General features: G+C 39.4%; 3 protein-coding genes, 1 long non-coding RNA gene and 2 other non-coding genes across 14 annotated transcripts; 2 read left to right on the plus strand and 4 right to left on the minus strand.

Moving 5' to 3' along the window:
* Positions 1 to 36,785: 36,785 nt before the first annotated feature.
* LOC100847839 (uncharacterized) lies at positions 36,786 to 42,562 on the minus strand. The gene is made up of 4 exons (XR_139535.6): positions 42,456 to 42,562; positions 38,106 to 38,261; positions 37,686 to 37,831; positions 36,786 to 37,051 (listed from the first exon to the last, which is right to left on the minus strand). It is a non-coding gene; the product is annotated as an uncharacterized lncRNA (long non-coding RNA).
* OTUD4 (OTU deubiquitinase 4) lies at positions 42,151 to 84,540 on the plus strand. 4 transcript variants are annotated; one of them, NM_001243311.1, is given in 21 exon segments: positions 42,151 to 42,271; positions 46,699 to 46,782; positions 49,260 to 49,310; positions 54,169 to 54,215; positions 54,760 to 54,832; positions 55,897 to 55,978; positions 57,778 to 57,910; positions 61,286 to 61,343; positions 61,588 to 61,705; positions 61,800 to 61,864; positions 65,266 to 65,360; positions 66,392 to 66,492; positions 66,595 to 66,781; positions 71,939 to 72,101; positions 74,049 to 74,172; positions 74,472 to 74,527; positions 75,218 to 75,298; positions 76,172 to 76,310; positions 76,867 to 77,127; positions 78,156 to 78,196; positions 79,552 to 84,540. In NM_001243311.1, coding segments are annotated over 21 exon segments (3,258 nt in total). In that variant the 5' UTR covers positions 42,151 to 42,184; the 3' UTR covers positions 80,764 to 84,540.
* Positions 84,541 to 87,596: 3,056 nt separating this feature from the next.
* On the minus strand, positions 87,597 to 119,891 carry ABCE1 (ATP binding cassette subfamily E member 1). 2 transcript variants are annotated; one of them, XM_005217499.5, is made up of 18 exons: positions 119,754 to 119,891; positions 113,534 to 113,640; positions 110,994 to 111,079; positions 108,147 to 108,244; positions 107,010 to 107,127; positions 106,508 to 106,645; positions 106,281 to 106,350; positions 105,973 to 106,069; positions 105,029 to 105,118; positions 100,096 to 100,217; positions 96,804 to 97,025; positions 95,594 to 95,653; positions 95,436 to 95,494; positions 93,916 to 94,026; positions 93,689 to 93,831; positions 93,446 to 93,568; positions 90,975 to 91,086; positions 87,597 to 89,520 (listed from the first exon to the last, which is right to left on the minus strand). In XM_005217499.5, exons 2-18 carry the CDS (start codon positions 113,634 to 113,636, stop codon positions 89,473 to 89,475), a joined length of 1,800 nt encoding a protein of 599 aa, XP_005217556.1. In that variant the 5' UTR covers positions 113,637 to 113,640; positions 119,754 to 119,891; the 3' UTR covers positions 87,597 to 89,472. The 2 variants fall into 2 exon arrangements, with proteins under 2 accessions (XP_005217556.1, NP_001077154.1); NM_001083685.1 differs by having other exon boundaries at positions 89,014 to 89,520; positions 113,534 to 113,667; positions 119,754 to 119,863.
* Positions 119,188 to 202,194, plus strand: ANAPC10 (anaphase promoting complex subunit 10). Of its 5 annotated transcripts, none has more exons than XM_005217513.5 (5): positions 119,188 to 119,293; positions 121,535 to 121,661; positions 142,370 to 142,460; positions 156,184 to 156,304; positions 200,496 to 202,194. In XM_005217513.5, the coding sequence occupies exons 2-5, from the start codon at positions 121,547 to 121,549 to the stop codon at positions 200,724 to 200,726; spliced, it is 558 nt and encodes a 185-aa protein (XP_005217570.1). In that variant the 5' UTR covers positions 119,188 to 119,293; positions 121,535 to 121,546; the 3' UTR covers positions 200,727 to 202,194.
* LOC112442128 (U6 spliceosomal RNA) lies at positions 122,398 to 122,504 on the minus strand. Its single transcript, XR_003030134.1, has one exon. It is a non-coding gene; the product is annotated as a U6 spliceosomal RNA (small nuclear RNA).
* Positions 202,195 to 284,229: 82,035 nt separating the features above from the next.
* On the minus strand, positions 284,230 to 284,303 carry TRNAG-UCC (transfer RNA glycine (anticodon UCC)). Its single transcript has one exon. It is a non-coding gene; the product is annotated as a tRNA-Gly (tRNA).
* Between the last annotated feature and the right edge of the window lie 4,055 nt (positions 284,304 to 288,358).

The raw sequence follows: 288,358 nt of genomic DNA on the forward strand, positions 1-288,358 counted from the left end.
CTTCCCCGCAGGCTGAGCTCCATTAGCTCAAAAGCCCATTGGCAGGACTCCGGGCTCCCAACGCAGGGGACCTGGGTTCCATCCCTGGTGAGGGAACTAGATCCCACAGGTGGCAACTAGGAGTGCGTATGCTGCAACTAAAGATACTGCACGCCACGACTAAGACCTGGCCCAGTCAAATAAATTAATTAATTAAATGTCTTTAAAAAAAAAAGCCCATTGGCACCAAACTCAAGTTCTTACACTTCCAATTATCAAAAAAATTGTTTACTTCTTCTTAGTTGCACTAGGTCTTCGTTTGCTGTGCATGGGCTTTCTCTAGTTGTGGCAAGTGGGGGCTACTCTCTGTTGTGGCGTGTGGGTTTCTCATTGTGGTGACTTATCTTGTTGCAGAGCACAGACTTCAGTAGTGTGGCACACAAACTTAGTTTCTCTGCGGCATGTGGAATCTTCCAGACCAGGGACCAAACCCGTGTCTCCTACATTAGCAGGTGGATTCTTACCCATTGTACTACCAGGCAAGTCCCCAGTTATTTTTAAAATAGCCTAAACAATTCAAATGTTAGCAACTCAGTGCCTACTTGCTTTGCATATACCTCTAAAACATCGCCCAACTGTTGTTACCTATTGATAAGACAGCCTTGCAAGAAAAAGACCCGAAGCTGATGCTGCCCTTGGAGCTGCCTCACCAGAGGCTCCATGTAAGCTCCTTCTTTCATCCCTCCCGCCCCTGGGAGTTCCCTTGCCTAACTACCCTTCCTCTTCCAGCCGATAGCTGGTGCCTAACTACCCTTCGTCTTCCAGCCGATAGCCGCTGTGGTTAGCCTCTGGATGGTCACCTGCTTCGACAGATGTCACCTCTCTTGTATCCTCATTCAAGCACTACTCAGTAAAACGTGTGTGTTGCTGTCTGTCTTGGTCATCCTTTCCGTTGATCAAACCTCGACTAGACTAACTACAAATTCAATGAATAAAAGGTAAAATGCTGTCAATTATGGTTAAGATATAACTACAGAAAGAAGAATTGTGAAATATATCTACAGTTTATCATGATCAGAGATTATTAAAGAGAGAAAAGGTATGAAAATTTTACAAAGATTCAAAAGATGTCAATTTGGGCTAAGCAGGTGTGGACAAAAAATGTCGACGGCTGCTTCAGTAAACAAAGGATATTGTGACCATAAAGCCATCAGCCACTGCACCGGACCCTGTCGGTACACCCTGAGGGGAAAAAACCAGGATACTGGCTAGAGAGTTAAGATGCTTATCAAAGGGATAATTTCAATGAGCCCAGACTCTTGCACCTTCCAATAGATAGAAAAGCACTAAATTACTTAACTTGAGATGTCTCAGTTCAGTTCAGTTCAGTCACTCAGTCGTGTCTGACTCTGCAACCCCATGAATTGCAGCACGCCAGGCCTCCCTGTCCATCACCAACTCCCGGAGTTCACTCAAAAGCACGTCCATCAAGTCGGTGATGCCATCCAGCCATCTCATCCCCTGTCGCCCCCTTCTCCTCCTGCCCAATCCCTCCCAGCAGATGTCTAGTTCTCTTTATTTAACAGTACTCTTTGAAGTTCCAACTGTCTGGTCTTTGTTGCAAAAACTTGCTATACATTGTGACTCCTACCTTACCTCTCTGAAACAGTCCCTCAGAGCTATCTGAAAGGCTGCCATCCTGGGCTATAGTCCTCAGGAAGTCTGCTGAATAAAACATAATTCCCAACTTTTAGGCTGTGCATTTTTTTTTCAGTCGACACAGCCAATTATGTTTCAAGTTTAAATAAATTGTTTCTGTATCCACCATATATTCAGTCTGATGAACCATGATCTTGGTTTTGTCACTGATAATTATATGAACTTGAGCAAGATTTTTTTTTAATTTTACTGATGTATAGTTGAGCCTCTTGATGAAAGTGAAAGAGGAAAGTGAAAAAGTTGGGTTAAAACTCAACATTCAAAACACTGAGATCATGGCATCTGGTCCCATCACTTCATGGGAAATAGATGGGGAAACAATGGAAACAGTGAGAGACTTTATTTTCTTGGGCTCCAAAATCACTGCAGATGGTGACTGAAGCCATGAAATTAAAAGATGCTTGCTCCTTGGAAGAAAACCTATGACCAACCTAGACAGCATATTAAAAAGAAGAGATATTACTTTGCCAACAAAGGTCCATCTAGTCAAAGCTATGGTTTTTCTAGTAGTCATGCATGGCTGTGAGAGTTGGACTATAAAGAAAGTTGAGTGCCAAAGAATTGATGCTTTTGAACTGTGGTGTTGGAGAAGACTCTTGAGAGTCCCTTGGACTGCAAGGAGATCCAACCAGTCCATCCTAAAGGAAATCAGTCCTGAATATTCATTGAAAGGACTGATGCTGAAGCTGAAATTCCAATACTTTGGCCACCTGATATGAAGAGCTGACTCATTGGAAAAGATCCTGATGCTGGGAAAGATTGAAGGCGGGAGAAGGGGACCACAGAGAATGAGATTGTTGGATGGCATTACCGACTCAATGAACATGAATTTGAGTAAGCTCCGGGAGTTGGTGATGTGCAGGAAGCCTGGCGTGCTGCAATCCATGGGGTTGCAAAGAGTCAGACACGACTGAGCGACTGAACTGAATCTCAAACTCCCAATCCTTCCCTTCCCTACCTCTCCTCCCACTTGGCAACCATTTATCTGTTCTCTGTGTGAGTCTGTTTATGGTTCCATAGATAATTTCATTTGTGTCATATTTTAGATTCCACAAATAAGTGATATCAAATGACATTTGTCTTTCTCCTTCTGACTTCACTTAACATGATAATCTCTAGTTTATCTATGTTGTGGCAAATAGCATTATCCCATTCTTTTTATAGCTCAGTAATATTCCATTGTATATATGTACTACATCTTCTTTATCCATTCATTGAACATTTAAGTCAATTTCATGCCCTGGCTATTGTAAACAGTACTGCTATGAAGATTGAGTGCATGTCTTTTTTTGCTTTATAGCCTTGTCTGAGTGTATACCCAGCAGGAAAATTTCTGGATCATACGTCAAATCTATTTTCAGTTTTTTGAGGAACCTCTATGCTGTTTTCCATAGTGGCTGTGAGCGTATTTTTTCTTTAAGCTCTCCAACTTTCAGTTCTTTATTAATAAAATGGAGACAGTCATACTTATTGTGAAGTTATTGTGGGTTGTTGTACATAATATTTTAGCTAGGAAATATGAGGCACTTGGTACATAATAGGTTTTCAAAATTTGTTAGCTCTCCACCAGAGTTATAATGGAAATACCCTTTTTTCTTTAAAAGGGTTCAAAGTACTATCACATATGTGATGTAGGTTGTCACTAATAACACAAACAGGCCCTGTGTTATTAGCAATAATTTACTAAAGAAACAGCTAATGGTTTAAGAGGTAGAGATGAGCCAAGGCACTTGCTTATGAAAAAGCAACATATTGTTGCTTGTTCTTATTGTCTCCACCCACCCCCCTTGCCTTAAAAGAAGTCTTTGTGGAAACAATCTAGTGTGTTTGAAAGGTTTCCTTCCAGCTTTCAGCAGCACTTTGGTTTCATTTGGAAGACAGTATGGTCTAGGGGCTCCACGTAACCAAGATCTTGGAGCCAGCCAGTTCCCACACTGGAGGAAAGGCTTGCCACAAAGCCACCAACCTGAAGCCCTGGGAGAGTCCCTTGATCTCCTGCATGTGTGCGTGAATGCATGCTCATTCAGTCAGTCGTGTCCAGCCCTGTGAAGCACCATGAAGTGTAACCCGCCAGGCTCCTCTGTTCATGGGATTCTTTCTCCAGGCAAGAATACTGGAGTGAGTTGCCAGGCCCTCCTCCAGGGGATCTTCCAGACCTGGGGATCAAACCCACATCTCTTAGTCTCCTGCATTGGCAGGTGGGTTCTTTACCACTAGCCCTTCACATCCATGCCAAAAAAGGGAAATGTGTTACAGTCAGGTTCCCTTTTGCTGAGAGTAAAGCATCTTTTCAGGAAACTATAGCAACTTGAAAATTAAAATAAAAAGTCTCTTTCAGCAAAACAAGCTCTGAAAGTAGCAGCAGAAAGTAGGAATACAAACATCATTATTTCATATCAAAATCCAAACATCACAATCATGGAGACAGCAGCTCCCTTCATCCTTCATTGCAAGGTATTTGGTTTAAGCTCCTGTTCTACCAAGGAGAACCTCTGCTGTCTGAAGTGCTGATTCAGAAAAATGAACGTTAGGGATTCCTTTTGTTGCAGGAAGGGGGACCCCTTCCATGGACCGAAAGCAGGCTCTTGTCTAACAGAATTTAATCTGAATTCTAACAGAGTTCAGAAATGAATTTTCTGAGGAGACACATGTGCTGACAAAGCAAGAGATTTTATTGGGTAAGGGCACCGGGGCGGAGAGCAGTAGGGTAAGGGAACCCAGGAGAACTGCTCTGCCACGTGGCTCACACTCTTGGGTTTTACCGAAATGGGATTAGTTTCCGGATTGTCTTTAGCCAATCATTCTGACTCAGAGTCCTTCCTGGTGGTGCACGCCTTGTTCAGCCAAGATGGATGCCAGAGAGAAGGATTCTGGGAGGTGATCGGACAGGTGGTATCTCCTTTTGACCTTTCCCAAACTCTTCCAGTTGGTGGAGGCTTATTAGTTCCATGTTCCTTACCAGGACCTCCTGTTGTAAAACACGTATGCAAATGGTTACTATGGTGCCTGGACAGCGTGGTTTCAATCAGTGTGCTTCCCCTGACACTTAACGTGTATGAAAAAAAAATCCCTTTCTGCCCAAACTTGTACCATGTGTGGGGAGAGAGGATAGTCTCTGCTTTGCTTAGGAACTCACATTGAAAAAAACTCAAAACATTTTTAAGATTTTTGTTCTAAAACTAATCCAAGGTGAAAGTGAAAGAAAGAAAGTGAAGTCGCTCAGTCGTGTCCAACTCATTGCGACCCCATGGACTGTAGCCCACCAGGCTCCTCCATCCATGGGATTCTCCAGGCAAGAATACTGGAGCAGGTTGGCAAGAATACTGGAGTGGGTTGCCATTTCCTTCTCCAGGGGATCTTCCCGACCCAGGGATCGAACCCAGGTCTCCCACATTGCAATCCAAGGTGAAGACCTGGACAAATCTGCTGTTAGGAAAAAGCAAAAGGCCAGGACTTGGTTAGAATATAGCCAGAATATGACCTCCAGGTGTGCAGCTTCTATATTGATTTCTCCTGTATTCTGGGTCCCAAATAACATTTGAGCCAGATTTAAAATCCACCATGCTTGTCAAAACATACCCATTTCCATACAGTATCCAAAAACCTCCACAACACATCCCCAAGGATCTAATGCCATCTAAAGGCAGCTATGGCAAATTGCAAAAAAAAAAAAAAAAAAAAAACCCACGTGATTAAATATTAGAACTTTTCACTCTGGATACAAACATACATGAGATGTTCTTAGCTTAATATATTCCTGTGTTGATTTTTTGTAATACTTATTAAAGTACGTGAAGCTCTTCTCCCAAAATCCAGCATAAGCAAAATTAAAATCCAGGAAACTAATCAAGAGGGAGAAAAAATGTCTATGTGTTCAGTGTGGAGTACTGTACCAAGGTCACAGGACAAAAATCTCTGGAACAAATCAAGCCCCATAGCAACTGTTGATGTGAGCCTCTGAATCTGAATTGGCCAGTTCCCTGGCCCCATACTAGGTAAAATACCCACCCTGTTACCCACTCTTTAGCATCCTAACCAATCACCTGATGCCACCCTTCCAGTAGGAATTTTCTCTCTCTTGAGGTTATAAAAATTGGCTGCTGTTGTTCTGTCACTAAGCCATATCTGACCCTTTGCGACCCCATGGACTACAGCATACAGGCTTCCCTGTCCTTCACCATCTCCCAGAGTTTGCTCAAACTCTCGTCCATTGCATTGGCAATGCAATCCAACCATCTCATTCTCTGTCGTCCCCTTCTTCTCCTGCCCTCAGTCTTTCTCAGCATCAGGGTCTTTTCCAATGAGTTGGCTCTTTGCATCAGGTGACCAAAGTATTGGAGCTTGACAGTTCTTCCAGTCAATATTCAGGATTGAGTTCCTTTAGGATTGACTGGTTTGATCTCCTTGCTGTCCACGGAACTCTCAAGAGTCTTCTCCAGGACCACAGTTCAAAAGCACAAATTCTTTGGCGCTCAGCCTTCTTTATGGTACAACTCTCACATCCATACATGACTACCAGAAAAACCGTATCTTCGACTACATGGATCATTGTTGGCAAAATGATGTCTCTGCTTTTTAATACACTGTCTAGGTGTGTCATAGCTTTACTTATAAAGAGCAAGCATCTTTTAATTTCCTGGACAGCCACAAAATTTCTTTTGTAGCCCAAGAAAATAAAGTTTGTCACTGTTTCCATTGTTTCCCCATCTATTTGCCTTGAAGTGATGGGACCAGAGCCATGATCTTAGTTTTTTGAATGCTGAGTTTTAAGCCAGCTTTTTCACTCTTCTGTTTTACTTTCCTCAAAATTGGCAACTAGGTGGCCTGCTGTGCTAACAGCATCTCCCACTCTAATAAACTCTATTCTGCCTCATGTCTGGAAATTCTTTTCTGACTCGCACACAGACTATGACATTTAGCATCACAATAAAGTAAATAAATATAATTAAAACTATATAGGGAGAAGTCTTTAAAATATAATGCTGTATAGCCAAAAGATGGAAGGAAACCAAGTATCCATTGACAGATGAATGGATAATGTTTATCCATGGTCAGCTTTGCGATGGGATATTATTCAGCTTTAAAAATGAAGGAAATTCTGATGCATGCTACAACATGGATGACCTTTGAGGACATTATGTTAAGCAAAACAAGCCGGTCACATTAGGACAACATTGTGTGATTCTACTTATATGATGTACCTAGAGTAGTTAAATTCAGAGATATAGAAAATGGAATGGTGGTTGCTGGAGGCTGAGGAGAGGGGAGAGAGGAAATTATTGTTTATTTGGTACAGAATTTCATTTTGGGAAGATGAAAGTTTTGAAAAGGAATGTGGTGATGGTTGCATAGCAATGTAAGAATACTGATTGCCACAGAACTGTACACTTTAAAAATGGTTGGAACGGTCAATTTTATGTTATATATATTTTACCACAATAGAAAAAAATTCAGTGCTGGTGGGAGAGGGATGAGATGCATTAACTCACTGCTGATGGAAGTAAAAAGTGATGTAGTATTTCTGGAAAATAGTAAGACAATATGTAGCAACAAATTTTTAAATGTTGATTTATTAGTTCTATATCTGTGACTTTATCCAAAATACATATAACAGATACATTCAAAGAATTATGTACAAGGATGATCATCAAGGCTTTATTTATAATCAAGAAAAATAGAAAACAGCTTACAAATTCTATAACAGGGTAATAGATAAATTATGGAGGACCCATACAGATGCAGAAAAGGCAATGGCAACCTACTCCAGTAGTCTTGCCTGGAAAATCCCATGGACCAAGGAGCCTGGTAGGCTGCAGTCCATGGGGTCGCTAAGAGTTGGACACGACTGAGTGACTTCACTTTCACTTTTCACTTTCATGCACTGGAGAAGGAAATGGCAGCCCACTCCAGTGTTCTTGCCTGGAGAATCCCAGGGACGGGGGAGCCTGGTGGGCTGCTGTCTATGGGGTCGCACAGAGTCGGACACGACTGAAGTGACTTAGCAGCAGCAGCAGCATATAGATTGGGTTGTTGCAATTATAACCACATTTATGAAGAATACTTAATAACATGTGGAATTAAATGGAAAAAGGGAGATTCTTGTTTATTTTTGTGTATTTTATAAGTATTCTATTATAAGCATTTCTCACTATTAATTGGGGAAAAAGCCTGTGTGTCAACAATTTGTGAAGATGGAAAAGCTGAATTAATTCTCTATTTGAAATACATTATGAGGTTATTTTATCTAAGCTTCCCTGGTGGTTCAGCTGGTAAAGAATCCGCCTGCAAAGCGGGAGACCTAGATTTGATCCCTGGATTGCAAAGATCCCCTGGAGAAGGGAACAGCGACCCACTCCAGTATTCTGGCCTGGAGAATCCCATGGACTGTATAGTCCATGGGGTTGCAAAGAATTGGACATGACTCATGCTTTGGAGAAGGAAGTGGCAACCCACTCCAGTATTCTTGCCTGGAGAATCCCAGGGATGGGGGAGCCTGGTGGGCTGCCATCTATAGAGTCGCACAGAGTTGGACGTGACTGAAGCGACTTAGCAGCAGCAGCAGCAGCAGAGCGACTTTCACTTATCTAAGCCAAGCTTCTGCATAACTCATGTCACATCTCACTAATGACCAAAGCTATATTCTGTTTTAACTTGATGAGAAATCTGTTGAGAGTGTTTAAGAATTTTTAAGGCTTTTGTGGAGACATAATTAGCCCTTTATTTCGGAGAAAAAAATTATCTGGACATTCAAATTTATTAAAAATTCACATCATATCTACCACAATGAGAACAGTGATAGGCCCTTGATAGATTAAATAAACTGTATCTAAAATGACCATCTCTCTTCAGCCACCATTAGATTTTGCTTGAACTTAAATGACATGATGCCACTTTGCGACTAACAGAATGCTTGTTCTGTTACAATAAAAATAAGCATTTGGCTCTAGGCCAAAGATAATGTTTTATTTATTTGTGTTAATTTTACCCTCTTCTTTTTCTTTTCTTTTAAAAAAAAGGTTTTTATTCATTTGTATTTGGATGCAGCAGATTTTAGTTGTGACATACAGAATCTTCGGTCTTCGATGTTGCAGCGTGTGGGATCTTTGGCTGTGGCGTGTGAATCTAGTTCCCTGACCAGGATCCCTGTATTGGGAGCGTGGGGTCTTAGCCACTGGACCACCATGGAAGTTCCCAAAGATAATGTTTTAAAGTATTGATTGCTTTACTCAATTCAATGAGTATTTACTAAGCATTGCCTAGATATTAGATGTAGCAGAGAACAAAACAAAACAAAAATCCTTGCCCTCAATCTAGTGAGGAAGGGAGCACACTAGCAAAATAAGTAAAATGTAGTGTATGTTAGATTATGACAAGTGCTATGGAGAAAAATAAACAGAAAAAAAATAGAGTGTGGGAGGTAATCAATGGGCAATGAGGGAAGGTGACCTCAGAGGAGATAGGAAGGTCGAGGGAGTAAGCCATGTATTTGGCTATTTGGGTAAAAAGGTGGAGGGCGTTCCAGACACATGCCAAGGCCCTGAGGCAGGAGAGCACCCCCACCCCTCACCCTCACCCAAGGAAGAAAATCGAGGAGGCCAGTGTGCCTGGAACAGAAGGAACAAGAAGGAAAATCAGAGATTTTCAGAGGTCAGGGAGGTGGAGAAAGTAGATGCTAGTCTAAGGCCTCCTTGGAGATCATTATAAGAACTTTGACTTCTAATGGACAAAAATGCCTGTGAAGCCTGGAAACATAAATAACTATTTATATTATTTTATTTTTTACAATTTAAAGATATCTTTGATAGCATTATCTATATTAGCCTATGTTATTAGCTTTATAAGCAGACCAGAATGAGATGAGGTGGTGTTTGGAGGGTCAACTGGATGATATAATTCTGTTCCATGTGTCTTATCCTTCTACACGTTAGCCCAGAGGCATTCCTGGGGTGAAGGCAAAGGAAACACATAGCAAATGGAAATGCGCTCATACTTTTTCAAGCCTCTGCTTACAAGCGTCCCATTGGTCACATCAAGTCACATGACTTAGGCAGAAAATCCCATCCAGTATGGAAAGGTACCACCATGTTGCTGCTGCTGCTGCTAAGTTGCTTCAGTCATGTCCAACTCTGTGACCCTATGGACAGCAGCCCACCAGGCTCCTCTATTCATAGGATTCTCTAGGCAAGAATACTGGAGTGGGTTGCCATTTCCTTCTCCAACCTCCATGTTACAGGGTCATATAGGGAGGAGTGGAGGTGTGGAGCCAATAGTGAACATAACCTCTGGTTGGGAGGGAGTGGCTGCAGGCCCTTCTCGTTTCTGAGCCAGATGAGAGATTAATCTCTCATTAATCTCTCTAGACCAACACTAGAAAATACTGATGCTAGCATCTGAAATCTGTAGTTCCAATTCTTAAAGGGGAGAAGGTCAATATAACTAGGTCCAGCAGCCAGAGAGAAGATGCATAAACAGGATACTCAGAATAATTCCTTATTCAAAGAGAACCAGGAAAGAATTAAAAGTATAATGAAAACTCATTAAAAGAGTTTCATGAACTGCACAAAATAACTGGGAATCAACATACTATTACAAAGAGAAGGTGTTTGAAGTTAAGACCCAAATTACTGGTCTATAGCCAGCTCACTTGAGCAGACCCTGATCCTGGGAAAGATTGAAGGCAGAAGGCGAAGAGGGCAACAGAGGATGAGGTGGTTGGAAGGCATCACTGATTCAATGGAAATAAACTTGGGCAAACTCGGAGAGATGGCGAAGGACAGGGAAACCCTGTGTGCTGCAGTCCATGGCGTCACAAAGAGTCAGACACAACTGAGCAAATGAACAGCAGTAATTACTGGTCTAAAGTTCAAGTAAAAGATCTCAAAACATAAAACAAAAATGAAAGAGATGCAAATCATTAGGGAAATGATAAGAGATTTGAAAGTTAGGTCCAGAAGACCCAATATATGAATAATAGGCATTCCTTAGTGGAATAAAAAGAAATAATAGAATAAATAGAAAAAAGGGAATAATTAAACCTAACAAGAACAATTTCCTCAAGCCAAAAAGTGGCAAACTGAACTGGCTTGTTGAATTTCAGATGGTCTTAATAAGGAAAGATACATTCCTAGGCATATTCTGGTAAACTAAAAACTCCAAAGATTTTAAGAAAATCATAAAAGCTTCCAGGTAGAAAAAAGATTTTATGTGCCTGCATGCTCAGTCGAGTCTGACTCTGCGACACTGTGGACTGTAGCCCACCAGGCTCCTGTCCATGGGATTCTCCAAGCAAGAATACTGGAGTAGGTTGCTGTGGTCTTCTCCAGGGGATCTTCCTGACCCGGGGATCAAACCCACATCTCTCCTGCCTTTTCTGGATCGCAGGCAGATTCTTTACCGCTGAGCCACCAGGAGAGCCCAGAAGAAAGATTTTACTGACAAAGAAAGACAAACTGCTATCTGACTTCAACTCTATAATATCAGAAGCTAGAAATTAGTAGAATAACATCTACGTATTATTATAAAAATAACTGAAACTCTGCAATACTTTACATAGATTTTTCAAAAACCGACTGAGAAAGAAAGTTATAATCTAAGATTCCAGGAATATATCAGTCCTGTATTGAATCTGAGAAAAGTACTTGAGAAATAACCCTAATGAAACAATATGCAAATCAGAACAGAGGCCTCAAGATGGGTGTAGAGCCAACAAGGAAATTGACCACACAGCATGCACAAATAGTTACATTTATAAGAGAAGAACTGAGAAACCAGAAGTCTCAGGACTACAGATTCTCTCATAGCCCATCTGTTCTAGGGCAGCGCAGAGACTTCCAGTTGAATTAGCCTATGGGAGATGGACCCCCATCCTTGGGTTATGAAGCTTTCAAGCTGCATTATTAGAAACGTGTCAGCCTTCTTACTCAACCACTGGGCATGATCAGAGCCTGGGATAACACAGCAAAATGAAACTTGGTTCTGGCTCTATCCTGCTAGTTCAGCATGGTTCCCTTATCTCCTGCCATGAAATGGGGAGTAAAGGTCAAGCCTTGAATGTGGTGAGTCGGTTGCATGACCCAGCTCCTTTACAGCCACAGCTGAAGAAGCACCATTCTCTTCCTTGGTATGATCAGGATGAGGGAGTCTGGGTCCAACACTTGTCATTAGCCGGTGTCTTTATGACAAAACTGTAATCAGTTTCAGTGGAACTTTGCAGAAAGCCAACTCTTTCTGGAAGACTGTTCTGCAAGTCTTCTTCTGCAGGTTAACCCTTTCCTCTTTGTGCCTACCCCCAACAGTTATGATTCCCAAATTTGACTTCTGTGTTTCATTTTTTCAATGCTCTGTTTCAACCACAGATGTAGTAAGGCTGGTCATTGACTTTGTAGGAGACACTTGAGGTAACTAGAACGTCCCAGTGTGAACCTCAGTGTACAGATGATATGTTCTCAAAGTAGAAAGAGGCCATGTGTGAGAATAGCCTGAGAGGCCTACCTGATCCAGTTGTTCAGTTGTTGTTTTCCAGTTGCTGAGTCGTGTCCGACTCTTTGCAGCCCCATGGACTGCAGCACACCAGGCTTCCCGGTCCTTCACTATCTCCTGGAGTTTGCTCAAACTCATGTCCATTAAGTTGATGATGCCATCCAACCATCTTATCCTCTGTCATCCCCTTCTCCTCCTGCCTTCAGTCTTACCCAGCATCAGGGTCTTTTCCAGTGAGTCGGCTCTTCACATCAAGTGCCCAAAGTATTGAAGCATCAGCTTCAGTATCAGTCCTTCCAATGAATATAGAGGGTTGATTTCCTTTAGGATTGCCTGGTGTGGAATATAAAACAAGGCCAGCACTTGTGGCTGCAGTTGAGGGGTAGAGGAAAAGGCCAAACAAGACCTAGGACCTTGCTCTCAAGTCTTCCAGCAACAGAGAGGGGAACTGTTAGCTGGAGAAGGAACAGCCATGCTGCATGGCTTAATTACCAATCTTTTCCTGTCGTTCATCTAGCTTTGCTTCCTGGTCCATAACTGGAAGCAGATGCCATCATGCCCAAGGGAGGAAATAGCGAGGTGTGATCCAGGAGGAGACAGCTCTAAGCCAAAACAACCCAATAAAGGGTGGACTATCGTGGGATAAAGGTTTTAGTCCTCCAATCAAGTAAGGAATCCCAACCAGTCAAGGTGAGGGATGCGAACGAGAGGATTATAAAATGGGTGGTGAAGGAAGTAATAAATACCACCCTTAACCTTGTAATAGTTAACAGGAACAGTGACTGTAGCAACTGTGCCTTTAAAAAATACACAGACACACACCTAAGTTATATTTATGTATATAAAATTCATATATACATACACCATATTTTTTCTCTATCTTTCAGATTTTTTCCCTTTTCTCTTCCCCATTACACCGAATGAGAGTTTCGTGCTAGGTTGCTCTAGTTTTTTCGACCCCATGGACGGTAGCCCGCCAAGCTCTTCTGTCCATGGGGTGAGAATACTAGAGTGGGTTGTCATGCCCTCCTCCAGGGGATCTTCCTGACCCAGGGATCAGACTCAAGTCTTATGTCTCCTGCCTTGGCCAGCGAATTCTTTACTACTGGTACCATCTGGGAAGCCCAAATGAGAGTTGGTAGTGCTTAATTTTGCAACTGAGTTCATAGGTCACCAGGACCACAGGGAGCCACACCCAGGGAGGAAGGATTATGTATCACTCAGAGAACATCGAGATGGACACAATGGCTGCTAGGACTTTGTGTCTCCTGAAGACGTCAGCATCCTTGCTTGCGTGAGGGATAGTGCACTCACATTAGGTAGAAGTCTCTCTTGAGTTGGTCTAGTGAAGTGAAAGTCACTCAGTCGTGTCTGACTCTTTGCAACCCCATGGACTGTAGCCCACCAGGCTCCTCCCTCCATGGGATTCTCCAGGCAAGAGTACTGGAGTGGGTTGCCATTTCCTTCTCCAGGGGATCTTCCCAACCCAGGGATCGAACCCAGGTCTCCCGCATTCCAGGCAGACACTTTAACCTCTGAGCCACCAGCAAAAAGGCTACACTCTGGGATCCATTCTCTGCTCTTGCTATGCACTTCTGTACATCAAAGGGAATTATTGTCCCAGTTCCTTCTTTCCCTGGCTTCCAGGTAGGTTTAGCTGATGAGAGGCACTGGCAGAAGACTGCAGTAGAGGATGGGAGAAGGCAAGTTATTTGTAACTCTGTCCCAGGCAGCTCCTACAGGAGTGGTTGCATCACATTTTTGGTTTCAGTTTCTGCCGGGCAGCACCTCCTGGCTGGCAGACACTGGCTAATGACAGCTCAGTGGAACGGGCTGCCCACTCTAGCCTGTTTTCTAGATTTGATCACTCTGCCTCCTCTGGTTGCCTGATCTAGGCTGGTTATAGGTCCTGTGTTGCTCATACCTGGGTTGCCTCAGTGTCGTATGCTTACCTTCTCAGCTTTTCCATCACTTTTTTGTGACCATGTCATTCACTGAATTAAAATTCCCTCTGTGAAAGACTTTGAGTGGTTTCTGTTTTCTTGCCTGGACTCTGATAGAAACAATATATATATTTCATTAGAAACTATCTCAAGCTTTGGGGGATGTAAATAAGAGTTTAAAAAAAGATATTAGTGCCATCTAAGTACTTGAAAATGTATCACAATGATCTCTTTCAAAAGTCACAGGTATCCATGTAAAAGAAAAAAGCTTTGTCCTTTTGTAAACAACAAAGCTCTTAAAGGTAGGTGGTGTTATTTTTTTACATGAATATTTGAATGTTGTTGAATTTTTTTGGTAATATGGCAAAGAAATGACCCTTTAAATTTTAGTCTTCTGATTTACACAGTGAATATAGATAATTTTTTGAGTGGAGGAGAGTCCACAAACCTACCCAGAGAAATCTATTTTCCAACTTTTACATTTGACCAAGCCCTCAGTGTATTCTTCCAGGCATTAAATTTTTTCCCTTTAAGATTCTATGTGAACTTGCAGATAATCCAGATGGTACTGATTTGTTTATATTTAAGTAATCAGCATTGTTTGGTATAAAACTTTTGAAGTCCTGTGATGCTTTTCAAATATCTTTATCCTTTGAAGACCAAAATTTCATACTTCCAATGCTAAGTGAAACTTGAACCACACAAGACTAAAGTCCAATGAACCTAAGAAATTTTAAATCTGCACCAACCCAAAGCTAACTGATGTTTTCACATCTGGCTCTTGATACCAAGCCACCAAAGAAGAGTGGGTTGTTTTTTTTTTTTTTTTTCCTAATGGTTCGTTCTATCCTTGTTGAAAGTTCCTATTTAATCACAAATTATATTTAATGACTTAAGATTTTGACCAGATGGCCTCAAGATTACACCACATCGGCATGCAAGAACGCAGCCAACATATTTGGCCTTATTCTGGAACAATTTTTTTCTTTTTTATACTGATCAAATGAGATAACCAGTTGCCAGATAATACCTAGACATTTTTTTCTACTTATCCAATTTTATTGAGTTGATATACAGCCAAAATTCCTTGACGAATTTAAGTATATTGAAAGAAGTTAAGACCGATAGTATGGTAGAATGACTAAACACAAGCTTTTGAGTGAGTAAGAATTGGGTGTGAATTGTAGCTGTGACGTATCAGTGTCGTCTTCTGTAACGTGAAGGGAAGAAGAGTGGCCATCTCATGGAGTTGAGATTAATTGAGAACACATATGTGAGGCGATGCGTACCCTGCCTGGTGCATAGCATATGTTCAATTAGCTATGACTATTTTAATACATTTTCCAGATACACTTTTTCCACGAGAGAAAATCTTTTTATACAAGATGAAAAACAGAAATGTTAAGACATTCCTGAATGTGGGTAGAACTAATGAAACTTCTATAGGTCAGTGAACAGTTCTGTCTCACCTGACTCAGGTTCGATCCCTGGGTCAGGAGACCCGGGAGGAGGGCAGGGCAGTTCACTCCGGTGCTCTTGCCTGGAGAATCCCATGGACAGAGGAGCCGGTAGGCTACAGTCCATAGGTTGCCAAGAGTCGGACATGACTGAAGAGACTTAGCACACACGCATTGTTTAAATTTACTGTTTTATATAAAGTAAAAATTACACACACATGTGTGCACACACATAGTTTACATTTACTTTTTTTTTCAAATAGTACATTTTTCATGGTTCAAATTTAAAAGGTACTAAAAGGTATAGAGAAGGCAATGGCACCCCACTCCAGTACTCCTGCCTGGAAAATCCCATGGACGGACGAGCCTGGTAGGCTGCAGTCCATGGGGTCGCCAAGAGTCGGACACGACTGAGCGACTTCACTTTCACTTTTCACTTTCATGCATTGGAGAAGGAAATGGCAACCCACTCCAGTGTTCTTGCCTGGGGAATCACAGAGACGGGTGGGCTGCCGTCTCTGGGGTCACACAGAGTCAGACACGACTGAAGCGACTTAGCAGCAGCAGCAGCAAAAGGTATAGAGTGAAGGGACTCCCTCCTATTCCCTGTACCCGCCACCCCCACCCCCCCACCCCCAATTACTAAGCTCCATGTGTCATGAGGAAACCAATATTAGCACTCTCTGATGAATCTGTACAAAGGTATATTACACATATACAAACAAATAACAAAGTCCTCCCTCACGCATAAATAGTAGTGTACTGTACACTGTACTTGCTATTTTTGTTTATTTTAGAATATTTGTTTATTTGACTGTGCTGGGTCTTAATTGTGGCATTCGAATTCAGTTGCAGCTTGTGAACTTAGTTGCAGCATGTGGATTCCAAGTCCCTGACCAGGGATCGAACCCAAGCCTCCTACACTGGGAGCATAGTCTTAGCCACCAGGGAAAACCTGCTAGTTTCGCTTTATAGTAGGTTGCTGTAGTTGTTCAGTTGCTAAGTTGTGTCCCGAACTTTGCAGCCCTGTGGACTGCAGCACACTAGGCTTCCTTGTCCTTCACTCTCTCCGGGAGTTTGCTCAAATTCATGTGCATTGAGTTAGTGATGCTATCTAACCATCTCATCCTCTGCTGTCCCCTTCTCCTTTTGCTTTCAACCTTTCACAGTATAGCTTATATATGATCCCATATCAGTATGTCTGCATAGTACTCCATACTTTATTTTAACCAGTGCCCTATTAATAGGAATGTCATCCTATAATATATGTAGTATACTATATGTATATATATATATATATACACACTATAATATATACTATAATGTATCTGTAGGATAAATTCCTAAAAGAAGTCCTGCTAGGTCAAAGAGTATGTGTAATTGTAATTTTGAGGATGATTTGTAAATTGTTCCCAATAGCGGTTATAGCACTTTGTAACCAACTAACAATTATCTGGACATTTAAAAAAATCTGTTTTCATTATAAGCTAGTATTGTGTGCTGTGTGTGTGCTAAGTCACTTCAGTCACTTATGGGCTATGGGCTCCTCTGTCCATGGGATTCTCCAGGCAAGAATACTGCAGTGGGTTGCAGTGCCCTCCTCCAGGGGATCTTCCCCACCCAGGGACTGAACCCGTGTCTCTTACATCTCCTGCATTGGCAGGCAGCTTCTTTACCACTAGCGCCATCTGGGAAGCCCATAAACCACTGTTACTTCAATAAATAAAAATTTTAAAATCCATTTTCAGGGCTAGTAAAAGACCAAAGATTCACCTAGCTCAACAGTCCACGAGTCTACATATACTTTGAATTTGATGTCCTTTCTTTTTTTTTTTTTAAGAGATAAGCTCCAGGCAGAGAGTATCTCAGAGAGGTTTCTTTTTGTCTCCATGGTGACACTTACATACTTAGAAACCTCAAATTATTGTTCCTAGGTTACAACAGTAAAAACTCTGGATTAAAACATTCTTCCCACTCCATGTTTTAAATAGGAAAGAGATAAGAAACCTCCCCGTAGGGAAACAGTGGAGCACACACTGCTTCACAGGCCCGGGGATTTGTTGAGTTTAGACCTTTTCTTGGTGTCTTTTGGCAGGTGTTTTTCTGGTCTCTGAGGCTCTCTGCAGTGCTGCCCTCCAGCTTTTGAGAAAGAGACTGGTTTGTTTTCTTTATTGGCAGAACATGGAAGGTGGGAGTGGGGAACTTAGAGATTTGACCTTAATTTTCAGGCCCTCTGAGCAGAAAAGTTCTCTGTTTTCTGGTGTGGCCCTCATGACTTAAATACTGTTCTTTTTAAGAGTTAAGATTGTAATAAAGAGTGTTTTTCAAGGACAAAAGTCTGTATGCTTATCTGAATTTCTTTTTAATTTCAGCAGTGATCGGGAAAAAAAAAGAATTCAACTGAGCTATTGGAAAATCTCACAGGGCAGAAGTAAATCCATGTACAATTCCTTAGTGTTATTAGTCACAGGGGAAAAGTTCCTTTAAGATATCCTTTCAGAAGCATCAGAGAGGCGTGTTAAGTGTGTGTTCCTGTCACTTGGAGTCCACATGTGAAAATCTGCCCATTTGCAGAAAGGTTTTGATTGAATGTGTGTGTTTGCAACCCTGAGCAGTCCATCACGAATGTGTGCCTGTCTGTATTAACCGTCTTCTGCATACAGGCCAAACCATAGGATTGTATCTGAAACAAAAGCTTCTAAGGCTTTACACTCTCATTAGAATTGCCTTTAACAGTGTTGTTTGTAAAGTCAGATTCAGTATTAAGTGAGGCCTGATTTAACCCACGCAGCTTTATGATGCCTTTCAGAGGGAAACTTTTATCCTTGCTGCTTCCTAATTGGTACAAAATTAGCCTCTGAACTCTGGATGACTTGTAATTTCAGTTAAAAAAGAGAAAAATAAAAGCAGAACCCTAGTCTATTGTGTGATAATAACACAAAGTTGTTATTTGCCAGCCACACTTGAGAACAAAAGCAACTGATGTAACAAATGTGTTGCTTTTCTTCTGTTTTGACATGGTAAATAGAGCTACTGAAACATTTTCTGACTGCAAATAGTCAATACCGCTCCTCCAATCTTTTCAGGCTTCTCCCCGGGAACAGATGTAAAGCTGAAATGTGAACTACAGCGATGAATTGCGATTAGCGATTACTTTATTTATATCAACAATAGTCCTCTTAAAAAAATACTAGCAATAAAAACTCCAGCAAGTATTACTACATTATTGTGAATAATCACTCAAAGTAGCTTAGGAAAAAAGGGAATTAGCTGAGTCAACTCACCAAAAAAAAAAATCCTTGAAACTGAAAGTAATTTTGACTTATGACTTAAACTTTAATAACCCCACACCCCAAAAAAGTGCTAATTACTTGAGAAAATGCTGCTCTGAATATCTTAATCAATGTATAAACTTAATTTGATATAAAATTTGAAGCATATAAATTTTCTATACTTGAAGTTATCTCCTTCTATATATGAAGAAAAATTTCAACAAAAATAAGAGAAGGCAATTCGTTCAGTGGATATTAGACATTAGACAACTACAGGCCTATTTGTGTGTATCTGTTTTATATTTCTCAGAAGAATAAAATTAGCTTTAAATGGTCACTAGTGTCATTTGAAGACTGTAATCAAGGCTTCTCTTTACTGCAAAACAGAGCAACATTCAGGGCAAATCAGGCTGATAAGACCACATTCCTAACAATGCCCCCATCTCATTATGTATATATCATTAAATAGGCCAGTAAAGAGAATCCCTATCTTGAATAGATTTGGAATTTTAAAGGAAAAAATAAAAGTTGTCTTTATGTTGTCCAATGTTTAGTAATGATTATTTGGTACATTGCACTCCACCTAAACGATTATTCTTCCTAAACCATTTCCTATAGCTAAAGGTAAAAATATATAGCTAAAGATCTTTCTTTTAAAATATAGTGTAACACAGAAAGCGTTTCTTCTAAGATCATTCCACTCTCTCCAATTTTAACCAACATAGGTTTGGAAGTCCTACCACAGCAAACAGAGAAGAAATGAGTAAATAAAATGAAAAAAACATGGGCAGAACACTCTCTGATATAAATCACAGCACGATCTTTTGATGCACTTCCAAGAGTAGTAAAAATAAAAACAAAAACAAACAAATCGAGGACCTAATTAAACTTAAAAGCTTTTGCATAGCAAAGGAAACCATCAAAAAAAAACAAAAAGAAAACCCCCAGAATGGGAGAAAATATTTGCAAATGAAGCAATGGATAAAGGATTAATCTCTAAAATATGCAAGTAACTCATGTAGCTCAAAAGGAACGCAATCACAATATAGATGGAAAATCTAAAGAGATGTTTCTCTGAAGAAGACATACGGGTGGGCAAGAGGCCCATGAAAAGATCCTCAACATCCTTAATAATTAGAGAAATGCAAATCAAAGTTGCAGTGAGGTACCACCTCACACTAGTTAGAATGGCCATCATTAAAAAAAATCTATAAGCAATAAATGCTGGAGAGTGTATAAAGAAAGAGAACCCTCCTACACTGTTGGTGGGAATGCAAGTTGGTGCAGCTGCTAGGAGAACAGTATGGAGATTCTGTTAAATACTAAAACAGGGTTACCATCAGTTCAGTTCAGTTCAGTTGCTCAGTCGTGTCTGACTCTCTGCGACCCCATGAATCGCACCACGCCAGGCCTCCCTGTCCATCACCAACTCCCGGAGTTCACTCAAACTCACATCTAACGAGTCAGTAATGCCATCCAGCCACCTCATCCTCTGTCATCCCCTTCTCCTCCTGCCCCCAATCCTTCCTAGCATCAGAGTCTTCCAATGAGTCAACTGTTCACATGAGGTGGCCAAAGTATTGGAGTTTCAGCTTTAGCATCAGTCCTTCCAAAGAACACCCTGGACTGATCTCCTTCAGAATGGACTGGTTGGATCTCCTTGCAGTCCAAGGGACTCTCAAGAGTCTTCTCCAACACCACAGTTCAAAAGCATCAATTCTTCGGCGCTCAGCTTTCTTCACAGTCCAACTCTCACATCCATACATGACCACTGGAAAAACTGTAGCCTTGACTAGATGGACCTTCGTTGGCAAAGTAATGTCTCTGCTTTTTAATATGCTATCTAGGTTGGTCATAACTTTCCTTCCAAGGAGTAAGCGTCTTTTAATTTCATGGCTGCAGTCACCATCTGCAGTGATTTTGGAGCCCCAAAAAATAAAGTCTGACACTGTTTCCACTGTTTCCCCATCTATTTCCCTGTGAGCTTTAAGCCTTTTTCACTCTCCTCTTTCATCAAGAGGCTTTTTAGTTCCTCTTCACTTTCTGCCATAAAGGTGGTATCATCTGCATATCTGAGGTTATTGATATTTCTCCCAGTAATCTTGATTCCAGCTTGTGCTTCTTCCAGCCCAGCATTTCTCATGATGTACTCTGCATAGAAGTTAAATAAGCAGGGTGACAATATACAGCCTTGACGTACTCCTTTTCCTATTTGGAACCAGTCTGTTGTTCCATGTCCAGTTCTAAATATTGCTTCCTGACCTGCATACAGATTTCTCAAGAGGCAGATCAGGTGCTCTGGTATTCCCATCTGTTTCAGAATTTTCCACAGTTTATTGTGATGCATGCAGTCAAAGGCTTTGGCATAGTCAATAAAGCAGAAATAGATGTTTTTCTGGAACTCGCTTTTTCGATGATCCAGTGGATGTTGGCAATTTGATCTCTGGTTCCTCTGCCCAGTTTGAACATCTGGAAGTTCATGGTTCACAAATTGCTGAAGCCTGGCTTGGAGAATTTTGAGCGTTACTTTACTAGCGTGTGAGATGAATGCAATTGTGCAGTAGTTTGAGCATTCTTTGGCATTGCCTTTCTTAGGGATTGGAATGAAAACTGACCATTTCCAGTCCTGTGACCACTGCTGAGTTTTCCAAATTTGCTGGCATATTGAGTACAGCACTTTCACAGCATCATCTTTTAGAAGATCCTGTACAGAAGGGATTAGGGCTTCCCAGGTGCCTCTAGTGGTAAAGAACCTGCCTGCCAGTGTAGGAGATATAAGAGACAAGGGTTTGATCTCTGGTTTGGGAAGATTCCTTGGAGGAGTGCATGCAACCCACTGCAGTATATTTGCCTGGAGAATCCCATGGACAGAGGAACCTGGCGGGCCACAGTCCATAGCATCGTAAAGAGTCGGAAATGACTGAAGTGACTTAGCATGCATGCGTGCACGCACTAGAGGATTAAGAGGTAAAAACTACTATATATAAAATAGATAACCTAAAAGCATATATTGTACAAGACAAAGAATATAGCCAATATTTTACTGTAACTGTAAATGGAATAGAATCTATAAAAATTTTGAATCAATAAATTGCACACCTGAAACTAATATCATAAATAAACTATATCTCAAAATATATATATATATAAATAAAACATGTAAATTAAAAAAATACATAAACGAGAGATTATTGTTATCACAGTATGCTATCTGAATATATCCTAGGCACCATTTACCATGAAAAGTTGAAAGTGTTGGTCGTTCATTCATGTCTGACTCTTTGCAACCCTATTGACTGTAGCCCACCAGACTCCTCTGCCCATGGAATTCTCCAGGCAAGAATACTGGAGTGGGTTGCCATTCCCTTCTCCAGGGGATCTTCCTGACCCAGGGATCGAACCCAGGTCTCCTGCATTGATGGCAGATTCTTTACTATCTGAGCCACCAGGGACTGTTTACATATGGTACATACACAGTTACATATGCAGTTAAACAAGATCCCAAATGAGAGACAGATAACTGCATGTATAGCTCCAGGGAATTCCCATCCATCAGCTAATTAGCAAACCCATTTGCATGGCACTGTAAAACATATGAAGATTACCATCTAACTGGTGAGAGCAGAATATATATACACAAATATGGTCTCATGTACTAAAGCTAAATATTAAGTTGCACCATATGGGCAGTTAGGGGAAAAGCACAGTATAAAGTAGTACAGTAAACAGTACAGATAAAGTGCGCTGAAGGAATTAAGGAATGGACGTAAGAATGTAACCAGAGGTCTTAAGAAAAGATAATACTTTAGAACTCAATTATAAGTGATAAAAACCTAACTCAAAGTAGCTTAGGAAAAACTAACTGAATTGTGGGAAGGACACAGACACATTTGTGCCTCTGATAATACAAAAACCAAGCGCTTAAAGGCCAATAAAATTTTTTTTTTCTTTATATATTTTTTTTCTGTGTATCAACTTCATTTTCTTAGATTGACTTTTTCCATAAGGCTGTCCCCATAGTTATTGCTGTCTCCCAGTTTACATCTTCCCACCTTGACCAAAGAGAAAATGACTTTATTCTTTAACTGCTTCTTCTTTTCTAAATATTTATTTGGCTGTTTCTGGTCTTCATTGCAGCACATGGGCTTCTCTAGTTTCAGAATTTGGGCTCAGTAGTTACGGAGAAGGCAATGGCACCCCACTCCAGTACTTTTGCCTGGAAAATCCCATGGACGGAGAAGCCTGGTAGGCTGCAGTCCATGGGGTCGCTAGAGACACGACTGAGCGACTTCACTTTCACTTTTCACTTTCATGCACTGGAGAAGGAAATGGCAACCCACTCCAGTGTTCTTGCCTGGAGAATCCCAGGGACGGCGGGGCCTGGTGGGCTGCCGTCTATGGCGTCGCACAGAGTCTGACCCGACTGAAGCGACTTAGCAGCAGTTGTGGCATACAGGCTCAATAGTTGTGGTAAAAGGGCTTAGTTGCCCCAGGACACGTGGGAATCTGAGTTCCCCAACTAGGAATCAATCCTGCATCTGCTGCATTGGAAGGCAGATTCTCAACCACTGGACCACCAGGGAAGTCCCTTTTCCTTAACTTCTAATTCAGGAAAATACCAAGCAAAGTCTCTGGTTTGTGTTCTGTACCCAGTCCTCTAACAGGGTGTATACTGCCTGCCTCCTTAGAATCATACATTTAGAACAGTGGATAGAAATGGGAGGGAGCAGACCCACCAGAGAAATAATTTTCCAAAATGAGACAGCAGCAGTTGCAGGACAGACAGAAAACTGCAATGTGCAACACAAAAGCTGGTGTTTAAATGCTAGCTAAAGGGACCTCCCTAGCGGTCCAGTGATTAAGACTCCATCTTCCAATGCAGGGGATATGGGCCTGGTTCCTGGTCAAGGATTTAAAAAAAAAAAACAAAAAACTAGCTAAGTCTGTGTCAGGTTGAAGCAGGAATGGGATAGGACAATGGCTAAAAATCTACACTAACATGAATCAAGTCTTTTAAAAATTTCACTCCCCCTTCTAATATATGTGTGTGTGTGCATACTCAGTCACTTCAGTTGTGTCTGTCTCTTTGCATGGACTGTAGCCCACCAGGCTCCTCTGTCCATGGGACTCCCCAGGCAAGCATATGAGAGTGGTTTGCCATTTTCTTCTCCAGGGGATCTTCCTGATCCAGAGATGGAACCAACATCTCCTGTATTGGCAGGCGATTTTTCACTGCTGAGCCAGCAGGGAAGCCATTGACATCCAGACTTCTTTGGAAATAGCATGGCCTTCGCTCATCAGATGACAAAGTTAAAAAAAGTGCCATACTGGTGAAACTTGTTGGAAACCTAACCCTGGAATTTCCAGGAGAACTTGTTCATGGGGAAACACCTTGCCTTCAGCACTCTGCTGCAAGGTCACCCAAGAGGTACCATGAGAAGCCGCTCCTAGGGAGGTGCCAAATGCTAATGTTCCTGGGTGCTGATGACCACTCGGGGAGCCTGAGGACAAGAGTATGCTGCAACCAGCAAGAGAAACTCTTTTCTGCTCCAGTGTTCTTCCAGCCCCCGCTACTGACAAACGAGGAAGTCCAGCTTCATTATCATAGAGGCGCATATGGCAACCCACTCCAGTATCCTTGCCTCTGTTAATCACATGAACAGAGGAGCCTGGTGGGGTCACAAAGAGTTGGACAGGACTGAGCACCAGCACAGGCAATGAAATGTGAATTTGGAGCTGAGAGGCAGTGAATCGGTCACAGGCACAAAGTATCTATGGAATTTTCTGAAGTACCCATTTTTGAAGAAATACTATCCATTAGCTTTATTCTGCTCTTCTCCAGTAGACCTTAGTCAGAGAAGGAGGAGGGCAGATAATGCCTCAAGGAAATTCTACCGAGTCTCCAGGTGAAAGGAGACTTCCTGTTACTACTTAAAAGTGTAACAGGAAGGGTTGAAAGTCTTGCCATGAGAAAAGCTGTTTTGATTTAGAAGAGATGACTGATGATGAGAATTTGGTAGTCTCTTACTTTGATCTGGGGAATCGCATGGAAATATATTACTAAGTGACCTTTAGCTCTACAGATGCAATGGAAATGACGTACTGCTAAAATAAATTTTAGTTTTATAAAAATGTGTGACATACTCTAAGGAAAAGAAGCTCAAATGTTTATATGGGAATTCATTCACTAGCAGTGGAAGCTGTTTAGGTGGTATACATGTTGAAAAAACATATAGGGCATGTTCAAACTGAGATGAATTCAAAATTGAAGGAGGAAAATGATGTAGGTTGAGCTACTGAAGGAACGAAACTTGCCAGTTTTCCTTTTCTTTTTCAGTTCAGTCTTTCCATATCTTTGTAAAGGAAGAGTTGGGTGGCTCTTCATGTTACAGCTAGCAGCGCTTGGTATTGTATCAGTCGGAGTCCAGTTAGGGAAAGAAAGATAAAAGAAAAACACTAGGAAATTTCACAGATGGAGATACCCAGAGCTGACAGTAGAGGCAGCAATTGCCTATGGGTCAGGGGAGACAGAAGGGAGGCTATTGGGATTACCATTCACCTCCCAGGAGAAAGGGTCCCTCTAGAACTGGGGATCCAGCATCTGAGAAGTGCATGATGCCTGGCTAGCTCTGTATATGTGTGTGTGTGTGCACGCACTCAGTCTCTCATGTGTCCAGCTCTCTGGGACCCCATGGACTGTAGCCCGCCAAGCTCCTCTGTCCATGGGATTCTCCAGGCAAGAACACTGGAGTAGGTTGCCATTTCCTTCTCTTCCCAACTCAGGGACTGAACCCACATCTCTTGTGTCTCCTGTGTTGGCAGGCAGCTTCTTTACCACTGAGCCATCTGGGAAGCCCGGCTACCTCTGAGGGGACCGGAAAGCTGAGGGTGCTGAAAGAAGCTAGGTTAGCACAGCCAAGAACAGGAAAAAAAGAAGTCAGGAAAGCAGTCTCCTTTTCTTTCTCCCACCTTCTAGTCTCATTCTAGCGCCTCCTACTGGCAGAATTTAGCAGCCGGCTGGCAAAGGAGTCTGGGAATTCACAAAGTTCTAGTTCTGGCATCGTTACAGAAGCTATGAAAGGGTCACTTTGGGATTGAGAGACTATGGGTAAATAATCAATCCATTAAGGTAGCTAAAATGCATCATTTAAGAATTTTTTTTTCTTCTTTTTTATTTTGTCTTTTCAGGTGTTGGGAAAGGAAAGGGTAGCCATCACTACATGTCAGAGTAGAGCACGGAATGTGGCTTTTTCTTAAGCTAGCACCCTCATTACTCTGGGTGGTGGCCAAAGGCCCTACTGGGACCTTGACAAAGCTTATGCCATGGAGTGAAACCTCTGCATTCAGTTCGTAGTCAGCAGTCAAGCTGGGGCACTGCCAGCATGCCCGCCAAGGGAATCTGTGTGTGTAGGGGCCTGAAGTTTACCTCTTTGAAGGCTTGGGGAGCTGGCTGGCCATAGGGCCTCCCAGTAATCCTTAGTCCATTTATCTGGCATTTTGTGGGCACGAGAATCCTACTTTCTATGCCATTTTTTTCTATGTTTGTATCCCAAGAATCAGCCCCTATCTCACCTCTCCCCACATGTTTTCAGCTTTTATTTACATGTGCTTAGACACTCAGTCATGTCTGATTCTTTTCAACCCTATAGACTGTAGCCCACCAGGCTCCTCTGTCCATGGGATTCTCCAGGTGAGTATACTAGAAAGGATTGTCATTTCCTACTCCAGGGGATCTTCCTGACCCAGGGATTGAACCCACATCTCCTGTGTCTCCTGCATTGGCAGGTGGGGTCTTTACCCGCTGAGCCATCTGGGAAGCCCACATATATTTATTTATATAGTCACACAAATCAAATGTCCTATTCTTAAATTTCTTTCAACATAGACCTTGATGCCCTGTTAAAACCCAAGCTTAAGGACTTCTCTGGTGGTCCAGCAGCTAGGATTCCTCACTGCCAAGGCAGGGTGCCAGGGTTCAACCCCTGGTCAAGGAACTAGATTAGATCCCATGTGCCACAACTAAGATTCTGCCTGCCACAGGATGGACCCGGCACAGCCATATAAATAAATAAAATATTTAACAACAACAACAAAAAGCCCCATGCTTAGATCAATAGCCCATGGGTCTCTAGTGAGTTTTTTCACAGATTAGGGAAATACCGTGTTCATTTGTTCTCAGCAGTGGCAGTGAAAGTACCTTCTTCCTGGAATGTGTTTGTTGCAAAGAAAGAAAAGATATTAAAACAAGTAGGAAGTTCATACACTGTTACATTTTTCTCATTCTATTAGCATTATGTTTTTAATTTTTCTTGGCACTCTATTTTCCTGTTCTGCGTCTTAGATTAACTGTGGATAAGATTTTCTTTAAAATGGCTAATTAGAAGACTGAACGTGTTATTAGTAAAGTTACAAATATTTTTCTGAGAGGAATAATACCCAATAAGCTTATTATATGACCTAACTTTTCAGTCTAAGTATTTCAACTGCTTTTGCTAATTGAGGAAAAGGAAACCGACACTAATTGAATTGACTGAACGCATAGTAGATTTTGGCCCAAGAAAATGTTCCTCTGTTTGTAGAATTGAACCTTGTAGCTGATATGAAGGCAAAGAGTAAAATGCATTTGTTTTTATTTAAATAAAATGGAGTGCAATAGCTGAAATAAACTTAAAAACCCCCAAACAAATGCATTTTACTCTTTGCCTTCACATCAGCTACAAGGTTGAGTTGCACTGAAGTATAATTCACACGCCATAAAATTCACCGTTTTAAAGCGCACAATTTCATGATTTTTAGTATAGTCAGAGATCTCTGAAACCATTACCATGATCTAATTTTAGACACCTCCATCTCTCCTCAAGAACTGTACTATTTTTACTCCCATTTTTTCCCCACCACTGCAGCCTGTGGCACCAATAAATCTGCTCTCTGTCTCTATGGATTTGCTTATTCTGAACATTTCATATGAATGGAATTACACATGTGCATTTTGTGACAGACTCTTTTCATTTAGCGCGTTTTCAAGGTTCATTTATTTTGTAGTGTGTATCAGTATTTTTTTCATTTTTATTGCTGAATGATATTCCATTAAAGGACTCTACCATATTACTTACCCATTCATCATTTGAGTTATTTCCACCTTTTGTCTTGTTTTTGAACATTAGTTATACAAGATTTTGTGTGGGCATGTGTTTTTAATTTTCTTGAACATATACCTTTAGAGTAGAATTGAATTGCTAGATAATGTGGTAACTCTAAGCTTAACATTTTGAGAAACTGGCAAACTGTTTTTCTAAAGTGGCTGCACTATTTTACAGCCCCTTCAGCAGTGTGTGAGGGTCTCACTTTATTTATATCCTCACCAAAATTTGTTGTCTGTCTCTTTAATTGTAACCATCCCGTCGGGTTTGTACGGAGCATCTCGTTGTTCTTCTGATTTATATTGTGGTTCAGTCACCAAGTTGTGTCCAACTCTTTGTGACCCAAAGGACTGCAGCACGCCAGGCTTCCCTGTTCTCCACTATCTTTAGGAGTTTGCTCAAGTTCATGTCCATTGAGTCAGGACATGATTGCATGGGTATGATTTACATACCCATGATTAATGAAGAACATTTTTTTCATGTGCCTATTGGCCATTTGTATATCTTTTTGGAAAAACAAATAAGGTACGTTGAATGTGTAGATCAATTTGAGGAGAATTGCCATCTTAACAATATTAAGTTTTCTGATCCATAAATATGTGATGTTTTCCTGTGAATTTATGTATTTAATTTCTTTCAACAAACAATATAGTTTTGCACAAGTTCTTGAGCTTCTTTTGTTAATTTATTACTAAGATTTTACTTTTTGATGTAGTTTAAATAGAGTTGTTTACTTAATGTCATTTTTAGATTGTCCATTGCTAATGTGTAGAAATACAATTGATTTTTTTTTATTGATCTTGTATCCTGCAAACTTGCTGAATTGTTTCTTAATTCTTAAAGTTTTCTGGTGGATCCTGTTGTATTTTTTCAGAGTGAAAATGTATCTCTGGTATGTGTCACATATATACACTTCTTTTACTTTTAGAAAAACTTTCTCTTCACTTACAATTATATTGTCAACTTTTGTTTAAACTCTTGCTCCTCTGATAGTACTGCTGCATTTGTGTAGCCTGTAAATTCAGCCACTGCACAGATTTGCTGAACAAATCTTCAAATAAAAGTATATCCACACAAGCAGATTAACAAACATAGATCAGTATGTAAAAGTGATGAGATAAACAATTTCTTAAAGTTATGCTGTTTATGAAGAATGATCTTGGTGTATATCGGTTTGTGGTTGTCCTTTGCCGCATGGTGGGAAGAAGGCACAGGGCATCTTCTAAAAGATAGATCACAATTAGAACCAGACACGGAACAACAGACTTGTTCAAAATTGGGAAAGGAGTATGTCAAGGCTATATATTGTCACGCTGCTTATTTAATTTACATGCACGATACATCATATGAAATGTTGGACTAGATGAATCACAAGCTGGAATCAAGATTGCCAGAAGAAACATCAACAACCTCAGATATGCAGATGATACCACTCTAATGACAGACAGCAAAGAGGAACTGAAGAGCCTCTTGATGAGAGTGAAAGAGGAGAGTGAAAAAGCTGGCTTAAAACTCAACACTCAAAAAACCAATACTGTGGCATTCAGTCCTATCACTTCATGGCAAATAGAATGGGAAAAAGTGGAAACAGTGAGAGACTATTTTCTTGGGCTCCAAAATCAGGCTGGATGGTGACTGCAGCCATGAAATTAAAAGATCTTGCTCCTTGGAAGAAAAGCTATGAAAAACGTAGAGTAGTGAAAAGCAGAGACATTACTACTTTGTTGACAAAGATCCATCTAGTCAAAGACAAAGATCCATCTAGTCAAACCTATGGTTTTTCCAGTAGTCATGTATGGATGTGAGATTGGTCCATAAAGAAGGGTTAGCGCTGTATAATTGATAATTTTGAATCGTGGTGCTGGAGAAGACTCTTGAGAGTCCCTTGGACAGCAAGGAGATCAAACCAGTCAATCCTAAAGGAAATTACCTTGAATATTCATTGGAAGGACTGATGCTGAAGCTGAAGCTCCAATACTTTGGCCATCTGATGGGAAGAGCCAAGTGATTGGAAAAGCCCCTGATGCTGGGAAAGATGGAGGGCAGGAGGAGAAGGGGGCAGCAGAGGATGAGATGAATGGATGACCTCACCAACCCAATGGACATGAGTTTGAGAAAACTCTGGGAGGTAGTGAAGGACAGGGAAGCCTGGTGTGCTGCAGCCCATGGGGTTGTAAAGAGTCGGACATGACTTAGCGACCGAGCAACAACATCTCAGTCAGACAGGAGAGATAAAGATACAGAGTTGACTGGATCAAAGAATCTTCAGTAGGAGTCAAGATAGTACAGCAGCCCTGGAGGCAAAATCAGAGAAATTCAGACTTATTTTGTGATCCCTAATTGAAAAAAACCTGTGAAAACAATCATTATGTTGTTCTGAATTTATTTTTAAAGCATTACTTCAGACTTCTGTTATTCCACTCAAGAGGGAATAACAGGGAGTTTATTTACCTTCTTTCCTGAAATAACCAAAAGTCCAGGCGAAATATATGAAACAATGGTTTTCAAGACAATGGATGTTAGCAAACAAAGGACAGTGATGACTGAAGGTGAGAAACAGATGTTGTGAGTTCTACGCTCATCCCAGCTTAATGTCTGGAGAGAGGCTTTAGGCCGTGATTGCTTCCCAGGTAACTCAGTGGTAAAGAATTCGCTTGCCAACATAGGAGACTCAGGTTTGATCCCTGGGTCAGGAAGATCCCCTGGAGGAAGAAATGGCAATCTGCTCCAGTATTCTTGCCTGGGGAATGCCATGGACAGAGGAGCCAGGTGGGATACAGTCCATGGGGTCACCAGGAGTCAGACGTGACTGAGTATGCTTGCATGCACAGAGAGAACCCAGGCAAAGTCTTGCAAAAGCCAAGATATGGGGAGTGGAGCATGGAGTTCCGACCTCCTCTGAGTGCTCCACTCTCCCTGAATCTCCCAGTGTTAATCAACCCAGAAGCTCTCCACATTTTGTCCCTGTGGAATTTTATGGAGGCTTCAGTACATAGGCACAGTTGATTAAATCACTGGCCATCTGTGATTGAACTCAACCTTTATCTCTTCTCTCCTCCCAGGAAGTTGGGGTAGGACTAAAAGTCCCAACCCTTTATTCATTATTGGTTCCCCAGGCAACCAGCCCATCCTTAGGTTACTTAGGGATTTTCCAAAAGCTGCCTATTAACAAAGATGCCTCTATCAATCTCTTCATTTAGGAAATTCCAAGAGTTTAGGAGCTCTGTTCAGCAACTGAGAGGAAGAAAGACCATATATATATTTCTTATTATAAGTCTCAATTTCACTGGCAGTTTCTTATGAGGTTATATGCATGCCTAACAAATGACCTAGCCATTACATTCCTAGGTAATTTGCCCAAGAGAAATAAAGAGTTCACAGCAGCTTTATTTTTAATAGCTTCAAATTGGAAATAACCCAAATGCCCATCAACAGGTGAATGGATAAACAATGTGTAGTGTGTCCAGAGAATGGAATATTACTCAATAATGAAAAGAAATGAACTACTGATACATGAATGGATCAATCTCATGATGAATTTGCCCCACAAATGAAGTCAGGCAAAAAGAGGGTTCATTTTGAAAGAGTTTAATTCGTGTAAAATTGTAGAAACTCCCCAAAACTTACGTGTTGAAGTTCTAACACTCAGTACCTCAGGATATAACTATTTAAGGAGATAGTATTTTGATTTTCCCTGGTGGCTCAGATAGTCTGCCTGCAATGCAGGAGACCCAGGTTTGATCCTTGGGTTGGGAAGATCCCCTGGAGAAGGAAATGGCAACTCACTCCAGTATTCTTGCCTGGAGAACCCCACAGACAGGGGAGCCTGCTGGGCTGCAGTCTGTGGGGTCACCATAGTCTGTGCAGTTGCAAAAAGTCAGACATGACGGAGAGACTAACACTTTCAGTACTTTAAAGGGGTTGTTGTTGTTCAGTCTCAGTCGAGTCAACTCTTTGCGACCCCAGTTAAAATGAGACCATTTGAATTAGTTCTAATCCAATCTACCTGGCATCCTTTTAAGAGGACATTTTTAGTCAGATGGATGCAAAGAAAAAAATCATGTGAAGTCTCGTGGAAAAAATTTCCATCTACAAGCTGAGGAAACAGTACTCAAATCAACTCTGAGAACACTTTGATCTCAAACTTCTACCCTTCAGAATTGTGCTAAAATAAATTTCTGTTAAGTCAGCTGTGTGTGTGCTAAGTTGCTTCAGTCATGTCTGACTCTGTGAGACCCTGTGGAGTGCAGCCTGCCAGGCTCCTCTGTGCGTGGGATTCTCCAAGCAGGAATACTGGAGTGGGTTGCCATGCCCTGCTCCAGGGGATCTTTCCCACCCAGGGATTGAACCTGCATCTCTTGTGTCTAACTTGTATTGGTAGGTGGATTCTTTACCACTAGCACCACCTAGGAAACCCTGTATTAAGTCACCCAGTCTGTGGTATTTTATTATACAGTCCTAGAAAATCTGCTTGCAAAGCAGGAAACTGGGGTTCAATCCCTGGGTTGGGAAGATCCCTTGGAGAAGGGAATGGCTACTCCAGCATTCTTGCCTGGAGAATTCCATGGACAGAGAAGCTTGGTGGGCTAATGGGATTGCCAAGAGTCTGAAAGGCCTGAGTGGCTAACACTTTAACTTTTCACTTTCAGCAAACTAAGGCAGTGACAGAAAACAGAGTATGGAGAGCTGAGGACGGGGGAAGGCTGGGTCAAACCGATTACATAGAGGGACAGGAAACTCAGTGGGGTCATGGGTATGTTCATTATCTGGATTTTGGTGATGATTTCATAGACAGAGACATATATCAAGGCTTCTTAAATTGTATACTTTAAATATATATATATTTTATTGTGTGATCTGAATTCTCAAGAAAGCTATTAAAATGATTTGAGTTAACTTTTACACTGCTTTTTGCAGTAGTATGTTCCATATCTTTGTTAGTTTTAATTATGATGGTACACTTTTGTATTTTTATTAATAATTCCTTATTATAACTTTAATTTTAAAATATTGGTATTTTTATGTTGTAATAATCTTAAGCAATACAATTTTATTTTTCTGTGTCTTTGTCTCATGGTGTGATAGGCATACCTCATTTTATTGTATTTTCCTTTATTGCATTTTACAGATACTGTGTTTCTTACAAATCGAAAACTCATGGCAATCCTATGTTGAACAAGTCTTTTGGCATCATTTTTCCAAGAACGATTGCTTACTTCATGTCTCCAGGTCACATTTTCACAATTCTCACAATATTGCAAACATTTTTGAGACATGGCCCTCCAGCAAAAAAGATTACAACTGACCGAAGGCTCAGATGATGGTTAACAGTTTTTAGCAATAAAGTAATTTTAAACTAAGGTACATACATTGAATTTTTTTAGACGTAATACTATTGCACATGTGATAAACTACTGTATCGTATAAGCATAACTTTTATATGCCCTGCTGCTGCTGCTAAGTTGCTTCAGTCGTGTCCGACTCTGTGTGACCCCATAGACAGCAGCCCACCAGGCTCCCCCGTCCCTGGGATTCTCCAGGCAAGAATACTGGAGTGGGTTGCCATTTCCTTCTCCAATGCATGAAAGTGGAAAATGAAAGTGAAGTTGCTCAGTCGCGATCCCATGGACTGCAGCCTACCAGCCTTCTCCATCCATGGGATTTTCCAGGCCAAAAAATTCATGTGACTTACTTTATGGTAAAGGTCTGGAAGCAAACCAGCAATATCTCTGAGGTGTACTTATCTACATAAATAGGCAGTACAACCTAAAGATTGGAATCTTTAAGAATTTTTTTGTGGTGATTTAGAACAGGGATTATGGGCTTGAATACAGGTCAGTTGTCTGTTTCCTCCTCTCTTGCTAATTTAAAGATCCATAATTTCCTTTCTCATGTGTAGTAGGCACTGCCTCTCTCCTGCCATCCGAATTTTCGGATGTTCCCAGATATGCTGGATGATCTTCAGAATCACCTGGGGAAATTCATAAAACATAGATTCCTCTGTCCTATCTGTTGCTATTCTGGTTCAAGAAACCTGGAGTAGGATTCACAAAATTAACCTTTTAAAAAATGTACTTATTTGGCTGGGCTAGTTCTAGTTGTGGCGTGCAGGATCTTCAATCTTCGTTGTAGCACGTGGGATCTTGTTTCCCGAACAGGGATTGAACCCAGGCCCCCTGCACTGCGAGTGGGAGTCTTAGCTACTGCACCACTAGGAAAGTCCCTAACCATTTTTTATTATAGAACATTTCAAACATGTACAGAGTGGAAGGAATAGTATAATGAACACTCATACACATGTCTTAATTTCAACAATAATTATCTCCACGACCCAGTCTTTATCCCCATCTTCTCCCTTTAATAAAGTCTGACACTGTTTCCACTGTTTCCCCATCTATTTCCCATGAAGTGATGGAACCAGATGCCATGATCTTCATTTTCTGAATGTTGACTGCAGTCATGAAATTAAAAGACGCTTACTCCTTGGAAGGAAAGTTATGACCAACCTAGATAGCATATTCAAAAGCAGAGACATTACTTTGCCAACAAAGGTCCATCTAGTCAAGGCTATGGTTTTTCCAGTGGTCATGTATGCATGTGAGAGTTGGACTGTGAAGAAGGCTGAGCGCTGAAGAATTGATGCTTTTGAACTGTGGTGTTGGAGAAGGCTCTTGAGAGTACCTTGGACTGCAAAGAGATCCAACCAGTCCATTCTAAAGGAGATCAGCCCTGGGTGTTCTTTGGAAGGACTGATGCTAAAGCTGAAACTCCAGTACTTTGGCCACCTCTTGCGAAGAGTTGACTCATTGGAAAAGACTCTGATGCTGGGAGGGATTGGGGTCAGGAGGAGAAGGGGACGCCAGAGGATGAGATGGCTGGATGGCATCACTGACTCGATGGACGTGAGTCTGGGTGAACTCTGGGAGTTGGTGATGGACAGGGAGGCCTGGCGTGCTGCGATTCATGGGGTTGCAAAGAGTCGGACACGACTGAGCGACTGAACTAACTAACTCTCCCTTTAATACCATTGATCTGTTGTTTTTCAGAATTTCTCTGGGTGATTGTGATCAACACATAGACCCACACACATAGTTAAGAGGCTCGATAGTATTCTAATTGTGCATATTAAAATGTAGTCAATTTTCTATTAACATTTAGATTATCTTCAATTCTTTGTTTATAAAGAAAAATATGTACAACTAGACACACAGTCTTGGCAAAATACTTAGGTCTCAACTACAGGTTCAAGAATTACACATTTTCTTTTCTTTAAAAAAATTTATTTATTTGGCTGTACCCACCTTAATTGAGGCACTCGGGATCTTTGATCTTTATTGCAGCATGTGTGATTTTTAGTTGTGGCATGTGAGATCTAGTTCCCTGACCAGGGATTGAACCCAAGCCCTCTGCATTGGGAGCATGGAACCACTGGACCACCAGAGAAATCCCTACACTTTCATTTGAAATGTTTTTCTCATTGAGAGATTTATTGGAAACACAGGAAAATATTTAATGACTATTCATTAAACTGCTGATCTGAATATATAAAAGCGAATACACTCTTAGACACGTGGGAAATACAAAATAATCATAAATTCTGCAAGCCTACAAAGACTTTACAATCCCACACTGGGAGATATAGTAAATTCCTTGTAAGGTGACTTTGTAAATTTGCTTGGGTCAGAGTGAGAATTGAGAAGTGGTAGTGAAAGGAGGGCCTTCCCAGGTGGTACAGTGGTGAAGAATCCACCTGCCAATTCAGGAGACACAAGAGACTCAAGTACGATCCCTGGGTGGGGAAGATCCCCTGGAGGAGGGCATGGCAACCCATTCCAGTATCCTTGCCTAGAGAATCCCATGGACAGAGGAGCCTGGCAGCTACTGTCCGTGGAGTCACAGAGAGTCAGACACGACTAATCGAGCACGCTATGAGATGAGTTAGAGGTAAAAGCCTGAAAATAGGTGGGGTTTATTTACAGAGATGATGGATTCTGACTAGCTGTTTGTACAAGAGCCTCAGTCTATGTGAGGTTTTTTGTCTTTCCAACTTGAGCATAGCAATGTGCTGACCTCATAAGGAAGTGACAGCTGCTGAGAGAAACTAAACCATAGTTTGACTCCTCCAATCACACTGGGAATAGGGTGTCAGGACTACAGTCTGAGCTCTGGGGTTTAGAACTGACTCAGTTCATTCTGTTTCACAATGAGGAGGTAGCCAACAGTGGCAACGCGGCAGCTGAAGGCGAATGTGGGTTGGTGATGAAGAAATAACATCAGAAAACCTTTTTGGAAGTCCTTTAACATTTGGGATTCCCAAATTTTCAGAAAAAGAAAAAATTTCGAGCTTTCTAGGAAAAAAAAAATGTTCTGTGCAACTAAGGAAGTAACTCTTGTAAATTAAATTCTATTTGGCCCCAAATAGCTCAGCTGGTAAAGAATCTGCCTGCAATGCAGGAGACCTTGGGTTCAATTCCTGGGTCAGGAAGATTCACTGGAGAAGGGATAGGCTACCCACTCCAGTATTCTTGGGCTTCCCTGGTGGTTCAGCTGGTAAAGAATCGCCTGCAATATGGGAAACCTGGGTTTGATCCCTGGGTTGGGAAGATCCCCTGGAGAAGAAAAGGCTACCCACTCCCGTATTCTGGCCTGGAGAATTCCATGAACTGTATAGTCCATGGGGTCACAAAGAGTTGGACACGACTAAGCAACTTTCACTCACCATTATTTAATATTGAAAGAAAAATATGCCAGGATACATAGACTAAGTAGTTGTAACAAGAACAACAACAAAAAATGCTTGGTTAAGTAAGTTTATTTTTCTCTCATAAAACAGTCCACGCCTTCCGGCCTTGAAGCATTGAGGGACTCTGTTTTCTTTCAACTTCTTCATCTGTTCTCTTAAGAGTATTGTCTTTGTAGTTAGTATTGGCTTTGTTTCAACCATGTTTTCAAATGAGCAGAAGGAAAGCAGGAAAGACTGTCGAGGGCAGGAGGCTTCATCTTTAAGGAAATGAACTAGAAGTTAAGAGCTTCGCTGGTGGCTCAGATGGTAAAGAATCTGCCTGCAATGCAGAAGACCAGAGTTCAGTCCCTGGGTCAGGAAGATAACCCCGGAGAAGCGAATGGCTACCCACTCTGGTATTCTTGTCTAGAGAATCCCATGGACAGAGGAGCCTGGCGGGCTACAAATACATGGGGTCACAAACATGCTCAGACATGACTGAGCAACTAACACAAATAGACTGAAAGTTAAACTCATCTATTCTGTTCGCATCTCACTGGCCTACATTAGTGACATGGTCACATTTAATTCCAAGATAGGAAATATGTGCATGACCATGCAGGTAATATTCAGGAGCAATAAAGTATAAACTGGAGGACAGTTAGTAGTCTAGCATATAGAGTCTGAGAGAAATAGTTCTTTCTTTGAAAACAGGTTTTTTGTAGGATTTAATTACTTGATTTTTTATAGAAAACAAACCAAAATGTTATGTGGCAATAAAGCTCAGACGTTCTTAGGATTTTGTAATTTTGTAAAGGATTTTATGAATTAGGAAAAAAAAATCTGTTTACTGGCAACTTTGCTTAGCACAAAAGATATTAAATTAGTGATTATTTTCATGAATTATTGACATATATTCTATGTCTACCTAGTAAAGGGGCTTCCCAAGGTGGCTCAGTGGGTAAAGAATCTACCTGCAATGTGTTTGACCCCTGGGTTGGGAAGATCTCCTGGAGAAGGGAATGGCAACCCATTCCAGGATTCTTGCTGGGAAGTCCAATGAACAGAGGAGCCCGGCGAGCTACAGTCCATGGGGTCACAACTGAAGTGACATACACACCTAGGAAAGAGAAACAGTGGAGTGTTATGTTTGTCTTATTTACTTTTGGAACCTTATTCCAACGTTTAGGAGCTTAACACAAGAAAAAAGCATCAACTCACATAGCTTGTGAGATCAAGAATCTTAGAATTAAGCAGCTTAGCCCTGGGGAATTCCCCGGTGGCCCAGTGGTTAGGGCTCTGTGCCTTTCACTGGCAGGGCTTGGGTTGCATCCTTGGTAGGGGTGGGGGGCGGGGCGCGGGGGTTGAATTCAAAGAAAAAAATAATCTCAGACCTTGGCTGGATGAGGGGTTTCTCATGGAGTTGCAGTCATCTGAAAGCTTGATTTGGTTGGAGGACTCACTTCAAAGCTGACTTATGTGGCTGTTGGCTGAGGCTCCATTTCCCCACCAGGAGACGTCTAAGTTTTCCCCATAGCAACCAGCTTTCACTAGAGTGAGTCACCCACAAAAGAGGAAATATAAGAGAACAACCAAAAACATCTCTTATAACCTGATCTCAGCAGCAATATATTAAATTTGTACAATTTGCTCTATTCTATTGATCACAGAGACCAATCCTGCTATAAAGTGGAGGCAACTACACAGGAGAGTGAATACAGGAGGCAGGGATCACTGGGGGCCATCTTTGAGAATGCCTACGGTAAATGAATACTGGAGAATGCCTACTTGGAGAAGGAAACGTCAACCCACTGAAGCATTCTTACCTGGGAAATACCATGGACAAAGGAGCCTGGTGGGCTATAGTCTATGGGGTCACAGAATTGGACACAACTGAGTGACCAAACACCACCACCATAACACCTAACTTTTTATTGGAAAAAAAGCTGCACAAAATCTATCATTTTTAAAACAAAAATGATTATTAGCTCCAAAGTTTGTCAGAGCAAGCAGACTTGAGGTATTTAACTGTGTACAAGAAAAACAGTTGACACATTTGCCTGGGATGACTAATTTCGTTAACTTCTCAGGAGCGTTGAATCCTTCAGATTATATTTGATTAAAATGTCTGCTCTTCACTTTTGCTGATCAGAAACGGCTTCCTCAGAGCGAACATGGTCAGTCAGATGTAGTTTTTGGAAAACTTTCAGAGGTTAAGGTTAGCAAGTGAATTTCTATAAGCATTGGTTCAGTTTAAAGTCACAGGATCCTTTAATGTTGTCTAAACAGGGAGCTATATTTGGGGATTTGGCATACAGAGGGTCTGTCTTGGATCAGGTCTCAAAATACCTAAAGGATTTCCTTAAACAGGCCCCTGGTCAGATACAACAGGTGTTTTACTTCTAATTTTGGAAGCAGAAGCAGGCAGTTTAGAGTGAGGCTGATCTGCACTCATTTAGCAGGAATGAGGATAATAAGTAATTTTGTCAGGACATCAAGTGTAGAGATGACTGGAAATGTGTTATTCTTCTAGTACTCTGATAACAAACCACATTTTTATAAGATTACATAGAATGGTGATGAATTCTGATTAGAGCCTCTGTTTTCTTAGTATTTAATGATTCGTTTAAAAAATACTCTAAGTCAACTGTAGTGTCAACTAGAGTACTTATTTAAATGATTGTATTCATTTATTTGTACAATTGTGAGTGAATTACATTTTTGTAAATGGAAAATAAAGACATGGTAGTGTTAATGATGTATTTGGTTTCCTTTTCAAAGTGTTTCAAAGGAATCTGGAGGCTTTAAAAAATAGTGATATTCCATTAAAAAAATGTATGTATGTAAGCACATTCAAATAAGATTAAAATATAGATAAAGCTTAAGATAGAAAATATGCTTGAAACAGTATTAGCCACTCAAAATGGAATTATTGCACATATAAAAGGTGAGCAAAGCTTTTTAATGACTTCTAAAAATTAATGTAATCACGAACAATGTAGTCATAAACATTTCAATTACAAATAAGGCTTGATAAATTTTCAAACGTGAGGCCCCTGGAAATATGTTTCTAATATGTTCTCAAGATAATTAGCAATGCAGTTGTCTAGCATGCTAGACACAGTAGATTTTCCAAATACCTATTGATTTGGAGATTAGCTTCAGAACTCTTAATTCTAAATTACATAAATGTTAGGAAAGGCATGGTTTTCTTTTGGCATATATGAAAGTCTGTTGCTTATTAATACTACAGAATCTACTCATTTTAAGAATTCGATATTTAAGCTATTGTTTAGATATTACTTTACTTTCCATTCCTCTGTGGGTTTAAAAGGCAAGTCATATTTATAAAAAGAAAATGCCATATTGTAAGTAGTGGCAAAACCGGGCAGTTCTTTTTGAGTGGAATGAGTGCAATCATATATTTTAAATTATATATTTTTGAAGAAGGAAAAGCAACAGGTTTGATTTGAAACTAGATTTTTCTAAAAGGGATTCTGAAGTGTATTTCTCTACAAAATGTACAAAATTCAATAGTGGGACAAGAAAATTCATTTAGGTCAGAATCCTTTTTTTGCTTTCTCTAAAAACAGCACCATTGGATATTTGAATCTTTAAACCTTAAGAGATCAAATCTAAACGTTCCAAGGAGAGTGAACACACGAGTCACTGTTTGCACCAAGTACTGAAAACAGATTTCTCAAATAGAATTTTCAGTAATTTGCACTGGACTCTCACCATCTGGCCTGCCTTGCCCCCCTATTCCAAAGAGTCTGTTTGACCACATGTCTAAATCTACAGTAACTAACTCGTCAGTCTCCCCAGCCCCACCCTGCTGCACCATGGCTTCAAGAGTAGATTTTATGATTAACCGTGTATTTAAAAGACTGGGATACCAGATGCTGTTGTACTTGAATAAAAATAAAATTCTGGTGTCACAAAAACAAGCTGGATAAATTCTAGGTTGTAAAGGCATACAATGTCATTCAACTTCGCAGGGTGGGAAGTTGAACAGGAATCCTCCAGCAAACACCGCTGGAACCCAGGGCACGTCCAGCACGCTATCAAACAATTACAAGATGGTTTTTTAAAAAGGGAAAAAAAAAAAAATCTTAAGTTTTTCCGACTAGTGACACCCCTTTGTGCTGGGGTGGGCAGCTATAGTGGCAGGGTGAACCAAAATGTCTGTGGCAAAGACATCATCTTGCTATATACCGCCAGAGCTGTACTTCTAGTCTTGAATAGGAATCAGCAGTCCACGGCTGATTTATGGACAGCCTGTATCGCCCCGCACGATGCGAGTTCCAGGAGCCTTCGCCAATTAGGTCTATTTTCTGCTTAAGCCGTTAAAGCCACCTCCATGGAAACGTCAGGGGAAGAGGCCGCGGAGGGGGTGGGGGGGTGGGGGAGGGGAGCAGACAGGTGCGCCCTCTGTTTGGAAATACACAAAGGGCCGACCCAGCGGCCTCCGTGTCCCTGGCAACTCCACGCATGCAGGGCGCGCGCACATCCCGCAGGCCCGCGGCGCAGAGGGCGGGCGGCCGGCCGGGCGGGGCGGCGCGCGCAGGTCTCCGCGCGTCTGCAGGCGGAGACCCTCGGCCTGCTGGAGGACGCGCGGTGCCCGGGAAGCGTGAAGCCGGCTCCGGGTGGCGGCGGCGGCGGCCGCGCTGTAGGGACTTGTAGTCCGCGCGCCTCCCGGGCGCCTCCCCCCACCGCGTAGGCCGGCCGCGCGTCCCCGCCCGCCGCAGGCCGACTTCCTGCCGCTGCCCAAACTACACCTCCCGCCGTCCTCTCCGCGGTCGGGGCCGAAAGCGAAAACACATTCTGGGCAGCGAGGGTGCTGCCCTCCCGCCGGGCGCCCCCGCCCACTCCCCGCCCCTCCGGCGCCCTCCTGCGAGGTGGGGAGACGATCAGGCCGCGCCTTTCTCTCTCGGCTTCTTCGGCTCCCGGTGTGGGGCCCGCAGGCCTCGCTTTCACCAAGAGTCTCGGCCGGCGCGTTCGGGTTGCGGGGATTTCCTCGCTTCCGCCGGGTCTGGCGAGGAAACTTGTGTGTGTGGGGGGGGCGGGACCCCGGGGTCCCAGTGGCTGAGCCGGGCGGCGAGGCCCGCGTCAAGTGACTGCTCGCTTGCGGGTTTTGGTGAATTCCCCGCCTCGTTTCCCCCGGGCGCGTGGCCCCGCGGGAGGCGGCCGCGTGCGCCCGGCCATGCACTAGGCAGGGCTCCCTATGCTCGCGGACCGCCGCCTCGGGCCGCCGCCGCCTGCCGCCGCCCGCCCAGCGCAAGCCCGAGCCCGAGCCCGAGCCCCAGCCGCTGCCCGCCCCCGGCCGGGGCGTCCAGGAGCCGGCGGCGCGGCCATGTGGGGCTAGCCCGCTCCGCGCCGGGCCTGCTGCGCGACCGGCAACATGGAGGCGGCCGTCGGCGTCCCCGACGGCGGCGACCGGGGCGGCGCGGCGCCCCGCGAGGACGCGACGCCCATGGACGCCTATCTGCGGACCTTGGGCTTGTATCGGAAACTGGTCGCCAAGGACGGGTCGTGCTTGTTCCGAGCCGTGGCGGAGCAGGTAACGGGGCGGGGGCCGGAGGGGACGATCGGCGGGGGCCCGGGTGGGAAGCGGCGGGCGGGCTGTCCCTCTTCCCCCCCAAACCCGGGCTGCGCGTGGCCCCGCAGGCGTCACAGCGGCCCATTGTCGCCCCGGAACCGGACGCTGCCCTGGGACTGGGAGCTCCGAATCGAAACTTAAAAACCTGTAAATGATCTGGGTGTCGTCCTTCCTGGCGAAGAGGTAATGAGTTGAAGCTAGCCCGTGAGGCCTGCCGGAGAGTCTGCACCCTTGCTGGAGGGGTGGGAACTTGGCAAAATGCTGTTTTTCGCCTCCCCTTTTGGCTTTACAAGCACAGCGTTCACACCAGTACGCAGAATGTTGACTAGAGGAGGTGGTGCACCAGACTCAACTCGTGGGATCATGATTTTTTTTTTCCCCCCTGTTACTGGACTTTGGAGCGTGGGGAAGCCAAGCCCGCGGATGTCCGTCTGAGTCAGGAGTGGGGGAAATGTGCAGTTTGGGAAAACCAGACTTTAGAAAATGTAGAATGTTTGCACAGAATTGTCTGTAGATTTCACCTTATTTTAATGCCCTGCAAGGCACTGTAGGTGAGCTAAAAAAAAATAATTGACTTAGAGAAAGTGTTTTAAAGTTGGTAGTGGGAAGGAAGACTGTATCTGGGGTCCTTTAGGTCCTTGGCCGAATTCTTCCCCCTTACTGATTAAAAGCACTTTGTAACACAGTTCTTGGGAGGATGTTTCTGATTTATTTTTTTGGTAAGAGAGCTTATTCCCTATTATGTAACACTGTAGTCGGTAGGTGTGCAGCCACCCAGATCCATCCTGTATTGAAAAATAGCTGTTGAATTAGTTGGACATACGTTTCACATTACCGTCCTGGTGGGTATTTCCTACCGTTCCCAGTCTGCTTCCCTTTGGCCTAAGATCTACCCCTTCACTCTCCTGCCCGCCTTTGGAGTTTTTCTGTTTGTCTTTCTCTCACCTTTTTTAATGCTAAGTAGCTTTTGAAATTTCTTATTGTGAGTAAATGTTTTCCTAAACATCTATAGACCAGTCTATTCTTGTTTTTTTTCAAAGTCCAAAGACCAGCCACTTATTTTCCAAAGGCCCTAGTTTTCACATCAGCAGCATAAGATCTTTTTTTTTTTTTGGAAACTAGAAATTGGTGTAGCTGATCCAAACCTTTGCATTATGTGGCTGGCATTGTCATTCAAACATTCTTCGCAAAGCTCTCCAAACTGAGCTGTGTCTTTTCCAGTTCAATCGATTTCTCTTATTTTTAGAATTTTTAAAGATGTTCTAATGTTGCTTTGGGAGATGTTCATACAAACAGATCCCAGTCTTTACTATTAGTAGGTAAACAGTCTATCCCATTCGTGAGTTTTCCGGATCACCATCTGTCCTGCTTCGTCCGCCTCAGCCTCCTGAGTCTCCTCATCACCTCCAGAAGCAGAGGGAAGATGTGGAAGTGAATTCAATCCCTATTGAAACATATTATTGGCTCTAGCAAGAGTTTGGTAAGGAAAGAGGTGGAAGCAAATAGAAATACGAGAAGTGTAGTGCTTGTTTGGAGTTGGATTATCCACATCATAGTTTATATTGAAGCAGAAAGGTGTGGCTGGTTTCAGAACTACATACCATAGATAATTGGCAAACTTGATTGTATAGACTCTCTTTTTAAGTAGAAATGAACAATAATAGCTAGCTTGTTACACTAAGAGCTCATTGCTAACAGTAGTTAATGCATTTTATTATATCTCACTGTGATGGGATTTAAATTAGGCATGAGGGAATGTCCTTTCGGGAGGCTGACTTTTAGTATACTGAGCTTATAGAAAGTTTGCCACAGTGACTCTTGGGGCAAACTCTTTTCTTCAGTAGGCATGGACCACAGGTGTAGTCTTCATGGCCAAAGGTGGCGTGTGTGTTGGTGGTGCGGAGGGAAGTAACGGCATCCTCAGGCTACTCTTTAACGGTGTGCACAAAGGATTTACTTTTTGCCAACAATTTCTCCAGTAATATTAGAATAACTACCATTTCTACCAGGGAGTCGCAGTAAGTGATCTAAATGGCAGCCTTTGGCGGGAGAAATGTAGGGAGAAAGACTTGATTTAGCCAGAGTCTTCCCCTCCAAATTACCTGATTTAAATAACCCCTTCCCTTTTTACGCTTCTGGCCTAGGGCCTGCAGGAGGCCTGACCTGAATCAGCTCAGTGGCCCTGGAGCTAAAAATAGGGCCCTCTTAGAAGGCTTGGTGAAGCAGAGTGTCTCAGCCTTTCTCTGTGTTTATTATCTCTGTCTGCCCTAAGATTGGAAAGCCTCCTATTTCTAGGTTATTTTCATGTATATAATAATTTCCAAAGATATTTGTCATACCATTTGAATTCTTCCTGAGTGCCCTTGAACTTGCTTTTCAACAGTTGTGATTTAGCCTCCTTTCTCTTGACCTTGCTTTGCTCTATAAAGCCCCAGCACCCTGGGCACCTCGCACTGAGAATTTTGCTTCTGAGTAACGGGTTCAGATTTCATGTGCTAATGAAATGTTTGTTAAAAGAGAAAAAACATGCCTGTCATTGTGTTTGATGTAAAGTCATAAGCTTTATTCACTAATGTCTGCCACCTGTTGCTAGGTAAATGGCTATAAGACTAGCTTCACTCTGCAAATGGCAGAAATGCCCTATCGGATGACACTGGTTTACTCAGACTAATATGTTGATTGATAATAGCATCTAGCGTAGCTTCTGTGAAGGAAATGTTACTAAATGTCATTTGTTGAATGGGCAAAAAAATTGTGTGGTGGTGATTTTTGGATTTGGGTGTATAGTCCTTCCAGTACTGGAGGCTTAGAGTATATAAGGATGGATGCTTTTTTGTAGTTCCTAAAGACATCAGTGTTCGCATATTTGTTAAGCTGAAAGCCAGCTAGTATGCTGAAAACCAATGCACTGCTAACCTAAGTTAGTGCATCGTCAGAGTATCTGAATTGAATGTAAAGGGACCTGCTAGCTCTCCAGGCAGTTGCGCCTCTTGGTTCCGTGGATATAAATGAGCCTTGGCTGTTATCCAGAGAGACCTGTAACAGGTGCAACCGGAGCTTCCCTTTTCCTGAATTCTGTGCTCACCGTGAACATAAGGGACACTCAGTTGAAACTGTAACTCTTAAAGCTACTTTATAATAATAGAAATTCTCAAGAGCCCTGGATAGTAGTTTTGAGATGTTATTTTAAATGTCAGTTTTTTTCCCTCCTACTTTGACCTTGTAGGGTAGCAGGAACACCTTCGTTTGGGACACCTAGTAGTAGAAAACAATCTTAATCTCCTTTTTTTAGCATGGAAAAGTATTAGAGACTGGCCAAAGACTTCCCCTGGGGGCTCAGATGGTAAAGTGTCTGTCTACAATGCAGGAGACCCGGGTTCGATCCCTGGGTTGGGAAGATCCCCTGGAGAAGGAAATGGCAATCCACTCCAGGACTATTGCCTGGAAAATCCCATGGACAGAGGAGCCTGGTAGGCTACAGTCTGTGGGGTCGCAGAGAGTCGGACACGACTGAGAGACTTCACTCACTCACTCACTCACTCAAAGGGTTTCAAACCAAAGCTTTAGACTTTTATTAAGAGGCAAAATGCCAGTAAGTTATTCTTTGGTTGAACTAGTTGTTTAACAGAAGACAACAGAGGCTGCAAAGTGAGAGGGTGTGGTTCATCTTCGTAGTATGGCTTATTTCCGTTGGTGCTTTAAGATTTGGGGCAGAAGAGTGCGTTTAAAAGCCATTGGGATGATAACACACAGAAACACGATTGCATCCTCTGTGCTGCTCCCTGGATGTTCTTTCCAGAATCGTGTAAGCCTGACAGCTGAGGATTTAAGAATGAGTGCCTTAATTTTTCTCAAACCATGGTGGACTTACATTTATACATAAGGCAAGTAATTCAAAGTTACTGGGAAAAAGTAATTTCCCTATTACGGGCAGAAAGCCTCAAAGACTTATTTTTTTGTTGAAGTCACCTCTTCATTCTCTTTTCCAACAAGCCGAGGATGAAGCGGAGCACTGCGTAGCGGGGATTCTGTCAGCTCTGCTTTGTGACGAGCAAAGTAATAGTAGAGGGGTGGCCAGGAGAGGAAAGTGTAAGTTTACAAAAATTTCCCCAAAGGCATGGTCTCAGTGACCTAAAGGAGAAATGGTAACAAGCTCTCCCATCGAGTGACCTCTGGCTTAAGAAGTACTGTAGTTGGTATGTGGTATGTCAGCTCTCAGGTTAGTGGAAGAGGTGAGAGTGAATGCAGAGTTAGAAATGACAGAAAGGGAAATGGAGACTGACGTGTTGGTGGTGAGGTCACGTTGGGTGTGAAGGAAGGTGCTGGGTCATAGCTTCATAGCGTCTTCTAACGGAGGGCTTGAGAACGTGCTGCTCTTTCCTCCACAGGTGCTGCACTCCCAGTCTCGCCACGTTGAAGTCAGGATGGCCTGCATTCATTACCTTCGGGAGAACCGGGAGAAATTTGAAGAGGTGATTTATAATTTTAAACGTGTAATGGTGCCTTGACTTATAGGTACATGATAGCCGTTCTAGTGGTCTAGTGGGAATTTCACAGGTTGGATCTGATTGTAGGTTATGAAGATAAACCTTATAAAAACGAATTGCTTTTTTGAATTCAAATTCAAATCCATAGTCAGCTGTGATTCTTTTTTTTTTAAAGGCCATCGTGTGGTGTTCATTTATTCAGACATTTAGAAAGCTTCTGTGACAGATGGATCACAGAGCTGTGGAGGCTGGAAGGGTGACTTGGGCGGGACCTGAGCATATTACTAGTGAGCCTTGTCTGACATGATCAGGGAGGCTAACAGGTTTCCATGATTGGTGACCCCCTGTGAACTGTAAAAAATCGCAGACCTTGGAGTATAAGAAATATACTGAGCATAGCTAATGTTGAGCCTCTGATTTTATCAGGAGGTATTTATAGATTTTTAATTTACAGGGTTCATCATTATGAACCACATATCAGAACATTGTAATTATATAAATAATGATTAGTAGTTAATAGAATGTAGTATAGTTAATTAGTACTTAACAGAATATCTTATCAACTGACTGTGATTTTCTTAGTAGTATGTAGTAGGCTGTGTTTTAAATAGATGCCACGGTGACCTATTTTCACTTTACATTGAAAGCCTTGTAAGATTTACTGGTTATTGATTTTATGACGTAGAATTATCATCTGACAATCTTTAGTGGTATTTTCTCTCCGTTGACTGCCAAAAGAACATTGACACTTGGCAAGTAACTCAATTCTAAGACTTAATAGATAAATAGTGTTTAAAGGTGCTCTTGGGTTGGAATTCCTATTTGTAAGCAAAATTTTATTACTGGTGACATTTTTCTGGATGCCGTGTTGTAAGATGAACGGTAATATATTCCAGGAAGGAGAGTTACCTGCTTGATCAGAAGATTTGAAAACTTGTCTTATTTTAAAAGGCTGGTGATGTGGAGGCTAGATAAGACAGTATTGATAGATACGGTGGAGAGGAATAGGGTAGAGAGGTGGTCTTCAACTATTTGAAGAAACTACAAGTGAACTAGTTAACATTGGCTCCAGAGGGGAAAGCTCTGTTGACAGTAGTAGAAATGGCCAGCATTTGTGTCAGCAGGCATTGAGTGCTTTGCATATATTTATTCAGCTCTTACAGTCTTAGGCGGTATGATCAGAGGGGGAAAGTTCTGAGGGGGAAAGTTTCACTTTCTTTACAGTGAATGCCTCTACCAGTTTCTATTGACCAGAAGTGGAAAAGACTGTCTAGGGTCGAGGGGTGTGCCTTTTTGTTGAAAATGTTTAGTCAGGGCCTAGGTAAGTACTTTCTGATTATTAAGAAGAATCAGTTGGATGCAGGCTTGTGTCAGACCACAGCTTACTTCAGTCTCTTGCAGCTTTAAATGGTTCTGTGGGGTTGTTTTATTTTTTTTTAAATTCTATAAACAATAAACTAATACAGAACAGTAGCCTCTGGTGGAATATTTCAAATATGTGGCTGTTTTAGTGCAAGTATGTATTTAAACTTAGGATACTTTTGGAAATTAGAGTATATCATCTATAAAAGAATTAATCTCTGTCTTAAAAAAAGGGCATTTAAAAGATTTTTATAGACCAAGCAGTATATTTTAATGTTTTTAAGTATACTACTTTGCTAAATTAACCAAGACTTTAATTGAAATAAAACTGAAATTGGTGTTTCAGATGAATGTCTTTTAGAGCTTTCTCAATTAAATTAGTGCAACTGCTATGAGAAAAGCAAAAAATGTAATCATATAGCTTAATTCAAATCAGATTTTTTGTGTGGTGTTTTTGTTAAAATAACAATGAGACAAGCTGGATTAGAAAAATATTGTTGATTCCTCAAAGTATCTTTAGCATTATTAGTTCTTATCTTTGTTTTTAGGATAATTGATCTAAGAGACAATGATTATTCACATCTGTTAGGAAACTAATATTTCTTAGCTCCTGCATCTGTCTTTAGCTCTCTTCTAAGCATTGGCCATTGCCCAGTTAGTCTTTGAGTGCTGCTGTGATCATGTAAGTTCTCTGTTGATGTCACGGGCGTGACCTTGCACCCCCCTCCCTCTGTCTGAGGGGCCTGCCTCTGCTCTGGTACAGGCAGGAGTGCTCCCCCCACGGCGCGGCCCGCTCTTGCTGTGCAGGCGATTCCTCCCCACTGCCGCCGCCTCCCAGGGTGCCGCCCACCCTCCAGACCCTGTCCAGGAAGTGGTTCCCGGCAGTGTTTCCTCCTTTAAATTCTGCTGTATCTTTATGATGTTTTCTTAATATTTTGTACATATTTTCATATTTAGATTTTTTTCTGTGTGTTTGTGTGTGTGTGTATATATATATTACTATTACTGTTGTAGCCAAGGTTTTTGTAAAAATTCAGTAATTCACAGTGAAGAAATTAACTTTTGGTGGATTTCTAATAGGCCTTTTTCCCTTTTTGCAGTTTATAGAAGGGTCATTTGAAGAATATTTAAAACGTTTGGAAAATCCACAGGTATGTAGTAATCTTGTAATATATTTGTTTTTTTTTAATATATTAATAATGTATTCCAAATTCATTACAGTGTGAGATTAGCATTACAGTGTATGGAGGAGTTCCTGCTTTAGGTGCCTGTGTAATTGGAAGACAGCGGGTGCTGTGCACCTTGTCGTGAGCGTTGCCTCAGTCGGCACAGTCATGCTTTCTTGATCTTGATCTTTCTTTCGTGATGGCCCGCGAATGTAGTATAAAAGACCTGAAATGACACTGCCGAGGATTTCCAGAGTGTGGTGCTGGTGTGTGTGTCGGGCTTGGTGGACAGGGCGGTGTTTGATTGCTTCCTTATTAGGCAGCTGACGAGACAGGTTGCATCCATTCCCCTTAACGTGGTCACATGAGACGTAGGAAGAGGCTGTTGAGGGTTGAAGGACAGCGCCCCCCCACCGACTCCCCCAGCCAGCACTTTCTCAGTCACTTGGAAATTAAGAGAATTTTTCTGTTTGCTATTTTCTCCTCATGCTCTTTGTGTAAAAATCCAAATGTTAACAGAAGGCCATGTAGAATGTTCCCTCATCCCCAGCGATAATCACTGTTAGATTTAAAATGACAACAAAGAAGAGGCCAAGAGGAGTCAAATAGGGAGGAAAGGGTATACTAACAGGGGTAAGGTGTTTGATCATTGTGTGGGGTCTCTCCCATTCCCCGACTCTAATTTGAGTGCTTGTTGTGGGCTAGGAAGGGCCAGGCCCCGGGGATGCAGAAGTCACTGGGCTTTGGGTGCTGTTCTCAGGCGTGTCCCTGCAGTAGGGAAGGGTGTCTAGTACCAGTGAGAAGGCGCGTGTGTCCTGAGAAGTATAGGCATGATGCTGCAGTTGCTGCTGTTCCGTCACTTCAGTCATCATCTGGCTTTGTGTGACCCTGTGGACTGTAAGCCCGCTAGTCTCCTCTGTCCGTGGGATTTCCCAGTCAGGAACACTGGAGTGGGGTGCCATTCTCCTCTCCAGGGGATCTTCTTGACCCAGGGATTGAACCTGAGTCTCCTGCATTGGCAGGTGGATTCTTTACCACTCTGCCACCTGGGAAGCCTGTGTCACAGATAGAAAAGATTAAACACTGGAATGTTAACAGTTCTCGCCGGCTGTACCTGGTGATTTTTATTTCCTTTGTAGAAGATGAAGGGAAGGACAAAGAACATTTATTAATTTTTAGTCAGAAAAAAGCCCACAATATCATTTTACGGTGGTCTTTGTGAGCAGTTCTGGCTCTTGGGCTGAGAAAGGGTAGAAGAGACATCCCAGAGAGAAGGGGACAGGGAGGGGAGTGAGGCGGTGGAAGGGGACTGGAGACTGATTCGGGGCCCTGCAGGGGAGGGGGTGGCAGGTGCTGCCGTGTTGAGCGCCTGGGAACAGCTGTCTCCTTCCCAGGGTGCTGGCCGGCCAGGTGTGTCACTCCCAGGACACTCCCCTCCCCACGCTGGGCAGGCCTTCTCCAGATGTTGCAGGTATCTTCCAAACAGAACAAGTGTTTGTTCTTATTAGTGATAAATATTTCTGTCCGTTTCTCTTTCTCCCCGATACATGGAATGTATGAAAGGAAAAGAGAAACGTAGTCAACTGATAAGCTCCATTGCCTCACCCAGTTCTCAGAGAAAGAGAACTTCCTCCTTTTTTCTTAAAAGTATCAATGGAGCATTTTGAAAAATGCCTCAAAAAGAATATATTTTTGTCAGCTTTACAGAGGTAAAATGGACATGTAATAGGTGTTTTAAGTTTATGATTTGATGAACTCTGACAGATGCATACAGCTGTGTGATCTCCACCACAGACACCACACAGGGCGGTTCCGTCACTCCAGAAGTCTCTCAGACCTTTTGGAGTAGAGACCCCTTACACCCACCCATGTGCGAAGTTTTGCCTTTTCGAGCCTCGAACAAATAGAATGGTATAGTTTGTAGTCTTAGGTGTCTGGCTTCTTTGACTTGACGTAATGGACGCATTTTGAGATTGATCTGTGTTGTACTTTGTGTGATAGTTCATTTTTATTGCTGAGTGGCCATTCATTGGATGGATGTACTGCAACTTGTTTTAGCAATTTACAAGTTGATGGATACATGATTTCTTCCCAGTTTGCTGCTGTTATTAAAGCTGCTAAGACTATTTGGTTGCAAGTCTTTCTATGGGCATATGTTTTCTTTTCTCTTAATTAATATTGTTAATATCATTGAGAGTGGAATCCCTGGGTCATATGGTAAATGCATGTTTAACTTAATGAGAAATTGCTAATCTGTTTTCCAAAGTGGCTGTGCCGCTTTGCTTTGTCATTAGCAATAAGTGAGAATTCCAGCTGCTCTGCATCTTCATCAACACTCAGTATCGTCAGCCTTTTAAAATTGAGCTGTGGCTACGCAGTTAGTGGCTGTGTGGTGGTATCTCGTGATCTTAACTTGCATTTCTCTAGTAATGTTGAGAAACTTTTCATGTGCTTATTTGCCATCCGTATGTCTTTGTTGGTGAAATGTCTTGCTCATAGATTCTGTCCTTTATTATTTTGTTTTTGTTGAATTATAAGAGTATTTTATACCGAGTATAATAAATACTGTACTGGATATATATTTTCCAGTACTTTCTTCCTATTTGTATCTTGTCTTTAGTGTTCTTAATAGTGTCTTTTGAGGAACAAAAGTTTGCTTTTGATGACTATCTAAGAACATTTAATTAGTGTTTTTGATACAGTATGGTTCTTTACAACATTAAAAATAGATTTTGTAGAAATGCTGTGCTCTTACCCACAATGACAAAGTAGACTAACCATAGAGTGTTGTGTAAGTAAAATTATAGCGTTCAGGTAGAAGACAGAACATAAATTAAAAAAAAAAATCAAAATTGTTAGAGAAGGCAAGCTATAATGGCCATTGTCTACTTAACCAGACTACAACAGAATTTATTCTGAAGATTAAGTAGTTACAAAATTGTGCCTTATTTGAGATGTAGTGTCTTGTTGACACCAGAAGTGATGCAATGCATTCCGCACAGAATGGAACAGCTTGGGTTTATGATCTCAGCAGATGGTTTCAGGGAAGGATCTCCTCTGTACCAGAAGGTATTGCTTGTGGAGTTTATGAGAGGCTGTGATTGTTAGGCAGAGGCTATTTTAATAAATCTGTTGTAATGTATGGCACCTATTTCATTTTGAAAAACAAAGCCAACTTTAAAGATTTATTGAAGTGCAAAGTCTGTGGGGAAAGATGATCCTCTTCTGAGAGGATTTCAAACCATCATCCCAAATCCTTTTCTTATCTCAAATCTCTCTTCTTTGAAGGTGAAAGTGCCAGCGTTCACTTACTATAGTTCTTATTTTTAGTAACTCTTGATATTAAGTCTTTACTAATTTCACAGGTGGTTTAGGAATACGTTCTCATGGTCAAAGATTTACTACAGAATGAAGAGTGAAAATCCTTACTTTTCCAGTCATCTTTAAATTCCTGTCTCCACTGTCTCTAGTTCTCTTTCTGTGTGTATGTGTCTATATATATTTATTTTGTTGTACACAATAGGATTATTTTACTGACTTACTTTTTCCACTTAATAGCCTGGAGTGATCTTTTGAGGTCATTTCATAGGAATATAGCTCATTCTTTTTGGTGATTGCATGGTATTTCCATACATAGTTTGGGTGAATGATAAATTATTTAATTCTTCCTTATCTGTTAGTGGAATCTTGGGGCTATCTTAAAAAAAATTTTTTTTTAATTATTACAGATAACTGTAGTGGCCACCTTTGTTTATATACATTTTTGTGGACATATGAAATATTTCTTTAGGATAGTTTTATAGAAGTTGAATTGCTAGGTTAAATTAAAGAGTATTTAACTTTTTGATATATGCTGGCCATTTCCTTCTGAAAAGCTTAAGGACTTAAAGTGACTCCTTTAGTACTAAAGCTCCTGCCACACGTTAAAATGATTCCTGGCACACTGCTTTCTTTGTGCCTTCAATTATTCTGGAGAGAGCAGACCTGCCCTTTTTCACCCTTTCTGACCCTTGAGCTCTGCTTCTGGGCAGTGTCCTGTCTCCTGGGCACACACTCTGTGCTGGGCTCTGTCCTGAGTGCTCAGCTGCAGTCTTTGCCTTCTGCAGGTTCTCAACTTAGAGACACTACTCTGTCGTCCTGCCACATCAATAGGAATTCTCACTCCAGCCCTGTTACTAAGGATATTTGTTACCAAGACTTGGGCTGCTTTTTAGTGTATATTATAGCCCGTTTTATGAAAATATTTTTATAGTATTCTCAGTACTACTACTAATGAGCTCTTCGGGCCATTAAAGAGAATGCATTTGAGTCAGTTCCAGGATGAACCTAGAGCCAAGTAAGTTAGAGAGAAACAAACAGCATATATGAACACATATATGTGCAGTCCAGAAAAATGGTACAGGTGAACCTGTTTGCAGGGCAGCAGTGGAGATGCAGACAGACGCAAGATTTGTGGACACAGTGGGGAAAGGAGGGGTGGGGAGAGTTGAGAGTAGACTGGAAGGATATATTTATTACTGTATGTAAAATAGATAGCCAGTGGGAATTTGCTGTGTGATGCAGGGAGCTCACACTGGTGCTCTGTGACAACTTAGAAGGGTGGGCTGAGGTGTGAGGTGGGAGGGAGTTTCAAGAGGGAGGGACATAAATACACCTGTGATTGAGTCATGTTGACACACGGCAGAAAGCAACACAATATTGTAAAGCAATTATCCTGAAATTAAATAAATTAAAAAAAATATGAATGAGCTCCTCTAGCTAATTAGGTGTATCATATAAAGATGTGTATTAAGGTGCTATAAAAAGTAGACACTTATGGGCCAATGTTTTTTCTTCAATACAGGAGTGGGTTGGACAAGTGGAAATAAGTGCCCTTTCTCTTATGTACAGGTAAGCCCTGTAATCACATAGGTAAACAAAAATAAAGCCAGTGGGAAATTAACATGTTCCATTGTAATGGAGTTGTTAAATAGCAGAATCACTTAACAGACCTTCTAGAGAAATGATTTCCTGCTTTCTCAAGGCTGGTAGCACTGAATGGCAAAGCAAATTGAATGGCAAAGGCAGAGCACCGTATTGTCAGTTTTACAGTTTTTTGTCTGTTAGCAGATCAGGTGAATGCTGTATTTTTTCTTTTCAAAATGTCTTTATAAATTTCATCTCCACGCTTTCTGTGGTTTTGAGGTCTACTTTTAGAATTATATCTGAAGTTATATATAAAATTATATTTAAAATTTTACTTGTTTAAAAGGATACTTTTTGCTTAAGTATGTTGCAGCTTGGTTACCCATTACTGCCTTTTGTTTACTGCTGTTTCTAGGTGCCTAGAATGTTGCTTGGTGCACTTGACTCTTGAGTGAGTGAATGAATGAATGACTGAATCTCAATTTATGAAGTGTATTTCATCAGAAATAATTTCTAAATGTTTTTTCAGGAAAGATTTTATAATTTACCAGAAACCAAATGTTTCTCCTTCACAAGTAACTGAAAATAATTTTCCTGAAAAGGTAAGAATTGTTCCAAGTTTTTCTAAAGGATTTAAGTAAAGGAACCACTCACTTGCCATCTTGACTGCCTGAGCTATAATTTTTAAGTGACTTTTTTTTTTTTAAGTTCTTATTAATCATTCACAAGTTTTGTTATTTTGTATTTGTTTTTCCGTACAAATGTTGAACTCTGTTGTGACATTTTATTAGAGAAAAATAATTGAGATGCCAGTGTATGTGATTAACTAGACTGTACTGTTTTACATCAGTATATACATTAGATAGAAAAATAACTTGTGAAAATAGGTTCTACTGCATCCAGAAACACTTAACTGTGATATATTTCCCATTACAGAGATAGTTTACTGGCTACGGTGTTGTTATCTAGTCACAAAGCAGAAACAACTGAAAAATTATGTAAAGCCTAGAAAGGGGTGGCGGGGGGAACACCATGATTCATTACTAGAGAATTTTGTTTTCATGATCTGCATTGGGTTATCCAGCCCAAGTTGAAGTGTCTCGTCACCATGTTTATGGTGGCAGGGGGCAGGGAGCCGAGGTAAATACGCCTTTGTAAGGACTCGTGGGTGTCCAAGGTGCCTGGCTCTGGATCTGGCCTTTACAGTGTAATTTTTGGAACATGACGTAGTCTAAGCAAAGTCAATGTGTGTTGCTCTTTGCGTCAGTGATCGATTATTTAGAAGGTACATAAAGCTGTAAAGCAGAAAAAAAATGTACTTTTGATTCTGCTTCTTAGAGGTAAGCATCATTAAAGTTTTAGAATATTTTCTTACAGTCTTCTAACCCTTCTCTTGCAATAGTTGAAATCATTTGTTCTTACAGATTGTGTGTGATTTTTGTGATGCAGTAAGCGTTTCCCCAAGTCATTAGGAATTTCTGATTCCTTGGCTTTGTAACATTTCAACATACGGATGTACCATGACCACATTACAGCTTTAGGTTACTTCTAAAACATTCTACCTGGAAATTTGTTTACTAGTAACTCAGAGATATTAGAGATGGAAGTAGCTGTGTAAGTGTTGTATGTGAAGGGCTGAAAGGTGTATTCTGTTTTTCCCTTTCAGGTATTACTGTGTTTTTCAAATGGAAATCATTATGATATTGTCTATCCCATAAAGTATAAAGAGAGCTCGGCTATGTGTCAGTGTAAGTATCACCCTTGCATTGGTATAGAAATTTTCTTCCTAAGCTTTATTGTCTTACGCAAACAACTCAGGGCAGATACACTGTTTTGTTGTGTAAAAATATATTTCTGAGAACTTTAGGTTACCAAAAATTTTAATACTCTAGTAAAAACTTGTTTCCATAGGAAAAAGGTGCTAAGAGATTAGAGTTTGGCTTGTAAATGTGAAGTTATATTTTCCTGTGGTAATTAATATCATTAATAAAGATTTGAATGTTTATAAAGCTTTTAGTGCATAGCTTGAAAATCTCAATGATTCAGGAAATCAGTATTTGATTGTATTTGTCACTTGACCAGGGTTTCTTGACCTTTTACTATTAAAATATAGGGCACATAATTTTTTGTTTTGGGGGTTGTTGTGTGCCTTGTAGAATGTTTAGCATCTATTATGCCAATAGTGGGGCTTCCCTGGTGGCTCAGATGGTAAAGAATCTGCCTGCGATGCCAGAGACCCAAGTTTGGTCCCTGGGTCAGAAAGATCCCCTAGAGAAGGGAATGGCAATGCACTCCGTAGTCTTCCTGGAGAATTCTGTGGAAGGGGAGTCTGCGAAGTTGCAGAGTTGGACACAGCTAAGTGACTGACCTTCTGACATGCCAGTAGAGCGCTCTCTCCCGTGTGACAACCACAGATGTCTCCAGACTTTGCCAGGTGTTTCCTGGGAGGATAAAAGCCTCTCCACCTCTCGCAGTTGAGAATTACTGCTGTGGCAGTGCCTTCCTCCCCTCTTTATTTCCTTTATCATCTGTTCTGACAAGGTGCACATGACCCATACGAAGCACTGTGCCGGGCATATGACAGCCTCTTCTCCCCTGTTCTTTAGCTAAGGAGGACCAGTAAAGACAGCACATGACGCCTACCTTTTCAAAGCTGGAATGTCCAGCTTTTGATTGACTGGGAGAGGCAGAGAACATAGCCCAGGATCTCAAAACAGATCAATTTACAATTTTATATTACTTGTATTTAATGTATTGATGTATTTAAAGCTAACAGTAATACAAAAAGGTATCACAGCTGTGAGCCAGGGGTGATGAAATTCAACACGCCCAGTGAGCAGTGACTTAAGTGTGGTTGTACACACTGTGCTAAGTCTCTGCATCTGCTTTCATAGTTAATCCTAGCACGGTGAAGTGCTCTCATTCCAGCTGTTCACATCAAGAAACTGAGAACCAGAGAGACCGCACAGCCTACCCAACCTGAAGAAGCTCAGATGGAAAACTTAAGGAACACCAAGTTTGCTAGAAAGAAGATACCTTTTCATAATGGACTAAAAAGAAACCATTGTAAAATGTATTCTCAGCAACCACTGAAGCATATTGTGACAATGTTTCTGCTTTACAGAAAGAGGAAAACAAAAACAAACCCACACTCCAGAAAACAGAAATATCTTACCAAATGCTCAAAACCTCTACATGGAGTTCAGGACTCTCATTTGCTTTAATTACAGCAAACCTTACCAAAACAAGTACACCAAGAATCCATCACAGTGGTGTCTACCCCTCAAACGAGTCCCCAAGAGACCCCCTTTCTCACCATCTTGTATCTGCCTCAGTATCATCCAGACAACAGGCAGTGATAATTTTGAACTAACTAACTGCAAAGACGGGAGTCTAGTTGGTCTCTAGGTAATTTTCTGATTGAATTGTGTTATTGGTCATAAGGTGTTAGAAGGTATTCAGTTAAGGTTTTAGGAGCCTGGGCGCCTCCGTTTTATGTTAGACGTAAAATTCATGCTGTGTAACATCTCTTTCTTGTTAACTTCAGCTCTGCTTTATGAATTGCTGTATGAGAAGGTATTTAAAACTGACGTCAGTAAAATCTTGATGGGCCTAGATAGCTCTGAAGTAGCGGATGAAGACAACAGTGAAATATCAGATTCAGAGGATGACAGTTGCAAGTAAGAGTGGCTTTGTCCTAAAGTACCTTTGTAGTGCCATACGAGGAAACAGTTCCGTAAACGTTTTTGTACGGCGTTGCCTCACTTAGTGAGGTATTATGGTATTTCTAAAGTACAGCAACGTGCAGCAGAAGTTTCTTTTTTCCTGCCACTGCTATTACTTCATTTCTATTATGGGACTGTTTCTTTCGGAATTTGGTTTTTTGTTTGTTTTTGTTAAGCATCTATTTTTATTTCTATGTAATCATGCATATATCTCTGAAATAGATTTGGTTCTACCTGTGTGTGTGTGTGGAGGGTGGGGGGCTTCTCTCATAGCTCAGTTGATAAAGAATCCACCTGCAATGTGGGAGACCTGGGTTCGATCCCTGGAGAAGGGAAAGGCTACCCACTCCAGTATTCTGGCCTGGAGATTTCCATGGTCGCAAAGAGTTGGAAACGACTGAGCAACTTTCACTTCATATGTGTGTATATCCTAGAGTTTTCAGGTTAGGCTGTCAATTGCTTACATAACCAGTGATGAAAAATGGCCATTTTGATTTCCTTGACTTTCTTTTATTGTTCTCTTTCTTAGATAATGCCTCCCCTTTTTATATAATACAAATCCAAAGTTGGAATATAAGTATATGTAAACAGCTCTGGATAATAATGTTATTTATTTATGTTTGTTTATGGTGTGATTACGGAGAAGGTAATGGCAACCCACTCCAGTACTCTTGCCTGGAAAATCCCATGGACGGAGGAGCCTGGTAGGCTGTAGTCCATGGGGTCGAGAAGAGTGAGAAACTTGCTGAGCGACTTCACTTTCACTTTCATGCATTGGAGAAGAAAATGGCAACCCACTCCAGTGTTCTTGCCTGGAGAATCCCAGGGACGGCAGAGCCTGGTGGGCTGCCGTCTGTGGGGTCGCACAGAGTCGGACACAACTGAAGCGACTTAGCAGTAGCAGCAGCATGATGTGAATAAACACCTTTTAACTTAGAGTCTGAAACTTATTTTTCTTTTCCACTTAAGACATACAGGGTAGTGGCTAAGAGCTTGGGCTGTGGACATTCTGACCTGGTTTCATTCCTGGGTTCCTGCCAACTAACTGAACTTAGGGCAAGTTGCTTAAAGCCTCAGTCCTATAGATATAAATGAGGATATGTCAGTATTTCTTTAAAGTAGATAATTTATAAGAATGAAATGAGATGTACATGTGCAATGCACAGCCCAGTTCTAGGTATAGTGTCCAATGTGTATGAATTTTTATCAATGATACTAAGAAATGTACTTTGTGTTCTAAGAACCAATCGGTTTCATCCTCAGTGAAGCTAAAAGTATATTATTCCTTTTGTATGAGAGTATGAAAGTATCCTATGATACATACTGTGAAACTAGAGGAAGATGAAATTAAAGCCTCAGGATATCTAATTCTTTATTAAAGACTTATAAAATATATCCCCTTGTATCTGTAATTCCAGGCATTTCTTGAATTAAATGGTTGATCCTGATTGAAAGTTTGATTGACCACTGTTTCTACATAAGAAAGAAATGAGTCAGATTAAAATCTGGGTCTCCCATTGTAAATTAATCCTAGAATTGATTAAGGGGCTTTGCACAGATGGGAATTGTGCTACATGGTTTTCTCCAGGTGCCCAGTGTGATTAAGGCATGTTATGGAGCATACGAGAAGTTGGGATGGAGAATGATGATTCACTTGTTTAACTTATCACCATGAGTTGATGTGGGGGGACTTGAGCACATACCCTGTGCTTGGTGCTGCTGATGGCTTTAGCAAAACTGGGTCTGGGATGGCAGCTGGCAGGTGAAGTAGGTGAAGTATGGAGTAGAGGCTAGTAAGCTTGTAGAAGTTTGCCAGGGATGGTGTGTACATTGTCGTGATCAGTTTTCATTTTTATATTGCATTACTATAGCCCTGGGAGCATGGAAGCCTTTCTGATGAATTTTTTTGTTGCATTATTAGGGTTTCCTTTACTAGTGTCATGTCTGGCTTAGGGAAGACAAAGCTTCATTTAGGGGAAACTGCTCCATAATCATGGCAAGACAGATAGGCGCGGTATGGTAATGAGGAGAAAGCAAGGATGCCGCTGTACTTCTGTGCCTGGATTCTTTTCACATTCGTATTGATGAATCTGGAAGCATCAGCAATTAGGGTGCTTTTTTAATCCAGACTCTAGATAGTTGGAGTCTCTTAAATATTGCTGCATTTAGGGGTGTGACACCTAAAGACTAGAGATTGGTTTATGAAGGAGGAGGAATTATATGCCAGAAGAATACAGGTACCTTCTCACCCAGTCACCTGCCATCACTGCCCAGCCTCACCAGCCTCTTGGCTGCCCCAGGGTCTTTGCTCTTGCTTCCCGTCTGCTTGCAGTACTCAACAGCCATATGGTTTGCTCTCTTGTCACCTTTAATTCTTTATTCAAAAACATATCATTCTTTATCCCATTTTTTATTATTTGAGCTAGGCCTCAACACTAGTTTTTCTACGTTTTTCCCCCCAAAGCACTTAGCAGCATTAATGATGACTGATAACTTATTTAGCTTGTGTCTACTTTCACCGGATTGTATGTCTTGTAGTGGAGTATTTTGTTTGATGGAGCCTCATCTATTGATGGACTTTGCTGGTGGCTCATTAGGTAAAGAAGCCACCTGCCAATGCAGGGGACACAAGAGATGCAGGTTTGATCCCTGGGTCTGAAAGATCCTCTGGAGAAGGAAATGGCAACCCACCCCAGTATCCTTGCCTGGAAAATCCCATGGACAGAGAGTAGTCTGGCGGGCTACAGTCCCTGGGATCACAAAGAGTCGGACACGGCTGAGTGCACACACATACATACACACATATCTACTGATATATTTCTGAAAGGAAGTTTTTACATTAAGTGTTTTTATAAACTCAGTTACTGTATCATCCCACATTTCATAGTTTATTTCTGTTCCTCTCTTCTTGTTGATTAAGTCAGTACAAATTAACAATAAAAATGTTTGACTGGAGAAGGAAATGGCAACCCACTCCAGTCTTTCTGCCTGGAAAAGTCCATGGGCAGAGGAGTCTGGTGGGCTGCAGTCCTTGGGGTTATATGACTGAGCACGCATGCATGAGGAGGGTGGAGGAGATGGGTTGGTAGCAATAAACTGGTAAACTTAAAGAAAAAAAAACTTTGCCTTATATGCATATACACATACACACATGTATACTCTGTATGTGCTTACATATACATATCCACACTTCCGTTTGTTTGAGCTCCTTGGGATACAGTTTTGACTTTGGACTATAACTCTGAGATTTTTCTCTGAGGTTAGAGTAAGTGAAAAATGTGTGTGAACATTTTTGTACTCCTAATGATACCTGTATTTCTTCCTTTGTAGGAGTAAACCTACCACTATTAATGATGTGAATGGATTTAAAACTTTGTCAAGTGACCAGGTATTTTTATTTAATGGTTTTTAACTATCTCTTCAATATAAGAAAGCATACAAGTTTATAGCCTTAATTTTTTTTCTCTTTTCTGGTACATTTTCAATAGAGTCAGGATCATCTCGTAAGACATTTTTTCGGTGACTTCCTATTTTTTAAAGCTTTATTCTTTTGATTTTTCTCTTATACGTATCTCAAACACATTTTAAAAGCATTTCTTTGTTGATTGGGCTTCTTGACTTTGTTTACTTAGCATCCGAAAAGCAATGGAAACTCTCCTAGCCTTCCTTTGTCTAGAAAGGTTCTTAAGTCACTCAGTCCAGCAGTCTATAGAAATGTGGAATATGAAATTTGGCTAAAGTCTAAACAAGGTGAGTTAAAAAAAATCTGTATTTTCCAGAAATTTACTTTGAGGTCCTTGAAAATGATTACATCAACTTGATATTATGCTGATATTCTTTACAGCTCAACAAAAACATGATTATTCCATTGCTGCTGGCTTACAGTATGAAGTTGGAGATAAATGCCAGGTAAGTGATTATGTAGAGGAAGAAAAGATTTTACTTGAAATCTTATTTATTCTAATAGGAACTAAAAAACAGCTTAAGTTTGGATGTGTTGTTAATTTGCGATTTCAGAATATATTTTATCATGTATACATTTTAACAGTTAAAAATATTTAGCTTTTGAATACATTACCAAAATCATGTATATCTAAAACTGTGTGACCCTTCACATGATCTTTAAAGCAGTTCAGTCTTTGATAGTACTTGCTTCAAAGATGTAGCAGTAACCTTTTAGATTTTTAGATATTTTCATTATAGCTGGCAGGTAATGTACTGACATTGATTCAGACTTGACACTACAGGTCAGTTTGGTTTATGAAAGTCATCCTGGAAAATTTTGATATAACACGTAGTTCTTTTGTTGGATTGAGTAAAAGAAAGGGAACAGTTGGAGAAGTTTTGCCTTTTACTTTGAATAAGCTGCTGCTCTGGGCTTACTCAGCTGACCGGTAAAGGGGAAAGTTGAGTTATGTCAGCGTTTCTTACATGGAGTGATCTGCACCCCTGCCTCCCCTCTAGCAATGTCTGCAGACATTTTTGGTCATTACACCTGGGAAGGTACTACTGATACCTAGTGGGTAGAGCCCAGGCATGGTGCCAGACATCCTAGAACGCACAGGACACCCCCCACCCCCACCCCCAGCACACACACAGCAAGGAGTCATCTGGTCCAAAGTATTACTAATGCCAAGACTGGAGAAACTTCTATGAAAAAATATGACTCTTTCTAAAACAAAAGCAACCCCCATACACCAAAAATATTGTTATTTGGAAGATAATTGTCATCAAGAATGGTTCTCATCAAAAAGTGTTACCTTTTAAAAACTATTTTGGAATAGCCATTGACAGATATTTCTTCTTGACTTGTGGAGGAAATAGTCATTCCTTCATGATAAAGTGGTTTGTGAAAAGTGTCTGGGGGACCAGGATTGTTTCTGGGTATCAGTGACAGACTTTACCTTAAGAACTTTGAGTAGTGTTGTGATTCGAGGGTATTTTGAAAGTAGAGGAAGAAGAGGATGTGATTCTTTCAGGGTTGTCAGAAATGTGCTCTAAGCATAGAACCGAATCTGGGAATCTTTTACTGTAGTGATTTGGGGAACTTGGCAGAGAACAAAACAGAAGAGGGCCCTCCTTCCCCACCCTTCTTAGTAGAGAAAAGAAAGTACTTTTTATACTGTATCGCTAAAATTGTTTTATTCATTGTTGTAAACTGAGCATATTTCATTTGAGCTTTCAGTTCTTGATAAAGCAGAAGGTAAAGCAGGTACTTGTTTTAATTTTTTCTTTTTTAGAGTATTTTCCTTTTCTTCTACTTGACTATTTCACTTGGATAAAATTTAATTGAAATTTTATTATGGAAAGTGTGAAGGTGAAAGTGTTAGTCATTCAGTTATGTCTGACTCTTTGCAACCCCACGGACTGACTGTAGCCTGCCAGGCTCCTCTATCCATGGGATTCCCCAGGCAATAGTACTGGAGTGGGTTGCCATTTCCTCCTCCAGGGGATCTTTCCGACCCAGGGATCAAACCCAGGTCTCCTGCATTGGCAGGTAGACTCTCTACCGTCTTTATTCTATCCTGTCTACAGAGTCTCTGACTCAAAGATGACTTTTATTTACTCAGTTCAGTTCAGTCTCTCAGTTGTGTCCAGCTCTTTGCGACCCCATGAATCACAGCACACCAGGCCTCCCTGTCCATCACCAACTCCTGGAGTTCACCCAAACCCATGTCCACTGAGTCGATGATACCATCCAGCCATCTCATCCTCTGTTGTCCCCTTCTGCTCCTGCCCTCAATCTTTGCCAGCATCAGGGTCTTTTCAGATGAGTCAGCTCTTCTCATCAGGTGGCCAAAGTATTGGAGTTTCAGCTTCAACATTAGTCCTTCCAATGAACACCCAGGACTGACTTCCTTTAGGATGGACTGGTTGGATCTCCTTGCAGTCCATGGGACTCTAAAGTCTTCTCCAACACCACAGTACAAAAACATCAATTCTAAAGCACTCAGCTTGCTTCACAGTCCAACTCTCACATCCATACATGACCACTGGAAAAACCAGAGCCTTGAGTAGAAAAACCTTTCTTGACAAAGTAATGTCTCTGCTTTTGAATATACTATCTAGGTTGATCATAACTTTCCTTCCAAGGAGTAAGCATCTGTAATTTCATGGCTACAGTCACCATTGCAGTGATTTTGGAGCCCCCAAAATAGGCTGTCACTGTTTCCCCATCTATTGCCCATGAAGTGATGGGACCAGATGCCATGACCGTAGTTTTCTGAATGTTGAGCTTTAAGCCAACTTTTTCACTCTCGTTCATTTTCATCAAGAGGCTCTTTAGTTCTTCTTCACTTTCTGCCATAAGGGTGGTATCTTGTGCGTATCTGAGTAAGCATGTAAATGCAGTTTCAATTTTAAATAAACATTAGCTTCAGAAAATCTTTTTTATTGTTCAGCTCTTGAGGAGAGGGAAGCAGTGTCCTGCTGTGACCAAAGAATGGAATCTCAGCTTGAGGGCTTGGAATGGGCGGTGCATCCCTCCGCCTCTGGCTGGTGAGGGTGACTGCTGGTGCCATATTAGTACCCGTCCCGGAGTTCTGGTGTTCTCGAGTTCTGGACCCAGTCCCCCTGTGGATGCTGAGGGCTGGCGGTACTGATAACGGGAGATGGCTTTGAGCAAGGCTGTGTCCATCTGGCTGCTAGAGCAGGGTTAGGGGTGCCCTTTGCCAGAAGGAAAGCAAAAGGCTGACTCTCCTGTCCTGATGTGCCGTTGTGTAATAACCAGCTGTGTGTTAGAGAGGAGACGATGCATCTATTTTTAGGGAGCAGAAAGGTCACATTTACATATTACAATGTTTGAAATATTGGAAAAGTGAGAAGATAATATAATTTTCATAGCAGGTGCTCGCCTTTGTTGAGCGGTTGCTGTGTGCAGGCTGGTGTCCTCTGTATGCCTCATGTGTGCCTTATCGTGCCTCTGGTGCCCGTGATGTAGAGACTCTAATCAGCCCCGTCTTGCGTATGAGCTCAGTGAAGCACCGGATAAGTTACTGGCCCGAGGTCATATTGCTGCTTGAGTAGAAAAGCGGGACCTGGAAGCCTGGTGTGTGGTGCCACAGCCCTGCCTTCAGAACCCAGACAGTTTAGAAAAAACATGGAAAAGTAAGCAAAGGAAAGTATTTTGGAAAGAGATACACAGGTCTGGAAGATCAGAGGCATTATGGTGTACTCTTTTGAACTTAGTTTTGTTTTTAACTACATATGTTCCTCTACACTTTAGTTGAAAATGAAATGGCAGTTTAAAAACGAATCATTGATGCTAAAGCATCGGGTGACTGATTTTTCTTTGCGAATTTGTTTAACAGGTTAGGTTGGATCACGATGGAAAATTTTCTAATGCAGACTTTCAAGGGGTTCACGCTGAGAATGGGCCAGTTTTGGTCGCAGAACTTGGAAAGAAGTACGTACTGTTTTCAGCTAAGGTGTTAATTCACCTTCTCTTCCACTTAGCCTGATGTAATCACGAGCATTTCTAAATGTCCCTGTGTATTTGTGAATTCAGTTAAATGTGTTGCGGGTGTATACAGAAATATACTTTTTTAGATCTCTGAAAAATAGTTTGAGTTCAAATTTAGTGTTTATGTGTTAAGGTCTTTTAAATAAAAGGTACTTACTTCATTGCTTACTGTTTAAAATGTGCCATTCTTCACTAAGGCAGTTTAGAAAATTAACCTATTGTAACTGATGCTTTGGAGGACAGGGGCAGTATTCATTTCTGATTCCATTCATTGCTGCCTTGCATGTAGTTTTCAGTAAATGATTATCTGGTGGAGTGAAATACTTGCCATGATACATTGTTACTTTAGAGCAGCTTTTGTTTCAGCTGCTGCAGCCTTTATTTGAGGGAAAGGTAGTAAGATCCACCTAGACTTTACCATGGAGAATTTCAAACATGCGCAACTGAGGGGGGTAGTCAAGATAAGGTCACCCTAGTTTCATAGCTGACAGCAGGTTTGCCATCTTTTCTGATCTCTTCTCCCTAACCCCTTAAAGCAGAAGAAAGGAGCAGAATTGGAATATTTGAAAGTAAATCCCAGATGTCACACCATTTCTCATAGATGTTGTGCGTCTGTGTGTGTCTCTAACACAGTAAGGGCTTCTCCATTCCCCATCCTTAGCTACAGTACTGTCATCACACCTCACAGAATAGTTTTCTTTCCTTCCTTATCTAACCTTTTGCTTAGATTGTGATTAAGACCTCTCAATCTTCTGTTCTTTTAGGTTAGAAAATAGGTTTTTGACCTTTGTCATTTGATTATAATTACATGTGGATTGCTGAATGCTTTGTATTTGATAGTGTGTTTTTACTATAAGAACTAAGACTGGAAATTCTTAGGTAAATTGAACATAAAAGATTTATGTAGAATACTTAAGTGCACAGTCTCAGTAGAGTACTTTAGGTTACTTCAAGTCTTTTTCTTCTTTTTAAAGATACTCACCGAAGAACCTCAAACCGCCTGCCTCAGAAAGCTGGAACACAGTGTCAGGAAAGAAGATGAAAAAACCCCCTTCGGGACAGAATTTCCATTCTGGTAGGAGCTCATCAACTTAGTCTCCTTTGGGGGAGGGGATGGTACTTGGAGTTGTTGACAATAGGAGGAGAGTTATGAAGTATTTTTGGCTTCGTGTCATAGACATGGATTACAGAGGGCCAAAGAACTCAAGCAAGCCAATAAAAGCCCCGTCAGCTCTACCTCCTCGCCTGCAGCACCCTTCAGGAGCGAGACAGCATGCATCCTCCGGTCATTCTGCTGCGCCACAGTCTCAGAAAACCTCCAGCGAGCACAAAAATCTTAGCAGAACACCCTCACAGATCATAAGGTAACCTTACTGAATGCAAGAGAGCTGGAAGTTAAGTGAGCCAGCATTTCTTATTTGCTGTGTTACATGCATTTAGAAAGTTACAATTTTTTGTTCATATACTTGTCTAAAGCCTTAATAGTAAGAGTATTGTTGATAAAATAATGTGAGGATTTCAGTTCTTCATAGTATACTCTCATCACACAAATCAAAGTAATTTTATAGTTTAAGACATTTTGATTTTTTTATTTTTCACACAACAGCAGGATACAAATTGTATTTGAGTTACCATAGATTCTAAACCAGGAGACACTGGAACATACCTAGGGACATACAGTGAGGTACAGAAATTTCATGGCCTAAAGGTATTGAAATCAATCATACAGAGTCTGTTTGCTTATCATGGTGGAATTCTACTGAAAATCAATATCAAAAGATGTTTGAAAATAACCCACATATTTTTAGAGAATGAGATGGTTGGATAGCATCATTGACACAGTGGACGTGAATTTGAGCAAGCTCTGGGAGACCGTGAAGAACAGGGAAGCCTGGTGTGCTGCAGTCCATGGGGTTGCAAAGTCGGACACGACTTAGTGACTGAACAACAGCACATACTTTGAAGTGCAGTGTGACATTTACTAAGATCTTTGACTTAGCCATTAGAAGCCTCAGTAAAAGCTAAAAGACTGAAAAACAGAGGGTGATTGCAGAGAAGAAAGCATTTTAAATGAAAAATTAATATCAAAATGAGAAATTAATTTCAATGATACTTTTATTTATTTATTTATTTTTTCAATGATACTTTTAAAACCCCATGTATTCGGAAACTAAATGTCCACTTTGAAGTGATGGGTGTGTCTAAGAAGCTAAAAGAAGGAAAATTAGAAAATATTTGTAGCAGAAAAAAAATGAAAAGAATTTATCAGAATTTTTTGCATGCAGCTGAAGCTGCTCAGTGCAGCTAAACACAGTGTGGAATCAAGTATGAAAACAAAATAATGGACACTAGCATAAAACTTTGTGAAATTTGAACAAAATCTGTAGTATAGTTAATAATACTGTATCACGTTAACTTTTTTTTTAACAACATAGTATTTCTTTATATTCTCAGGATTGGATTACTAATTAGACATCTTTATTTTTGAATGGCTTTTTTCAGTGATTTAGATCTTACCCGAGACAGATCTTTTCCCGGCACCGTGTAGTTTTCGGGTAGTCTGTAATGTGTTAAATATTGAATTCCAGCTTGCACTGCTAGTTCCCTGCAGGGTAAGGTTAGTTTTCTTTCATATGTGAACTTAAATCAGCCAAAACGGCCAGCTTGCTTTGTTCTTGTAGGTTACGACTGTTTGCGGTCACGTGTCTAATACTGAACAGGTTGTTGTGATCATGATCCGCATTCTGACTGAATGTGCAGAGGCTTGTGCTCCTGAATATGCTTCCGGGTCATGGTTTCCTGTGTTGTTGATTTTAAGTTTTCCCTAATCTGCTTTTCTTCCAAGTGGCTTATGGAGCTGTAGAGTGATTCATGTCCTTCAGAGGGACTTTGCTTGAGAAAGTGTGTCTGAAGCAGAGGCCGTCCTCTTCCTGCAGCCTTGTCCGTGTCCCCTGTGGGTGCTTGTGGCCGATACCTTCCCCATCCAAAGTCGACTTCCCCGGTTACCTGAACCGCTGTAGCACTGGCTTATGTTCTTGCCAAGCTCTGGTCTTCAGCTTCTTTATTTTTTGGCTTTTGGGCATTCCCCTTTCTTGGGAAAGTCTTTACACTTTGTCATTGAAGATGGTTCATGTACCATCTCCAGGACAGAGTTGTGGGTTTTAGGCTGGCATGATGCCCAGTACTATGTAGTTTTCTGGGGCTGTGGCAGCCTGCTACCCCAGACAGTCTTAAAACAACAGAAGTGAGTTACAGTTCTGGGGACTGGAAGTCTGAAGTCACGGTGTGGTAGAGCCCTGCCTGCCCTCTCTGAAGGTTCTAGGGGAGAATCTGTCCCAGGGGTCTCCTGCTTTTGGTGTTGTCCACAGTCCTTGGCAATCCTTGGCTTGTGGATGTAAGTCTCTGCCGCCATCATCGCATGTTCTCCCTGGGTGTCTCGTCTAGTGAGGAACCACTTACAGTGGGTTTAGGGCCTACCCTACTCCATAGTGACTTCATTTTGATGTGATTACTCTTGCTTGCAGAGACCCTGTTTATAAAGTCACATGCACAGACCCCAAGGGGCAGGACTTGAACATACCTTTTTGGGAGACACAGTTCCAATTCATAACTCAAACCAATACCTCACATCCATTACATTTTTCTTTTTACTTGAACAAACTATTTAGGATAGAAAATTGATTTCGTTCAAAATCCAAAACACTCAGAAATTTGTTCTGAGTATTCTCCTTGCCATCCCTGTTAATCCAAACTGTCTACCTTCCTTCTGCAGTTGTTGTTCAGTCACTAAGTTGTGTCCAACTCTTTGTGACCTCATGGACTGAGACACAAGGCTTGCCTGTCCTTCACCAGCTCCCAGAGTTTGCTCAAACTCATGTCAGTTGAGTCGGTGATGCCATCCAACCATCTCATCCTCTGTCATCCCCTGCTCCTCCTGTCCTCACTCTTGCCCAGCATCAGGGTCTTTGTCAGTGAATCAGTTCTTCGAATCAGCTGGCGATAGTATTGGAGTTTCAGCTTCAACATCAGTCCTTCCAATAAATATTCAGGGTTGATTTCCTTTAGGATTGACTGGTTTGATCTTCTTGCTGTCCTAGGGACTCTCATGGAGAAGGCAATGGCAACCCACTCTAGTACTCTTGCCTGGAAAATCCCATGGATGGAGGAGCCTGGTAGGCTGCACTCCATGGGGTTGCAAAGAGTCGGACACGACTGAGCGACTTCACTTTGTCTTTTCACTTTCATGCATTGGAGAAGGGAATGGCAACCCACTCCAGGGTTCTTGCCTGGAGAATCCCTGGGATGGCGGAGCCTGGTGGGCTGCCATCTGTGGGGTCGCACAGAGTCGGACACGATGAAGTGACTTAGCAGCAGCAGCAGGGACTCTGAACAGTCTTCTCCTTCTCTTTCTGCAAAGGCAGTGTTAACAGATTCTTGTGTATCCCAAGGGCAGGGATATTTTAACATGTGTAAAAAGTATGTATGTATTCATAAGCTAATTGTCCAGAAATTCTAATGAGAACAAATGATTAAAAATCAATCATAAAGAATTACCTCATGTCTCAAGGGTGGTCAGTACATACACAGCCCTGAGAAATGACCTGATTACAGAGTAATCAGGGCCTTGCATTCTTGGCATATCCAGTGATGCTGGGAAGGAGCAATGGGGGCCCGTGGTGGGTTACCTCCCCCAAAAGATGAAACTGATGCCCTTAATTGCCTAGTTGTGGCTTAGGTCTGACATGTGGACACTGACCAGACTCCACTAGCATCTGAAGTCTTCCTCACTACAGGCAGAATACCTAAGAGGAGTAAATACAGACTACCGAATGGCTGGCTTAAACGCACTTTTGTTTACCACAAACTGGATTTTTATCCAGTGTGTTTTCTAGTGGTTTATCCAGTCTGGTAGGACTTTGAGTGATCCTACAAGTGTTGTCCTTTTCTTGTTTATGTCAGGCATACATTACTTGGTGTATAAAAACACTTGATGGCAGCAGGCAGTGGATAGTGCGTAGATATGAAACAGGAGAATTTTTGACATTGTGATTGATGGTGTAGGAACCCACTTGTATTTGCAGTGAGTAAGCCTTCACGGATGTAGGTGTGAGAATGAATTTTGCTAATGTATTAAATTTAGAGACTGCAGATGATTGAATAAAGTAAGATTTTAAAAATTATAGTCAAAATTTAGAATTTTATAGCTAAATACTCGGTTTAATGTTCATTAGAATTCATCTTGACGTTATTTCTAATATTTAACAGTAATTTGGAATTCTCATTATAGAATAAAAGACGAGTGACGTTGGACATGAGACCTTGTGACCTCTCACTCTTTTAAAATTTGTTTCTCATTGATATTCTCTCTTCCTTTTGAGAAGAAAACAGAGTCTAACAGAAACCAGCGGGATTGCTTTGTGGGCTTTCAGTACGCAGGTGCTGAGCGTGATCGACACGCGGGCTGGGCGTTCCCCTCCAGCTCGGCCCTGGGGCGGGCTGGTGCTGTGGGCTGGTGGGCGGGGCGGCTGGCGCCTCGGGTGAGGAGGCGCGCACAGCGGTTAGCACGTGTTGATTGTGCGGAAGCTCCCGGCCGTCGCTGAGCCGTCTGCGGAGTCTTTCACCACGGGGGTTTGAGAAGGACCGGTCTAAGATGCTCCTGTTTTTTCCCCTAGGACCCTGGGGTTGACATCCGCTCCATTGGAGTTAGGATGTGGTTTTAAGTGGGACTGAGGACATGAAATGGCCTTTCTTTCTTTCAGAGGAAAACAATCAGATGCTATCAGCTGTATCCTTCCCACTCTTTTTAGGGAGATGGTATCTCTTCACAGATTTTTCTTGTAGGCTTTGGATTTTCATTTCCCACTGTTGTGAAACCGTTAGACGTAGAAGAAATAGTACTCATATTGCCTGTAATAGTGAAATGTTAGAGTCATGTTATGGGCTACTCGACTCTATTCATGAACTTTGTCGTCTCCTCCTTTGACCAAAGTTATGTTGAAATGACAGCAGTACAACTAGTATCTCGCCTCGTGCATTTTTCCCCCAGCTTTCATCTTCTCTGGATAGTGTCATTAAGAAGCAGGAAGGTGGTCCTGGTGTTTCTTTTAATATTGTCCTTTACTTAGAATAGAAAATGAGAATGCTTTTGAGGTCTAAACTAGTAACTTTCCCTTTCCTTTGAAAGAGAAGTCTTATGAAAATATTGGAATATGGCATAAAGAAAAGATACAATGCTTATATTTATGTTCCATTGAGAAGAAAAATCTGTGATAATGTGTATCATTTGGAAGTGAGTTATATTTTTCTTTTCCTGCATTGTAAGTTTGTCATCTTGACTCTGAAATCCGAATAATTCAGGTGCTTCCTCTTGCTAAACATTTTTAATCAGGCAGCTAAGAGTTCTGTAATGTCACAGTGTAGCTAAGATAGCAAATATTTGTATTGCTAAAAATGTTATTTTAGATTATTTTAGGTACACAATACATTGTCTTTTTTTCATCCAAGAATGTCTTATTTGACAGAAAACCTGATCGTGAGAGAGCTGAGGATTTTGATGCCACGACTCGAGAACCTAACTATTTCGGCCTCTCTCCAGAAGAGCGCAGAGAGAAGCAAGCTATAGAAGAGTCTCGCTTACTCTATGAGATTCAGAACAGAGATGAACAGGCTTTCCCAGCCCTTTCTGTATGTATATAAAAAGGAATTGGAAAAGTTACCCTTCAGAAGTCTCTCCTTAGTCCAGTTTTTGTACTCAACCATAGTTTCTAATGGTAGATGAATCATTTTTACACTGACGGTTACCTTGGAGATGACGTAGCCTCCCTTCCTTTTCATCTTCATGAGGCAAATGAGGTCTAAAGATATTTCTAGTTGGTGGCAGAGTTGAGACGAGTTGATTGTTTATCTGACTTCAAGTTGAGTATTTTGTTTTGAACTGAAGCTTGTTTGTTTTTGCTAGCCAAAGCCAGTGACTTACCCTAAGCCGTGGAGGTGTATGATTTAGTCAACAGGATACTTCTGTAAATTTGGGACATTCTTTTCAGTGTTCCTTATTAAACATACCCAGGACCTATTAAGAAAAACCTGGTACATACAGATGAGAGCTGTGGTTCAGAGCAGTCAGTGCTAGAGATGGTGGTGGGTGCAACCCTGTGGCTTCGCCGTTGCTTCCTGTGTCAGATGCTGAGCTGTGACGGGTGCTTCTTGATGAGACAAGAGACAAACGTTCTCTGCCTTTAAGTGTCTTAATTCTTTTGAGGGAGTCAGAAGGGGAAACAGTAAATGCTGTGTGAGGAAGGTCATTGGCACACGGGGGCAGGGTAGCTGCTTGAGTGTGGGGGCACCGGGCTCCCTGAGCCTGTGGTCTGACATAGTGATGAGTGGCACTAAGTGACTTGTGACGCAGCTATGAGCACCTGAGAGGCACATGAGCTGTGGTTGGAACACTTCTTAACAGTGGAATAAACAAGCAAAATGGAATGTTATAGAAGCTACCTTATAGGATATGTATGTATGTGTATATGTGTATGTATATTATCTCTTGGTATGTATATTTATAGCAGTATAAAACAGTAAAGCGCCACACACTGTTTTCTGGCCTCTGGAATTCTTAAAGAGGTGGAGAGGCTGAGCTGAGACCAGCTCACCTGGAGTAGAATAGTTCAGGCTGGCACAGGGATTGGAGTTTAGGAATCGTTGGAAGACGTGCCCAAATTCACATTTGAATTAGGCATCGTCTCTATTCTGTGTAGTTTATCTCTGTGATATGTTATTTTCCATAATACTTAGATAATACAAAACTACCGATCTTTTAAGCTTCTACTCACAGCTTTTTGTCTTTTTTTCAGTTAGTGAATGGTGAGAACTACTATAATGTGGGAATAGATGGTGAAATGTTTTGATTGTTAAAATGAGGTCTTTATACTTACTGTGTTTAAACAGTCTTTTGATCCTGTCTTGGACTTGATAGTGACTCAGGTTTTCTTCTAGAAAACGCCTGCCACTGAAGGCTGAGATCTCTTCTCAGCTGTGTGTGGTATTTCCTCAGAGATCCTAGGAAAGCAGAGGCCTTCAGTGGTAACTGAGCTGAAAAGCCAGACTTACTCCAGTCCCTGTGCTTCACCAGTTAGAAGCTGGAGCTCATGCAGGGCTTGGAGGGGTTTGCTGACAGTCAGTGGCATTTTAGTGAGAAGAGTCCTAGTGACTGTATCTGCCCCTTGCCCTTGGGGTGCCCCCCTCCAACTTCCCCAAAGGACTGTGGCTCTGCAGTGCTGCTTTTGAAGGTTGGTGTGAAGGGTGCTATTCTTTGTGCAGAGAATGGAAATGTAAGTTGCATAGTAAAGGTTCGGTCCCAGTGGCTTCTTGAAATGTGGGCATATGAAGAAGTCTTAACTACTAGGCCAAGCGTCTGACTGCCTCAGCCTTTGGCTTATTAATAAGCCAGTTACTGTAGAGTATTTAATATGAACCCTAGGTTGTATTTTTTTTTTGTGGGCTGGGAAGTTTACAGATATAAGGTGGTGAATTTTGAGATTTTTAGTCAGATGTGTGAACAGTAAGATTAATTACAAGACTTCTGTTTGTATACTTGTGAGTAAATCTTTTAACACAAAGTGTTGGGTTTTGTTTAAGAGTTCATCAGTCAGCCAGTCAGCTTCTCAGAGTAGCAACCCAGGCGTCCAGAGAAAATCGTCCCATGGAAGCGATCGAAAAGGAAGCAGGCGGAGAATGGACACCGAAGAACGGAAAGATAAAGGCATGTTATTTCATCATTGGAAAGCAGATGCTGGAGATCTGTTTCTGGCCTAAAGTCAGGCATGGGGAAAAGAACTCTTAGTTTTTAATGATTGAGTAATGTACTGTCGCATCTCACTGTTGCAGAGAAGCCTTGACTCAAGCTAGGTAAAGCATGGTGTATAATTGTGGAAACTATTACTCGCTGACTGATCATGGTTAACCTGGCACTTCCAGCTTTCTCTGTCTCCATGTTTTGTTGTTCTGTCTTCACACCTGACTAGTGGCTGATGCTGTCTCTTTTATCTTGATCTATTATAGACTCTGTCCATGGACATATTTCCTTGGATAAAAAACCTGAGCCAGGCACATTGGAGGTAAATGTTTTAAATACTGATTGCGTCTTTTTCTTCTTCCTTAACACTGTGGTAGTGCAGAAAAAGATGGAGATGATTTCATCATTTTATAACAAGTGGTGTTTAGTCACTAAGTCGTGTCCAGCTCTTTTGCGACCCCAAGGACTGTAGCCCATCAGGCTCCTCCGTCCATGGGATTTCCCAGGCAAGAATACTGGAGTGGGTTGCTATTTCCTTCTCTGGGGGATCTTCCAAATCCAGGGGGTTTGACATCAACAAGCAGATTCTCTACTACTGAGCCATCAGGGAAGCTGTAACAAAGTATTATGGAAGTAGAAAAAAAATTGGGAGAAAGTTACAATGCTTGAGGAAAATTGATGCACTCACAAATTATAACCATTTCTTCTATGGTACATTATGATGACCTTTACTTTCCATTACTCCATAGTATTACAGATTTTTGAGGGGAAAATGCTGTTTTGGAACCATGCCCAAGGTAAAAACTGCCATATAGTTTGATGTAATAAAGACATTCAGGCAAAATTAGCTACCTGTTGAAGACCAGATACAATTGAAAAAAATACTCAGTTGTTAGAGGATTCAGTCAGGTGCAGATAGGTGAGCTATAAAGGTGGCACAGTTATCCCAGAATGTGGGTGTTTGAAATAGATAATGATTCCCCTCCCCCCCCCTTTTTTTTTGCTTCCAAAGAATATTGGCAATGATAAGTGTGCAAGAATTTCATCACCATCAAAATCAAAGAAATTAGAGTGCCCACCTCCTACAGAGCAAGTAAGTACATTGTTGCATTTGACATTGAATGCTATTTAAAAATAGAAAATAATAGGAAATGGGAGAATTTATTAATAGATCATAATTGGAATCCAATTACAATTTTTCTCTAATTCTGTTCTTGGTTAGTCTGGAGTGGTCTCAATGGAATGTTTTCTGGACATAGAAACCATTCTTCTGAATTGAATTTGAATAAGTTTTTATCTGGTACTTTATGTTGTGATGAGCCTTTGTGATGAGTTGGCTTGAAAATAAGATTTTTGAAGGGAAATTTGTTTTCTTTCAGAACTTAAAGAGACATTTCTGCATGCTTACCAATTATGTCATAGAAGGGAAGGAATGTAATGATTGAAGAGATTAGAAAGGACATGTCTAAAGGGCAGTACTGCCAGCTTACAGATTTAATGGTGAAAGAACCTGAGTTCTAACAGATTGTTTTGGTTCTTGGTCTAATACAGGAGTAGAGAAAGTTCTTATTCTGTGTCTTTCAGTTAACATCCTTCATGTTGTGTAGAAAGCGTATGATTTTATGTTAGCTCTTTGTGTGAGGCGCTGTTCTAGACTCATGAATTGCAGGGTGATTTCAATGACTTTGCGTCTTTGCCTTAAAGCATTTGGTTCAAGTTGCTTTATAGTTTGTTTCTAACCCCACTGGTGACTTCTGTGACTTTTGGTGGGCAGTCACTGGATCAAATTTGTTAGTATGGAATTTTTAGCGCCTGTGTTTTTCCTTTCATTTCGAAGACCAGAAGAAAGACCATTTATGTAGAAACTGCAGCTGTGTAAGAGGCAGGCAACTCATGATGCATTCGGTGGATGAATTAGTGTTAAGCACAATGAACTCTTGTCTTTTTGCACCCCTTCTTCTTGAAGAAGCCAGCAGAACATGTGTCTCTGTCAAATCCAGCTCCCCTTCTAGTTTCTCCAGAGGTACATCTAACTCCTGCGGTGCCTTCCTTACCAGCCACTGTGCCCGCCTGGCCCAGCGAACCTACAACGTTTGGACCAACAGGTTAGATAACATTTTTAAAAGTTGATGGAACCAACCAACAAAAGTCCTCCAAGTCTTGACATTCTTGTGTGTGAGCTTGACCTCAGAGCAGGGTCAGGTGCACGGAGCCTCAGAACTTTCTGTGGTCCTCCGTGCTGCTCTGCTTCCCGTGGTGGAGGGCGGGGTTCATGTGGTGCTCATTGAAGACCCGCCCTCACGGTCTCGGGAGCAAGGCCTGTGAACTGTGGTTGCTGGCGCTGGCAGTGCAGTTCTCAGTCCCCTCCAACCCCCTCAGCTCCTTATGGCCCCACGAGACACAGGCTGTGTGTCTTACGTGTGTGTGTAAGAGCTGTTACTGGCCCAGAGCCGGTTTTTTGTCCTCATTTCCTCCTGCATGGCCAGGAGGGTGCTTGGTTGACATAAGTACTTCTTTAGATTGCTTAAGCGCATGCTGTTTTCCCAGCTGTGTAATGAGATGGCATTCCTTACCTTTTAGCCTAACGTTACCTTTTATTTGCAGAGGAGAATTATCTTTTACCTCTTCATAGCTTTTGATTCCTTTCCCTTTCTTTCGTAGGTGTCCCTGCCCAAATTCCTGTCTTGTCAGTGACACAGACTCTGACTACCGGACCTGATTCTGCTGTGTCCCAAGCTCATTTGACACCGTCTCCAGTTCCTGTGTCAATACAGGCCGTGAACCAGCCCTTGATGCCTTTGCCTCAGACATTGAGCCTTTACCAGGACCCACTGTATCCTGGGTTTCCTTGTAACGAAAAGGGAGATCGAGCCATCGCACCACCTTATTCACTGTGTCACACAGGGGAGGACCTGCCTAAAGGTGAGCGCCTCCTCCCAGGTTCAGGTTAATTTTATTTATCAAGTACTGCTGTGAGTTCAGTGAGAATTCTGAGGACAGAAGTCAGGTTGCCGAGTAAGCTGGAGGATTTGGCTTGGGGAGGACAGCAGAGGTGCGGCTGTCTGTCCGTCACTCATTCTTGTTTCAGCTTCTCTATGATGGGATATGTTTTTATACATTTAGTAACTGCAGCATCCCCCATCATGTTTGCAAAAAGCCTGAATCCGTTTTGAATTAAGCCTTAATAGTGTTACTAACTAGACAACTAAACATTACTGAGTTTTTCATATCAGTGGTTTGGTGTTTGGAACTATTCTTTTTATGTCCATGAAACAATTATAAGAAATGAGCATAACACATAATAGCTGTCATTATAGTACTGCATGCAATCATGTATATATATATATGTATATATATTTTACAGGAATTCTTTTTAAATTTGTTCTGTTCTCTAAAGAGATTAGTTTGTGAACTTTCCTAACTGCAAAACAGAGAGAGTAATGCAGTGACTGCTCTTTGCCTGGATAGTTGTAGATAATTTTATTAGTCAACGGTTTGATGTTTGACTCTGTGGGTAACTGGCTAATGTTAAATGAATACCCAAGCTAGTGTTATCCTACTAATCTTGTTAATGAGTTTTATGTTGATTTTTACTCTTATCCCCCAACATTTTTATTTCATGATGTTTTAAATCCCACAGAGAAGTTGAAAAAAAATGCAGTGAACATGTGGGTTTTCTTTGTACAGATTTGTTTTTAGTCATAAAAATCTCAGTTTAAGCCATTTTGGGACTTGCATGTTAGAGTAGAAAAAGTGTGTTGAACCCGGAATCACCCTACAGTAATGGAGCCTGGTTTTGGTTATAATTTTTAATTCATGTTTTGTATTACAGGTGAGAGAAAACAGTTCAAGTAGGCACCATTGTCCTTAGAACTATGTATCATTTGAGGATAATGAGAAAAAGCTTTTTGTGAATGTATAATTTTAGTGTTGATGTTGCTTATTTTCAGATAAGAACATTCTTCGATTCTTCTTCAATCTTGGTGTAAAGGTATTTACATTTTATCATTTTAAAGTTATTTTAAGTTAATACTGTCTTTTTTTTTTTTTAATACTGTTTTAAATTACTAATTCTAACCTGTTGGTCAATAACCTAAGGCTTCCTTAATCTTATTATTTTAAGAACTGGCATTTTCAGTGCCTTACAGTTTGTTTTTGGTGGTGATTGAGGCTCCGCCATTTGCCCGCTTTTCCTTTTGATTGACAGTGATTTAACCCTGAGAGTGTGTTTGGGAACCAGCCTAGCGGAAGCGCTTCTTGAGTTAGGTGAGAGGTCTGCACTTCCGGCCCTGGGCGAGTTCTGGAGTGCGTCGGAGCCTGCCTGTTTGCATTTGTGGAATGGGGTGGTGCTCTTTTTCCCTGCCTCAGTCGTTGAAAGGCTGAGAGGAAGCCAGCCGTGGAAGGCAGGGCTCCCTGGCAGAGCAGAGGTTCCTGCACGAGGTGGTCAGCCTGGAGATGGCTCGTCTTAGAAAGAGCTGGAGGGCTCTGTTCTTGTCAGTGTAGTGTTATCTCCTGTCCGGATTCGTTTCTGTGGGTTCTGGACGGTTAAAACATGAAGTGCTATCATGGCCTACAGACCAGTTCATAAAAACAGGCTTGATTAATTTCTCCATCTACTACATTCATTGCCTAGTTTATATTTCTCTAGTTAATGTTGGCTGTACAGCTAATTGATTAATTAGCCAGTAATCTGGTAAGTTTTTCTTTGTTTTGTTGTTTAGGCTGAACCTTTTGCCGGGCAACAATTTGGAGTATTTCATTTCATTATTTAGCCTTACCTGACTAGAGGTCTAAATTTAGTCCTTGCAGTTGGATTGCTCTGGGGGCTTCTATAACCATGGAGTCCAAATGTTGGGGATCACCTACTTCTGTACCAGCATTTTTAATGATAGAACCTGTCCAGTCTAGGTAGCTAGTTGGCTAATGGGGTCACATACTGAGTTAGTGGTAGGGCCAGAACATGAGTGGAGGTCATTCCAAAGATGTTGGAAATTGGAGGCTTGATTGCTGCTGGTGGTTTTTGAGATCTCTGTCACCCCAGATTCCTTCTGTGCAGTTAGGTCTACAGGGTGGAATTATTGATCACAGTAGTCTGTGGGTAGGCTCATTACTGTCTCCGGTCAAACCTCTGTATCAGGGCTGTGAGTTGATTTCAGGCCAGGAACAAGGAATGCAGTCTTTTGGCAGTGACTTATTTTGGTGATTCCTCTGCATGCTGTGTGTCAGAGGGGTCTCGTCTTTGGTCTTTGCAGACGTGAGAAACTTATCTTGAGCCCACTCAAACTTCTCCCCCTGCAAACCCCCTGCCATGTAGTTTATCTTACTGGTTTTTTTTGTCTCTTTCAGGCATATAGTTGTCCTATGTGGGCCCCACACTCTTACCTGTACCCTCTGCACCAGGCTTACCTGGCGGCCTGCAGGATGTACCCAAAGGTCCCTGTCCCTATGTATCCTCAAAACCCCTGGTTCCAAGAACCTCCTTCTGCTCAGAACGAGAGTGACTGTACGTGTCCAGATGCACACTTCCCCATGGAGCCCGAAGGCAGCGTGAACGGCCAGATGCCACAGGCAGAGATGGGGCCGCCCGCGTTTTCCTCTCCCCTGGTCATGCCTCCGTCTCAGGTGTCTGACAGTCACGGACAGCTGTCCTACCCGGCGGACCTAGAATCGGAGAATGCGGGGCAGCTCCTTCACGCCGACTATGAGGAGTCGCTGAGCAGCAAGAACATGTTCCCGCAGCCGTCCTTTGGCCCGAACCCATTCTTAGGCCCGGTCCCCATCGCACCGCCTTTCTTTCCTCACGTTTGGTATGGGTACCCTTTTCAGGGATTCATCGAGAATCCAGTCATGAGGCAGAATATCGTTCTGCCCTCCGATGAGAAAGGAGAATTGGATCTGCCCCTGGAAAACCTGGATCTCTCTAAAGAGTGTGCTTCCGTGTCAGCAGCAGAGGAGTTTCCCGAGGCCGGGGGCGAGGACCCCCATGCTCCCCCTGAAGCCGGCGCGAGCAAGTCAGACGGCCGGGCTGAGCGCTCCTCGCAGACGCCGAAGGCGGAGCCGGCCGCGGCTCCCGGCCCTCCTGCCGCCGAGGGCGAGGCGCACGTTCCTGCTCAGCTTCTAAACAGAGAGAGGGAAGCTGGGCCCGCGGGACTTGAGCCCAAAAGGACCATTCCAAGCCTGAAAGAAAAACCAGAAAAAGGGAAAGAGCCCAAGACTGCTGCTGATGTGGTCAGCGGGGCCAACTCTGTGGACAGCAGGGTGCAGAGACCAAAAGAAGAGAGCTCAGAGGATGAAAACGAGGTGTCTCACATTCTGAGGAGCGGTCGCTCCAAGCAGTTCTATAACCAGACTTTCGGGGGTAGGAAGTACAAGAGCGACTGGGGCTTTTCGGGCCGCGGCGGGTACCCGCACGCTCGAGGCGAGGAGTCCTGGAAGGGGCAGCCGAGCAGGAGCCGCGACGAGGGTTACCAGTACCACCGGAACGCCCGCGGCCGGCCCTACCGCGGGGACAGGAGGAGGTCGGGGATGGGGGACGGCCATCGGGGGCAGCACACCTGACGCCGCTGCTGCCGTTTTAGAGCGGAAGCCCTTGCTTGGGCGGGATGTCTCTGAAGGCTTTAAAACAAAACCAATAAAAACCCAAATTGGAACTCTCTCCACCCCTCCCCCTTTACCTTCACTCTCATTCTGGACAGGAGATTTTGGATATGTGTTCACGGGGGCAGGTGAATTCCTGGTGTTGCCATTTTTCTGCGTACAAAACCTGTCTATTTATCGGGTGACTGCCCCTATAAAAAGTAGGAAATAAGTTTGTTAAAGTATTTTTTATAAACAGCTTAATATGAACCATTATAGATTTAGTGTTTGGTTTTTGTTTTTCCTTATATAAGTTTAATTTCAGATGTTGGAAATGTGTGCTTTGTAGTGTTTACTAAAGTGACAAAATACACCATTCGACACACTATAGAGTCCAAAACATAACATCGCACCAAATAGAAACGTATATTTTATTATGCAATGCCTTAGTCATAAACTGGGCTCAAACAGGTCTTAGCCTAAAACACTGTTGTCTTTTGAAACGCTTCCAACCCAAAGGCCTTTCATCTCAATATCTGTCAAACTTGAATGATGTCTTCTCTTTAATATTACACATAAGGCAGCCTATTAACCTGTGTCTTAGAAATGTTGTATATAGTTCTTTTAATATTCATAGGGTATATTTTTGAATTTTGGTGAGTATTTGTTGAACTTGAGATTGCATACAAGAATAGATGTTTAAGAAATCATAGGAAATCTAATGAAATGGCTGTTCCCACCAAGAATTCTTAGCACTGGTGTAAATATCATGGTGCCTACTCGAAAGAAATGTAGATGCTATGCATTTTGAAAATAATCTGCATCTGTTAAAACTGCAGAAGTTTTTTAATGCCACTTTAACACTAATGCACTGACAGATTTAAATATTTTGTGAGAAGAAATGTTAAATTTTTAGCCTGATAGGTTTCTATAGAGTTACTGTGTTTCGTTTTCCTTTTTTGCACCATCAGTTTATGTGTACCACTTGACACTTGCATGTTCGATTTGTCTCGGCTGGAACTATTGTACAAAAAAGGATGATTGTGACTTTGAGTTCTTTTTCTGGAGGATGCTGCTAGACTATGGATTTGCATTGCATCGTGTAGCTTGTTGCCCTTTTGGTAATGTGTCTCTGATCCTGCTTCCTTCTGGTCTCTGCAGTATTCATTTAGAAGTTCCCTCTGCATGTTGCACTCTGTTCCCATTTCGAGGAGATTCCATTCTCTGAATTAACACAGTATTCATTCATCTATGTTACTGTGGAAGAAAATTGCTGTAGCTTGTATTTCTTATTTGTACATATCAATGTGAAATCTATGCTTTTTTATGTTCTCCTTTGATCAGGAAGTTTGAGTGCTATGCAAATAATGTAGTAATTTCTCTCTGCATGCCATGTGTAGTACACCTAGCCAAAAGTAGATTTTTTTTTTTTAGCAAATTACTTTAAAAGCAAATACAATTCACTTGAATTTGACAGACTGAAGCAGATGAGTTTTCTGGGTTCTCTGCTAACCTACGGGAATGTTTGGATGCCAGCTCGGCTCAGTGAATCTCCACTGTACTGTAATAATGGTTATTTACCTCTTTGTTTTAATTACCTGATGTCTGTGTAACTGCTGATTTGAGTAGTGATTAGTGTGTAGATGTTTTGTAACATAGGATTTTAGAGAGCACTTTGAAAGATAACATTTTATTATGATGGTGCTAGGTAGAAATTTGTAGACTGGGATTGTTGTGTGGAAAAGAAAAAGATTCTTGAGAGAACCTGTTGAAAGGAATTTCTGTTGTCACCTAAGCCAGATAACTGGGGAAGGTACTGCTTAAGAATTTTTTTTCTTAGTCACCATCAACAGTTGTTATAGAATGAGAAGATGAGAGGGTCCTCCACTTTCAGCTCATGCTTTTAAGATTAGCTTACCTGATCATTTTAAGGAAAATTACATTAGTTATAGTGACAAGATTGAAAAGTTCAGCAGTGTATGTTTGATCTCAGGAGTCCAAAAAAAAAAAAAAATTCATTCTTTTCCTGTGTCCTTTGTTTTCTTGACTGGGATTTGATCTCTGTTTCTTCTGGAAATGTTTTAAAATTGGATAGGAAAGAATACTGTTTTGTCTCTTCACTGTCCCTCTGTCTTACCTCAGTTGAGTAACAGAATACTCTATAGTTCCCGAAGGAAATGCCGAGTTGCTTCCTGTTTCCCATACTTACCTCCAGGACATGGTGGAAACTGCTGAAGGAGAACTCGAGCAGTTGGTACTTTAGTCAGTGACCTCTGGAATAAGAAGAAAGAACTCTGACTTTTGATTATTAGGTTTTAAAATTATCAGTCTTTGCAGGAAGGTCTGTTTTGTTTTTCCTTTAGGTTTTCAGTGTATCAGTCCAGGGGTTTTGCCTTATGCTGAGGTCAAACTAGGGCCAAGAAAGTTTTGTCCTCCATTTTAACTGAGTTATATAGTATGTTGACATGAGATAAAAATGTTTCAGAGAAAAGCAAAAGCTTAGAAGTGAGAATCATTTGTATTTTGAGTTGGAAATTATGAAACTTACTCTCTTAACGATCATATACATTTTGAAGAACAAACGTTTAGCATGACCAAAGCTCACTTCTTCTCATTTTTGTTGGCTTTTGCTAAACTTGATTCCAGCCCCTTTCCTTTTAGTATTGTGTATATTTCATTTTCTCTCATATAGATTCAGTTCTTGTTCCACATACCCACTGGCGGCAGGATGCTAGCATCTGGGTAGTCCTCATCCTGTTGTTCCCTGTTAACCTGTGTGTGCGTTTTCACGGCTGACCTAAGCTCAGACCCTGCTGGGGCCTGGCCGGAGTAGGTTTTCCCTACTGGTATGTCATCATATTTGATGCCAACTCTATATTCTTGCAGTGTGTTTCCTTTGTGACTCAAGGTTGAATAATGCCTGTGAACTGCAAACTTGCTTATAATTGACTTGGTGCAATAAAGTTCCTTTCTAACCATTTCTGGTTTAGAAAACTTTCAGCCATCCTAGAACTAGCAATATTTATTTATGCCTCATTTATTTTACCTTAGTCTTTCACTTATGGGTACTAAGCAAGGTCCATTTTAGTGTAGCTGAAAAGAATGCATATTTGGCTACACTATTTCTGTTTACTGTATTTTGCTTCCTATTTAACGTCTAAATGCTATTGTGTTGTTTCACATCTTAATAATGGCTCAGTTCCAGTATGTCAGTTTCAAAGAACTAAGGTTTTGCTGTTAGTGTAAGCCACTTATTCTCCCACTGACTGGGAATTCCCACTAATTTAGGTTTTTTCTCCCCTGAAATACAAATTTTAGAAAATCCTACAAGAGGGGTGGGTGCATGTCTTAATGCTGGGAAACAGCAACTTTGGGGTTGAATTTACTTGAATGGATAAAAAATTGCATTGTTACAGAGCTAGAAAAAAATTTATGTATGAAAAATGATAATAGCCTTACACTGAGTACAAATAATACTTAAAGCATGTGAAGATGTGATTATTTGTGATGTTACTTGTAAAAAAAAAGTATATATACATCTTTTGAAGTGTTGAAAGGAAAATAGTACTTTATATTCTTTATCATATCACTTTTTGTAAGTGTTGAATATATTCCTGTTTATTTTTCTATGTTCTGTTTTGTAGCCTTAAGAAGTGTTTCAAACATATCTGAATGTATAAAATAAGAGTAAATGCCCTACATGGTGTGATGCTGCATTATATATAAAACCGTGTGCATATATTAAATTTTGTCTCTCGATTCTGCTTGTGATTCTTTGGCTCTAGGGTTTTAACCAGTAATATATAATATATAAATCTTTGGAGGAATTTAAGTGAAATTCTGAAGTTAAGAGTTTCCATGGCTTTTATCCAGTCAGGAAATAGTATGTGCATTTAAACACCACGTGGGATTTATGATCTGTGGGGGTACATTACATATATAATAAAGCTGGGATCATGTGACTAGTAAGTGGTAGAATTTAGGTTTGAACCTAGCCCCAAGTGGTTTGAGAGCTAGTCCTATTCTCTTTCTCAGCAGTCATTAAATGAAATGGGAATGTATAGAATATTTGCAAATAATTGATAGATTAAATGAATTTTTAAGTTAGATAAAGCATTGTTTGAAAGTTTTATTTGAAAATGTAGCCAGTATACTGAAATACTTTTAAGCCCAAGTTTCTACCTTTCTCTTAACTGAATTAAGTGCAGCTCTAGGGAATGATACAAGAATGTGAATAAACTGCAGAAGAGGAAGTACAATTTCCCTTCACAGACCCTATAAGCTCTACCAAGTGAATCATGCACTCCTCAGAATCATCCAGCTACAGATGTTGGTATGAATGTCCGTTTTTTTAGATTGATCCTTTGAGTTCATTAGAGAAACTGGAGCTTAAAAATCAACTTTTATTTTTAAAAAAACAACTTTTAAAATACATGTCATTACTATGATCACGTTTTATTTTTCACATTTAGAAAGTCTTAGGGATGTTAAGTATAGTAAACTGTGGGAAGAGGCCTTGTATCTCTTTGAATGTTATATAAATACTGAACTAGGAGATTATTAACTGGTTTCAATAACAAAAATCTTTGTAGTAAGCTAGTTTTTTTAAAAATGAAAACTTTGGATTAAACGCCTTCAGCTAGACTAAGAAAGTAATGCTGTTTTTAGTACCTACCTAGGATATGCCTCTTACTAGTAGTGTAACTTAGTCCTTTGTATTTTTATATGTTCAGAAATCGGGGGCCAAAAATGGAGACTAGAAACCAGAGGTACAGACGTGAAATGACACAAGGCTGTTCTCCACGAGGAGATAGATGTACATGGTTACCAGTCTGATTAGGGAGGCAGACTCAAGTATGTGCAGTTGGGAGCTGAACTCCTATATTAGCATTCACATCAGGAGCACCCCTGGAGAAGGAAATGGCCACTCACTCCAGTATTCCTGCCTGCAGAATCCCGTGGACAGAAGAGCCTGGCAGGTTACTACAATCCACGGGGTCGCGGGAGTCAGACACGACTAAGCGACTACACCACCGCCACCAGGAGCACCCCAGTCAAAGGGACAATAGTGGTAACTAAACATTTCCTACAGACAAGCCTCTCCTTGCCTGGGTTCCAGATTCTTAAGGAAAAAACAAAAATCCACTGATTGTAGTCGTACTTGTTTAGTTAGGTTTGATGTCCAGGAATCTGCAAGCTAAGATGAAAAGTGGTTCTGAGCTGGTCATCCAGTCCCCTGGCACTAGTAAATGGGAAGCCTTTGAAGAGATGTCAGAGCCAAGGTTCTTACCTCAAGAGAAATCCGTGAGTTTATCAGCTTAAACAGGGATTTGTTTTCCTAAGAAATCTGGAAGGAATGTGGCTGCTGGCATTGTGTGGTGTCTAATGGCAGGGCTAGCATCCTTGTGACTTTCTCAGCATTTCCCTTTTTGTCACCTTGTGGGCACGACACCACCTCAAAAAAGTGTACCAGATACATATCTCTCTTTATTAGGAAAGCAAAAGGGCTTCCAGAAACTCCCAAGAGGCTTCCTTCAGCTTACTGGCTATAACTGCTCAACATGCCATGCTGAGCTGCAAGCAACTAGGATATTATGAAGAGGACTGTCATGATGGCCTTAGCCCAATTATGATCCACCAGCTGCAGCTGAGCACACGGCTTATCCTACCAATTAGGCAAGAAGGAGGTACTGGTGAGTAATAATAAAATGAAAATTAAAGAATTATAAGCTGCTGAACCGATTATTTGACAATTCTGTTTCTCTAGCTGGTTTTGCTTCCTCATTCCTACTCAAACCATGTAAAAACTTCACGTTAAATCTTTGAGGCACTTGACAGTTCACCACACTCTTGCCTGCATCCTTTCCTCTCACCAAACTCTTGGGTGCCCACGCTGATATATCTGACCTGACCTGTCTTCTGGTTCACATGGATTATTATACCATCTTTATAGGTTCTTTTTCCGTGGCAGCTGCCTCTTTTGTAGCCCTTTCTGACTCTCCAACCCAGAACTCTCTCTTCAGAACCACGTGGTACTCGTAACTCACCAGACACTGGGGTTCAGGGCTTTACATATACGTACATGAAATACTAATGAGGGAGTGTACACAACCAAGTAAGTAGTTACCCAGTCCTCCTATAGAAACAGAACCTCTGATGAGTAGATTGATTCCTTCAACACAGTAGTAGGCAAAACTACATGTCAGACACCAAACTACACATTGAATTGGTAAGCAAGAGAAGGTACTGGACTTCAAGATGCTATGGTGTAAAATTAGGTTAACTTAAGTTGCATATACACTACTTTTTTAGACTGCTAAATGCTATGTTAAACAGTTGATATGTACAAAATGTAAAATTCAAAAGGCAACAGGTGTGTGTGTTTCCTTTGTTCTCTGTTCCTAACCATCAAGTTATCCTCAAAAGCATTGTTTCTGAGTATCCTTTTATGTATTTTAGTACTTTGCACATTTTCATAAATAGTGGTGTCATAATAAACTTACGTTGCACTATGCTTTTTTGCTTAGAAATTTTTTCTAATCAGGATATAATAATCGAGCAGTCTCATTCTTTTTAAGAGAGTTAACATCTGCACTGAGGTATTTGAGTTGGTTAACAGATTTTATAAAACACTTTTCTTTGTGTTAATATTTTAAGTCCTTTTCTATTGTACAAAATTTTAAGTAACATCGAATTCCTTTTTAAAATTTTCATTTACATGAAAAATACAATTGATACATATTCTATATCAGCAATAAGAAGAAAGAACTCGGTTCTTATATCAAAAATATTTTAAGGACATAGTACAGAATAAGTAATTAAAAATAGCTTTTGTCTTATTTTATTCAATATATTTGAAATAATCATTCACAAGTTTAACCTATCCTTAAAAATAGGCACTACTTATTTCAATATAATCCCATTTATGTACAAAGCAAACCCTTTACATAGTCACACTTAATTAAAAAGCATGAAAGGATATATATTATTAAACACTGGTAATCTCTGGGAGGGTAAAATGAAGGGAAATCATAATTCTTTATTCCATTTATTTCTGTATATTTGAAATTTTCACAAACATTATACTCACATAAATTAATTTTTTAAAAGGCCTAATGGGTCTTAGTTAAACCACTTTTCACCAACTGTTTGCATATTAATTAAAGCTTCTGTAGTTTCAGGGAGCTCTAAAAGTTTTTCTATGTCCTAAACTCCTTTTCCGGGAGAAGGCAATGGCACCCCACTCCAGTACTCTTGCCTGGAAAATCCCATGGAGGAGCTTGGTAGGCTGCAGTCCATGGGGTCGCTAGTAGTCGGACATGACCGAGCGACTTCACTTTCACGTTTCACTTTAATGCATTGGAGAAGGAAATGGCAACCCACTCCAGTGTTCTTGCCTGGAGAATCCCAGGGATGAGGGAGCCTGCTGGGCTGCCGTCTATGGGGTCGCACAGAGTCGGACACGACTGAAGCGACTTAGCAGCAGCAAACTCCTTTTCCCACTTGTCGTGTGAGTTAGTCCCAGTTCAGGGCATTAGGCAGAAGTATACTTGAAAGTGGTTTCACACTACAGGTATCCCACTGTTCAAGAAATCTGGATCAGTTTTTAGAACTCCTGCTACACACTATCTAAAACTTAAAAAAAAAAAAAAAAAACAAACAGATTTAGATAATATCCTCTATATTCAAAACCTAGAAATAAATATATTTGGTACCAAGGGATACTTTGTATTGCTATCTGGGCATTCCTTGGCGGTATTGTTGCCTTCAGGAAAGTGGCTCACAGTCCTTGGCTGCCCATCAGAAATCTGTGGAAGTTTAAAAACACAGATGCTTAGGGACCAACTCTAAAGATTTCTGAACCTGTACTGTACTTTTAAGGGAAACAAACATTCTTTAAAATACTTTTTTCTAAATCTTGATCAGTGATTACAGAAAGGTATATTTAAAGAATGACATTACCTTGAGAGTAACTACAGAATATAGAATCTTATGGAATGCTACATCTAATTCAGAATCAACTTAGGTTTTTCTGGGGGGGTGGGGAAGAGGAACGTGTGTTGAAATGATTTGTTTTTGCTTAGGATATTTATAAGCACCAAAACACTGTAAACAATGCTGAAGTTGGTAATAGTTTGTTTCCAGCAGTGCTGTTCCGCAGTCATCTTCCTTTCAAAGCCTAAATACACTGACAATTTAATGCAAAGACTAAAAACAAATATAATCCTGATGTTTGTTTATCAAATTTAATCAGTGAAGTAATCAATTGGATTTTAAAATAAGGGCAGTTTCATTATAATTGCATACTTGGCAAACCATGTAAGTGCAGAAACCTTTTTCAAGATTTTTAAAAGGGGGCAACACTGCTCAGCATTTGGTACATGAATATATAATAAACCTACTGAAAATCTTCCTATACATTATGGAAACCTGGAGGTAATTTGTATAGCTTGAAATGTCTTCATTTTAGAATGTTATGCACAAAAAGGGTTCTATCATCAAGATCAGAAAAGTGGCATTTTCTGTATTCAGACAATTTATAACACAACTGGCTTTTGATGTTACAGTAAGTAAATTATACTTCAAGCTCTAGAGCATGTGGTGTATAAAACCTGATTTAAATTTTATATGACAAAAATCCCAATAAATGTTTCTCTTAATAAATGGCTTATCAATATTCTCCGATTCACTTTAATCATCCAAGAAAAAGTAGTTTCCACTCTTCTTTTGTTCTACATCCTAAAAAACAAAGAGAAACAAACAGAAATCAACACCATTCTCCGGTATGCCAGGGCTGGATTACCCACAGTAGTACCAGTGCTTACAACAGCGTCCCACAATCTCCTCTGTACTCACTGGCTGCTTCTGGAAATTCCTCATCCCACTGCTCAAAGGCAAGGTTACTATTCTGCTACTCACCTCCACTACCTACCAAAGACACCTTCCTTGGTACACCTCACACAAAATTCCTTTACATAACAAAATTTTGCTATATAAAATTCTGTTTCCAAAAAAACTATTAAAATTCCATTTTCTTCCTTTTAACTTTAAGCTCCTGATAAAAATATAACCATGTCAGTTTGGGAACTGCCTAGTATACAAAATGTATATAAAAATAGTTTTTCCCAGTACCATTTGCAGATTGGCAAGTAATGATCTATCTACCTATCTGCCTAGCACCTCCCTTATTAGATCTCAGGTGTGATTGTCTAGGATGAACTGATACAGAGACTATCCTGAATAAGTGTCCTTGGGGACTGAACTGAGTCTCTACTCAAGAAAACTACAGCACAAAGGGTAAGGCTTCAGAAGAGATTCTTATGAAAGTGCTCTAAAATTTAGTTCTTTTCTCTGCTTAATTCACTTTTCAAAACCGAGGAACTATTCAGTTTTAATTTAAAACTTGCATTTCATTGTCCTGGCTAGAGAGTAAACATAAAATATTATAGTGAAGGCTAAAGGCATCCAGAGTCTGTGTTAGGTGCTTAAGAATAAGCGATATGCACTGTGTCTCTGCTTTCCAAGGGCTCACGTTTTAGTAGCCAAGCTAGGGGAGTAGAATATGAAAGGGCGATAGTGAGAGGGCCATGAAACGGAAGCTGTGCTTTAAGGAGGCATTCATTGCAGGCATACTAGAAACACAGAAACGCTTTTTTAGCATTTTTTTTGGGCATGAAGAAATGACTGCTTTCTAAAAACCACATTTAACGTCAAGTATAGGGTGCACAATTACTTTATATACCACAAAGGAGAAAAAACTGCCGATTAAAAGACTGCAGATTTAACCAAATTTTTTGTTTCATTATTTAGAATTTAATGTTCATTGAAGAAGTGTTTAAGACTCTTAAAACATACATTTTAATCGTATTGTTCTTATGCAAGCACAAAAAATGCGTAAAAATACTAAAAACTTCTCTATTTCAAGTGTAGTTTCCCTGAAAACACTTTAAATGGCAAGTACCCTCAACACAAGTAGTACAACGCGTGTGACTCAGATAATGCAGCGGTGGCAGCTCTATCACAAGTGCTGCCTCCAGACTGATGTGTGCCATCAGGGACTAAAACGTGAAAAACCAGAATCTCACAACTAAGGAAATGACAGAATTTTAATGACACAGTCTTCAATTCAAAACATACTCTCCAACTATCCACACTGAGAAAGTACCCGTGACTTGAGATAGATTTTTACATACCTTGATTGAATTGAGCTTGTTTATTCTTGGCCTGTAGTTGTTTGGGTCTCTTCTGAATGTAATTTCAAGCTGAGACAAAAATTTATTCATGCCGGCCAAAAGGGTTTGAGGACTAGGGTGAAAAATAGAGTCTATCAATTACAATTGATTTTTACCCTCCCCCCAATTTAATTACTTTTTAAGAACATTAAGAATAACTGTTTCCTCTAATTCCTCAATCATTAAGTCATCTCGATAATAGTATAATCACAATATAAATCTATATTAAAAAATGTCTTTGCTTGACTAGTTTGGCTGTATTTTTGTGCAAAACAAACACAGTTTAAAATGTTTATGATATGGAAAAAAACATTTAGCCAGAAGTACTACTTTAGAAAAATTAGGTGATTGCAGACTTTCAGATCTAAGACTTTTAGGAGAGAAGAAAATTTAACAGAGAAGGTACAATTATGTTAGAAATTTGGCACTGAAAAGACTATGCACAACATAATGGTTTTCAGTAATAATTCCTTTTAAAATTTCCATACTATTTCTATACTAATCATTTTTTCTCACCTAAACTACTACTAAAACCATTCTAAATCATATCATACTTGTAGAACATTTAAGTATTTTTTAAATACAAAGCGTGGATCATTATTTGAAGGCTTCCCTGGTGGCTCAAACGGTAAAGAATCCACCTGCTGTGGGGAAGACCTGGGTTGGGAAGATCCTTGGAGAAAGAATAGCTACCCACTCCAGTATTCTGTCTGGAGAATCCCATGGACAAAGGAGACCGGCAAGCTATACTCCATGGGATCGCAGAGTTGGACACAGCTGAACAGCTAACACTTTCATTCTTTTTCACACAGTCTAAGCAATTTCCCTAACAAAGTACATTATTTTCAATAATTGACAATTTTTAAATAAAAAAAGAATTTTAAGAAGTTTACTTAAGTACTTTTATTTCTTGGATGCATTATTCAAACAGCAAATCCACCATGAAATATTGCATTGGAACCACATGAACTTACTGTTTTTATAGGTTAAATGGTTAAATATCCATAATTTCATATAGTTCAACCCAGTAAGATTTAAGCACTAAAAGCATAATAAATTTCTCATTAAAAAAAGAACTTTCTCAGAGAAATGCAAATCAAAACCACTATGAGGTACCATTTCACACCAGTCAGAATGGCTGCGATCCAAAAGTCTACAAATAATAAATGCTGGAGAGGGTGTGGAGAAAAGGGAACCCTCTTACACTGTTGGTGGGAATGCAAACTAGTACAGCCACTATGGAGAACAGTGTGGAGATTCCTTAAAAAACTGGAAATAGAACTGCCTTATGATCCAGCAACCCCACTGCTGGGCATACACACTGAGAAAACCAGAAGGGAAAGAGACACGTGTACCCCAATGTTCATTGCAGCACTGTTTATAATAGCCAGGACATGGAAGCAACCTAGATGTCCATCAGCAGATGAATGGATAAGAAAGCTGTGGTACATATACACAATGGAGTATTACTCAGCCATTAAAAAGAAAACATTTGAATCAGTTTTAATGAGGTGGATGAAACTGGAGCCTATTATACAGAGTGAAGTAAGCCAGAAGGAAAAACACCAATACAGTATAATAACGCATATATATGGAATTTAGAAAGATGGTAACAATAACCCTGTGCACGAGACAGCAAAAGAGACACTGATGTATAGAACAGTCTTATGGACTCTATGGGAGAGGGAGAGGGTGGGAAGATTTGGGAGAATGGCATTGAAACATGTAAAATATCATGTATGAAACAAGATGCCAGTCCAGGTTCGATGCACAATACTGGATGCTTGGGGCTAGTGCACTGGGACGACCCAGAGGGATGGTATGGGGAGGGAGGAGGGAGGAGGATTCAGGATGGGGAACACATGTATACCCGTGGCGGATTCATTTTGATATCTGGCAAAACTAATACAATTATGTAATTATGTAAAGTTTAAAAATAAAATAAAATAAAAAAAACAAAAAACAAAAAACTTTCTCATAAACTGTCAAAGTTAGGCTTCTTTATATTTCAAGTGCTCTCTATCAAGCCAATAAGGAGAAATGAAAGAAAAAAGAGGAGAGGTAAAATCATTCATTTTAAACTTGGCTGTACATTTATACCAGATATTTGGGGGATAGTAAGCTTTACCACTAACTTTGTAAATTGGGCAAGTCACGCACCCAAATAAAGAAGCAGACAAAACATAACCAGAAAGAGACGGTGAGGGGCCCAAAGCTCTGCATCCTTATTCCCATGAGTCAGTGTTATACCACAGTCTAAAACCCACTATTCTAACCAATGTCATCCAATATGGTATATGAATAATCTTGGGAGTTAATCACTTCAAGAGTTTTCCTTATTAAAAATTAAAATAGTATGAGTAATGTTTATATGCTGATTGGAAAAGTGTTGGAACTTATAATCAGGTTGAATGGTTTAGAAAATAGTTTACCTGTTTGCAACTGTGTTCTTGGATGGAACACCGTCAAAAACAATGACTCGATCTGCTAGATAGGTGGCCATGATGAAGTCATGTTCCACAACAAAGGCTGTCTTCTTAGCATGGAGTATGAAACTAAAACACATGATTTTGAGATCTTAGTTTTATATCATCAAATATTCAAGTGCTATATTAAGCACATTTGTCTTCTAGTACACATGATCACATGTAATACTCTTATGAACGGGATATTACCGTTTGACAACTCGAGCAGCCATCAATCTTTGCTCAGAATCCAAATATGCAGATGGTTCATCAATTAAATAGACATCAGCAGGTTTGCCCAAACAAAGAGCTAATGCTACTCGCTGCAGTTCACCACCAGATAATGTCTGCACCTATTTGCAGAAGAAGTTCAATAAACCATGTAGAGATACCCAACATTTAAAATGATAAAACAACAAAAATTATTTTAAGAGTACCTCTTGATCGATGATGTTTTCAATTTGCAGAGGCTTCATTACGTCAGTCACAAACTGTGGATGAGTGTAAGCATCTCTGATCTTTTCATGTAGTAGCTGGCGAACACTTCCCTGTTTTTAAGGGAAAAGTATTCAAATTTTATTTCAGTACAAAACTACTCTGATTATGCACCTTGACAAAGTTAAGCCACAAAGCAAAAGTGTAACAATTTGTTGCCAACAGATATCCATAGTATTCTGATGCTTATCTATCAGCTAGGGCATGTTTTGAGACTTAAAAAATTAAAAACCCATCATGTCCAAGTAAAAAAAATAAAGCAATAATCTTAAAATCTGAAATAAATAAATGACTGCTTCAAGGGAGAAATCATTTCAGACTAGGAATACTTCTAAAGGTCAGTATGTGTATCAAGTAATCTTAGGCAATCTGGGAGGTAACAAAATGTGCAACAGTATGACAGGGATGAATATAAGATGTCTTGAGAACTTAAAAAGCTAAGTTTATAGAAAACATCAATGATGAAATTTTTAATGTAAGTCAAGTCATCATAAATATTTTCAATATGAGTACTGAGCTACTGAAGTTAATAAGTTCATTACAACACCTGCAGAAATCAAAGGAAGTTAATTTCACAATGTTTTGTCTCATCCATGTTGTAATATATATCCGTGTCTTCTTTTTATGGCTGAATAACAGTGGCTCTACTGTTTTTCGTTCGTAACAGCAATCTATAAGGTTCAAATTTCTCTATATCCTCAGTAATACTTGCTCTTGTCTGATTGAAGTCATTTTAGTGGGTGTGATGTGGTGTCTCACAGTGGCTTTAATTTGCATTTCCCTTATGACTACCAATGCTGAGCATCTTTTCCTGTGCTTATTGGCCATTTGTTTCCTTTCTTTGGAAAAATGTCTATTCAAATCCTTTGTGCATTTAAAAATCGAGTTTTAAGAGTTCTTTATATATTCTGGGTATGAGTACCTTATTAGATATATAATTTGCAAACAGTTTCTCCAGTCTTGTGGGTAGCCTTTCACTTTCCTGATGTCATTTGCACCACCAAACACATTAGGTTTTTGAAGATTTATTTTGGAAAAAGATGCCAAACAGACTTAAAATAGTTTTCCCAGTAGTGGAAATGAAACTAAGGACTGCAGTAGTCTTAATATCTTCCTTTGCTACCTTATTACACCTGTGTGTGTGTGCTCAGTTGCTCAGTCATGCCCAACTCTTTGTGACCCCATGGACTTGTAGCCCACTAAGCTCCTCTGTCCTTGGGATTTGCCAGGCAAGAATACTGGAGTGGGTTGCCATTTCCTTCTCCAGGGGATCTTCCTCACCTAGGGATCAGACCCTTGTTTCCTGCATTGGCAGGCGGATTCTTTACCACTGAGCCACTTGGGGGCCCCAGACTGATTTGGAGAAACATTCTGACAGAGTGTAAGAGTAATAATGCTCTAGGTATATATACATATAAACTCTTCTTTAATAATAATAAAAAAAAATACCAGTATAACTCACGGTTGATTTGGGACTGATTTTCTGTGGCTTATAACTGACGTTTAGAACTGGAACTTCCCCTGCAAAATAATGCAAATAAATAAGACACTGAAAACTGCTCAGATCTTTAGAATCTACTACATGGAAAAGAGTAAAAAAACTCAACATTACAACAGTACCTCCTTCATCAGGTTTAAGCCTTCCAGCAAGCATTCTGATAAATGTTGTTTTACCAGTACCTGGCAACACAAAGCAAATTGATTTGAAAAATGTTTCACATTTAGAGTAAATCACTATGCATTACTGGGTTGTAACTGGGAAACTAGTTTTGAAAAAACATACTGACACTACAGAATTCTGGAGGCTATATAGAAAATCTACTTGAACTTTCATGATTCACCTCTCAAGCATCATTCTAAACTCATTAGGAGGAATACGTACTATTTAAAGTTTATAACGGCCATTTTAATAAATGGATCTATAAAGTCTTGGGTTAGTTCCTGACTTTTTTAGTTAAAGTATTGATGAACACAATTTATTGTTAAAACAGGACAATAACTGTTATGATTGACACTGTCATCACAAAGGCCATTTAACATGAAATATTTAATTGCAACCAAGCTAAAGACTAATACATTAACTAAAGACTGATATACCGCAACAATCTTCAGAAAATTTTTTTCTTCCAGTTTTGTAAGTTGTAAGCACAAAATTCCAAAATCATCTCGAAGTCATCAGCACTCAAAATCATCTAACTATATTTATGACAATAACCTATTATTTAAAAATGTCAGTAGTATAACTGTTTACAAAGTTGCAAGGAAAACATTTTAAACTAGACTGCTTTAGAATTACCAATTCTTTCCTTTCTGGTCAGTTTCTAGGATGAATAAATGTCATCTGTATCAATATATACATAGAAAAACCAACTTAGAAAAAGATCTAATTCTCACTGAAGGTTAACAAAATAAGAAATATGAACTTGATTAAATGACAAATTAAATCATATGCTGTCACAAAATGTGAACCACACTGAGAAATATAGGAATTCAATCTAGTTCCCAGACCTATAATATAACTGAGTCAAAATTTTTCAGAGTAATTAAAACTCAGTTATTGGATAAACAAAGTGAAAGTGAAGTCACTCAGTCGTGTCCTACTCTTTGCGACCCCATGGACAGTAGCCTACCAGGCTCCACTGTCCATGGGATTTTCCAGGCAAGAATACTGGAGTGGACTGCCATTTCCTTCTCCAGGGGATCTTCCCAACCCAGGGATCGAACCCAGGTTTCCTGCATTGCAGACAGATGCTTTACCGTCTGAGCCACCAGGGAAGCCGCTGGATAAACAGAATCAACTTTCAAATATCACAGAATAAGGGAAACTTACCATTTTCCCCCAGCATCACCATGATTTCAGAATCTGTAAACTCTCCAGCTACAATCGCTAACTCAAACTCTCCCATCTTTTTCTTCATTCCAGGATATTTATACATACACATCTTTTTAACTTCTTCTTCATTTGCTGTCTCAGCCACTTTAAAAACAAGTGATGCATCTCTGAATCTCAAGTTTTCTGTTGGAACGTAGCCATCCAAAAAAATGTTTATGCCTATTGGAAAGTTATTGAAATAGATTAGCAAAGATCAATTAAAGACTAGACTTTTCCCACAGCAATAAATTATCATATAAAAACCAAACCCTAGGCTCTCTTGTGAGCAATCTATACATAGATTTAAACAGCAAGCAGTGCGACATGGTATTTCATGTACCTAATACCAAGTTTAATTCATGCACACATACATGCCTATATATACAAACCACACATATACAAAGCACATCTTTTCATTATTATGTGATTTTTATAGGACTTTTTCCATCAGATTTTATGTGAAAGGCTCTGATGCCATTTATTCTGTATTTTAAAATAAAAAAATTGTAATTTTTCTTTAAAAAATGACAAGTAAAATGGAGTATTTTCACAGATTGATATAAAATGAAATAAAATAGTTAAGAATTTAAGTTATAAGTATTCATTTTCATGTGAGACATAACCATATGCTGAACTTATGATTTATTGCATTTGTTTTCAGTTTAGCTTTGCAGATTTTTAAGAACTTCATTGAACTTTTCTTGGCTTTACTGTGCAAACAACATAATCTAAACAGATTTTAATAACTGAACAAAAACTAACATACTGGTACATGAAAATCCCTCCAAACTAAGGTTGTTAAGAACCACAATGGCAGATGCACAGAAATGGAAAAGCGGGTTATTTGGGAAACAATGAAAAGATCTGTTTTTGTGTTTACTATGTGTAACAGAAGAACAGTAGCTGAAGTTTCAGCAAGTCTTGAAAGAAAGTCTAGGATGTTATTCATTTCATTTGCAATTAAGAACCAAATCTAGGCCTTCTCAGACTAGAACACAGGTGGCTCAATAAATATATACTGACAGAACACATCACCAGATCCATTTATTCTGCCCAAATTAGCATTTTTAATCTTAAGCCATTTAAGATTAAGAATTCATGTTAAGAATAATGTGAGGTTAAAAAATTAAAACCAAACATTAAATAAAAATATAAACTCAAAGGAATCTAAGTGACCATTTACTACAATTGCCCAATCCATTAGGTAAGAAAAGAAAAGCTCAGAGAAGTGACTTTGTGGAAAAAAAATTAACAAATCGGCTGTATACACTCCAACTGCAATGTTTTTTTCTTTTTAATTTAAAAATGAGTTCAAGCTAAAATTCCTTTATAGTTCATAAAGAGCTTTTACATATAACGTGTTAATTTCAGCATATTAAAGGAAAGCAGAAAGATTAAGCGCAGTTTGTTAGTTCAATAGTTTTAACGGATAGGGTACATTAAAACCTCACCAGGAACTATTTCCCAGCATATGCTTTAGACATGGCATCTATAACTAGAATTATATAGTTACACAGAATTAGCAACCATGGATCACACAGAGTCGGACACGACTGAGTGACTTTCACTTTCAGGGCTTCCCTTGTGGCTCAGCTGGTAAAGAATCCACCTGCAATGCGGGAGACCGGGGTTCAATCCCTGGGTTGGGAAGACTACCCACTCCAGTATTCTGGCCTGTAGAATTCCATGGACTGTATATGTATATAGTTCATGGGGTTACAAAGAGGCGGACATGACTGAGCGACTTTCACTTTTTTCTAACTAGAATTATGAAAAGCGACTGCCACGTATCCATGTCGTTATTATCAATATGATTCTAGAACTACTTAATACTTTAGGCAGAGAGTAGATACTCTGATATTAGTTGCTAACTGAGGAGAATAAAACAGTAATTGCTTCTGCTATCATCTCTTAAGACTACTGGTAAAAAAAAAACTGGGCAATCTCACAAGTTTTTTCTTAAAATATATTATCTCAATAGATGGATAGTATCTATCTCAAATATATAGGTAGATAAGGGATATTAAGTCCTTCCCCACATCTTAAACTATTTATACCCTTTTTACAGCTTTAAAAAAAGAAAAGCCTGCCCAACTGAGGGAACTATAAAGCTACATGAATAATTATTCTTATGGAATATGGACTTTCAAGCATGGATTTTCAAGATATGGACTAAGGAGACCTTTCATGTCTAGATTATCAGTTTAAGGCATAGCTGGAGAAAAGAAACATAAAAAGTAAAAATAGGAGGAAGCAGTGAAGGAAAACAGGAAAGAAATTAAAAGGAAGAAGGCATACCAGGTGGAGCATGTACTGATTTTGCTTCAGGAGCCATTTAGTGGTAGGCTACTGCCGCTGCTAAGTTGCTTCAGTCGTATCCGACTATGCGACCCCATAGACGGCAGCCCACCAGGCTCTGCCATCCCTGGGATTCTCCAGGCAAGAACACTGGAGTGGGTTGCCATTTCCTTCTCCAATGCATGAAAGTGAAAAGTGAAAGTGAAGTCACTCAGTCGTGCGCTACTCTTAGTGATCCCATGGACTGCAGCCCACCAGGCTCCTCCGTCCATGGGATTTTCCAGGCAAGAGTACTGGAGTGGGGTGCCATTGCCTTCTCCAAGTGGTAGGCTAGTTTTTACTTAGCCTACCTTGCTTGCCTAACTTGCTTAGGTAGGGAAAACACATGGACCAGAGAGACAGTCCCTAGTCCCTCTTTCCTGCAAGTAGTAGGAATAAGTGAAAATACACATACTGAGCTGTTGTATTAGAATTTTAGTCACTCACCAGACTATAATATATTTAACTGTTTTATTAGACTTTTGGATAACCTTAGTTCCACAAACTTAGGATACAGATTAAAGATAAATTTGAAACATGAAAACAAGATGAGCACTAAATGAATTTCAAGAGTTTTCCTACTGGTACTGGCCTGTCAAAGATAAAGCAGAAGATGACTAATAATACAGGGATGCTACAGAGGCCAAAATATAAAAGAACATTTTAGTATAGCAAATAAATAGTGAAACTGATAGGATATTTTTAGCCACAACAAAAACTTCTCCAAAAAGAAATAGGTTATGTTTAACAACTGACGTATAGAACCTTATATATGTATATTCTATTGTGATTTTAAATTTAATAAGGCCAGAGTTTTGGATAAGTACTATGACAGCAACACTTTACTTAGTATCAGCAATACATTTTCTAAGCACTGATGTGAAAGAGCACTGTGAAGAGTTTTTCAAGTTACCTTCTCTTACACTAAAAGGCATAGTGACAACACCGTAAGCACTTGGTACGCCATATAAACAGCAGATGAAGTCAGAGAGGTAGTCTAATACACTTAGATCATGCTCCACCACAATGATATATCTGAAAATCAATACAGATGTTTATTTAAAAATGTAATATAACATAATTAAAATCATATTTAATTATAATTAAAACATTTACATAGCTTTAAAAAAACCATAGTGGAAATTTTAGGAAGATAAATACATTTTAAAAAATTAACTGTATAGACCACATTAAGCAAGTTATAAAATGTTTTCTTGGAATAAGACTCTAATCAATGTTTATATTTCAAATTATTTTCCTAAACTAAAAGAAAAAAGTTAACATGAAAATTTATGAATATATGAAATAAATGTTTTGCTAATAAAAAAAACATTTTTTTACTAAATGTTTAACTAAAAATGTTTAAAAGCATTTTTAAACTTTACAAAGCAGAAATAATTATATAATAGGCCTACACTGTTTACTGTGCTGGTCAACTTATGTATTAAACCCTTCTACTTGTCCTATCCCACACTAGTTGCAGTACAGGTGTAGCAGGGGATGCGTAGAGAATATGACATAATCCTCAATCTGAGAACTTTCAATATTAGCTGTGGAGACTAGGAATTGATATAAAACAATACCAAAAAGACCACGTAGCAAAGTTTTACAGGTGATAAAAACCTAATGAAAGTCAGGAAGGAAACAGGTTAGTGTTGGAAATGGAGCACTTAATAAATGGGATAGAATAGGACCTGACTTTTTAATTAGTAAGAAAAAAAGTACTTCTAGTAGAAACAGGCAAATAAATAATAGTCATAAAGCTTTTATGTAGTATTTCATTCCTATTCAACTCAGTTTAAGATTTTCAAAAAGCAATGACCTGCAGACATCAAATTCCAATTTAATAGCTTTCTGTACAAAAACCAGCCATATTTTTATTTTAATGAAATCATTTAATCATTTAATGAAATCATTACTCCCATAAAAACTGACTCAATTTGATTCACGATGATATACTGTTTAAATTGTCAAGCGTGTCTAATTCACTGTTTTCTTTCTCTATCGCGATTCTAATTCAGGGTGTCATATTTCTATTTAATATTGCTATATGCTTTTAACAAATCTCATTTTTTTCTTCAGGGCCCCAGATAAGGCTCTTAGTTCCAGATGAAACAAATTTAACATCCTCAGATCTTCTTTTAAGACCTTCCAAAACTATAGCTACTACAGATATTCAATTTATAAAGTTACACTGATAAATCCATCATACTTAACCTAATCTAACAAACACGACACTTGGCCTAGCCTACCTGAAATGTGTTCAGAACACTTACTATTTTCCAATAAAGTGTTGACTGTCGCATGTAATGTGTTGACTACTACACTCAAAGTGAGAAGCAGAACGGTGGCAAGGGTGCCAGCTGTCTGTCCTCTCAACATATGGCTGACCGAAAGCTGCAGCTTGCTGCTGCTGCTCAGCACCACAGACCAAGAAAATACCAAAATCTGAAGTATAGTTCTACTGAATATGTACTGTTTTCACAACACTGTAAAGTCAAAAAATCTTGAGTTGAACCAAAGTATCTGTACATTCTTTTATTACATTTGTATATAGGATATACCAAAAAATGGATCTTTGTTTCCTGAATAATTTACTCTTCTATCTCTGTGTCTAAGGGCTAGTCTATGATTGAAAGGGTCTCCTGCCTAAAATCCTCATCTGTTCAAGTCCTATGTAACTCTTTAAGGTTCACCTCAAATTCTACCTCCAGTAGAAATACCCTTCTTAATGTGCAATAAACTTTCCCCCACTGTTGAACAGTGGTAAGCATCAATAAAAAGGGCAAATCACCCAAGTGAGCCAATACTTATCCTGCCTTGGTATCATTACTGGCAATGTTCTATTACTTGGAATAATTCTCTGCTTTTCTTTCACTGAAATCTTCAAGACCCAGTATATGGCAGCAGTTTTATCTAGTGGTTTTTAAGGTACTTTTAAAAAGAAAAAAAATAAGTCACCTGCTTTCTCTACTTTCATATGAATCTTATGCAGAAGTCCAAAATGTTATTAAAAAATATTTAGAAGACTCACTCTATTTTCAGAGGGTTTGGAACAATAATCTACAGCATAATGAGAAATCTATGCTGTGAAAATTTATGCCCTACACTTAATTTTGGGTTATCTGTTGGATTTTAATCTTCCTCTTGCATTATTGTTCCTCTCACTAATCCATCCTCTATTTCTTGTTGTTTCCTGGAGGATACGATCTTCAAAATCTTTTTACAGCATTAAAGACTGAATGGGTGCCTTGATACATCATAGAATTTCAGAATGCAGACATACTTCCTGAAACTTTTTATCGTCTAGCACTACAAAGAGATTATTTTGACCCTATGCCTATAAAATCATGACCCAGCACAACTGAGAGAACGTGTAACAATCATTCTCTTCCCTTTGCCAATCTAATCTGTTTTGGTATGTTATCCCTTTTACCACTATGTACTGCGCTCTCATAACGTAGAAAATAGTGACTTGACTGAATACATGTCACCTGGTTGTAAATTATTATCCTTTTATTTCTCTGCTTATGTATTCCTTAATCTACCAGATCCTAAGGTCCCTGAATATTGGGACCGCATTTTATACTCTTACATTACCCAAAGGGGCTTCTGCCCTGGTAGCACAGTGGTAAAGAACCTACCTGCCAATGCAGGTAGCTGTGGATTCAATCCCTGGGTCAGGAATATCTCCTGGAGAAGGAAATGGGTACCCTACCCCGGTATTCTCACCTGGGAAATCCCACAGAGGAGTCTGGTCGGGTACAGTCCATGGGGTCGCAAAGAGTTGGACATTACTTGGTGACTAAACAACAGCAACAATTTCCCAAAGAGCCTATCATAATGCCCTGACCTATGCATGGAGTGAAAATAATGGTCACCATTTACCTCAACTAAGACTGTCTCTTTATTACTGATATTCTAAGTTTTACTTCAAAGTATGTACAGGAATCATTTGTTCCTTGAATCTAAGGAGTCAAGTTTTTCAATTCTGGAAAAAACCTGGCCATTATCTTTTCAGTTTGATTTTTCAGATGCCTATAAAGACATACGCAATCGTCTTCTCATTCTGTTCTCTATCTTGTTCTATTCTCCATGTCCCTGAATCTCCTCCTGTTTTTCCATCTCATTCTCTGTTGTACTCTGGTGGCTTGCTCAGGTCAACTTTTAAAGTTTCTGATGCTCTTCTGTTGTCCCTAACCTGTCTAATCTGTCCAGTGAGTTTTCAATGTCATGACTATATTTCTAATTTCTAGATTCGTTTGGGTTTTTAAAACATTTACCTGTTACCTTTTTTGGAGTATTATATTTCTAGAGCTTTAAACCTTTATGTTGACTCATCTTAAATACTGCCTTCCAGCCCCTTAGAGTGCCCCTTTCAGTTCTTGAAGATCTAAGTCCTGCTGTTTGTTGTTTACTGGCTCACTCGTACACTTTCCTTCTATCATTTATAACCCTGGCTTTGAAGCTCTTGGTCTTTACCTGAAGAAATCCTGTGTGACCAGGGTTGAGAGCGTATGTCTCTGGAGTGTTTTTATATTTGTGTCGTCTACGTACCATAGAACTGAAGAGTCCAGGACTCTCTCTGTGTTACTTTCTCAGCTTGGAGGGTTTTTAGACATCCCTGATTACATAAATTTCAATTCCATATCCACGTGAGCTGCCAGTCCATAAACAGATCTGAAGGGGAACCATCCCTCCATTCCCAAGGCTCTCACTGAGTGACAGGAGTATGTTTCCTTGACATCCTCATGTGTTTATTTACTCTTTTGCTGAGACAGCAGTTGTTTGAGAGTCCTGGCATTTTGTGTGATAATTCAAAAGGAGGCTCTGCTACCTGCCCACAAATGGTTGTTAAAGCTCAAGACTTATTACAGAGACAAGCACAACCTTCAGGAAAGCCATCCTTGTTTCTCCCCTGTAATTTATAGTTCTCTGTTCGCTTTTTGATCCCCAGGGATTTCTCTTATGAAAGAAGTTATGAAATCAACTATTAAAGAATGGAACAGAAAATGCTATGCAGGAAAAACACTCTGTGTTCTGGCCATAGTCTTGCCATATCATAAATTAGAAATCTAGAAATAATTAATTTTTTTGACCTTAAACTTCTTCATCTGCAATATGGGAATACCACCTAAAGATTCTAACTTATGAGATTAATGAGGCTCAGATGAGATAACGGATATAAAAACTGCAAACTACAACAGCATCCTACGAATACATGATGTTGTGACTACTAAGAAGTTTTTAAGAACTCTTTTGTGCTCAGTAAAGACCTGGGACGACTGGAATTACTCTGTTCTAAATGATGTGTATAAGCGACATATCCATTTGAGGATCTGACAAAAGTTAAGGATCTGCTTCCTAGAAACCCATAAATATATGTCAAAAATTTGCATATCACTATAGTTGCTTCCCTGGTGGCTCAGACAGTAAAAGCGTCTGCCTACAATGTGGGAGACTGGGGTTCGATCCCTGGGTGGGGAAGATCCCTGGAGAAGGAAATGGCAAACCACTCCAGTATTCTTGCCTGGAAAATCCCATGGACAGAGGAGCCTGATAGGCTACAGTCCATGGGGTTGCAAAGAGTTGGATACGACTTAGTGACTTCACTTCACTTCACTTCATAATTCTTAGGCTCCCTGGAAACAGGTATGGTAGTAAATGCATCTTGCATTAAGAATTTCTGTTCTAGACAGAGGAAGGTTAAGTTCAAGTGATAGCTCAAAAACCAAGATGGAATATATGCACATGTATATGACATTGATGGTCCTGGTGTTGCATTTTTAGAAATTTATAAAACTTTTTAAACAGAACAGCATAGGCACACACCAAATCTTACTTACCTGTCTGGATTTATTAGAGATCGTATAGTAATAGCAGCCTTTAAACGCTGCTTGACATCTAGGTAACTAGAAGGTTCATCAAACATAAAACTATGAAAAAGAAAAGCAAACATAATATGAAAAGCAAGTATGATAATTATTCTATCTTGCATGTTAAAGCACTGAAATATTTCTGATTTAACAACAACAAAAATCCCATAACGGTAAAAATTTCTATATTCTGTTCAGAAGTAGAAGTAAGAAATTATGAAAAGCAGGACAGCATATCAAGTATGGGGAGAGGCTCACAGATTAGGCTAACTTACAAACTGTTATCTCCTCATGAAAACTATTCTGATATACTCCAAAATAATTCAGAGTGCTCTTATAATTGGCTGAAATCAGTTGCACTAAAGCAAACAGTTTTTGGAAAGGAGGGCCTTGCAAAAAATTATAGAATACGGAGAAAAACTAGCCTACATTGGACGCCAGAGTAGAAGTATGGAAAAAGATGAGAGCAAAAAATATCTGGGAAAAGAGAGACATTAAAAGGTAGGAAGGAAACTCGCCTTTACATTTGTCTCTCACGTGGCATGCCACCCTGATTTAGGATAACCTAAAAGACCTCATGTTCCACTTGAACTATTAAAAACCTTGCCGGCCTCGTTGGAGACCTTACATCTTAAAAAAAATAATCTTCCTATGTATAAATAGAGTTTACAAAATACCTGACCTTATATTAAAAGGCTCTAGAATTCGTAAGTTGTAAAGTTTTTACCCCTGATGGAGTAACAGGGGAATAGGCAATGGATGCACAGCTGCTTCAACATCTGCACTCAAAAGTTAAAACATTCACTACTCCTTCTAATATTAACAATTTATCCCAAGCCACTGCTCTTTTAGCAGCATTATAAATAAAAACTCTAAAGTAAGGGTAACATTTACAAGAATATAAAGTAACCTACATATCAGCTTTCTGTATGCAAACGACCGCACAGGCAAATCTCTGCAACTCTCCTCCTGAAAGATCTTCAACATTGCGTTCTTTCAGATGGGTTAAATCTATAAGAGGAATTGTCTTTAATGTTATTCTATTTTACCTCTTCAGGGTAAAATGTGCATTGCAAATCATCCTGCATTTGAATATTTCAGCTGAAAGTATGACAATTACTAGAGATTTTTCCCATTTATTTCAGTAATCCATATAAAGGCATCAAACTTTATGAGTTAAATTCATGGTCTATTAAAACACATACACAAAATAAACACTTACCAAGCTGCTGACATACAATTGCTTGTGTCTTTGTTTCATCTTTTCGGTCCAAAATAGACCCCACTGTCCCCTGTCACAATATATCAGTAACAGTTACTACTATTTTCCTTCAATACTAGTCCCTTCAATATTAAGAAGAGTCACAAAGTAAAACAAGTTTAATTTATCTTTCATATGTCCACCAATATTTGTAATACCCACTACACATCTCCTAAAAAGCAACTGACCTTTGCAGCCTTGGGAATCTGGTCTACGTACTGAGGTTTGATAATGGCTTTTAGGTCATCTTCAAGAATCTTGGTAAAGTAATTTTGCAATTCAGATCCACGGAAGTAAGTCAGAATTTCTTGCCAATCAGGTGGATCCTAGAAATGTATGTATAATTATCTGAATTTAGTAATACAATTGCAAAGAGGATAAATGTTATACAAAATAGAACATATACCCAAATAGAATACTTTTGCTTCTAATATACTAATAGTACCAGAGGTGGATTTTTTTTTTTCCAAATCAAGGAACATAACAGTTTACAAAATCTCAGAATTATCAATTAAGTAGCATTAACACATTTTTAACTAAAAAGGAGTTTCGTTTATAGTTTCTCAGCACTAATTACACAAATAATCTTGAAAATAAGAACATTAAAAAATAAAATCACACATACTCTCTCCTTCACAGCCTCATAAAACTGACCCAAGATACTCATTTTTATAAGGTGGTAATACATACATCATACTTCCCAAGGTTTGGCTTTTGCTTTCCTGCTAAAATTTTTAAAGCAGTTGACTTTCCAATACCATTAGTTCCAACTAATCCCAAAACTTCACCCGGACGAGGAATAGGCAACCTGTCACAAGTGTACAAAAATAATGAAACAACTCAGACTTAGGTAGAAAAAGCTACATAATACCAGAACGATGTCTTCTGATGCATTTGCACTCCACACACATTCATTAATAAGCCAAAAGAGAAATATGCCAGATATTATTGGCTATTAGGAAAAAACAAAAACAGCAGCCAAGATTAACTTAAACTGTTAATTGTTAGAAATGCATCCATGACCAATATTACTCCAAATTTTATTTATTCAACTTTCACTCACAGTCTAAAGTAACAATTTTTCTTCACATATAAGGCTCAGTTTTAATGTACAATAAAATGTTTTGGTACAAAACTGCAGAGCAGGTGCAACCTCACAGTCTTTTTCCTTCTTTCTTTTTTTTGGCCTGCCATTTACTTACAAGGAGAGAAGTGCCACATCAACCAGAAATATTCCACTTCATACTCCCTGCTGCAGTAGGGCCCCTTAAAGCTGGCAGGTTGAGAAATACCTTTTTATTAGTTAAATCTAGACTCCCCGATTCAAAATATTAGTGTTCAGCAGATTAAAAACCTCAAAGAATGTCTGTCAATAACAGTATATGTTGAAGCTCAGGGTAATATTCTCTGTAGATCATGAGATTAATAGATAAATAAAATCAACACAAGGCCCCTTAAAAATTATTTTGGGGAGAAGGATTTCATAACAACAATGATTCTCACCCCAGTTGTATACTAGAATCACCTGGGAGCCTTATCAGCTTACTAATGTCCAGACTATACATCCAGAGATAAGATGTAATTCAACTGGGTTGAAATTACCTGGGCATGAGTACTTTTAAAAAGACTCTCAGGTAATTTTAATGTCAGCCTGAATGAACCACTGACATATACAATGCTATTCTGCATGATGTTATAATATTATATTTTGCTTTAGTGGATGCAAAAGTTATTACCACTTATTTTCCATTTTTTAGTTTCTCTGAAAATTTCAAATGTATTTTACTCTTGACTGAAGCAAAGAAGAATGCTGACTTGGAAATATACCTGTGAAGTTTGAAGGCATTGGCACAATATCGGTGTGTTGTTTCTTTTTCCAAGTTGCTTGGTAAGTTGACAATTGATAAGGCGCCAAAGGGGCATTTCTGTTATTTAAAATAAAGAATTAAGTTTCCATTAATTTTTAGAAATATGTGCATGACTAAAACGAACAGATTAAGAAGTTTTTTTTTTTTTGAGATAGAACATTTTTATTCAAATATGTAAGTACATTTTGTGTCCCATGTATTTTTTTTTAGTTGTTTTTTATTTTATTTATTTATTTAAATTTTATTTTATTTTTAAACTTTACAATATTGTATTAGTTTTGCCAAATATCGAAATGAATCCACCACAGGTATACATGTGTTCCCCATCCTGAACCCTCCTCCCTCCTCCCTCCCCATACCCTCCCTCTGGGTCGTCCCAGTACACCAGCCCCAAGTATCCAGTATCGTGCATCGAACCTGGACTGGCAACTCATTTCATACATGATATTTTACATGTTTCAATGCCATTCTCCCAAATCTCCCCACCCTCTCCCTCTCCCACAGAGTCCATAAGACTGATCTATACATCACTGTCTCTTTTGCTATCTCATACACAGAAGTTTTTATATTAATTTTCCAAATGTGGGAGTTTCACACAGGTGTTTAAGTACTGTTTCACTTCCTATCCTTAAAAAAGTTAAGTTACTCGAAGGCAAGAATTTTAACTAATAAATCTGTATTCCCCTTAGTAACTGGCAAAATGCTGGAGATTTAATCTGTTTAACACTTAGTTAAAAACCTTACAGACCTGGAGATAGATTTTTGCGTTTTTTAAAAAATATTATTAGATAAAAGAAGGTTAAGAGCAAGATAAAACTTGATTATCTGGCATAGCTCAGCCAGTAACGCTTCTGTCTGCAATGCTGGAGACCTGGGTTCAATTCCTTGGTTGGGAAGCTCCCCTGGAGAAGGAAATGACAACCCACTCCAGTATTCCTGCCTGGAGAATCCCATGGACAGAGGAGCCTGGCAGGCTACAGCTCATGGGATGGCAAGAGTCGGACACGACTTGGTGCTATCTTTCTTTTCTATTGAGCGTACTATCTCATATACAGTCAATGAGAAACATCGTCCCTTTATTTCCTTCTTTCTGTCTTCTGTACGCTTCCTTTACAACTTTGTAAAGTCCTTTAAGGTCATGGTTTGTACCTTTCTTGGTCTATTTACATCTCAACAACAGCTAGCATAGTATCTGCACAGAGAAAGGACTAATGTCTTTCCATTGTGATTTTTAACCATTCCACATGAAAAAGATATTCATATTCCAAGTGAGTAAATTCACATAAAAAGAAAAACATTTATTCATAGAAAAACTTATTCAAATGGTGACTGTCAATCAGATAAATGCCCAAGGAACAAGAATGGTAAAAATTGGAAGGTGATTTAAGAGTGGTAATGTGGCTAGAAAAATTCCTCCAAAGTACAGATAAAACCAAAAGGGTACAAGCGAAATGTATAAATGCAGATTAGAAATCTGTTCAATGAGCTTAGGGAACTAATTCAAAAGTTTATATACAAAGGTTTCAGTGAATTCCCATTTTCTAAGTTATAAGAACACAGAAGTTTAAAAAACAAAACTCTTATTTTCAAGTTAATTCCTTATGCAAGATGGTTTTTTTTTTTTTTTTACAAATGGAGTCACTGCCATTTACAGAATTCTCTATTATTCTATCAATGTACATAAAATGCTTATTGGCTTCAAGTAATTTAAATTTCTCTTAATCTTCAAAGAAAAAATATCCATGTTGTTCATATACATGCTGCATTTCAAGTATCCTAAGTGTTCAGGAAGTATACACTACCCCTCTCCCCAAAGAGATTCATTACATCAGTATCTTTTCTGCCATGGAGTACATACCCAAATTCTGCAATCTCAATATTCTATAGTAGCCAAGAAAGAAAATAAAATCAAATATAGTGTTCAAAATAAGATTTCCAGCACCCACAACATTGGCAGGCAAAAAATATTTGCTGGAAGAAATGTCTCCTGCTTATACTATCAAAAGAAGAAAAAACGCTTTCAGGTACCGAGCTTGGTACTTCTGGATACTTAACTGAAAATTCAGAAACCAATTTAAAATATACTTGAGCCTAATTAGAAAAAATAATAGGTGGTAGCCATATTCCAGGAAAGGTCCTTTCTAAAATATACTATGTGCAAATAAAAAATAACTAATTTAAGAACTTTATACTCTGACTCCTAAATATCTTTTAAGAACCAAAGTTGGAAATCCATCACTCTTGAAGAAAAGCCCTAATCAAACTATTCAATATAACAAAAACTGAAGCATTTTGAAAAGTTACACTATTGGGATAAATTCAACAATAAAAGAATACAGCAAAAGCAGCACTTCAGGATTAGGTTAAACTAAGAAAAGTTTTTGGCTGTGTCCATTTTTATTTAAAAGTGTGAATTTAAAATTTAACAGACTTGAAAAAAATAATATATAATATGACTCATAGTTTTTGTATTTATATTTCCAAAAAGTTTTGGTAAAGATCTGGAGAATGTTCTTATAAGAGGGTGAAAAAGAGAAATTAATTTTGGTTGGAGATGGCTTTACAAAATTGCATACAGCAAGGATAACTTTTATTATTATTTTTTAAAAGGATAACGTTTAAATGGGGTGGCTTAATTAATTGAAACTGCAATAATATTACTAATATAAGAAAACCATTTTTCTAAATTTGTATTATTTTTTCACTGTTTCATACTTGGCTCTTTAAAAACAGTTATAATGTATTCAGAATTTTTAAATTTCATTTTTAGGTTATAATTTAATACAATAAATAAAATATCACTTACTTTAATACAAATACCACAGCCAATACAAAGAGTTTCAGAAATCCAAGCTATTTTGCTCTGGGCGGTAACCTCTATGCATAATTTTCCTGCAAAGGAAAAGACAGAATTAAGACATTTATTCTGATAAGTCTAATTTTCTGACAACGCTGTTATTTCAGCAATTCTTGTTCCAAATTTCCATAAAGAATCAAATTTTCAAAGATCACAAAAAGAAATACACTTGAGATAATATCTTAAATCAGTGCTTTGTATGGATACACTGCTGGACTTATTTACTTATATGAATATTTGTCATGCAAGACAGAGGTGACTAATATACTTATTTTAATTTACTACAAGAAGATGTTGGTTAAAGTATTCGTTGTCATTGGGTCACTAAGTCATGTCCAACTCTTTGTGACCCCATGGACTGTAGCCCTCCAGGCTCCATCCATGGAATTTTCCAGGCAAGATACTGGAGTGGATTGCCATTTCTTTTTTTTTTTAATATTTACTTATTTTTTATTTGGCTGTGCTGGATCTTAGCTGTGGCATGTGGGATCTAGTTTCTTGACCAGGGTTCAAACCACGGCCCCCTGCATTGGGAGCATGTAGTCTTAGCCAATGGACCACCAGGGAAGTCCTAGGGGTTGCTATTTCTGATCTTAAAAGTTGACTAACCTGAATATTTAATCCACCAAATATGCCTTGACAATGGTAATGTATACCCGACAGGAGAATGAAATATATTAGCTAGATCAGGAAAGCTCCCCAAAGACATGCATCTAATACACAGACTAAATTAAATTTAGCATTAAGAATACCAATAATAGCATTTCTGAATAGCACAGTAGACTGTAAGATATGACATCTAAAGTTTCTTTTAAGATTTAGTAAGTTTATTTCTCACTAGTATATTTAAAGTAACAATTATTTAGCATAGCTTTTAAAGACTAGCAATTCTGAATTTTTGAGAATTTATTTAATCTTGAAAATGTAGCAAAAGCTCATGAACAGTCATTCATACTAAGCTGTTTTTAAAAAGAATATTATCAAACGCAAACATCTTGGTAGTTCTTTCTTCGTGATTTAAAGTAACTATAGGATTTTGTAGACCTGGAAGACTCTCACTAATTTGAACACTGGTTTGATTTTACAGTCAATGAACTTAAACAATACATGAACTGTGAACTTCAGATGTTCAAACTGGTTTTAGAAAAGGCAGAGGAACCAGAGATCAAATTGCCAACATCCGTTGGATCATTGAGAAAGCAAGAGAGTTCCAGAAAAACATCTATTTCTGCTTTATTGCCTATGCCAAAGCCTTTGACAGTGTGGATCACAATAAACTGTGGAAAATTCTGAAAGAGATGGGAATACCAGACCACCTGACCTGCCTCTAGAGAAACGTGTATGCAGGTCAGGAAGCAACAGTTAGAACTGGACATGGAACAACAGACTGGTTCCCAATAGGAAAAGGAGTAGGTCAAGGCTGTATATTGTCACCCTGCTTATTTAACTTATATGCAGAGTACATCATGAGAAACGCTGGACTGGAAGAAGCACAAGCAGGAATCAAGCTTGCCAGGAGAAATATCAATAACCTCAGATATGCAGATGACACCACCCTTATGGCAGAAAGTGAAGGAGAACCAAAGAGCCTCTTGATGAAAGCGCAAGAGGAGAGTGAAAAGGTAGGCTTAAAGCTCAACATTCAGAAAACTAAGATCACAGCAAGAGGTCCCATCACTTCATGGGAAATAGATGGGGAAACAGTGGCAGACTATTTTTTTGGGCTCCAAAGTCACTGCAGATGGTGATTGCAGCCATGAAATTAACAGATGCTTACTCCTTGGAAGGAAAGTTATGACAACCTAGACAGCGTATTAAAAAGCAGGGATATTACTTTGCCAACAAAGGTCCGTCTAGTCAAGGCTATGGTTTTTCCAGTGGTCATATATGGATGTGAGAGATGGACTGTGAAGAAAGCTGAGCACTGAAGAATTGATGCTTTTGAACTGTGGTGTTGGAGAAGACTCTTGAGAGTCCTTTGGACTGCAAGGAGATCAAACCAGTCCATCCTAAAGGAGATCGGTCCTGGGTGTTCACTGGAAGGACTGATGTTGAAGCTGAACTCCAATACTTTGGCCACCTGATGCAAAGGGCTGATTCATTTGAAAAGACCCTGATGCTGGGAAAGATTGAGGGCAGGAGGAGAAGGGGACGACAGAGGATGAGATGGTTGGATGGCATCACCGACTCAATGGACATGAGTTTGGGTAAACTTCGGGAGCTGGTGATGGACAGGGAGGCCCGGCGTGCTGTGTGCCATTCATGGGGTCAAAAAGAGTTGGATACAACTGAGTGACTGAACTGAACTGAACTTAAACAGGATCATTTAGTCACAAAGTATTAAAAGAAATTTAGAATAATATCTGGTCTTATTTTTACATTTTAAAGAAACTAACAGGGGTGAAAAGTGTACACTAAAGCCTAGAGAACCATGAAGATAATGTATTCTTTTAAAACTTTCTCTTATCCTTAAATGATCCACAGCTTACCCATCCGAACCACAGGGCAACTCTTCTTGCACTCCTGCCGACATTTCTTAGGTTTACATTTGTCATGGTTGACAATAGCAATTCTTGTTAATTTATCCGCCATGATTCTAAGGAAGTAAGAATATCCAGTTCCTCTATTAAAGAAAAGATTAACAAAATTATGGCATAGTCAGTGCAGTTTATTAAGAGAAGTCAGTCACAGGTATAAAAAATTCAAGAGGAGGAGATATCACTATTTCAGATATTAATACCTGGAACTAATTAAAAAAAAACTAGTGAAAGCAATAAAATAACTTGTTATGTCTGGAAAAACAAAATTTTACTTATATACCATTAATCAGAAAACTTATATGTAGAAGGAAAAAAATACTACTTTCAACAGTATATACACGTGTGATGAAACTCAAAATTACCACTGAAAGACACAAAAGACCTGAACAAATAGAATAGCATGCTGTTTCAATTTTCACAAAAGAGAATAGTCAATATCATAGTTTTCAATCTTCCCTGAATTTATACATTTAATTCAATCTCAAAGGGAAAAAACTGAATCAGACAAATAAAATCTAAAGCTCTTATGCAAAAAGTAGTAATAGCCAGGAAAATGGGAAAAGAGTAAGGGGTTGGGGAACCTATACTTGACATATGGAAAAAACTGATATAAGGCCTAAGTAATTAATGCTGATACCAGTGGATGAATACTGACAATAAAATAGAACAGAAAGACTTGACATGAAACATACATATGATAAAGATGTTTACTTCCTCCCTCTAACTAATCATCACTTCATGTCTTATCTATTTGACTATGATACTACTGGAGAAGGCAATGTGGCACCCCACTCCAGTGCTCTTGCCTAGAAAATCCCATGGGCAGAGGAGCCTGGTAGGCTGCAGTCCATGTGGTTGCTACGAGTCAGACATGACTGAGCAACTTCACTTTTTTCACTTTCATGCATTGGAGAAGGAAATGGCAACCCACTCCAGGGTTCTTGCCTGGAGAATCCCAGGGACGGGGGAGCCTGGTGGGCTGCCATCTATGGGGTCACACAGAGTCAGACACGACTGAAGCGACTTAGCAGCAGCAGCATGATACTACTGATGGAAGTGGCAATTACTAAGGGTTTAACCATTATGTTGGTCAATTGGAAAAAAAAGTAAAAACTGCTTTCCCTGGGAACTGAAAATATGGTCAAGATGAATTTTATGTTAACTGCACTGATATGAAAAGGAGACCGGGGACTTCCCTGGAGGTCCAGAGGTTAGGATTTTGCCTTCCAACGTCCAAAAAACCAAAACATAAGACAGAAGCAATACTGTAACAAATTCAATAAAGACTTTAAAAGTGATCCACACACACAAAAGAGAGACCAAGTAACTGAAAGTTTGAAAGTTTAGTCGCTCAGTCATGTCCGATTCTTCGCGACCCCATGGATTGTACACTACCAGGCTCCTCCGTCCACGGGATTTTCCACAAGAGTGCTGGAGCAGGGTGCCATTAACTATATGTATATAATTTTGGAGATTTTAAAGTCTTGATATTTAACAGCAACATAAATTACAGAGCTGAAGTCAAAGTTAACATAATCTTCTATATACTGGGCTTAGTGATAGAAATTAATTTTCTTAGAATGGGATCAAAGTAATTCCAAAAAGCGCCTTACTACTCCAGTTTATTCCAATATGTAATGAAAGAACCTCAAGCCAAAAGATTATTGATCAACAAAGACATTCTGCTGGCTTTTTCTATCATGACTATGAACCCCCATCCAGATTTTTCTTGACCGAAAGCTTCCTCTAGCCTGTCCTCTCAGTTTATTAACCACTTTCCTCTAATGAGCTTGTCTTTTACCCTACCCCAGCCCTTCTTCCTTTGGCTAAATCCTTTACCTCGTCATTTTGAATAACTGCATTTTTCTGTAACCAACCTTTCAAATACGCCATTCTCCAACCAACATTTCTATCTTTTCACTTCACCACTCACATACACAACAATCCAACAACGCTTTGAACTCCCCTCATTCCTCAGACGTGTAACTGTCTCTACTGCTGCTGCTGCTAAGTCGCGTCAGTCGTGTCCGACTCTGTGTGACCCCATAGACGGCTACTCCGTCCCTGGGATTCTCCAGGCAAGAACACTGGAGTGGGTTGCCATTTCCTTCTCCAATGCATGAAAGTGAAAAGTGAAAGTGGTCGCTCAGTCGTGTCCGACTCTTCGCGACCCCATGGACTGCAGCCCACCAGGCTCCTCTGTCCACGGGATTTTCCAGGCAAGAGTACTGGAGTGGGTCGCCAGTGCCTTCTCCAGTAACTGTCTCTAGATTCTATCAAATTTCCACTGTCCTTCATCCCTTTGTATCTTTGATGTCTTTTGTACCCACCTAAAATTGTCAGTCACTTACACCCTTATCTATAATTCTGGTTAAATTCAACTCTTCACCTGCACACAGATGGCAAGAGAAAAAACAAAGCCACGCTGACTAGTATCATCTCGAGTGAACCTTTATGCCAATTAGCCATCACACTATATGTATTTCCATAGCTAAGTCCCTTTGCAAACTAAAAGATATCCATCCGCCAAGGAGAAGGTTGCAACAACTTTTTCCTGTCTTTAACATCAATTATTCAGTCTTTCCCAGCTTATTCCCAGCATTCAAACACTTCATCATCTGACCCCAACCTCCTCCCCTGCTTCATTTCTCCACATTTTTATAGCAGGACTATGTAAAAGCACAAGCTGGAATCAAGACTGCCAGGAGAAATATCAATAACCTCAGACATAAACGAGTTGCCTACAGTCAGTGTTTCACATCTCTCTGGGTATTTTCCACGGAACCCACTGCAGACATTAGTGTCCATCATTCCATGAAAACAGCCTGTCAGGTCATCCCTGTATTTTACATGACTAAAGCAAATGGTTGCTGGTATTTGCTTCAGGGTCTTAGCATTTTCTGCTCCCTTCGCGGGTAATGCTACTCCCACTAGTGGCTCACACCTTCAAGTCTTTAATGTTTATTCTCAGTGAGTCTTCTCTAGCTATAAAACTGCCTTGTTTTATTCTTCTTAGCTCTTTCTACTATATTACACAGTATATATTTCATATACATGTACGTATATGGTATATATAGGGTTTCCCTCATAGCTCAGTTGGTAAAGAAACTGCCTGCATTGCAGGAGACCTCAGTTTGATTCCCGGATCAGGAAGATTCACTGGAGAAGGGATAAGCTACCCTCTCCAGTATTCTTGGGCTTCCCCTGTGGCTCGGCTGGTAAAGAATCCCTGCAATGAGGAAGACCTAGGTTAGATCCTTGGGTTGGGAAGATCCCCTGGAAAAGGAAAGGCAACCCACTCTAGTATTCTGGCCTAGAGAATTCCCCTTTTATAGTCCATGGGGTCACAAAGAGTCTGACACAACAATTTACTGTGTGTGTATATGCATTTATGTGCTCTCTCTATATACATACACAGACAATATTTTTCCCTCACCAACTACAAAGTACTAGATCATGAGTGCAGGAATTTTTGTTTGTTCATTTCAGTGGCTGGACCAGTGTCTATCACATAGTAGGAAAGCAAACATTTCTACTGAATGAAATGAGAAAATGAATTTAAATATAGTAAATAAATTTCCTACAGGTTATAACAACTTTAGGAGTCTCTGCAAGTTACCAATACATTATAGTGACAGTTAAACATTAAAGTATATTATTTTTAAAAATCACCCAAAATGAAACATTGTATGTAACAGAGTTACATTAATGGATAGGTTTACTTTACCTCTTTATAACCTTTAGAAACTCATCTAAAGATCAGCATAAGAAAATAAGTGATTTACGAATTGCTACCAAAAAAGCTATCATTCTAGAAGAGAATTCCCATGTGACTGAAGATTCTTCAGCTATTAAAAATAATAAAACTAGAGATCATACAAATTATGGTGGATGAGCATGATTAATTCCCCTGCAGGGGATAAATCTTCATTGATTTATCAATGAAACTGTTTACAATAAGGTTTATTTCTGCCAAACTACTAAATTGTTTCAACTGCTATTTCAAACCATTTAAAAACCAAATGACTGTACGAGATGATTTTTATAAAATAAAACATACTAGAGATGGTTAATAAGCTGATTTATATTTTAAAATGATAAATTATAATACAATTAAGAAAAATGAATACAGATTCTTTGTAGAACTGTTAATTAACAGAGCAACGTGTAGACACTATTGTTAATTAAATTTCTATGTAAGTTTCAAGAATTGGGAAGAAGGATCCCCTCCTTTCTTTTTCAGCGAGAAAGATGGAGTACAAGAAAGCTTGGAGGTGAAGACTGTAGTTACAGACTCCTAGGAACAAACAGGGATCTGAAGCTATCTCAAACCTGAAAACAAACTGTTGAAAACAGGTACTTGAACAATGACATCCATCATCCTTCCAGCTGAGAGGAAAAAAGGAAGTGAGACATTTATAGAAAGCATTTGTAGTCTAAAGAAACTTAAGTTGAACAGTCGTGTCTGACTCTTTGCGATCCCATGGATTGCAGCCTACCAGGCTCCTCTCTCCATGAGATTTCCCAGGCAGGAGTACTGGAGTGGGTTGCCATGTCCTTCAGGGTATCTTCCTGATCCAGGGACTGAATCATCTGCTTTACCGTCTGAACCACCAGGGAAGCAAAGTCTTAACCACTGGACCACCAAAGAAGTCCCAGGAAGTTTCCCTGATAGCTCAGTTGGTAAAGGATCCATCTGCAAAGCGGGAGACCCTGGTTCGATTCTTGGGTTGGGAAGATCTGCTAGAAAAGGGGAAAAGCTACCCACTTCAGTAATCTGGCCTCAAGAACCAGTCCATGGAGTCGGACAGGACTGAGCGAATTTTCATTTTGTAGTCTAAAACCAAAATTATTTTAATACCCTGTGAAAGCATATGAAAACGAATGATGCTTATGTCATGTGAAATATTCTAAAATTATATGCTATTGCAGGTTATTAAATTTATAAAACGTGTCAGTCGGGAGTGGTGCACAACTCTGATTTCAGAGTCTTAAACTGAAGACAATTAGAAGAGACACTAAATTACTATCGCTTTATCCTTGCCCCAGCAATTATAGTAAATATTCTTCCTAAAAATATTTTTTACAGGGGAAACAAGGATTTTAACTAAAATAAAAACAAACAACACTTTTTGGTTCAGATACGACAAGAGCCCTTGGTTAATACTGACAAAAATGAAGCATTATCGTCAAATAGCTGGTATAGAATGCATATTCTCAGAACCAGGGACAAAAGTACTGAGGGCTGCAAAAACAGATGCCACTGTCATAAATGCAGTTAGCAGTCCTGTGGAAGAGAAAGCACCCCTCCCCCCAATAAAACCATATACAGTGTTTTGACAGTTATTTCTCTCTTACCGGTTTTACCGTAAAAAATAAGAAAACCTGCTTAGGTAGTTTATGGGATGTGGGAATTGACTTTAGCCGTCGCGCCCACGATGCAAGAACCACTTAAGGGGAAATAAAGGTACTTTCAGTAAAGACACAGAACCTGATTTCCAGGGGTTTAAGATACAATAACGGGGAAATCGGAGAAATCACCAAGTGTCGTAAAAACTCTCGCGAAATGCAAAACGCGTTCAACTGGAAGATTATTTGAGATCACCATGGTGACAGCAGAGTACAAGCTGCTGTGAGAAAAGTCCAGTGACATCTGGCCATCATTTCTATAAAGACTGGGAGTGGACGAAGAGGATCCGACTCTTGGCGGTAAGATGCCGTGACTCATTCCACAATCCCCAAACCGCGAAGAAAAGGCTTCCCACCTGTGCCAGAAGAGCCGGGGCAGTAGGGGACGCTCTAAGTTATAAAAGCGGCTTTCACAAAGATTCAGTGCTAGGGGAGGCGCGGGGTCAAGGCGGGAGTGGAGGCGGCGGGGAGTGGACCACCGAGAGAATGACACCTATATCCATTTCCATGTCCCTTGGCGGGGCTGCCGGACCACAGCGGCCGAGAGCCGGGTCAGCTGTAGGGAAAGCGCCAGGCGCCCCCCGGCGCTCGGCGGCACCCGTGCTCCGGCGGTTCCAGCTGTCTCGTCCAAGCCGGCTGCCACGCGCTGCTGCAGCCGCCACCTGAGGCCTAACCAAAGGCTCTCGGAGAATGTCCCCACGGTGTTTAGACCGCGGCAGACTTCAGCTAAAGGCCAACCCCCTCCAGTCTATTCACGTACCTGGAGAAACAGATTCCCCTTGCGGAGGGGAACGCAGAGATCAAATCGGCGCTTGCTTTTCACTTCTCAGCCACACAGCGTGTTCCAGCGGCCACCGGCCAAAATGGCGGTGCCCAGCCGCCGCCTCACGCATGCCACAAGGACGTAATGCGCGTGCGCGCCAGGGCGCGCCAGGCGGAGCTGTAGAAAGAGGTAGGGAGGGGCGGCTGGGACTGACGTCATTGTACTGCGACCCCAGTGACATCTCTGGGGAAGCTAGGCGGGCTTGGGAAGCCGAGTGGGAGTGGCGCGGAGCTGCGGCGGATCCAGAAAAACTGAGTGGCAGCAAGCAGAGTCCGCAAGCTGTAAGTGCGTGGGCTTTCCCCGACGGGGAGAATGGTTCTAGCTTAAGCGAACACCTTCTCTTTTCCATTGTCAGTCTTCTTTTACGCCATTTCCTCAAGGCCCGGGGGTCAGAAATGGATCCTTACAGGTTGCCCATTTTAGTACTTCTGACAGAGGTGTCAAGCAGAACCGACAGAGTCTGGACCAGACACTGCTCGCGGTGGTCTTCTCTCCTTGACCTTAGCTCCTGAACGGAATGGCCCGGAACCCATTCTTCTTCGAGCTCCGTGTTTTTTCCACTTGGTGGCGGCCAGTGCCAAGTTCGCCAGGTGAATTCTGCTCCAAAATAGAGATGGGCCTTTTGCGGCGACAGTTTGGCATTTTTTGGACATTTGAAGATGTGACCGTAGGTTTAATTACCTCATCTTAGATCTTACTTAACTTGCAGGTGGGAATACTTTAGTTTATTATTGAACCTATCCATTCACCCATGTACTGATTCAGAAAACTGCTAATGGATCATTTAAGCCTCAGTGCTTTCCAGTCTGTAGTTCAGTGTCTGGTATTATTTAAAGAGTATCAAGTGTGAAGAGTTAGGGAACAACTGAGATCTGATAGGAGGTGGATATCAAGGAGACAGTGTGCAAACCTTCTGGGCCAGGTTCATAATAGCATGTAGGTATAACGATGTTTAGTAGTTGAAACTGCATTACTGAAGCAATTTTACATGTTGTTCACTATCCAGAGGTTTTTTTTTTTTTTTTTTTCCTCCCCACATTTGGACACACTTACCAAGATTAACTAACAAAAGATGTGAAAGATGAAGTAAACTTGTGGTTTAGAATAGGCCTGTTACTCACTTCTAGACATTAAAGGCATTCTTCTGACTTTATGTTCTACGGTAAGAGCACATGTAATTGGAATTTTTGACAATTAATGAAGAGATGCAATTTTTCTCTGCATCACTTAATCACTTAATGGATTATTTAAGATGTAAACCAATATTTACATATTCCAGGATTAAGATTTCAGTCTGACTTTTTTAGAGAAAAAACTGCATTTGAATTGGAATTTTTGCTCATAGAGGTATAGAACTGCACAGCATTATAGAGTTACACATCAACTCCTTTGGCAGGAAACGGGAAAGCCCAGACCCCTCAAAAGTCTAGACTAGTTAAAGGCAAGAGTCAACTCAAGAGTTGACATCCTGATCCTATGGCGTTCTGACTACTATATTCTGCTGCTTTGCACAACTTGTAAGTCATAATATGTTACATTGTAGAAACAAAACTGAATTCTCAAGCCTTTTAAATTTCAGTGGTTATGTCAACTGCTCTTGAAAATAGATGGTTACTATCCAGGTTACATTAGTGATACACTGGCTGTTAAACTTTTACCATTTGTATAAAGATGCTCAGGTCCTGGTATAATGTGAACATTCTTTTTTTTCTACATAGAGTATTTTTAAAATGACCACACCAAACAAGACACCTCCTGGTGCTGACCCTAAGCAGTTGGAAAGGACTGGAACAGTACGGGAAATTGGGTCACAAGCTGTTTGGTCACTCTCATCTTGTAAACCAGGTAAAACAAAACAGGAAGAAACTATGTTAACTACTGAAAGTTAACTTTAATATTTGTTTTGTTTAGATGTGTATGTGTGTGTGAGTGACTCAGTCGTGTTTGACTCTTGACGACCCTTAGCTCGCCAGGCTCCTCTGTCCATGGAATTCTCCAGGCAAGAATACTGGAGTGGAATGCTATTCCCTTCTCCAGGGCATCTTCCTAACCCAGGGATTGAACCCAGGTCTCCCGCATTAAATGCAGATTCTTTACCATCTCAGCCACCAGGGAAGCCCTTTGTTCAGAGGCTTTAATTTTAAAATCTAATTGGGTTTTCATTTGTTATATACCTCTTCTTAATTGCTTTACTAGTATCCACTTCAGTTTAACTGCACGTGTTATAAGGTCCCTTTATCCTCCCTCTTTTTGCTATGATTCAGTTACTTGGTTGGCATTTTTTTGACTATTTCTCTGGATGGGATAAATGAATGATACATTTTCTGAGTGATTATAGACCCCTAAATAATTTTATTTTACTCTTGGTTGAGATAGAATTCTCTTTCTCTCCCCCCCCCCATTTGATAAAGTACATTTTTTTCTATTTTGAGAAAGGGGTCACTTCAGACTTTGACTAGGATGAAGTTGGATTAATTCTCCCCATTTAATGTGTAGTATTCAAGCTAGAACTCACATCACCAGGGACTGAAAATTTCTTTATGGACTTAACACTGCATCCTTTACCTGGACCTAAAGCAAAATAAATACGTAGTGCTTTACAAATTTGCATGTCATCCTTACACAGGAGCCATGCTAATCTTCTGGCTGTCATTCCAATTTTAGTATATGTGCTGTCAAAGCAAGCACTGGGATAGAATTCTTGAGTGGCAGTCCTTTTCTCAAAAAGTTGTGCATGCTAGTTTACCATTTCCTTTTTTATCACGTTGCAGGTAAGACAGTGTATATCTGTCTGTCTTACTTGCTAAGTAACTTGTTCTTTCTTTCTTTCTATTGATTCTTAGAGTTCAAGACTTTTGCCAGGATATATGTGTATCTTTTCTCATCCATAAAGCCTGTAATATGATACGCATTTTCAATCTGTAGACTCAAGCTCAGGGAAAGTTTTTAGCTTAAGGAATTTAAACGATAATGTTATTGATTCAGTAGTCATTTTTCTCTCAGAAAGCTCTACTATTTATACATAAGACTCCTGAAACCATCTTCCCAACCCAGCCTCTTCTGTTTCCTCTTAAGATTCTTTTCTCTCACTTTTTATGAGTAATTTGAGGTATAATTTACTTAAGAAAAACTCACCCTTTTTGTATTTATAGTTATATGAATTTTAACAAGCACATCACAAATCAAAGCACCATCACAATTAAATATAGATTATTTTCATCATTTAAAGAAATTTCCTCATGTCTCTTTTTAGTCAGTCTTTTGCCCTGTCCCAGACCACTGACAACTTGATCTGTTTTGTGTCTCTTTGGTTTTTACCTTTCTCAGAATGCCATATAAATGTAATCATATTTTATGTAGCTTTTGAGGTCTTACTTCTTTCACTTAGTATAGTATATTTGTGATTGTTCCTTTAGGAGTTGGTTCCTTTTTATTGCTGATTACTATTCCACTGTATGGATGTATCACACTTTGTTACCTATTCACCAGTTAATGGACCTTTAGGTTTGTGGTAGTCAGCTTCCCAAATGGTACCAGTGATTCCTGTTTCCTGGTTTTCATGCCCCGCTGATGACCTCTCCCACATTGTGTCAGGGTTAGTCTCTGGAACCAGGAGAATATGGCAGATTGCAGTCTCAGTATGCAGTTTCTGAGGCTAGATCATAAAAGACATCATGGCTCTGCATGCTCTTGTTTGGATCACACCGTCTAGGGAAAACTAGCTCCCATTTTATGAGGAAACAAGGGGACCCGTGGAGAGGTTGATGGGGCAAGAGACATGGCCTTCTGACAATAGCCAGTGGAGGACTGGGGCCTCCTGGCAACAGTCATATGATTAAATCACCTTAGAATGGATCCTCCAGCCACTGGATAACCAAACTGGCCCCAAATTCCTATCTCATAGAAATTGTGAAGTAATGCATGTTTCGTGTTTCAGGGTGCTAAGTTAACTAAGATAAGGTTGCTTCCAATATTTGGTGATTATGGAGGAAGCTACCATAAGCATTCATGTACAGGTTTTTATGTAGACATATATTTTTATTTTTCTTGAGTAGATACTTAGGAGTAGAGTGACTGGGTTCATTTATTTTTATTTCTTCCTTTCCAGTCTATAACTTTTATTTCCTTCTCTTGTCTCATTGCATGAGCTAAGACTTTCAATATGATGTTACATAGAAGTGGCAAAAAGGGTTGTTGTTGTTTAGTCACAAGTCGTGTCTGACTCTTTTTTTTTTTTTGCAATCCTATGGACTGTAGCCCCCCTAGACTTCTCTGACCATGGGATTTTCCAGGCAAGAATACTGGAGTTGCCATTTCTTTCTCCAAGGGATCTACCCAACCCGGGGATTGAACCTGTGTCTCCTGCATTTAGGGGTGGACCTTTTACCGCTGAGCCACCTGGGAAGCCCCAAATATGGTGTTAGCTGTTGTTTCTTGTGGATATATAAAGTTGAGGAAGTCCCCCTAATTTCGGTAGATGTGCTGATAGAGTTTTGCCTTGAATGAATGTTGAATTTGTGAAATGCTTTCTCAACATCTCTTAGTATAATAATATGGTTTTTCTCATTTAGCCTGTTGTTTTGATAGATTATATTAATTTTAGAACATTGAACCAACTTTGCATACCTGGAATAAATTCCAATTGATTATGGTGAATAATTTTTTTATACTAACGTTCAATTTGCTAATATTTTCTTGTGAATTTTTGCATTTGTGTTCATGAGAGATATTATTCTTTAATTTTCCTTTCTTGTAATGTCTTTGTCTGGTTTCGTTTTTAGAGTAATGCTACCCATAGGTAAACAGTCAGAAAGTATTCCCTCTGCTTCTATTTTCTGAAAGAAATTTTGGACACTTGGTATTATTTCTTCCTTAAATGTTTGACAGAAGTCACTGGTGGAAACCATTTAGGCCTAGTGATTTCTTTAGAAGGTTATTAACTTTTGATTCAATTTTTATAATAGATATAGGCTTTATTCAGATTATCTGTTCCTCCTTGTGTGAGTTTTGGTGGGTTGTGTCTTTCAAGGAATTGGTCCATTTTATTTATCAAGTTTGTGGGCTTGGAGCTCCTTATAATACCCTTTTATCCATGGGATCAATAGTGATGGCTCCTCTTTTGTTTTTTATATTAGTAATTTATGTCTTCTTTCTTTTTTTCTTGTTTAGCCTGGTTAGAGGTTTATTGCTTTTATTGACCTTTTCGAAGAACCAACTTTTCAGTATTGGTGATTTTTCTCTATTAATTTCCTGTTTTTAGTTTCATTGATTTTGATTTATTTTCTGATTTTTATTATTTCTTTCTCCTGCTTATTTTGAATTTAATTTGCTCCTCTTTTTCTAGTTTTCTAAGGTGAACACTTAAGTTATTGACTTTAGAGCTTTCTTCTTTTCTAATATATATATATTTCATGCTATAAATGCAGTAAATTTCAGAAAGCACTGCTTTCTGTTATTGATTTTTAGTTTAATTTTGTTGTGGTCTGGGTGTACAATTTGAATGATTTCTATTTGTTTGAATGTTTTTGTGTGTGTTTTATAGCACAAAATGTGGTCCATTTTGGTTAATATTACACATAAACTTGAGAATAACCATGCGTTCTGCTGTCATTGGATGAAGCAATCTATAAATATCAAATTAATATAGCTGATTGATGGTGCTGGTTCAGTTCAGTCATACACTTACTGATTTTCTGCCTGATGGATAAAGGCTTAAGATTCAGAGTCTAAAATTCCTTTAGTGTCCTTGTTTTTGTCTCCTTTGTTATCTTTGAATTTCTCTAGAGACTCCTTATTGGAGAAGGAAATGGCAACCCACTCCAGTGTTCTTGCCTGGAGAATTCCAGAGACGGGGGAGCCTGGTGGGCTGCCGTCTGTGGGGTCGAACAGAGTCGGACACGACTGAAGTGACTTAGCAGCAGCAGCAGCAGCAGAGACTCCTTAAATGGCATCTAAGCTTGCAGTTCTTTGAATTTAACCTACTGATACTATATTGGAGTCCTGTTGATATGGTGTTAAGTTATGGGGAGAATGGAAGTGTTCTATAATCCTGTGATTAGAGCTTAGTCTTTTAGTGGGCCTGTGTCCATGCCTGTACCTTTGCAAGTGCTTCTCACCTTTTCTTACCCCACTTAGGTGAGACAGAAAGGCTAGAGGAGGATGGAGTCATGTATTTTCCTTTCCCTGCGTCAGTTGTGCTGTGCTTTGCTTAGTTGCTCAGTTGTGTCTGATTCTTTGCGACCCCATAGACTGAAGCTCTCCAGGCTCCTCTGTTCATGGGATTCTCCAGGCAGGAATACTGGAGTGGGTTGCCATGCCCTCCTGCAGGGGATCTTCCCAACCCAGGGATCAAACCCAGGTCTCCCGCATTGCAGGTGAATTCTTCACTGTCTGAGCCACGAGGGAAGCCCTCTGTGTCAGGCTCTGGTGAAAAAACAACAGCAACAAAAAACATATTGGTTAGGCTCTGTTAAAAGAGTTTTCCTTTAAGTCAGGCCTTTGTTACGGGAAAGAGAATGCTTTTGGTGTGATTCATAATGATTACCTTCCTCTCTGTCTGCCTCCTGCAGAATTTCCTAGAGAATTTTCTCTGATCTTTACCATGAAGAGAACCTGGTGGGGCTTCTAGAGGTAAAATCCCTGAACATGTGGAACGCTCTTTGAGGCTGAGCATCCAGCTGTTTTTACTGTCTCAAGCTAGCCTGTACTCAGTCTCCAGCAATTAGTCCACTAGTAATTACTCTTAAGTTTTCCCTGTTGTTCAGTTTTCCGACCAGTTGCTAACTCCAGTGATAGTTTCTGCTCCTGGTAAGATGTGATTCTCTGTTTTCTGTTTCTTCAGTTTTCTGAGTTGTGGTTTGCCTTGTGACCTCTATTGGACCTAAATAATTATTGGTTTTCAGTTCAGTTTAGTTCAGTCACTCAGTCGTGTCTGACTCTTTGCGACCCCATGGACTGCAGCACTCCAGGCTTCCCTGTCCATCACCAACTCCTGGAGCTTACTCAAATTCATGTCTGTCGAATCTGTGATGCCATCCAGCCATCTCATCCTCTGTCATCCCCTTCTCCTGCCTTCAATCTTTCCCAGCATCAGGGTCTTTTCAAATGAATCAGCTCTTCGCATCAGGTGGCCAAAATATTGGAGTTTCAGCTTCAGCATCAGTCCTTCCAGTGAATATTCAGGACTGTTTTCCTTTGGGATTGACTGGTTGGATCTCCTTGCAGTCCAAGGGACTCTCAAGAGTCTTCTCCAACACCACAGCTCAAAAGCATCAATTCTTCGGCGTTCAGCTTTCTTCACAGTCCAACTCTCACATCCGTGCATGACCACTGGAAAAACCATAGCCTGGACTAGACAGACCTTTGTCGGCAATAGTGTCTCTGCTTTTTAGTATGCTGTCTAGGTTGGTTCTTCCAAGGAGCAAATGTCTTTTAATTTCATGGTTGCAGTCACCATCTGCAGTGATTTTGGAGCCCCCCAAAAATAGTCAGTCACTGTTTCCACTGTTTCCCCATCTATTTGCCATGAAGTGACCCAGCCATTTGTCATGATCTTAGCTTTTTTAATGTTGAATTTTTTGAATGTTCAGTTAATTCAGCTTTTTTTATTTTTGTTGTTGTGAGAGTGAGAGTAACATTCTCCTTGCTCTTTACAAGTCAGGCTCTTTTTCCTTTTTCTTTTAAAATATGTATATCTTTTTATTTGAAGTGGATTTAATATAGACTTTTTAAAAAAAATCAAGTCTGACATTCTTTGTCTTATAACTGAGAGTGTTTAGATCATTTACACCTAATATACCTATTGGTGAAATTAGATTTAAAACTACTGTCTTGAAATTGGGGGATTTGTCCATTTTTTCCTCTGCTTTGTAACCTGATTTTGGATAAATTTAGTATTTTTTGTGACTCTTATCTTTCAACTGACTCTTAAGTTATACCTCCTTTTTAAAATTTTCTGAGGAACTGCCTTAAGGATTTCACTATATATCTTTTTCACAGTTTACCTTCAAGTAATATACTACTGCAATAGATAAGGCATACAGATCCTTTATCAGTATACTTCCAATTTCTCTCTCCCATCCTTTATGCTATTTTGACATACATTTTATTTTTTGCATATTTAAAACCTTAGGATACATTGATGCTATTGTTGTTTTAAAAGATCGGTTATGTTTTGGAGTGATTTAAAATCAAAACCTTTAACTTTTTCAATTTTTGGAACTTTTTATTTCTTTGAATAGATCCAGGTTTCTGTCTGGCATCATATTCTTCCTGCCTTAAGAACTTTCTTTACAGTTTTTATATTGCAGGTCTGCTAGCAATGTTTGGTTGAAAAAATTTTCATTTTGCTTTTTATTACTGTGGTATATTTTCCTTGCATGAAATTCTAGGTTGGCATCTAGGTTATCTATCATCTAGCATTCTAGGTTATCATCTCTATGTCTTAGAGATGATATTCTGTATCTTCTGGATTACATAGTTTCTGAAGAAAAGTCTGCTCTAGTCAATGTGGCTTTTTTCCCTCTGCCTTCTTTTAAGATTTTATCTTTAATATTTAGCAGTAAAGATATGAAGTGTGTGTATGTGTTTAATCCTGCTTGAGATTCATTGAGATTCTTGGATCTTCTGGCTTGATGTCCTGCATTATTTTGAAAATTCACTGCCATTATTTCTTGTAGTTTTTCTTTTGCCCCATCCTCATCTTTCTGGGAATCTAATTATACATATGCTTGTTGTTGTTGCTGTTCAGTTACTCAGTTGTATCCAACTCTTTACAGCCCCATGGACTGCGGCTCACCAGGCTTCACTGTCCTTCACTACCTCCCAGAGTTAGCTCAAACTCATGTCCATTGAGTCGATGATGCCATCCAACCATCTCATCTTCCGTCACCCCCTTCTTCTGCCCTCAAATCTTTCCCAGCATCGGGGTCTTTTTCAGTGACTTGGCTTTTCACATCAGGTGACCAAAGTATTGGAGCTTTAGCTTCACCATCAGTCCTTCCAATAAATATTCAGGGTTGATTTCCTTTAGGATTGACTAGTTTGATCTCCTTGCTGTCCAAGGGACTCTCAAGAGTCTTCTCCAGCACCACAGTTCGAAAGCATCAACTTTTTGGTGCTCAGCCTTCTTTATGGTCCGACTACTGGAAAAAACATAGTTTGATTAGACGGGACCTTTGTTGGCAAAGTGATGTCTCTACTTTTTAAGATGCTATCTAGGTTTATCATAGGTTTTCTTCCAAGGAGCAAGCATCTTTTAATTTCATGGCTGTAGTCACCATCCACAGTGGTTTTGGAGCCTAAGAAAATAAAGTCTATCACTGATTCTATTGTTTCCCCATCTGTTTGCCATGAAGTGATGGGACTGGATGCCATGATCTTAGTTTTTTTGAATGTTGAGTTTTAAAGCAGCAGAGCATTTAATTTTGGTAACCATTTGGTATTTGTCCCTTTGCTTTAGGTGCTCTATTTATTTCCCCTTTTTTTCCTCTTAGTGTTTTGCTTGGGGTTTTTTAATTGGTCTAGCTTCAAGTCTACTACTTCTTTCTTTGGCTTTATTGAATCTACTAATGATTCTAAGGAATCTTTCATCTTTGCTATGTTTTTTATTTATGGATTTTTCATTTGACCCTTAAAGGAGTTTTTCCTATGTTGAAATTCCCTGTTTCTTTGTTTCATCTACCTTTCCCCCTAAATTCTTTAACATATTAATCATAGCTATTTAAAGTCCCTGTTTGTTAATTTAAACATCTGGTTCATCTCTGAGTCTATTTCTAGTGATTGCTTTATCTTTTGATAATATTTGTTTCTTTTGTTTGTGTGTCGTAAATGTGCTGTGCTAAGTCATGTCCAACCTCAGTGGTGTCTGATTCTTTGTGACCCTGTGGACTGTAGCCTGCCAGGCTCGGCTGTCCATGGGATTTTCCAGGCAAGAATACTGGAGTGGATTGCTGTGCCTTCCTCCAGGGGATCTTCCCGACCCGGGGATCGAACCCTCATCTCTTACATGTCCTGCATTGGCAGGCGGGTTCTTTACCACTAGCACCACCTAGGAAGTCTGTCATAAATGTTTACCAAATGCTAAACTGTGGAAAATTCTGAAAGAGATGGGAATACCAGACCACCTGACCTGCCTCTTGAGAAATCTGTATGCAGGTCAGGAAGCAACAGTTAGAACTGGACATGGAACAACAGACTGGTTCCAAATAGGAAAAGGAGTACGTCAAGGCTGTATATTGTCACCCTGCTTATTTAACTTATATGCAGAGCAACATCATTAGAAACGCTGGGCTGGAGGAAGCACAAACTGGGATCAAGATTGCCGGGAGAAATATCAATAACCTCAGATATGCAGATGACACCACCCTTATGGCAGAAAGTGAAGGAGAACTAAAGAGCCTCTTGATGAAAGAGGAGAGTGAAAAGGTTGGCTTAAAGCTCAACATTCAGAAAACTAAGATCATGGCATCTAGTCCCATCATTTCATAGCACATAGATGCAGAAACAGTGGAAACAGTGACAGACTTTATTTTTTTGGGCTCCAAAATGCAGATGGTGACTGCAGCAATGAAATGAAAAGACGCTGGCTCCTTGGAAGAAAAGCTATGCCCAACCTAGACAGCGTATTAAAAAGCAGAGACATTACTTTGCTAACAAAGTCCATCTAGTCAAAGCTATAGTTTTTCCAGTAGTCAGGTATGGATATGAGAGTTGGACTCTAAAGAAAGCTGAGCTCCAAAGAATTGATGCTTTTGAACTGTGGTGTTGGAGAAGACTCTTGAGAGTCCCTTGGACTGCAAGGAGATCTAACCAGTCCATCCTAAAGGAAATCAGTCCTGAATATTCATTGAAAGAATTGATGCTGAAGCTGAAACTCCAGTACTTTCGCCACCTGATGTGAAGAACTGACTCATTGGAAAAGACTGATGCTGGGAAAGATTGAAGGCCGAAGGAAAAGGAGACAAAAGAGGATGAGATGGTTGGATGGCATCACCGACTCAATGGATGTGAGTTTGAGTAAACTTCAGGAGTTGGTGATGGACAGGGAGGCCTGGCATGCTGCAGTCCATGGGGTCACAAAGAGTCGGACACGACTGAGCGACTGAACTAAACTGAACTGAAACATTAGTAGATATTGAAAAAAATGGTATTTACACTCTGAAATGATTACCTCTTTTCTGTCAGACTTTTATAGTGGAAGTTGAGTAAGGAATTGACCTGGGTTTTAGATTGGTGTTTTTTTTTTTTGTTCTGTTTTGTTATGGTTACCTTCAGTATCACAGGCTTCAGATTCCTCTAAAGATTCCAGTGTTTGTGGCAGGGGCAGTTGTGCCAGAGGAGTTTTCTTAGTATTCCTCCTCCATAATCGTTTTCAGTTATCTCTCTATCCCTGGGCTTCAAGGGTGTCTGTCTCCATGCTCTTGCCCTGCCTCCAGTGGTAAAATGTGATGGTTGTTACTCAGTGCAGAGGATCAGAGGCAGGACTTCTCTGTTTTTCTAGTCCGACTTCAATCCTAGATAGCTCTTGTGTACCTGGTCTTCAGGATGGGACCTTCTCAGCATTTTGGTCCCTCCTACCTATGATAGTGAAACTGGTCTTTGTGGCTCAGCTGGTACAGAATCCGCCTGCAACATGGGTTCGATCCCTAGGTTGGGAAGATGCCCTAGAGAAGGGAAAGGCTACCCACTCCAGTGTTCTGGCCTGGAGAATTCCATGGGCTGTCTAGTCCATGGGGTCGCAAAGAGTTGGACACGACTGAGCGACTCTCACCTCACTTTCACCTATGATAGTGAAACTCCTATCTTTCCTAGGGGAGAGTTTTCTGTCCTGTTCCAGAGGAAGGAGTGTTCCTGCTCCTTTTCCAAGAGTATAGCGTTTTTTTCTTTCCTTCTTTCCCAGCAAGTCTGTATCTGTTCTGTGTGCCGGAGTCAGCAGGTTTGACTCTCTTCCCTTAGCGGCTTAAGTTCTTTTTCTGTAGGAGAGAGGCTTTGAGGGGAGGAGGGGTTTTTGCTTTTCCTGCAGTGGTAGTCAGTCCCCTCCTCCATGCTTGCACTGCTGACTTTCCAATTTCCTGTTCTCCCGGCAAAGTGTCCTCTTATGTGCACAGTGAGGGCTCTTAGAAAAGAATCTAAGAGTCAGTGTGAATTCACCTTGTGTGTGAGACTCCCAGGGCTGCTATTTTTCTATGATAGCCCACACTTAGCCTTTAGCAGTTTGTTGAAGTTCTACCTAATTCCTTTTTATGTGTGTATTGGGTCGTTGTTCCTTCCTCCCATGCTCTACCACAGTTGGGACTGGCTGTCCATCCTTTCTCTCCTAACCTGCAAACTATCCTTCTTGGGTTTCAGGGTATTTGGTTGCTGCATAATTTTAAGGGTTCATGTCTCCAAGAAAAATTATGAGATTTTAGTTTATCTAGCCATTTTTTGTTGTTTGAGTAAGGGTGGTGCCTTTTTCCAGCTTCATAAGTTCTAGACTGCTTCAGAAGTTTCTAATATTCTCTATAACACCAAATGTTTCTGTGAATTTACTCAAATTGAGTATCTTATGTTGCTTTACTTAGTAGCATAATTCAATTGGTGCCATGCTAATCTCAGTAACAGGGTAGGAATCAGTGCCAGTTCACACTGTTTTATGCTGTGGGGCTTGGCAGAGGGCAGCACATAGAAGTAAGTCATTGGTTCCCTGAATATGCCCCCACTGTCTGACATGTTGGGGCTGCAGGGCAGACCAGTAGCTGACACTGCCAGAAGAACGCTGGGATCACTTACAATCGCGTTGGGTGGGAAAGTCATGAAATTCATCAGTGCACCGTCATGTGTTTCATGTCTGTGACTTACAGCTTTGGCTTCACCAGTGAAGTATAATTATGTGATTATCGTTTTACATGTCATGAATGACGGAATACTCTTTATTAATGAGAAACAGCCTGAGAAAGTTGTTAAACTTTTACTTTGGTTCTTTATAGTAAGATGTTTTTCAGCCTAAGTCAGCAGACAGTTGCTGAAATCTCTAACACTGTTAGAGATTAAAAAATAAAAAAAGACCTTATTGTCAAGGAGTTCACAGTCTAGTGGAGAAAGTAATAATTAGTCATTATTATACAATGTAGTCATGGATAACTTTTAGAGTGAGGTTCTGTTTTAAGTACTTTGCATGTATAAAATAAACCATCTCAGTAAAGTCTCTGAAAGTCGTATGAAGTATTATTTACTGTTATTTTTTTTAATCGCTTTCCAAATCAGGAAACTAGAGCCCAGAAAAATTAAGTAACCTGGCAAACATCACCTGGTAAGTGGGGATGCTGGGATTCAAGGTAGCCAGTCTGCACTAGGTCATACTGCTTTCCACAAGTGTGGGCTCAGTGCAGTGGTGGCCGGAGAAGAGGCCAGGAGGATCGCCGTGGAGGATCAGGGACGTGTTTATGGAGGTGATTCACATCTGGAGTGAGGGGGTAAGGTAGAAGGTCACTGAGGAAGGACCTGGGGGCAAGAAGAATGGTCTGTGCAAAGATGTAGAGCCTAGCTGCTATGAGAACATGGTGCTTTCAAAGAATTGTGGATAGTCAGTAAGCCTAGAACAGAGCGGAGGAGCATAGGTGGAACTAGTTAGGAAGAGAGCTGATCAGAGGGGACTTTGTTAAGCCGTTCGTATTTCATTGTATATGTAGTATGTGCCACTGAACAATTTTAGCACAACAGCACAGTGTTCACATTTGAGAATTGTGGAGGATGGCCTGAAGTGAGGCAAGATTCGAGGTAAAGAACTGAGTTAAGAGCCATGCAGTAATTCAGGAGAGCACTGATAGAAGGGAGAATTTTAATATACTTCCAAAATGTTAGTATCAGTCTTTGGGAGATACAGATTTACCTCACTGCGATAGCATGGTTGGTAGTAGATGGCTTTGCAAAACTGTCATTTTTTTCTTTGGAAATATTCAGTATCTCACTCAGATGATAGTTGAAATGGATTTAGTAGATTCAGCTTAATTTAATACATATCAGAAAATTATCTTTCGTCAAAAATTATTTAATTAGAGGGTAATTACAGTATTGTGGTTTTTGCCATACACCAACATGAATCAGCCACGAGAAAATTATGTTTTGATTAGTGTAAGTTATTGTGGTTTTAATCAGGAAGAACTATATAGGATAGTTTTCCATTATCTAGAATGACTGGATAATTTAGAATTCTGGGTAAATTTAATTTTTGATTAATTGGATGTTAATCAGAAGCACTTGGTTTCAAAATGTATATGACTTTTGACAATATTTTTAAGTTGTCTCTTTTTCTTGTCACATTAAGTATGGCATTGTTGTTGTTCAGTTGTTCAGTGGTCCAGCTTTCACATCCATACATGACTACTAGAAAAACAATAGCTTTGACTATATGGACCTTGGTCTGCAAAGTAATGTCTCTGCTTTTTAATATACTGTCTCATTTTGTCATAGCATTTCTTCCAAGGAGCAAGTGTCTTTTAATTGCATGGCTGCAGTCACCATCTGCAGTGATTTCGGAGCCCAGGAAAATAAAGTCTCTCATTGTTTCCATTGTTTCCCCATCTGTTTGCCATGAAGTGATGGGACTGGATGCCATGATTTTAGTTTTTTTTAAATGTTGAGTTTTAAGTCAGCTTTTTCACTGTTCTCTTTTACCTTCATCAAGAGGCTCTTTAGTTCTCCATCGCTTTCTGCCATAAGGGGAGTGTCATCTGCGTATCTGAGGTTATTGATATTTCTCCTGGCAATCTTGATTCCAGCTTGTGCTTCGTCCATCCCAGCATTTTGCATGATGTACTCTGCATAGAAGTTAAATAAGCAGGGTGAGAATATACAGCCTTGAAGTACTCCTTTCCCAGTTTTGAACCAGTCTGCTGTTCATATCTGGTTCTAACTGTTGCTTCTTGACATAGTGAACTTAATAAAACCTGTTTTATTTCTGAGGGTTTTGTAGGACATGTGGGTCATTCTTATTATCAGCTTGTAAAAAGTTTAAGAAACTGGGTTTGAATACATACTTCAGAATATATTTAGAAGTTCTTCTTAAAAAATTAAAGCAACAACCAAGAAAATGTGGTCCTAATAACTTTTGTGTGCAAATATGTTTTCTTTTGACCTGAAATGAATGGACTTGGAGATATTTCTCCAACAAAGGGGTTTATTCAGCATTAGCAGAAAATTGTGGTTTGGGGATTTTCAGCCGTGGAAAGCCACATGCAAGTTCCCATGTGACAGGGGAAGAAGCATACTTTAATAAAGAAAAGGAAGCGGGGGGAGTCTGTAGTAAACAAAGAATCCATGGCTTTTCATTGGCTGAGTCCCTGCTAGGGAAGAATAAGAGTCTTTCTTCTTCCTGTTTGGCTCTGCTATGGTCCCAGGGCATGTCAGCTCTCCCTTCTGGTCTCCCAGCTCTGTTTAATTGAGGTTTCTGTTTAATGTTTTGCATTTCCCTCTTTTGATTGAGAGCTTTCTCAAGTTTGGTGGACAAGGTGAATCATGTGAATCTAAGAGCCTGTTTCTTAGAGTTTGTTGGCACAAAGATTGGTTAGCAGTACTGATAGGGTCCTTTCCAGCAGTGTTGAAGAGTTCTTCTGGAGGTATGTTTTGCAATAGATGAAATCTTTAAGTTGTAAGGTATGATGCTTAAGGTCTTCGTCTCCCAGGAGCAGACTGTGGAAAGGTTGCTGTACCAAAGCAGGGTTATTCTTAATAGAAGCAGTTAGGCCTTTGCAGTACTGGAGCGCCTCTCCTTATATTGGTTGTGGGTCAGAAGATGCAGGAGCCAAGTGCACTGGGCATTTCATGATTTTGTCAAAGGGCTAGAGTTTATGAGTGGGTCTGAGACTTAGAAGGACCAATCACAGTGCTTCTGGCCACAGTATTTGGAGGGACTGTACAAATTTTGCCAGTTGAGTCTTAATGCCTTTTGTGCATTCAACTAAACTAGATGATCAAGGGTGGTAAGCATGATACAAGTGCTATAAGATTGGCCAAAGCATGTCGACTTGTTGAAATACCTGGCCAGTATATTGGGTTCTTCAATCACTGTAAAATTCAAGAAGAACCTCTTAGGTAGGAAAAATGATTTGCTAAAGGGCTTAAGCCACAGAAAAGGAGTAGCTTATATGTAAGGCTTCAGTCTTGTAAAAAAACATACAGACCATGACTAAAACATTTATATCAGCAAGACAGAAGAAGTTGTATGTGATCCATTTGCTAGACCTCGAATGGTCCATTAAGCAGTTTAATATGTACAGGAGCAGTACAAACAAGCTTCCCTGGATTGTACTTCAAACAAGTGGACAAGTGAGGTAGGCACTCTTTGTAGCCTTGTTAATGTTTTCTCACCAGTATTGATGCATGAGGACTCTCATTATGTCAGTAGATCAATAGGACAGTGGTGGGGAGTGGGAATTTGAGTCTCTAGTAAAACTGGGTTATTATTTGGTTCAAACCAGAGCTTTCTCTTTTTATCAAACAATTACTGAATTTTCAGTCTTGTTTTTTTCTTTTCTGAGGCCAACTGTTGGGTTCTAGACAGTTTTTCTAAATTACCATTTGGAGAAATATCCTTGTAGACCATGACACAGGTTTGATTGCTGTTGGTCCCTTTATTTTTTTTTTATTATTTTTTTATTATTTTTTTTTCTGTTGGTCCCTTTAATGGCAGCATTCCTACAGAAATATCAGCAAGGTGATTTCCCTTAGTTTACAGAGAGTCATGTTTAGAATTCCCCCAAGTTCTTAATAGCTAAAGCAGAGGTAAAAGTATCACATTCAATAATTTCTGAACTTAGGGGCCATTTTAAATTTTATTTCTGCTGTAATTAAGGAAATCATGTTGGTTTCACAACATTTCAAAATCATGAGCTACTCTGAAAGCATATCTACTATCACTAAGTATCAGCAGCTTTGTCTTTGGTTAAAGTACAGGATCATGTAAGAGTATATAATTCAGCCTTTTGGGCTGAAGTAGCCATAGTAACCAGTACTCTTGCCTAGAAAATCCCATGGATGGAGGAGCCTGGTAGGCTGCAGTCCATGGGGTCGCTACAAGTCGGACGCGACTGAGCGACTTCACTTTCACTTTTCACTTTCACGCAATGGAGAAGGAAATGGCAACCCACTCCAGTGTTCTTGCCTGGAGAACCCCAGGGACAGCAGAGCGTGGTGGGCTGCTGTCTATGGGGTTGCACAGAGTCGGACACGACTGAAGCGACTTAGCAGCAGCAGCCATAATAAAGATGCTGCCTCAACAGCATCAAGAGGAATTGTAATTGCTTACCCAGCACAATATTTGCCATTGTCACCTTTTAAATAAGCATCAGTGAACCATGAGAAGTCAAAGTTACCTAGAGGAATTTACTGTAGGTCATCATAAGGAGTCAGGATGTGGTCTGTCAGCATTAAGCAGTTGTGAAGGACTTCATTAGTGACAGGAGCAGAGTCCTGAGTTCAGGCTTTTACAGTGTAAGAGAGTTATTTGAGGAACAGTGTACAAAGGACATTTTAGGAGGTGAGGCAGCTGATTGAGAAATGTTAAGTATGAGAATTCAGGAGAGCTACTGCATCAGGTACCAAAGTGGTTAAAGGGGATTCCACAATGATTTTTTTGCTGACCTTAACCAAAAGGGCAGTGGCTGCAATGGCTCTAAGGCAAGTGGAGAGTATCCCTCTTCCACAGGGTTTAAGGCTGAGAGCTTTAAGTGGTGGCTCTTTTCCTGTGAGAAATCTTGAGAAGGAGCACAAAGAAGCAAATCCTTCACATGTTGCAACAAAGCAGACAGAATCCCCAGGGACTTTTATGTCATCCAGACCAGCCTTTGGGATTTGTGAGAAAAAAAGAAGGAGCCTCAGTAAAACCCTGAGGCTTTATTATCTAGGTGACTTGTATTTCTTCCCAAATGAAGGCAAAAAGGTATTGGCTCCCTTCATCAGCTGGAGTACTAAAGAATGCACTGCGTAAATCAGTTACAGTTAAAGAATTTATTCCTGATGGGAATGGGGGGATTAGAAACAGCAAGGCGTCCAGGGATAAATAACAGTGTTGCTTATTGCTAGTGGGTCCTGGACAAACCTCTACCAATAAAATGGGAGTTTTTATAGGGGTAATGGGGTCTTGAACCTTATAATCTTGTATTATTGGCTTTATGCCTTGAAAGACGTTTTTACTTATAAGGTATTGATTAATTCTAGGAAGAGGTTTTGAGGAGTTGTTTGAATCTTGATGGGAGATATGCTATGGATTTTGTTAGTATCAGTTGAAGATTTTGCCCATAAGGAGGGTGGTAGTTGATTTAATAGGGACAAAATGCTCGGTGTTTCTGAAATCTGCTCTAGTACCATCAGAGATGGAGCAAACAAAAGATGTCAAAGCGTCATTTAATTAAAGGATCATTTAATTAACTGTTAAAAGGGTCAAAGGGTCATTTAAATTCAAATTTTAATTATTTTGAATTAAATAATTGAATTGAAATAATAATAATTGAATTATTATTTAATTAAATTAAATAATACTTTGTTATTTTGCTGCTGTCAGTGTCTAATAATTTTCCCTTTTGGAAGAAAGAAATTCTGGCATGATAACTCTCTTAAGAAGTCTCGGCCCCTAATAAATAAATAGTGGTGGAGGAACTGAGGGGAAAAAAAGTCTGAACTCTTGAAAAGGCCTAGACAAAAGGGAAAAGTTCAGGAACCTCCTGAGGGTGATCACAGATCCCCATTATTTGAACTGTGAGTTCTCTGAGACAGGGGCTGTTTTATAGTAGTGGGGTATAGAGAGTGGCTCCACTGTCGGAACTGGAAGAGATTGCTTCTCAATCTGGAGAAATGTCTCTCCAGACTGGCTGAGAGGATTGAGAAGAGTCCCTGTAGCTCCTTAGACCCCTATCGTTGAAAATTGGGAGGACACTGGAAAGGCTGATTAGAGGGCTGAAAGCACCTAAAGGGCTTCAGTTTGGAATAGTCTCTTTTCCAGTGTTGTAACTCTTGGCAATAGTAGCAGAAACTAGGAGGGCTTTGGTTCTGTCTAGGAGCCTTCATTTGCTAGAATTGAGAATTAAGAATTTAGGCAGTCTTCCTTTGAGATAACTCATCTAAAATGCAAGAGAATTAGCTCACCAGATTAACTGTATCTGGAGTGAACATAGTTTTCCATTCTATCCTGGTCCTTTTTACTAGAAGGGCAAGAGTCAGCCCATTAATAAACAGAAGTAGAGGTGACCTGAGTGGGATCAACATTCAGATGGAAGGCCAGAATTTTCTTCAGAAACAATTAGAAGTTGATTATGATAATCATAAGGAGGTTCATCAGATTTTTGTATGCAAGTCTGAATTTTGTTCCAATCAGCAGGCTTTGGAAAAGCCCCGGTGATGGCTCAATGAAGCTGTTTATCGGTTGCTTGAGGCTGGTCACATAATAAGTTGGCAGCATGGTTTCCCAGTTATAATTCTAGAGACCTTTCAGGATTTTCTCAGTTAGTGGTTTTCATCCAGTGCTGGCCCTGGCCCTCACCAGTTATCTTTGAACTAGTTGATAGGAATCAGAGAAACCAGGTTGGTAAATTTTAATGACTGTACTAAATTCCTTAGCAAATATGTAAGAATCTTCAATTACTTTGGGATACTTTTTGGCTTGGGATCAGTTTGGCTTGCAGTTCAGTTTTGGTCTGGGAATTATAAGAAATTAAGGGTTTAATGTATATTATCATATGTGAAATAGATCACCAGTCCAGGTTCGATGCATGAGGCAGGGCGCTCAGGGCTGGTGCATTGGGATGACTCAGAGGGATGGGATAGGGAGGGAGGTAGGAGGGGGTTCAGGATGGGGAACACATGTACACCCAGGGCTGATTCATGTCAATGTATGGCAAAACCTACCACAATATTGTAGTTAGCTTCCAATTAAAATACATTAAAAAAAAATAAAGAGAAGACATACTTCTTCCCTCCCCCCACAAAAAAAAAAAGAAATTAAGGGTTTAGCCTTTAGAGCCTTAGGAGGCTTAAAGAGGAACATTCTGATAAATTCTAAAGAAAAGGGAGTTGGCAGAGTTTAAGAGACAAGGGGAAGGTTGGCGAGAGAATTAGTATGGGGGAATTAAAGGAACAGAGGAGGTGTTGTCAGCACAGAAGAGAAAGAGGAAGATGGCACCAGAGGTGGAGTCTGGCCACAGGAGCTACGGGAGGGTGACAAGATAGTGCCTGAGGTGACGCCTACAAGCAGCCAAGGAAGAAGAGCCTGAGGCTTCAGGAGCCATTTTATCTTTCTTTAATCATTTGTTTGCCTCAGTTCATCTTAAAATTTGATTTTGCAGAGAGACCATTTTAGACTCCTGATAATGTTGCGGAGCCTCAAAATACCAACCAAAATAAGCATTACACTCAGTTCTGGAAATTTTTGAGCTATTGTAGTCCGATTCAGCTCTAAGGAAATTAAGTTAGGAATCTCAAAAGTTCTCTGTAATGGCCATTGATATTTTTAATTGCCTTTGGTCAAGTTGGTCCATTTAGTTAGAAATGTGCCTGAGGAAGGACTTGGGCTTTTAAACATAAAATCATCTGGAGTCCTCCCAGGGGGCGGGCACACTCAAAATGTTTAGATCACTAGGATCTCATTTCTCTGAAGGTTTTCTCTGGAGTAAAAGAACAATTTCCAAACAGCTTACAGCACAGACAGCTCAATTCAAACAACTTGCAGGCTAATTTCAGCCAGTTTGAAGGAGACAGCTTGGTTTGGAGGAGGCAGGCCAGACTTTTTTAAGCCAGTTTCCAGAGGAGAGTCCCTTCCAAAGGAGTACGATGAAGAAAACTGGAACAGTTTCAGGGAAACAGCCCCTGTTCCCAAATGAATGGGCCAAAGGTATTTTCAGCCAGCTTTGGTTGAAACAGTCTGATCTCAAAATTAGAGTGACCTGCCAAATGAATACTTGTATACAAAACAAAGCCTTAACTGAAGAGATGAAGCCTTAACCGAAGAGATGAAACCTTAAGATAGATCCCAAATAAAGCCTGGAGAGCTTCAAATGCTAAGAGGGCATGTGCCCAGAATCAAGAGAAAGACTTACTTTCATACTCCAGGGTCAGCGAGAAAGCAGTGAGTGGGTTCACTGTGGGTATTGCACCTGTTTGCTCACCAGTCCTGGACCTTTGGAGGCCTGGACTGGTCCCCATTCCCTATGTGGGCCACTTCTAAATATTTGTTCTGAAATAAATATTCTGCCAGATATTTCTCCAGCAAAGATGGGTTTGCTTAGGATCAGAAGAGCATTGCAATTTAAGGGTCTGCAACCACAGTAAACCATGCGCAAGTTCCCACAATAAAGGGAAGTAGCACCCTTTTATAGGGAGGAAAAAGAAGTGGGGAGGGCTTTAATAAACAGAAAGCCCATGGCTTTTCACTGGCTGAGTCCTTGCCAGGAAAGGAGAGGAGTCTTTCTTCTTCGTTTTGGTTCTGTTATGGTCACAGGGTGTCAGAACTCCCACTCTGGTCTCCCAACTCTGTTTAACTGAGATTTCTGTTTATTAATTTTTTATGCTTCTAAGAATTGAAGTCTGGTTAAGAGGATGGGAGAATTTTGGTTAATTTAAATTACACAGTACTGACCATCCTGGGCTGGAAGAAGCACAAGCTGGAATCAAGATTGCCAGGAGAAATATCAATAACCTCAGATATGCAGATGACACCACGCTTATGGCAGAAAGTGAAGAGGAACTAAAAAGCCTCTTGAAGAAAGTGAAAGAGGAGAGTGAAAAAGTTGACTTAAAGCTCAACATTCAGAAAACTAAGATCATGGCATCTGGTCCTATTACTTCATGGCAAATAGATGGGGAAACAGTGTCAGACTTTATTTTTTTGGCCTCCAAAATCACTGCAGATGGTGACTGCAGCCATGAAATTAAAAGATGCTTACTCCTTGGAAGGAAAGTTTTGACCAACTTAGATAGCATATTGAAAAGCAGAGACATTACTTTGCCAACAAAGGTCCATCTAGTCAACGCTATGGTTTTTCCTGTGGTCATGTATGGATGTGAGAGTTGGACTGTGAAGAATGTTGAGCGCCGAAGAATTGATACTTTTGATCTGTGGTGTTGGAGAAGACTCCTGAGAGTCCCTTGGACTGCAAGGAGATCCAACCAGTCCATTATAAAGGAGATCAGCCCTGGGTGTTCTTTGGAAGGACTGATGCTAAAGCTGAAACTCCAGTACTTTGGCCACGTGATGTGAAGAGTTGACTCATTGGAAAAGACTCTGATGCTGGGAGAGATTGAGGGCAGGAGGAAAAGGGGACGACAGAGGATGAGATGGCTGGATGGCATCACCGACTCGATAGACGTGAGTTTGAGTAAACTCTGGGAGTTGGTGATGGACAGGGAGGCCTGGCGTGCTTCGATTCTTGGGGTTGCAAAGAGTCGGACACGACTGAGTGACTGAACTGAAGTGAACTGACCATCCTCTTTATCAAACTTGCTGGACAAATACATATAGTAGTTTTATATTTTGAATATATGGCTCTTTCTTTTTCATGAGAATTCATTGTCACTTGTGATTTTAGGATTTGGAGTGGATCAGTTACGAGATGACAATCTAGAAACTTACTGGCAATCAGATGGATCCCAGCCTCATTTAGTGAACATACAATTCAGGTAATACATTTAAAATTTTTTTCAATTTGTATAGGTTATAAGTGGACAAAGAAGTTGATTTTATTGACAGAAAATTTAAATATAAAAATTATAGTGAAGTACACTTAACTCTGCTCTTTTAAGCCTCAGAGATTACTTTTCTACTCAATTAGATTCTGTGTTTTAAGTTTACTCTGTGTTATCCTTTATTAATTCTTTTTTTTTCCATTTAATCAATACTTTTTGTTGAAGTGTAGTTGATTTACAGCATTGTGTTAATTTCTGCCGTACAGCAAAGTAATTCACTTATATGTGTGTGTATATGTATATATGTACACGTTCTTTTTTTAGAATATTCTTTTCCATTATGATTTATCATAGGGTATTGAATGTATTAAGAGGTCTCTGTGCTATATATAGTACGACCTTGTTGTTTTCTTTATGTATTCTTCATGGTATTTACACAGTTCCTTTTATGTAGATATTTGTCAGATATAGTTTTCAGTATGATTTATATCAGAAAAATATGCTTTGCTTACGCCTTAATGAATTGCTTTAAGTATACCAGAAGTGATGATGTTAAGTTCATTAGCTATAAACCGTTCATGTAACTTCTCATATTTATACTTCCATTTGGAAGAAAACTTTATTTACCTTATTACCTCTAAGGACACTTTCAGTTTTGAAATGCTTAATTTTGGTGTAAATGAAAAACAGCCATATGTTTGTCAGTTGCTTTGAATTTATTGATAGATAGGAACCAGTCAACTTGCTTATCTTGCTCCATATACACCATCTCTTTTAACATTCTGTGTATAGTATTTTTAGTTTGTTTTCATTGTCCTAGAATACAGATCAACACATTTCTTATGAAAAAACCTGGTAGTAAATCTTTTAGGCCTTTTGTGCCGTCTGGTCTCTGTTGCAGCTACTCGTTAATGCCACTATAGCGTGAAAGCAGCTGAAGGCAGCGCATAATCACTGAATTCAGCTGTTCAGAGTAGTCGTTGTAACGTGAAGTGAAGTCGCTCAGTTGTGTCCTACTCTTGGCGACCCCGTGGACTGTAGCCTACCAGGCTTCTCCGTCCATGGGATTTTTCATGCAAGAGTACTGGAGTGGGTTGCCATTTCCTTCTCCAGGGGATCTTCCAGACCCAGGGATTGAACCCAGGTCTTCTGCATTGCAGGCAGAGCTTTACAGTCTGAGCCAGCAGGTAAAGGTCCTTGTTTATTTTATACACAATAGTGTATGTATGTTAATCCCAAACTCCTAATTTATCTGTCTGCCCTCCCCTCCCGCACCGCCCTGCTATTTTCTCTGGCAGCCATACGTTTGTTTTCTGTTAATACATGGATTTGTTTTGTAAATGAGTTCATTTATATCATTTTGTTAGATTCTACTTGTGAGTGACATTTGATACTTGTCTTTGTCTGACTTACTTCACTTAATATAATAATCTCTAGGTTCATCCATGTTGCTGTGGATGGCATTATTTCGTGTATATTCCATTGTGCATATATACCATGTCTTCTTTATCCATTTGTCTTTGGACATTTAAGTTTCTTCCATCTTTTGACTATTATAAATTGTGCTGCAGTGAACATTGGGGTGCCTCAGTCTTTTTGAATTATAGTTTTCTCCAGATACATGCCCATCATTGGGGTTCCTGGATCATATGGTAACTCAAGTTTTAGCTTTTTTGAGGAACCTTTATACTATTATTCTCTAGGGCTTCCCTGATAGCTCAGTTGGTAGAGCCTGTGATGCAGGGAACCCTGGTTCAGTTCCTGGGTTGGGAAGATCCCCTGGAGAAGGGATAGGCTACCCACTCCAGTATGGTAAAGAATCTACCTGCAGTGCGGGAGACCTGGGTTCAATCCCTGGGTTGGGAAGATCCCTTCTGGAGTGGAGAATTCCATGGACTGTATAGTCCATAGGATTGCAAAGAGTCGGACACTACTGAGCAACTTTCACTTCCTTCCTCATATTGTTCTCCATAGTGGCTGCACCAACTTACATTCCCATCGGACATGTAGGAGGGTTCCTTTTTCTCCACACACTCTCCAGCATTTATTATTTGTAGACTTTTTAATGATAGCCATTCCAACTGGTATGAGGTGATACCTCATTGTAGATTTGATTTGTCTAATAATTAGCGATATTGAGAATCTTTTCATGTGCCTGTTGGGCATCTGTATGTCTTCTTTGGAGAAATATGTTTAAGTATTCTGCTCATTTTTTGATTTTTTTTTTAAATTAAGCCTTATGAACTGTTTGTGTATTTTGGAAATTAATCCCTTGTTGGTAGCATCATTTGCAAATATTTTCCCCATCTGTAGGTTGTCTTTTCATTTTGTATATAGTTTCCTTTGCTATGAAAAAGCTTTTATTAGGTTTCTTTTGTATATTTTTTTTTATTTAGGCGACAGATCCAAAAATATATTGTGGCAATATATGTCACAGAGTGTTCTGCTTATGTTTTCCTCTAGGAGTTTTACAGTATCTGGTCTTAAATTTAGGTCTTTGATTCATTTTGAATTTATTTTTGTGTGTTGTGTTAGAGAATGTTCTGATCTCATCCTTTTACATATAGGTGTCCAGTTTTCCCAACACCATGTATTGAAGAGACCATCTTTTCTCCATTGTATATTCTTCCCTCCTTTGCTACAGATTAATTGACCATAAGTGCATGGATTTAGAGCTTCCCAGGTAGTGCTAGTGATAAAAAACCCATCTGCCAATGCAGAAGATGCAAGAGATGCAGGTTCGATCCCTGGGTCAGAAAGATCCCTTGGAGGAGGGCATGGCATCCCGCTTCAGTATTCTTGCCTGGAGAATCCATGGACAGAGGAGCCTGGTGGGCTACAGTCCATAGGGTCACAGAGTCGGACATGACTGAAGTGACTTAGCACACACACAGTCACACATTGATTCATTTCTGGGCTTTCTGTCCTGTTTCATTGATCTGTATGTCTGTTTCTGTGCTGGTACTATACTGCTTTGATGACTGTAGCTTTGTGGTAGTCTAAAGTCAAGGAGCATGATTCCTCCAGCTCCATTCTTCTTTCTGAAGATTGTTTTGACTATTTGGCATCTTTGTGTTTCCATACAAGTTTTAAAAATATTTTGTTATAGTTCTTTGAAAAATGCTATTGGTAATTTGGTAGGGATAGGATTGAATCTGTAGATTGCCTTGGGTATTATGGTAATTTTAACAATAATGATTCTTCCAGTCCAGGAACGCAGTATATCTTTCCATCTATGTGTGTTGTCTTTAATTTTTTTCATCACCATCTTATGATGATCAGTTTTTGGAGTACAGGTCTTTTGCCTCCTTTAGTCAGTTTAGTTCAGTCGCTCAGTCGTGTCCAACTCTGCGATCCCATGAATTGCAGCATGCCAGGCCTCCCTGTCCATCACCAACTCCTGGAGTTAACCCAAACTCACATCCATCAAGTCAGTGATGCCATCCAGCCATCTCATCCTCTGTCGTCCCCTTCTCCTCCTGCCCCCAATCCCTCCCAGCATCAGTGTCTTTTCCAATGAGTCAACTCTTCACATCACGTGGCCAAAGTACTGGAGTTTCAGCTTCAACATCAGTCCTTCCAATGAATACCCAGGACTGATCTCCTTTAGGATGGACTGGTTGGATCTCCTTGCAGTCCAAGGGACTCTCAAGAGTCTTCTCCAACACCACAGTTCAAAAGCATCAATTCTTTAGCACTCAGCCTTCTTCACAGTCCAACTCTCACATCCATATATGACCACTGGAAAAACCATAGCCTTGACTAGATGGACCTTTGTTGGCAAAGTAATGTCTCTGCTTTTTAATATGATATCTAGGTTGGTCATAACTTTCCTTCCAAGGAGTAAACGTCTTTTAATTTCATGGCTGCAATCACCATCCCAAAAATAAAATCTGACAGTGTTTCCACTGTTTCCCCATCTATTTCCCATGAAGTGATGGGACCAGATGCCATGATCTTAGTTTTCTGAATGTTGAGCTTTAAGCCAACTTTTTCACTCTGCTCTTTCACTTTCATCAAGAGGCTTTTTAGTTCCTGTTCACTTTCTGCCATAAGGGTGGTGTCATCTGCATATCTGAGGTTACTGATATTTCTCCTGGCAATCTTGATTCCAGCTTGTGCTTCCTCCAGCCCAGCATTTCTCATGATGTACTCTGCATATAAGTTAAATAAGCAGGGTTTACCTCCTTAGGTAGGTTTCTTTTTAGGTATTTTATTCTCATTTGATATGATGATAAATGAGATTATTTCCTTAATTTCTTTTCTGATATTTCATTGCAGTATATGGAAATGCAACAGATTTCCATCTATTAGTATCCAGCAACTTTACTGAACTCACTGATGAGCTGTAGTAGTTTTTTAGTAGTGTCTTTGGGATTTTCTAGGTACAGCATCATGTAATTTTGCAAACAGTAACAGTTTTACTTCTTTTCCAATTTGAATTCTTTTTATTTCTTTTTCTTCTCTTACTGCTGTGGCTAGGACTTCCAAAACTATGTTGAATAAAAGTGATGAGAGTGGGCATCCTTGTCTTGTTCCTGATCTTAGGGGAAATGCTTTCAGCTTTTTGCCATTGACTATGATGTTAGCTGTGGGTTTGTTGTATATGCCCTTTATTCTGTTAAGGTATGTTCCCTCTATGCCCACTTTCTGGAGTTTTATCACAACTGGATGTTGAATTTTATCAAAAACTTTACCTACATCTCTTAAGATGATGACATTGTTTTATTCTTCAGTTTGTTAATGTATATTTCATTGATTAACTTGAGGATATTGAAATATCCTTGCATCTCTGTGATAAATCTCACTTGATTGTGGTGTATGATCCTTTTACTGTATTGTTGGTTTCGGATTGCTAATATTTTATTGAGAATTTTTGCACCTGTGTTCATCAGTGATATTGGCCTGTAATTTTCCTTTTTTGTGGTATCTTTGTCCAGTTTTGGTATCAGAGTGATGGTGTCCTCATAGAATGAGTTTAGAAGTATTTCTCCCTCTGTAATTTTTTGGAATAGTTTAAGAAAGATGTGTTAACTCTTCTCCATAGTTCCTGGCTTACCTCTGCAGCCCTCTGGTCCTAGACTTCTACTTGTTGGGAGTTTTTAAATTACTGATTCAGTTTCAGTACTGATAATTCATCTGCTCATATTTTCTGTTTCTTCTTGGTTCAGTCTTGGGAGGTTGTACTTTTCTAAGAATTTGTCTATTTCTTCCAGGTTTTCCCTTTTATTAGTTGCTCGTAGTGGTCTCTTTCAATTCTTTATATTTTGTGCTGTTGGTTGTAACTTTTCCTTTTTCATTTCTGATTTTATTGATTTGGTCCCTTCCCCTTTTTTTCTTGATGAGTTTGGCTAGGGATTTATCAATTTTGTTTATCTTTTCAAAGAAACAGCTTTTACTTTCATTGTTCTTTTCTGTTGCTTTTTAGTCTATCTGCATACTGAGTTGCTTCAGTCATGTCCAACTCTGTGACCCCATGGACTGTAGCCCACCAGACTCCTCTGTCCATGGGATTTTCCAGGCAAGAATGCTGAAGTGGGTTGCCATGCCCTTCTCCAGGGATCTCCTCCGATCCAGGGATCAAACCTGCATCTCTTAATGTCTTCAGCATTGGCAGGCAGGTTCACTAGGATTCATATAGAATTGCTATTATTTCTTGCTTAGATAGGCTTCCTTGGTGGCTCAGATGGTAAAGAATCTGCCTGCAACGCAGGAGACCTGGGTTTGATTCCTGGGATGGGAAGATCCCTGGAGGAGGGCATGGCAACCCACTCCAATATTCTTGCTTGGAGAATCCCTATGGACAGAGGTGCTTCGTGGGCTCAGTCCATGGAGTTGCAAAGAGTTGGCTATGACTGAACAACTAAGTACAGCACAGCACTTGCTTAGATATTTGATAAAATTAACCATTGAAGCTATCTGTTCCCAGTGTTTTTTTATGTGAAGTTGTTTTTTTTTTTTAAACATACAATTTATTATTTCTTTAATTTATTTTCTATTCCTGAATCAGCTTTCTTTCTTGCCGTAGCACAGATTTTCTCTTCAATTACCAGTTTATCTCCCATTTCATTGATACATTTCTCCCTCCAGAAAAATATAGTTTTTTATGCCTCAATTGTCAGCAGGTCTTAAAATTACTTTTTAGTGTAATTTTAATTTTATATTTGGGTATAGTTGATTTACAATGTTGTGTTTGTTTCAAGTGTACAGCTAGGTGATTAAGTTATATATATGTGTATATATATATATACATACACACACATATTGTTTTTCAGATTCTTTTCCCATATGGGTTCTTACAGAATATTGAGTAAAATAGTAGGTTCTTGTTGATGATCTGTTTTATTGAATCAGTTTTGGTAAGTTGTTTTCAAAATTCATCTAATTTATTGGCCCAAAGTTGTTACCAATATTCCGTTATCGCAATAGTGTGATTTGTAAGAAAGATACATACTTGGTTATTCAGATGTCTCATATATACTTGGTCTTCATTCATACTTCCTGGCTCACAGCTCCCTAAACCCTTGGCATTTCCTGAATGATAAGAGCAATGGGATGATATTTGACTTCTTGCTCTCAGGTTCTTGAAAACACTTAAGGGAAGGGGACTTTTGGATTCCCCTCAAGGGTGGAGCTAGTTGTGGAGAGAATCAGCCATGTGACGAGAAGGTTGGAACTTGCAGTCCCACCCCGTGATTTCCAGGAAAGGGAGACAGTATTTTCCAGTATGTTCACATTATTCTGGAGAAGGAAATGGCAACCCACTCCAATATTCTTGCCTGGAGAATCCCATGCACAGAGGAGCCTGGCAGGCTACAGTCCATGGGATCGCAAAGAATCAGACATGACTGAATGACTGACACTTCACATTATTTCCCATTGCATATGCTGTTCTTTAGCCTTGCTACTTCCTAATCAAGAGATGGCATCTATGACTCCTTTCTTGAAACTAATCAGGCCTTTGTGGATTTCTTCTCTAACAGAATATGGAAGTTATAATACTGTTCTTTCTAAGACCTGGTCATAAAAGTCAGTTTCTTCCTTGTTCTCTGTTTAATGGATTCTTTCTCTTGGTACTCATTTACCATGCTGTGAGAAAACCTATATCAAATAGAGAAACACATAAAAAAAAATGAATCAAAACCCAAGTCCTCAGCTAAGCTCCCAGCTGACAAGCGGCACAGCTTGCCAGCTGTATGGGTGAGCCACCTAGAAGCTCATCCTTCAGCTCTCGAGTCAAGTCATCACACCCGATGCTGTGTGGAGCCTTCACTTCTGGGCCCTGTCCAAATTCCAGATTCATAAACAAAGAAAAAAATTATTTTTTTAAGTCACTAAGTTTTGAGATGGTCTGTTGTATACCTATAGATACCTATTTATGTTTTCTCTTTTTAAGTTACTATTTTTTAATTCCATCATTTCTGTCTTTTCTTTAGCTGCCTTAATTGACTGATTTTTCCTCATTCAGTTCAGTTTAGTCGCTCAGTTGTGTCCGACTCTGTGACCCCATGAATCGCAGCACGCCAGGCCTCCCTGTCCATCACCAACTCCCGGAGTTTACTCAAACTCATGTCCATCGAGTCAGTGATGCCATCCAGCCATCTCATCCTCTGTCGTCCCCTTCTCCTCCTGCCCCCAATCCCTCCCGGCATGAGGGTCTTTTCCAGTGAGTCAACTCTTCACATGAGGTGGCCAAAGTACTGGAGTTTCAGTTTCAACATCAGTCCTTCCAATGAACACCCAGGACTGATCTCCTTTAGGATGGACTGGTTGGATCTCCTTGCAGTCCAAGGGACTCTCAAGAGTCTTCTCCAACACCACAGTTCAAAAGCATCAATTCTTCGGCACTCAGCTTTCTTCACAGTCCAACTCTCACGTCCATACATGACCACTGGATAAACCATAGCCTTGACTAGACGGATCTTTGATGACAAAGTAATGTCTCTGTTTTTCAATATGCTATCTAGGTTGGTCATAACTTTCCTTCCAAGGAGTAAGCGTCTTTTAACTTCATGGCTGCAACCACCATCTGCAGTGATTTTGGAGCCCCAAAAAATAAAGTCTGACACTGTTTCCCATCTATTTGCCATGAAGTGATGGGACCGGATGCCATGATCTTAGTTTTCTGAATGTTGAGCTTTAAGCCAACTTTTTCAGTCTCCTCTTTCACTTTCAACAAGAGGTTTTTTAGTTCCTGTTCACTTTCTACCATAGAGTGGTTTTTCTGATTCTTCATAGTAATTTTTTATTAGATGCTGGATATAGTAAATTTTACCAAGGTGAGTGTTGGATTTTTTTTTTTTTTTAAGAGAATTAGACTTTGGTCTGGCAGTCAGCTAAGCTACTCAGGAATAAAGCTGATGGGGTTTCCCTGGTGGCTCACTGGTAAAGAATCCACCTGCCAATGCAGGAGACATGGGTTTGATCCCGGGTCCAAAAAGGTACCACCTGCTGTGCAGCACACTCTAGAGCCCGGGCCCCACACTGCTCAGCCGCCATAGCTCCTGAAGCCTGTGCGCTCTGGAGCCTGTACTCTGCAAGAGAAGGCGCTGCACTGAGAAGCCTGTGCACTCTGGAGCCTGTACTCTGCAAGAGAAGGTGCTGCACTGAGAAGCCTGTGCACTGCGATTAGAGAAAACCCCAAGCAGCAATAAAGACCCAGCAAAGCAAAAAAACCAAACCTAGTTTCTTTATTAAAAAACAAAGAATCAACTTGATCTGTTTTAAGCTTGACTTTAAGCCTCTTTATCGGGAACCTAGAGTACCTTTTGTAATGGGATAGACAGTAAATATTTTAGGCCTGGCAAACTATATTAGGGTTCAATAATATTGAACTCTAAAATTAAACAGACTTACCCATCCAGTCATCAAAGTGCTAGATGGGTGGAGCCAGCCCCTATTAAATGTGTGATGTGAGGGTTCTAAGCGCATGTTTGCTTCCTGTCAAACTTTCTCAGAGGAAGGGGAGAGTAGTGGGTGAGGGGATAGAGAAAGGCTGGGAAGATTACTTATGTCATCAGAATAAAAGATTACACTCTTTCTTCTCCCTTCTTACAGTACTTTATCCTAAGATGCCTGGCATATAGTAAGCATTCAGTTATGGTGATTATTATTATGATGATTTGAGCAATTTGAGTAGCTGTCACTGTCTCCTCATCTATGCATTTACCCTTCCCACATACATTGCCATTGGACAAACAGCATGATTTTGTATGCAATATTAGTTTTTAAATTTACCACGAGATAAAAATTATAAATAAGTTTAAAAGGCTTTATGGAGTAATAGTTTTAAATTTTTCGTGAGGCACAGTTTGCTTTGCAAATCTAATGAAACTACATATATAGTATAACTATGAACTGGACAGGGAACAACAGACTGGTTCCAAATAGGAAAAGGAGTACGTCAAGGCTGTATATTGTCACCCTGCTTATTTAACTTATATGCAGAGTACATCATGAGAAATGCTGGGCTTGAAGAAGCACAAGCTGGAATCAGGATTGCCAGGAGAAATATCAGTAACCTCAGATATGCAGATGACACCACCCTTATGGCAGAAAGTGAACAGAAACTAAAAAGCCTCTTGATGAAAGTGAAAGAGGAGAGTGAAAAAGTTGGCTTAAAGTTCAACATTCAGAAAACTAAGATCATGGCATCTGGTCCCATCACTTCATAGGAAATAGATGGGAAAACAGTGGCTGACTTTATTTTTTGGGGCTCTAAAATCACTGCACATGGTGACTGCAGCCATGAAATTAAAAGACATTTACTCCTTGGAAGGAAAGTTATGACCAACCTAGACAGCATATTAAAAAGCAGAGACATTACTTTGCCAACAAAGGTCCATCTAGTCAAGGCTATGGTTTTTCCTGTGGTCATATATGGATGTGAGAGTTGGACTCTGAAGAAAGCTGAGTGCCGAAGAATTGATGCTTTTGAACTGTGGTTTTGGAGAAGACTCTTGAGAGTCCCTTGGACTGCAAGGACATCCAACCAGTCCATTCTAAAGGAGATCAGCCCTGGGAGTTCTTTGGAAGAAATAATGATAAAGCTGAAACTCCAGTACTTTGGCTACCTCATGCGAAGAGTTGACTCATTGGAAAAGACTCTGATGCTGGGAGGGATTGGGGACAGGAGGAGAAGGGGACGCCAGAGGATGAGATGGCTGGATGGCATCACCGACTCAATGGACGTGAATTTGAGTGAACTCCGGGAGTTGGTGATGGACAGGGAGGCCTGGCGTGCTCCGATTCATGGGGTCGCTAAGAGCTGGACATGACTGAGTGACTGAACTGAACTGATACCTGTGATTTCTGGGGCTACCTAGACCTGGCTTACTGGTAGCTCAGTTGGTAAGGAATCTGCCTGCAGTGCAGTAGGCCCAGGTTCCATCCCTGGGTGGGGAAGATGCCCTGAAAAGGAAATGGCAACCCACTCCAGTATTCTTGCCTGGGAAATCCCATGGACAGAGGAGCCTGGTGGGCTACAGTCCCTGGAGTTGCAAAGAGTCAGATATAACTGAGCCATTAAATCATAGACCCGAGGGTAAGAACCCATGATGTAGATCAAATTTAAAGAATTATAAACATCTACACACTACTGTTAAATGGTGTCAACAGCAATGTTGAATAAGCTAAAATACAATTAATAGAAAAGTGATGATAGTTAAGATCCTGTGAGGCAGGCAGACACATGTGTGAACTCCGACTCAGCCCACTGACTAGCTTTGTGACTTAAGCCAGTTACTAACTGGACATGGAACAACAGACTGGTTCCAAATAGGAAAAGGAGTACATCAAGGCTGTATATTGTCACCCTGCTTATTTAACTTATATGCAGAGTACATCATGAGAAACACTGGACTGGAAGAAACACAAGCTGGAATCAAGATTGCCGGGAAAAATATCAATAACCTCAGATATGCAGATGACACCACCCTTATGGCAGAAAGTGAAGAGGAACTAAAAAGCCTCTTGATGAAAGTGAAAGAGGAGAGTGAAAAAGTTGGCTTAAAACTCAACATTCAGAAAATGAAGATCATGGCATCCGGTCCAATCACTTCATGGGAAATAGATGAGGAAACAGTGGAAACAGTGTCAGACTTTATTTTTTGGGGCTCTAAAATCACTGCACATGGTGACTGCAGCCATGAAATTAAAAGACGTTTACTCCTTGGAAGGAAAGTTATGACCAAGCTAGAGAGCATATTAAAAAGCAGAGACATTACTTTGCCAACAAAGGTCCATCTAGTCAAGGCTATGGTTTTTCCTGTGGTCATGTATGGATGTGAGAGTTGGACTGTGAAGAATGCTGAGCGCCGAAGAATTGATGCTTTTGAACTGTGGTGTTGGAGAAGACTCTTGAGAGTCCCTTGGACTGCAAGGAGATCCAACCAGTCCATTCTGAAGGAGATCAGCCCTGGGATTTCTTTAGAGGGAATGAGGCTGAAGCTGAAACTCCAGTACTTTGGCCACCTCATGCGAAGAGTTGACTCATTGGAAAAGACGCTGATGCTGGGAGGGATTGGGGGTAGGAGGAGAAGGGGACGCCAGAGGATGAGATGGCTGGATGGCATCACCGACTCGATGGACATGAATTTGAGTGAACTCCGGGAGTTGGTGATGGACAGGGAGGCCTGGCGTGCTGCGATTCATGGGGTCGCAAAGAGTCGGACACGACTGAGCGACTGAACTGAACTGAACCGGAGTGTTACTTTTTTTCCCTTCAATCAGTAAAATTGAGATGATAATATTTCCTATATCACAGGGTTGAGGAGTCAATGAGATAATGCATATATAAAACATTCATTCTGGGCCAGACACAGAGTATATTCACTTATTCACTCACTGTTTCTGCTGTTGCTGTTGTGTTTATAATTATTAGTGTTGTTACTATCTATCCTTTGCCTTTCTAAGCTAACTCTGATTATCTTTAGGTTCAGTGACTAAATTATCCTGAATTTAATAACAGAGATGAAATTATTCTGAGCAGAAAGTTTGGTCCTTTAGATCTGCTTTTGTTAAGAAAGAAAAAGGAATCCTTAAGAGTCATCTTCATGATCTTTGATCTTTTCACGATAAGAAAGACCTTTCACTGCCTGTTTATGGCTGGTGTATCAGGGAAAAGATCTTTTGTACGCCCTTCAAAATTTCCCCTTTTTCCTGTGTTTCCCCTCCTGTCTCCTTCCTGGCCCAGCAGACAGAGAATGATGTCTGTTTGATACCGCTGGCCTCTTTTGAAAATCTGGTAATGGCATTTATCCTGTCAGCAGTTCTTGAGTATTTAGCGTTTTACATCTTGATCTGTCTTTATTACTTGAGGAACAGCCCTTAACTTTCCCCATTCCTTTCTGATGAAAAGCTCAGGCTATAGAAGTTTGGTCCCCTCACTAAGCTACAGATCCCCTGCTGTTTTTATAGACCGACTTTTGACACAGACTGCTTCTGTTCAAGTAGCTCATTGTTACTAAGTGAGTGCCAGTTTATACCAGATCTTAACTTTTAAATCAAGTTGAAATAGACTTCTTAATGGTTATTTTGGTGCTGTTTAAATTGTCTGTTTTTTCCCCCAATGACCAAAATAATGCACGCTTATTTTAAAACATTAATCAGAAAATATAGAAATCATAAAAAAGAAAATAAGCTCTATGCCATCAGAATACTCACTTATTACTATTTTTGTATGGTTCTATATAGGCCTTTTTCTGTACGCATGTAGGTTTATATGACTTAAAATATTTTTTGGTTTTTCCCAAAATGACATCCTTTTTTTCCAGTCTGTTTTATAATCTGCTTTTCCCCCTTTTTTAACTATATATTTATGTGTATCTTAAATAGTTGTGTAATATTTCATTGAATTGGTGTATTGTAATTTGTTTAACTAATTCTCTATTGAGATAGACATTTAGGTTATTTATAATTTTTCATTGACTTAACTGCAGGACCATGAACATTTCTCTTTATCTGTTTTAGAGTAGTTGTGTTATTGTCTTTTAATGCATTCTTAGAAGTTCTTTGTGAGTCAAAGACTTTGCCTCTACTAAATCGCCATGAATGTACATTTCCCCAATCATATTTGGGTATTATCAGTTATTTTCATATTTCCCAGTATGATAAGAAAAACACCAATGTCTGTGTTTTAATTTCCTGTTTCTTTGATTATTGGCGATTGAATATATTTTAATTTTTTTTGGCCACTAGCAGCAGCAGCAGTTCTAAGATGTATATTTTAAAAGAGTAGAGGTTTATTTCTTGCACTAAGTAATAAGATTATGCTTTCCAGTTTTTAAACATTTTTCTCTTTGCTAGACTTAGTTTCTCACTTAGCTAGTTATTTTCAAGTATTAACATAGGAAATTAAGTAAGTACTAACTAGAAAAGAAAACCAAGCTTGTTAGAATAATCTTCTTTGTCTAAACACAAGTGAGGAGAACTGACACTCTCAATGCTTATTTGCACTCTAAGGTACCTATTTTGGCTTAACTGGTCCTTCTTTAGCATCTGGCTCTTGACCATGTTCTAGGTGAGAGATGTTTGTAAAAGTAACGTGTATGTGTTTTGTCACATGTTCTTCATTTTTATTATTGTTAAAGGACATGGAAATCATTGATCCAAATACTCATTTTGGCAAAGTATGACTTTTAAAATCAGAAGATAAGATGTTTGGGATATAATCTTTGCACATGATAAAAGCATGTTGTTTTTACTTTATTGCTTTTAGAAGAAAAACAACAGTGAAGACATTATGTATTTATGCGGATTACAAATCTGATGAAAGCTACACTCCAAGCAAGATCTCAGTCAGAGTAGGAAATAATTTTCACAACCTTCAAGAAATTCGGGTATGTCTTTAAAAATTTTTTAAATATTTTGTCCGGTAACATTTGCCATTTAGAAGATGGTCACTTTTGACACTAAACAGATTAAAATGTTAATTTCTAAAAGGGAAAGTGTTAATATTTTAGAAAACACTTTATATTTCTTATATTTTAAATTTTCTTCTAAATTCTGATTGTCATCTGTATTTTTTCTCCAGTATTTTATTATGGAAAATTTCAGATACACAGAAAAGCTGAAAGAACTGAACAGTGAACCCCAACATACTCATACTCATATTCTAGACTATACAATTGTTAGTGTTTTGCCATACTTTATTATGATCTTTTCATTATCTCATTTTTATGTACATTTCAAAATAGGTTGTAGATATTTCTACATTTCACCCCAAATACTTTAGCATGGTGTATGATAACCAGAGTCGTTAATATTTCTTTCTAAAGGTTCATTTTTTAAGGTAAAATTTATGTAAATTTTGCACAGATCTTAATTATTTGGTGAGTTTTGACAAATGTATAATACATCTGTATAGCCCCAACTCCTATTAAGATAGATATAGAACTTTCCATTACCCAGAAAATTCCCTCATATTTCTTTCTAGTCAGTCCCCATATCTGTCTTACCCTCAGTGGTAACTGTTGTGATTTTGTTTGTTCATTCATTCATTCATACCACAGATTAGTTCTGCCTGTCCTAGAATGTCATATAAATGGAATCATACAGAGTATACATTTATGTAAAGATTCTTTTGCTCAGCCTCATTTTTTTGAGATCCATCCATGTTGTTGCATGTATCAGTACTTCATTTTTTGGATTCCTGAGTTGTAATCCATTGTTTGAATAAACTACAATTTATTTATCTTCTGACAACTTTCTGAAGCCAATAGGACCATGCTTTTGTGACCTGAATTTTATTAATCCCCAAATATTTACATTCCAGACATATTTTCAGTGATTTTGAAATATACACTTGGAAAATTGTGACCCTTATTCAGCAGTTTTTCTTTTCAGAAAATTTTTGAGCTCAAATAGTCATTAAAATCCTCAAATTAGGTGGTTCTGAGAAATCTGCGACGGACCTATACTTTTTTAAAACGACTTCTAGTTAAATTGTGACCTGGACTCTTATTTGGTGTTTATATTTAGATCTATCTACATTTATATTTCTTCCCCGAGTTAGTAGTAGAATACTTAATAAAAATCGTATGTACTTTCATTGTTTTCTTATTAAGTGCAGTGTTTTCCTCTTGTGAAACTTGCTTATACATTAGCAAATAATAAGTAAGTACATTGTCCACAGGTATTATTGTTGTTTGATCTTCTTTGAAATAAATTCATTGCTTTTTGAGATGAATACTTGATCTTCTTCCAGAGTTATCTTCCTTTATTTTTTTTTCCATGGTAAACATTTTATTTTTCTACCTCAGTTGCTTATGGGGGTAAAAATAAAACGTCATTAGGGAGAAGCACAGATGAACTATTTATGGAGATGAGGAAAATTCACGATGGCTCGAACGTCTGTGAGCTAAGTATACTAGCACAAGTTCACTAAAGCAAAGCAATTCACAGCAGAACAAAACAAACAGGGGGAAAAAAGCTATACAGATTTTGAAAAATAGCATCTATGAAAAAGTCTGTGGGAAAATAAAAGGAAATTAACCAATGACGACATCAAGCATCTTTAATGAGATGAGCCAAACCGCACATGTTGGGCCTAAAGGATGTGCGTGCATGCTTGTTGCTAAGTTGTGTCCGACTCTTTGCGACCCCATGGGGCCCGCCAGGCTCCTCTGTCCATGGGATTCTCCAGGCAAGAATACTGGAGTGGGTTGCCATTGCCTTCTCCATCTTCCTTTATTTTTAAAGAGTAATTCTGTAAATTTTCTCAAGGACTAATTCGGTTTTGAAAAATTGCCATAAAAATGGTAGTCTTATTCTAGTTTAAAAACCTTTCTTATTTTCTCTTGACAGACCATACTGGTTAATTTGTACTTCCTGTGCTTGAATAAATTCACAAATAGATCAGCTCTGAATTTTCTTCATTTAAATTTTTTTCAATACTTTTTTCATTCAGAATCATTAAAAATTTTATTATCATAGTCATATTGGACCATTTGCTAGACTTTTATTAGTCAGTTAGTCATGTAACTAACAGTGCTTAAAGCCTTGAGACATTTACTTCTTGTACTTAAATTATTAAATATTTTATATTTATCACATGATTGGGTCACTCATATTGAGAAACCTTTGGGAGCAGAGTCAGCTTGTTTTGATTTAGAATTAAAGATTTGTCATACAATTCTTCATACAGGTTGAAATAAGTGAAACGCTAGGAAGAAAAGGTTTTGATCCAAGATATGTATGGTTGAATCGTCCAAAAAGAGCCTGTTGGAACAGTGCTGCTTTTCTTCTCTCAGAATTGTTACAGAGACTGCTAAAAGGAAATGATGTAGTCAGAATTGGTGTTCAAAGCACATTTGTATAATGTTAGCTTGCATTTTGGAGAAGGCAATGGCACCCCACTCCAGTACTCTTGCCTGGAAAATCCCATGGATGGAGGAGCCTGGTAGGCTGCAGTCCATTGGGTCGCTAGGAGTCGGACACGACTGACCGACTTCACTTTCACTTTCATGCATTGGAGAAGGAAATGGCAACCCACTCCAGTGTTCTTGCCTGGAGGATCCCAGGGAAGGGGGAGCCTGGTGGGCTGCCGTCTCTGGGGTCGCACAGAGTCGGACACGACTTGAGCGACTTAGCAGCAGCAGCAGCAGCAGCAGCATGTATGGTATATTTTTATAATGTCCACTAGATGTCACTGTTGTCCTTTAATTGCTGTTCTCCTAAACTTAAGAGATTAAGTTGATACCTCAAGTAGTCCTAGTTGCACTGGTTGTTTCAAGAGTGTATTAAAAAATTCTTTAATGCATTTTGGGAACTGTAGGCTTCATGTCTAATTTCTAGCTATGTGTTAAATATATGTTTGTATCTGTAAATTATAGAAACTTTAAAGACCATTTGGACCATTGTAGAATACTTTTAATCTAGTCTTTGCTTTTATTATATCATTTAAGTCATGAAACATTAGCCATATAGAATAAGGGCTCTTTTAAATAGTCTCTAAGTGTGTTTATATTTCTGTGTAGTGACCACATAGCCTCATGAGACCAATAATAATAAATATTACCAGGTGATAATGTAAGTTGTTTTCCTGAAAAACTTAATGAACATACTGTTTCTCTGCCACAGTTCTCGCTAAGGAACCATAATTTTTGGATTTTGCTTTAAAATATTAGTGTTGCCTTTGCAGCTCATAGTATAAAGAATACTTTTATCTTTAATTATACATCTTTATAATGTGATTTATTCTGTTTACTTTTTATTCTTTTTTCTTTTGTAAGTTAAAGAAGTTAAGAATTTGATAGCACTTTGTTTTTTAAGGAAATATAAGCAAAGGATGATTTTATTTTCTTAATGTTACTCCTCTATAACATCTAAATTGTTACTTTAAAAAATCTTTGCTTTTTCTAACTCAGATACTAAGACAAGTGATTAAAATAGTGTGAACTTTTATGAGGTTTTTAGAACCATCATTTTATTAGTTATAGGACTGATTTAACTGAGTGGAAAATCCAACTAAATCTTTTTATATTTTTCCATGGATGCTTGCCCACCGGAGGGTGTAGTGTGTATTGGAGTGTTTTAATAGGTTTTCCTTTTTTACTAGAAATTATGGATTTGTTTACTTGAAACACTCTAAAGCCTATTTTCTGTAACTTTGTTATTGATTTGAAATAGCAACTTTGAAAAAAAACTATAGTTCAGGGTGAGAAAAACTTATCAGTCATCCTGTTTATCCAACTATTTCTAGTTTTCTAGCATATACTTTCTTTCATCTCAGTTATAAAGTATGACATTATATGTAGATCTTTGTTTCATCTGTTGAAAAATCTCTGCAAAAAGATCAGGCCCTTCCTTTACTATTCTAGAATGCATATTTTAACCTGTATTCCTGAAGAGGAAGTTAAAACAAATTAAGTTTAGACTTTCTGTCTAATGGATACAAGATACTGACTCTGGGCTTGGCCAATTAGAACACTTTTTGTACCAGAGTTGAATTAATTTATGCTGCTCATTCTGCTTTCCTGTTTTCAAAATTATCTATCCTACACAGATTGGAAACCAACAGCCTAAGAACATTTTATGTTTATAATTTATTGCTTCTGCAGAAGAGACTATTTCTATATGGAAGTAAGAATTTAGCATTTCAGAGTCTGTGTCATTATCTTTTCAATATATTTAATCTCAGTTTTGTTACTTTTATGCAAGAAATCATGTTCATGTTGTCCAGGAAGTTATTCTAGAGATGTTTTCAAATAAAGATATGGTTTCTTTTTAACTATTTAAATCCTGTGTATTTTAGCATTATGTTTTGGTTTAATGTTGTTCTTTTCCTTTGCTCTCAGAAGGAAAATATGTGTGAAGGAAATTTTTTGTTGTTTAGTGTGAGGAACCAGAATACTACTGTGTATTAAATGTGATCATTTTAGAATACATCCCCAGCTAAAATTTAAGAAAATTTAAAATCTATGTTTTCTAGCTGGGCTAATAGATACATGTATATGTATGGCTGAGTCCCTTTGCTGTTTACCTGAAACTATTACAACGTTGTTAATCGGCTATACTCCAATACAAAATAAAGTTTTTACTAAAGACAGTTCTCTTTTTATCTCTGTGTGTATTCTCATTCCCATAAAAAAAACTATTGTAGAAATTTTTGTTCTCAAATATAAAATGAAAGTCATTTATTGAACATATATTGGTGGCTCTCAAAATTACTTCTACACAGTTTATGAAAAACAACTTGCTAATTTAAGGTTAAGCAGATGTTTTCAGCATATGTGAAAGTTGTCTTTTGGTTCCTTGTTAGTATTTTACTTCTAAAATTTGTAGTCACAAGAGGATCAAGTACTGATGGAGCCCAAAATTGAGCGCTTAAGTGAATTTTAAGCCTTGCTTTTGTCTTCAGATAATAAAGCTCTTACCAAGTGTTTTTTTCTTCTTTTAAGAGGAGGCTTGAAACAAGTCTTTAATGTTAAGAGAGCCATAATGATATTTTCCTTTTCTTCCGTGTGGGCGAGCATTTTGGCTGTCTACCTCGTGTCTTAAATCAGTAGCATGGCTATGAGAGTCCATATATGGTACTTTGACAGAAGTGGTTAATAAGTCAGCTCTTCTGTTAAAATAACATTTACTATTATAATTTGCGTTCCATTAATGTGTGTGGTAGAGTGCAGAGATGCAGACAAAGGCTCTGACTCTCTCCATTGATCTTAAAATCTACTTTTATTTACTTTCTTATGAGAGGCCTATTTTAAGCAACTTGATATAAAGTAGAATGATTTAGGTGGTATCTACAGACATAAATTGGTTTGATAAGACAGTGTTTAATTTACTGAGCTCTTTGGAAAAAATAGTTTTTATTGAATTTAGCTAATTGGAAAGAAAATATTTTTTAAAATCAGCTTTTATAACAAATTTTAGGACATTTTGAAATGAGTGTAGAATATTTTGGTGTGGTACACACAATTTTTTGGCTAGAAATAGTGTTGTCTTTTATTCCTTTCTAAACATAATGAAAAATATTCATAATTATCAATGCATACATTACTTATTTCTAAAATGGAGTTGAGATAACTATGCATTTGGCGTATGTTTCTTCTTGAAACTAAAATATATTACAGAATAGAAGAGTATATTTATTTTTAGGAGAGGAACCTTCTTTGTATCTCTTGTTTTTTGTTTGACCACAAACTTAAACTATAGATTTTTTGCATAGCCTGGCATTCCCATGTAATACAAATTCTTGCTTTGTTCAGTAAATATTTATTTAGAGGCTGTTAAGTGCCAGACACTGTATTAGGTACAAGGGATACAGCAGAGATAGTCACTATTTCTGCCTTCAAGCACTTCGTAGTCTGGTGGAAGAGACAGGCAAATAAATCAACAATCACAGTTTAGTAAATACACGCAGCGTGTATGAGAACACAGTAGTTTAAAATTTTTTTAATTTAATGATAGTGATAGTTTGAAATTTTTTTCTAAAAGAGGTGATGGTTTGACTGAATCTGAAGGATAGAGTAAAGCCTCCTCAGGTGGAGAATAAAGTGGAGCTGTTTCAACATAAAGGTTCTGTACAAAGGTATGGAAGCATGCAGGTCTGGCATGATGGCAGAACTGCCAGGAGTTTAGCATGCCTGACAGCTGGGTAGGTGTGAGGCGTCGCAGGAAAGACTGGAAAAGTGTTTATTCTTTCAGCATATTTACTGTGATGGTAATGGCCTGTGTATGTAAGGAGTTTACCTTTTTTTGTAGAGTAAATACATAATTGTTCCACTGAAAATGATATAGGTGAAAGTCAGATTGTGCCTGCTGTCAGACTTCTAGGGAGCTTAGACTTGAAATGAGGAAACGTTGATAAAGTGAAATCCTGGCTATGGTGAAATGGACTGGAGCAATGTGAAAACCAGGCATGTAGTCCTGTGAGTGCGGGCTTACTCGCTCAGTCGTGTCCGACTCTTTTGTCACCCTTTGAACTGTAGCCCACCAGACTCCTCTGTCCATGGGATTTTTCAGGCAAGAAAACTGAAGTGGGTCTCCATTTCCTCCTCCAGGGGATCAGGGTACAAATTACGAGGATTTAACTAAGGTGAGAGCGGTTGGGTTCAAGAGGAAGGGATGTGTTTGAAGTGGAATCCACAGGACTTGTGAATGATTGCTACCTGGGAGTATCTGCAGGTGATTCAAGTAGGTAGAACGGGACATCTAGCATTCTTCTCATGTCTGGCATCTGGTTGAATATTGCGATTTAATTGGAAATGGAATATAGAGTAAGGACCATAGAGGTGGGGATGGAGAGAAAGTTTAAGCTAATGAAATTAATTTTGCCTCTGATTTCTTGTATCCTTTCAGATGGAAGACTTTTCAGTGGGTAGTCAGGTCCATGAAACTGAACCCAAGGGAAAAAGTCTAGGTTAGAGGTATAGATTTGGGAATCATCCATGTGTAAGTAGCAGCTTAGGTGTGAGTTTCAGTTTCATTCACGGAGTGTGTATGGTTGAAAAGAATACCAGAGCTGAAACTGTGGGAAATGCCAGTATTCAAGGATTGGGTAGTAAAAGGTCATCCAATGAAAAACGCTGAGAGGAACTGCCAGAGATGAGAATAAAAATCAAGAAAATACAATGTCACAGAACTGATAATGGTCAAGAACTCAGTTAGATAGGGCCTGAAGAGTTTCCTTCCTAAGCCTGTGTGACATGTTGTAATAGGCAATGTATTTAATGCAGCTCTGAACTAAGGCAGTTCTTGCAAGTAGTTTAGTCACTCTTTGGAGGGATAGTTTCTAAATTTATATTAATAGATTGGAGACTAATGAAATTGATTTGCTTTTGTAGCAAGAATTCTAAGTTTTCCTATCATAGTATTTGTGCTAAGTAAGAAGATTCTGATGGGTATTCTTGTTTCATAAGTCTTTAAATTGGAAGGTTTTGTCCTGCTGATGCATACTTGAAGGAAACTATGAAGTCGATGGGGTTTCTTTCAAGAGCATTGTGCTGTATAGTTACTTTTTCAAGAGCATTTTCACAGCAGTTATGGAAAGACTGCACTTAAAAAATTTTTTTAGGCAGAGTGACAGTAGTAACAGTCAAGGGCAAAGAAGACAAACAAACAAAAACCCAGAATTAGAAAGCCCTTTATTTCACCCTGGGCTTCCCTGATGGCTTGGTAAAGAATCTGCCTGCGATGCAGGAGACCTGGGTTTGATCCCTGGGTTGGGAAGATTCCCTGGAGAAGGGAATGGCAACCTACTCCAGTATTCTTGCCTGGAGAATTCCATGGAGCCTGGAGGGCTACCGTCCATGGGGTCACAAAGAGTTGGACACAACCGAGCGACTAACACTTCCCCTTTATTTAATCATATGGCAGGATGTGGGTTTCCCAGGTGGCGCTGGTGGTAAAGAACCTGCTTGCCAATGCAGGAGACGTAAGAGACACGACTGAAGCGACTTCACACACACACGCGCACGGCAGGATGTAATACAAAAATACAATAAAATGCACTTTATTATGTGTTTTACTTACAAATACGAAAATGAGATATGGATTATCAACCCCTGTTATGTAAAGAAAGCTTACTGAGTGTGAGCAGCTGAATGAGCCAGGACTGAGCACCTGACTGAAAACCTAGCGGGTGTCGAAAACAGTAGACTTTAATAAAAAAGTCAAACCAGCAGTCAGTCCATAGCCTTGCCACTGACCCATGTTTGTATACTTCAGGAAGATTATCTAAATAAATCCAATCGATTCCTTCTCAGGAAAAAAAAAAGTTTTAATTGTGATAAAAAAAAAAAAATAACCCCATAGGGTTTGTCATCTTAACATTCTTAAGTATATAGTCCAGTAGTGTTAACTATATTCACATTGTTGTATAACACATCTCCAGAATGTTTTCATCCTGCCAAACTGAAAATCTGTGTCCATTAAACAAGTCCTTGTCGTTTCCCTACCCTCAGACCCCAGTAACCACCAGTCTGCTTTCTGTCTCTGAATGAGTGAAGTCATACAGCATGTATCGTTTCGTGACTGGCGTATTTCGGCTAGCACGATGCCTTCGAGGTTCATCCCCGTTGTAGCATATCACAGGATCCCTTTCCTTTCTAAGGCTAAGTCATATCCCATTGCATAGATAGACCACACTCTGTTTATCCATCCCCCTGACAATGGACAGTCAGTTGCTCCCACCTCGAGATTATTGTGAATAATGCTGCTTTGAACACGGGTGGGCAAATAGTTCTTTGAAACCCTACTTTCAGTTCTTTGGAATATAAATCCAGAAGTGGAATTGCAGAATCATATGGTAGTTCTGTTTTGTAATATTTTGCTTCTCTCCAAAGGATGGCTTATAAGAAACAGGCAAGTTAGCAGTAAGACTTGATGCAGAAACATAGTAATTTGAAGAAGGAGGGGTAAGGTGAAGGGCCGTGCACCACTGAAGCTTTGAAGTTAGAAGATTATAAGCTGTGAGGTACAGGAGTGGGCAGGATGGCGTATGGATGGAGTGGGTGTAAGGACAGAGACAGACGCGAGGAGAGCGACAAATAGGGTGGGACAAGTGGCTGCTGCCCCAGCATTTTCATTTCCTGACCTTTCTGATACCTGGGTGTTTATTTTCTCCTGGTTTCCCATGTGTATATAAACTTTTCCGTAATCTCCCTCTCCCTATAGACTTTGGAGTGAGTTTTTGTCCCTGGCTACTAAAATGACCCTGATTAGAACAGTAGTAGCAACAGAAAGCAGAGAAGGCGATGGCACCCCACTCCAGTACTCTTGCCTGGAAAATCCCATGGATGGAGGAGTCTGGTAGGCTGCAGTCCATGGGGTCGCTAGAGTCGGACACGACTGAGTGGCTTCACTTTCACTTTTCACTTTCATGCATTGGAGAAGGAAATGACAACCCACTCCAGTGTTCTTGCCTGGAGAATCCCAGGGACGGGGGAGCCTGGTGGGCTGCCGTCTATGGGGTCACACAGAGTCGGACATGAGTGAAGGGACTTAGCAGCAGCAGCAACAGAAAGAGCTGCAGTGTTTCTTGCTAAGAAATACCTGCTGAAAATAGTTTTCATAATTTAAATATATATTGAATTGAGGAAAGCTTACTCAAAGACTTTCATTTTTTTTTCTCAGCCTCTTATTTCACACGTGTTAAATGAAGAATTCATATTCTCCAAATATTAGAGGCAAAATTTTTTTTATAGGACCAGTGTTGCATTTGGAAGAGAAGAATTGGCATGTCAGTTTTGATTTTTTAAAAAATACTTATTTTTTTAATTTGCTGCTCCTGGTCTTAGTTGAGGAATGCAAACTCTTAGTAGCAGCATATGCAATCTAGTTCCCTGACCAGGGATTGAACCCGGGTGCCCTGCATTGGGAGTGCAGAGTTTTAGCCTCTGGAACACCAGAGAAGTCCCTCAGTTTTGATTTAGATTGGGTTGACGATCATAGAATCGTTTTTGAGTTGTCGTGTTCACTATTATTTGTGTTTATTGTTAGCTCTGTGTTCTATTAAGTACTTCCTGCACATGTCACTGTGCTAAGCAGTCATTACTTACAGTTCCGTTTTTTCTCTCCAGAGCTCACGTGGTGGTCAGATATCATATTCAAATCAAGCTGAGACTTAGAGAGGTGAAGTAGATCTTGTGCTGTAGGGCTCACGCTCAACATGAGAACGTTAGAACTGAAAGGAACTTTAGAGGTAATTTAGTTCATCAGAAACTCAGATGCTGAACAAACTGGCAGGTAACCCACCACCGTTAATCCATGCCTTATCCAAAAGCTGTCCCCCCTTTGGATAAGGCATGGATTAATGGTGGTGCGTTACTGCCAGTTACTCAGTTGCAGCCTTTCTTACCTCAGGGAATATAGGTGCAGGGTTGCCAGTCTTGCAGTTTTTAAAGAGAAATCATAAATCTGGATTTGAATATGAAATTTCCCAATTTTTAAAACATGCTGGGCAAACAAGGTATATTTGCTGCTGGATGTGGCCACCAGTTAGCAGCTTCTTACCAAGTACGATGCCGTTATTTACGAGCAGTACACCACGAGGTAAAGTAAGCTGCCCAATGTCACACAACAAAGCAGTTTTTTAGCTGGGAACCAACGAACACTATGTATTTCTTTCATTTTTTTCCTTAAAAAAAATCACATTAGATTACAAGTTACCAAGACATTTCATCAAGTTTTTCAGAAAAATTGAAATCTGTATCTGAGGAAGTGAGCTAGTTAGTACTAATTAGTAAGTGGTGGGATAGATTAATTATTGATTTTTGAAATGTATTTAAAAATTGTTTACTCCCTTGGTATATCCTCTTGAAAATTATTGATACATGTAATGCTAAAGTTGTTGGCGTGTGTGCGTGCATGTTCGGTCACTTCGGTTGTATCCTACTCTTTGTGACCCTGTGAACTGTAGCCCACCAGGCTCCTCTGTCCATGGGATTCTCCAGGTAAGAATGTTGGAGTGGGTTGCTGTGTTCTCTTCCAGGGCATCTTTCTGACCCAGGGATTGAACCTGCGACTCAGGTTTCCTGCATTGGCAGGCAGGTTCTTTACCGCTGGCACCACCCGGGAAGCCCGTTGTTGGCATACGTGTTTATAAATATTTGCTTTTCTTTTTGCTGATTGCTCTTGCTTAATGATTTTGCAAAGACCTTTCAGCAGGGTAATTTGGAGAATAAGATTTCTAAGGAGAAAAGAAAAAAATCTCCAAGTTTCAGAATAAAAGATTGAGAATATTGGAGTAGGAACTCTGGGAATATAAGCCAATTGATAACTTTCTTCTGTGGCCACAAGCATTTGTAGGTTTTGGGGGACATATTTACAATTATAGTTGATGGTAGAAAACAGAAACAGTAGTTCAGCTATCTCAGTACTATTTTCAGAACAAATTGTCTACTTTGTAATTAGCTTAAAAATGATAATTAGCTAAAATGGTCCATAGCTAATCTTGATCTCTGGTGCTTAATTAAGTAGGGCAGAAGCGACCTTCAAAGTACTTCTGATAAGAAAAGATCTAGAATCAGACTAAGTGATACTGTAACTTAGAGACAGTAGTAGGGAAATTGTTTAGCTGTTAGCTGTCTAACAATTTTTATTGTCTGAAGCCTTATCTTGTTCTAAATTTATATGGTATTTCTTAAATAGCTGTGTAAATTTGCTACTGCCTTATTTTTGATAATGAAGATTATAAGTTCTTATTCTGGATCTTATATAATCTGTGGCTTCCCATTCTTTGCCACCAAATGAACAAAATTATCGTATAGTTAGAGATACCTCAGACTGAAATATATAATGTTAAGAGAATGAGAAGACAAGCCACAGACTGGGAGAAAATATTTGCAAAAGATACCTCTCATAAAGTACTGTTATCCAAAATATAGAAAGAACTTTAAAAACTCAATAAGAAAACAAACAATGTGATTTTAAAAATAGGCCAAAGAGCTTACCAAACATCTCATCAAAGAAATACACAAATGGCACCTAAGCATCTGAAAACATGGTTCACATCGTACGTAATCAGGGACGCGCGAACTGAAAGGAGATGATAGTACACATTTTATTAGGATGGCGAGTCCCCAGTCCTCACAAGGACATGGGGCAGAAGGAACTCTCACTCACTGCTGGTTGGAAGGCAAGATAGTGCAGCCACTTCCCTGGTGGCTCAGACCATAAAGAGTCCACCTGCCATGCAAAGACCTGGGCTCAATTCTTGGATTGGAAAGAGCCACTGAAGAAGGGAATGGCTACTCTCTCCAGTATTCTTGCCTGAAGAAATTCCACGGACTGAGGGGCCTGGGGTTACAAAGAGTCAGACACGACTGAGCCACTTTCGCTTTCACTTTGGAAGACAGTTTGGCGGTTTCTTAAAAAACTACATGTACTCTTACCATATGACCCAGTAGGCTTGCACTTTGATATGTACTCAGAGGAGTTGAAAACTTCAGTTCAGTTCAGTCGCTCAGTCGTTTTCGACTCTTTGAGACCCCACGAATCACAGCACGCCAGGCCTCCCTGTCCATCACCAAATCCCAGAGTTCACCCAAACTCATGCCCATCGAGTCGGTGATGCCATCCAGCCATCTCATCCTCTGTCGTCCCCTTCTCCTCCTGCCCCCAATCCTTCCCAGCATCAGGGTCTTTTCCAATGATTCAGCTCTTCGCATGAGGTGGCCAGACTATTGGAGTTTCAGCTTCAAATCAGTCCTTCCAATGAACACCCAGGACTGATCTCCTTTAGAATGGACTGGTTGGATCTCCTTGCAGTCCAAGGGACTCTCAAGAGTCTTCTCCAACACCACAGTTCAAAAGCATCAATTCTTCAGCACTCAGCTTTCTTCACAGTCCAACTCTCACATCCATACATGACCACTGGAAAAACCATAGCCTTGACTAGACAGACCTTTGTTAGCAAAGTAATGTCTCTGCTTTTAAATATGCTATCTAGGTTGGTCATCACTTTCCTTCCAAGGAGTAAGCGTCTTTTAATTTCATGGCTGCAATCACCATCTGCAGTGATTTTGGAGCCCAAGAAAATAAAGTCTGTCACTGTTTCCACTGTTTCCCCATCTATTTGCCATGAAGTGATGGGACCGGACGCCATGGTCTTAGTTTTCTGAATGTTGAGCTTTAAGCCAACTTTTTTACTCTCCTCTTTCACTTTCATCAAGAGGCTTTTTAGTTCCTCTTCACTTTCTGCCATAGGGTAGTGTCATCTGCATATCTGAGGTTATTGCTATTTCTCCTGGCAATCTTGATTCCAGCTTGTGTTTCTTCCAGCCCAGCATTTCTCATGATGTACTCTGCATAGAAGTTAAATAAGCAGGATGACAATATACAGCCTTGACGAACTCCTTTTCCTATTTGGAACCAGTCTGTTGTTCCATGTCCAGTTCTAACTGTTGCTTTCTGACCTGCATACAGGTTTCTCAAGAGACAGGTCAGGTGGTCTGGTATTCCCATCTCTTTCAGAATTTTCCACAGTTTATTGTGATCCACACAGTCAAAGGCTTTGGCATAGTCAATAAAGCAGAAATAGATGTTTTTCTGGAACTCTCTTGCTTTTTCTATGATCCAGCGGATGTTGGCAATTTGATCTCTGGTTCCTCTGCCTTTTCTAAACCAGCTTGAACATCTGGAAGTTCACAGTTCACATATTGCTGAAGCCTGGCTTGGAGAATTTTGAGCATTACTTTACTAGCGTGTGAGATGAGTGCAATTGTGCAGTAGTTTGAGCATTCTTTGGCATTGCCTTTCTTTGGGATTGGAATGAAAACACCTTTTCCATTCCTGTGGCCACTGCTGAGTTTTCCAAATTTGCTGGCATATTGAGTTCAGTACTTAGCAGCATTATCTTTCAGGATTTGAAAGAGGTCAACTGGAATTCCATCACCTCCACTAGCTTTGTTCGTAGTGATGCTTTCTAAGGCCTACTTGACTTCACATTCCAGGATGTCTGGCTCTAGGTCAGTGATCACACCATCGTGATTATCTGGGTCATGAAGATCTTTTTTGTACAGTTCTTCTATGTATTCTTGCCACCTCTTCTTAATATCTTCTGCTTCTGTTAGGTCCATACCATTTCTGTCCTTTACTGAGCCCATCTTTGCATGAAAGTTTCCCTTGGTATCTCTGATTTTCTTGAAGAGATCTCTAGTCTTTCTCATTCTGTTGTTTTCCTCTATTTCTTTGCATTGATCGCTGAAGAAGGCTTTCTTATCTCTCCTTGCTGTTCTTTGGAACTATGCATTCAAATGGGAATATCTTTCCTTTTCTCCTTTGCTTTTCACTTCTCTTCTTTTCACAGCTATTTGTAAGGCCTCCCCAGACAGCCATTTTGCTTTTTTGCATTTCTTTTCCATGAGAATGGTCTTAATCCTTGTCTCCTGAACAATGTCACGAACCTCTGTCCATAGTTCACCAGGCACTCTATCTATCAGATCTAGTCCCTTAAATCTATTTCTCACTCCACTGTATAATCATAAGGGATTTGATTTAGGTCATACCTGAATGGTCTAGTGGTTTTCCCTACTTTCTTCAATTTAAGTCTGAATTTGGCAATAAGGAGTTCATGATCTGAGCCACAGTCAGCTCCCGGTCTTGTTTTTGCTGACTGTATAGAGCTTCTCCATGTTTGGCTGCAAAGAATATAATCAGTCTGATTTCGGTGTTGCCCATCTGGTGATGTCCATGTGTAGAGTCTTCTCTTGTGTTGTTGGAAGAGGGTGTTTGCTATGACCAGTGTGTTCTCTTGGCAAAACTCTATTAGCCTTTGTCCTGCTTCATTCTGTACTCCAAGGCCAAATTTGCCTGTTACTCCAGGTGTTTCCTGACTTCCTACCTTTTGCATTCCAGTCCCCTATAATGAAAAGGACATCTTTTTTGGGTGTTAGTTCTAAAAGGTCTTGTAAACTTACATCCACACAAAATCCTGAAAAATCCACACAAAATCTTGAAAACTTATATCTACACAAAATCCTGCACCCAGATGTTTATAGCAGTTTTCGTCACAATTGCTAAAACTTGGAAGCAACCAAGGCATCCCTCAGTAGGTAGATGCATAAATAAACTGACAGTGGAATGTTATTCAGTGTTAAAAAGAAATGGACTCTCAACCCATGAAAAGACATGGAGGAACCTTAAATGTATATTCCTAGTAGAAAGATTCAATCTTGAAAGGCTACATATTGCATAATTTTAACTGTGACATTCTAGAAGAGGCAAAACTGGAGGGGGGAATAAGAAGATTACGGATTGCCAGGAGTTGGGTGTGATGGGAAGATGAATAGCTGGGGCTGAGAAGATTTTTAGAGCTGTGAAGATACTCTTTGTGATACTATAAAGATGGATACATTTCGTGGTATCAGGTTGGTACAAGCATAATTGTGGTTTCGGATGGTGAATTTTTGTCATTATATCTAGGCTCAAACATATCTTTATTAATCAAGATAGGGATCATTACAATCAACACATTCTTGCCAATGAGAAGTTTATTTGTATGGCATAAAAATCTGTGCTCCAGGGTTCAACGAACTCTTAGAAAGCACTTTCTGCTATGTGGAAGCATTTTCCCTGCAAAAAGTTGTCAATATGCTTGAAGAAATGATAGTCAGTTGGCGAGACGTCAGATGAGGCAAAACTTCATAGCCCAATTCATCCAGCTTTTGAGTGTTGATTAAAAAGTTGAAGTGTTGGTTGTGTGACGTGTGATCGGGTGTTGTCATGCAAAAGAATTGGGCCCTTTCTGATGAGCAATGCTGGCTGCAGGCATTGCAGTTTTTAGTGCATCTCATTGATTTGCTGAGCATATTTCTCAGATGTAATGGTTTTGCTAGGATTCAGAAAGCTGTAGTGGATCAGACTGGCAGCAGAACACACCAAACAGTGGCCATGACCTTTTTTTGGTGCAAGTTTGGCTGTAAGGGGCTTCCCTGGTGGCTCAGCTGGTAGAGAATTGCCTGCAATGCAGGAGACCTGGGTTCAATCCCTGAGCTGGGAAGATCCCCTGGAGAAGGGAACGGCTACCCACTGCAGCGTTCTGGCCTGGAGAATTTCATGGACCGTGTAGTCCATGGGGTCGCAAAGAGTTGGACACGACTGAGCAACTTTCACTTGGCTTTGGGAAGTACTTTAGAGCTTCTTCTCTGTCCAGCCACTGAGCTTGTCTTCACTGGTTGTCGTATAAAATCCGCTTTTCATCATATGTCACAATCCAATCAAGAAATGGTTCATTATTGTTGTGTAGAATTGGAGAAGACAACACTTCAAAATCGTGATTTTTTTTGATTTTTGGTCAGCTCATGAGGCACCCACTTATTGAGCTTTTTCATCTTTCCAATTTGCTTCAAATGCTGTATGACCATAGAATGGTTGACATTGAGTTCTTTGGCAACTTCTTGTGTAGTTGTAAGAGGATCGGCTTCGACGATCTTCTTGATTGATCATTGTCAACTTCCAATGGCTGGCTACTATGCTCCTCATCTTCAAGGCCCTTGTTTTCTTTGCAAAACTTCTTGGAACACCACTGCACTGTATGTTCGTTAGCAGTTCCTGGGCCAAATGCACTGTTGATATTGCGAGTTGTCAATGCCACTTTACGACCCATTTTGAACTCAAATAAGAAAATTGCTTGAATTCGCTTTTTGTCTAACATCGTTTCTCTAGTCTAAAATAACAGCAAGTAATATCACAACCAAAAAAAAAAAAAAAACACATTAAGTGAGAAATGGGCATTAAAATGATGCATAACATAACCACATTTATTTAAGCAAGTATTCCGAGGGGCGGTCCTAGGACGGCGGAGGAATAGGATGGGGAGACCACTTTCTCCCCCACAAATTCATCGAAAGATCATTTGAATGCTGAGCAAATACCACAAGAATGTATTCCAGTATCAAATGCAAAGTTCAACAGTGCAAAACCACAGTTACTTCTGCTCCAACCTAATAACATGTGTCCAATTCCGTAGAAGGTATAACATAGGAGTAGAACTCTGAATGTAAGCTTTGGACTTCAGATGATTATGATGTGTCAGTAGAGGTTCACCCTCTGTAACATATGTGCCAATCTGGTGCTGGATGTTGATAATGGCGGAGGCTATGCTTGTGTGGGGCAGGGGTATATGGGAAATCTATACATTTGTCTCTCTTTTGCTGTGAATAAAAAAACTGCTTTAAAAAACAATCTTTATAAACAATAGTATGTTCTTTATCTCCCTACCACTGAGAGTAAGCAGTTTTTTTAGGGTTTAATGGGCACACTGAACTCATACAGTAATTATAACAAACTGACAGCTAATGTTTTCCCTACTTCTTCCCTGAAGAAGAACATGCTTGCTAAATAAACAAATGAGATTTCATAATAATAAGTACCCTGATATTTTTTTGTGAAGAAAACATCTCCAATTTTATAATAGAAATCAATAAAACAATTATTAACAGACTTATAGCCAGTAATTACTAAAAATGCTATTTTAGTATATACATTTATTCTTATTTAGAAAGCAACTTTGAAAATACATAGATTCTAACCCTAAAATATTTAGACTGAATAGTGTGTTTAGTGTCTAATTTTCAAAGAATCCCTGTTCAAATAATCTGGTATTTTTTAACTTACTGAATTTCAGTTTTGTGTGAGTTTACCTAAGTATTCAGATTTGATAGACTCCTCTGAAGTTGAGGAAAAGGTACTCTGTGATTGTTTAATGGTAGATACAGAGTAAATTAAGTTTTTTAGGCAGAGTATATCATCCTTCAAGATTCTGTTTTTGCTTTTTCTCCCATTTCACTTAATTGTAGTGAATCTTGCCAATCAATATGGGTTTTTTACATAGTGTTTCTTTTACATTAACCTTATACAATAATAACTGTGGCCTTTGACTTATTCCCTTAATTGTACTTTCTTTGAGATTTGTGAGAAAATTGAATATTGTTGTTCAGTCACTAAATTGTGTCCAACCGTTTGCAACCCCATGGACTGCAGCACACCAGGCTCCTCTGTCCTTCACTTTCTCTCAGAACTTGCTCAAATTCATGTCCATTGAATCGGTGAAGCTATCTAACCATCTCATCCTCTGTCGTCCCCTTCTCTTCCCACCTTCAATCTTTCCCAACATCAGGGTCTTTTCCAGTGAGTCAGCTCTTCACATCAGGTGACCAAAGTTTTGGAGCTTCAGCTTCAGCATCAGTCCTTCCAATGAATTTTCAGAGTTGATTTCCTTTAGGATGGACTGGTTTGATCTCCTTGAAGTCCAGAGGGCTCTCAAGAATCAAGTCATCTCCAGCACCACAATTTGAAAGCATCAATTCTTAGGTGCTCAGCCTTCTTTATGGTCCAACTCTCACCTCTGTACATGACTACTGGCAAAAAGCATAGCTTTGACTGTATGAACCTTTGTTGGCAAAGTGATGCCTCTGCTTTTTAGTATGGTTTCTAGGCTTGTCCTAGCTTTTCTTCCAAGGAGCATCTTTTAATTTCATGGCAGTCACTGTCTGCAGTGATCTTGGAGCCCAAGAAAGTAAAATCTGTCACTGCTTCTACTTTTTCCCCTTCTATTTGCCATGAAGTACCCTTTAAATGTATAGTCCTTTAAAAAAAAGATTGCATTTGGTTTCATTGTTCACTAAGTATTATACTCATTTTAGATATTGCTAACCGCTTAATATGAAAGCTTTCTTTTCCTATGTTTTGGGAATTACAATAAACAGATAATACACATAAAACTTATGTAAAAAATGACTGAGTTGCCAGTAGTCTCAAAAGCTTATTTTTAGATCTTCAGACTAATTTTCCAAGAGTTGAGTTTCCTCATTTTTTAAAATTGGGAATTTCTTGAAGACATGCATGTTCTCTAGCTATTAAAACCATTATACTTTGGCTGCATTATTTATAAAATTGCTTTTATAGAATTTATCTTTTCAGTTCAGTTCAGTCTCTCAGTCGTGTCCGACTCTTTGCGACCTCATGAATCGCAGCATGCCAGGCCTCCCTGTCCATCACCAACTCCTGGAGTTCACTCAGACTCAAGTCCATCGAGTCAGTGATGCCATCCAGCCATCTCATCCTCTGGCGTCCCCTTCTCCTCCTGCCCCCAATCCCTCCCAGCATCAGAGTCTTTTCCAATGAGTCAACTCTTCGCATGAGGTGGCCAAAGTACTGGAGTTTCAGCTTCAGCATCATTCCCTCTAAAGAAATCCCAGGGCTGATCTCCTTCAGAATGGACTGGTTGGATCTCCTTGCAGTCCAGGGGACTCTCACGAGTCTTCTCCAACACCACAAAAAGCATCAATTCAAAAGCATCAATTCTTTGGCGCTCAGCCTTCTTCACAGTCCAATTCTCACATCCATACATGATCACAGGAAAAACCATAGCCTTGACTAGACGGACCTTTGTTGGCCCAATAGACCTACTTTGAGACACATAAGAAATTATGAAATTTGTTGTAATTCTGTTAGGAATATTTTTGAGGATGTAGTCTACTGTATCACAAAGTGGCCTTTTTGTACAGATCCAGAGTAAAAATTTCCTCCAGATCTGAATTCAGGAAAAGTGTTTTGGTTCTTATTATGCATGCGTGCACACACTCACACAAGTTCCTCTACTGAAGAACTTTTGAGCTTAAGGACTTTAATAGACATGAAAATCTGACTGTTGTAAGAGAGCAGTGGGTAGGGGGAGAAGTTCATCAGCTCTGTTAATTACCAATATGTGGTATTAGCAGTTGATTTTTATAGTTAAAAATTCACACATATGACTAAATGGACTTAATGATAGCTCTTTGGACTATAAGTAGAAGAACATCTGTACTGTCAGAACCAATAATGATACCCACTTTTTTTTGACTGCCAGGAATTGTAGAGCCAAATTTTGTGACCTACTTAATAACAATTCTGTGTGTATTTCTGTGCCCTCATCTTTCCTTTCTGCCATTTAATAATTTTATGCCATATTTCTTATCAGCTGCCACAAATCTTTGGTAGCTTCCACTAGCACAGGGACAGTATCTGTCTTAATCACCCTCATGCCTAAGTATGTGGCACATAGGTGCTCAGTTAATGTTTGTGCAATTTTTTTTTTTCCTGCAATGGCCCTAGCATTTATTTTAAAGATAGCAGAGGGGCATCTGTTTTAGCTTTACTAAAGAAAAGAATTCTAGGCAGATTAGTTCTTAAACTGATTCCACCCTGGCAGCCCCACTTTCTGGTGTAAGCGTATGATCCTGGAGAAGATGATGACTACAGGGAATATAATTTACCTCCTAGGAGAATCTAGGAGACTTGTAGCTTACCTCTTATTCCTGGCCCAGTGGTGATAAGCTCAGGTTAAGTAGGATAAGAAAGGCACTTAGGGAGTAAGAACAAGCTGATGAATGAAAAGAAATCTCTGCCTGCCTTCACTTTTCAACTGTAGTATTTGGGAGATTGTGTCACATTTAAGATAATGAAAGGATAAAAATCAACTCAAAATTATTCTTAGCTAGTTTGTAAAATCTGGTTGTTAAATGTTAGCTTTAGCTTTATCCATTTAAAATTTTTGTCATTTCTCTGTGGAAGAATAATGAAAGGCATTGAGAGATGTTCCTGGCTGTAAAATACTTATTTTGAATGAAGAGTTGCCTTATGTTGAGAGAGAATTATCAAAGGCAAATATGGAATTCAAATTTAAAATTTCTGTTGACTAGGATCAGGATTATCAGTAGCATGAAATTACCATGACTCACTGAACTCCATTTAACCTGAAGTCATAGTCATTTGAAACTTGTTATTCCCCCAGAGTCATATTGTACTTGCCATTGAACACAGAGTTCTCTAACCTTGGCTTATGGGGGCAAAAACCCAGTCTGTTTCATAATCTGCAGCCTGGGTTTTAAATATTGTATTTAAAGTGGGACAGAAGGATGAGACTTAAGCCAGAGGAAGAAACATGTTTCTGGATTGTCTTTGCCACATGCTACTTTAATCGTAGGTTTGGAGTCTGTCAGATCAGAGTTGAATTCGTGGTACTATTACTTCTTTATTTTGTGATACGGTGCATTTCCTCTGTCCTCTTGGAGCCTTTATTTATTTACTTTAAAAAATGAGAATCACAATACTTCTCTTGTTTGGGTGGTCATGAAGATTAAATAAGATAAACTGTGTAAAAACATCTGCAGTGTATCAGATACTTAGTAAGTTTCTCAACATAAGTTTATGTCCTTCCATTCTCCTTTTTTCTCAAGTTTTATAATGGCTGCTTGCTTTATCCTTACTCACAGTAAGGATACTCCTTTCCAAGATTGCACAAGATTGAAAAATGCTAGATAAATGTGTCTTATATAAGGCTTCCCTTGTGGCTCAGCTGATAAAGAATCCGCCTGCAATGTGGGAGACCTAGGTTCGATCCCTGGGTTGGGAAGATCCCCTGCTACCCACTCCAGTATTCTGGCCTGGAGAATTTCACGGACTATATAGTCCTTGGGGTCGCAAAGAGTCGGACATGACTGAGCAACTTTCACACACACACACAGACGTGCTAGTAATGGAGAGTAGACAGGTTATCTTGGATTCAGCTCCTCACTGTCAGACCTAAACATGACATGTTGCTTTTTAAAAAGTTAGTGTTGATATTTGGCATTTGTGTATCAATTGTCCAAAATTAGATAGAGCATATATTCCATGCCATCTTCTAGTTGTTTTTTTGTTTTGTTTTTGTTTAAACCTTAATGAAATTTTCATTGGCATTGAATTAAACATACGGAATAATCCTTTGAAACTACAGCATTATTTTGTGCGTTTTGTAAAAGAGTGGTTTAACAGTTTTAATCTTTCTGATATGATCCAGTTAATAGCGTAAAATCTGTTGGAGCACACATTGAGCCATTGTGTCAAAATATTGGAGCTTTCTTTACTAAGGTAACAGCTCACTAATGTGGATACTTCCTTTGATTTTGTATTTTGTTCTTGAAGCTTTTTGTGCTTATGACATTTATTTCGATTTATTTAAAAAATAAGCAAAGCTGACTTAATACTGATGACTCTGAATTCTGCTTCTTGGTCCTTATAAATCCTTTCTCTGGAAAACGTATTCTTTTGAATTAATACAGTATTTGTAGTAATACATTTATAGAGTAGGAGGGTATAAATGCCATTAAAAAAATGTATTTATGTACATCTTAACTGCCATGACTTTTAGCCAAGCCAGTATTTTCAAAAAAGCTCTGTCTGTCCTGATTGCATAAATATTTTTGCAAACATTTCCACTGAGCAGTGAATGAAGCCCTGAAAGTCACTCTCGCCAATCTGAAGGCTCCTAGAACAGAGAATTTGAGAGCAGTATTTGACTTTTGGAAATGCACAGTGTGCTTCTCCTGGGAGGCTTTTGCTTTTAGGGCAGTTTGGCCAGACAATTGAACAGATTGCTTCTGTTTGAAATTCATAAAGCAAAAATGGAGTTAATCACAATTTTTGCTAGAACATACGTTAAGTTGACTCGCTAGGTCAAATGATTTAAAAATTACTCTATGAAAAAGTTATTTAAAACTTAAAACTTATTTTAAAAATCCTTTGGAAAGAAATTGATACCTTGATATATGGTATTAAGATAGCTTTTTACTTCTTTGTGGCCCAGCCTAGTAGACAATACCTTTGGCTTAGAAGCTGGGAGTATTGAGTGTGACAGTTTAGATGATTTTGTGTGTATGAGCAGGTAATATACGGGCCCAGGCCTGTGTGTGGATCACTTATATATTCATACATGTGGGAGTACGTTTGAGATGGAAGTGAAATGAATGAAAACAGGAGTATTGACTTACCGTTAATAAAACTTTAGTGTTGATATAATTATATGGGTATCAGTTACCCATATTCATTCATCTTTTTCTACTTGTTGCTCCGTAATAACTGGGCATCATTCTTTTACAGGATAGTTTTGAAGCTGGCAATACTCTGTGGTCCAGATACTACAAGATGATACTGTGAGATAATGGGGGCTTAGCTCATATTTTTCTGCCCAAGTCATGTTGAAAGACCATACTTTGGCACACTGGATAGATTTGGCCTCATACATCAATTTTGCCACTTCCTAGATTCCTAATGCATAGAATAAGGATAGCGGTGTTTTTCTGTGAGCTTCTGAGACAAGATAAAGTTTGCAAAGGGCTTATTTATGTTGCTTGTCATGGAGCAAACACTCAATTAATGCAAATTCTCTTTTGTGTTTTTAAAAAATAAGCAATATTTGGCAACTTAAAGATTTTGTGAGTATTTGAAGTAAAATACAAATTAATTTCCACTATCTTCCGTGGGGGGAGTAGTAGTGCTTTCTGCACCTTGTTAGAAATCTTGATAAAAGTACTGGATGTTGCATTTTAAAAGGTTCTCCTATTCTATATTTAGTTGTATAAATCATATAAGCAAATGTAGACATAGCTGATTATTGTTTTTCAAAAGCTTTAACATTTTTATGGTAAACTTCTATAAAATAGAAGTTGCTATATATAATTTATAAGTCATAATTTACAAATTAATTCAATTTTAGACAAATGAAGAGTTTCTATCATATAATCAACAGCCAGTTTTGGGGAAAATGACATTACTGTGACATGTTATTAAGATAAACTTAAAATCTCGTTAGATACCAGTATTGTCATGTTTCTAGAGGTTAATTGGCTTCATTCAGTTATAGATTATGAATGGTTCCAGTTGAATAATCCACTGATCTATCAGGCAGAAAGACCAATAGTTCACGGAACTAATTGACCTTGTCAGTATAATAGAAACACTTACAGATAAAATTCTCTTTGCTAACAACATTGCAAATGAAAACCCCAGAAGAAACTGTTATGTCCTATAATGCTGTGATTTAGTTAGCAGACTGTGGAAGGAGGTGGGTCATGGAGTGTGGAAGTTGGGGAGGTGAGGGGCATAAGGGATAGGAGGGAGAATTTTGGAGGGAAGCTAATCAGACAAAACATTAGAAACACACAGTTTCAGAATGATTTTAACCATCTTGAATCTCTAAAAACTGGTGTCTTTGAATTTCTGTAAATTAGTGTCTTTAAGTTGTTTTTTTTTTTTTTCACCCTTCTTCTGTATGTCTAGCTCCTTTTTTGTAGATCTGATAGTCATTATTGCAGTGAGTTCTGAGCAGGAAGAACACATCTTTGAGGAAGCACAGCTCTATAACACAAGGATGAAACGTGTTTGCCACCCTACTGTCTTGCTTTATTTACATGTTTTACCAGCAACGTAAGGAGGATATTATCTGGGGCAGCATTATATCCTGGATTCTAAAATAACTCTATTTTTTGTTTGTTTGTTTTTTGGTACAGGTTTGGATTTGTGCCGGAGTGGGGGAAGGGAGCAATGTGGGGAAGAGATGCAGAATAAGAGAGAACACTCATTTCATGACAGATTTTGATGTTTTTGTTTTCTCTCTCTCTCTCGGGGGTGGGGATGGAGGAGAGTAATGATGAAGACCATGTATTTTATTAAAGAACCAAAGCAATATATCCATCTGTCTTAAAGAATGCAAGTGTTTTTCAAATGCTTTAAGAAACTTAGTGAACCAGTATCAGGCCTTGGTCTTTAAAGGGGAAAAAACAACAACAAAAAAGAACTTAGCTTAAAACTCGTTTGGGGTAATAGGGATTTACAAAATCAGCCCTGAGAAACTGTGCAGCCGATATCAGCCTTCATTGTAATACTGTAGGAAAGTGATAACATTCCTGTCTCATTTCCCTTTTTTAAAGAGACATCTTTTTCATTATAAGAAAAAGACAAATTGTTAAATGGGCTTCAAAAATAGTAATAAAAAAAAGATTTATAATGGAAAGAGTTGATGGTATATTTCACCTAGAGTAAAAAAGACAATGTGTAATAAGGGATTTTGTGGTTTTACAGCTCAGTGCATGTGTTTGAAAGCTGTTCTCTCAGCAACGTGGGTGGCAGGTTATGCTACCATATAATGTATTGTAGTTGGCTCTCCACACTTGTCAGGGTTAGTGTTCAACCACTCGGAAAATTTTCCCATTGTTCTATCATGTGAACCAAGACTAGTGTTGAATTCCCAATAACTTAAAAAAAAAAAAGAGTTTTAATTAGAAAGTTTGGAATTTGATTACATCTTATTGTTTTAATACAGTAATATATATATATATTAGTATTTTATCTAGTATTGCAATCATTTTTCAGGAAGAAAATAGCAAATCAAATTCATCTTATTCTTTTTTTTTTAATAGATTTTTACAGAAATTTGTATACTGAATCTTGCCCTTTTTTTCTGTCTTAACACTCTATTTCCATCTTAAGCATTTTGCTTTAGATGGACCATGGCTCTTGGCAGCTAGTGCATTTTTAGCAAATAATACTGTTTCTAGTAAGAGTTGCAGAGAGAAAAAAAAAAGCTTAGTGTGAGGTCCTTGTAAACTGAACCTTTGGAACATTACTTTATTTCTCTCCCCCCCTCTTTGTGCTGCTTCTCTATTTGTGTAATGGTTATAAATTACATCCTTTGAAAGGAAGAATGAAAAACAATTTTGTTTTGTTATTTTTGTAGTTGATTTTTTTTTTCTTCTTTACCTGCCGTTTTAAAGATACACAGAGAAATAAGCAATTATGGTATTGAAATTCCATTGTGCCAGCACCTCCAGAGCATAATCCAAAAAAAACAGAAAACCGCCTGCTGGGCTGTCTGCAGTATGCTTGTGTGAACATCAGTGTCTGCTGTTCACACATCATTTTTTTACTGAAAATTCCTCTCAGAATAAAGACTCTGTGTTTTCTGAGTGTAGTGAAACATTTGTTGGTCCTTATATTTTAAATTTGTGAGGAATTCTGTTTATGGGCTAAGTTATCATAGGTGTATATTACACGATTGTTTCTGGCACATCGGGAAGTAGAGAAAAGGCGTGTATGTTTATGGGCTATAAAATAATGAAAAGCTTTAAATGAAATTATCAAGCAGTAAAGGTGAGAAATAACGAGCTTTTGTTGAAGAGATATATGAAGGATTGATTTAAATATTGACTTTTGCCCTTCAAAATCTATTTTATTTATAAAGTATAGTCTATCTTGGCGAGATGAATATACAAATATCATAAACATGTCCTGTACTTCAGGAAAAATTCAGATGTTTAGTATTCAAATACTTAAATATGGTGGCTTCTTGACAATATTGATTTAGTAAAATCTTTAAAATGACCTTACCTAATTGCTCTAATCAAGAAATATATTTGAAAATATATTTATGGGTCCTTAGATTAATTTTTTCACTTTTAATCTTATATACTTCATTTATTTTTATTCTTATTATGCTGCTGGTTTCTTATAAGACATAGATAGCAGATTTACAGAATATAATCCAAAGTGTTGACAGCCTCAACCTTTCTTTCAGACTCATAAAATATCAAAAAGAGAAAGTATTTATGAAATAATAGGGAGCTTCAGGTTTAAATTTGGTGAAATGGAAGTTGATGTCCACAGTCTCCCATAAGGTTTTTTTTTTCCTTAGAAACTTTCCATGTAAAAGTTAGTAAAGTTTTTGCTGAAACTGAATTTTTATCCATTTCAACTATTTTTCATCAAGAGAGAATTTCAGGTTGTTTTGCCTTTGAATTTCACTGAGTTTTCACCAGTTAAAATGCACTTTCACATTTTATAGCAATTGTATGAACCTTCTAATTATTGATTCTTCTGACTATTAAAATGAGATTACTGTCTGAAATCAGTTATCATGTTTAGTCCAGTAAGCAGTGATGCTTGCATTCAGATCTCTCACATGTTCTCAATTTGCTACTTATTAGTTGTCTTAATCTTTCTTTCAGTCTTGTAGATGGAAGAGATTGTCATTTAAACAAGGTATATCTCAACATGCCTCCAAGAAAGCAGGGTAAGGGCACCAAGTCCTTAACATGCTAGTTTCCTAGGGGCCTAAGACTCCTGAGCCTGCTGATTGCCACAAAGCCTAATTGCTCACAGAGCAGCCTGGCACACTGCCATTCCCCCACTGGGCTGTTTGTTGGTGCTTGTGAATAGAACAGAAATGTCTTTGCTTTCTCTACTCAGTTGTCGCTGATTGCAGTTTTAGGAAACAAGTTAACATTTTTCTTAAGATGATAGTCATTCAGGCCAAGGTGAAGTCGAACTATATATCTAAGCAATAAGCAGTAGAATTAGTTCAGTGCTTTTAAAAGTAACATAAAATAAAATCATTACTTCTTACTCTATAATATCAATCTTGTAGACTCCACCTTAGCTATTCTAGACAGATGTTCTAGATTTGGGTAGACAGTTTTGAAAGTAAAGAGTGGTTCTTTTTTGTACTTTTGTTAACAGTATCTGTTTCATATATGAGTTATCGGGCCAATGGAAATCACTGTTCTTGCAAAGTATATGAGGGACTGCTTCAGTTATTTTGAAAATCCTTTATTGAGAGTATTAGAGATGTTTGCATTGTAATTTTCAATGTACCTGGAGGTGTATATTGGGTTTTTACCTCTGCTTGGATTTGTAAGAAGAACTTCATTTGTTCCCAACATCATGCTCTACTTCTAGGCAGCGTAACTAATAGGAAACGATGAGTGTTGTGGGACTTGCACACACTTGAGTTACTTCCTTTTCCTCCAAATCTGCTTCAGAGTTCCATATCTCTTTAAAGCACATGTAGGGTTATACTTGAACTGCAAATAATTTATTCACTTGTACTCATCTCAGAATATATCATAGCCTCATTTTTTATTCCAGAGAGACGTACTTCAAGACTACATTATTCTTTCAGTGATGTTCAGAGTTCGGGCAGGGAAATCACTTTCAAGTCCTGGCTTCATCCTTCACCAACTAGGTGACCCTCAGCAAATTATATAACCTCTCTATAAACTCCAAGTTCCTCAGCTATAAATCAGGCCTGTGGCGTTGGGATGATTAAATCAAAGATCAGTTAATTTCCTGACACATGGTAGAGGTCACTAGATGGTAGCTGTAGGGAGCAAAAAAGCCTTGGAAACAAGTAGTGTTCTCCTAGGCTGTAAAAACATGTGCTTCTGTGCCTTTCTTTAAAATCTCATGAAACTAAGACCTTCAGTTACACATAGCTGTTGGATATGCATTTGTATATTTGAGTTGCTAAACATACCAAGAGCGTTGGCTTTGGAGTTGTCTGCTTGGGTTTGGGTTCCTTCCTGTTTTGCCACTTAACTCTGAACCTTGGAAAGTTAGTTTCTCTGGGCCTCAAATTTCTTGTGTATCAAATGAAGGTGAAATTAGTGTATCTCATATGGCTGTTGCAAAGCTGGAATGACTCAGTACCTGTAAAACTCTTAAAACAATATTTGGCAAAGAGTAAGTGCTCCAAACATGTTAGTTGCTGTTAACTGTTATATTATCTCATAGAAGAGGAAAAATTGCAGAGCCAGAAAACTTGAATGGAGTCAGCCTTAATTAGTGATGTCTCTTTCATCCACTCCCAGATAATCCCCATTACTTTGCTTTCCAGTCCCCTTCAGAGCTCCACATCTCCTGAAAGTGTCTGTAGGATTATAATGCAATCAGAAGTCTACTTTTTAGTTATTAACTCCGTAGAATTGTAACATACTTGCAGGAAAAATGTTTACATGTCTCTTGATCAGAAAGTATTTGTTGAGTTTATCGCCTTCTACTTATAGGTCTTGGGTTAGTTTTTTAAACAGTCCTTTTAAAGACAACTTGATTGTGAAAAGACCTTTTAAAGGCTTCATGGAGACTCTAAACATCTTTTTTCTTATTTAGTTATATATTTATTTACTGCTTTATTGAGATAGAATCATATGTCAATTCTGTTGCCAAGTTGAGTGATGTACTGTGTGATGATTTGATACACACGTATTATTGTGAAATGATTACCCCCAGTAAAGTCAGTTAACACCCGCATGTCCTCACATAATTGCCATTTTCTGTGTGGGCAAGAACATTTAGGATCTGCTCTGTTAACAGCTTTGAACTATATATTAGTGTGGTTCATTATAGTCCCCATGCTGGACATTAGGTTCCTGGAAGTTGTTCATTTGACAGCTAGGAGTTTGTTTCTTTTAGCCAATATCTCCCCAGTTCCTTCAACTCCAGCTCCTGGCAGCCACCATTGTATTCCCTATTTCAATGGGTTTGGCATTTTTACATTCCACATGAGAACATACCATATTTGTATTTCTCTGAACTATTTTTTTAGAAGGTAGTTGGGTCTCTGTGTATCCTTCTACTTCAATTGGATTTTCTTAAATAAGCAATTATTCACTTAGAGGTTAAGTCATTTATATGAAAAGTATTTTATAGTGATTCTTTGGTATCTTAAATTACTGATCCCCCCATCTCTTTTCCAGTGGTTTGTAATCCAGCCGTAAGCCTTCAAACTGCCTGTCTCCTTATATATAATTCTGCCATGTATACTTAAAGGCTATCTTTAACCTTTCCTTGTTTTGAGTATTTGTTTACTATCAAGATTTATGGTTTTAAAATGACAATATATGTTTTAAATTTGCTATACCTTAAAAATTACTCACATATGTGAAAAGTCTAAATTTGTATGCTAGATGTACAAACACAAGGTTTTAACATACCTACCATGCATACAAATTCTGTTTCTCAGTTTTGTTCTAGGATAAAAGATAAACTAATGTAAAATGTAAATGAAATGTACATTTGTTTATTTTAGAGCTCATTTAATAGCAAATCATAATTTGCTTGGAAGCTCAACGACGGGGAAAAAGCTGAGCCTCGTATGGCAAGAGAAGCCCTGCCCCTGTGCAGGCATTGCTGCGGGTGTTTCTCGTGTGCTTGGCACTCCCTCCTCCCCCGAGTCAGTAAAGCACCACACGCAGTTCATGTGTATATGTAACTTACTTAATGTAAGAAAAAGAACTTAATGCGCATCCCAAAGCTAAAGTACACCTCTTCCCATCCCGGTCATAATCCTTTTCATATCTTTTAGAGGTAATCACTGTCATAACCTTTTATGATAATTTCTTTGGTTTTTTAAAAAATAGTTTTCCCATCTTTGCCTGCATCCCCTAAGCAATAGATTCGTGTCTGTTTTTGATCTTTTAACTGGTTCATTTGGTACTGTCAGATTTCTCCGTTCCCCCTCTTTTTTTTTTTTTTTTTTTGCCAACTTAATCAGTCTTATTCTTTAATTTTCAGTTATACTGCAAATTGTCTTAAGTTTTATTTTTTAAATTTAAGTTTATTTTTGCTACCATAAAATATGTGTGTAAGTTAAAAGTCTGAAAGGACCACGACAGCACTTACAAGAACAGCACCTCTCTCTCTACCCCACACCTTCATCCTACTCCTCAGGAATACGTCTCTTATTCTGAGTTATTTTAGCCATTTGGGGGAGTTCTTTTTGGTATTTGCTTTCATATTTGTAAATGACATGTGCAGGTCTACATAATGTGTGTACATATCCATAAAGACACGATCTAATGATGTCTTGTGCTCTGCTCAGTTGCTCAGTCATGTCCGACTCTGCAAGCCCATGGACTGTAGCCCTCCAGGTTCCTCTGTCCATGGAAATTTTCAGGCAAGAATACTAGAGTGGCTTGCCATGTCCTCCTCCAGGGGATCTTCCTGACCCAGGAATCAAACTTGCATCTCTTGTGTCTCTTGCATTGGCAGGCAGGTTCCTACTATGAAATATTAGGATTCAGCCCTGTAAACGTATTTCTTCTCTCAAAAACTTCTCTTTATTTTCCTAGTGTAGCTTTTCTTGCTATTTACTAAATCATTATACATGTTTTCACTGTCATGACCACATTAGTCAAAATAAATCATTATTTTTGTAGAATTAATGATTGCCTCATTTTTTCCCCTGAATTTTAAAAATGTTTTCAGCTATTGATATATCCCTAAGTTCTCTGACAGATCTTGTGAAAACTTCTGGAAACAGTCATACATCCTCTCTCAGTTTCACATTTTTTTTTCATGTAAGCATCCCTACTGTACCTTCAGCCTGGCTATTGTGTCCATGTGTCAGTCAGTGGAAGTTCATTCAGAGAAGCAGAGCACTGGTGTATGCTTATGTGTGTGTGTTTGAGGGCTGGTATTGTATAGAATAGTTTTGTTTGAAGGATTTTATCTTACACAAGTAAGAGTTGGTTAAATAAATTCTGCAAGGCTGTTGCTTTCACATCTGAATGCTAGAGCTTGAAATCCACAGGGCAGAAGGTCAGAAGTGAAGATGGTAAAGTGGTGAAGGGCAAGGGCAAGCTGGAACCCATACACCAACTCGAGGAACTGAGATCCACGTCAGTTCTCACTGCCTCTCACCTGTGATGTCAGTGTGCTGTGGAAGGAGTGATGCCCTTTGTCATGGAGCACACACACACTCATCTTGGGAGGCAGAGAACCCACAGGAAGATTCAGGGGAAGATGGAGCAGTCGTAGGCCTGGCTGCTGAGCCATGACAGCGGGGTGTGTCAGCATGTAGTGACAACTTACGTGGGCCCCTAGTTTGATGATACAAAACCTGTAGACTCACCTACCTCCAAATGCAGAATGGCTGCTGCTTCACTCCTGCTGTCGAAACCTTGCATGAAAATCTCTCTCATGTCTCACCTAACCAGAAACATGCCAGGAAGGGAATTCCAGAAAATGCAATTTAGGTTAGCAGAGCTGGCATGTTAGAGAGCCACCATGGTGGCCTTGAGACCGTTTCTCTTAGATCTCTGACTGATGGCCCCAGCTGCTGCTTTTCGGTATCCAGCACCCCATCAATGCCCCAGAGTGAGCACAGCAGGGGTACTGAGTGAGGCTCACTCGTGGGTACTCTGGAGTCCTCTGACAGGCAGCCATGGCCTAAGGACTCCTGGACAGCCGTGCCAGACTTTCACTAGATCTGCACTGCAGAATCACACGTCCACCCCACCCTCCTCCTTCCCCCATCTCCTTCTCCTGGGCTCAGACCTGCACTGCTGTCTAACAGCTCTTCCAGCCTTCCCTGGCTCCTTCCCCACTTTCTGTCACAGATGTTTCCTTTAATAAATTTCTTGTATATCTGTTTCTGTCTTGGTGTCTGTTCAGAGGACTTGGACAAACAACTGTCTTCTTAAGACATCCTTTCAACATCATCTTGGGAATTTCCTTCATCTTTTTTGGTAGATTCCTTGTTCCTTGGGTCCCAGGTCTTCATTTTTCTTAACTTTCTTCCTCTTTTGGTGAAATGTATCCTCCATATGGGAGGTAAAACTGTTGAAACCTTGCATGACTGAAAACTTTATTTTAATCTCACCCTCGAGGGATGATTTGGCTGGGTATGGAATTCTTGTTTGGAAATAATTTTTCATCAGAATTTTAAGCACATTCTCCATTGCCTCATAGTTTTCTGTATAAATGTTGAGAAATACAATGCCACTTTTGATTTCTGATGCTTTGACTGTGACCTGTTTTTCTCTGTAGAGGCTTTTAAAATCGCTGTACCTTTGATGTTCAGAAATTTTATGATGGTTCCGCCATGGTGTTTGTGTGTGTTTCCTTCATCTTACTGAGCATTTGTGGTTCGCACCAGTGTGGAAACACCTGTCCTTTATTTCTGGGAAGTGCTCTTATGTTCCTTCATATTTTTCCTCTATTTTCTCTGTTCTCTCTTTCTGAATTCACATTTGTTAGCAGTGATTCTTCCTGCATTGAGCCACTGATTTTCTTATTGTCTTTCTCTTTTGTTTTCTCAAATTCCAAGCAGTTCATTTAATTTTGTATAATTAAATGTGTGTGTGTGTGTGTGTGTGTGTGTGTGTGTGTTGCTCAGTCGTGTCTGACTCTTTGCGACTCCGTGGACTATAGCCTTCCAGGCTCCTGTGTTCATGGGATTTCCAAGGCAAGAGTACTGGAGTGGGTTGCCATTTTCTTTTCCAGGGGATCCTCCAGAACCAGGGATCAAACCTGGGTCTCCTGCATTGCAAGCAGATTCTTTACTGTCTGAGCCACCATGGAAGCCCTGTATGTGTATATATATATATACATACACACATACATATACACATACATATATACATGTATATACACACACACGTGTTTGTGTGTGCACATGTGCATGCATGCAAAGAACTGATTCATTGAAAAAGATCCTGATGCTGGGAAGATTGAGGCCAAGACGAGAAGGGGGTGACAGAAGATGAGATGGTTGGATGGCATTACTGACTCAGTGGACACCAGTTTGAGCAAACTCAGGGAGATGGTAAAGGATGGGGAAGCCTGGCGTGCTGCAGTTCGTGGGGTCGCAAAGAGTCGGACACTACTGAGAGACCAAACAACAGTGTATATGTATATTTCTAAGACCTATTTTTGCTTCTTGGTCTTTTTTATAAAATAGCATTCTATTCTTGTGTTAAGGATGCTTTCCTTTATGAAGCTGAAGATATTAATAAAGCTTTGCTTTGTTTTTAAATTTCTTGTCCTCCCTTTATTGCTTCTCTTCAGATTTCCTTTCTTGTTTTTGCTTTTTTTCAATTTTGCTTTTTGTTTTTATTTTCTTTCTTTTTTTTTTTTTTACATGCATGGAGAGCCTTGGGTATTTTCTCATAGCCTAGGCGTGAGGCACAAATTAGCAGTTGGGGAGCAATTTGCTGCTCGTGATGGAATTTGATGCTTACCAGGCCTTACAGCAGTGTGGTAAGGCTGGCACCTTCATCTTTTTGCACACAGGCCACCTTCTCAATGAGGCCTGTTGTGACCACCTTATTTAAAACTGCACACACCTGCCCTCTGGTGCTTCTGATCCTTCTTTTCCTGTTCTGTATTTTCCCCAAAGCTTTTTTCCCCTCAGAGCACTTTTATTACCTAATATATTATATAATACCTTATTTATTATATTTGTTATTCATTTTCTGTCTTCCCTCAGTAGGAGTATTGGCTCCACAAGAGCGGAGATTTTGTTATTATTTTTATTTTCACAGATATCTTGCAACCACCTGGAATAGTGCCTAGCACAAAATAGGCATTTAATAAATATTAAATTGGGGACACTCACATCACTTGTGTGTACCTCTCATTTTATGAATTTGTTCTTTTTTCACTTTTCTCTTTTTCTTATGGTCTTATTTTTTTTCCAGAAAATAGTAATTCATTCTCTGGCCTAGAGGCGAAGGGTGGAGGATAGGAGGTGGGATTTGGAAGGGGCTCCAGGGTGATCTGCCTGGGATTCAGCAGCCCTGTAGCTGAGCAAGATGAAGAGAGCTGAGGTTCACTGTTAAATGTCTAGACGTTCACTCCATTAAAAAAATAATAATATGCTGCCATCTTGTCTTGTTTTACCTCAATCTAGATCCTCCCTTCATTAACCTGTACAGATAATATGAACTTTTAGTTTTCTATGGGAGTAGGAAAGGGAGGGTCACCTGCCTGCTTAAGCTGGGGACTGGTGAGAATCTTGACATTAAACTGTTTCCTCATTGGATAACTTGTTTTCCTGTTTGCATATTTGTTTATTTTTAACCTAACGTGACCCTCCTACCTTCAGAACTACCTGGTGCTTTCGCTTTCAGTGATGTTAGGGTGCAGTGCACCGTGCTTCTTCTTGACTTCTCCATCCTGCCTGCTTTTGGGGATTTATACATTAATAAGAAAGTTTAATTAGCAAGGCCACTGGATACAAGGTCAACATAAGTTATAGCATATTAAAAATATGCTATCTAGGTTGGTCATAACTTTCCTTAATAAAAGTGAATTACATTGATTAATTTTTAAGTGATAATCCAACCTTGCGTACCTGTGCTAAACTCCACTTAGTTGGACTTGTTACTCTTTTGTTTTAGATTTTCCTATGTTTCATAAGAAAAAGTGGTCTTTAATTTTTTTTTCTTAAGAGAGGGATATTTTTTAAATGTTTTTATGAGGCCAGAACAACTTGTTGGAACCAAAGTTGTTCTGGCCTCATAAAAATTTTTTTTAAATATCCCTCCCTTTTCTATTCTCTAAGCATTTGTGCAGAGTTGATACCATTTCTTTGTTAAATATTTGGAAGAATTGAATGGTAATGCCATCTGGACCTGGAGTTTTGCAATGGATTTTTAAATTACAAGGCAGTTTTTAAAATAGATATAGTTCTATTCAGATTTTCTATGTGTTCTTTTTGTTATTTTTGATAAGTTGTATTTTTCAAGGAGCCTGTCAACTTTGTCTTCTGATATGTGAATATATATTATATATATATAATATACATATAAAATCTGTTGAGTCAGTCTGATAGATTCTTAATTTCAGATATTTTATTTTCAGCTCTACCATTTCTATTTTAAAAGTATATTCTAATTCTCAGATGAAATTATCATTTCATTTATTTATCTTTCCCTCTTCTTAGCTTGGTTAATAATAGTAATGGTTTTTTGATTGATTGCTAGGCTAGACTCTAGATCTGTGCTGTTCAGCCACATGTGGTTTTTGGCTAATCTTAATTGAGATATGTATGGTATAAGTGTAAAATGTCAGATTTTAACGATTTGGTACAAGAAAAAGTATGTAAAATAGCTCAGTAACTTTACATAGATCACATGTTGAAATGATACTAAAATGAAATTAATTTGACCTGTTTCTTTGTGCTGTTATAAATAACTTCACAATGTGGCAGATGTTTTGAGGGGAAAATAGGCTGTGTGCTTAAAGATCTTGAGGTTTCTAAGTATGTCTTTTCTGAAAGACCGCAACTAGTCATAGTTCCATGTGTTTGTAGAAGCACCTCTCTATCTGGGCAAAACCATGATTTGTAACATCTCACCTTGTCCTAGAATCGACAAACACCCCCATGCTTTAAGTGAGTTCAGAAAGACAAGCTACCTCCCTGAGGTTCTCCCCTCCCGAGACTGTGGCCTCCTATAGTCCTCTCTGTTTTAGCGGTTCTCTGACAACTGTAAAATGATGATTTAAAGAGATGCTGGATCATCAAAAAAGCAAGAGAGTTCCAGAAAAACATCTATTTCTGCTTTATTGACTATACCAAAGCCTTTGACTGTGTGGATCACAATAAACTCTGGAAAATTCTGAAAGAGATGGGCATACCAGACCACCTGACCTGCCTCTTGAGAAACCTGTATGCAGGTCAGGAAGCAACAGTTAGAACTGGACATGGAATAACAGACTGGTTCCAAATAGGAAAAGGAGTACGTCAAAGGTATATATTGTCACCCTGCTTATTTAACTTATATGCAGAGTACATCATGAGAATCGCTGGGCTGGAGGAAGCACAAGCTGGAATCAAGATAGCCGGGAGAAATATCAATAACCTTAGATACGCAGATGACACCACCCTTATGGCAGAAAGTGAAGAAGAACTAAAGAGCCTCTTGATGAAAGTGAAAAAGGAGAGTGAAAAAGTTGGCTTAAAGCTCAATATTCAGAAAACGAAGATCATGTGATCCGGCCCCATCACTTCATGGGAAGTAGATGGGGAAACAGTGGAAACAGTGGCTGAGTTTATTTTTCTGGGCTCTCAAATCACTGCAGATGGTGACTGCAGCCATGAAATTAAAAGACGCTTACTCTTTGGAAGGAAAGTGATGACCAACCTAGACAGCATATTAAAAAGCAGAGACATTACTTTCTCAACAAAAGTCCATCTAGTCAAGGCTATGGTTTTTCCAGCAGTCATGTATGGATGTGAGAGTTGGACTATAAAGAAAGCTGAGTGCTGAAGAATGGATGCTTTTGAACTGTGGTGTTGGAGAAGGCTCTTGAGAGTCCCTTGGACTGCAAGGAGATCCAACCAGTCCATTCTAAAGGAGATCAGCCCTGGGTGTTCATTGGAAGGACTGATGCTGAAGCTGAAACTCCAATACTTTGGCCACCTGATGCGAAAAGCTGACTCATTGGAAAAGACCCTGATGCTGGGAAAGATTGAGGGCAGGAGGAGAAGGGGACGACAGAGGATGAGATGGTTGGATGGCATCACCGACACAATGGACATGAGTTTGGGTGGACTCCGGAAGTTGGTGATGGACAGGGAGGCCTGGTGTGCTGTGGTTCATGTTGGTCACAAAGAGTCAGACACGACTGAGTAACTGAAATGAACTGAACTGAATTATTTGATAATGAAAAGAAGAAAAAAAATTCTCCTTGTGATGAGAACTCTTAGGACCTACTCTCTTGACAACTTTCCCAGGTATCGTTTAGCAGTGTTAGCTATAGTCATCATGGTGTACATTGCATCCCTAGTACTTACCTTATCGGTTTTTCTTTTCAGTGATACTTAAGTCTGGCTAACTTGTTCTTGTCCTCCAGAGATTTTCTGCAATTTCTTAACATTTCTTCACCATTTTGGGCTTTTGATGAAATTATTGTTTTTGACATTCACTTCAAATTTAATTCAGAATTGTTCCTGAGATTAGTAGAACAGTCTATCTAGTTCTTATCTTTGTTATGCCTCTTTTTTTTTTTTTCAAACAGGTAACTTTAAGATCACACCGTTAAAAACTATAGAAGCTTGACTCTCCAGGAACTCTTTCTGGAGGAAATGTCTCTATATAAAAACTCTTGCCAACTTACAAGTCCAGAATTAATGTCTTGACCCTCTGTAGCAGAGTGACTGATTTTGACCTCAGGGTGACTTTCTTAGGTGGGGTCACCTTCTTCACTAGGGTCAAAGAGCTTGCTTTCCATAGTGAGCTCTTTTAGTTGGCTTCTGTCTTTCTTGTTAAGCTGCCTTTGTGGTATCCTTACTTTCAACAAATTTGGAACTTCTGAAGTTTCTTTTGGATCCTATTAGACTTTCTTTCTCTACAAGTAGGTCATCATTGCAGTTAACTGGTTGTATTCCTTCCGAAGTGGAAGGATGGTTAAAATGCCAGAATCTGCTGCTTCATGTATAACAGTTCTCGTTTTGAGAGTCTGTAGAATTTTATCAACTCACAGCTATGGTTAATGAAGGAGCACTAGGTGGTGAGAGAGGAGAGCAGAGAGCAACTTTCTTGAGGGCAACTTTCAAGTCATTGTTCCTTCTCTCATTTATTTTCTAGGGATATGTGATTAGCAATAGGAAACGACATATGAGCAGCTTTGTATTTGATATTTGATGTGATTTTCATTAACAAATGATATCCTTTTTTTTTTTCCTTATTAAGGTAAACTTTGTTTATGGTGGAGTTAATCCTTTAAATCAACATATTCTTAGAGGATATCCTGAACTAATACAGCCAGAGTAGAGCTAGTGGCCTAGAGGTTGCTGATAGGAAGCAGAAGATCTTGGAGCCAGGCTGAGAGATCACTTGAGAGAAACTCCTCATAACAGAAGTTTGCCAACCCCTGCCCTACATCTATAGTTAGCAGAACTGGAGGTATCTAGCCAATAAAAAATGTTAAATGAGGGTATATATGGGAAAAGAGCCAAAAGGGGAGATGGTAAGAAGAAAGAATGAGCAGGAATATAGAAAATTTTACATTTTAATGGTGATGGAAATTTTATTCATTGATGTCCAAATCAAATGGGAAAAAGAAGAAAGTTAAATTGGCAAAATTTTATCTTTTATTAATTTTCTGTTTAAAAATACAAGCAAGAGTGTAAATATTTTTCACTTAAACTATATTAGCCTTTTAATCATTGTTATAAAAAAGGCATTAAAATTGTACCTACTACACATATTTGAGTTTTTGTTTAATCCATGAAATAAGTTAAAATATGGCAGGATCAGAATAATAACTCTTTGGAGATGACTGAGAAGTTTAAACAGGGTACAATAGAACTGAAGTTGATACATGAGTTGTTTTTTATGACTCTCAGGCAATGTAGTTGATTGTGAAGCTATTTGAGAGATGTTAATAGCTATACATACTTTGTAATATACTTTTAGTGACTAAGATCAGTAATTTTCTTATGTTCTAAAGAAATAATGTACTAATAATATTTATTGAATAATTTACTACGTTTACAATTCTGTACTATCATGCCCCAAATTATACACTACAGAATCTTAGTATAACTTCCATTACAGTGAAGCATTTAAAAAATACTCTAATAATACCATTGAGTCTATCAGAAGTAGAAGTAGATAGATAATTAATTTGGTTAAATTTATTCACAAGATGATGCTATTAAAGTGCTACATTCAGTATGTCTCAACATGTCAGCAGATTTGGAAAACTCAGCAGTGGCCACTGGACTGGAAAAGGTCAGTTTTCATTCCAGTCCCAAAGAAGTGCAATGCCAAAAAATGTTCAGAGTTTTGTGTACTATTGAGTACCATTGTGTTCATTTCACACGCTAGCAAGTAATGCTAAAAATCCTTCAAGCTAGGCTGTAATGGTATGTGAACCAAGAACTTACAAATGTACAAGCTGGGTTTAGAAAAGGCAGAGGAACCAGAGATCAAATTGCTAACATTTGTTGGCTCATAGAGAAAGCAAGGAAATTTCAGAAAAACATCTGCTTCATTGACTATGCTAAAGTCTTTGACTGTGTGAATCACAACAAACTGGAAAATTCTTAAAGAAATGAGAATATCAGACCACCTTCCCTGTCCCAGTGAGAGACTTGTATACAGGTCAAGAAGCAACAGTTAGAACCAGACATAGAACAACAGACTGGTTCAAAATTGGGAAAGGAGAATGTCAATGCTGTATATTGTCCTCCTGCTTATTTAGCTTATATGCAGAGTACATCATGTGAAATGCCAGGCTGGATGAATCACAAGCTGGAATCAAGGTTGATGGGAGAAATATCAGTAACCTCAGATATGCAAATGATACCACCCTTATGGCAGAAAGTAAAGAGGAGCTAAAGAGCCTCTTGATGAAGGTGAAAGAGGAGAGTGAAAAAGCTGACTTAAAACCCAACATTTAAAAAACTAAGATCATGGTATCTGGTCCCATCACTTCATGGCAAATAGAAGGGGGAAAAGTGGAAGCAATGACAGATTTTATTTCTTTGGGCTCAAAAACCACTGTGGATGGTGACTGCAACCAAAAAATCAAAAGACACTTGCTCCTTGGAAGAAAAGCTATGACAAACCTAGACAGGGTATTAAAAAGCAGGGACATCACTTTGCCAACAAAGGTTCATATGGTCAAAGCTGTGGTGTTTCCAGTAGTCATGTACAGATGTGAGAGTTGGGCCATAAAGATGGCTGACAGCCAAAGAATTGATGCTTTTGAATTGTGGCGATAGAGAAGACTCTTGTGAGCCCTTGGACAGCAATGAGATCAAACCAGTCTACCTTAAAGGAAATCAACCCTGAATATTCATTCGAAGGAGTGATGCTGAAGCTCCCATACTTTGACCACCTGATGTGAATAACTGACTCCTTGGAAAAGACCCTGATGCTGGGAAAGATTGAGGGCAGGAGAAGAAGGAGGTGACAGAGGATGAGGTGGTTAGTTGGCATCACCAACTCAGTGGATGTGAGTTTGAGCAGACTCTGGGAGATGGTGAAAGATAGGGAAGCCTGGCGAGCTGAGTCCATGAGGTCATGGTGTTGGACCCAACTTAGTAACTAAACAACAACAGTAAGGAGATGAACAGAATCTTAGTTTTGCTTTTTTGTCATTATTGAGATTCATTATTGTATACTTACCTGGAAAATAGATTATTCTAGCCAGGAGTGCTTTTCCCCTCCTCTGAACTCCTGTGGGTATCCATTATAGTAGTTTCCTATTGTTGCTATAGCATATAACCACACCCTTAGGGGCTTAAAACAACACACAGTTATTATCTTACAGTTCTGAAGGTCAGAAGTCCAGAATGGACCTAATGAATTAAAATCAGGTATCAGCAAGGTGGGTTCTTAAATGGAGATTGTAAGGGAGAACTGTTCATTGCTTGTTCCATCTTTTAGAGGCTGCCCACATTCCTTGGCTTGTGGTTGCATCACTTAATCTTTGCTTCCATCATCACATCTCCTTTCAGTCTTTCTTGGCCTTCCTCTTATAATGACCCTGTGATTACATTGCACCTACCCAGGTAATCCAGGATAATCTTCCCATCCCCGGGTCTGTAACTTAATCACATCTGCTAAGTCATTTTGCCGTGTTAGTTAACATATTCAGAGAACTTGGGGAAGGACATGGACATCCCTAGGGGCCCATTATTCTTCCTACCACAACTTTCTCCTTTTATTTAGAATCATCGGATGTCAGAGCTGAAAGGAGCATTGGATGAAAACTTGTCCAATCCCTTTACTTTATACATGAAAAAACTGAATGAAACCAAAAGGCCGTTTGTCTTTGTCTGCCTCTAAAGCTTTATTAAAAGATTTGAAATAAGGCCTTAATTATGTTTTTTGTGCTTAACTGTACTTTTATCATAAGTATACAATATTTACTGCCTGAATGATTAAAAGGTTAGTCATAGAAACCAGGAATATCTTGTTTCTGACTCAGCTATTTTAAGTCAGTGCTAGTGGAAGTTTATAGAAAGCGACTGACTGAAAATACCATGAAGGATAGGGATTCATTTATTCTTATATTTTAAAATTAAAAGAAAGAAATTTTCCATCTTAAAAATAACTACCTTTTTTAAGATGCCAATTCTCTGTCTCTTGCCCAACTCTCCTTTTGTCTACTCACCCTCCTTCATAAAAAATGAAAAGAAAGACTAAAGAAAGAAACAAAGAGAAGAAAGAAAAAAAGGGAGAGAAGGAAAAAAGATACAGTGGTGTTCATTTAATAGTTTTTCTAGAGTAACTCGTGGAATCTGGATTGAGTTTCTTTGATATTCACTGCTATTGGGATGGATTGATAAGTATTATCTGTAATAATTATCTGTAATAATATCATATATTATCTGTAATGCACATCTTTCATATGTATTCAACCCAGGGATCGAACCCAAGTCTTCCGCATTGCAGGCAGATTCTTTACCAGCTGAGCCACAAGGGAAGCCCATTCAATAACTAAGATAATTTAAAAATCAGTGTTTATCTTTTAAAAACTGTTTCATAACTTTAGGAAATTTTTTTAAAATTTAGGTTTATTTTTTGAATTATGATTTTTCTTCTTTTGTTAAGGAAGGATAGTTTAGACTCTTGGTTAAAATGAAAATTTTTTTAAGTGTATCTGGAAAAACATTTTAAAAATCTAGATTTTAGGTTTAGGTTGTCATTCAGACTAGATAAATGACTTACTGTTTTCCAAGAAAAAAAGCTTTGATGCCTATGCAATGACTGATTTTCTTTTGATATTCTTGTAGTTTATATGGAATCTGATTTATTGTTTGGTGAGTTTGGATATATTAGGCATGGTTCTTAAAATAAAATATACCAGAAGCATTATGTTCTGCATAATGAGTCTTTTCTTACTTGTATCAGCATGGTTTTCCATTGGCCCTATACATCTATACATGTCTAAATCTAAACTTGTATGTTATACAGTTCAGTTCAGTTCAGTCACTCAGTCGTGTCCGACTCTTTGTAACCCCATGAATCGCAGCACTCCAGGCCTCCCTGTCCACCCAAACTCATGTCCATTGAGTCTCTGATGCCATCCAGCCATCTCATCCTCTGTCGTCCCCTTCTCCTCCTGTCCCCAATCCCTCCCAGCATCAGAGTCTTTTCCAATGAGTCAACTCTTCACATGAGGTGGCCAAAGTACTGGAGTTTCAGCTTTAGCATCATTCCTTCCAATGAACACCCAGGACTGATCTCCTTTAGAATGGACTGGTTGGATCTCCTTGCAGTCCAAGGGACTCTTAAGAATCTTCTCCAACACCACAGTTCAAAAGCATCAATTCTTTGGAGCTCAGCTTTCTTCACAGTCCAACTCTCACATCCATACATGACCACTGGAAAAACCATAGCCTTGACTAGATGGACCTTTGTTGGCAAAGTAATGTCCCTACTTTTCAGTATGCTATCTAGGTTGGTCATCACTTTCCTTCCAAGGAGTAAGCATCTTTTAATTTCATGGCTGCAGTCACCATCTGCAGTGATTTTGGAGCCCAAGGAAATAAAGTCTGACACTGTTTCCACTGTTTCCCCATCTATTTGCCATGAAGTGATGGGACCAGATGCCATGATCTTTGTTTTCTGAATGTTGAGCTTTAAGCCAACTTTTTCACTCTCCACTTTCACTTTCATCAAGAGGCTTTTTAGTTCCTCTTCTCTTTCTGCCATAAAGGTGGTGTCATCTGCATATCTAAGGTTATTGATATTTCTCCCGGCTATCTTGATTCCAGCTTGTGCTTCCTCCAGCCCAGTGTTTCTCATGATGTACTCTGCATAGAAGTTAAATAAGCAGGGTGACAAAATATAGTCTTGGTGTATTCCTTTTCCTACTTGGAACCAGTCTGTTATTCCATGTCCAGTTCTAACTGTTGCTTCCTGACCTACATATAGGTTTCTCAAAAAGCAGGTCAGGTGGTCTGGTATTCCCATCTCTTTCAGAATTTTTGCACAGTTGATTGTGATCCACACAGTCAAAGGCTTTGGCGTAGTCAATAAAGCAGAAATAGATGTTTTTCTGGAACTCTCTTGCTTTTTCCATGATCCAGCGGATGTTGGCGATGATGATCTCTGGTTCCTCTGCCGTTTCTAAAACCAGCTTGCACATCTGGAAGTTCACATATCGCTGAAGCTTGGCTTGGAGAATTTGAGCATTACTTTACTAGCGTGTGAGATGAGTGCAATTGTGCGGTAGTTTGAGCATTCTTTAGCATTGCCTTTCTTTGGGATTGGAATGAAAACTGACCTTTTCCAGTCCTATGGCCACTGCTGAGTTTTCCAAATTTGTTGTCATATTGAGTGCAGTGCTTTCACAGCATCATCTTTCAGGATTTGAAATAGCTCAACTAACTGGAATTCCATCACCTCCACTAGCTTTGTTCGTAGTGATGCTTTCTAAGGCCCACTTGACTTCACATTCCAGGATGTCTGGCTCTAGGTGAGTGATCACACCATTGTGATTATCTTGGTATGTTATACAAGTTTCATTAAATACTGAATTGCAAATAATTCTATTTTTATTTTGTCTAAGATGGTACATATAGGTGCTTAACAACTATAAAACCGTGGACCATGCCAGAAGTGCCAGATAACTGATAATGTTTATTATATTGTCATGTTCTCAGTGAGAAAAATGTTAATTATAAGTTAACTTTAGAATGCATTCATTAGAATAAATTATGTTTTGTTGGATGAAAACATAATCTGACTCTTCTTTTCTTGGCAGCAACTTGAATTGGTGGAACCAAGTGGCTGGATTCACGTTCCCTTAACTGATAATCATAAGAAGCCAACTCGCACATTCATGATACAGATTGCTGTTCTAGCCAATCACCAAAATGGAAGAGATACCCACATGAGACAGATTAAAATATACACACCAGTGGAAGAGAGCTCCATTGGTAAATTTCCTAGATGTACAACTATTGATTTCATGATGTATCGCTCAATAAGGTGACCTTAGAACAAAAGTCATTAAACATCTTATCAGTACATATTAAATCTGGTATCTTTATTGAAAAATAAATTAATTATTTTGCAATTTGGTATGCATTGAAAAGTATTTTATTGTAAATTGAATAAATACATTTTGGGTCATAATATCTTTATTTTCTTTAACATATAATAAGGCTCACATATTTTATAATTATTAAAAATGAACTTGAACCAATCATTTAATTTTCCTTATACCAAAAGAAAGCCAACTGAACTGAAAAAATTTTAAGATATACACAAGTATTTTTACTAACTAGGTAATTATTTTATATAGTGATCATTCATTAGAGTAATGATGTATTGCATGTTTGGGAACAAAACTATGTTTTATCAATAGATATTATCTTTAATAAGTCAAAATTATTATTAGTTTTTTCTATCCAGAGGAATGTCTTATATTAATGCTAAGCCTTTAAAAAAATTTTTTTAATTTGTTTATTTGGTTGGTTCGAGTCTTAGTTGCAGCACACAGGCTCTTCCTTTGTGGCACACGGACTCTAGTTGTGACACGGGTTTAGTTGTTCCACAGCATGGAACAACTTAGTTCCCCAACCAGGGAGCGAACCTGTGAACCCCTGCATTGCAAGGCAGATTCTTAACCACTGGACCAACAGAGAAGTCCCGATACTAGGCCTTTTATTTATTTATTTTTTTTTTTTTTTTTAGGCCTTTTAAAAAACTGTCAAAATAAGCTTAGCATTCAGTGTCTTATGAGAACCACTCTGATTTGGGGAGTGTTATTAATTGTAGCATAATTATTGTACTTTCATGAAATATTTTTAACCCGAGTTGTCTATATCCTAATATTGTGTCAGATTGCTACTATAATCTACTGTTTATCCTAATTCTGATGCTGCTTATAGGATAGTTAGTTTCAAATTTGTATCTGACACTGAAGTCCATTCCCTGAGGGATATAATGTAGCTCACAAAATTTTTTAAAATATGTGAAATTATTCTTTACATATGAAAATATTTTAAAGGTGCTTAAATGAGTTTTCTTTCCATGGTTTAACATGGATCCATTTGATTCTGTATGTTTTTCCCAATGCTACTTGCTGCCCCATATTTCTTACTTTGAGGGAGACAGAACTTCCCTATATTGGGTAATTTTTTTTTTCTTTTTGTGGCTGTGCTACATGCTTGTGAGCTGTTAGTTCCCCAATCAGGGCTCAAACCTGGACCCTTGGCAGTGAAAGCATGGAGTCCTAACCACTAGACCACCAGGGAATTCCCGCCCCTTATTGGCCCTTGTTTGGGAAAGATTCCTCAGAGGTTCTTGCATTACTGGGTAGACTGAAGTCTTAAATTAACAAAGTTTAAAAAATAATTATGGGTTTGATTTTATTGTGGTAGATTTGATTTATTGTGGCCACTGATTTATGTGGATGCTATAAAAAATAAAGGTTTCATTTTTTTGACTCAGCAGAACCTCAGCTCTTTTTCTATGAGTTCCACAAAGAGTTTGTTATTTTCATTTTCTCCTTAGAGTAAGAAGCATGGTAGGTGACTATATGGTCAGCAAGAAGTCTGTAACCAAAACTCATTTGAGATCAGCAAATTAATCTCAAATACAGATGTGGGGTACTGGGAGGGAAAGAAGAGAGAGCTGAAGAAAAACATGGATAGGAGTTTTAAAAACAGGAGCGAATCAAGGAAGTAAGAAGAGTAATATATAGTTGGCACTGTATTAGATGTTCTTTGTTAGTCTGATAAGGAAAAATTTATGTAAACACAAGGTCTTCATCTCAAATACAGAGAAATCTAATAAAAGTTACAGGAGGTTTTATTAGTAATAATTATCATTTATCAGATGCAGTCTGTTATTTCCTACTATACTAATAGGTTGTGAAGAAACTCCTAAAATTAGTAGGGATTAAGAAGATTGATACTTTTGAACTGTGGTGTTGGAGAAGACTCTTGAGAGTCCCTTGGACTGCAAGGAGATCCAACCAGTCCATTCTAAAGATCAGCCCTGGGATTTCTTTGGAAGGAATGATGCTAAAGCTGAAACTCCAGTCCTTTGGCCACCTCATGCGAAGAGTTGACTCCTTGGAAGACTCTGATGCTGGGAGGGATTGGGGGCAGGAGGAGAAGGGGACGACAGAGGATGAGATGGCTGGATGGCATCACTGACTCAATGGACGTGAGTCTGAGTGAACTCCGGGAGTTGGTGATGGACAGGGAGGCCTGGTGTGCTGTGTTTCATGGGGTCGCAGAGTCGGACACGACTGAGCGACTGATCTGATCTGATCCGAAGAAGATTGTTGGGAAAATCAGTACGTTTTCTGCTTCTGTTCCCTTTCCCTGTTTTCCATAAGCCAGCTGGCTGACTACCTCATTAGGCATAGGAAAACTTGGTAGTGGAGGATTATGGAGGTAATGGTTCCCCTATTTTAAGGATTATCTGAAGTACAATAACAATGCATAATTACCTGAAGCAGTTTTATTTCTCTCTTGAAAGTAAATTATATATCCAATAAAAGATTTGTGTCTTGAATATATAAAGAACTCTTATAACTGAATAGGAAGAAAAAAAATTCAATTAAAGTGAACAAAAGATTTAAGCCAACATTTCACCAAAGAAGACATATGATTGGCAAATAAGCATATGAAAAGATGTTCAACTTCATTGGATGTTCAGTTCAGTTCAGTTCAGTTCAGTCGCTCAGTCGTGTCCGACTCTTTGCAACCCCATGAATCGCAGCACGCCAGGCCTCCCTGTCTATCACCAATTCCCGGAGTTCACCCAAACTCATGTCTGTCGAGTCGGTGATGCCATCCAGCCATCTCATCCTCTGGCGTCCCCTTCTCCTCCTGCCCCCAATCCCTCCCAGCATCAGAGTCTTTTCCAATGAGTCAACTCTTCGCATGAGGTGGCCAAAGTACTGGAGTTTCAGCTTTAGCATCATTCCTTCCAAAGAACTCCCAGGGCTGATCTCCTTCAGAATGGACTGGTTGGATCTCCTTACAATCCAAGGGACTCTCAAGAATCTTCTCCAACACCACAGTTCAAAAGCATCAGTTCTTCGGTGCTCTGCCTTCTTCACAGTCCAACTCTCACATCCATACATGACCACTGGATGTTAGTGAAATGCAAATCGAAATCTTAATGAGATACCATTTCACAGCCACTAGAATGTCTGTGATTAAAAAGACAATTGCAAGTGTTAGCAAAGGTATGGAGGAACTGGACCTCATGTCAGACTGCTGATAAGGATGTAATTGATAAATAAACAATGTTGATAAGGAATTTGGTAATTTTTTAAAAAGTTTAACAGATGCATATTATATGACCAATCATTCCTCTTACAGGTATTTACCAAAGAGAAAAGAGAGTGTATGTCCATGCTAAGACTTGCACATGAGTGTTCATAGCAGCTTTATTTGTAGTACCTAAAAATTGGCAGCAAAGCCTATGTTGTTCAACAGGAGAAGGTATAAACAAATTGTGGTAAATCCATGTAATAGAATACTACTCAGTAATACAAATAAATGAAGTTAATGAATACATACAACAATGTGGATAAATTTCCAAAATAATTATGCTGAAAGAAGCCACTAAAATGACTATAGTCTGTATGATTCCATTTTTTAAAAACTCTAGAACATACTCATCAAGTGATAGAAGGCATATCAGTGGTTGCATTGGATGGGGTGTAGAGAGAAGTCAGAGGGATGAATTACTTGAGCGGATGACAGAAATGTTCATTATCTTGACTGTGGTACTGGTTTCACAGCTATGTACATACTCCAAAATTTGCCAATTTACACATTTAAAATGCCTTAATAAAGCTGACTTTTAAAAAACAGCTTATTCTACCTGTTTCACATAGGAATCACACAAAATGCTAAACTCAATGTAGTTATATTTCTTACTGTATAGAATCTGAGAATAGAAAACTAGCATTGAAAATCCATTTTAACAGTTAATAAAACAATGACAGAAAATTCATGGGTTCATCTGCAATCAGTATACATTTTTGAGTATTGATAAAACTGTGCATTTGTGAGATTTAAATGTTTTCATTTCACATGTAATCAAAGTATTGGACACTTTAAAAATCAGTTTATCAACTGAGGAAATATTGTCACAAGAAACACTCCATAAAACTGTGGAATTATAAAATACAACAGTTCATTGAAGAGTAGTAAATACCCAACTTATCAAAACACTAACATATATTGAGTGTTGAATTAGATGTAATAATAAAACCAAAGTAAATCTGATGCAGACTTTGCTTTCCAGTTGCTTTTAGTCTACTGAGGGAAATAATAGGTCTCTGATAACCAGGTCAGAATTTAGAGCGGTAAGATCGCTCTGTAGAAAAGAGAGTTGACGTCCTGTTCAGGAAGTTAGAGGTAAAGCTGGAGAAGGCACTGTGGAGGAGGTGGAATTCCGGAAAGAAAGACTGTTCGTAACATCAGCTAGCTCACTCACTTTCCAAGCTTATTCTCAAATCCAGACTATCGTTGCTTTTACATGAATAACAATTATTAATTTGAAACAGATGATTTGAATGTCAGGAATCCAGTGATGTTTTGTATGTTTGAAAGCTTCCAATGATTAAAACACAGGCCAGTCTTGAAAAGTAATTTTGGACACCATGGCTCTGTCCTTTTTGTTATTATGACTACTAGTTACAAATTTTTATGAGTATAAAGTTTTGACTCAAATACAGAGATTTGATGTGTTTCTAGTGTTAGAAAATCTGGCTTTAAATTCTTAATGTCTTATTATATGTCATTTTTAATTGACTTCTTGGTTATTAGCTTGTTTCATCAATTACTTTTTAAAATGATGAGTTGCAGAATATGTTAAAGCATTAGGGAAAATAATACTTTGCAGTTGTGGTTATTTGGAGACACTTTTGCCTTGTGGATCTTTTAAAGCAAGATTACCTTCTTTTGCCCACATTGTTTTGGCTTTCCTCACTTCTGCTATGACTCCCTGGGGTATGGTGTTTGGACGTGTTCGCTGCACAAGGCTGTTTACCAGCCATCTACAAGGAGGCTCTCTGCGCTTCATGATCTGCCATTTAGTTGAGCCTGCTTCTGTGCAGTGGTGTCTAGAAAGCATTAGAGAGAAGACAACAACAACAAAAGCCTCAGGGATTACTTTATTAATTATCCATAATAATGACTTATTCTATTAACAGGTCATATCTAAAGGCTAATTAATTAGGACTCCCCCCACTTTAAATTCAAGAAAATGTCTATAATCCATGGCAATATTATATGAAAAGTTGAAATTATTTTTTTACTAATATTAACCAGTCTATATTTTAGTTTTATGTGTAAGTACCCTCCCTTTTTTCTATGGCTAATCCAATGGCACCCCACTCCAGTACTCTTGCCTGGAAAATCCCATGGACGGAGGAACCTGGTGGGCTGCAGTCCATGGGGTCGCTAAGAGTCCGACACGACTGAGCAACCTGACTTTCACTTTTCACTTTCCTGCATTGGAGAAGGAAATGGTGACCCACTCTAGTGTTCTTGCCTGGAGAATCCCAGGGACAGGGGAGCCTGGTGGGCTGCCATCTGTGGGTTGCACAGAGTCGGACATGACTGAAGTGACTTAGGAGGAATCCTACGATGGTTGTTTATTTTCTCTTGTCCTTTCTGGTTAATAGAACCGATTTACTATTTTGCCAACATAAGCAAAATTACACCTTTTTAAAGGTAGTCTACCTGCTTATGAAATCTTTTTCTGAGTGAATTAATATTTCAGGAGATGATATTTCACACCGTGTATCATTGAAACTCTAGTATTTACCATCTCGGTTGTTTTAATTATTGCACTTGTGGCTGTAAACTTTCCACTGATGGAGTTCAGTGATCACCGTAAGATGTTTTTCCACTGTGCATTTACTTTTCCAATGTTGAGAGCAAATTACGATTCTCTCCCTGTGGTCCTAGAAGGAACTCCCCCAACTATTTTTATAGACTTTATTCTGAGACTGGCTATCCTCTTTACCCTGGCATTCATCTATAGCTGGAGATCCAGATTAACAGATCATTTCCTGTTATTACTACAGCAATATCAAAATGCTGATCGCTTACCAAGAAGCAAAGTATTCAAAAGACTGCAGTAGAGCATTCAGCCAGCTGTTTGTTTTTCAACTGTTAAAATTCATGAAAATCACAGGTTAAATGGATGTGAAGACAAAACGAAATAGACTGTAGGCTTAGTAAAGAGAAGGATGATTACAAGCCGTTAAGTTGTAACAGCTGTTGAGTTATAACACACTCAGGTGTCTATCAAGACAAAGGAAAGGGATTTTACTGTTTATTTTAAAACTTTATTTCTTAAGGTAACATTCAGTAACTGATAAGAGATACAAAGAACTTATTCTTCAGGAGTCTTCTTTCATTTTGTCCCCATCATTTGGGCTATTTGGAACAAAATTCATTTTTTTCTTGAAATCTTCAACTGCTAGGCTGGTGTTTGGGTGTACTTTTGAATCTTCTCCTTCATCTTTCTGTAAACCCTGAAGATTCTTTCTCCACATGAATTATCACTTTTAGTTTCACCTCATTCACATCTTTCTAGGTCAATTCAGTCTTACCAAAAAAAGAAAAGGTACCAGATAAAACTTTCTAATCTTGCAAACTGGAATAGATGCTAACAACCCTGCACTTTAATACACATGTGCATTCCCACTGGTAGGAAATGAGTATCACGCTGAACAGGAAGCTCCAGTGTTCTCTGACCCTGTCTTAACTAGTTCTAAGCCAGTCTCCTAGACCCACTCTTACTGCTGATTCTAGTTCTGAATTCCTTAGCTGCTTTTAGCCACTTCTTTTGTTTGTTTGTTCTTGGCCCTTTGGAATTTAATGATAAGGATTGATTTTCTAAAAGAAATGTTGGATTCTTGTGTCATTTTGGGTACATTTTATCTATTTTAATCAGTTGAATAATAGTCACTCTCCTAGACTATCTCTAATAACAAAGCTGATCATTTTACTAACACTGTGCCAATGAAGAGAGATAAATACAGTGACATATAACATTTACTAAGGTTGGAAAGCATGCAACACATTTTATAAAGATTTATTTAGATGGAAATAATCGACTGTCATTTTTTTTGTTATTAAGGATACTTGATTACTTATCCCTATTAAATAAAAAAGATGTTGACTCTACACTGCTGTGGTCAGTTGTACTGCATATAGTTTCCAAGAGAAAAATTATCTTTTTTCAAACAACATGTATGATTATATTCTTTATATCCTGTGTAGAATATAAATAAGTAGAAAACGTATTTCCTGTTTAGAAAGAATTTATAATCTAGCTGATGATAGCTAGGAACACAGACACTCATGCATACTTAATAGAAGGTAGTATTGCATTAAACAGATAAGTATCTTTTTAATAAGGATAAATATCACCAATGCCCAGGGTAGTCAGTAAGGTTCTTATGAAAGAGAAATTCATGCACGTAGGGTATCTAAAGAGGCCTTCTTGCCAGCTTATGTACAAGTTGAGAAATAGTGAAGGTAAAGGTCAGAGTATCACCTTCTTTCTTGACAGACTACAGATTGATGGATGTGTTTTTAAGTCTTAGCTAATTTGGGCTTTTCTAATAATGAATCCTTAAGATTCAGGTCATAACTGGCTGCACTGAATGAGTCAGGAGGCTCCCTAGAAGGAGGATGGAATTTTATTTTTCCTATATTTACAAATCAAATGTTTACCTCCTCAGGGATGGAGTATCGGGGTAGAGAGTGGCTCAGAGTAAAGGAACTAAGTTTCCTTTTAGTTGGGAGTCATCAGGAATAGGGAGGAAGTGTTTCTAAATTTATACACTGGTTCTAGAACAGTGGATCCAATTTGGACCAAATTTCCAATTTGGGTCCAGTTTGTGCAATTTTAAGTAGAGATAAATGAGAGGGCATTTTAGGCATGGAAAACTGCATTTGTGGAGGACTGAGGAGATTATATTCAGATTACAGTAAGCAGGGTTTTAATTTTAGTAACGTGTTAATTTAGGATGAAAGAAAGGTAGAGCAGAATGGGGTGAAAGTTTAATCTTACCCTGTTGGATATGGGTAACTAGTTTTATACCCTTATATTCCTCTTATATTTAATGCTGTATTATTTTTTAGAAAATTTATTGGTAGATAATTGCTTTAAAAATATTGTGCTGGTTTCTGCCACACATCAACATGAATCAGTCACAGGTATGCATCTGTCTCCTCCCTCTTGAACTTGCTTGCTATCTCCCACCTCATTCCACAGAGCACTGGGTCAAGCTCCCTGTGTCACACGGCAAATTCCTGCTGGCTGGCTGTTCTACATATAGTAACATACATGTTTCCTTGCTGCTCTCCATTCATCCCACCCTCCCCTTCCCCCACTGTGCCCACAAGTCTCTTCCCTATGTCTGTATCTCCACTGCTGCCTCGCAACAATAGATTCATCAGTGCTGTCTTTCTAGATTCCATACACATGCTTTAATATACAATATTTGTCTTTTTCTTTCTCACTCTACAGTAGCTGTAGGTTCATCTACCTCATTAGGACTGACTCAAATGCATTCTTTTTTATAGCTGAGTAATACTCCATTGTATTTACGTACCACAATTTCTGTATCCGTTCATCTGTCAATGGATGAATCATCTTCCATGTCCTAGCTATTGTAAAAAGTGCTGCAGTGAACATTGAGGTACATACATCTCTTTCAATTATGTTTTTCTCAGGGTGTGTGCCCAGTACTGGCATTTTTTGGTCATATGGTAGTTTTATTCCTAGTTTTTTAAGGAATCATCATACTCTTCTTCATAGTAGCTGTTTCAATTTACATTCCCACCAACAGAGCAAGAGGGTTCCCTTTTCTCCATGTCATTTCCAAATGCTATATTTTTATTAAAACTTCGGAAGAGAAAAGATGCAATATGGTAGCCTAACACCTACCACCATTGTAAGTTGTGAAGGAGACTATGGAACTAAACTATTTTTTTAAACTAGTTTTATGTAAATCAAAAGATTTATTTAACATTTGTCTTAATTAAGATTGGACCTTGAAGAAGACTGTCAGAAGTTTGCCTGGGGTGAACAGTTGGGTGGAAATCTGTGCTTTTCCAAAGGGAATTGCTCAGTGGATGATTCTTGTGGAACCACAGAAATGCCCAGTCATTGTTTCAGGTTCTCTCCTTTTGTTCCAGAGATTTAGATAATAAAGGGAATTCTTAGAAAAATCCACTTGAAAGCAAAACTATCAGAAATTACACACAGCTCTAAATAAGGCTCTCAAGTGGCCATTATAAAAATATTTGAGTTTTTGGATGTGTTATGTGTTTAAACAAAGTCATCATTTAGTAGAAATACAACTTGAGTCCTTTGGGTTCAATTTGTGCTTGTCTTACATCTAATTACTTTTAGATTAAAAAATAAAGACTTCTTTTAGAAATGAAGAAGTCTTTGAAACCATATTATTCATACTATGTGTGTGTGTTAGTCACTCAGTCGTGTCTGACTCTTTGCAACCCCATGGACTGTAGCCCACCAGGCTCCTCTGTCCATGGAATTCTCCAGGCATGAACACTAGAGTGGGTTGCTGTTCCCTTCTCCAGGGGATCTTCCTGACCCAGGGATCAAACCTGGATCTCCTGCATTGCAGGCAGATTCTTTACTGCCTGAGCTACCAGGGAAATCCATTCGTACTATAATCCCTTTTAAAGATACGAAATATCTTTTAAGATTTATATCATGAAATATACTAGTGATATGAAAAATTATATAGTGCAAGCACAGTTTCTTGATTTAAATAATAGAAACAATTTTGCATATGCTCTTTGTATAGCTGCTGCTGCTGCTGCTAAGTCGCTTCAGTCGTGTCTGGCTCTGTGCGACCCCATAGATGGCCTACCAGGCTCCTCTGTCCCTGGGGTTCTCCAGGCAAGAACACTGGAGTGGGTTGCCATTTCCTTCTCCAATGCATGAAAGTGAAAAGTGAAAGTGAAGTTGCTCAGTCCGACTTTTAGCGACCTCATGGACTGCAGCCTACCAGGCTCCTCCGTCCATGGGATTTTCCAGGCAAGAGTACTGGAGTGGGGTGCCATTGCCTTCTCCGCTTTGTATAGCTAGTGAATACAAGAGATTTTTAATGTGTGAAATTTTCTATTATTTACAAGCTAAAAGGAAGTAACTCAGTAATGTAGGAATTATATGAGCACCTAAACCCTATCTGTGTAATCTTTGGCTAAAGGTTTTACGAGCTTTTTTCCTTTTTAGTTGTATGTGTGTGTGTGTGTAGCATAATGTGTATACAGTGAAATGCACCAAACACTAGCTCAATGAATTAGGTCAAAGTGGACACCCATATCCATGCCAACGGCTAAAATACCTCCTTGAAGCCCTCTTCATGTGCCATCTCAACCACTGTCCCTTCCTTCCCTCTAAGATTGACCTCTACCCCTAATGTAATATCCATATGTATTAATACATACAATGTGCAGTATATTTTCTTTTGTGTTGGTTTCCTTTTACTCAGCATGATTTTTGTAATATATATTCATATTACTGTATCTTATAGCTGTAGTCTGTTCATTTTTACTGCTATATATCTAGTATTCTATTGTTGAAATATTGTTTTTGTTTAGTCTCTAACTTGTATCCAACTGTTTTGTGGCCCCATGGACTGTAGCCTGCTAGGCCCCTCTTTCCATAGGATTTCCCAGGCAAGAACACTGGAACGGGTTGCCATTTCCTTTTCCAGGGGATCTTCCAGACCCAGGGATGGAACCCACATCTCTTGCACTGGCAGATTCTTTACTGCTGAGCTACCAAGGAAGCCCCTCTTGTAGGAATCGACAGTAGTTTGTTTACTCATTCTACTGATGTTTGTTATTGTGTTTTCCCATTTGAAGCTATTACAAATAATGCTGTTATGAAATTCTACTACCTGTCTTTTGACTCATCATCATTTTCAAAAGTGCATGTAATCATTCACATGTCAACAGCAGGGTATGAGTCTCTGCTGCTTCATCTACTCAGCAATTTAGTATTGTTGGTCTTTTAAATTGTAGCCACTTTGATGAATGTAGTGTTGTCTTATTGTAGTTTTAATTTTCTGTTCGTAGTAGTTAACGAGATCACGCCACTTTTCATATGTTGTCAATTTGGATAATGTCTTTTGTGAAGTATTCTAGTCTATTGTTCATTTAAAATTTTTATCTTGTTTTCCTTGTTGATTTATAAAAGTGCTTCACATATTCTGGTTATAAATGCTTTGACAGTTATCAGTGTTGTAACTGTCTTCTACTCTATGGTTTGCCTTTTTCATTCTCTTAAAGATGGGATCTCTTAATGAACAGAAATTCTCACTTTTAATATAAACCAATTTATTAATCTTTTCCATGATGTTTAGTGATTTTTGTGCAGTAAGAAGGCTTTTCCAACCTGAGAATTGTACAGATATTCTCTTATATTATCTTCTAAAAGCTTTATTTGCTTTGTTGTGTAGACTTAAGTGTGCAATCCATCTTAGATGATAAGAGTTAAATTTCAATTTTTTCTTCCATATACATTGACCCAGCACCACTCATTGAAGACCATAATTTCCCATTGCTCTACAATGTCACCTGTATTTCAAATCAAGTGTCTATATGTGTATGGTATGTTTTTGCATTCCCTACACAATCCCATTTGTCTCTTGTACCAAAAACATACTGTCTTATTACTGTTGGTTTGTAACAGTTTGATAACAGGTATAGCTATATCAAGTACAGTCTGTTCCTTCTTAACACTCTCTCAAGTATTCTTGACATTTTTCATTATTATTATTATATACATTTTGAATTCAGCTTATCAGGGTACATGCGTGCATGTGTGGACACAAACACACACAAACTGGGTAGAATTTTTCTTGGGATTGCTATGAATCTATAGATCAATTTGATAATTTATGCTGCACTTCATGGGATCACAAAGAGTCGGACATGACTTAGTGACTGAACAACAACATGCTTTTACAATATTGTCTTCTAAGTCACTAAAAACTCCCTTGTATTTAAGTCTTTAATTTCTTTTGATGATGTTTTATACATTTTTAGGGAGACATCTTGTACATGTTTTGTAGATTTACTTCTAAGAATTTGGTATTTTTGATGATATTATGGATGATACTTTTAAAAAATTTATTTTGGTAAATAGAAGTAAATTAATTTTTTATTTTCACTTTATATCTAGCAAATTTATTACTTACCTCTAATTAGAATTTTCTGTAGATTCTTTTTACATTTATAAATGATGGCTATTTTATTTCTTTTATTTTTCTTATACTTTTACTTATTTTATTTCCTTTTCATACTAGCTACATCCTCCTGTGGTGTATTGAAGTCACATTGAAAGCAGTCATTCTTATCTTATTTCTGGTCCCAATGGCAAAGCTTTCAAGATTTCCCTGTTTTATATGTTTGCTTAGGTTTTTTATATTTTTTTCAGAGAAATACTTAATATTGATAAAATCAATGCTAGTCCCTTGTATTTCTAGATTAATAATTCTTTTATTTGTTTTTAAATCATGAATGAATATTGAATGTATAAGATGCTTTCCTTGCACCTATTGAAATAACCATAAGATTTTTTTTCTCTATTTTATAGTATGTTGAATTATATTAGATGATTTTTGAGTGTTAAATTAATCATCTGTCCTGGAATAAATCCTACATGTGAATCACTGGATTTGCTAAAAATTAGTTTAAGACTTTTTCACCATGAGTGAGTTGACCTGTGAGATTCCTTTCTTTGTACTGTCCTTGTCATGTTTTTGGTTTCATAAAACAAATGGGAAAGTTTTTAAAATTTTCTGTTTTTTGGAAGAGTTTGTGTAAGATGAATGGTTTCTTAAATGCTTTATAAAATTCACTGTGAAGGCATAATTATAGGTTTGATCATTAATTTTAAATAGATGGAGAACTATTCAGATTTTTGTACTTCTTTTTGTGTAAGTTTTGGTAATTTGTATTTTATTGGGAATTGATCCATTTATCTATATTTTCAAATTTATTGGCATAAGTTATTCATAGTGTCATTTTACGATATTTAGAATGTCTGTAGGATCCTTGGTGGTAGATCCCTCATCATTCCTGACTTTGTTATATGTGACGTCTCAATTTTCTTCTTGTCAGCCTCAGTAGAAACTTATCAGTTCTGTTAGTCTTTTCTAAGACTTAAATTTTAGTTTTATCCTCTCTATTATGTATATTTGTTCTATTTTTATTAATTTCTGCTTTTTATTATTTTCTACTTTATTAATTTCTGCTTTTTATTATTTTCTTCTATTTTCTTTGGACTTGTACAGCTCTGGTTGGTTTAATATGTTTTAATACATATCTTCAGTTAGAATATTTTCTAACTTTTGTAAAAAGGTTTCTCTTTGACCCATCATTTATTTAGAAGTACATTGCTTAATTTTCTGTCCAAATATTTGGTAATTTTCAAAATATTCTTTTATCATTCATTTCTAGCACAGTCACCCTGTGAAAGGAAAACATTTTTTGAAGTTTGTTGAAACTTGCTTTAATAGCCCAGCATGTGCTCAAATTTTTATTCATGTCTCATACAAATTATATATATATATATATTGCTCCATATATATCATATATGCTCCATATATATATATTAGGTCAGGTTTATTGTGTTGTCCAATTTTATATATTCTGATTACTTTGTCTGCTAATTCTATCCATTAGTAAGAAAGTTGTATGAAAATCTTCCACATGATTGTGGACTTGCCTAATCTTTCTAGTAATCCTGTCAATTTTATCTTTATATATTTTGAGGCTCTGTTACTAAATACCTACACACTTAGAATTATTATTTCTCTCTGAACAATCAAACCATGTATTATAAAGTGTACTTTTTTGTCTCCAGTCATTTTTTTTGCCATAAAGTCTGCTTTGTCTGATTTAATAAAGCTATGCTTGTTTTCCTTTGATTAGTATTTAAATGTTATATCTTTTTCCATTCCTTTTCTTTCTGTCATTTCATATCCTTATATTTCTTACATGTTTTTTGTAAATATATGTTTTTTTCATACACTTTGACTCTCTGGTAGGAAAAAAATCCATATGGCTTATTTGAAAGATCAGTTCAGTTCAGTTCAGTCTCTCAGTCGTGTCTGACTCTTTGTGACCCCATGAATTGCAGCCCAAACCAATGCAAGTAGGAAGTTTGACCTGTATCTTCCTTCAGGGAAACAACTGTTGAATTTTGAACAGATAGGTGAGTGTCGAATAGATAGGTACATGTTTTGTATAGATGGGTACATTTTGCATATTGAATAGATAGGTACATTTTGAATAGATAGGTACATGTTTTTTGAGGATTAAATCAGTAAGATTCAACTGGAGCAGGAAGCATTGGAGGCAATAAAGATAGTTTCTGTATGCTTTAAAATAATATAGTGTCTATAACAAGGGTACTTAATAAATGATAAGCTTACAGTCAAATATTTGATGACTAAATGAGAAACCCAGGTGTGCTGTGATGAGAGACCAATATAGGAAGTGACAGGAAATAACTGGAAATATAAAACAGACAAGATTCATTGTCTGTTTTAAATGTGGCTAGGCAGAAATTTTAAGTGTAGACATTGATTTAAACAAACATATTGATATCATGCTGAGATATTTATATAGGTGTCTATTATATGGGGGCCTCAGAAGAATAAATTAGGCAAGGAGAAAATGGTGAATATATTGATCATTAATTTATAAGCATTGCAAATAGTTATATATAGGGAAAATTTTAAAGAAGAGTATAACACTTTGCTTCACCACCTCTCCCAACTTTCAAACTACCGTGTTAGTTCTAATTTATAGATTATATTCTCCAGGTCCTGTATAGGTGGTTGCTTGCTCTGTATTTTTCAGGTACTTTTGAAGAAAGAGCCTCAATTTACACATTTCCAAGAGGAGGTCATTTTCCTTGCAGTAGTTAACTCTTAAGTGCTTTCACAACTGTATATTATTACATGGTTTCAAAATAATTCAGTGGTGAAAATTTAGTTCTTTATATACCAGACCACTTCACCTGCCTCCTGAGAAGCCTGTATTGCAGGTCAAGAAGCAACAGTCAGAACTGGACATGGAACAATGGACTGGTTCCAAATTGGGAAAGGAGTAGGTCAAGGTGGTATATTGTCACCCTGCTTAATTAGCTTCTATGCAGAGTATATCATGCAGAATGCTGGGTTGGATGAAGCACAAGCTGGAATCAAGATCACTGGGAGAAATATCTGCCATTGCCTTCTCCGGGGAGAAATATCAATAACCTCAAATATGCAGATGACCCCCACCCTTATGGCAGAAAGTGAAGAGGAACTAAAGAGCCTCTTGATGAAAGTGAAAGAGGAGAGTGAGAAAGTGAAAGTGAAGTCACTCAGTTGTGTCCAACTCTTTGCAACCCCATGGACACCAGGCTCCTCCGTCCATGGGATTTTCTAGGCAAGAGTACTGGAGTGGGTTGCCATTTCCTTCTCCAGGGCATCTTCCCAACCCAGGGATCAAACCCAGGTCTCCCACATTGTAGACAGATGCTTTACCGACTGTGTCACCAGGATGGCTTAAAACTCAACATTCAAAAAATTAAGATCATGGCATCTGGTCCCATCAATTCATGGCAAATAGATGGTGAAACAATGGAAACAGTAAGAGACTTTATTTTGGGAGGCTCCAGAATCACTACAGATAGTGACTGCATCCATGAAATTAAAAGATGCTTGCTCCTTGGAAGAAAAGCTATGACCAACCTAGACACCATATTAAAAAGCAGAGCCATTACTTCACCAGTGGAAGTCCATCTAGTCAAAGCTGTGGTTTTTCCAGTAGTCATGTATGGATGTGAGAGTTGGACTATAAAGAAAGCTGAGCGCCAAAGAGTTGATGCTTTTGAACTGTGGTGTTGGAGAAGACTCTTGAGAGTCCCTGGGACTGTAAGGAGATCCAACCAGTCCATCCTAAAGGAAATCAGTCCTGAATATTCATTGGAAGGACTGATGCTGAAGCTGAAGCTCCAATATTTTGGCCACCTGATGTGAAGAACCTACTTGTTGGTAAAGACCCTGATGCTGGGAAGGATTGAAGGCGGGAAGAGAAAGGGACGACAGATGATGAGATGGTGGGATGGCATCACCGATGTGATGGACATGAGTTTGAGTAAGTTCCAGGAGTTGGTGATGAACAGGGAAGCCTGGCATGCTGCAGTCCATGGGGTCGCAAAGAATCGGATACAACTGAGTGACTGAACTGAATTTCTGGTTTTGCTCTGACCTTTACTCAAAATGCACTTATTAATCTTTCCCTTAACAGCTGCTCATCTACTTTTCATTATTTGTTAAGGAATGCAGAATTTGTAGTAGTTATCAGAATTTGGAGGAGATTTAGACTAATTGGGCTTCCCTGGTGGCTCAGACTGTAAAGAATCTGCCTGCAGTGTGGACCCTGGGTCAGGAAGATCCTCTGGAGAAGGTAATGGCAATCCACTCCAGTATTCTTGCCTGGCGAATTCCATGGACAGAGGAGCCTGGTGGGCTATAGTCCATGGGGTCACAAAGAGTCAGACACAACTGAGCAACTAACACTTTTACTTTTTCACTTAGACTAATTAGTTATATGATAATTCTTTTAGTCATAATTCTTTAGTAGTCTCTATCATCTATTTCTATTGTGTTAATATCTTCAGTTTTAATCTGTTATTTGGCTACTGAATCTGCCTATTATATATATGGCTTCCCTCATGGCTCACTGGTAAGGAATCTGTCTGCCAATGCAGGACACACAGGAGAGGCAGGTTCAGTCCCGGGGTCGGGAAGATGCCCTGGAGGAGGGCATGGCAACCCACTCCAGTATTCTTGCCTGGAGAATCCCATGGACAGAGGAGCCCGATGGACTACAGTCCATAGGGTCGCTAAGAGTCCGACACGACTGAGGGACTAAACGACAATAAGATATGTATATGGCTTCTGGCTCCGTAGATGACGTGTGATATAAATTCTGTCCTCTGTTGTGCAAGGCCATATTCTGAATTCTCAAGAGATTTATTTTACCCACTCAGAGCCCAAGCACAGGAAAACGGGTTTCCCTATTGTCTATTGCCTTCGTTTGCTGTGTGGGCAGAGTTCTTCCCCTCAACTGAGTGTTTAGACCTTCCAATTTTATGTGGGGATCTTAGTTTCAGTTCTCTATTTTCAGGAGCCAAGTTATCTATCCTTTGCTTTCCCTTAAAAACCGAAGTCCTAGATTGCAGCTATTCCTCACCACTCCCCTCTGAGGCAAGCACAGGGTAACCTCATTGCCAGTCCAGTTTGAAGTAGCTTCATTATTCCTGGCACCTGGATATTTTTCTTTTATAATATGTGAGCTTAGCTGTGCATTTTTTTAAGTTTATGCAGAATTTCCCAGCATTTCCAGTTGATGTAGCTGGAGGGTTTTTAATGTATAGTCTGCCATATTGTTGAAACTCAAATCTTGAATTCTTTCCACGCCTACAAAGTTTTTTTATAAATATCACTGACTTTTCACAGTTGGAGTGGCTTTAAAATGGCATATTTTCCCTCTTTTGATTTAATTTAAAAAATAGTACCTGATTCTGATACTACTAGACCTTTGCCACATCGTAAATTCAACTCAGAGGCACAAGGAGAATAACTCTGAAGGCTGATAAAAGCATGGCCCTTTTATCTTGATCTGAGAAAGTAACCCTGAGACTACATCCCATGTGAATAAATAATGCCAAATTCAGTATGGTGAGTATGTTGGGGTCCAGGGGAAAGAGAAACTGAGAATGAGATCATTAGGGCTTCAATTACATTTGTAATGCTTTATTACTTAAGCTGTATAGTGTATACCCAGGGGCTTATTATATTCTTTATATTTTTAAAAGTATATATCTGAGACACTTCATCATAAAAATGATTATAAAAGAGATTGTCACCATAGTGACGTTGTACTGTGTATTTTATTTCATTTAATGGAAGATACACAGGGCATTTGTCATCGTCATGTGTATGTGTCAAGCAAAAAGATAGTTTTCCATCCTAATGAGATAAAGAAAGGAGTAAGTTACTTCAACTACTGCTAAGATTTAGTTATTTCCATATTAGACTCTGTTTCCTCATGCCTGTTAAAAATGTCGCATGCTATACTATGCTATGCTAAGTCACTTCAGAATTTTAACCTACCCAGTGATCATGCTATTTCCAACGTGGGGAATAATTCTAGATTATCCAGAATAACAGCAGGATATATCTGAATCCTCTTTTGTGTTAAAAAGTCCCTATTAAATGTTTTTGCAACCAAATATTCTGCGGACGTTCTTTGTTCATGCTGACTACAAGCATTACTGTTTAGTGATCTTGTTCACACAATCTCTCTTAATCCTAGAATAGGCAAAGAGGAAGGAAGGGTTGGCATATAGAGGGCCCAGATTCTTTCACATGTTTACTTAGGCTGGGTACTCGACTTGACTCTTTGTACAGACTCCCTCTTGTCCTCACAGCATTAAAAATAGTTAACATTTGGGGCTCCCCTGGTGGTCTAGTGGTTAGGGCTCTGTGCTTCCACTGCAGAGGGCACCAGTTCAATCCCTGGTCAGGGAACTAAGATCCTACAAGCTGTTCAGCATGGCCAAAAAAAACCCTTAATAATCACTGAGCACTTTTTTTGTGCTAGTGGTTATGATAAAACATTCTTGATGTATTATTGTAGTTAATCCCCACTATATCCTATAATTATCATTATCCCCTTTTTAGAATGAGGAAAACAGATTGATTAGCTTGATGAGATTTCACAGTTACTAGAACTGAGTTGAATATTCTAAGTAATTATGAAGGAGCTGTCTTCTCTCTGTCATATATATATATACACATATATATTGGAGAAGGCAATGGCACCCCACTCCAGTACTCTTGCCTGAAAAATCCCATGGATGGAGGAGCCTGGTAGGCTGCAGTCCATGGGGTCGCTAGGAGTCGGGCACGACTGAACGACTTCAGTTTCACTTTTCACTTTCATGCATTGGAGAAAGAAATGGCAACCCACTCCAGTGTTCTTGCCTGGAGAATTCCAGGGACGGGGGAGCCTGGTGGGCTGCCGTCTATGGGGTGGCACAGAGTCGGACAAGACTGAAGCAACTTAGCAGCAACCAATGCAGGAAACTTAAGAGATGTGGGTTCGATCCCTGGGTCGGGAAGATTCCCTGGAGGAGGAAATGGCAACCCACTCTAGTATTCTTGCCTGGAGAAGCCCATGGATGAGGAGCCTGGTGGGCTGTAGTCTCCAGGGTTTCAAAGAGTTGGACATGACTGAAGCAACTTAGCATGTGTGTGTGTGTGTGTGTGTGTGTGTGTGTGTTGTTAGAAACAGGGGTGGGGGGAGATTCCATTGTTCTATATTATATCCTCTAGTTTGGATTTGTTGTTGTTCAGTCACTAAGTCATGTCCAGCAGTTTGAGACCCCAAGGACTGTAGCACACCAGGCTTCCCTGTCCTTCACTATCTCCCGGAGGTTGCTCTGAATCATGTCCATTGAGTCGGTGATGTATCTAATCGTCTCGTCCTCTGCCACCCTCTTCTCTTTTTGCCTTCAATCCTTCCCAGCATCAGGGTCTCTGAATACCACATAGCAGTAACTTAATATTACTAGAGCATCAGAAAGAATTGATGTAGCTGTTATAAAATGTAGAATTTAACTGATTTCGATTTACAAACAGTAAAATGTGAAACAGGAAAAGACTGGATGGATGAGCAGTGAAAAGCAGACTGGTTCATCAGGATACAAGAGTGACTGGAGGGCAGAATACTTGTAAAAATAAGCTGCCTCTGACCATGGTAGAATACTTATTGCTGCTAATGGTATGTGTGGATAAGATAGATATGTAGCCTCTGGTTCTATGGTTTCTGTCATACCAAAGACTATTAAAAGGACAATATTGTCCTGGGATTCTCACCTTTGACCTAACCAAATAAAACCCTCCCCACATCACTAATGTTAGGAGAGAGGGGCGGGTGCAGGATTGGTACACAAAGATAAAGAATATAATGAATTGCCTAGGCTACAGGAAACATCCTATTTCTTTACAGATTAAACTCATTGCTTTTCAGAAAAGGAGAAAGAAGGGAGAATGGAGGGACAGAGAGATAGGCAGGAGGAAAAATTGATCCAATACAGAGAAAATTATTCACTTCTATTTCTCTCTGTGACTTAGAGAAGATGCTTGTGTGACTGTTTTGTGAACTTAACAACTTTGAAATCAAGTGATTTCATTTTAACAGAGCCTTGTAAAGAGCAAGGGATTGCTTTCCCTCAAGTTTTCTTAGAGAAATTCACATATCTCCAAATTTCATCTTGAATTTTTATTTATATTTCTGACTGGGGCTTGTGTTTAATTATGTTGGCCTGTTTCCATAATTCTGGGCTTGGGGGCACTTAGACATTTAGGGGCCCTTCATTAGATTAGCAATAAATCATAAATGAGTAAGTATAATCTCAATTACCATAATGCTTCCTCTATGCAGTTTACCACTGGCATCTATATGTGATCTAAGCTAAATCCCGCTGCGATAATATTATAATAATTATTAACAAGTTAATAATAACATTGGCTCATAGGACCCAGAAGCATGATTTAGGGGTGTGAGCAGATGTTTTCTTTTGCCTTCAGAATTTCACAGGTGTCCAACAACATTGTAAATGCAAGAAGGGGCCAGTCTAAGGACAAGTGCCCTGGGGTGACCAATAAATAGTTCTGCTTGCATGAATATTTTACTGTTTTGTAGTTTTAGAAATCCGTAATTAAATTAAAGGTCTTGTGGAAAACTGTGAATCTCTTTTCTCCAAACTTTCTTAGAAAGATTCAAGTATTTTCAGGGTGCTCTCTGAAGCCACATTTTGAGCTCTATTTGATTTCTTGGGCAGCTGCTCCTTCAGTACCCTCTTCCCTTATGTTTCCGATAAGAAGGGTACAAAATTTTATGAGGAATCTTTTGCAGTTCTTTTGAAAATCTTTAATAAAATTTTCTTTGAAAAATTTATTCCATTTTCTGTACACAGGAAGTGAATAATTCAAATATTTTATAAGGTCCTTTATTGTTTACAAAGAATATTTATGCCCATTGCCTCATGTAGATGTTTAAAACAAATTTGTCAGGTAGATAATGTAGGTCACCCCATAATACAGAGGAAGCTGAAACCGCAGATAGTAAATGACATAAGTCTTCTGACTGTTCATCTAGCAGTTTTTCCTTATTTCAACTTATTCCTTGACCAACTGCCAATGAAAGACTTCCATTTAAATATAGATTCTTGGGTTTTCATGCATGTGTGTGTGTGTGTGCTAAGTCGTGTTCGACTCTTTAGACCCTATCCTATAGACCGTATAGGGTCCTCTGTCCGCCAGGCTGCTCTGTCCATGGGATTCTCCAGGCAAGAATACTAGAATGCGTTGCCATGCCCTCCTCCAGGGGACCTTCCCTGCCTAGGGATGGAACCTGCATCTCTTACATCTCCTGCATTGGCAGGTGGGTTCTTTATCATTAGCACCACCTGGGAAGCCCATCTCTAATACTGATTTTTTTGAAACTTTATGGAATCATTAGAACTATAAAGGTTGTTTGAGGGAAAATCAGTAGTTGATAACAGTCTACCATTAACTGACTTTGCTTTCCTTTTCTGTGTATGTTCTGGGTCTCAGAAGTACAAGACCAAGTGTGAATGAGCTAAGGGGACCCTTCATCACTAAACAAGCATTTAACTGATTCCTGCTGAATGGTAAGCATATAATAAATGACAGCTTCAAAGAATATTTCAACATGATACAGAGGGAGAGTCTTAATTCAAAATTGTAAGATGTCAACAGCTTCATTAATGGAAGTTATGTGGGGATGAACTCACTTCTGCTTGCTTCTTTCTAGAACTTTGGTATTCTTCATATTCCTGTGTCATTACACAAGAACTGTGTTAGCTCCAAGAATACAACCATGGTGCCCAAAGGTTGTGAACTCGAACACCATTGTGTTTATTTTTATGAGAATTAGGTCAAGATTAGCCTAAGCAAAGGCACCGAATAATTTAGGTTCACAAGCAAAATGGGAAGGCTTCCCTTGTAGTTCAGTTGGTGAAAAATCTGCCTGCAATGCAGGAGACCCAGGTTTGATTCCTGGGTTGGGAAGATCCCCTGGAGAAGGAAATGGCAACCCATTCCAGTATTCTTGCCTGGAGAATCCCATGGACAGAGGAGCCTGGCGGGCTACAGTCTATGAGGTCGCAAGCAAGCAAAATGGGAAATAAAATGTATTTTATACTGAATCTTTACAGATGAATTTTGCAAAGAACCGTTAATTAACTGTAGTCCCAACTGGGGATACATTTTTAATGATTTGCAGGAAGTCTAGGAAAAAGCTAGATAAAAAAAAAAAATTCTAGTCCCAACTGCTCTATAGCTGGGAATTAAAATAACCTGTGAATTTTTCTAACCAAAATACAAATACTAGTTATGAAATATTTCTTTTACTCATTGCCAATTCTTTAATAGTCCATTAGGTATTTCTAGGAGGTGGAGTAGTTGAAATGAAAATTTGAGCTCAGAAATCTGAAAGGCCAGAATCTTGGATAAACTGGCTGAGGTGAGATAGACCTGGGTGTGAAAGGAGGCTTTTTCTGTGGTAGATTTGCCTTCGAACTGGGCATGTGTTTCATTTGGGTAAGTCTTTGAAAGTTCCAGGAATCACTGAAAAAGGAGAGTTGAAGAAACTTTGAAATAACTACTTTAATCCTACTGCAACTGAAGAGTAGACTATTTCATGGAGAAGGCATTCAGTTGCTTCTGTACGACTTAGCTTAACTTCACTGTCCTTTGCAGCTTAAAAGTTAAGTTATTCAACTTGGTTACAGAATCCACTCTTTAAACCCATTCCATCTCCACATTAGACCCTTGTTATAAAACCAAGTTTCTTGTATACTACCCGTCTAGATGGATTGGGATAGATATGGGCATTTGGAATTGACAGGTATACACTGTTATATTTAAACTAGGTAACCAACAAAGATCTACCATATAGCACAAGGAACTCTGCTCAATATTCTGTAATAACCTGAATGGAAAAAGAATTTGAAAAAGGACAGATACATGTATATGTATAATGGAATAATTTTGCTATACACCTAAAGCTAATACAACATTGTTAATCAACTGTACTAAAAAAATATATATGAGAAAGTAAAGAAAGGAAAAAGAGAAAGAAAGCAATCCCTTTACAGGGGCCCCTTCTTTCTAAGCCCACTTCTAACATAGGGACACAGGCATTATATTTATACCTACATTAAAAAGAAGATGCACTCATATGTGGCCTTATTTCATTGAGAACAGTTTTCACTTTCAGTTATAACTTTTATTCTTTTTTTCTATATGACCACTTCTTTAAATAGCAGCCATTTCTAGTTTCCTTCTTTAAATACCACCTTACGAAATCAAGCTAAAATAGGTACCTTCAACTTTTTTGTACTGTCGAGATTTTATTTCAAAAAAAAGTGAAATCAAATTTTCTTGAGGCGAAAGCCGAAAATTCAGCTTTACTCAGGGTTCTTCAAGCTACTGGTTACCCAAAGGGGGGAAAAATGAGATAGAATTATGGAATGTTAGCTCTAGGTACCATTTAGTTTAATCTCTTAACAGTCAAAGAAGCTGGAGCCCTATTGGCCAGCCAGTTCTCTAGTAGGTTATACAGATTGGTAGAAGTCTGTGGGGATTTCTTTCAACTCAGAACGATGTTGAACCCTGTGTATTTGGTTGGATTTGGCTTGAGAAGTGGTGAAAGAAGGGAGGCTGAGGAAAAACAACCCATGACAGCTTTATGGCCAGCTCGTTAAATTAAATCCTTCACTTGACACTGTATTGCTTTCTTTGCTGGGTGTGGATTGACAGGTATTGATGAAACGTCTTGGTTCTAACTCAAAATGCGGGAGTGACAAGTTATAACTTTGACAAGTTGAGGTTATCAACAAGCCACAGGGTGAGTCTATGGATCCCAGGCTGCAGCAGCCACTCTACCACCTCTAGCAAGCCTCTTGCTTTAACAGGGATGCACTTGATCTCTTCACCCTCAAGGAGTAGATTAAGTGCTTCAGTAAATGTGCCATTAAGATACTTCATTGTACTAAGCCATTAATACACACCTCAAAGACACTGGAAGCTGAGGGCCTTCAGCCACCCAAGAAGCAAGCATATGAATAGCCTAGAGGAATGCCTAATACTGTATCTATGTTGATATTTCATTATTAAACACAGTTTAAAAATTGCTCTGAAGTAATTTTTCTATGGCTTTGAATAAAACCAAAGTGGATACAATAGCAAATTCCTTTCCAAACTACTCTAAATGTCTACTTTGTTGTGGTTCTGACTATATTAATTCCTTGACCTTGGGCCTGAGTCAGGCTAAAGGCTTTAGCCTTTTCACCACCAACTAAGCCTTTTTGAGATTTCACTTTCTTATTGAAGAAGCTAAATTCGAAGGATTTTAGAGATGTTTACTGTGAGTGTACTTTTTTTTTTAGTTGTTTTTTATGCGGACCATTTTTAAACTGTTTATTGAATTTGTTACAGTATTGCTTCTGTCTATTATGTTTTTTTGGATTTTTGGCTACAAGGCCTGTGGGATCTTGTGGGATCTTAACTTCCTGACCAGGGATTGAACGCACACCCCCAGCGCTGGAAGGGAAAGTCTTAACCACTGGACCACCAGGGAAGTCCCTAGATGTACTGTTTTGTTCTCTGCTATTTTCTTTCTTTTCTTGACATAATTCTTACAATAATAGAATAACATGATAGAAGAATTTTAAACCACATTGGACCCAAGAGATATTTAACTCAACTCTTCATTTTAGAGGTGAAGAAATCATAGGTCAAAACTGTGAAGGCACAATTTTCGTGTTTGCCTTTTTGCCTTAAAGGAATTTGGCATCTGTAGCTTATTCTTTTCTTAAAACTATGAACTTATTTATCCTCTCTAATCCTTAGTCACAGTTTGGTTTTCATCACCTTCTAGTGATCGACTGAAGCGACTTAGCAGCAGTAGCAGCAGCAGTGATTGATATAATGTATTAGGTGTGAAAACTTAGAAACAAAGAGATGACTTGGCAAAGTCAGAGAGATTGAGGTAAGATAGAGAAAAATTTGGTGTTGAATTTTGGGGTGCTATTCCTGAGGAGAGACTCTTTTTTCAAAAGATTTATACTCATTCCTTTTGATATTTAAAGAAAATTAAAAATCTGCATTTCCACATTGATCTTTAAAATTTTCTGTGGTTCAAGAAAGTCTTCTGAGAGTCAGATACATCCTGCAAATTTTGTAGAACAGTCTTTCAAATGGCTCACCTGGAAAGACACATGGACTTATTAACTGTAGATAATTTTATAGCTCTCTTGTCTTTGTTGAGAGGAAGGGGTGGTTATGATTGACTTCAGTGAATGACTTAAGGCTAAATTGACAGAACCAATAATGGATGTGAATGTAGGAAAAGTGTTGTCCATGGAGAGCCTCTTGAAAGGAACTCTTGTGGTACTAATATCCAATCATGTAAGAAGCCGTCTGCCTCATCATATAATGATCACTATGTATTCTACAGATTCAACTCATTCACTAAGTTATTGTTGTTGTTCAGTAACTAAGTCATGTCTGACTCTTTGCGACCCCATGGACTGCAGCCCTCCAGGCTCCTCTGTCCATGGGATTCTCCAGGCAAGAATACTGGAGTGGGTTGCCATTTCCTTTTCAAGGAGATCTTCCCAACCCAAGGATTGAACCCAAGTCTCGTGCATTGCAGGCATGTTCTTTACCATCTGAGCCACCAGGGAAGCCCCAAGTTAGGATCTAGTAATTCTTATTATCACTTACAGTTGAAACAACCAAACCAAACAAAAGCCATTGCTCTTAGGCAAACCCTTTTTTCCCTAATTAGCTCTCAGGATATATTTTATCTGAAAAATGAGCAGGTTTCAGGTGTTTATTATTCAGAAATATAATAGTTAAGAATAATGAAGTCATGGGATTTTGAATGATTTTTTTACATTTTATTTGTTACTTTTATTATTTCAATTTTTTAAAATATCAGAAATAAAAACCAAAAAGTGACATTTTATGTTGATTTTATTTTCTCATCAGATCCCTTGTTAGTGCTTCCATAATGCCATATCATAATACCACCACTGAATTTCATTTCTATTCAAGTGCACACATTTCTAGGGATCCTAGGCATCAGGAATACAACCGTGACCGATAGCCCTATCAATCCTGTAAAACTATGTAATATTCATTTGCACTCTCTCCTCCACTAAATCTTAAGTTGTTCCAGGACAGAGACTGTGTCTTACTCATCTTTGTGTCTCCAGTTTATAGTACAGTGATGCAATCAAAGAATATCTTTTGGATGAATCTGTGAATTAAGCTCTGTAATCCTGGTGTCCCTCTGAATTTCCTCTGAGGAGCATAGAGTTCCAATTCTGAATGTATAAAACAGGGTAGTGTCCTGATTTGGCATCATAGCTCACTTCTGTATAACTTGATACTGCTGTTAAATAAACAGGGTGGATGCTGCAAAGCATGAGAAACAGTGAAGTATGCGTCCCTATCCAGGCTGATGACATGGTTTTATTAACACAAACCAGGATTTTCCTTTAGAAGCTGCAGAACCTGTTGTTGCCTACTTACTGTCAGAACAGTTTAACATCAGCTGTGCTACAAGGAAAACCATTGTATTTGACAGACATTCTCCAGTATTTAAATGAACAATACTAAGTAACCCCATACAACAGGTCAACTCATTCAGCTATTGGAATGTATATTTTGCAGCCAACCTACCCGGGTGGGTCCATGCAGACACAATTCTATTAAAAAAAAAAAAAAGCAGACATTCACCAAAGGCTAGGCTGAACTGCTTTTATGGTCAAGGCAGCCAACTGGTAGTTTTTAAGAGTGGCTGCTTGGTAGGAACCTCCCCTCCTCCCAGCTTAGCCAAGGGGATCCTAATCCCTCCTCCCAGCCTGCTGCTTGCTCAAGATTACAGGAGTCTTGAGATTCTGAATAAGACTGCCAGCTGTCTTGACAGGAATAGAGATAAGAGAAGCATTCCTGAGAATAGGGAGTGGCCTGGGGTAGCAGGGAATGGAGTAGGGTTCTGGGAGGGAGCTGAAGGGATAAAACCAAAAGAAACACACCCCCAGAACAAGTTCAGAGACAAGAACAAAGGCAGCTCAGCGCCTGGGTCAAGATAGGAGAGACCACCAGGGTGGCGCAGGAGGATGGCCAAGGGGTATGTAACTCACTGTGCACATGTGTCATGGGAGAGAGCCTTAGGAGGGAAGGGCTCAGCTACCCACCCGTTTCTGCCTTTGCATCTAGGGCCTATCTCGCAGGGAGAAACCATTGCTCTACTAATTTGTTGTTGTTGTTCAGTCACTGAGTTATGTCCGACTCTTTGTGACCTCGTGGATTGCAGCACACTCACTCCATTGAGTCAGTGATCCCATCCAACTGTCTCATCCTCTGCCTCCCCCTTCTACTTTTGCCATCAATCTTTCCTAGCATCAGGGTCTTTTCCAATCAGTTGGCTCTACAAATCAGGTGGCTAAAGCCTGGGAGCTTCAGCATCAGTCCTTCTAATGAATATTCAGGCTTGATTTCCTTTAGGATTCACTGGTTTGATCTCCTTGTAGAACAAGGAATTCTCAAGAGCATATTAAGAAGTAGAGACATCACTTTGCTAACAAAGGTCCATATAATCAAAGCTATGGTTTTTCCAGTAGTCATAGGAATGTGAGAATTATACCATAAAGAAGGAAACTATAAGCAAGGTGAAAAGACAGCCTTCAGAATGGGAGAAAATAATAGCAAATGAAGCAACTGACCAAGAATTGATCTCAAAAATATACAAGCAGCTCAATTCCAGAAAAATAAATGACCCAATCAAAAAATGGGCCAAAGAACTAAACAGACATCTCTCCAAAGAAGACATACAGATGGCTAATAAACGCATGAAAAGATGCTCAACATCACTCATTATCAGGGAAATGCAAATCAAAACCACAATGAGGTACCATCTCACACGGGTCAGAATGGCTACTATCAAAAAAGTCTACAAACAATAAATGCTGGAGAGGGTGTGGAGAAAAGGTAATCCTCTCACACTCTTGGTGGGAATGCAAACTAGTACAGCCACTATGGAGAACAGTGTGGAGATTCCTTAAAAAACTGGAAATAGAACTGCCTTATGACCCAGCAATCCCACTGCTGAGCATACACACTAAGGAAACCAGAATCGAAAGAGACACGTGTACCCCAATGTTCATCACAGCACTGTTTATAATAGCCAGGACATGGAAGCAACCTAGATGTCCATCAGCAGATGAATGGATAAGAAAGCTGTGGTACATATACACAATGGAATATTACTCAGCTATAAAAAGAATGCATTTGAACCAGTTCTAATGAGGTGGATGAAACTGGAGCCTATTATACAAAGTGAAGTAAGTCAGAAAGAAAAACACCAATACAGTGTATTAACACATACGTATGGAATTTAGAAAGACGGTAACAATGACCCTATCTGTGAAACAGCGAAAGAGACACAGATGTAAAGAACAGTCTTTTGGACTCTGTGGGAGAGGGAGAGGGTGGGATGATTTGAGAGAATAGCATTGAAACATGCATATTATCATATGTGAAATCACCAGTCCAGGTTTGATACATGAGACAGGGCTGGTGCACTGGGATGACCCTGAGGGATGGGATGGGGAGGGAGGTGCGAGGGGGTTCAGGATGGGGAACATATGTATACCCATGGCTGATTCATGTGAATGTATGGCAAAAACCACTACAATATTGTAAAGTAATTAGCCTCCAATTTAAAAAAAAGAAGTCTGAGCAACAAAAAATTGATGCTTTTGAACTGTGGTGCTGGAGAAGGCTCTACCTATTGGGTGACTGACATAGAAAGAGCACAGACATCACCGAGACTGGCTCTCAACCTATGGAAACACTCTGAGCAGTCAGAGAGATGATGCTGTTCTTAAAGGAATTATTGCCAAGTATGAAGCCCAGTGAGAAGGCAATGGCACCCTACTCTGATACTCTTGCCTGGCAAATCCCATGGACGGAGGAGCCTGGTAGGCTGCACTCCATGGGGTCGCTAGGAGTTGGAGAAGACTGAGCGACTTCACTTTCACTTTTCACTTTCATGCATTGGAGAAGGAAATGGCAACCCACTCCAGTGTTCTTGCCTGGAGAATCCCAGGGACGGCGGAGCCTGGTGGGCTGCCATCTATGGGGTCGCACAGAGTTGGACACGACTGAAGTGACTTAGCAGTAGCAGCAGCATGAAGCCCGGTGACTGGTAACATCAGGCTTCAGAATGTCTCAGGCCCAAATTATCTTTCATGTTTATGGCACAGAACCCTAGGGTCTCGACTGAATACTCATCTGAAGATATGAGCAGAGTCAACAATACTTTTTTAAAAGAAATATTTGTTTATTTTGCTGCCTTGGGTCTTAGTTGCCGTACATGGGCTAACCACTCTCCCCCCACCCTGCCCTTCACCGCCCCCCAGCATGCGGGATCCTTGTTCCCTGACCAGGGATGAAATCTGCATCCCCTGCCCTGGAAGGCAGAGTCTCAGCCACTGGACTGCCAGGGAGGTCCCCATCATTACTTTTTTGAGAAAATAATTTGGCCTTGTTTATAAGGAAAACCCATGTCCCATTTCTGCACCAGCATGCAGAATGTCTAATACGGAATATCAGGTTGTCAAAAATTTTGAAAACATAGGGTCAGTTCTATCACACAGGGATCTCTGATGTAAAAATGGGGCTCTTTTTTAGTGAGCACCGTGGATTAGCGGTGTCTCAGATACCAGGAGAGAATTCAGTTATTAAATGACAACAATTCAATCGCCAACGCATGGCTGAAATATCTGTTAGGTTAGAAAGATCAAGTAAACACTGTAGAAAAAAAAAAGTCTGTTTTAATGGAAAATTGTGTCTCACCTGTAGCCTACCTTTCCAAATAACCTATTTCTAGCCTGGTTTGTTGTCATGGAGCTATTTTAAGAGTCCCTGTAAGTTTTAGGTAACTGATAGACGTGTGTTGTGTCTATTCTACTAGTGATTTTATTCCTCTCCCACGTGGAAAAGCTAGTTTTGGCCCTCTAAACTCAGGACTAGTTTACTCCTTATAAATGTGTGTTTAGATTTTTCCTTTGAATGGTTATAACATCTGTCTGGTTCTCTCATATCATATAATTTGTTAAAAAATCTTTAACACATGTTTATTTTTATACCTCTATGGGAGTCTTGCATTTACCTTTTCCTAAAAATTATCGTTTCGTCTCTTCTGCTAGACTCTCAAAGCTAGACTCTTACCCCTGTTTCTCGACTAGAGGTAAGAAGGGACACTAATAGTTAAATATTTTATAAAATGTTCAAGAGACCCAAGGAATCTCTGAAGCAAATTTGGACTCCAGTCTAGTTCAAGTCCTACCACTAGCCTGACACTTCTATTGTTTATCTAGACATTCAGGTGCTCTCTCTGGTACCTATTTCCTTTCCTCATCACCCAGACTCTTGCAGGCTTGTTCTCTCCATGGAGTAGTAGCCTCAGAGCTTCTAAGCATCCATCAGGCAAAGCTTGCCAATTCCTGCCTATTTGGGTATGTCGCAAACTGCCCTAAAGCTTTTTTGAAGAAGGTGGATTATATTAATCCATAAATATAATGGCTTCCCCTCCCCACCTCCATTTCCCAACTCTTAAAGAGTCAAAAGAGCTGAAAGTTGCCCTGATAAAGTTGAAAATTACAAATCATATCTTAAGATGACATTTTCCCGGTGTAAGGAACTGTTAAGAACTATAAGGAAAACTTATTTTGCTCAAGAGCAGAGTATTTGGGGTATTGTGACTTAGTTCTTATTATACAGTAATAATTGTAGTCCAATCAATGCTTACTGAGGCCCACTGTGAGCTAATAACTCTGCAAGAAGCTCAGGGTACAAGAACAAGTAAAACAAAATCTCTGCCTTCAAGGAGCTCGCAGAAGAAAAACACATGTGCACCACTAACCATAAAATACTTCGCAGTATGAATGCCATGGAAGAAACAAAATGGGTCTGAAAAGTGAATATGATTGTTTGGTAAAGAAATTTATCTACAATTTTAATTGAAGGATCGTCCAGTCACTTTACAGATGAGGAAACCAAGTCCCCCAAATGTTATAGGATCACAATTCATCCATAATGTAAGCAAGCATAGATAAAAGTTATAGTGGGTGATCGCAAGATGATTGAATGGCATGTACATTTCAACTCTTAAACTAGAGCTGCTATTTCTTCCATACAGTGAATTAACCTGCAAAGTGGGTTGCTGTGTTTCCAGCCTACTTCTGAATGTAAAGGAGTCATTTGTAAAAGGCTTTTGGCAGGCTAATGTCCCAGGCCTGGGGGAGAATTTACTGTTATCTGAGCTGTTATCTGAGCTGCAGTCTTGGGAGGTCTCCCTGGGCTAAGCGGACAGTCCAGTGTCTGGGGAGGCTGGGATGGTAGTGGTGGTGGTACGCCTCGCACTGTCTGCCTCCTGGGCTGGCAAGAATTCGGCGGAGTGAGGGCTACAGCTTTTCTGGCTGAAGTTCAAGGCTGGGCTTCTATCCCAGCAGGGAGCTAGGGTGAAAACCAGAAGCTGGGCAGAAGGCCAGTGAGATCAAATGGTAGCTCATTCCCAGGAGTCTCAATTCACCTCCAGGAGCATTGGACAAACTGCTTCCAGATTCTGCTCACTCATGAGATGGAAGCTTCTGATACGCGGACCAACTGAGCCATTCCCAGCTGAGATGGGGAGCAGCTGGGTGGTGTCGGGACACTCAGGGATTGGCAAGGATGAGCATGATCTGTCATAGACTTGGGGTTTCTTATATAAAAAATATACCTGTTTATAGGAGAAAGTACAGGAAAAAAAACCAGGAAAATTTAGAATGAACAATGAATTTAAACACTTTCAGGCTTTTCTACGTATGTGTGTATACACACATATATAACAAATGAAGATAATATTGTATGTAGTATTATTGTTTTTCCAGCCAATATTTTGTACACATTTTTGAAATTATTGAATGTCTATTTTTTATTGGAAATAACTTTTCTTATTACACAAATATAATGGACAGTTGTCTAAATTGATCTTCTCCCTGTTTGTATAATTAATTTTAACCCTAATCATGGAGAGAATTTAAGAGTTGAGGGGGATGTGATAGTCATCCTGTCACTTTCCCACAGATACAGAAACCGAGGTCCAATTTGATTGAGTGATTTGCAAGTTTAAACACAGCAGGTTTAAACAGAAACAAGGCTAAAGACACTCCAGGGTACTTTCTGCTGTATAGTGATACCCTGAATTATTTATTTCATGTGTGTATGGCTTGTCTGCTTTGCCAGAGATAGTGTTATGTGATGCCTTGCTACTTTAAGTGTGTCTGCCAGCCTTAATGGCATCATCCGGGAGCTGGTTGGAAATGCAGATTCCCGGGCTCCACCCCAGGCCTTATGAATCAGAACCTACCTCTAACCAGATGCCTGGGTGATTCATATCCACGCTAAAGCTTGAGTAGCACAGGAGCAATGATCATTAAATATCCGTGGTTGCTATGGTGTCTGTGACCCCACCAACTTCATACGTTGAGACCTAAACCCCAGTGTGATGGGGCTTGGAGGAAGGTCTTTGGGAGATGATTAAGTCACCAGGGTTGAGCCCTCCATCTGTGAATCAGGAAGTGGGTCTTCACCAAATACCAAATCTCTGTGCACCTTGATCTTAGACTATCCAGCCTCCAGATCGGTGAGAGATATACTTCTATTGTTGATATCTGGTATTTTGTCATAGCATCCTGAACAGATTAAGACAATGGTATTACTTGAGTCTTTTGTTAATAGCAAAACTGACTCCAAGTACCTTAAAGCAGAAACAGGTATGATAGTATTTGTTAGAAAGAGACAGGTGTACTGAAAACCAAAACTTAGAGATTAAGCTTCTAAAGGACATTAGAAGTGGAACTTGGTTGACCCTGTTGGGGAGCTCTCCCATGAGCCTGATGCCCAGTTTCAGTGTCTTTACATAAGTTTTGGGCTTTCCTCGTGGTTCAGATGATAAAGAATCTGCCTGCAGTGCAGGAGACCTGGGTTCAGTCCCTGGGTCAGGAAGATCCCCTGGAGAAGAGAAAGGCTACCCACAACAGTATTCTCGCCTGGAGAATTTCATGGACAGAGGAGCCTGGTGGGCTATGGGGTCACAAAGAATCGGACACAACTGAGCGACTAGCACTATGTAAATTTTAAATGTGCGCATGTGAGAGTAAGGGGGCAATGAGGGAAAGAGAGAGAGAGAGGAAGAGAAAGAGAATATGTTTGTTTAGCTTAGGTTTTCTGTTCTCTTGATCAGTGACCAAGGTGCAGGGTCATGTTGCACCATGGCCCCTGGACCTCATTGCTATAACTGTGATACATTCCCAGAGATGGGAGATGGTTCAGAGATGGGTATCATTACAAAAGTTGCCTGCTGTAATTTTTAAACCAAAGTGGTCGCATTTTCCATAATTGGGCATAAAAGTATTTCTAGTCTTTCTACCTCTGCAGCCCCTGTTTCTCTGACTTTCATTGTTGCAATTTTTCCATCAACGAGAGCATACATTCTACTGATTTCAGCAATTAACATTTTGCTGATGACACCCAAATGTGCCTCCAGCTTGAATCTCTTCTGAGTTCCAGCCTCCTATCTCCAAATGTTCTGTCACTACTTAAAGTTCAACAGGGCCAAAAGTGAGTTCATCATATGTCCTTCCCAATTTCTTTATTTTTATCAAGATGTGACTGTTTTCCATGATAACTAGCATCTGTGCCTCCTTCCTTATTTTTCAAATGCCAAATCCTGAACTTTAAAATGTGAATTTCTTTAATATCTCCCTTGCATCCTTGCTGCCAACCAGAATGCAAATCCTTATCCTTTCTCATTACCTAACCATGACCCTCCTCCTTTCCAATCTTTCTGTCTCACCAGTAGATTTTTCTTAAACTTTACTTGTATCATCTATGGCCTACTTCAGAAAATATTTAATGTTATTTCAGGGCATTTTATATATAGGTCTGAGGTCATCACCACAAGATAACATTAGTCACTCAAAGATCCCCATTGTCAGGGATGTACTTAAAAATTATTTGAAAAGACAATTTTTCTAGAAATGTTCTATGAAACATTTAATAGATGCTAATCTATTAAATCTATTAATCTATTTAATTAACATCCAGTAGAGTAGACAACTCTATTACAAATGAGGGACTTCTCCAGTGGTCCAGTGGCTAAGACTCCACACTCCCAATGTAGGGGGCCCAGGTTCAATCCCTGGTAAGGGAACTAGATCCCACATGCTGCAAATAAGAGTTTGCAGACTGCAACTGAAAGTTCTGCATGCTGCAACTGAAAAACAACGACAACAACAAACTCCACATGCCACAACTTAGACCAGGCACAGACAAATAAATAAATAAAAATTTTAAAAAATAGTCCATTCCTTAAAAAAAGAAATGAATAGCATAGTGTTGACATAAAGAATAATATGTTAGTATAACCATTAACCTATTAAAGGAAAAACTGTTTTTTCTATTCACACACACGCTCTGACACCAAATCTGTGGGTTTCCCACACCAACCAATTCTGTATCTGTCTGGACACCCAACTGGGTGTTCTATAATTCAGTGATAACGCTAACTACCTGAAGTTAGCAGAGACCCCACAGATCAAGCGCTCTGGCGTTCAACACTGCCCCTCGCTTCAGATGCCAAACCCAAATCCAGGCTGTTAAACTGTGCTCCTGACTAAATGTCTATGTCAGCTTAAAGAAAAATGCGCAATGTGAGAGTTGGGAGCTTAAGTTTTATTTAGGGTCTTTTTGTGGACAGTAGCCAAAGAGACAGTCTCTCAATAGCTTTGAGGAAACCACTTAGTTTTAGACTAACCACCTAAGACTTAGAGGGAAAGCCAGTTTCTAGATGATTTTCGGCTAGGGAATACATGCAGTCAGGCATAAGTAAGTGAAAGTGTTAATGGCTCAGTCGTGTTGGACTCTTTGCGACCCCATGGACTGGAGCCCGCCAGGTTCCTCGTCCATGGGATTCTCCAGGCAAGAATACTGGAGTGGGTAGCTATTTATCCCCTTTTCCAGAGGGTCTTCCTGACCCAGGGATTGAACCCAGGTTTCCCACATTGCAATGCAGTCAGGCATGTATCTCAGAAAGAGATTACTGCTACTCAGAAGGAACAAACATCTCTAGTTAATGATTTTAGTGCTTTTCTGCTCTGGGATGATATAGGAATCTGAGTTCATTAAATTTTTTCTGAGATACACACTAAGAGGCTTGTTTTCTAAACTTTTACTTTTAAACACATGGATATAAGGAAGTATGTAAAAAAAATAGTAACTGATAAGCATAATTTATTTTAGGTTTCAATCATTTTCTGTTCCCTAGAGAGATCCTCTATGTGAGACATTTATGACTCCTGGTCTCATGATATTGTTCACAGTATCATCGTGAATGTGTATGGTTGTATGTTTAATGTATGAGCACTTGCCTAGAGAGAGGAGCATAATTTTATTCAGATACTCCAAAGGGTTTTTGATTAAGACAGGGATGTCTTCTTCATGTCTAGATTCCCAGTATCTACAACAGACCCGATTACAATAATAGGTATGCAATAAAGAGTTCTTAGATAAATAAAGCTTACTTATTTCTGAATTCCATTCCATGTATCCAAGTGTTAGATCATTATTACTTAGTTATGGACTATTTTTATATTATCCACTGATTGTTATGTAATTCATTATTTCATTTTAGTTTCTTATCCACGAACCTAGATTGTAAGGACAAAGATCATGCCCTATGTTTCTTGGCTTGTCTCACTGGCTCATTGACCTAGGAATTTAATTTGTATATACTTAAACAGAAGTGTGAAAGGCAGATCCACAAGTGGCCTAGTGGATATGATGGAGACCTGAACAGCTACTACATCCTTCTAAGGCGACTTGCAGGTCCTTACACTTATGGAAATTAAAAAAAGAATTACTAATTTCATTCATGTTTTTTTCACTGCCTACATATTCATTCATTGATTTATTTAACAAATACTTGTTGGGTTTCTACTCTGTATCTGGCGCTGTCTGAGGCACTAAAGAAAAAAGAGGATGGTTGTTCCCTGTCATTGAAGAGTTTATAGCCTAGTAGGACCAGACCTGTAACAAGGAGCTGTAATGCACTATGCTGAGTCCTGTTATGGAACTAGCTTCAGGATGTTATCAAAGAGTGAGTAAGTAGCTACAGAATCCTGTAAGTCTTTATAGAAGAGGTGACATTTGACATTTGGTGAATCAGACATAAGCCCTTATCTTCTGAAACTTACAGTGTAGCAGAGAGGGCAGAAGTTAAAGACACAGTGCAATGTGGGCATTTAATACGGGACCTTACTTACTCTGAGAGGGAGGGAGCAGGTATCCAAGGAAGGTAAGCTGAGCCTTAAAAGATACACATAGAGGGGCTGGACAGGAGAGGTAAGAAGAGATGGGGGAAAAGAAAAAAATTCTGGGACAACTGAATATTCACATGCAAAAGAATCAAACTGGACTTTTACCTCACGCCATATATAAAAATTAACTCAAAATGGACCAATGACATGAATATGAGTTAAATGCTGTAAAACTCTTTGAAGAAAGTTCAGTTCAGTTCAGTTGCTCAGTCATGTGTGACTCTTTGTGACCCCATGAACTGCATCATGCTAGGATTCCCTGTCCATCACCAGCTCCTGGAGCTTGCTCAAATTCATGTCCATCAAGTTGGTGATACCATCCAACCATCTCATCCTCTGTTGTCCCCTTCTCCTCCCGCCTTCAACCTTTCTCAGCATCAGGGTCTTTTCCAGTGAGTCAGTTCTTCACATCAGGTGGCCAAAATATTGGAGTTTCAGCTTCAGCACCAGTCCTTCCAATGAATATTCAGGACTGATTTCCTTTAGGATGGACTGGTTGGATCTCCTTGCAGTCCAAGGGACTCTCAAGAGTCTTCTCCAACACCACAGTTCAAAAGCATCAATTCTTCTGTGCTCAGCTTTCTTTATAGTCCAACTCTCACATCCATACATGACTACTGGAAAAACCATAGCTTTGACTAGACAGACCTTTGTTGACAAAGTAATGTCTCTACTTTTTAATATGCTGTCTAGGTTGGTCATAACTTTTCTTCCAAGGAGCAAGTGTCTTTTAATTTAATAGCTGCAGTCACCATCTGCAGTGATTTTGGAGCCCAACAAAATAAAGTCTGTCACTGTTTCCATCATTTCCCCATCTATTTGCCATGAAGTGATGGGACTGGATGCCATGATCTTAGTTTTCTGAATGTTGAGCTTTAAGCCAGCTTTTTCACTCTCCTCTTTCATTTTCAAGAGGCTCTTTAGTTCTTCTTCACTTTCTGCCATAAGGGTGGTGTCATCTGCATATCTAAAGTTATTGATATTTCTCCCAGCAATCTTGATTCCAGCTTATGCTTCATCCAGTCCAGCATTTCTCATGATGTACTCTGCATAGAAGTTAAATAAGCAGGGTGATAATATACAGCCTTGATGTACTCCTTTCCTGATTTGGAACCAGTCTGTTGTTCCATGTTCAGTTCTAACTGTTGCTTCTTGACCTGCATGCAGATTTCTCAGGAGGCAGGTCAGGTGGTCTTGTGTTCCCATGTCTTGAAGAATTTTCCACAGTTTGTTGTGATCCACACAATCAAAGGCTTTGGCATAGTCAATAAAGCAGAAGTTTTTCTGGAGTTTTTCTGGAACTCTCTTGCTTTTTAGATAATCCAATGGATGTTGGCAATTTGATCTCTGGTTCTTCTGCGTTTTCTAAATTCAGCTTGAACATCTGGAAGTTCACAGTTCACATACGGTTGAAGCCTAGTTTGGAGAATTTTGAGCATTACTTTGCTAGCATGTGAGGTAGTTTGAGCATTCTTTGGCATTGCATTTCTTTGTGATTAGAATGAAAACCAACCTTTTCCAGTCCTGTGGCCACTGCTGAGTTTTCCAAATTTGTTGGCATATTGAGTGCAGCACTTTCACAGCATCATGTTTTAGGATTTGAAATAGCTCAACTGGAATTCCATCACCTCCACTAGCTTTGTTCGTAGTGATGCTTCTTTAAGACCCAGTTTACTTCACATTCCAGGATGTCTGGTTCTAGGTGAAGAAAATGTTTCTTTCTTTGAAGAAAATGTAGGAATCAATCTTCATGGCCAGGGATTTGACAATTGATTCTTAGATATGACACCAAAAGCACAAGCAGCAAAAGAAAAAAAATAAGCAGACTTCATGCAAATTAAAAACTTTTGTACATCAAAGGGCATTACCAAGAAAGTGAAAAGACAACCTACAGAATGGGAGAAAGTATTTGCAAAATATTTATCTCATAAGGATTTAGTATCCAGAATATATAAAGAACTCTTACAGCTCAACAACAGAAAGACAAACAGCCCAGTTTAAAAAAATATCTGAAAAACAGATATACAAATGGCCAACTAGCATATGCAAAGGGTATAATCAAAATATTAGATAATAACAAGAATTGATGAGCAAAAAGTCTACAAACAATAAATGCTGGAAAGAGTATGGAGAAAAGGGAACACTCTTGCACTGTTCGTGGGAATGTAAATTGATAACAGCCACTAGGGAAGATGGTATGGAGATTCCTTAAAAAACTAGCAATAAAATCACCATATGACCCAGCAATCCCACTCCTAGGCATATACCCTGAGGAAACCAAAATTGAAAGAGACACATATATCCCATTGTTCATTACAGCACTATTTACAATAGCTAGAACATGGAAGCAACCTACATGTCCATCAACAGATGAATGGATAATGAAGTTGTGGTACATATACACAATGGAATATTACTCAGCCATAAAAAGGAATGCGTTTAAGTCAGTTCTAATGAGATGGATGAAACTAGAACGTATTATACAGAGTGAAGTAAGTCAGAAAGAGAAAGATAGATATAGTATTCTAATGCATATATATGGAATCTAGAAAAATGGTACTGAAGAATTTATTTACAGGGCAGCAATGGAGAAACAGACATAGAGAAGAGACTTATGGACATGGGGAGAGCGGAGGAGAGGGTGAGATGTATGGAAAGAGTAAGATGGAAACTTACATTACCATATGTAAAATAGATAGCCAATGGGAATTTGCTGTATGGCTAAGAAACTCAAACGGGCTCTGTATCAACTTTGAGGGGTGGGGTGGGGAGGGAGATGGGAGGGAAGTTCAAAAGAAAGGGGATATATGTATACTCATGGCTGATTCAGGTTGAGGTTTGACAGAAAACAACAAAATACTGTAAAGCGATTACCCTTCAATAAAAAAATTTTTTAAAAAGAGACGATGAGGATATGAAGAAATTGGAACCCTCATTCATTGCTGATAGGAATGTAAAATAGTTCAGCTGCTGTGGAAAACCATTTAGTATTTCTTCAAAAAGTTAGTAGTTAAGCTACAGAGTTACCATATGACTTGAAATTCCATGCTTAGATATATACCCCAAAGTAGCAAAAAACAGGTGCTCGAACAAGTGCACATACAAACACATTCAAGCTGTATTATTCACAATATCCAAAAGACGGAAATAGCCCAGATGTTCATTGACAAATGAATGAATAAACAAGTTGTAGTATATACGTACAATGGAATATTATTCAGCAACAAAAAGGAATGAAGAACCGATACTTGCCACAAAATGAATGAACCTCTACAACATTATGTTAAATGAGAGAAACCAGACCCTAAAGGCCACATATTGTATGGTTCTATTATATTTACATGAAATGTCCAAAATATGCAAATACAGAGAGAGAGAGAGAGAGAGCGCAGGTTGATGGATGCTGGGAGATGAGGAGAGCAGGGAAGAGAGAGAAACTGCTTACTGAGTAAAGGGCTTTACTTTGACTTTTTTTCAGGGGTGAAGCATGCCACATGGCTTGCAGATCTTAGTTTCCCAACCAAAGATTGAAAGCACAGAGTGGAAGCATGGAGCCCTAATCACGGGACTACCAGGGATTTCCCTAAAGGGTTTTACGATGGTGTGATGGAAATATTCTAGAACAATACGGAGGTATGCTTGTACAACAGTGTGAATGTACTAAATGCCACTGAATTAATCATTTTAAAATGGTTAATTTTGTCCTATGTGAATTTCACCTCAGTAAATTTCCTTAAAAGTTATGTTATCAGTGGTCTATAAAGCTGAGGCAGTGGAAATTGTCTGTGTGAAGGCAGGAAGACTCCAAAAGAGTCTGAAGCATTGAAATAAGATAATTGTGGCCCAAATGTAATAAACTCAATAGAAGAACTAAAATGTAGGCTGGAGGGGGTAGACAGAGGCCAATATTGAGGTGTTAATAATAAGGAATTTGTTGAGAGGAAATAAGGATATGTCATCATGATATAATTCATGTCTTTTAGAAATTTTCTCTGCTGTGTACAGAGTAGATTTTACGGAGTCATGGAGCATTCAGGGAGTCTGAGAGGTTCTGTTAGAGATCTAAGCAAGAGACAATGGTGGCTAAATCTAGGATGAAAGCAATGGGAAATAAAGGGACATGAAAAATTTGAGAAATATTTAGGAGCTAAATGTTTGATTAGATTTAGAGGTGCTGTGCTGTGCTCAGTCATATCTGACTCTTTGTGACCCCATAGACTGTAGCCCACCAGGCTCTTCTGTGCATGGGATTCTCCAGGCAAGAATACTGGAGTGCATAGCCATTTCCTTCTCCAGGGGATCTTCCCAACCCAGGGATCTAACCTGCATATCTTACATCTCCTGCTTTGGTAGGTGGATTCTTTGCTACTAGTGTCACCTGGGAAACCCAGATATAGAGAGGATTGCCAAATACAGTTACATTTAATTATTTGGGAAATATTAATACAAAAATTTAACTTTAGGGTATGTTGAGGTACAGGGAAGCCTCTCATGCTGTACTCCATGGGGTTGCAGAGTTGGACATGATTGAGTGACTGAACATCAACAACAAAACAAAATTATTCATTCTTTGTTTTTTAAAAATATTTTTTGATGTGGATCATTTTTAAAGTCTTTATTGAATTTGTTATAGTATTGCTTCTGTTTTATATTTTGGTTGTTTTAGCCATGAGGCATGTGGGATCTTAGCTCTCCAACCACGGATAGGACCCTCGCCCCTTGCAAGACAAGGCAAAGTCTTAACCTCTGGACCACCAGGGAAGTCCCTTCATTGCTTATTGAAATTAAAATTCAGTTGAGTGTCCTGTATTTTTAATTGCTAAATTGGGTAACTCTACATGGAAGGTAAAGGAAAGAGAGAATTCTGACATTTTGATTTCTGGTGCTAGCACCTGGCAGGTGATATCTGTTCTTACTGAGACTAGGAACACTGGGGGAGGAATGGATTTTTCTTGGAGGAGGAAGACATCATACATTCAATTTGAAAGTAACTGTATAGTCAGTCGACTAATAAGATTTACAGAATCACTCAGGGAGTGTTTGCAGAATGAAAAGAGAAAAATGTCCAGGATGTTATAGGCTCATCAGTAATTAAAAGATGATCAGAGAAAAAGAAGCCTGCAAAGGAGACTGAGAAGGATCTAGAACATTGGAGGATGAGATCCAGGATGGTGATTGTGTTGAAACCCAAGTTGGAAAGGGTTTCATGGAGGAAAAAGTGTTCTACCTTATAAGGTAGAAGTTACAGAGAAGTCAAATCACTTTTGACTGAAAAGAGACAAGCAGTTTTGGCAATTAGGAGATTTGGGAATACTTAAGAACTACATCCGGTCCCATTACTTCATGGCAAATAGATGGGGAAACAGTGGAAACAGTGGCTGACTTTATTTTTCTGGGCTCCAAAATCACTGCAGATGGTGATTGCAGCCGTGAAATTAAAAGATACTTACTCCTTGGAAGGAAAGTTATGACCAACCTAGACAGCATATTAAAAAGCAGAGACATTACTTTGTCAACAAAGGTCTGTCTGGTCAAGGCTATGGTTTTTCCTGTAGTCATGTATGGATGTGAGAGTTGGACTATAAAGAAGGTTGAGCACCGAAGAATTGATGCTTTTGAACTGTGGTGTTGGAGAAGACTCTTGAGAGTGCCTTGGACTGCAAGGAGATCCAACCAGTCCATTTTAAAGGAAATCAGTCCTGAATATTCATTGGAAGGACTGGTGCTGAAGCTGGAACTCCAATATTTTGGCCACCTGATGCGAAGAACTGACTCATTGGAAAAGATCCTGATGTTGGGAAAGACTGAGGGCAGGAAGAGAAGCGGATGACAGAGGATGAGATGGTTGGATGGCATCAATGACTCAATGGATATGGGTTTGGGTGGACTCCGGGAGTTGGTGATGGACAGGGAGGGCTGGCGTGCTGTGGTTCATGGGGTCGCAAAGAGTCAGACATGACTGAGGGAATGAACTGAACTGAACTGAAGAACTCCTTTGGTGTGATGGTTCAGGGGAAGGAATGCACAGATCTAAATTTAATGGATTATGAAATGACCAGGTAAGGAAATAGAAGAATCTACAAATTAGTATTTAAAGGAGTTTTGCTGGAATAGTCAGTTGTGGTGGTAGAGAACATCAGTTCTGTTTTCTATATGTTGTCTTCATCTGATCATTTACTTTCTGCAGAACACTGAAGCAAAAAATTAATAAGAATCCACTTTATAGACTCTAGACAAATGTAAAATGAAGGCATTCAGTTTTTCAAGGTACTTCCTTTTGTTCTGCAGAGGAAGACCACAACTTTCTGAATGAGAATCAACTTTGATGTAAGTAGTACCACTACAACTAGACTCTAGACAAATGAAAAATGAAGTTTTCCCCCACCCTGTTCTTAAAAAAAGATTTGTTTGATTTTTCAGTCCCAGTGATTAATTTTTTTATTTTTTATGTTAAAACTTTTTTTGAATTAAAATTTTTTCCCACTGATTTTTATAGTCATTCTTTTTAATATATGGAGGGTTGATTAACTGTATTTATCACTTTATAGTATGCAGAACAGGTGTGTTTGTGGCTTATAAGCTAGAGATAGGAGATTGTGTCAAATGCTAAGTCAATTAACATTGATTTGGTACATAGTGAAGCCTACCATGTTATAAAAAACAAATATAACTTAAAGGCAAAGAAACACTAAACACCCAGCTAATTTATGGCAAAGCATACTTAGTTTATGATTTTGGTTAATACATACTTTAACTAGAACAGTGTTCTATGCTCATTTTTATTAAATACTGTAGGTGTTTGCTGGGGCATGAGGTAATAACCCAAATACAATTAAAATGACCATAAAATTAGGGTCTCCACACAGGCTCCCAAGGATGGGTCTGTTTGAGGCTTCTAGTCATCAGCATTGGGTGGTCTGCTATTGGTGCATGATACTTAAATAGAGCTTTTTCCCCTTTAGGTCTGTAAGGTGTTAAGGTGTTTTTATAAAACCCCATAAACCCTCGTTAAACACTTTTTTTTTCATAAAGAAAACTTCAATCTTTATTTGACGTATTTTCTGTGGCACTATTTTGGCATTTTAACAAGTTCTTTAAAGAATCACTCTAATAATTGCATGCACCTCTGGGTGGAGGTGGAGGGGTATTTATTCAGGTTTTTGTACATCACACTGCCTGATCCACTAAGCAACAAGCACAGCATTTTGGTACACTTTAATTTAATAAGGAAAAAAAGATCAAAAGAATCTCCAGGTGGAGAAAGTTAGGCTAATTTGGGTGTTGCATATTAACTGATTGAAAGGAAGGCTTGACTACTGACTGAATTAACTATAATTCAACTGTATGAGATTATTTACTGCACGAGGGCTTCCAACACCGCAGAAGAAATACAGCACTTTTCCCCACCTTGACACTCCTTATTCCCTTTCCCTGCTTTATGATCCCTGCCTTTGAAAATAGTGTATAACATTTGTTGTGTTTACTATTTTTGTGTCTGTCAAAATGTAAGATTTATGAGAAACGGACTTTGTCTTTTTTGTTCCCTGTTGTATTTTTTTGTTGTCTAGGACAGTGCTTGGGACATAATGGCATGCAATAAATATTCCCTGAATGAATGAGTGAATGAGTAAAGGAGTGAACGAATAAATCACATTCTATTTGTTTTCCAAGGTATAGCATGAATGTCAGCTCTCTCAGAGTCCAGATTTCATATGCATGTAAGTTTCTCGTAAAGATCTAATTTCTCTCCCCTTTCACTCCACATTTTGAATCACAGAATCTTGGCATCGTTAGGAATAATATTTGTATGTTTATAGGAATCACGTGAAGTCAGATCATGGTTTTTTGATGATGTCATGAAGCACTATTCCATATAAATACATTTGCACTCTAGAATTTCTTCCAAGTAAAAACAGGTGGTCATGTTAACTTTTTTCTTTTTTTACTTTAAAAGAAAGAAAACACCTCAGTTACAGCAATGTTGATATTTGCAGACTCTGTATTTTTAAAAAATATTTAACTGAGGAGGGGGATTCTGGGAAGATGGCAGAGTAGAAAGCACCAGAAATCTGTCCTCTCACCTAGAAAACAACTGCACTAGAAGATGCAATTATTTTGTAATCTGGAGTCTATAGAAAGCTTGCAGCTTCCAGGGAAAGGCTTGGACAGTAAATTGCAGTTAATTTTAATTGATTTCAACTGTTAGCACTGTAGCAGCTCCTCCCTCTCCAAAGCACCAGCCAAGGTAGACAGCTGTGTACTTGATCTTGGAGCAGCTTGAATGCAGTTTGCAAGAGCAAAGGTAGGCATTGAGGACTCTGTACTCTAAATATTGAAGATGTGTTCTGATTGCTTCTTCTGATTGCCTGATCATGGAAGTTCAGACACAGAGGTGGCCAACTATTATTTGTACCACCCCCCTCCAATGTTGAAAGCCTTTCTGATTCTGGTCCAAGTGAATTCCAGGGAAGGTAATGAGTTGGCACCTTCCTTTTTTTACCCTCCTTCATTTTCCTCTTTTTCCTCTTTTGAAGTCAGACAGAGAAGAAAAGGACATTCAAAAGGAACTGCATATCCAGGGGAAATTAGAAAGTTATTATACATGCCTAGGAAAAGGCACAGGCTCAGAAAAGCCCTGCAAAGACTGTAAGTTAATACTTCAGGGCAAGCTTAATCAAAATAAGACAAAAACTAAAACAAGCAGACTCTTTAGAAAGGAGGAGAATCTGATTTTGAGAGAACCACATTATTAGATTCAAGTATCCATTTTCAACAAAATAAAATCTCAAGATATATAAAGAAACCAGGACGTATTGGCCAATCAAAGTAAAGAAATAAACAGGAACTATCATTGAGATAGACAAGAAAGACATACTGCACAAAGATTTTCAAACAACTGCTGTAAAAATACTCAAAGAACTAAAGAAAGATGTGGACAAGATCATAAGAACAATGTATGAACAAAATGGAAATGCCAATAAAGAGAAAATTTAAAAAGATGCCCCAAAGAAATTCTAGAGTTGTAAAGTACAGTAACTGAAATGAAAAATTCACTGGAGGAATTCAAAGTCATATTTGAACAGGCAGAAGGAAGAGTCAGCAAACTTGAAAATAGGAAAATGGGAACTATCAAGTCTGAGGAACAGAAAAAAAAAAAAATAAGAAAGTTCAAGAAAAGTGAACAGATCCTAAGGGACCCGTGGGACATCATCATGTGGAACAACTTACACGTTGTGAGAGTACAACAAGGAGAAGAGTGAAAGGGAAGGAGAGATTATTTGAAGAAATAAAGGCCAGGAATCTCCAAAAGTTGGTGAAAGACAGAAGATAAACAACTAAGGTTGATGAAATTCAAGTAGCATGGATTGAAAGAGGTTCACACTGATATATACATTTTAAGAAACAGTTAAAAGTCAAAGACAAAGAGAATCTGAAATGCAACAAGAGGAAAGCAAATGGTAATGTACAAAGTGTCCTCAATAAGATTATCAGTAGTTTTATTATCAGAAAATTTGGAGGCAGGAAGGCAATGGGTGCATATTTTCAAGTGTTAAAAGAAAGAACCTGTCAACCAAGAATCCTATATCCAGCAAAACTGTCCTTGAAAAGTGAAGGAGAAATTAAGACATTCCCAAAATCTGAGCTATTTCTTTGCCAGGAGACCTGCCTTGCAAGAAATCATAAAGGGAGTCCTGCATGTTGAAACAAAAAGATACTAGACAATAGCTTGAAACTTCATGAAGAAATAGAGATCGTAGTAAAGGTAAGCATATGGATATTTATTAAAGTTAGTATTACTGTAACGATAGTCTGCAAGGAGATCCAACCAGTCCATCCTAAAGGAAATCAGTCCTGGGTGTTCATTGGAAGGACTGATGTTGAAGCTGAAACTTCAATATTTTGGCCACCTGATGTGAAGAGCTGACTCATTTGAAAATACCTTGATGTTGGGAAAGATTGAAGGCAGGAGAAGGGGACAACAGAGAATGAGATGGTTAGATGGCATCACCGACTCAATGGACATGAGTTTGGGTAAACTCCGGGAGTTGGTGATGGACAGGGAGGCCTGGCGTGCTGTGGTTCATGGGGTTGCAAAGAGTCAGACATGACTGAGCAACTGAACTGAACTGAACAATAGTCTATGATTCCTTTTACTTTTTATTTTTTTGTTTTCCTCATGATTTAAGAGGCTAATACATTTTAAAAATTTCTTGCTGTAAAAGTATTGTAACTTTTGTCTGTAACTTCACATTTTGTTTTCTATATAATTTCAAGAGGCTAATGCATTCAAAAAACAAATTATTAGTTTAAGTTTTGGACACACAATATACACAATATTGGACACACAATAAAATTTTGTGACATCAATAACTGAAAGAAGTGAGGACATACCTATAAATGAGCAGAGTTTTTTAATGTTTTTGGAGTTAAGTCAGTATGAATTCAAATTAGAGTATTATAACTTTAGGATGTCAAATGTAATTATCATGATAACCACAAAGAAAATAGCTATAGAATATGCACAAAAGGAAATTATAAAAGAATGAAAGCATTTCACTATAGAAAAATTAGCTAAATTTTTACAAAAGAGACTGTAATGCAGGAAATGAGGGACAAGAAAGCTATAGAGCATATAGAAGACAAATAGCAAAATGACAGAAGCGAGTCCTTCTTATCAACAAGGACTTTAAATGTAGATTGATTAAACTCTCCAATCAAAAGAGATTGGAAGAATGTGTTAATAAACAGAGCCAACCAACTGCTGTCACAAGAGACTCGTTTTAGATCCAAAGACACAAATAGGTTGAAAATGAAAGAATGGAAAAAGTTATTCCGTGCAAATACTAATCAAAATTTAGCAGGGGCGGCTATATTAATATTAGGCAAAATTGACTTTAAATCAAAAAGGTACAAAAGACAAATGAAGACATTGTATATTAATAAAAGATTCAGTACATCAATAAGATATTACCATTATAAATACTTATACACCTAATAATGGACCATCAAAATATATGAGGCAAAAATTGACAGAATTGAAGAGAGACATTTTCTACAATAATAGTTAGAGACACCAATGTTGTTTTTTCAGTCGCTAAGTCATGTCTGACTCTTTGCAACCTCATGGACTGCAGCATGCCAGGCTACTCTGTCCTCCACTGTCTCCTGGATTTTTCTCAAATTCATGTCCATTGAGTCAGTGATGCCATCTAACCATCTCATCCTCTGCCACTCCCTTCTCCTTTTGCCTTCAATCTTGCCCATCATCAGGGTCTTTTCCAATGAATTGGCTCATTGCCATCAGGTGGCCAAAGATATTTAACTCTCAATAATGTATAGAACAACCAGACACTAAGGAAATAGAGGGCTTGAACAATGCAGTAGGCCATAATAATAGGTGTGATACAGGACACTCTATTTAATAACAATGAAATATTCCATTTAATAACAATGAAATGCACATTTTTGTCAAGTGAATTTGAGATGAGTATTCTCCAGAATAGACATATATTACATCACAAATGAGACCTCAATAGATCTAAAAATAAAGATATCATACAATTATCTTGCACTCATTTGACATGCTAGCAAAGTAATGCTCAAAACCCTTCAAGCTAGGCTTCAGTAGTATGTGAACCAAGAACTTCCAGATGTACAAGCTGGATTTAGAAAAGGAAGAGGAACCAGAGATCAAATTGCCAACATCCATTGGATCAAAAAGAAAAACAAGAGAATTCCAGAAAAACCTTTACTTCTGCTTCATTGACTTCACTAAAGCCTTTGACTGGGTGGATCACAACAAACTGTGGAAAATTCTTAAAGAGATGGGAATATAAGACCACTTTACCTGCCTCCTGAGAAACATGTATGCAGATCAAGAAGCAACAGTTACAACCAGACATGGAACAATGCAGTGGTTCAAAACTGGAAAGGAATACAACAAGGCTGTATATTGTCACCCTGCTTATTTAACATATATGCAGAGTACATCACGCAAAATGCCAGGCTGGATGAAGCACAAGTTGGAATGAAGGTTGAGGGGAGAAATATCAATAACCTCAGATATGCAGATGACACCACCCTTATGGTGCAAAGAGGAATTAAAGAGCCTTCTGATGAAGGTGAAAGAGGAGAGTGAAAAAGATGGCTTAAAGCTCAACATTCAAAAAACAAAGATCATGGGATCTGGTCCCATCATTTCATGGCAAATAGATGGGGAAACAATGGAAACAGTGGCTGACTGTTTTCTTGGGCTCCAAAATCACTGTAGACAGTGAATGCAGCCATGAAATTAAAAAACACTTGCTCCCTTGGAAGAAAAGCAATGGCAAACCTAGACAGCATATTAAAAAGCAGAGACATTATTTTGCCTACAAAGGTCCACATAGTCAAAGCTGTGGTTTTTCCAGTAGTCATGTACGGACATGATAGCTGGACCATAAAAAAGGCTGAGAACTGAAGAACTGATGCATTCAAGCTGTGATGCTGGAGAAGACTCTTGGGAGTCCCTTGGACTGCAAGAGATCAAACCAGTCAATCCTAAAGGAAATTAACCCTCAATATTCATTGGAAGGACTGGTGCTGAAGCTGAAGCTCCAATACTTTGGTCACTTGATGTGAAGAGCTGACTCATTAGAAAAGACCCTGATGCTGGGAAAGATTGAACACAGGAGGAGAAGAGCATGACAGAGGATGAGATGGTTGGATGGCATCATCGACTCAATGGACATGAGTTTGAGCAAACTCCAGGAGATGATGAAGGACAGGACGTTTGGTGTGCTACAGCCCATGGAGTCGCAAAGAGTTGAACATGACTGGGCAACTGAACAACTACAGCAACGCAAAGTATCTTCTCTGACCACAGTATAATGAAGTTAAAAATCAGTAACAAGAAAAACTGAAAAACTCACAAATTTGTGGAAATTAAACAACCAATGGATTAAAGAAAATAATCACAAGGGAAATTAGAAAGTGCTCAGAGACTATTATCATGGGTTTCCCTGGTAGCTCAGATGGTAAAGAATCCACCTGCAATGCAGGAGACTTGGGTTTGATCACTGGAACAAGAAGATCCCCTGGAGAAGCAAATGACAACCCACTCCAGTATTCATTTTTTTTAATGATGATAAATTTTGGTACAATTTGTATTGATAATAATATATTATGCAGTATTATAATATTTTAATTTCTTTTTTATTTTAAATTATTTTAATTGGAGGATAATTAGTTTACAATATCATGGTGGTTTTTGCCATACATCGACATGAATCAGCCTTAGGCGTACATGTGTCCCCCATTCTGAACCCCCCTCCCCCATTCCAGTATTCTTGCCTGGAGAATTCCATGAACAGAGGACCCTGGTGGGCTTCAGTCCATGGAGTAACAATGAGTTGGATAATACTGAGTGAATCACATTTTGTGTGTGTGTGTGTTTGTCTTTTAGAGACTATTATAGACTTAATGTTTGTGTCCCCCTCAAATCCATATATTGAAAATTCAACCGCCAGTGTGTCTGTATTTTGAGATGAGACTCTTAGGAAGTAATTACAGTTAAATGATGTAGTAAGTGTGGGGCCTTGAGCTGATAGAATTAGTATCCTTATAAGAAGAAACACTAGAGAGTTCTATCTTCCTCTCTTTCTTCACTCTCCAGAGAAAGGCCATGTGAGGACACGCTGAGAAGGTGACCATCTGTAAACTAGGAAGAGAGCTCTCACTTTGATCCTTCCAGCTTCCAGAATTGTGAGAAAATAAATTATTGTTATTTGAGCCGCAGAGTCTGTGGTATTTTGTTACAGCTGCCCTAGCAGATAGATTTTGGTACCATGAAGTAGGTTGCTGCTGTAAAAAAAAAAAAAAACACCTGAAAATATAGAAGTGGCTTTGGAACTGGGTAAAGGGTAGAGGCTGGAAAATGTGGGGATACATGCTAAAAAGAAATAAGCCTCGATTGCCGTGAAGGGGCTGTTGGTAGAAATATGGATGTTAAAGGTGTTCTGCTGAGGAATCTTAGAGCAAAGAGAAGAGCCTCCACCTTCTTAGGGAATACATAAATAAACATAAAGAGAATGTTGATAGAAATATAGATGTTAAAGGCCTTTCTAGGGAGATCTTAGATGGAAATGAAAAACAGGTTATTGGAAATTGAAAGAAAGGCGATCCTTGTTATAAAAGGGCAAAGAAGTTGACTGACTTGTGTTCTAGTATTTTGTGAAACATGGAAGTTGTGAACGATGAAATTGGATATTTAGCTGAGGAGATTTCTAAGCATAATGTTGAAAGTGAAACCAGGGCCCCTTGACTGCTTATAGTAAAATGCAAGAGGAGAGCTATGAATTAAAGAAGGGATTGTTAAACAAAAAAGAACCAGAACTTAAAGATTTGGAAAATTCTTAGCCTTTTCATATTGCAAAAAAATAAGAAAGCATGCTGTAAAGAGAACACCAAGAGTGTGGTTAGACTGTAACTCAGTGAAAAGATTATGGGATTATAAGAGCAGAAACACTAGCAGTTTGAATGGAAGGGGACAGGGGTGAACTAAATGAAGGAAGGGGTGAACTAATTTTGGAATTCTTGGATTTTACAGGAAAGGACAGTATGGCTATTTGGCTGTAAACATGTGCTGTCCTTCAAGAAAAGGGAAAAATGGTTTGGAAGGTAATTCAGAGATCATCAGGGTCAGGGCCTCAGTTTCAATGAGCCAGACAGCCTCTTCCCAGCAGAGCTGTGGGGACAAGTTCCTGCCTGGGAGAACTGCAGGGGCATGACTCTTACCCAGTAGAGCTGTGGAGTTGGGGCCTCTGCCCCAGTGAGTCCAGAAGGTGGGTCAACCATCACAGTGGGTCCAGAAGGCAGAGCATCAGACAAAATAGGGTTACAACTGGGCCTTAAGATCTAATGTAATTTGCCTTGCTAGATTTTGAACTTGCTTGGGAGCCATCACCCCTTTCTTCCTTCCAGCGTTTCTCTTTTGGAATGAGAATGTCTATTCTATGCCTGTCCCACCAGTCGTATTTTGGAGGAACATGACCTGTCTGGTTAATAGCTGGACAGGAATTTTGCCTCAGTACAAATTGTACCTGGAGTTTCACCCATATGTGATTTAGATAATTTTCAGATAAGGCTTTGGCCTTTAAACTTTAGAATTTGGTGTTAAGACTTTTGGGGCTGTTGAAATGGAATAAATGTATTTTGCATGTGAGGAGGACATGAATTTTGAGGGCATAATGTTATGGACTTAAGGTTTATGTCCTCTCAAAATTCATAAGTTGAAGCCCTAACCCCGGTGTGACTGTATTTGGAGATGGGGCCTCTAGGGAAGAACTAAGGTTAAATGAGGTAAGAAAAGAGTGTCATGATCCAAAAGGATTAGTGCCTTATAAAGAGATATCAGAGAGTTCTTCCTGTCTCTCTTTCTATGTCTCTCTCTCTCCCTCTCTCCACATTCATAAGAAGAGTTCATGTTAGCACATTGTAAGGATAAAACCCAAAGGGAAAGTTCTTACCAGACACCAGCTCTGCAGGCACTTGATCACTCCCCAAAACTGTGAGAAAATAAATTTTTTTTGCTTAAGCCACCCAGTCAATGATTTTCTGTTACAACATCCCAAGCTCACTAAGACAGAGACAAATCAAAATGAAAGCACAGCATACCATTTATGGGATGCTGTGAAAATAGTGCTAAGGGGGAAATTTATGGTTATAAATACTTACATTAAAAAACCAAAAAAATTATAAATCAAATAAACTTAATTTTACAATTTATGAAACTAGAAAAAGAGAATAAACCCAAAGTTAGAAGAAGGAAGGAAATAATAAAAAGTAGAGCAGAGATAAATGAAATTGAGAATAGAAAAGCAATAAAGAAAATCAACAAAACAAAAAGTTATCTATAGTATGGAAATGGGTATGAAAATATGAAAATGGGTATGATACATTCAAATAAAATGTTTCAATAAATATTCTAATTAAAACAAAACAAAAATGATCAACAAATGATCAAATGATCAAAATGATCAAACAAAATGTACAAACTGTTAGCTAGACTGACTAAGAAAATAAGAGAGAAGAGTCAAATTACTAAAATCAGAATCGAAAGTGGGAACATTGCTAATGACTTTATTAGAATTAAAAGGATTATAAGACAGTACTGTAAGTGATTGTATGTCAACAAATTAGATAATTTAAACGAAATGAACAAATTCTTAGAAACACAAAACCTACCAAGACTGAATCATGGAGGATTAGAAAATCTGAATAGACCTGTAACTAGTAATGAAATTGAATCATTAATCAAAAATTTCCTAACAAGGGAATCCCTGGAATTGGTGACTACACAGGTGAATTCTACCAAACATTTAAATAAGAATTAGTGTCAATCCTCAAACTTTTCCAAAAATTGATGAGAAGGAAATACTTCATAATTCATTCTATGAAGCTACCATTACCCTGATAACAAAGCCAGAAAAAGAAACTACAACAAAAGAGAAAGTAGACCAATGTCTTATGAATGTTGATGCAAAAATTATCAACAAAATACTAAGAAACTGAATTCAATAGCATATTAAAAGGATTATACACTGTCACCAAGTCAGATTATTTCTGGAGTACAAGAATAATTTAACATATGAAAATCAATGTAATATACCACATTAACAGAATGAAGGGGAAAAAAATCCATATGATCATCTCAATTGATGACGAAAAAGCAACTGACAAAATTCAACACCCTTTCATGATGAAACCATTCAACAAACTAGGAACAAAAGGAGACTACCCGAAAAACATAATAAAAGTAATATAAATATATGAAAAACCCCATAGCAAACATCATTCTCAATCATGAAAGGCTGAATGCTGTTCCTCTATGATCAGGAAAAAAGTAAGCATTCCTGCTTTTGCTATGTCTGTTCAGTGTCTGAAAAGCAGAGACATCACTTTGCTGACAAAGATCCATATAGTAAAAAATCAAAGCTATGGTTTTTCCAGTACTCATGTACGGATGTGAGAGTTGGCCCATAAAGAAGGCTGAGCACTGAAGAATTGATGCTTTTGAACTGTAGTGCTGGAGAAGATTCTTGAGAGTCCCTTGGACTGGAAGGAGGTAGAACCAGTCAATCCTAAAAGAAATTGACCCTGAATATTCATTGGAAGGACTGATGCTGAAACTGATGCTCCAATACTTTGGCCACCTGATGCGTAGAGCTAACTCATTAGAAAAGACCATGATGTTAGAAAAGATTGATGGCAGGAGGATGAGAGGGTGACAGAGGATGAGATGGTTGGATGGCATCATTGACTCAATGGACATGAGTTTGAGCAAACTACGGGAGATGATGAAGGACAGAGAAGCCTGGAGTGCTATAGTCCATTGGATCCCAAAGAGTTGGACATGACTTAGCAACCGAGCAAAAACAATTCAATATAGTATTGAAAGTCCTATCAAGAGCAATTAGGCAAGACAAAGAAATAAAAGACATCCATGTGAAAGAAGCAAGTAAGATTATCTCCATTCATAGTTGATAAGATCTTATATGTAGACTCTTTTTCTGCCCAGAGCTTTAGGTAGATACACTTTATTTCTACAGCTCAGTTAGTAGATTTTGTCTAGTCTTTTTTTTTTTTTTTTAGTTACTAGAAGCACTCTTGGATCCCTGACCTTATGTATGCAGTTCTGTTTTAGCTCCCGGGATAAAAGTCTAGCCTTGAATTCCTTTTCTTTCCCAGGTTTGACACTCTAGCTCTTAGATAGTAAGGCTTATCACTGGTCCTCATTACTTAGTGAACCTCATTTTTTTTTTTTTTTTGGCTTCAGCTTACCACTTTCATTAGTTTGATGGGTCTGCTGTAACACAGTACCCCAGACTGAGTGACTTAAACAATGAAAATTTATTGTCTCGTAGTTCTAGAGGTTAGAAGTCTGAGATCAAGGTATCAGCAGGCTTAGTTCTTTCTAAGGGCCCGGAAAGAAAATCTGTTCCATGCTTCTCACCCAGCTTCTGGTGCTTTGTTGGCTATCTTTGATGTTCTTTAGCGTGTAAGATGGAGAAGGCAATGGCACCCCACTCCAGTACTTTGCCTGGAGAATCCCATGGATGAAGGAGCCTGGTGGGCTGCAGTCCATGGGGTCGCTAAGAGTCACACACGACTGAGCAACTTCCCTTTCACTTTTCACTTTCATGCATTGGAGAAGGAAATGGCAACCACTCCAGTGTTCTTGCCTGGAGAATCCCAGGGATGGGGGAGCCTGGTGGCTGCCATCTATGGGGTTGCACAGAGTCGGACACGACTGAAATGACTTAGCTTAGCTAGCGTGTAAGAACATCACCCTAGCCTCTGCCTTCATCTTCACATGATGTTTTTTACATGTGTGTGTCTGTGTCTAAACTTCTTTGTTTTATAAAGATAACCAGTCATATTGAATTAGGGGCTTGCCCTACTCCTATTATGACCTTATCCTAACTCAAATAATTGCATTTGCAGAGAAACTAATTCCAAATCAGATCATATTCTGAGGTACTATGGGTTAGGACTTCAGTGTATGAGTTTTGGGGAAGGCACAATTCAACCCATAACATCACTCTTCAAGTTCCTTCTTCATGTCTAGCACCTGCATGTTTTGTTTTAAAAATTTAGAACTCAGTTACTTAATTTTGTTTGGTTGTACTATTTTGTTCAGCATAGGTTTGTATTTGAAGTGAGGGGGCAATGTTCCACATCAATAAAATCCACAAATTGACTGGAATTTTGTTTTTCCATGATTTAAATGGTAAGAAAATTAAAAAAGAATCACCAACTAATATTTTAAAGAAAATTAAATAATTAAGGGCATAAAAGAAGGAACATAAAATATAAAAAAGATATCAATAAGAAAAGGTAGATTTGAAAAATAACAGAACTTCTAGCAATGAAAAATATAGGTATTCAAAATACAAAATTGATTGGATACATTAAACTGTATGCTAGACCCAACTGAAGAAAGAGTTCGTGAACTGAAAGATTGATCTGAAAAGGTAACAATAATGCAGCACAGAGGTGGGAAACGGGAGAAAAGGTAAGAAAAAAAGAGTAAGAAAGAGGGGTTGAAAGATGAATTTTAATTTAAAATTAATATAGTTTTAACTTAAAAGTTAAAATGAGATCAGACGTTTGCTTCATGAGGAGCTCCAGAAAATATGGGAGGAATAGAGAGAACTAGAAATTCCCAAATATGAAGAGATAAAGCAGGGACTTTTTCAGAATTGAGAAAGGCTTTGATTTAGAAAATGTCAACTGTGGTTAATTCCTAATTATTCAAGAGTTGACACTTGCCCCACTGCCTAGGTAAGAAAATGCAAAGGAAGATTTTTAATTTTGTGTTGGTATCTCTGGGAAAAGGTTTTGTTGTGGAAGAGGTTGAAACCACTGGCTATGAGGTAAAAAAGACTTATCTGAAGCCTTCTTACATTTTTCTTCATTTCCAACTCATATTAATGACAATGATAAAAATTATGCCCTTTTAGTTTTTGAATGATATAGCATCAAACTAGAATTTAGTGCATTTGTGATATTGACCAGGTTAATGAATTAAATAATATATTAAGCCTTAAAGAAAATTTAGAAAATGTTTAGACTTGAAGCTATGGACATACATTCTTAGGGTGTGGATTATAATGTTAACTAGTACGCAGTTCTTATTCTGAATGTAATTCTTGTTTTGAAATTTAAACAATAAACAATATTTTATACATATTTTTGCTTGAAGTCACATTTTGTCATATTTGGCTGCAAAGCATATAGTAGAACCAGCACAGTGCCTATCCAATGGAAATATGAACAGGACCACACAAAACGGTTCCACTGTGTCATTTTGTTCAATGTGGCTTCAAGAAAATAAACTTTTCTCACCACAAAAACTTGCTTGTCGTTTCCCACTTTTTAAAATGATCACTTTTAACTTTATTTCCAGCACCTTATCCCTTTTCTAACCGTTGTCTACTCTAAAGTGATTTGTTTCTTTTGCTCTGGAATCCCTCATTCTTCATTTTTTTTTAAACCACATTTCTAACTATAAAATGCATATTATTAAAACATGTTAAGCTTTTGGGATAGTTTGATGTTGGTAATGTAAGACTTTTGGCTCATTCACTTAGAATTTTGTGGTATTTATATTTTCAGTATATTTGATATTTTTTCTATGTGTTTTAACTTTTAGAGATTTTCTTTTAGTGCATAGTTGAGAACTGGCTTAATTCTCTAAAACATTCAACTTAAATTTTATTCCATTTTCTTTTTCAGTCTGTTTATCAGACAATGTATTGATGGGCATTTTTTTATCCAAGAATCTTAGATTTTCTTGATTCTAACCCAAGACATAGAACTGATCTTCAAAACAGACATGAATTATTTCCAGATATTCTAATAGGTGAGAGACAGAGTAACAGCCTCATGTGCCTTGCACCAGCAGAAGCTCAAGACTTGGGCAATCATGATACTATTTCCAATCCTTCACAGGCTGTACTTTCTAAATGGTAACATCCTAAACAGAACCCAATATTCTGATAAGGATTTGGTACAGAATATTGTTGAGGGGAATTTTAAGTCCCTAATGTCATTCATTTTAATACATCCTTATATCACATAATGTTTTTACTCATTTGCTTCTCAATTTCAGTTCCACTGAAAATTTGGACCAGAGAGTTCTCTGTTGTGGACAGCTTTTGTTGTGTGTAGGAGGTGTAGTAGTTCCCCTGGCTTCTATCCACTACATGCCAGTAGCACCCTCCTCAATCATGACAGTCAAAAATGTCTCCAGACAAACTGCCAAATGCGTCCTGTGTGATAAAACCATCTCTTGTTGAGAACAACTGGTTTAGGGCATTGTATTGCAAACTCATTCTGCTCGTGATCAAATCTAGTCTTGACTCACTCCCAGGTGTTTTGTCCTTAAAAACCTGTCAACTGTGCTTTATTCTGCATATGAATGATTTATTTTAGTTTCTAAGCATACACATTTTGTCTTCATTTTCACCTCATTGTATAAGAAATTTACCCAGCTCATCAAAGTCATTTGAAACTTATCTTTAACAGAATACAAACAACTTTATATATTCAATGTTTAAAAATTTCGAACATTAGTAAAGATAAGAAATATAGGGATTATCCCTGTGAAGCACAACTTGGAAGTGTTCTCCAAATTGATAATGTATCACTAGTAATTGGCTTTGGAGAAGGCAATGGCACCCCACTCCACTACTCTTGACTGGAAAATCTCATGGACAGAGGAGCCTGGTAGGCTGCAGTCCATGGGGTCCCGAAGAGTCGGATATGACTGAGTGACTTCACTTTCACTTTTCACTTTCATGCATTGGAGAAGGAAATGGCAACCCACTCCAGTGTTCTTGCCTGGAGAATCCCAGGGACGGGGGAGCCTGGTGGGCTGCTGTCTACAGGGCTGCACAGAGTTGGACACAACTGAAGCGACTTAGCAGCAGCAGTAATTGGCCTTTGAATGTGACCCCCAAATCAGTCATTCATTTCTTTAATGTAACATGGCCCCAAGCCTACTTTTCTAAATGTCTTTAACTTTGTTTTGTGAAGCAATGAGAATGCCCTATCAAAATCAGGAAAGATTACATCTGTACTTACTCCATTTAATTGTCTCTCAGAGTTTCTTTTTCACACAGTCACACTGGTTGCTTGCTAGTGAGTGAGTGGAATCTTTCTTGAATTACAGAGGAGGGCACTGTGTAGTCTGTGCTATTCTTTGAAAATGGGGTATACTGAGGATGGTCAACATCTGGCGATAAACACATTTTTATAAGTCACAGATGGTGAGGAGTGGCACTTCTCTTATAGACAAGAAAACCTATATGGTAGGCAGTGCAGTGGTAAAGAATCGGCTGTCAATGCAGGAGACATAAGAGATGCAGGTTCAATCCCTGGGTCGGGAAGATTCCCTGGAGAAGGGAATGGCAACCCACTCCAGTAATCTTGCCTGGAGAATCCCATTGACAGAGGAGCCTGGCAAGCTACAGTTCATGGGATTGCAGAATCAGACATGACTGAGCACTCTCACTTTTTCAAGCATTGTCCATCATCTTTTCTCCCAGACTTCTTCCATCCCTCCCATTCTTCCTTCATTTGTTTATTGTCCATTGACCTATTTAGTCAACTAACAATTACTGATTACTCACTGCATGCCAGGCATTAAGAATACAATGAGAAAAACAGTAGGGACTTTGGTGTCACATAGCAGAGAGACAGTTCAAGGAGTAGGGTGAAGGAGAGAGGTGCCAGTGGTAAAAGAATCCATCTGCCAATGCAGGAGATGCAAGAGACACGTGGGCTTGATCCTTAGGTCAGAAAGGTCCCCTGGGGAAAGACATGGCAACCCGTGCCTGTATTCTTGCCTGGAAAATTCCATGGATAGAGGAGACTGGCAGGCTGTAGTCCATGTGGTTACAAAGAGTCGGACACGACTGAGCACACAGACACAACAACATGTGCAGGAGACAAGTGAACAGTTGTCTGTGTTCCAATGTACTGTACGTGGTGATATATGCTTCTATTCCACTATAGGAATGTGCACGAGAGGTGGTGCCAGGGAGTGCTCCTCAGAGCGATGTCTAAATTCAGAATTAGGAATTGTTCTGGAGAAAAAGTGGGAAAGATATTCCAGGTTATAGGAGGGGAATGAAAGAAGGCATGATTGGGGAAACACAGATGATTCAGTCTTGATAGAAAGTTCTCCTCTTTCATCAGAAATAAATTGAGGAGGAGACACTGAATATAGACCACCTGTGATTTACGTAAATATAATTAGTGCCCACAGCTCATGACTATTTGTTTTTTCCTCCCAGTGTCTACTGGCAATGGGAATATCTAAAAATTGTCACATCATTTTTGAGTGGATATTTCTTTATGGAGACATAAATGGCTTTTTCTAATGGAGTATCAGCTAAAACACTGTTGCTTGACCTGATGCTGACTTTCAAGTTGGCATTAATTTATTCTATTTCTCTATGAGAATAATACCATAATACCACATGATGCTATTTTATGCCAGTATTTTTAATTGTCATGCCTAGTGAAAAAAGAAGGTAGACACTATATAACCACTGTTTAAATCCCAAGGAAATAAACATTCTCTTTTACTTATTCACAATAGTGATGCCCTCTTTTCTTTCTACATCTTTTTTCTTTTCTCATTCCTTATTTTCTATTCATTCTTTCTTTATCTCTGGCTTTAGAACTCTTGCCTTCATTGTACCATATCTTGTTATATATAAGACTAGACTATGCTGGCTGTTCTTTAAGGGGATAAAGAATTAGATCATAGATAATAAATAATCCTCATATTTGCTTGTAGATGGGCAGAATCGTTTTTGTACCACTTTATTATAAGTTGAGAGCAGAGACTAATCTTGCTCATCTTTGTTTAGTAATTCAAAAAAATTAAACCAAGACATGGATAACTACCTCAAAATTACTATCCTACACTCTGCAGATAAGGGAAGATGTAAAATAAGCAGTGGCCCTCAGAGAGTTTGTAGTAAGTCAAAGAATCTATCAGTATCAAGCATGATGCTTTGAATTGATTCTGCATGTAATTTGTCAATAATATACAGAATAATTGAGGTCATTGGATGATTTTTTAATCCAACTGTTAATTGAATTTCTCTTTAATTTTTTAAAATACTTGGTTATAATACGTTCAATTACAATGGATGTTCGTTTCTGCCCCAATTTGCTTCCTTATATTAAAGTTCTTGTTGTTTTCTTCTATTTTCCTATTTACTGTCATCACTGCTGGTGAGTGCACGCCAAGTTGCTTCAGTCACGTCTGACTCTTTGTGACCCTCTGGACTATAGACCACCAAGCTCCCCTGTCCATGGGATTTTCCACGCAAGTATACTGAAGTGGGTTGCCATGCCCTCCTCCAGGGGATCTTCCTGACCCAGATATCGAACCCACATCTCTTTTGCCCTGCATTGGGAGGTGGGTTCTTTACCACTAGCACCACTTGGAAAGCCCTCAATAATATATAAAATATTCCTATGTGCTTTCAAATAACCATTCTTATAGTTGAAAAGCCATGATATATTCTTGTACGTTTCAGCAATGATTGCTATTTCAATGATAGCTGACATTTCTAGAATTTACATTGGGAAGATATAATTTGCTGTCATAAACTCTCCTTGATATCATAAGCATGTCCTACACAGCCTCTCTTGAGAAGGCTTGGCTCACACTGTTAGGCATCAATATCTAAGGTAGCCGAAAAAAAGAGGTGGGATAGCCTTGGTTTTGTAGAAGGAAGTTATGGCCCTCAGAGATGTCCACGCCCTAATAATCTCTACAACCTGTTAATGTACTATGATACAGGGCAAAGAGGAGTTAAGGCAGAAGACAGGTGGAAGATTCCTACTCAGCTGATCTGAAAATAGGTGAGTTTGATGTAATCCCACGGGCTTTTAAGAGTGCAAGTGGGAGGTAGGAGAAGTCAGAGTAGAGAGATGTGAAAAAGTCTCAATCCCTTGCTGGATCTGAAGGTGGGAGGAGGCCAGAAGCCAAGGAACGTAGGCAGCCTGGAGAAGCTCAAAAATATAAGGAAAGAGTCTTGTTTGGAGCCGCCAGAAAGGGATGCAGTCTGTTGACACCCTTATTTTAACTCAGTGATACTCATGTCAGACGTCTGACCTCCAGAACTGTAAGACAATAAATTTGTGTTGTTTTAGACCACTGTGTTTATGGTTAATGATTACCAGACCAACAGAAAGCTGATATACAATTACAGAGAGGGAGTTGAGATTGGATGGAGAATTCATCCAAGTGGAGTCTACCACAATACCAATTTTCCTGTGATTTAGAAGGCAAGATTATATAAGAAGAATTAGAGCATTGGAATATCAGACAAGATGTCTTCTAATTAGACATAAATAGCCTTTGGTAATGGCAAAGTCTGATGTAAACTAAATGCATCTGAATAAAGAACTCACATTTTGCTAAATCCAATCAATTATTCTCAATTATATACTGAATTTCCTATCATCAGTTCTTTTTTGGCTATTCTTTCTAGGGGGTAAGAATAAGATTACACTCGACATTATCGACAGCCAATTTTCTAAAACATTTGCTTATTTATGGCCATCCTGGATCTTCGTTGCTGCATGGACTTTTCTCTAGCTGTAGGGAGAGCGGCTACTCTCTAGTTGCAATGTGCAAGTTGCTCATCCCGATGGCTTGTTGTGGAGCACAGGCTCTAGGCTCATGGGATTCAGTAGTTGCAGCACCTGGATTCTGGAACGCAGGCTCAGTAGTTGTGGCACATGGCTTGGTTGCTCTGCGGCATGTGGGATCTTCCTGGATGAGGGATCAAACCCATGTCCATACATTGGCAGGCAGATTCTTTACTACAGAGCCACCAGGGAAGCCCCGACAACTGACTTTCTGACGATGCTATAGCAATCACTGGATCAACTATCACAGACTCAGAGTATGTTATGAGTTCAATATTCCCTGTTTGGAATTTTTGTTGTCCTAAGGTTTTCCTGTGCTTTGTAGAAATACTGCTTTCTAGGATTTTGGCTTAGTAGGAAATGTTTTTGTTATTTACTATAGGATCCCGAGAAATGACTTCCATGGAAAAATGTAAATTCCTGTACGACTTCCATAGAGTTGGGCATAAAAACTGACACAAACATTTAGAATAACATTTAGTAAAATTTGATGCTGTAAAGAGCAGTATTGCATAGGAAACTGGAATGTTAGGTTCATGAATCAAGGCAAATTGGAAGTGGTCAAGCAGGAGATAGGAAAAGTGAACATTGACATTTTAGGAAAAAGTGAACGAAAATGGACTGGAATGGGTGAATTTAACTCAGATGACCATTATATCTACTACTGTGTACAAGAATCCCTTAAAAGAAGTGGAGTAGCCATCATAGTCAACAAAAGAGTCCAAAATGCAGTACTTGGATGCAGTCTCAGAAACGACAGAATGATCTCTGTTTGTTTCCAAAGCAAACCATTCAGTATCGCAGTAATCCAAGTCTATGCCCTGACCAGTAATGCTGAAGAGGCTGAAGTTGAATGGTTCTATGAAGACCTACAAGACCTTCTAGAACTAACACCCCAAAAAGATGTCCTTTTCATGATAGGGGACTGGAATGCAAAAGTAGGAAGTCAAGAGATACCTGGAGTAACAGGCAAATTTGGCGTTGGAGTACAGAATGAAGCAGGGCAAAGGCTAACAGAGTTTTGCCAAGAGAACACACTAGTCATAGCAAACACCCTCTTCCAACAACACAAGACTCTACACATGGACATCACCAGATGGTTGACACTGAAATCGGATTGCTTTTATTCTTTGCAGCCAAAAATGGAGAAGCTCTATACAGTAAGCAAAAACAAGACCAGGAGCTGATTGTGGTTCAGACCATGAACTCCTTATTGCCAAATTCAGACTAAAATGAAAGAAAGTAGGGAAAGCCACTAGACCATCAGGTATGACCTAAATCAAATCCCTTACAATCATACAGTGGAAGTGAGAAATAGATTCAAAAGATTAGATCTGATAGAGTGCCTGATGAACTATGGACAGAGGTTCATGACATTGTACAGGAGGCAGGGATCAAGACCATTCCCAAGAAAAAGAAATGCAAAAAGGCAAAATGGTTGTCTGAGGAGGCCTTACAAATAGCTGTCAAAAGAAGGGAAGTGAAAGGCAAAGGGGAAAAGGAAAGATATACCCATTTGAATGGAGAGTTCCAAAGAATAACAAGGAGAGATAAGAAAGCCTTCCTTGGTGATCAGTGCTAAGAAATAGAGGAAAGCAACAGAATGGGAAAGATTAGATATCTCTTCAGGAAAATTAGAGATACCAAGGGGACATTTCACGCAAAGATGGGCTCGATAAAGGACAGAAATGGTGTGGACCTAACAGAAGCAGAAGATATTAAGAAGAAGTGGCAAGAATACACAGAAGAACTATACAAACAAGATCTTCATGACACAGATAATCACAATGGTGTGATCACTCATCTAGAGCCAGACATCCTGGAATGTGAAGTCAAGTGGGCCTTAGGAAGCATCACTACAAACAAAGCTAGTAGAAGTGATGGAATTCTAGTTGAGCTATTTCAAATCCTAAATGATGATGCTGCACTCAATATGCCAGCAAATTTGGAAAGCTCAGCAGTGGCCACAGGACTGGAAAAGGTCAGTTTTCATTCCAATCCCAAAGAAAGGCAATGCCAAAGAATGTTCAAACTACCGCACAGTTGCACTCATCTCACACGCTAGCAAAGTAATGCTCAAAATTCTCCAAACCAGGCTTCAACAGTACGTGAACTGTGAACTTCCAGATGTTCAAGCTGGATTTAGAAAAGGCCAACGAACCAGAGATCACATTGCCCACATCCATTGGATCATCGAAAAAGCAAGAGAGTTCCAGGAAAACATCTACTTCTGCTGTATTGACTCTGCCAAAGCCTTTGCCTGTCTGGATCACAATAAACTGTGGAAAATTCTGAAAGAGATGGAATACCAGACCACCTGACCTGCCTCCTGAGAAATCTTTATGCAGGATCAAGAAGCAACATTTAGAACTGGACATGGAACAACAGACTGGTTCCAAATAGGAAAAGGAGTACGTCAAGGCTGTGTATTGTCACCCTGCTTATTTAACTTCTATGCAGAGTACATCATGAGAAATGCTGGGCTGGATGAAGCACCAGCTGGAATCAAGATTGCCAGGAGAAATATCAATCGCTTCAGATATGCAGACGACACCACCCTTATGGCAGAAAGTGAAGAAGAACTAAAGAGCCTCTTGATGATAGTGAAAGAGCAGAGTGAAAAAGTTGGCTTAAAACTCAACATTCAGAAAACTAAGATCATGGCTTCCGGTCCCATCACTTCATGGCAAATAGATGGGGAAATAATGGAAACAGTAACAAACTATTGTTTTGGGGTTCCAAAATCACTGCAGATGGTGACTGTAGCCATGAATTCAAAAGACACTTGCTCCTTGGAAGAAAAGTTATGACCAACCTAGACAGCATATTAAAAAGCAGAGACATTATTTTGTCAACAAAGGTCTGTCTAGTCAAAGCTATGGTTTTTCCAGTAGTCATGTATGGATGTGAGAGTTGTACTATAAAGAAAGCTGAGTGCTGAAGAATGGATGCTTTTGAACTGTGGTGTTGGAGAAGACTCTTGAGAGTCCCTGGGACCGCAAGGAGATCCAACCAGTCCATCCTAAAGGAGATCAGTCCTAAATATTCATTGGAAGGACTGATGCTGAAGCTGAAACTCCAGTACTTTGGCCACCTGATGCAAGGGACTGAGTCATTAGAAGAGACCCTGATGCTGGGAAAGATTGAAGGGCAGGAGGAGAAGGGGACGACAGAAGCGACTGAACTGAGCTGTATCACTTTCCTCCTCTAGTCCATCAATATTGCTAAGTTTACCCTACTAAATATATGCAAAATCCACGGTATCCTATTTTGATGCCAAAATGAGAACTTAAAGCTATGTGGAGTATATTTATTTTCTAAAATATTATCTTTCAGAAAGGAAAAGCATTGATGTTTTCTTGCTTGTCCCTAAAAAACGGTCTTCTGTTGGCTCTGGACTTCATTGTTTGGAATGTCAGTTGTTAGTTTGTGCACTCGTATGTCACAGTAAAAATATTCTCTTGCTTTTTCTTTTAACCCCTATTATTTCATTTTTGTTGAAGAAAATTATTAACCTATATTCATGATTGGTGTGATAAATTGATGAAAAAATTGGTCTCAATTCTCTATCCCTTTTTGTAATGATACCCTTTGCAATATGGTTTTATAACATCTTACTTCAGTCCCCTGAATCTGGGATGGTTTTGTGACTTGCTTTGATCAAAAGAATGAAGCAGTAGCAACAGTTATGAAATTAGGCCTTCATTATTTCAACTCTCTCTTGGACACCTGTCTCCACTATGAGAATAAGTCCAAGCAGCTTGCCTGAGGATGATAAACTGTATGAAATGGGGCCGAGGTGTCCTTGCCTCTAAGAGCCAGCGCCCAGAAGCATAAGCGACCACCCATCATTGACCTACGGCTCACCAGAGTGGTAGAGGGGAACCCATGTAAGACTAGAGAAATCACTCAGCTGAATCCAGCCTAAACTGTCATCAAAGAAGTTTCAGGTAAATTGTGTGGTCTTAAGCTATTACTTTTAGGTTGGTGTGTTACACAGTCGGTAATAGCTAACTGATGCAACATGGAGGCCTATGAATGCTCTGAAGTTGTGTTAAAATTTGGTGTGTATTTTTGTTTTTATAGGAAGAACTTTTAGCATTTAGCAGTTCTCAGACAGCTGTGGTCCAGAAATGTTTTATAAATCATTGCCTTCCTTACTGATTTAGTGATAGACTTAATCACATTCACCTATTACATGAAACTATTTGGATTCTGATGAAGACAACTTTTCATTAGAGTGGGAATAAAAACAACAAACAAGCAAAAAGTGAAAAGAAACATTTCATGAGTAGAGGTGTGCATGCCCATGCACACTTTTGTCAATTGAACTGGAAATCTTTGGATCTTTTCTCTAGGTAATATATCTTTGATATCATTGATTGTGTAGTACTGAAGTCTTTTGTGCATTCCTTATAATTAAACGCTAGAGATATATAATTAGATTAAAAGATGAATTTCAAATGCTAATTCTCTGCTTAATCAGATTGCCACTGCAGATTACATTTGTTACATAAATTCTTTGATGAATTTGCTATTAAAATACCTTCATAACTGATGGTGTAGGATGCCCTTTCATCCCTTGCCACTTGGATCCTCATTCTGAGCTGATCCCCTCCTACTTTACAGAAAGAAGGCAAATCATCAGAAGGTACCTTTGTCAACTCTCGGATAGGACAGCAATCATGTGAAGTCAATAAAACTCGTGACATAATGACCTGTTGCTTAGTTAATAAAGCTCATGGAAGCTTTAGCAATTGTCCAATTGTTTTAACATTGAAAAGCTAATTTTTTAAATTTTATTTTACTGGATTCCTGTCCTGAAGGTTAAGGAGTATTATATTATTTTCTAACTAATGTCTGTGTTGTCCTTGGTGGGCTGATGAGGCCAACGCACAGGCTCTGCTTGAATGCGGAGCATTTGCTCTGCACTTATCTACCATGTGCCAAACCTTGAGAGCCGTGCATTTCCCTCAAACTCAGATCTTCTGGCTCATTGTCAGTCAAGTCATGCCAGAGCTGCTAGCCAACAAAAGCATATAGGGAAAATAAATTTGTCATAGGAAAAGTACAGAAAAGTGATCACTTTCGGGCAGGACTACAGTAAGAACACTGTTAGGCTGCATTGCACTAATGTTAAAAACAAAATGCCTTGCCAAATATCTTAAAAAAAATTTTTGTTTTTGGTGTGTGTCAATTAAAGTGCAAGTGTTTGGATACTTTGAGCATAGAATTAGACCCAAATTCAATTATCCACAGTAAACCATAGATATTGGCAAGAATTATTTATTCAGGAACGAAGATGGTTTTGTTTTAAACCCTTCCCCCACACGCAAGCCAATGTGCTTTCACTAGCCAGTGCCCAGGTGTGAGTAGTGGAGGGGTGGGGGAGGGGCGGGGGGATGGCTTGTATTTCAGTAACGCATAGCAGGTGTAACGGTGGTCTCAGAGAAACACCTCCTTTCTTTACACAGAATAACAGGTCATTTTATTGAGAAAAGAGCTGCGTTTTCTCCAGCACTTACACCTTCAAGCTTCAAATTCAGCCACATGGAGAGGATTTCCAGTGACTACAGAAGGGCTGCTCTAAACGCCTAGTGGCTGGGAATGGAGGTTTCTATCAGTGCTGTGTCTCTCCTCTAAGGGAAAGCACAGTAGTCAAAGTTTTGTTCCCTTCTTTTTGGCTCTGAAATACTTGGAAAAGCATTAACAAAGATAAAAAGAAGGTTTCCCTGGTGGCTCAGACGGTAAAGAATCTGCCTGCAATGCAGGAGACTAGGGTTTGACCCCTGGGTTGGGAAGATCCCCTGGAGAACAGAATGGCAACCCACTCCAGGATTCTTACCTGGAGAATCCTATGGACAAAGGAGCCTGGCGGGCTACCGTCCATGGGGTCGCAACAACAGCACTTTTAAAATTATTTTCATTTTTGGCCACGCTGTGTGGCATGTGGGATCTTAGTTCCTTGACCAGGAATGAAACCCATGCCCCCTGCATTGGCAGTGTGGAGTCTTAACCACTGGATTGCCAGGAAAAGTACCCTGATTCTACGAGATTGTATCACCCAACACGTTGAACGGAATAGGAAGAGAAATCTGAGGGGCCCTTCACATGCCATATTTGCCACAAAATATGTTTTGTACATTGCTCTGACAGGAACTTGACATTTGGTGGGTTCATATATTGATGCCGTGAGGGCCTGGCACCAGAATTTTCTCAGTGGGCAAAGTAGGTGCTTGCTACCCAGTGAAAAGGGGAATAAACCACACATAAAATCTATACAGCATGCAGCAGTTATAGAGGGTCCCTTTATTCCTTCCAGATTCCTCAAGTCACGTGTTCTTTGGTTCCATCTGCATCCTTTCTTTTCTTCAGCAAGGTGGCCGTCAGTGTCAATTTCCGCTAGATATTATCTGTATAAACATTTCAGATCTGCAAGATGGGTGATACACACTGTGTTTTGCCCTGACCCACATGGCTCCTTAAGGAAGGCTGTGTTTATTACATATCATCTTCAGAAGATGAACATGATTTAGGGACTGCTGTTGTGCTTGTCCTGGGAGGTACATGTTGGAATGAAAAAATCCCACACAAAGAGATTAGGCACAAGTTGAGCACTGAAGTTGCATGCTCTGCTTCCTTTCATTTTTTTCTTTTTAAGAAAATGTTCTCAGATTTTCCTCTTGCATCAACTCAAGATAGTCTTCTGAGCAACTTAACATTTTTCAGCTGCCTCCACCCTCTGTTTTTGGATTGGTTTTGTTTTTGAACTCTTGTGGCCACTTAGTTATTTACTAATGGTTGAAGAAGTGTCATAAAGCAGCAATGTTACTTGCTAGATATTCATAAATACTGACACACACACAAAATATATACACACATCCACTCATGTATAAATTGATCTCTGAATGGATTCTAAGCTAGCAGGGAGAGAATATACAATTGATCTCATGGAGCTAAACTTGTTTGGATAATTTTTTCTTATAGCAAAAAGAACTTTAAAAAAAGATTCTGCAATAGATGAACCTTAAAAATTTTTTTTCTTAAAAGTATTTTGTGTCATACAGACATGCTCAACTATTTTAAAATTTTACTTAATCTGTTTCAACTTAGGCTTTTCAGAAACTTTAGGGCTCAACTTTTTCCTTAGTTTGTATGATGATTATCTACAGCTTAGAAGCAAGAATTCAGGCAACGATGGAGTCCCCGAAACAAACTTGGTTCTCTGAATTGTCATCACTGACTTTCTGAACTTGGTCTGAAATCAGGGATATAAAAATGTTAGTATTTAGGAAAAGTTAGGGGATCATATGGTTGTAATTCGAGCTATACATTAAATGCCATAGAATTTTATAGTTAAAAGAATTCTATGGTGAATATGTTTGTGTGTGTGTGTGTGTGTGTGTGTGTATATATACATGAAAAAAGTGAAAAGTGAAAGTGTTAGTCACTCAGTCTGTCAGACTCTTTAAGACCCCCATGGACTATAGCCTGCCAGGCTCCTCTGTCCATGAATTCTCCAGGCAAGAATACTGAAGTTGGTAGCCATTCCCTTCTCTAGGGGATCTTTCTGACCCAGGGATCAAACCCAAGTCACCTGCATTGCAGGCAGATTGTTTACCATCTGAGCCACCAGGGAAGCCTGGTGTAAAGAACTGTCTTGGAGTCTATTGGAGTCTATTTTGGATACAAATCCAGACCTTCATCTTTCTGGCTGAGGTGATGCCCTTCTCTTTTGCAGATTCCCAGTTTCTTAAAAGTAGTTTGTGTCATACAGACATGCTCAACTATTTTAAAATTTTACTTAATCTGTTTCAACTTAGGCTTTTCAGAAACTTTAGGGCTCAACTTTTTCCTTAGTTCGTATGATGATTATCTACAGCTTAGAAGCAAGAATGCAGGCAATACTGGAGTCCCCCTAAACAAACTTGGTTCTCTGAATTGTCATCACTGACTTTCTGAACTTGGTAGTATTATCTATATCATGAGTTCCATTTTATTACTTACAATGCATACAATCCTCTAACATGACTTCTGAAATTTTACACTAAAGTTCCCTCAGTGGTACCTGACCATGAACTCTGAATTCATCTGTCCTGAGAAAGTCCAGCCCAAACTGGTCCAAATCATATTCAAATTTTCTTTGAATACTTTACCTCCAATATTAATTAATGTTTATACTACGATTCATAACAAGTCCTTGCTTACTTTAATGTAAAATGTTTAAAATGACTTCCCATTGTGTAAATTTGATGCATTAGGAAGAGGTGCCAGGTTCACTCCAGCATGCCCGGCATGGCTCTAAGACAGTAAAGAGGATTCACATTTTTATCCCTTCATTCGTTGACATATTTAGCAAGTAGTTTCCTTTTTTTTTTTTTCTTTTGAGTGCTTCCTCTGTGTTCAGCACTGTGCAAGGTACTGAAAGAAGAGAGATTCTTTCTTTAATGATTTAGTAATCTAGTGCTGGGGGAACGGGGGAATAAACATGAAAACAAATATAATAAAGTCTATCAAAGCTATGATTGAATTGTGTACAGTTTACACAGTTGGGAGTTTGGAGATGTTTCAATCTTGGAGTCCTTGGTGGTACAGTAGGAGGGGAAAGGCGTAAGATGAGAGATAGGCAGAAGCTAGATTGTATTGGGCTTCATCTGGCATATTTCAGCACAGGGTTTGTCTCACAGATAGGAATCCCCAAAGAGTTTTAGGTGTGGGGCTGATGTGATCAGTTTCATAGCAAAGCGGGTAATGAATGGAAGAAAGCAAGACTTGAGGAGAGTAATGGTACAAAGAGTCTGGTACAAAGTGATGACAGCTTGAACTAAAGCCATAAAATGGAGGATAAAGATATCAGACTTCCCTGGAGGTCCAGTGGTTAGGGCTCCGTGCTTCCACTACAGGGGCACTGGTTCGATCCCTGGTAGAGGAAGATCTCACGTGCCAGGTGGCAAAAATAAAAAGAGGAAGGGCCATATGTGGGACATGTTACAGAGCTAGAATCGACAGAACTGGGTCATCAATGTGATGTGGGAGGTGAAGAGAGAAAATAAGAGTTTAGAATGATTCTGGGGTTTTGGTGGGGGTTGGCAAATAGTGCCTTAACTTAACACAAGAGGGAGATCATTTTTGTTTATCTGCTGGTCTATCCTGGGTGTTTGCCTTTGCCAACACAAATGGTACACCTTGTTCCATCACAAGAGCCTGCACTGGGGCAGCAGGAAGTGTGGATTTTGAGACAAAGAATGGGCGTCTTCCTCAGTGACTGAAGTACCCGGTGATCTCTAAGTTCTGCTACCTCTGCTCTTGGCCAGCCTCCCATTGAGGCCCTCAGATGGATACTCTGCCCAAACATTTCCAATTCCAGCCTCTGCTAACCCAATGCCAAACTTTTTAAATTCAGTATCATGGCCATTTCCTTCCCTGTCTAGGCAAATAATTATCGTGAGGCCAAACAATCTCTAAAGTGACAGCGACTAATGCCACTGCTAGGCTGTCTGGCCACACTCCTGTAAATGCAGCTGAGAAGGAAACTATGAACCAAACCAGGTTGCTTTTACTCATGGCTCAGCAGGAGAATTAGCTGCATGTTTGCATCTTCCTCGTATTCCCCAAGTCTTAGAGACCATATGGAACCCCCCAGTGAGCACCAAGTATTCAGTGGTCTTGATACTGACTAGGGTCCTTGGCCATCCCCAATCCATAGAAATTCACTAAAGGCCAGATGAATGATTCAAGCAAGGCTTTATTGGGGCCCCTGTGCCAACTGCAGGAGAGAGTGAAAATAAGTAACGTGTTCCCTTGCTTGCTCTCCAGCAGGGTAGGGGCAGCGAGCTCATTCCTTATATGGGGTGAGGGTAGGGGTGTGACCAGAGGTTGGTCTGGAGAGGTGGCTTAGGTGGTTTGCCCACCTCTTTTGTGATGTTCAGTTCAGGGGGGCATGTGCAGTACCCTACTTTTGCTCCTAACACCCAGTGTTTTGCTCCTAGCTCTTCAGAAATGGCAGAAATGGTTTTTTATTTTATTTTTTGTCATTTTTTATCTTTTGGTACAGGACTGCCCCAGTGCATGCACACATTTATTTTTAGTCCCATATGGTTTCTTTGAATTTTGTATCTCAAGGAGAGGTGTGTCTAAGTGCAAGGTTTGCAGTACTGCAGCAAAGGGTCCCACCCAGGTCTCAGGCCTGTCTCAGTCTGTCAGAGATGAGGAACTCTGCATGAAAACATCCTCCAATCTGAAAGGCACTGCTAGCAAAGCTGCCCAATCTGGGCCCAAGAGGGGGAAATTATTTTCCTGGTTAAGTGTCAGGTCAGTTTATTTCTCTCCCTCGGTTCTTGTCTCAGTGCAACAAAAATTTGGAACAACGGACTAAAAGGGTTTAAAACAGCAGACAAGTTACAGCTTAAGTAGACAAATTTTTTATTAAACAGACACTCCCAAGATACAGGAGCAGGCCAACCCACAAGGAATCGTCATAACAATCCCTCTTGACTTTACCCTTTTCATACTTCCTGTCTCTTCCTTTTGGATGTGCCCTGGGTGGGCTTCTCGTTTTGGTGGCTTTTTCTTGGTGCAGAGCACAGGCTGTAGGTGCCTGGACTCCATAGCTGTGGCTTGTGAGCTCTAGAGAGTAGGCTCAGTAGTTGTGGCACATGGGCTTAGTTGCTCCACGGCATTGAAGGATCTTCCTGAACCAGGGGTCAAACCCATGTTCCCTGCGGTGGCAGGTGGATTCTTATCCACTGTAGCACCAGAGAAGTCCCCCTACCTTGCGTCTTGTAGCTTCTGGAGATGGCTGGCTTTCCTTGGCACTCCTTGACTGTGGCCTCATCCCTTTAGTCTTTACCAGCAGGCAATGGCACCCCACTCCAGTACTCTTGCCTGGAAAATCCCATGGACAGAGGAGTCTGGTAGGCTGCAGTCCATGGGGTCGCTAAGAGTCGGACATGACTGAGCAACTTCACTTTCACTTTTCACTTTCATGCATTGGAGAAGGAAATGGCAACCCACTCCAGTGTTCTTGCCTGGAGAATCCCAGGGATGGGGGAGTCTGGTGGGCTGCCATCCATGGGGTCGCACAGAGTCAGACATGACTGAAGCAACTTAGCAGCAGCAGCGACAGCAGCAGCAGCAGCAGCATCTTCACATCACTATCTCCTCTATGCGTTTGTGTCTTCTCCTCTTCTGTTTGTTACACATCCTACAAGGACACTTGTTATTGAATTTCGGGGCACCTTGGATCATCCAGAATGATCTCCTTGTCTCAAGATCCTAACCTAATTAGATCTTTAAAGACCCCCCCCTTTTTTTTTTTCAAATAAGATAACATGTACACTTCCACAGAGTAGGACATGAAATTTCTTTTTAGGTGACTGTCATACAGCCGACTACAGAAGGGGTCAAGAATAGAGGTAGGAGGAAGTGTCCGAAAATAGGATACAAAGAGACTGGAGGAAGGAAGTGAAATAAGGATGTGTAGAAATTGGAGTGGGTGGTCAGAACCCAAAGAATTCTCACCTAGCAGCCTCAGATGTCTGAGGGTGAAGCAGCAGACAGGGTCATATGTTCAGAGGACCCGCAGTAGGGATAGGCCGGAAGATAGGAGAGAAGTGAAATATTCTAAAATGACATGATGTGGGAGGAAACGTTGACAAAGAACAGATGAGGGACAAAGGGGCGAAAGAGGGTGAGAAGTGGGGGATGATACGTTCGTGGATCTTACACTTGTAGACTTGACCATATCTTTATGCACATTTTGTTATATTTTTCATCAAGAGGGTGCAGTGAAACAAAACAATTAGAGCATCAAAAAAAGAAAAGCAGGGCTTTCTAGTAGCTCAGTGGTAAAGAATCCACCTGCCAATGCAGGAGACACGGGTTCGATCCCTGATGGGGGAAGATTCTATGTGCTGCGGAGCAACTAAGCCCATGTGCCACAACAACTGAGCCTGAGCTCTAGAGCTCATGAGTCACAACTACTGAGCCCCCGTGCCCTGGAGCCCGTGCTCCCCAAGAGAAGCAATGGCAACGAGAAGCCTGCGCACCACAACTAAAGGGTAACCCCGCTCTCCACAATTAGAGGAAAATCCACACAGCAATGAAGACCCAGCACAGCCCCAAAATAAATACACAAATACAATTATTTTTTAAAAATTTATAAAGGAAAAGCAAAACAAATGCCCATGAAAATGAAGCAGCAGCCTGCTAACTTCATCTAGACCAGCCCAGCAAATCCACTGCTTTCTCACCGTGAAACCTAGGGCAACACCGGTGGCTAAGGCACAGCCAGGATTAATGTGGGAGAGAAGGGAATGAAAGCCTTCAGTCATTGGGAGCTCCATGGGGAGCAGGGCAAATTGAGCTGCATTTTCTTTGGCTTCTGATCTAAAGTTTCTCTAGAAAAGGCTTTTCGAGGAAATGAGAGAAATGCCAAGAAGGGGAGTGTGCTAACTGTGGGGTAGATAAGCCTCTGAACTGAACATACTGTACTTGTCCAAATGATCAAACCATAGGAACAAACTTCAGTCTGTAACTTTAGCCTTATTATCATTTTAAAAAATTAACAGGGGGCTATTTACTGGGCACCAGCCATGCGTTGGCCTCCATATTGCCCTGAGTCCCTATTTTGGTGGAAATAGTGCCAGCATTTATATAAATGACTCCAAGCAAGTTCTGATCTTGAGTCTTCCCACAGTATACTATTAAACCCATGTCCAAATGTCTAGACTTTCATATGATCAGAAGAAAGGATCAGACATTTTTTCTGGCCTGTTTATAAGTCCATGACTTTAAATGGAATCTTGATACTTGGATTAATGGAACAGAGATTAGAAATGAACAAGAGTTTGTTGTCTGAGTCCACGATATTCATTTCTTGGTCCCTCAAATTGAAAGCTGAAATGATGTGGATTTCAGTACATTGTAGTTGCTAGATTTCACATTCTGTGTTTGTGTCCTCTAGGCACTAGGAGCCTTATAGTAGTACTTCTCAAACTTTATTTTTTTTCATAATTTTAGTAATAGCTAATATTTATTGAACACTTACTCTGTGACAAGGTCTTTACTCTTGTCTTTATAGCAACTTAAGATGTAGACATTTTTACATTATCCTTATTTTTTTTTAACGGGCTTCTCCGGTAGCGCAGTATTCTTGGGCTTCTCTGGTGACTCAGAGGGTAAAGAATCCGCCTGCAGTGTGGGAGACCTGGGTTCGATCCCTGGGTTGGGAAGATCCCCTGGAGTAGGGAATGGCTACCCACTCTAGTAGTCTTGCCTGGAGAATTCCATGGATGGAGGAGCCTGGCAAGCACCCTGATGCTGGGAAAGATTGAAGGCAAGAGGAGAAGGGGATGACAGAGGGTGAGGAGGTTGGATGGCACCACTGACTCAATGGCCATGAGTCTAAGCAAGCTCTGGGAGATGGTGAAGGAGAGGGAAACCTGACGTGCTGCAGTCCATGGGGTCACAAAGAGTCGGACATGCCAGAGCGACTTTCACACACAAGTATTTAAGAACATTTTTGCCCTCTTTTTATTTTGGGCTGTACTGGGTGTTAGTTGTGTGTGCAGGATCTTGGTTGCAGCACACAGGCTTCTCTCGAACTATGGCATGAGGGCCCCAGGGCCTGGGTTCAGTAGTTGTAGCACAGACAGTTGCCCCTTGACAGCATGTGGGATTTTAGTTCCCCGAGCAGAAATCAAACCGGAACCCCCTGCAGTGGAAGGTGGGTTCTTAACCTCGGACCCACCAGAGAAGTCCCTATCATCCTTATTTTATTGGGACAGAAGGATTAAACAATATGCCCAAAGTTGCCATTTTTAAAGGTTGAAATCCATATTCAAACCTGGACAATCTGATTCTGGAGCTAAGCAACTGCCTCTTCATTGCTGTTACTTTGCCTGGTTTGTCTCCATAACGTCCAATTCCTGTCCCGCCACTCTACAGTGTTGCATTCTTATAGTCACAAATAATCATCTAATCATCAGTTCTCAGTGTCCCCTTCTTGACTTCTCTATAATTTTCAGTGCAGTCTGTCTTGAAGCATTCTCTTCCCTTGATATCCGTAAATATTCTTGTTTTTCTTCTGCCCTTTTCAACACCTCTATCTCCTTTTTGGACTGTCTTGCATTTTTCCCTCTAAGGGAGGGTTTGTCTCAAGCCTTCAAATCTGGGCCCCCATCTACATATAGTACTTTAATCTCCTTTAGGAATAAAAGATCCTTAAAGGAAATTCTCTCAACAAAACCCCTTTTACACTAGTAGAGCGACATACTGTAACTTCCACTCCAGGCCCAGCCCGGGGTTAGTGCTTCTCAAACTTTAATGTGCTTACGAATCTCCCGGGAATCTTGTTAGAATGTGGATTCTGTAGGATTGGGGATGGGCCTGAGATTTTTGCATTTCAAACAGGCTCCCAGATGACTGATGCTACTGGTCCAAGGGATATATTTTGAGAAGCAAGATGTTAGACTATTTTAAAAAAATATTTATTTATTTACTTGGCTGTGCTTGGTCTTAGTTGTAGCACTCAGGGTCTTTGATCTTTGTTACAGTATGTGGGATCTTTAGTTGCAGCATGTGGGACCTAATTCCCTGACGAGGGATTGAACCCGGGCCCCCTGCATTGGGAGCACAGAGTCTTAACCACTGGACCACGAGGAAAGTCCCCAGACTATTTTAAAAACTTGTAGAATACTTGCACATTGATCCAAAAGTTTGTGGATTTGTAAATATAGGGTCCGAAAAAATCATGTATAATAATAAGCTGGAAATGTTTCCCTTATCTTTTGAGAAGATTCACAATTTTTTAGACTCTCAGTGTCTTCATATTGACCATAAATCCACTTGGTTTTCTCTATGGTGAGTACCTAGCAATTAAAAGGAGCCCAAGTATCTACTGTAAAGATAGTGAGAAATTTCTTAGTTTTGAGGTTGATGGGTTCCAAAAGTACATCCCCAAGAATGTATAGGACTTTTCTTTTTTCTTTTTCTTCTTAATATTAAACCTCATGAAGAAACGAGACAGTCTCTTGAGAAGATGGAGCTTTTTGTTTTTATAATCAAGATTTCAGTTGTAGTGTTGGAGGCACTTTTACTAAGATTAATTAAGCTATTTGCAGAGTTAGCTATCGGAGAGGATTGTATTGGTTCCTTATTCAGCATCCATGTTCTTCCTTCTTTTCTATCAAAGTGCAATTTTGTGAAAGTATTATCCGGATACCATGGAGCTACATGTTTGGGGATAACTGATGCCTCCCCAGCTCCAACAGTGAGTCTAGTCCACTGAAGGGTAATCCCATTCCTTTGGCCAGTGGTGACTCAGAAATGAGATATAGAAGCTCCCAGGGGAGCCTCTTGGACACATTTTCTTACTCCTAGGAGAGATCCACAGGACAGAAAAGTCTGTCATCTGTAATTTGAGGACGCAAGCTCCGAAACTGCCAAAATCATCTTGCAACCAGCTTGAGAATAAAGCCAACAACAGTGGAGAGATGGAGTGAACTGATAATATCATTAGCCACTGACTTAACCAATCTCACAACCCTCCTGACTTCTGGGCCTTTTAATATGTGAACTAATTTCTATTCTGTAGTATTCTGCCTAGTCTGGTTTGAGATCTCTGTCACTAATAATTGAAAACATCCTTCTTTTTTTTTTTATCTTCACACCAAATAAAGTTGAGAAGGACAAGGCCTGGGGAGCACACATCTCTACATAACTTGCTCTTTGAATCCTCAAGAGGATCACAGTGCAGCTCGAATACATAACGATCTTATTAAAGCTATAGAAACTCAGTTTGGTGACACTGAAATAACCAAGCACAGTGATTCTCATCTGCTTGATGAATAGATGAATTTCTTGAATGTTAACAAAGTTTTCCCCCAAAAGATATTATTTAAAAAATAAATTTTCACATTACACTGATAAATCTGAGAACCAAGCAGCTTTTTAAAACATTGATTTATTTACTTTTATTTTCCATTTTACGTACTTTGTGTGGCTCCTGATGAGTGGCCCTAGATTATTCATGACTGCTTCTACTGTGCGGAGGTATATTTTAAGAAAAACAAGTCACCAGCCACTCTTTCTGCACTTTGAACACACACATCGCTAGAGTGGATACTGTTCAAATGTGAAAAATTAGAACTCACGTTGCAGTTCAGGCCGCTGCAATGCTTTGACACTGGCTTCTCCCAAAAGTAAATAGTCTGAGTTTGTTGATCATTTGTTGTTAAAACTCCATTTGTGAGTGTTGTGAAACATGAAATAATCTGTACATTTGCAGCACTGAGAATGATGCTGTGTGAAGCAAAGTGGCTGAAGAATGACTTCTTTATAATAGCATATGGCAAATCTCTCTAATGAGAGGCAGTTTACTGGACAGGCCTACACGTGGTCCTTGACAGCAGGTGTCTGGAGAAAATCCTGTGAACATTTTCAAGTATACTGTTACTGGCAATTGGCAAGAAAAGGGGGAAGAGCTGAATGTGGAGGATCGAACCAGAAAGGGGAAGAAAATGCAAAACGATAATGAAAGAGAGGGGAAAAAAAGAAAACCTAAACTCCCCAGCTCACCAGCTTGTTTCTGCATTAAGGAAGCGCATAAATAACTCCATTAGAGGGCACTAAACATGACATATTACCTCCATGGAAGAGAAAGGTCTTATTGTGCCCGCACCACTAAGTTACCTAAGGCTCCTTTCTCAATAGAGAATGGATGCAAGTGACCAGCTCATGTCAGTGGGGAGTTTAATTAAACCACTCAACGCTGGTCTGCAGCAGCTGAGAATGAAATTTATTGGGGGAAAATATTCATTTGGACAAGTTTTACATGAGGGTTTTGCATCCCATGCTTAATGTCAAATGCAGGGCTGTCACTCATAATTGTGTTCTTGTGCGCTTGAACAAAGGCGCCTGGTCCAGGAGGTGAGTGGGGGCTGCTGTCAAAGCCACGTTGCACTTGCCAAGCCGGAACCCTGGCTGAGCGCTGCGTTTGCCGGGAGCCAGGGGTGCATTTTTTTTCATCCCACAAAGGTACTTTCTTCAGTGAAGCCATGGGCTCTCCCACAGGGGCATCTTTTACTAATTCGCCAGATGGGAATGAGGGACTTTTTTTTTTTTTTAATGGTGCTTTTTCTAATTGGTCCACCTTGAGAAGACACCTTTCTTCCTTCTTTGGCACAAAGGCACATATAAACGAACAGCTGCCCTGTTCAAGAAAGCTGAGTCTGCCCCCCAGATTGGACCCTAGGGAAAGACTAACATAGAGGGCGATGGGCATGTGGCTGCTGATGTGTAGGTAGGTTACGTTTGTACTTTGAGAACTCTTATTTTGGAAGGGTGGCCATGGGCTTGCTCTGTGCATGCCCTTCCAGGAACTGGCCTAGTCTGCTGATGAAAGTTAATCAGTTGCAGGAAGAAGAAATAGGCTTATGTCCCTGAAATGTGGACTCTATAATCTTACCTTTCCGTTGCCACTGAGTGTCCGCCTGGTCTGGTTGTCTTAGGAATGCAAAATGCACAGAGTTGATGGGGAACAGTTTTTCTTTTATTCCATACAACATATTACACTTTATGGATGACTAGAGAAGAAGAGAAAACAAAGCAATCAAGAGCAAAAGGAAGGACTTCCCTGGTAGCCCAGTGGCTGAGGTTCTGTCCTCCTGCTGCAGAGGGCCCATGTTCGATCTCTGGTTAGGGAACTAGATTGCATATGCCGCGACTAAGAGCTGGTGTAGCCAAATAAGTAAATACATAAGCATTCTTCTCCTTATCACAATGTTAGTGATGATTTTTTTTATAACTCTTTCATTAATTCTTTTGCTTTGAGAAAAGGCACAGTTCTCAAAAATTCTATTCTTTACCAATGTGGTCAATTTTATTATTTAATATTTCTCCAATTACTTAGTCTCCTTTCCTTATGAGAAGATTGTACATTTTTACCCTGCATTTCCCACTGGTTAAGAAGTATTCTTCCAGGCTTCCCTGGTGTCACAGTGGGTAAGAATCTGCCTGCCAATACAGGGGATACGGGCTCGATCCCTGGTCCCAGAAAATTCCACACATGGAGAAGCAACTAAGCCCCTGAGCCACAACTACTGAAATCCAAGAGCCAAGAGCCCATGCTCCACAATAAGAGAAGCCACGGCAATGAGAAGCTGGAGCCCCACAACAAAGAATAGCCCCCAGTCTGCAGCTAGAGAAAGCCCACACAAAGCAACAAAGACCCCATGCAGCCAAAAAAAATTAATTAATTAAAAAAAAAAGAAGTATTCTTCCTTGTCCCATTGGTATTGGGTTTGGCCATGTGGCTTACTTTGGCCAATCATATCTGAGCAGATGTGCTCAGATATAAATAGTTGGCATTTATATTTATAACTCAGTCTTACCTATGCCACCGATTTACTTCCCTTTGCCACTGAGGATGACATATCCTTTATAAGGGCTGCTTCCCTAGCCTGAATCTGAGAATGAGAAGTCCTGTGGAGCAGACATGCAACCTACCAGCAGCCTACATGTAACACTAGTGCCCAAAAAAAGCCTTTATTTGATACATCACAGAGATTTGATGGATCATTTGTTATTATAGCAAAGCTGTCCTAACGAAAATCTTACAAGAAGTGGCATTGGCTTTTGGTCAGTATATGGCAAGAAAACTTTAATTAAAGATGGGGGAGAATGGCAATCTCCTGGATTGGCCAAAATGTTCTTTTGGGCTTTTCTGTCACATCATATGGGAAAACCTGAACGAATTGATTGGCCTACCCAATATGATATGGAATGGTGATTATTTGGTGTATTGTCCATCCACGATCATTTGAAGACAGAAATACACTGAATGTACCCATGACTTTTGGTTAAGATGTTGTAAAACAGAATGTCCCTGAAGTGCCGTAATTACTATTAGATAGATTAGATTAGGCAAGTAACTGGAAAGTAGTGAACTCAGAAAAGAATTATGTAAGCTGGGATGAGAGGGAAAAGAGAATTTAGAAGTGTTGAGATTTGCAGGGTTGAAATATATAACCATTTCTTCCATCAACCAGTAAAAGATAAAGTTTAGAAATGCTTTGCGGAGAAGGCAATGGCACCCCACTCCAGTACTCTTGCCTAGAAAATCCCATGGACAGAGGAGCCTGGTAGGCTGCAGTCCATGGGGTCGCTAAGAGTCGGACACGACTGAGCGACTTCACTTTCACTTTTCACTTTCATGCATTGGAGAAGGAAATGGCAACCCACTCCAGTGTTCTTGCCTGGAGAATCCTAGGGACGGGGGAGCCTGGTGGGCTGCCGTCTATGGGGTCGCACAGAGTCGGGCACGACTGAAGTGACCTAGCAGCAGCAGCAGAAATGCTCTGAGTTCTGGGAGTAACAGCAGTCAGTTACAACTTAATCTTGGTCAAAGGTCATGATGACCACATCCCTTGTTAAAATCTCTAAATATATTATGGCATCCCCTTCCTGCAAAGAAATTGTCTCAACTGGACAGAGTGGATCAGAGAAAAGAGAGAAGGGCAGGCCTATCTGATAAAAGACCAACAATCTTGAACTACCTATAAGGGAAGGCGCAGAGGACTGTCTTGAAAAAAAACCGTGGGTGTGGCACAGGGCTCTAACTGGAATCAAATAGGTATAAAGCCAAGAGTATTTTGTGTATGTGCGGTGTGAGGGGGGGGGCGGGGAGAGAGAGCAAGAGATCGTCAAAAGAGCTACCAGCTTGAATTAGAAGAAAAAAAGAAAAGACTGTTCAAAACATAAAAGCAAACCTTTGGGTCCCTGAATATCTACAGGCAGAAAGCAGGCTGAGAAGGATGCTGACAAAGACCCTCAGCAGCCCTCTTTTTGACTAGTTCCCCTTCCCACCTCCACTCTATCGAGAATTCCTCCCATTTCTGGGAGGAATCCCCCTCAGTATCTGGGTCAAACAATCCCTCGTCTCCCACCCTTGATATCTGATCACCCTGGCTTGCCTTCAGCAAGAACCATGTTACCTTGTTTTTGCAAGTACCTCTCGCCTTGATGTCTTCCTCTTAGTAATTTTCCACCCACTGACCCCCTCATTCTGCTTATTGACCGTAAATCCCTACTTGTGCTTGCTATCTGCAAACTGAGCCCAATTTCTCTCCCCTATTTCAGGAGTCTCGACATCAGGAGTCTCAGCAACAATCGAAGTGGTCCTGAATAAAGTCTTCTTCACCGTTTCAGCAAGTGTCCTTAGCAGTGCTCGGCCACAAAGGAGGGGATACTGTCCAGTGGCCTCTGCAGATGAGGTCGGGGAGGATAATAACAAAAGAAGGTCCTCTGGGAGGGCAGAGGCAAGAGCCATGGAGAGAATGACTTGTAGGAAGTAGAACTAGTGCTGGATCCAGGAGCACTTACTCTCCACTGAGGAGGAGGCCTTTGCAACATTTTGCCCGGAGGTTAGCATTGTTATCGGTAAGTGACCAGTACGTATCTCCCTTTCTTTCTGAAGGGTGTTTCTTACTGTTATCATGTTTCTGAGATACTACTGTGTCTTGTGTTTGTAACTTGTGGTTTAGTCCATGTCTCTGAACAGAGACTAGACCTACCCAGATATGGAATAGAGACAATTAGGAGAGCCTGGACTTTGGAGCGTGATTGGATGGAATTGCGCACATGTGCGGAGGATGAGCGCAACTCTCCATGATCCAGAGGGTGGACTAAGGTAGCCTGTGGCATTGTCCCCTCTCTAATTACTCTCCCTTTTCCTTAAAGAAGATGATTCGTTCATCCTCACTCATTGCCATGTGATTTGCAGGAACCCTCCCCATCCTCCCTGCCACCATAGGAAGGGTGTACTTTGTGGAAAGAAGCAAAGACCACCCAAAGGAGAACAAACAGAGGCTATTTATTCAGAGGCTGTTGCATAGCAAGGCAGTCAGCCTCCATCACTTGCCTTTGGCAGAGAGTCAAAGGCAGGCAAGGGAGCAGGAGAGCTATTTTACAGTGAAAGAAAAGGAAGGCTTCAGGTATACTGATTGAGGTTGTTGGCATGGAGACCCTGGAGGCAGGCTCGCTGGAAACGGGGAATGTTGTGTGATTGGTTTGGGAGGATATTTGGCTTCTCTGGTCAATCCTGAGTTGGAAGCAGGGGCAAAAAAATCTGGCAGTCATTGACCAAGCGCTGACCATGTGGAGCTGACTGCTACAGATGTTGTGGTTTGGCTTCCTGGGCCAGTTGCTGCCGAGGTTGGAGGTCAGGGTTTTATTGCATAGGTCTGGCCATTATCCACTTGTGTGTTCAGTCTCCACTTTATCTCATTGACATTGAGCTTAGCAACGGGAATTCTTCAGCCAATAGGATGTGAGTGGGCATCCTCTACGTCATGTTTGAGCAGAAGGCTTGAGAGCCCTTGTGTGTTTTATTCTGAACTTCTTTCCCTTCTGCTGTGAGGCTGGCATTTCTGATGTAAGGGGCTGCTTCTTTAATCTGGGTTCCCGAATGTGAAGACACGTGGAGCAGGGCCATTGCCTACCCTCTGCTAAAAACACAGCTGCGGTGGACCTGGAGTTCCCGAGAAATGTCAATGAAAAAATAAACCATTGTTTTGAAAGCTATTATCAATTGAGTTTCTTTCTTTTTTTTCGGTCGAGTTGCACAGCTTGTGGAGTCTTAGTTCCCCAACCAGGGATCGAACCCTGTGCCCCCTGCAGTGGAAGCACAGAGTCCTAACCACTGGACCACCAGGGAATTCCTGAAGTTCCTTGTTTAAGCAAAGAAGCTAACTAATGCAGTCATCCTAGATCAGAGAGACTCTGATGGTTCCAGAGCCTAAATAAAGAGTTAAAGGCATGTTTTTTTTGCATATTAAGAAACAGAATATCTGCACCAATGAATAATCATAATAAAGATATTGATAACAGCAGCTACCGTCTATGTAAAGTAAGCTTGTTTGAAGACACTCAGTCATGTCTGACTCTGTGACCCTCTGTCCATGGAATTCTCCAGGCAAGGATACTGGAGTGGGTAGCCATTCCCTTCTCCAAAGGATCTTCCCGACCCAGGTCTCCTGCATTGCAGGAAGACTTTTTACCATCTGACCCACCAGGGAAGCCCACCATCTATACTTAGTCATTTAAAAATTTTTCATGTAGTTCATGGAAAAAAAGTCATTTACCAGAAATTCTCTTAAGAATCTGTCTTTCCAGAATAATACTCAAGTGCCTGGCAAGGTGAGACAGTGGGAGGATGTAGGTGGGACAGAACTCCTCTGAACAAGTAGAGGGGTGGTTTTTTAGGTTGTCGTTGAACCAGAGAAAAAAGGAGACAAAGACAAGAGGGAGATAGGAGGTGGAACCGGTGAGGTGGGAAGCCCTGGGGCTCAGGGTGCTCTATTAGCCCTTCCCTCTAAATCTCAAATACATTTGTGAAACTGATGCAATGTCTGGGTCAGAAAACTTGGTGAACCTGCAAGGGCCTGAGGCTTCCCTCCAGATTGATATGCTGAAGTTGCCTGATGGGTATAGAGATACCAAAGTAGAGATTACTATGGCCATGGGGCATTACAGGAAGTTATAGAAAGGGATTTTAATGGTCACAGGCTGAAGAGTTGGACCAAATTTAACTAAATTTCTTAAGTCTTAGAGGGCTGCTGTTGGTAGAGAAATGGTGTTAACCAAAGCCTACAAGTAAATACTATTCCCATTTTACCAATAAGGAAACTGAGACCCGTAACAGTGGCATAACTTGCCTTGAATCATGCAGTGAGAGATTTGAATAGATGGGATGAAAGTCTGATAGGAATTCTTTTAAGGCTGTGCTCTTTATTCTGTTATTCTGATTCCATGTGAAATGTAAATCTTGATGATACATTGGTAGCCTCTCAGGAAAATTTTAATAAAGGTAATTATTTAGGGTAATTTTTACTAAAAGTTTTCCTTTCTTAATGAAATTTTAGTATTGTGCCTACTTGGCTGTATTCAACACCCCTTTTAAAAACCACAAATTGTTCATGTCACTCCTGGCTTAAAACCCCGTGGAGGTGAAGGATCAAGTCCAAATCCTTTCGTGGGGCCCCCATGTCCAGGCTGACCTGGGCTACCAGGCCCCCCGCTCAGCTCACACCACACTCTGCCTCTGTCTGAGTTCCAGCTGCAGTGGCTTCCTCAAAGGCACCACTGTACTCTTGCATTTACCCTTTTCCTAGAAGGTTCTTTTCACTAATCCCACACTCTTCTCAAAAAAGAAGGGAAAAAAAAGACTTCCATGGAACTAAACCCTACTCATCTTTCAGGTTTCAGTTTAAAATATTTCTCTTCAGTGTAACCTTTTCTAACTCCCTGTCCATTCCCTCCAGATTAGGTCATGTCCTTTTGTTAAGTATTCTTATAGCTCTTTGTGGTGGTGCTTTAGTCGCTAAGTTGTGCCCATGTTTTTGCAACCCCATGGACTCTAGCCCGCCAGGCTCCTCTGTCCATGGAATTTTCCAGGCAAGAATACTGGAGTGGGTTGCCATTTCCTTCTCCTTTATAGCCCTTGCCCTTCTCCTTTATAAGTACTTACCTTTGGTTGTCACTATCAATATAAACCCCTATGATCATTAGCTTAATGAGAGGCAGTAGGGTTATCCTGTTTAAAAGAGATGAGGCCATATCGCCTAGATTCAAGCCTCGGTTGTGGGACTTATTAGCAGGGAGGGCCTGGCCCTGCTGTGTAAGCTCTGTGTCTTCTTTTCCTCTTCTGAATAATGGACATGAGATAATAGTACCTACTTCTGGGAAATCACTGTTCCTCTCCCGTCTCAAACAGATCACTTTTTAATCTGATTCTATTTATTTGTCTTAATTGAAGGATAATTGCTTTACAGAATTTTGTTGTTTTCTGCCAAATATCAGCATGAGTCAGCCATAGGGATACAGATGTCCCCTCTCTCTTGAACCTCCCTCCCATGTCCCTCCCCATCTCACCCCTCTAGGTTGTTACAGACTCCCCATTTGAGTTCTCTGAGTCACACAGCAAATTTCCATTGGCTATCTATTTTACATATGGTAATGTAAGTTTCCATGTTATTCTCTCCATACATCTCACCCTCTCCTTCCTCTAGCAACCCCCACCCTGCCCACCCTGTATCTATAAGTCTGTTCTCTATGTCAAAATAGATCACTTTTGATGTGTGGGATTTTTCTCCCCATAACAGAACAACTCAGGGACTTCCCTGGTGTTGAGGGGCAAAGACTCCATGCTCCCAATGTGGGGGCCTGGGGATCAATCCCTGGTCAGGGAACTAGATCCCACATGACACAGCTAAGAGTTCTCATGCTACAACTAAAGCTCTCACATGACACAGCTGAGATCTGGCATAGCCAAATAAATAATAAAAATAAATACTGAAAAAAATTAAAAAGCAATGCAACTCAATTTTCAGGTGAAATCTACTGGATGTCCCACAACTTAACTCAATTATGACTCTGCCCAGAGTTTGCACAAACTTCACAGGTTAAGGGCTCAGTCCAGCTAGACCATCTCTATTTCAGACACCAGTCACAGTTGGTGGGTCCCCAGCATACCTACAACTTTTGTCTGAATTGGCTACAAATCCGGGGTTTCCATAATCCCCTCCTCAGGCTTAACTATATGCTACAATGGCTCACAAAACTCCAGTAAACATATACTTGGGTTTTCCAGGTGGTGCTAGTGGAAAAGAACCAATCTGCCAATACAGGAGACTTAGAGACACCGGTTTTATCCTTGGGTCAGGAAGATCCCCTGGAGAAGGAAATGACAATCCACTCTAATATTCTTCCCTGGAGAATCCCATGGACAGAATTAGCCTGGTGGGCTACAGTCCACAGGGTTGCAAAGTGTTGGAAATGACTAAAGCAACTTAGCACACACGCATGCACCATTTTGTTACAAAAGAAACAGAGGAACGACCAGATGAAGAGGTCCATTGGTGAAGTCTAAAAGGGTCCTGAGTTCAGGAGCGTCTGTCCCTGTGGAGTTGCATTTAGCCAACCTGGAAGCTCATCAAATCTCTTCATTCAAGAGTTTTTGCAGGGCCTTAATTCCCAGCCCTGCTCCACCCACTACTTCTTAAAAAGGTTGGTGACTGGGGCTGACCATTATCTCTTAGTCTTTCTGGTGACCAACCCCGCTGTGAAGCCGTGTAACATAAACTCAGATGTGACCCTTCTTCATATGGATGTTATGAGCGCTAATTGAGTCAGTTCTATGGAGTGCTTTGTTGTTGTTGTTGTTTTAACAGTTTTTTAAAAAATATCTTGGCCCAATTTATTTACTTATATTTTTTTTGAATTTTTTAAACTTTTTGAGCACTTGGCATATGGGATCTTAGTTGCCTGACCAGGGATTAAACCCAAGCCCCTGTAGGAGAATCATGGAATCTCAAGCACTGGACTGGTAGGGAAGTTCTTCTATGGAGGGCTTTGTATGAATCTTCAATTTAAATGAGAAACAGACTTACTCTTACAATAGTTTCCTTGGAGGTAAAGCAAATCAAAAGATAAATGATATATACAAGTGCACATACATCTTTCAGGACTGAAGGAAATTAGTATACTCAGAGATAAACAGATTGAAAATGTCATTTTGTAATATGGCTTTTTATTGGAGGTAGAATGGTATGGTTGTGAAAACTAAGTTTAAAAAAATGAGTTTCAGTATCCTCTGATCTACTTGATGAATGATGTGTAATTATTGCTTGTTAACCAGTATGAACGAAAGTTATTTAAGTTGAAGGTCAAAAACTTAATATAATAAATTTAGTCAGGGGAAAACATATTGAC

The sequence above is a fragment of the Bos taurus genome, chromosome 17, assembly GCF_002263795.3.
Source record: "Bos taurus isolate L1 Dominette 01449 registration number 42190680 breed Hereford chromosome 17, ARS-UCD2.0, whole genome shotgun sequence".
Taxonomy (NCBI): Eukaryota; Metazoa; Chordata; class Mammalia; order Artiodactyla; family Bovidae; genus Bos; species Bos taurus.

Coding starts and splice junctions, on each gene's coding strand:
- ANAPC10 (XM_005217513.5), top strand. CDS start 121,547: ATGACCACACCAAACAAGACACCTCCTGGTGCTGACCCTAAGCAGTTG. Junction 121,662..142,369: donor ACTCTCATCTTGTAAACCAG/GTAAAACAAAAC, acceptor TTGTGATTTTAG/GATTTGGAGTGGATCAGTTA. Junction 142,461..156,183: donor TTAGTGAACATACAATTCAG/GTAATACATTTA, acceptor TATTGCTTTTAG/AAGAAAAACAACAGTGAAGA.
- ABCE1 (XM_005217499.5), bottom strand. CDS start 113,636: ATGGCGGATAAATTAACAAGAATTGCTATTGTCAACCATGACAAATGT. Junction 107,128..108,146: donor AATGCCTTCAAACTTCACAG/GTATATTTCCAA, acceptor CACTTGTGACAG/GTTGCCTATTCCTCGTCCGG. Junction 95,654..96,803: donor GGTGATGCTGGGGGAAAATG/GTAAGTTTCCCT, acceptor TTGTGTTGCCAG/GTACTGGTAAAACAACATTT.
- OTUD4 (XM_024977309.2), top strand. CDS start 46,735: ATGGCCTGCATTCATTACCTTCGGGAGAACCGGGAGAAATTTGAAGAG. Junction 54,216..54,759: donor GCCCTTTCTCTTATGTACAG/GTAAGCCCTGTA, acceptor ATGTTTTTTCAG/GAAAGATTTTATAATTTACC. Junction 72,102..74,048: donor AGGCTTTCCCAGCCCTTTCT/GTATGTATATAA, acceptor GTTTTGTTTAAG/AGTTCATCAGTCAGCCAGTC.